We start from the raw sequence: 269569 nt of genomic DNA, 5'->3' as shown, positions 1-269569 counted from the left end.
ACAATATCCAAGAAGCATATATTAGCCTCCATTTGAATACCTTTAGTGACAGGGTGCTCACTACTTTTATTGGCTTCCCATTCCATTGATCTGATTCTACTGTCTATTTTCTATGAGCTCATGGGCCACTTTCTTTTCAGTCATATGGAATTGTGGTGTAATCTGGTAACAATTCCATGGCAGGATCCTCGTGACTCAGTTTAGGGTAACTCCTTTCCTAGATCTGTGTGAAATTCAGGCAGTAATGACTTTATTAGAGGATTTCTCTGGCATCAATGGGGGGGAGTTCTTTTGATAAGGACTCCTGAATGTCTAAACCCTGATAAAGCTCTTTCTTCAATACTTCTCTATCTGACACCGAATGATGGACTCAGTCCTCTTGCTCTTTGGGGACAGGTAGCCTCCTACTGCACTCCTTGGTCCCCTAGCTTCTAGCACTCAAAGTGAGGGGGCCCTTCAGGGTGGGATTAGAAGTTCTAGGGAGATACACCTTAGGATCCCTTCACCTTGAAAACTTTTGGAGAGTAGTGTGGAAAGAGGCTTGACCTGCAGGTCAGGAGAGCTGGGTTCTAGCCCCAGCCTTATCTTTTACTGGCTGTGTGATCTTGGGAAACCTTCCCTTCCCTCAATTCAAGATAACAGATGTTTGTTACGTATCTGCTATGTGTTCCATTCTAGGCACTAAGAGAATCCAAAGATTGAAAAAAAAAAGGCAGGTCCTGCTTTCAAGGAGTTTACAAATCTCTGTGTCTCAGTTTCCTCATCTGTAAAATAAAGTTTTAATTCCTGTACTGTGTAACTTAGTTGGTGTAAGAAACAAATGAAGTAATGGATGGGAAAGTAAATGCTAAAGGCTTTTTGTCTACTGCTAATATTAAATAACAAGTTATAGCAGGTAGGTGTCAAGGTGGATAGAGTGTCAGGCCTGAAGGCAGGAAGTTCAGATCTGGCCTTAGACACTTAGTAGCTGTATGACCCTGGGCAAGTCACTTAACTGTTTGCCTTAGTTTCCTCATCTGTAAAATGAGCTGGAGAAGGAAATGGCACACCACTCCAGTATCTTTGCCAAGAAAACTCCCAAATAGGGTCATGAAGAGTTGGACACAATTGAAGACAGCTGAACAGCAGTAGTGTCCTTCAATTACAAATCACTGTCCCATCCATTATCTCATTTTTTCCTTTCTGAATCCTAGAGAAGGAGTCCTAGGAGGGGTTATTATCTCTATTTTTCAGAACAGGAAACTGAGGCACAGAAAGGGAAAGTAACTTTCCCATAGTTCCATGTGAAAGGATGTTTAAAACTCTCTTGCAGACACACCCATCTAGGGGCAGAAATGAATGCTTACATGTTCTTATGTACGCTAAGATGCATGTATACAGTTTCTCTATCAACTCCTAGAACAGTGAGTCCCCCTTTCTCCCACAATGATCAGGCTCACCAGAAAAAGAGGAATCCATTTGTGGAATTCAATTACAAGAAGATTGGTATTCTATTCCTGGACATTTTTATTTGCAGACATTCCACTCACAGTCTATTCACAGACATTGTATTCTATTTATGGAAGATCTCAAAATTTAATCTCAGAAGGGGACTCAGAGGGCTTCTAGTATCTGAGCAGGAATAGACACTCTCTACAAACTTCAAGAAGCATTCATTAGTTGCCTACTACATGCATGAAGAGTTGGATGAAACAGGACAAAAACAACAACAAAAACACATGTAGTGCTCTGTTAGTCACTGAGGTTAGATACAAAGAAAAAATACAACATTTCCTGCCTTAAAGTAATTTACATTCTACTTAGGGATATAAGCAAGTAGGAGGATGAGGTAAGAAGGGATGATATTTTAGGCACATAGTACAGCCTGTAGAAAATCATGGAGGTGGGAGATCAAATGTGGCATCTAGGAAGCAGCAAATTTTTGCCTGGAACATGGTGTGTGAAAGGGAGTAATGGGAAATGTAAGTCTGGAAAGGTAGTGTGGAGCTAGAGTAAGAAGTGCTTTAGATAGCAAACTGAGGGATTTTTATTTTATCCTAGAGTCAATGGGGAGCAAATGAAGATTCTTGAGAAGAGGAAGAACATGATCAGAACTGCACTTTAGGAAGATTATTTTGGCACTTTTGTGGAGAGGATTTGTAATTTGTAAATCGTAAAGAGGAGAGACTGGAAACAGGGAGTCCAATTAGGGACCTGTTATAATAGAATTAGGATAATGGTCATATGAGTGGAGAGAAGGGGGTAGATATGAGAGATGCTGTGGAGAAAGGATTGATAAGACTTCTGACTGGATATGAGGGGTAAGGGTAAGGGAGGAGTTGAAGATGACTCCAAGGTTACAAATCAATGTGACTGGAAGGATACTGGTGCCCTCAACAGAAATAGGGAAGTTTGGAGGAAGGATGATTTCTTTTTTTTGGTAACAAGCAGCAAGGTCATATTAAATTTGAATGCTAATAGTATACTCAGGTGAAACTATCCAGAAAGCAGGTGTTGATGAGAGACTGTCTTTCCTGAGAGAGATTGGATCCAGGTATATAGATTTGGGAATCATCTACATGGAACCAACGGGAGTTGATGAAATCACCAAAAGAGAGGGTATACAGGAAAAAAAGGATTCAGAACAAGGTCTTAAGGGACACTTGGGGGAAGAACCTGGATGTTTGTTCTGAAAAGGAACCTGAGAAGAAAAGTGAATATACCCCACAGATAGAAGTGGAATAGAGAGAAGGAGTCACAAATATCCATGGAGTAGTCAGAAGTGGAAGGTGACCTATAGCATCAAAAGCTGCAGAAAAGACCAAGAAGGATGAAGTCTGAAAAAAAAACTCATTGGATTTAGCAATTATATTCAATAGCCTCAGAGAGAGCAGTTTCAATTAAGTGATAGAACTGAAAACCAGATTGCAAGGAATTGGGAAGTGGGAGGTGAGAAAGTAAATGTCTTTTTCTAGAAGTTTGGATGTGAAAAGGAAGAGAGATATTGGAATAAATGAAGGGATAGCAAGGTTATTTTAAACAAAGGTTCTAAGATTGAGGAGTCTGAATATATTTATTGGCAGCAAGGAAGGAGATAGTAGAAAAGGAGAGACTGAAGTGGTCATATGGCCTCCATTTGGAGGCTTCTGGTGGTAGAGAAGTCATTGCTTTCCAAAACAACCTCTTCTACTTTGGGATAGTTCTCAGTGGAAGGAAGTTACTACAAGGTGTATCTCCCCTATTCACAGACATTTCATCTAAGTACTTTGTTCCAAGAACACATATAGCATCTGTCAGGGGATGTAAGGATGCTTTGAGAGTAGGAATTGTTTCATTTTTTTGTAGTTGTATTCCTGGTGCCTAGCCTAAAGCCTGGCACATAGTAGGTGCTTTATAAATGCTTGTTGATTGATTGTCTGGCCCACAGGTGAAAATGCTTTACATACTATAAAGGGATTGTTTATGTGTGAGATATTATTATTATAAAAATGGCCTATGGACTGAGAGAGGCCACCCCAACAGCTAGAGAAGTTACCTCTCTACCAAGATGCTACATAAAAGTACTCCTGCTTTAGATGTGGTCTGAATTAAATGATCTCAAAGATCCTAAGTTTCCATGATTCTGGGATGATAGGACATAGACCTGGCAAGATTCTTGGAAATAATTGAGCCACCTCCACATTTTAAAGAAATGGGGACTGGAACCCAGAGAGAGGGAATGACTTTCCTAAGGTGATACTTACAGTAGTAGAGTCAGGATACGAACCTAGACCCTCTGACTCCAAAACAGGACTCTGTCCACAAAGCAGGGCCAGGGTCCTCAGCTCTGCTTGGGAATTGGGTTCCCAAGGTCCAAGTCAGGGACATATACTATCTTCTTGCCACATACAATGCCTTTGGATGAAGAAGAGAAAATAAGGAGAAGGCCAAGAAGTGAGACTTCTTCCACCTCTAATGTTCTGTGATTCCAAAGAAGTATTAATCTGGAAACTGTCAGTAAATGAAAGAGATTGAGTGCAACTCGTATGCTTATCTATATATAACCGTCACAAAGGAAGGGAACTCAAATCTGGATTCAGTCATAGAGAGGGAAGTCTCCTGGGGGGGGGGCAGGAAGCCCTTCCCCTCTATGACTGAATGGCTGCAGCATCTATGGTTGCAGCATTAAACACACTTGATTTTTAGTTCTTTAGATATTTGACCAGAGCACAGACCCTCCCCCCCAAAACTCTTAGGAGGATTCTCCAAACTTTCCTCCTAGATACAGACTTTGCCATAGGAAGAGGTGGCTTGATCTGTCTACTCTCTCTCCACCATCTAAGGATCTACCTACCTGAGGCTGTGTCTTTCTCTCCTTCCCTCACTAGCAACATAATGTTCTGGACACCAAATTCCATCAGAATCACTAATGGGAGAGGCAACAGAGGTTACTGCATTGTCTTCAGAAGGCAGCCAATGCAATGCCCTGAGAGATGTCTCAGCCCATTCTCATCAGCATGTGTTCACAACTGAACAGAAACAGCCTGGTGTACGGAGGAGGGAGTGGACTGAAAGTCAGGAGTCCTAGTTTCTAGTTTGACTTGTTACTTACTTTGACTTACTGAGACTTTGGGCAACTCCCTCAACCTCTTCCATTCTCTATTATCTCAGACAATAAATGAGTGGGTTGGATTAGATGATCTCTAAGGTCCCTTCCAGTTCTCATTCTGATCCCACCACTTTTTGTTTTTTGAGACTAACTCTATTTTGTCCAGGCTGGAAGTGTAGTCACCACTCAGGGGCCCAATCTCACCACCGACTGCCATGGGAGCTCTGACCTGCTCTGTTTCTGAACTGGGCCAGTTTACCCCTCCTTAAGTATTCTGGTAGTCCCTTGCTCCTTGAGGGGCTTCACATATTGGCGCTATGCTTAGTATAGACACCCTATGTATTTCCTTAGGCTTCTGTAGCTCAGAACACTGAGTTTAAATGACCTACCAGCCTCAGCTTCCCCTATGGCAGGGATTAGCAGGGATTATATGCACAAGTCCAAGAATTTTCATGAAGTGGGGAAAGGGGAAAGTGCAAATCCTATGAAATCTTGAAATTTAATAGAAGGGAGCCAGAGCGACGAGGCCCCTGAGGTCACCAGAAAAGGGATAACAAACACCTATTCAGTATTCTGCCAGCCTCATCTGGAGCTGTCCGTGGTTCTGAACAGCCTCAAAGCTAGGTGCAGAGAAGGAACCATAAGTCAAGGGTGAAATACAGTTTTGTCCTGGTCTGAAGGGGAGACATAGCTTTTCCCTCCAATAACCTCTTGCCCCTAATTCTCCCCCCCCTTTTTGTCATTGCTGCTGGAACTGGAACACTGATACTGATGCCTACTCCCTCTTCCCCTTCATAGCTTCATACGGAACCTAAGAGTTGGGAGGGACTTTAGAATTTATTTCATACCTGAACAAGAATGTATTACCTCCACAAGCAACACTGACAAGTGATCATACAGTCTTTGTCTGAAGACCCACATCCCTCAGTCCTTGTTAGTGTGTGGAACTCACCACATTTCAAGGAAACCTGTTCCACTTTTGGACAATTCATTGTTAGGAAGGTTTTCCTTATATTAAATAAAAACCTGCTCCTCTGAAACTTCTTTCCCTCTGGAACTAATCAGAACAACTCTAATCCTGATTCCATAAGAAAGCCTGTCAAATACTCAACCACTATCTGACAAATTTTCTCTTCTGAAAAAAAAGCAAACAAACAAACCCAGTTCTGGTTTCTTCTGACAATTCCCAGTTCCTTCAATCGATGCTTATGGTATGGTCTACAATCATCTTCCCGCAGTGATGGCCCTCTCACAGATGCTCCCCAACTTGTACATAACCTTTCTAAAATGTAGAGTGCCCCAAACTAAATACCATCTCCTAGATATCTGACCAGAGCATAGTACAGTGAATCTATCACCTCCCTCATTTAGGACACCCTATCACTCTTAAATAGCCTAGGATACCACTTAATCTTTTAGGCTGCTATCACATAGTAAGAACTCAAATTAAGCTTACAGTTCACAAAAATTCTCCAGATGTCTTTCACAGGAATCATTTTCTAGCCATATCTCTCCTATCCTATGGTTGGGAAGTTCGTTTTTTAAAGCCCAGTGCAAAATTTCATGTTTGGCTTTATTATGTTTCCTCTTTAGTAGATATGGCTCATTGATCTAACCTATCAAGATTTTGTAGAACCTGATTCTCATATAGTGTCATATAATGTTATTTTATGCCCTAACTCTTATGTAAGATCTTTTAGTTAACTATTTCTCCCAGCTTTGTGTCACCTGCAATTTGAAAAGCATAATTTATCTGGCTTGATGCAGTGATCTGATGAAAATGATGAACAGGAAAGTGCCATGGAGAAATCCCTAGGACATTGCACTAAATTCTTTCCAAGTTGCTATCAAGCCATTAAGGCCTGCTCTTTTGATCAGCCATTCAGTTAGCTACTACTGTACTATTACCTAGCCCACAACTTTCTATCTTGTCCACAAAGATAACATCAGAGATTTTGTCAACTGCTTTGCTGAATTTTAAGTATACCGGGTCTACATCATTCCACCCTATCAGACTGACCTACTATTGACAAAGCCATCTGGAATTCTAATGATTGCTGCTTCCCTTTCTGAATGATCACAGAACATCTGCCTAATAATGTGTTCTAGGATTTTCCTAGAAATAGAATTCAAGCTCACTGACCTAGAGTTTATAGGTTCCACCATTTTCTTTCTTTTTTTCTTTGTCCTGTTTCAGTCTGTTTCATCTCTTTCATTCTCCATTATCAGCCAAAGACCACTGACAATGAATGACTCAGTAGTTACCTCTATCAAATGTTTCAAGTATAGCTGGATCTGGATGTGGTAACTTGAACTCACTGAGAAAAACTAGGTGCTCTTTCACCATTACCTCACTCACTTTGGCTTCAACTCCCTGTCAGCTGTTTTTGTTATGTCCTTCTCAGTTGGAAGATCTTATAATTTAGAAATGGAAGGGACCTATGAGGCCATTGAATCTACCTCCTTTATTTTACAGATGAAGAGACTGAGGAACAAAAAGATTAAGTGACCTGCCCAGGGTTATTCAGTTATTAAATGCCTGAGGCAAAATTTGAGCTACAGTCTTCCTGATTCCAAGTCCATTGCCCTATGCATTACACCATAGTGCCTCAGTGAGATCATTCTCCTTAGCATGGAAAATAAGCAAAACCCAAAGTCGAGTAAGATAACCAATTTAGAGCTGAAAGAGACCTCATAGGTCATCAATTATACCCTCTCTTATTATACATATGATTAAACTGAATAGTTCTGTCTTTTCTAAATTGTCTGTTACTTACTCTATCCACACCAGAAGGGCTGGGTGGTGTGCTACATGATGGTGGCAGCTACCAGATGAGCAACACCAAGGGACTCTGGAGGACCCATGGAGCACTGCAGATTGCTCTAGTTTTACTTAACTTGTCCCCTCGGAAATCTGCTCTCCCCATAGCTAGAGTACACATCAGATTATGCCCATTTTTTTTCTCTCTCTTCTCTTATCTCAGTCCTATTATAGGGTAGCCACTTCCTCCCAAAGTTTCCTGCCATTTCTACTTCAGCAGCTAGTTCCTCTGTTGATCAGAATTGAGCCCAGAAGAGCAGTTCTCCTTGTCAACTCTTCAACTTTGTGAAGGATGAAATTGTCATTAAGGCAAGTCACAATTTCTCAGCTGCTCTGCTTTTGGCAGAAAATATCCAGACGGTTGAAGTCCCCTATCATTACATTATCAGGCCTCTGAGCTAGATCTGTTTCCCAAATTCTTGTCTAATTGCTCCTGTCCAAGTTTTTTGTAGTATACTCCAAAGACATAATTTCTTTTTCTCCCTCCATTGAGCTTCACCCAAATGCTCTTCAGTATATTTCCACCTTTTCTGGCTCTTGGATTTTCTAGGATGCATATAATATTTTATATACATATACATATATATTTCACACACATATATAACATGCATATGTGTATATATTTATATATATATATATATATATATATATATTTCAAGCATTTATTAAGCACTAAGTGCTAAACACTTTGTTAGGCACTTGGGATGAATGAAATAATCCTCACTCACAAGGACAATATTTACATATGTCATGAAGATGTGTGTGTAAATATACACATATATTCCATATGTGTATATATTATATATGGAATAAATACAAAGTCTTAAATATAAGGTAGTTTGGGAGGAAAGGCACAGGTAGTTGGGGGAAGGTCAGGAAAGACTTCATATAGAAAGCAGAGCTTGAGATGAGTCTTGAAGAAAGAGAAGGATTCTGTGAGGTGGAGGTGGAAAGTATGTGCACTACAGGCATGGGGACAGCCAAAGCAAGACAAAGAGACAGATGGGAAATGGAGGGTTTTGTGTAAGGAACGAAGAGGCCAGTTTGGTTGACTTACTGCGATGCTTAATTATCTTTTGCTTTGAGCTAATATGTCCTCTGACTCCAGGCCCAGAGCTCTATCCACCAACTAGACACTAGCTGTATGACCCTGGGTAATTCACTCAACCCTGTTTGCCTTAGTTTCCTCACCTGTAAAATGAGTTGAAGAAGGAAATGGTAAACCACATCAATATCTTCGCCAAGAAAACCCCAAATGGGGTCACAAAGAGCTGGACATGACTGAAAAATGGCTGAGCAACAAAGTGTCCTCTGGTTGGATGGTAAAATAAACTTATCTATAGAAGCTAGTGAAATATATGTTTTAGTAGATGCTGACCCATGATGTATAGAGGGACATGGATTTATGCATATGTGTATGTATGTATGTATATATGTAGGTATGTGTTTGTTTGGGGGTGGGGATAAGATGCTACGTAGAGAACATCAGCTCAGAGGTTCAAGCTCTCCTTTCCTTTAAATGCTCTATCCAGGCAGCCTCAGAGTGGAAGAGAGACTTATACATTCCTCAGATCTATCGGCAGTAGCTGTTGCCTTGCTCTCCCTGCAACTTAGCTGTCCTGCCTTCCTTGTTGTGTCATTCCCGAGGAAGACTGCCTACAAGAAAACAGGGAGAGTTAGAAGTCAGGTCAAGATGCTGAAAAAAAAAAGGAGAGAGAGAGCCCTTCATTTTTCCTGCCCAAGAAGACAAACACTAGCCTACCACTAGTATATCTGTGGTGGTATCAAAAGCTAGTTCTAAGGAAAGGGGGAAGGGGGAGTGGAGGAGGACAAGTCCCTTTTCTTCCCTCTAATTGATGAATTCTGAATGCAGATTGAAGCATATTTTTTTCACTTTATTTTTCTTGTCTTTTTTTCCAACATGCTATTACGGAAATATGTTTTGCATGACTTCACATGTATAATGGGTATCATATTGCTTACCTTCTCAATGTGTGGGGAAGGAGGTGGAGGAAAGGAGAGAATTTGAAATTCAAAATTAAAAAATGAATATTAGGAAACAAAAATGCTTTAAAATAATTTTAAATTAATAATTGGAGTGTGTGTGGGGGGAAAGGGTTGAACTTGAGTCAAGACTTCAATTCTCAGATTTGCTACTTTCTACTAGGTAGAATAGGGGATAAATTGTTGAACTTGGAGTCAGGAAGGCCAAAGTCTGAATCTTGCCTCTGATACTTACTAGCCTGGGCAATTAATATAATTTCTCTGAACTTCAGTTTATTTCTAAAATGAAGGGTTGGACTCAATGACCTCTGAGGTCCCTTCCAGCTTTAAATCTATTGTCCTATGATCCTACTAGTGTGACCTTGGATCATACTTAACTTTTCTGGGTCTCAGTTTCCTTTCACTGTAAAATGTGGTAATAATACCTGCACTCTCCTTCATAGGGTTGTCATCAGGAATTCATTGTATAAACCTTAAAGTGCCACAGAAATAGGAGTTATTAATTCTGTCTTCACCACCCTCCATCCCCCTCCAATATTCTGGCAGTGGGAGGAGAGAGACAGCCCAGAATAGAAACACCAGAGCTGTTGTCCTTCATAAAAAATAGCGTGGGAGTGGAGGAGACCTGGCATAGCCTGGGCATGGACGGGGAGACTTAGTTCTGAAAGGAGAGGGGAACCCCCTCCCAGACTGTAGCCTTGGGTAGGAGGTAATAATTCAGTGTAACCTCTCCACATGAGGTCACCCCATCCAATTCCTGGAGAGGAGGCATCTTTCCTCGATCTGACTTCCCTCTGTTTCTTCACATTGGGAAATCCTTAATGCAGTCTAGCTTGAATCCCTCTCCTTATTTCCTGCTCATCTCCTCTCCTTGGTAATTTCATGAAGAATTTTCCAGCACAGAGGGGTGCAATCTTTCCCAAGACTTCACAGCAATACCACTCTAACCTGCTTGTCCTAAATCATTACAGCTCCTCTCCAGTCAATAAATCCCCAAACCCAGTCTTCCCTCCATTCTTCTTCCCTATCCCTTCCATCTCCCACAGCAGCAGAACTAGTTTTCTAATCATAGAGTTCAGGTTAGAGTTGGGGGAGATCTTAGAGATCATCTCATCCAAGCCCAAGAAGAGAAATAGCAAAGGTCTTAAAAGAATTCTCAGATTCCCCAAGTCAAGTCAGGGAGCTCATGATCAGGGGAATGAAAGGGTAGAAAGAAGGTGATTAAAGAGTAAAGCCTAGCTTTGAAAGAAGTTCCAGGATAAATTTGATTACATTATATTAAGAAGGTTTTGCACAAACAAAACCAATGCACTCAGATTAGAAGGAAAGCAGAAAACTGGGGGAAATTTTTTTTTACAGCAAGTTTCTCTGATAATGGCTTCATTTCTCAAACATATAGAGAACTGAGTCAATTTTATAAGGATACAAGTTACCCTCCAACTGATGGTCAAGGGATAACAACAGACAGTTTTCAGACAAAGAAATCAGTGTGATCTACAGTCATATGAAAAAATGCTCTAAAGCATTGTTGATTGATTGTTGTCATACAGTTGTTTCAGTCATTTCCTACTCTTCATGACACTATTTGGGGTCTTCTTGGCAAGGGTAGTGGTTTTCCATTTCCTTCTACAGCCCATTTTACAGATGAGGAAACTGAGGCAAACAGGATTAAGTGACTTACCGAGGGTCATACAGATAATAAGTGTCTGAGGCCAGATTTGAACTTTGGTCCTCTACTCCAGGGCTGACGCTCTCTCCACTGTACCACCTCGCTGCCCCCACTATTGATTAGAGAAATGCAAATTAAACAACTTTGATGTGCCACTTCACATCTTTCATGGCTAATATGACAGAAAAGGAAAATGGCAAATGTTGGAAGGGATATAGGGAACTCGGAACACTAATGCACTGTTATTGGAGTTGTGAACTGATCCAATCATTCTGGAGAGTAATATGGAATTATGCCCAAAAGGCTATAAAATTGTGCATATCCTTTGACCAAGCCATAGCACTACTAGGTCTGTATCCCAAAGAGATTTAAAAAACAAAAAAGGAAAGCGATCTATATGGACAAAATATTTATAGCAGCTCTTTTTGTGTGGTAAAAGAATTGGAAACCGAGGGGATGCCCATCAATTAGGGAAAGGCTGAACAAGTTATAGCACATGTTTATGATGGAATACTCTTGTGCTATAAGAAATGATGAGCAGGAAGCTTTCAGAAAAACCTGGAAAGGCTTACATGAACTGATACAAAGTGAAGTGAGCAGAACCAGGAGAACCTTGTGCACAGTAACAGCAATAATGTGTAATGATCACCTGTGAATGACAGCAATTTTCAGCAATGCAACTACCCAAGACAATTCCAGAGGACTTATGATGAAAAATGTTATCCACCTCCAGAGAAAGAACTGATGGCATCTAAATGTGTATTGAAGCATACTTTTTTTACTTTATTTTTCTAATTTTTCAGTCTGTATTTTCTTTCACAATATGACTAATTTGGAAATATGTTTTGCAAGACTGCACATGTAGGTTACTATATTAAATTACTTGTCTTCTTAATGAGGGGGGAGGGGAGAATGGGAAAGAATTTAGAGCTCAAAATTTTTTTAAAATGAATGTTAAAAATTCTTTACATGTAATTGGAAAAAAACATTTGTTAAAGAATGAAGTTCCAAATTCTCAAAGGCAACAAGTTCTATTAGGAAGGCTGTGCGTGGTAAGGAGAGGTTCTGGGGAGCCTTACCAGTTTGGGAGGAAAAGACAAAGTATTCATAATAAGGCAGAGGCATCAATGTAGAGGTCGTTTAATCCTTGATGAACATAAGGCTTGCAAAGCACTTTACATATATTAGCTCATTTAGTCTTCACAAAACCCTTTGTGAGCTAAGTGCTATTATTATCCCCATTTTACAAAGGAGAAATCTTAGAGGGGTTAAATGACTATCCTTAAGGTCACACAGCTAGTAAATGTCTTAGGTGGGACTCACTCAGATCTAGTTCTTCATAACTCCAAATCCTGCACTCTCCACAGGTTTGGAAATATTCCTTGTATCTATGAAATATGTTGGCTGGATGAAGGAATTTTTGAAGGCCAATCAGTATAATAGGAGCCAAGTACACTGTTCTGTACAATGTCGACTCTTAGTAAATATTTGTTGATTGATGCATGGAATGATTAAACCTCATTCAAAGGACCAACAGCCAGGAGAGATGGAAAGAATATTGGATTTGTGGTCAGAGGGCAAGGGTTCAAATTTAAGCTTTGTCATTTACTACCTGGGTGACCTTGGACAAGTCACCACCAGCTGAGCCTCAGCCTAATCATCTGAGAGAATTGGGTGTTCTCTAACATCCTTTCTAGCTCCAAATCTATGGTTATCTATGACCATAACTACTAAAATTAGGGGAGAAATGATTTTCCATAAAAGGGATGAATGGAAATCTTAAGAGACATCTGCAGACCTAGCCACTAGCAGAATCCAAGGCTTTGTCCCTTATTTGGTCTAATGTCTGGGTTTCCCTAAATTCTCCAGTAAAATGTCATTCCTCACATCACTGAGTCTCCAGGGAGTTAAGGGAAGAGAGATCCATGGCTTCCCCATAAGCCCTGAGGTCTGGGGAATCCAGGGTTCCCAGGGGGAAAAAAGGAGCTAGAAGGGACAGCACAGGCAGACAGACCACTCCCTTTTAAATGAATTAGGCATTCCAGATGATTTGGGACCAAAGATATTTGGCTCAAGTTCAGGGCTGAGTTCCAAAGCTGGATGCCTTCCTTAAAGGACAGTTATAGCTTGGTCTAGCAGGGAGGAGGATTCCAACAGAAGAGAGAAAGAGAACCCTTCCCCCACCCCAACCCAGGAAGGGAAATAATTTTTATGAAGAAATACTCTCCCTTCTGACCCCCACCCTCCTAACCCATGGCAAAAGGATCCTGTCAGGGAGAAAGATGCCATTGAATCCCCAGATAAGGCAAGAGGAAATGTATCACAACAAAAATGTTTAGGATACCTGGATGTCTGGAATCTTTTTTCATTTCGTGACCTTTGTCTTGTTTTGTTGTGGTGTGTGGGACAGACTGACAACATGGATTTGGAGAAACAGGGATGTCAATGCTAAATATACTTATACCCACCTGTGTGTAGCTAAGAGATGAATGGGTTATTGAAAGAAGACAGCAGTTAAGTGTCTGCCAGAGCTGTCCTCCTAGGACACAGATTCTTAACCTTCTTTTGGTATCAGAGACCCCTTTGATAGTCTGGTGAAACCCATGGACCCCTTCTCAGAACCATGTTTTTAAATGCATAAAATAAAATACAAATTACAAAGGAACCAATTCTATTGAAATACAGCCTATAGACATGAAGATTACAATCATGGGAAATCTAGCAGTTGGTAGAATAACTATAGTCATTTCAAATGAGTGATAAGCATTAATGATATTTCAATATTTTGAGATGTCAGCAATAACTGCAAAATGTCTGCAATTTTTGTTGGTGATGAAGTCACAGGTGCTGCTATAACTACTTGTGTTTTGTTACCGATATTCATCATTGAAAGAAATGCTACATTTCAGTCAGAGGTTAGCAAAAATGATAATGTACTTTTCTTCCCATCCAAATTCACAGACTCCCTTCTATCTATTCAAAGACATATCGAGAATCTGTGGACCGCAGGTTAAGAACTGTTGTTATTAAAAGTGAAGATACATAATAGAATGTCATTAGTGACTTCAAAGTTTATTGAGAATTGTAAATATAATGTCCCATTTGGTTTTCACAATTCTCATATGCGTATGACAGGTGTTACTATCCTCATTTTATTGATGAGGAAACTGAGGTTCAGAAGTTTGAGTAACTTGCTAATGCTCACAAGTGGTAAGCATCAGGTGCAGAATTTGAACATAGGTCTCTATTGACTCCAAGTCCCTCACTCTATTAAACTGTGCTGTATATAGCACAGAATATCATCCCTCTCCCTCTCCCTATTTCATACTACAGGCAACCAAGTGGCAAGGTGAATAGAATGCTGAGCCTGGAGTGAGGAAGAACAGAGTTCAACTATGCCCTCAGACACTTACTGGCTATGTGACCTTGGGTAAGTCACTTAACCTCCATCTGCCTCAGTTTCCTCAACTATAAAATGGGGATAATAACAGTACCTACTTTGCAGGGTTGTGGTGAGGATTAAATAAGATAATTTTTGTTAAGTACTTGGCACTAGGTGCTTAATAAATGTTTATTCTTGGGGCAACTAGGTGGCATGGTGGATGGAGCACCAGCCCTGGATTCAGGAGGACCTGAGTTCAAAACCAGCCACAGACACATAACACTTACTAGCTATGTGACCCTGGGCAAGTCACTTAACACCACTGCCTAACCAAAAACAAAAACAAAACAAAACTAACAATAAATGTTTATTCCTGTTGTGCTATATGATGGTAATAGAATACTATTGTCTTATAAGAAATGATGAGCAGGATGATTTCAAGAAAACCTGGAAAGACTTTTACATGATCTAAGGCAAAAATAAAGTGAGCATAACCAGGAGAACTTTGAACATAGTAACAGAAATATTGTATGATGAAGAACTTTGAATGACTTAGTTATTCTCAGCGATACAAAGATCCAAGAAAATTCCAAAAGACTCATGATAAAAAAAAAATGCTATCTGCCTCCAGGGAAAGAATCAATGGAGTCTGAATACAGATCGAAGCATACTATTTTTCACTTTTTTTGTGTATGTAGTTTTTTTTTTGGTCTGTGTCTTCTTTCACCACATGATTTATATTGAAATATGTTTTGCCTTATTGCACATGTATAACCTATATCAAATTGCTTACTGTCAAAGGGGGAGAGAAGGAAAGAATTGCAAACTCAGAATTTTTAAAAATGCATGTTAAAATTGTTTCACATGTAATTGGGAAAAAATAAAATATTGTTTAAAAACATTCTTATTCCTTTGCCCCTACCCTGGGATCATTGCACAGTCTATTTATCATCTCCCTTCTCTATACTCCTCCTACAGAGGATGTTTCTCTACCTCTGAATGTTTCTCTTTGTCTGAGCCATTATTTTTTAAAATTTGATTTATTTATTTTTAGTTTTCAACATTCACTTCCATAAGATTTTGAGTCTAAAATTTTCTCCCTCTCCCTCTGCTCCTCCCTCCCCAAGATGCCATACTGTCTGATATAGGCCCTATATATACATTCATATTAAACATATTCTCATATTAGTCATGTTATAAAGAAGAATTAGAATCAATGGGATGAAACATGAGAATGAAAAAACAAAACAAAGAGAGAGAGAGAGAGAGAGAGAGACAGAGAGAGAGAGCAAATAGTATGCTTCCATTTGCATTCAGAATCCAAAGTTCTTTTTCTGGCTGTGGATACCATTTTCCACCATGAGTCTTTTGGAATTGTCTTAGATCTTTGCATTGCTGAGAAGAGCTAAGTCTATCAAAGTTAGTCATCGTACAATGTGGCTGTTACTGTGTACAATGTTGTCCTGGTTCTGCTCACTTCATTCAGCATCAGTCCATATAAGTCTTTCCAGGTTTTTCTGAAGCCAGCCTGCTCATCATTTCTTATAGTACAATAGTATTCCATTACATTCATATACCACAACTTGTTCAGCCATTCTCCAACTGATGGACATCCCCACAATTTCCAATTCTTGGCCACCACAAAATGAGCTGCTATAAATATTTTTATACATGTGGGTCCTTTTCCCATTTGTATGATCTCTTTGGGATATAGCCCTAGAAGTGCTATTGCTGGGTCAAAGGATATTATGCACATTTTATAGCCCTTTGGGTATAGTTCCAAATTGCTCTCCAGAATGGTTGGATCAGTTCATAACTCCACCAACAATGCATTATTGTTCCAATTTTCCCACATCTTCTCCAACATTTATCATTTTCCTATTTTGTCACATTGGCTAATCTGATAGGTGTGATGTGGTACCTCTGAGTCACTATCTTGCACCTTGTGTCTCTGCCTGCCTGCCTTTCTCTCTGTCTTCCCTTATCTTTATCTTTCAATGTCTTTTTCTATGTCCATTTCTCTCTCTCTTCCCCTCTCCCTTTCTCTCTCTCTTCTCTCTCTCTCCCTCTCCCTCTCCTCCCTCCCTCTCCCTCCCTCCCTCTCCCTCCCTCCTTCTTTCTGTTTCTGTCTTTCTGTCTTTCTCTATCTCTCTGTCTGTGTCTCTGTCTTTCTCTGTCTCTCTGTCTCTGTCTCTCTCTGTCTCTCCTGTTTCTTTCAGGGACAGATGATGCTGCGAGTATCTTTCTCCTTTGTAGTCACAATCTCTTCCTCCCTTCTCTTCCTGATTTCTCTTCTTGCTTCCAAGCCCTCATGTCCCTAGTGAAATAGCTGCTGGGATAGAAGATAGGGACAGATTATAAGCACTGCCCACAGCCTCTTCTCATCCAAATGATCCATGTTTCCTGAGTTTCTAAGTCCAATGTCTTAATTTAAATAGCCCTCGGCCACCAGACACCTGTCTCTCTGCTCTCTTCCCCCACCCCCCACAAACATACCTGCTCAGCTGGAGACAGAGGGGGCAGCGACAATGGAAAATTCCCAAACAGCTGGTTCATCCACATGTTGGTGGATCAGCCCCATCTGTTCTTGCTCCCTCACAAGGACACTGAGATCAGATAGATATGGATCAGGTTTGGAGGCCAACCCCTAGGAAAAGCTCTTTAAAGCTCAAAATTTTTCCATTCCAGATCCCCAAGTAAGGTAGTCTGTCTTTACTTCTCTGCCCGACAATGTTCCTTTGGCCCAAGTTAGGCTCTCTCTCAGCCTCATCTACTCCTTTAGGCTCTCTGAAGTCAGGAGACTTGGGTTCAAGTCTTGCCCCTGACTTACTTTGTAACCAAGTCCTTACCCCTTTTGGGGTCTATATTTTTCCATCTGTATAACGAGAGGGTTGGATGAGATAATAATAGTAGTAGCAGTAGTGGTAGCAGCAGCAGCAGCAGCAGCAGCAGTAGTGGCAGCTAGGTGGTGCAATGGAGAGAGTACTAGGCCTGGAGTCGGGAATACCTGAGTCCAAATATGACCTCAGACTGTGTGATCATGGGCAAGTCACTTACCCCTGCTTGCCTCAGTCTCCTCATTTGTCAAATGAGATGACAAAGGAAATGCCAAGCACTCCAGTATCACAGGGAGTCAGACATGACTGAAAAATGACTAAACAACAACAAAAGTAGTGGTAGTGGTAGTAGTAGTAGTAGTAGTAGTAGTAGTAGTAGTAGTAGTAGTAGTAGTAGTCGTCGTCGTTGTTGTCGTCGTCTACTTGTTAAGAAGCTCTAATTACCCCAGCATGATCATCTCCTTGAGATGGTACCATTTCTGACAACCATCATCCTCACCTGGCCCGGCCAGGGAAAGGAACCCCTAGAAAGACACCAGGCAAGGTTGATGCTTTTCATAATGCTCTTTCCCTCAGAAACTGAAGGAAACCAAACTGACTGGCTCCAAGTCCCAAAGGCAAGGTGTCAAGGGCATCAGGCACAGATTCAATGCCAACCAAGCTACCATCAAGTTTGAGAGGCCAAGAGCCTGGTCTCTTTCTTCTCATCCCCCATTTCCATCCTTATCCCACCCTTCACCTCCAGCCTAGCCTAGGACACCTGCTGGAAAGCCCTTCGGCACAGACCTTGGCCACATCCCTCCCCTACCTTTCCTTCATAGAGCGGTAAAGCTCTGGCTTCCTGAACTATTCTTTCAAACTAGGATTAGAGATTCCCTCTTCCTTGGAGTATTAAGTACAGGGGAAGAAAGGGCACCAGATCTTCAGCCAATAGGCCTAGGTTCAAATTCCAGTTCTCCAATTCTGTGTGACTTCGGTCAAGTCCCTTCCATTCTCTGGGCCTCCGTTCTTCATTTGTAAAAGTTTAGTTGGACTAAACTATCACAAATAGCCCTTCTAGTTCTGTGAACTGGAACTTTAAGCTGAAGGGATGAAGCTATATGTGAGAGGGAGAGCTGGTACTTCCCCGGCAGCAGCCTCCCAGTGTCCACTCTGGGATACTGGCCTCTCTCTCTTTCCCCAGACAAACCACCACCGGCCCAACTGTGTTTGGAGTTATTGATCTACCTTCCAGGTGCTGGAGTCCTGTCGGGAACGGGAGGTGGTATCTGGCAGCTTCCCCATCCCCAGCATAGCAGCTAGCCATTCCCCTCCACCTCTACATCCCACCCCCCATACACACACCTTGCCTCTTCGATGCCCGCTGTCTCTACGGTTGAGTGGTGGGGACTCTGAGGAGGATGTAAGGCCAAAGCCAAGGGGTATGAGCGACCCAAAACCCAGATCGGGAAAGAGGAGAGAGTCAGAGGGACTGGGCCTCAGGTGAGTGGGAAGGAGAGGGCCACAGAGATTCTTCGAGCTGCGCCAGACTCAGCTCCCCGGTCCCTCTGTGAGGGGGGCTCGCTCCTCTAGGGTCTTCTCAATCCTCTCCACCAATTCACACACCTGGAAGTCCCTGCAAACTTAAGAGCTAAGGGGCAGGGGAGGGGACTGGGGCGTGGCGGGGACCTGGAGCTACAAGGAGTTCTCACGGAGGTCGGGTTGAAGGATGGGGGAGTCTTCGCGGCCCCTTTAAGACTGCTCCAGCTGTGGTGGGGTGACAGACGGCACAGGAGCGCATTTGGGGCTGGGCGCATTGTGTTGGGTGCTGGAGGAGATTCCAGAGGGGGACGCTGACTCAGGGCGCACAGAGCCTGGCGTGGTGCTCTTGGAGGGCGCGTCCCGGGGCGGAGTGGGAAGCAGGACAGGGGGATCCAGACAGAAACTCCAGAAGGGGACCAGCGCTGGGACCCGGACGCCCGGAGCAAGAGGAAGGCGCGGGGCTGGGGGCGCACGGGTGGACAGAGCCCGGGTCAGATCTCGAGGAGCCGGTTCCTCAGGGGGCGTGAGGAGCCGCGGAGCACGCAGCTGGGCTGAGGCCCGGCCAGTCCGGGCTCCGACTGAGGGGCTCCGAGTCGCCAGCGGGATCTAGCCAGCATGGCAGCGCAGCTGTGGTGCCTCATGTCCGCGCTGCTGCTGCTCGGTGAGTCCGTGCGTCCCCGAGTCCATCCGGGGGTGAGTCCGGCTCTCCCTTCCCTCGCCCCTGCCGTCCAGCAATCCATCTGTCCTTCTGCTTGAGCTTGCACTCTCTGGCTCCCCTCGTCTCTTCCCCAGCCCCTTTCTTCCTGCCTCTTTCCACGTCTCTGTTTCAGTCTCCGAATTGTGTCTTTTGACAGGGCTGACAGGGACATTAGACGCCAGCCAGCCCGACCGCTCCTTTTCACGGCTGATGGAACAGAGGCTTTTATTCAAGAAAGAATTTGCTCAAGGTCATACTGAGAGTTAGTGGTATAATCAGGATCTGAACTCAGGTCACCTGCCTCGAGACACATCAGCATCTTTGGCATGTCTCTGTTTCCAGTCTTTGCTATTATTGATCCTATTTGCAAAGCCCTTAGCACAGTGCCTGGAACATTGTTGTTCAGTCATTTTCAATCGAGTCCGACTCTTCGTGACTCCAACTGGGATTTTCTTGGCAAAGATACTGGAGTGGTTTGCCATTTCCTTCTCCAGCTCATTTTACAGATGAGGAAACTGAGGCAAACAGGTTTAGATGACTTGCCCAGGTCACCCAGTTGTAAGTATGTAGCTAGATTTGAACTCAGAAAAATGAGGCTTCCTGACTGGAGGCCCAGCTCTGGGCCCATTTGGGACACAGTAGGCGCTTAATAAATGCACGTTCCTTCCTCCTTCCCCCTCCCACTCTCAAACTACTTTCCCCTCTATCCTGCCTCTCCAGGCCACTCTCATTTATCTTCTCTTTCTGCCTGCCAGTGTCTCTCAGTCCCAGTTTACTGTGAGGCAGGGCAGCAGGTGCTTTTCAGACACCAGAAAGATCAGAAGGCAGGCAGAGGACAGGTGGGTTACTTTGCCCACCCCCTGCTCAAAGGGCCTTAGTGATTGCCTCCATATCTCTTCTACTGCTATGATACTCCCCCTTTCAGGGACAGGTTTCTAGTGGCCTGAGAAGGGGTCTCCTATTTTAGGGTTGATTAGAATCTGTGTCTCTGGGTCTACCGGCCTCTGCTGAAGTCTATGTGTCCTCTCTGTCTGTATGGCATCTTCCTAGAAGTATGAGGGGAGAGAAGAAGGATGGGGAAGAATCATAGATTCTCAGAACTGCAAGGGAGCTCAAAGTCTCATAGGATTTAAAGGTGAGGATCTTCTAGATGAGGGCTCTGAGGCCCAGAGAGTTAAGTGACTTGCCCAAGGTCACCCAGGAAGTAATTAGCAGAGTAATTACCAACCCTGATAATCAGGACTCCAAATCTAATGCTCCTTCCCATACTGTGCGTCTAGCCCGGGGGTGGGGAACCTGTAGCCTTGAGGCCACATGTAGCCCTCTAGGTCCTCAAGTTTGGCCCTTTGACTGAATCCAAATTTCACAGAACAAATTCTAGAGAGCCACGTGTGGCCTCGAGGCTACAGGTTCCCCACCCCTGTTCTAGCCCAATCCTCAATCAAATAGAAATCCTTTCTGCACAATACTCAATCTGTAAGTAGCTTTATATAGAGAGAGCATCTAGTAAATGTTAGTTTGAGTAAACTGAACTGGTCATCCAGCTTGGAGAGCTCCAGGGACGAAGAACTTATTCCCATTTAAGAAGCTCCTTTTATTTTAGGACCAGATCTAATCTTTAAGAAGCCTAAATTCTGGGGCAGCTGGAGTCAGGAAGACCTGAGTTCAAATCTGGCCTCAGACACATAACACTCACTAGCTGTGTGACTCTGGGCAAGTCACTTAACCCCAATTGCCTCACAAAAAAGCCTATTTTTTTTTGCACCTTCCATCCATCAATCCTCATTCCAACCGCTGCGACCAAGCAAAATGAGTTCTTCTTTCCCAACAAAGAATGAAAGGGATGGGGGGAGGAGCACAGAAGTCATGCTGGAAAGATTAATGGGTATGTGTGCATGAATCAAAGATTTATAGCTGAAAGAGACATGAGATCATCTGAGTCACCCCCTCCCCATTTTACAGATAAGAAAACTGAGGTATAGAGAAGCAAATCCAAGGTCACATGGGAAATAGGTGGTAAAACTGGGATTTGAACCAGGTCCTCTAATTCCATCATGCTATTGAATCTCTAAGTCTGGTAGAGTGCAAAGTAAACTCTCTATCCCCTAGAAGTAGACATCAAATGTTGAAGGGAAGAAACAGTCCTGCCTATGTGACTTGACAATTTTCACCCCCTTACTGCTACATGTACCCATTGATAATACCTCACTGTTTCCTACAGACAGACATTCTCCCCTCCCTTCATTGCTGTGTACTGCAAAGAAAGGATCTGGAGGCAGAAAACCTGGACTTCAAATCCTGATTCTGCTCTGTATGAGCCGTGTGACCTTGGTCAAGTCATTCAATCTTAGCCTCAGTTTCCCTATCTGTAAAGAAGTGCTGAATACCTGTACTATCTAATCTTGTAAGGTTATGGTGAAGATCAAATGGAGGTAATGTACAGAAAGCACTTTAAGTTTATAAAATATGTGTATCATAAGTGTATAAACCAGCTCTAATTCTTACTACTCAGTATACCTTTATTAGGGGTCTGTCTATTATTAGAATGTGAGCTCCTCCATCAGAATGCAAGCTCCTTCAGGGCAGGGACTTGTTTTGTATCCCCAGTGCTTAGCACAGAGGCACATAGTAGGGGCTTAATTATCTGTTGATTTGATGACTTGCAAATACCCATGTTGGACCTTGAGGATATAGAGATGAAAAATGATGGTAGCCCCTTCCTTCCCTCAAGGAGTTTAGAGTCTAGTAGTGGCAAATACTCCAGGTGCAAAGATCAGGGCAAAAAAAAGGAGCAAATTGATGTGAGGGATCCAGAGTAAGTGATCCAGGAAAATCTGAGGAAAGAAATGACTAGCTGAGAGAAGGAAGTACATCTGGGTAGGCTTCATGGAGGAGGTAGCACTTGGGTTGAGCTTTGTAAGAAGAGATGGTGGAGATGAAGGAGCACGTGGCAGACAGGGAATGAGTGAGAACATAGAGGCAAAAGAGGAAACAGCTCGTAGTCTGGTAAGGCTGAAATGGGAAGAGTAGGAGATAAGGCTAGAAGGGTGGGTTGTAATGAGATTGCTCAGGGCCTTGATTGCCAGGGTCAGAATTTTATGCTTTATTTGGTAAGGAATGGGAGGGACTATTGAGAGCGTTTGAGTGAGGGAAATGATGCGGCCAGAACTGTGGTTTATGTAGATTTGGGCAACTACATGAAAGACAGATGGGAGAGAGGGTAGAATGGAGACTGGGAGACTGTCAGACTCTTAATACAATAGCTGAGGCAAGAAGGAATGAGATTGAACTGAAATAAACGGTGGTGATGGGAGTAGAGAGGCAGGGAGGGATGAAAGCGTTGCTGAGATAGAATCTAAAAGTCTTGGCTGCCAAGTGGAGTTGGGTGCGAGAGACCGAAGTGTTACAGATGACTCAATCAACCATCAAGCAAGCAGCAACCATTTATTAAGCTCCTGCTGTGTGCCTAGCACTATGCTAGGCACTTGGGATTCAAATATAAAGAAAGAATCCTTGCTCTTAAGAGCTTATGTTCTAATTGGATTTTGAACCTGAGTGATTCTCACTGAGTCTAATCCCATCTCTTGGAGAAAGATCAGGCAGGAATTATTGATGCTATTTTATAGATGGGGAAACTGAGACCCCCCAAGGGAGGGTTAGCCTACTCCCACACACTTTTCCAACTTGGTCTGTGCTCTCTTCCCTTCCTTCCCCCAACTCAGCTTCTTCTCCCTTTCCTGTTTAGAACCCTGGTCACTGAAGAGACCATCTAGGGGAGGAGATACAAGTCATTATCATCAGGTCTGAAGGAGAGTCACAGACTCCCAGACACAACAGGGCAAATGAATAATGGGCAAACTGAGTCCATAAAAGCTGGAAGGGACTTCAGGAGTCTCTTCTATAATGTCCCTAAGAGATGAGCGTCCAGAGTCTGGTTGGACAGTGAGAGCCTGGGTGGTAGAGTGGAAAGTGCCTGATCCTGAGAATCAGACCCGGGTTCCAACCCTCAATCTGCCTGATTTCATGCATGAACTTGGCCAAGTCACTTGTTTCAAGTCTCAGTTTCCTCTCCTGTAAAATGAAGGGCTTGAATTAGATGACCTTTAAGCTCTCTTCCAGCTCTGAAGCCTGTGACTTCCAGGGAGATGGAGCTTGCTGTTCATGAAGCAGCCCATTCTGGTGCTGAACAGCTCTGACTGGGTTAAAGTTCTTCTATGAAGCAAAATCATCTTCCCTGGAAGATGTGGGGCCACAAAGAATAACCAATCCCATTTTGCTGTGACAGGCTTGATGGTGATCACGTGGTGCCCAGAACTGAACACCAGGCTCTAGACGTGGTCTGACAGATGGGGCAGAGTCCAGGAAGACTATCATCCCCCCTTGTTCTGGACACTAGGATAGGGATAGGGACTGGACCAATGGTATCACTGGCACAGAGAACTTCCTGCTGCCAATGTAGATAGGTACCTTCTCCGTAACTGGGAATCTTAAGAGAGTTGCTTGGAGCCCTCAGAAGTTATGTGACTTACCCAGGGTCATACAACCAGTGTGTGTCAGAGACTTGGGACTTGGACTCAGGTGCCCCTGGCTTCATGGCTGGCTCTTCTGGACACTGTGCCCCATTAAGGAATGCAGATAAAGGTCACCTTCAATTTTTGGCTGAAATGTCACACTGTTGACTCACAATGAGCTTGCAGTCCACTAAAACCATCAGATCTTTCTCACACAAACTGTCTAGCCATGGCTTACCCATACTGAACATGTGAAATTGGCTTATTGAATCCAAGTTAGAAGGATGTTATATTTACCTCTATTAAGCCTCCTCTTATGCTGCAGCCTTGTGGCCTGAGGACATCTTTTTGGACAGTAACTGTTATCCAGCACCTTAGCTCTGAGTCTAGCTTTGTGGGATCTACAAATGTGATGCATGAATCATCTTGTGCCTTCATCCTTGGTAATGCCTTCACCTTCGTGCCAGGTCTGTGATGAAAGTGCTGAGTGTCACAGTGATATGCCAACCCCTTTTGTGGCCACCAGTTCTAGGGGGACTCAGGTGAGGACATCTCCTTCCCACCCCCTAGCTGGCTTTGTTTCCAGAAAAGAGCTTCACCAGGTAAATGAGGGAAAACTCTAAACAGGCAAAATAAAACGAGGCAAAGCTTGGAAAGTCTGAGCTTTAGGAACCAAGGTAGCTGCAGTCCAGCTTTGATTAAGCTGGAGGGGCTCCTGCCTTGTTCCTTTCCTAGATCAAGCCTGAGCAAAAGGATGTATTAAGGCAATACTTTTATGAAGCCCTTGTACACCAGGTACTTTACAGATATTATCTCGTTTGATCTAAAGGGCCCTGGCTGACAGTCCATCTCCCTTTTGGGCCCCAAGCACCATTACCATAAAGACAATTTCCACATCAGAGTCTTGTAGCTAGATAACATCTTGGAGGTCACCTAGAACAGGCTTTAATTCAGGGTCTACAAACCATAGATTAAAGAGAGTTTGTAAATTTGGATGGAAAAAATTTACATCTTTATTTTCACTAACCTTTTAACAGAAATGAAGCATTTTCTTCAATTCTGAGTTTTTATTTTTATTTTTTAAAAAGCATGATTCTGGAAAGAGGTCTGTAGGGTGTAGTAGACTGCCAAAGGATCTATACCTCTGGACGATACTAATTCTCCCATTTTACAGATGGATAAACTAAGGCTTAGGGAAGGGACTGGATTTGCTCATGAAGTCACTAATAAATCATAGGGACCTGGAGAACAGCTAAGGCTCAGACCCACATATTCAGGAGCTGCTTTCGTCAATTTAATTCAACAGGTATTTATTAACTGCCTGTAGTGTGCAGAAAGTTACCATGGCAATAATGAATAGATTGCCTTAGAGCTGTAAGACCTGGGTTTGAATCCTGCCTCTAATACATACTGACTGTGTGAGGCTGGGCAAGACATTTAGCCTCTGTGCCTCAGTTTTATTATCTGTAAAATGAAGGAGCTGGACTTCATGGCTTCTAAATCCATTAAGCAAGAACTGTGTCTGAGTCCTGCCTTTCACATACCTGTCTGCATGGCTCTGTATGGCTCTGTGACCCTGTCTGCATGATGGTGTGACCCAAGTCACTTAACCTTCCACGGGCACTAGACTTATAGACCCTAAGACAAGCTGCTGACCTCCACTGGAAGGTGTCTCCTTATCCAGAATCCCTTATTCCAATGAAATCATAGGTTCAGCCCTTATCTTCTATTATGTGCAATGTCCCATGCAACTACTTCACAACAACCTTGAGAGATAAGTAGTTGCAGGCATTATCTCCATTTTACAGATGAGAAAACTGAGGCACTGAGAGGTAACATTATTTGCTAAGGTCAAAAGATTCATTTAAGTATGATATTGGTCACAGGAACCTCCAAGTTTGGATTCTTTTCACTTTTTCCTAGCTGCCTCTCACATGGTATAACAACTCTCCACTGTACGTCATTTAATTTCCTTCAACTTCCTCATCAGTGAAGTGGAAGTGAGGCAGGAGGGGTAATGGGCTAGCTAATTACTGAGCTCCCTTCTAGCTCTGGCATTCTGTCATTCTAGGATCACACATATTTTAATCACATTTGTAGTCAGAAAATTGGCTTTAAGTCTTTGAGCTTTGATACATTAGTTCTGTGACCTGGGACAAGTCACAGTCTCTCTGGACACAGGTGCTGTGATCTGTGAAATTGGGGGGTTGGACTTAGTAATCTCTAGTGACCCTACTAGCACTAAGATTTGATGATTCCATGACAGTAGAACAGGGATGTTTCCTTGGGGGAAAGGACTTTCCTATCCCTGTCCTTGCCTTCAGACCAGGCAGCCCCTCTTCTGGCCAGCACTCCTGAGGTCCCCCTCCCCACCCTTCACAGGGCCCCCTAAACTCCTGGGCATTTTCCATACCCTCATCAGTAAGTTTCTTAAGGAATCTCCCATCATCCATCCTGATGTAGCTTCCAATCCAGCCTCAGTCTAGTGGTTTTCTCTTCCTGCTCCATCTGGGGTCTGCTTAATTGGTCCCACTTTAGGTGGGAAGAGTTTGAGGGACCACATAGAGGGACCGTGTAGAAAATGTGGTGAAGGTGACAGTAATTCTTTCATTAGGTCTCTTAGTCCTTCCCCCTTCCCTCCCTCCTTTGTCCCAGGCCTTCAGTCATAAGCATCTGTCTGTCTATCAGAGCACATGACTGAAATACTGTCTGTGTGGCAGGTTTCTCTGCAGTGGGATGCAGGGAAGGGAGAAGTGCATTCTGGGAACAGAGATTCTCCTCAGTGCTCTCGACCCTACCCCAAACACAAATACCTACAGGCCCAGCCATACCTCAGTTGGGGAGAGAGGAGCCTGAGTGTCAGGTACTCTCCTCAGGGAACCCTTTCCTGGGAGAGAGGCAGGAGACAGGAGGACCAGATGTTCAGGCTGGCCTCCGGGGGGGGGAGGGGTTACTGCCTGAGCCTGCAATCCCTCCTTCAAATCTGCTGGGTCACAAGGTTGGGAGAATGGGACCTGTTGTCCTTTACCTTCTCTGAGGCCAGAGACACAGGGCATAACCAATGCTGCGGCAGGAAGGAATATAGTTAGACATGATTTTAAACTGCCAGTCAGAATGGGTATTAGGAACCTCTTTTTGGGGGGTGGGAGCCGGGGACAAGGATGCTAGTTTGTACTCTTCCTTCTAGAGACACCAAATAAGGTCTTGGGGTTCCTTCATGAGATCTATATCAGAATCCTCTTCCAGGATGGTACCCTGACTGCCTCATGGAATCAAAGGATTTAGAGCTGAGAAAGACCTTAGAGAGGCATCTAGTCCAGCCCCCTCATTTTACAGATGAGGAAACTGAGACTCAGCTAGGTGAAGTGACTTGTCCAAAGTCACAGTGATATCTGGCAAAGCTGGGGTCTGAATCCAAGCCCCCTCATTCCAAGTCCAGGGCACATTTTTCATCACCACAGGATTTCTTAGCTTGACTCACTGCTTAAATGCCTCTATTTCTGCCCAGCAGTGCCCTCCACCCCATACATATGCACTGTCTCTGTCTCTGTCTCTATCTCATACACACACACACACACACACACACACACACACACACACACACACACACACACACACACACCCCGTCCTGGGCCCCCAGGGGATCCAGGCAGATTGACCATCCAAACTGAGTTTCTTCAGGGGTAGGAAAGCGAGAGAGAGAGAGGGAGAGAGAGAGAGAGAGAGAGAGAGAGAGAGAGAGATGAGTGTTCTCCACAGACTCACATCTAGCATCTGCCTCCATTTCCCCAGATTTGAGGAGGGGGACAGACACAGCTCCTGCCCTTTAACAGTGAGGGGTGGGGAGCAGAGAATCTGGGCTTGATAAGAAGGAAGGCTGCAAAGGGGGAAGACCATCTTTAGGGTCTCTGTGCCCTTAAGGGCTAACTCCTCGCCAGCCCTGGAAGCTTCTCCTCACTCCTGCCAGCTCCTTCTTGCTCCTCAGCATTGGAAGCCTGCCCCCTCCCCCACCTCATAGGTCAGCGTTTCTGTTGGCATTAATAGTCTGCTTTCCGTTCTCTCCCCATTGGGAAAGGGCTGATGAACAGTGACCAAAGGAAGTCCTCAGGAACATCCTGGCAAATGTGTTATGTGGCTATGGTTGCCCATCCCAGACACACCACCACAGTTTCCCTTCCTCCTTCACCTCCTCTAGCAGAAAGGAACTTCTTTATCTCCATTTCTCTCCTCCTATGTCTGTCTGTCTACCTATCTCTGTCATTTATCTCTGTCTGTCTCACTTTCCTCCTCTCATTGGGTCTCAGCTTAGGTTTGTTTCTTTCACTCTCCTCCTCTGCCTCAGTCTCTCTCCCCTCCCCTTCTGCCTCTGTCTCTTCCCATCCATATAGGTTCGTAGAATGCCAGAGTTGAAAGGGACCTCAGTGACATGCATCTAGTTGTATCTGATGACCTAGAACGGAAGCTCTGGGTTTACATAGACTGGTTTACTTAATCTTGGGAGTATCATTCACAAACACTCTTTGTGGCTTTTGCTTCTGGGTGGGGTTTTCCCTAGAAACATCAGTATTTAGCTCATATTAGCAGAACAGCCCTCGGCTTCTGTGAAAGCGCTCAGGCTCACATAACAAGAAGTGTGGAACTGAAATCAACTATTGGGCTAACATTGACCATAGCACAGGCTTTATTTAACCTGATCAAAAAAATGCAGAGGACTTGTACTCAAGCCCATGAACAGCCAAGGCAACCCTCTTTCCTTTTCAAGTGAGTCCCATATCCCCTAGGGACTTATGCATCCCTCTAACTTATTACCCTCCCATTGGGGTTGTTGTACAAGGAAAGCTCATTCAGTTGCTAGTGCTAAGTGGGAAACAGAACCATCTCCTTTCCCCTGGATCTATACAGTCCACCCAACGCTCAGCTCCCAATGAAGGGTAAAATATGCACTAGCTGCATTAAATTATGGTTCTGTCCATTGCTGCATCTTGGCTTGGGTCCTCCTTGGTCCAGTAACTCAGTGTTGTCCAAGAATCCCTTCCCCAAGCCCATAACGCTTGCTCCAGGAATGTGTGTCCTCATCTAGACGTACCTCTGTGGCTCTGCCTCTCATGCCAGCAGCTTCCAATGAGTCCCAGAGCTCTCTACTACTGTGCTCCTGCCTCCTGGAATCCTAGGAGCCATGGGATCCTCTGATACACGTGGTTTCCTGGAGGGCCTTTCTGGCCATGTGGAGGTGCAGGCTTCCCTCTAGGAAGCTAGAGTCTTTGTGTCTGCCCTTTTGGCTTCTTTCTGCTCATCTCAGCACTGGTCTTTCCCATGTGCAGGTTTCCTGCTCTTCAGCTATTCTCTTAAAGGTCAAGTCCAAGCCAAGGGTATAATTGGCTACATCATACCCTTAATGTGCTGTCAAAGGCAAAGGCACAGAGGTGAGTAATGAAAGCTGAATTCAGGGAAGAGCAAACTGACCAGGTGACCCAGAGTGGGTGAATGGAGAGTAATCTGAAATAAGTTTCTGTCTCTCTATATGTATCTCTGATATGTCCTCCCTCCCTTGTTTTCTGTCCATCTGTCCCTGTCTAGCTCTCTGTCTCTTTCTGGGTCTCTCTCTGTCCTCCTTCTGTATCTCTGTCTTTCTCCTCTCCAGTCTAGCTATCTCTCCCTGTTTCATATGACCTTCAGAGAAGATATGATAGACTGGATCTCTCAAAGAAGGAGACTCCTCCTTCCTATCTTTACTGCTATGCTAGGAACATCTGCTTCACCTTATACTCCATTCATTCATTCAAACATTTCTTGAGTACCTACTGTGTAGACAACCCTGGGTTTAATGCTGAGGAGGAGGCAGAGACATCAACAGGTTCCAGGACCTGACTTCAGGGAGTTCCCAGTCTGGTAGGAAGATAATACAGAGACAGGTTAACTGCAACACAAAGAATCAGAAAAAAAGGGAGCTTACTGTTGGCCAGGGTGCCACTTCCTCCAGGTGGCATCTGAAGGAGAGTTTGAAGTAGGGGCTGTATTTTGACTGGGGGGGGGATTATTCTAGGTAGAGGAAGACCCATGAACAAAAACTGCATTATTTCCCATGCAGGTCCCAGAGCAGAGAAAAGTTTGGAAAGCGATCCTGGCCCACCTCTATACTCCCTCTCAGCAATATGGGAGCAAGACCTAGTGTCAGAGACCCTCAGAGCAGAAGGGACCTCAGAGGTCACCTCATCCAGTCCCTAATGAGATAAGAGCCTCCCTTCTGTGTTCTGGACAAGAGGCCAAGCAGCTTTGGCTTGAAGGTGTCCAGGGATAAGGAAGGGCCCCCCCCAAAAAAGAGGCCATCGTTTTTCAGGACCACTCTAACAGTAAGAAGCCTTTTCCTGACATCAAATTTGAATTTGCTTCTTCCACAAGACAGCCCTTCAAATGCCCTGCCTGAATCGTCTTTTCTCCCAGCTAAAACCCCATGTTCCTTCAATTCTTGCCTTTTTTAGAAACCAGATCTCTGATTTCAAAGTGAGCTCCTGGGAAGGAACTTCCTTAATCAATGCAGACCAACATCTTTTCTGCAACCTGGAGTCTTAAGGAGTTGCGTGAGAGCAATGAGAGATCGAGTGACTTGCCCAAGGTCGCATAGACAGTGTGTGCGGCCTCATTGCCCTATATTCAATACTACACCTGGCCTCTATCAGTTCTTCCCATGGCACACTCTCCAGTCCTTTATCCATCCTGAAGGCTTTGCTCTGGGTAGGCCCCAGCTTTTAATGTCCTTCCTTTAATGGACACAATGCTCCATACATGGTCTGGCCATACTCTGTACAGAGTACAATGTGTCCCTCATTTTCCACCTCTCGGACAATGCTTATATTATGGAGACACTTGGGTCAGTGTAGATGGTCACCTGAGAACAAATGCTGGTTTCTGCAGCTCACATCTAGGCATATATTGGTGGGTTGGTGGGTGGGAGGGAGATGTCACTGCCCTGGTCATCTCCTTCCCAGCTCTACCCCCAGAGTCTTCCTGGGAAATGCTCATTGTTATTTCCCCTCCCCCATCACCTGTGCACAACCCAAAAATGGCCTGTCCAGCTGGTCCAGCCATCTTTCCTTCTATTTCTTCATCATACTAGGGGCTCACCAAGAGTAGGATCCTACCTCTCTCCCCAAACTGAAGTGTTCTTGTGGATTGGTTCTATCCCCCCTGGATACTAAGGACATGAGCACAGAAGGTCAGGGGAGGACTGTGGAGAGACCATTTTCTTTTTTTTCTTTAGGCAATTGGGGTTAAATGACTTTCCCAGGGTCACACTGCTAGTAAGTGTCAAGTATTTGGTCTGAGGCTGGATTTGAACTCAGGTCCTCCTGACTGCAGGCTGGTGCTCTAACCACTGCGCCACCTAGCTGCCCCAAGAGACCATTTTCAATGAGAATAGCAGTGTCAGTTGAAGTGTTGCTCAGGCCTAAGGGAAAGGGACTGGTGGAGTGGGTCTGCCTTTTTGGTGCTAACTAATCTCCTCCCCCCTTCCCTCCCCTTCCCTCCCCTTCCCTCCCCTTCCCTCCTCTTCCCTCCCTTCCCCTTCCCTTCCCTCCCCTCCTCTCCCCTCTCCTCTCCTCTCCTTTCCACTCCCCTCTCCCTCTCTATCTGTTGTGTGTCTCTCCGACTCTTGCTTTCCTCCATCTTTTTTCCTCCCTCTTCCACAGAGGCCTTTTTGGGATATGATTCTCTGAGCCCAGAGAGGGATCAGGACTGCCTGAAGGCCAGTGAGCATTGTGCCCGGGATGCCGGCTGCAGTGCCCGGCTCCGTACCCTTCGCCAGTGTGTGGCAGGAGATGGTGCAGCCAAGCTGGGGCCTGATGCCCAAAGTCAATGCCAGAGCACAGTCCAAGTCCTGCTGTCCAGCAGTCTCTATAGCTGCCAATGTCGGAGGGGCATGAAACGGGAGAAGGACTGCCTGGGCGTGTACTGGAGCCTGCGTCACACCCTCCCACAAGGTCAGTGTAGGTCAGTCCCCTGCTCCTATACCTGGAAGGTCAGTGTGGGTCAGTTGGCCCTCTGCCTCTGGAGATCCCTGGCCCCACCATCATTTTTGTCTCCTCCTTCCCTGGAGTGGCAGCTTTTTATCCTGATTCCACACGTTGCCTACTTCTTGCTCTTAAAATGGGCTCATTCCCTCTCAGACCATTTCCTACCCCTGCTCATCTTTCTCCTCCATTCGTTCTGGCCAAACACATGAACACTGCTTTTAGAAAACCTGTTCTCATTAAGTCCCTTACCTCTTCATTTTCTTCCATACCAAATTCCTTCCCTCTGTTGTTTCTCTCTGTCTGTCCAGCCTTGTGCCTAGCTACCTTGTAGATGATTTAGAGGTGGAACAGATCCAAGGCTACCCTCAGGGAGCTTACAGTCAGGGGGACAGAGGAGGAGCAGACCCAGGCCCTGCCCTCAGGGAGCTCACAGTCAGGGGGGAGACAGAGGAGGAACAGACCCAGGCCCTACTCTCAGGGAACTTAGTCTGAGGGAGACAGAGGAGGAACAGACCCAGGCCCTGCCTTCAGGGAACTCGCTTCTGGGGGTGGGGTGGGGAACAGAAGGGGAGAAGATCTGGGACCTGCCTGTTGGAGACCTTACAATCTTGGCCACATGAGAAACAGAATGGAAAAATATATCTGTCCTGGAGATCTGTCTTCAAGAGTTTGAAATGCTGTCACATGAAAGAGGGATTAGAATTGTTTTGCTTTGCCCTGGAAGGCAGAATCAGGAGCAATGATAATAACTATCCTTCATATAGCTTTTAATACACTTTATGTGTGATCATTTGAGCCTTCCAACAGCCCTGTGACTGATAAAGTTCTAAAAGTATCATCATCCCTATGTAATTGATGAGGCCACTGAGGCTCAGAAAAATTAAGTGACTTGTCTATGGCCAAACAGCTGTTAGTGTTAGTGCTGGGATTTCAACCCAGGTCTTTCCTGATGCCCAGTCCAGCACTTTATGCCTCTCCAGTGGAGATTGGGAGTTTCAGAAAGGGAGATTTTGTCTCCATGTAAAGACAAACATTTTGAAAATGAGAGCTATCCAACGTGTTGTCTTAGGAAGTAGTAAGTTTCCTGTCTCTTGAGGTCTCCAAGCAGAGATGAGTAAACCACTTGTAAGGAATGTTGTTATAATTAGACTAGATGCCTGCCGAGGTCCATGCCTGCTTGAGGACTCTTCCATTCTGGGAGCCAGTGACTCTGAAGGTAGCATTCTTTACATTACACTTTGAGGTGAGACATCCCAGTAGAGATGGATGATCTAAAGAGAAGAAGTATGATGAATGGGCCTTGAGGGGTACCTACATTTGGGGAGTGGGAAGATAAAGATGAACCAGCAAAGGAAACGAAGAAGGATGTAGGAAGTCTTAGGAAGAAAATAAAGACAGGACCTTCTGCCCACATCCCAGAAATGAAAGGAGTGAGTATCTAGGAATAGAGTTGTCAATAATTGCCAAATGCTGCAGAGAGGTCAGGGATGAGGACCGAGAAGAGCCTATTGGATTTGATACACCATCCTTTGGGAATATATTGGGATTGAATATTCTCCTGCTCAGTCCATAGGTGTCCAGCCTCCAGGGTGGGGCGGGGAGGTTCAGAGCTGTGAAAAAGGTGAAGGATAATGGCAACAGGAGGACAGGATTGGGAGTGGGGGAGGCAAGACACACTATAGCCTCAGAAGCTCAGAAATCTCTCTTTCCTCATCTTTCTTCCCCCCCCCCCCATGAATCCCAAGAAATGATACTAGAAAGCTCCCCCTATGAGCCTTTCATTAGAGGCCTTGACTACGTTGGATTGGCAGCTATTACAGCAGGTATGTACCCCACCAAAGCCCTCAGCCATCCCTGAGAACCCAAACACCTCCAGTCTCCCCCATTTGGAATCAGCCTCCCTTCACAGATCCTCCCCACACCCAACAACTTTCTCCAGGGCTACCAAGTTCCAGGCAGCACCTAACTTTCCTCAGGCCACTGATGGGAGAACTCTCCTGTCCTTGAAGGCCAAACACCCTTGTTGCTCCTATCCTGGTCTTTTGCCAGGGGCTGCAGCTCGGAGTCACTTCAGGGAGTCAGTTACTTGAGGGAGACCTGAGTTCCAATTTGGCCTCAGACACTTACTAGATGTTTGACCTTTAAAGTGTGCAAATCCTTTACCCTTTATCTGCTTCAGTAAAATGGAGATAATAACAGCACTTACTTCTTAAGGTTGTTATAGAATCAAATGGAATAATATTTGTAAAAGGCTTAGCATAGTGCTTAGCACATATAGGTGCTATATAAAAATGCTTCTTTCTTCCTCTCATCACTGCTCTGCGATCTCATCATAGTGATGGAGCCAGGGAGAGCCAGGGTTGGGGAAAGACAGTCTGCTTGGGGGATTATTCACTTTGTATTATTCATTAAAAAGAATCTGTCTTTTGGATCTTCTAGCCCAGTTCTTAGCCTCTTTTGGTGCCACAGGCCTATTTATCAGTCTGGTGAAGTCTAGGGACCCCTTTTTTGGAATGATGCTTTAAAGTGCATAAAATACATAGGATTACAAAAGAAACAAAGCATATTGAAATACTGTAATTAAAATTTTTTTAAACACCAAGTTAATGAATCCCAAGTTAAGAAACCCCTGATCTGAGATATATATGGGATATATGTTTGGCCATCCACTTTTGGGGGAATAATGTGTCTTTCACGTGATTCCGTTACCTGACTTTTGTGTGATTTGCCTTACTGGCAGCCGGGACAATCCGCTGTCGGAGTTGTTCACCATATTTTACCCACTGTATTTTTCCCTGTTCCAAACGTTAGTCGTTTGAAAATGTTATTCCTCTCCAGCTCCACTCCCAGCCCACATTAGGAGGACGAAGCCTTCTGCCCTGGAGCAAGAGGTCCCGGGGGCGGCTTTTCGGGAGAGGGGCGAGGGCGGATTATAAAGCTGGCCTCGCTCTGTCCCCACCTTTTCACCCAGGGTCCGAGGGCGAGAGCCCGTCCCCGAGAGGCAACCGCTGCCTAGACGCGGCCAAGGCTTGCAACGTGGACGGGCTGTGCCAGCGGCTGCGGGCGGACTACGCGGCCCTGTGCCTGAGGGCCGGGGCCCGCGGCTGCCCCCGGACCCGCTGCCACCGGGCCCTGCGCCGCTTCTTTGACCGGGTCCAGCCAGCGCTCAGCCACGCGCTGCTCTTCTGCCCCTGCGGGCCGGGGGACGCGGCGTGCGCCGAGCGCCGCAGGCAGACCATCGTCCCGGCGTGCTCCTACGGCCCCGGCCCCAGCCTCGGGCCTCGTGCCGCCCCCGCCGCCGCTGTCCAGCCCAACTGCCTGGCGCCGCTGGACGCCTGCCGCCGGGGCTACGTGTGCAGGTGAGCCGGGGCAGCCAAGGGCAGAGAGGACCCAGAGCGGCCCAAGCGAGGCCCGCGGAGCGCGGCCAGCGCAGAGCCCAGCACTGTCCTCCGTCCCCACCAGGTCCCGTTTGGCCGAGTTCCAAACAGCCTGCCAGCCATCCCTGCTCACCCCGAGTGGATGCATCCACGAGGATTCCCCCAGCTGCCTATGGGCCTACACTGGCATTCTGGGTATGAGCTAGCAGTGTCCACGCAGGCATCCTGGATCTAGGGACGGAGCTTAATTTACTTGGGTGACCTGGGTACAGGAAGAAGGTGGCATCTACACAGCCTCCGGGATAAAGGGAGGGTAGGGGGACGGCTAGGTGGCACAGTGGATAGAGCACTGGCCCTGAATTCAGGAGGAGTTCAAATCCGGACTCAGACACATAACACTTACTAGCTGTGTGACCCTGGGCAAGTCACTTAACCCCATTGCCTAGCCCCCTCCCAAAAGGAGATAAAGGGAGGGTAGAATATCCTTAGAGAGCCTTGTTGGGGGTGGGGTGGATAGGGAGCAGAGTGCTTCCGCTGACCCCCTAGGTTTGGGAGTTCTGACTGCATCGTCACAGCCTTCTTGTATATGGGAATTGAGCATCTATATGAGGGCAGGCTAGGTAAAGGGTATGTGTGTTTCCCTAGGTACTGTGCATAATGTCACCTCCAGAGGCATGCTGGGTATGAGGTGGGAGGATGTCTACACAGCAAAATGGTTATTGGAAGGGGGACATTTACATGGGTGTCCTGAACACAAGTGGGTGTCCATCCTAAGCATGGGGATAAGTGCATTCTATTGCGTGCCCTGGGAGGGTCCTCCCTGCATGAGCATCCTGAGGGTTAAGAGTATAGGGACGCCGTGCATCTACAGAGTTTTTAATGTGTTTGAGGATGCTTATGGAAGAGCATCGAAGATACAGGGGGAGAGTATCTATTCAGGCATCCAGGATATAGAGAGTGGGGCACCTACAGAGTCATCCTGGGTGTGAGGAAGAGGTGTCTTAGGTGCAAAGAGAGACAGCTATCTTGGGCCTTTTTTCTTCCCTTCCCAGGGACCCCCATCACACCCAACTATGTGGACAATGTAAGCACTGCTGTGGCACCTTGGTGTAGCTGCAGCTCCAGTGGGAACAGGCTTGAAGAATGCGAGACCTTCCTGGGGCTCTTTGTGGGGAATCCCTGTCTTCGTAAGTATTTGGAGCTAGAGGTGGGGGCTGGAGGATGGAACAGAAGCAGAGGAGACAGAAGAGGCTGGGGATGATGGCTGACAGAACAGAGGGCAGACAGGGAAGAAGCTAGCTTAGATCCTACCCACAGTATCCCATCTTCTTTCTCACCAGAAAATGCTATCCTGGCTTTTGGCAACCAGACAGTCCTAAGGTGGGGCCCCTCTGTCTTTCCACCTGGAACATACCTGCAGGAATCCCCTGGTTCTGGGCACAGCCTCTTCAACCAACTGAAGCCCCCCCAACCCACCCAGGTATGAATTTTCTGAGTCTCTCCAGGCTCAAGCACCCCCAGCCTGAGCTCCTCTTCCTCTTCAAAGAATTACCTTGTTCCCAAGCAGCCTGAAGCCCTCAAATTGCAGCCCACCCCAAACTAGGGCTGACCTTTTACTTGGGAAGCCTCAGCCCCCTCTGTATAGGGAAGTAGCTTTCCCAAACACGTTCATTAATTGCCTAACCTCCTCCTTTTGATTTATTTCAACCAAAATTTGTTAACTGTTCACTATTTGCAAGGCTCTATGCTCCTTCTGGGGTCACAAAGATGCAAACGACAGAGTCCCTGCCTTGAGGAGCTTACAATCTAATAGGCAACACATGACATCCAGATAAATGTGAGACAAGGGAGACTGTGATGGATGCAAAATGCTCCAGGAAAATACGAGCCTTTCCTTAATCTGCCCCACGACGCTCTCATCTGTCTTTTCAGATCAATGCCATGTTTTTCCCACTTACACACACTGTATCCTAGCCTAACTGGTTCTGATTTTTTAAAAATTAATTAATTCATTTATTTATTTTTAGTTTTCAACAATCATTTCTATAAGCTTTTGAGTTTTAAATTTTCTCCCCTCTCTCCCAGCCTCCCTCTCCAAGATGGCATACAATCTGACATAGGCTCTACATATACATTCCCATTAAACATATTTTCTTATTGGTCATGTTGTAGAGAAGAATTGGTGGTTCTAACTTCTTATCCTCTTAACCCCATCATACCTATCTCCGGCATCCAGGACCCTGGACAGATCTGGAATTCATTGCTTCATTCTCAAAGCTCACTTTGTCCACCATTTTCTATGGGAAGACTTTTCTGCTTCCAGAACTGTTAGTGCTTCCTCCTCAAATGACCTGGTTTTTACTTAACTGTATCCATGTCATACCTTCTTCTCCAGAGTGTAAACACTTTGAGGGCAAGACCTGTTTTTTGTTTTTGTCTTTGCAACCCCAGGGGCTTGCCCGTGGTAGACACTTAACAAGTGTTTGATTGAGCTCCTCTCTTCCTTGCAGGTATCCACTGGGGGCTCTCCAAGGCTTTGCGGGGCTCAAGGCTTGACCCTTCCTAGGGATCAACTGCTTTTTACAGCCCTGGCCCTCTGGTTCCTGCCTTGACTAGGACAGCTGGCAGAAGACAGAATGAGTGATCCTGTTTGTATCCATTCTTTTCCAGTGTGGTGGTAACAGTGGGAATCTGAATCAAAGAGAAGTAGGGACCTAGGGGGTCACCCTTGAGCTGGTCCCAACTCTCTCTAACCTCAGACCTCTGTTGGTCTGTGACCCAGACCCTTGTAGCCATTCTCTCTTGACCTAGTACAGAGATGAAAGGCTGGGGGACTGTGAGGAATGACTTAGAGGGCAGAGTCCCATCCTAGAGACTGCTGGACCTGAAATGCTCTGAACCACTTGCCTCCTAGCCTGGAGGCTGGCCTTGGACCTTGAGGTCTGAGGTCTAAGGTACTTAGAACATTTAAGACACTTTGAGGGCAGGGACTGGCATAGAGTAGGCACTTAATAAACTGCTCATCGATTGACAGGTTGATAGGATTTTAGAAATGGAAGGAACTTTGGAGATCACAGAATCCAACTTTCTCACTGATGAAGAAATTGAGACCTCTGGCTTTGGTGTAATGCAAAGAGCTGTGGACAGTCAGGAGACGTAGGCTGAGTATCAGCCTTGCCTCTCATTAGCTGTGTGATCTTGGGCAAGTCAATCACTCTCTTGGCCTCAATTTCCTCATCTTTAAAATGGTGATAATTTCACATGACATCCAAGGCCCCTCTGCTCAGCTCCATAGTCCTCTGATCTAATACCAATTCCCACTAAACATTAAAGCCCTATAGAAAATACAGCTGTTTTGACCCTGTCAGGAGTAGAGTGGGGGGACAGCATGCTGGTACATAGCATCAAGAGGCAATTGCATAAATAGGACTGAGGACGCAGGTCTAGACAATAGTTGCCCTGAAAAAAGAGTCACTGTGACATGGCAGACAAGAAACGCTAATTCTATCCTAGCTGCATTAAGGAGGGAGGGGATGGCCTCCAGACCAAAGGTGGGGGTGGCCCCACTGGGCTCAGACCTGATGGGATCCTTCTCCCCTCATCTGGAGGAGAGTATTAGGTTCTGGGCACAACATATTAAGAAAGGCATTGATGAGCTAGAAGATGTGTGAAGGAGGGTGACCAGGATTGATCTGGAAAAAGGATTCCATTTATTCTGCTTGTTCTCAGAAGGTAGAATTAGGAGAGGGGGGAGAGGAGGAGGGGTAAGGGAGAGAGGGGAGGCAGATTTCAGCAGGAAAAATGAATTATCCTGGCCACTAAAAAAAGGGAAAGGGCTATTGTAATAGCTGTAATACTGTAACAGGCGTTCTTTATCACTGGACAATTTTAAAGCACAGGCCAGAGGACCACCTGTGTGGGATGTTTTAGAAAGGCCCCTCTTCAGGGACTGGTTGTACTAGAAATCCCTGAGGTCCCTTCCAGGTGGGAGAGGTGGTGAGTGATTGGGTGAGGAGAAGGAGCCAAGGCAACTTCTGTGAAGGGTGTGGGATGGAGAGGAAAGAGAGAGCAGAGAGCTGAAGGTGGGGTAGGGATGAAGTATGGGTACTGATATAGTGAAGGGGGTTGGAATATAACAGGAGACTTGTAATTTTTTAATTTGTTCTAGGAGTTTATTTTTTTGGGGGGTTATTTTTTATTTTTATTATTTTTAAAGCACTGGGACTTTTTTGTTCTTTGTTTTTAAATTTCAAATTTGGGGACTATTTTCTTTAAATAAGGAAAATAAACAAAAACCTTAGCACTTAATAAAGTAGAATCAAATTAATTGAGACAACAAATGTTAGATTCGGTGCTGGCCCAGCTGATGTAGATTTCATTTAATTTTAGTGCTTTAGTGTGCTTTCCTCAGAACAGCCACATCAGTATCAGTGCCATGGTTATCCCCATTCAGATAGGACAACTGAGACCCAGGGAAGGCTAGTGATTTGCTCTGTGACCAAGTGAGTCATGGCAGGAATCAGGACTTGCCCCTACTCTTTCTACCATATTGGGCTATCCCTTTAAGGCTTGGGCCTTTCTTCATCTCTCTCACACTCCCCAGCCCTCTTCTGAACACATGGGTACCAAAACTCACCTGCCTAAAGGCAGGACTCCTTGAGCATTGGTGGCAATTCCTTGTATGTGGGGGACTTCTAAGTCCACCTACCCATGTTCTCTCTCTGTCTTTTTCTCTGTCTCTCCCTCTCTCCCCCTTCCACACACATAGTGCTTCTTATTCCAGGTGGGGGAGGCAGTCATGCTACCAAGGGCAGCCTTGGGAAATAATAAGAGCTAACTTTTGTCTTGTGTTTATTATGTGCCAGGCACTGTGCTAAGTGCTTGTACTCATAATCTCATCTGATTATCACAACAACCCTGGGAGGTAGGTACTATTTTTACCCTCATTTCACTGATGAGGAAAGTGAGGCAAACAGAAGTTAAATGACTTGCCCAAAGTCACACAGCTAGTAAGTGTTTGAGGCATGATTTGAATCCAGGTGTTCCTGACTCCAGACCTGGCACTTTATCCACTGCACCACCTAGGTGCCCACACAGTCTGATAATCTTAGGACAGTAGGTGAGGCAGAAGAGGGAATCATAGGATTTGGAACTGAAAGTGCCCTTGGACCCTTCCTTATTTTACAGATGAAGAAACTAAGGTTTCAAGAAAGCAATTCAGTTCACTAACCATTTATTAAGCACCTACTATGTGCAAGGCACTGTTTGAGATGCTGGGAACACCAAGACAAAACCGAAATAGTCCCTGCCCTAGAGTTTAATTCTGCTTGGGGGTTACAACATATACACCAGTAAATAAGTATTGCATAGTATCTGTGAAAGAGTACAAAGTAATTTTAAGAAAGAGAGAATATTAGCGATGGAGGGAATCAGGAGAGACCTCCCGGAGGAGGTGGCCCTTTTGTGGTGCTTTGGAGGAAACTAGAGATTCTCTGGGCCAGAGATAAGGAGGGCACACCTTCCAGACTAAGTTGAAGGCAGGCAGGATGTGGAGGGGCATGTGCAGGGAGCTGTTTAATTGGGACCCAAATTTTTAGGAGACTAATAAGAAATAAGGCTAGAAAGTAAATTGGAGTCATATTGGGGAGAACTTTAAATACAAGGCAGAGGAATTTGCATTTTATCCTGGCGGTAATAGGGAGCTATTGAGGGTTTTTGGGTAGGTAGTTAACGAGGTCCGACCAGAGCTTTAGGAATGTAAGAGACCACTTGGCAGCTGTGTGGAGGGGAGGAGACCAAGAGGGAGGTTAGAATCTGAGTTCTGAAGGATCACCCCGAGTTTGCTAAGGGCTTTATAGAATCCCTGCTATAGAATACCTCCTACCAACATTTAACAACATCCTCACTTTACAGAGGAAGAAATTGAGGCTCATAACGAGCTAATATACCCCCAGTTGCTTGAAGAGTACACAGTTAATTGAAGAGTCAAAGACTTCTGACTCCAAATTCAGTGTTCTATGCATTAAACCACACTGCCTTTAGCAAGGAACTGAGGCATAGGCTCCATCTGTGTGCATCTCTCCATCTGCCCTTAATAAAGTGTTTGTGGACTTCTGCAGGGCGTATGTGTGTTTTTTGTGGGTGTTTGTGTACAAAGACAGAGAGAAAGACAGAGAGAGAAAGAGACAGAGACAGAGAGAAGCAGAGAGACAGAGAGAGACAGAAAGACAGAGACAGAGAGAGAAAAACAGAGACAGACAGAGACAGACAGAGACAGAGAGAGGTAGAGAGAGAGAAAGAGAGAGACAGAGACCGAGACAGAGACAGAGAGAGGCAGAGAGAGAGAGAAAGAGAGAGACAGAGACAGAGAAGGGGAGGGGACATCAACAAATTTTAGACAGTCCCTGCTCTCACAGAGCTCACAGTCTAATAGTGAGAAGAACAAAAACAACGATATGATATGCAATGTCACATATGTGTATTTGAGAAGAGCAAACAAAAGATTGGCTCTGTGGACAGAGCACCGGTCCTGGAGTCAGGAAGATCTGAGTTCAAATAAGGCCTCAGACACATTACTAGCCATGCCTTGGACAAGTCACTTAACCCTGTTTGCCTGAGTTTCCTCATCTGTCAAATGAACTGGAAAAGAAATGGCAATCCACTCCAGCGCCAAGAAAACCCCAAAGGAGGTCACAAAGAGTCTAACTCAACTGAAATGACTGAACAACAACAGAAGTCACCTAATAAATATTAAGTTTTAAGAAAAGATGAAGATGACAGTCTTTATTAATGAGGAACCAGAGGACTTCCTGTAGGAAGAAGCATTTGAAATACTTAAAAGGATAGGTACAAGAGGGGACAGAGACAGGAGAGAAGATAGCACGTTCCAGGCACAAGCTGTAGCCTGGGCACCAACGTGGGAGGGGACAGGGACTGTCCAGGGAGCAGAGAATACTCCAGTTTGACTGGGGTTTACAATGCATCGAGAGGGGGAATATGAGGGAAAGAAGCCAGCAGCCACAGAAAGCTTGAAGATGCGCTAACAATGAGGGGACTAGGTTCTGGATAAGGTGAGAGGGAATGCCTTCTACTCACTAAGACAAGCTCTCCTGGGATTGGACAGACAGAGACGGTGGAGGGTGATGATGTTAAGGCTGAAGGAGCTCCCATCAGCTCTGTCTTCTCAGTGAAGAAGCAGACTCTGTGTGTTTGACCTCAGGGTGGGGAAGGAATGAGACACGGGAAGGTTGGATAGACCTAGCACCACACATCAGCTGCTGGTTACTGCCAACGAAGGAACCATCGGCTAGGAGCAGGGCTGGGTCTTTATGGACTGTGAGCAGTTATCCTTATCCCTTGTTGTCCTCTTACCTGACCCAGATTTACTCCAACAGTGGGTCAGCTCTGGCTAGTTACCACCAAGCTGGGATTGGGTAAAACCTCTGTTGTCATACTGGACCAAGCCCAGGACCTTATACATGATACTGAACTTCTTGCTAACAGGACCCCATCTATCAAAGGTTTCATCTCGGTCAGGAGCTGACAGACCCCTAGGAATTCTGATATGGCAAAACTGATTTGAAAGCTGCTCGGAAGGATGGGGATGCAGGCTGCACTAGATTGGACTTGTCTATTTCCTTTTCCTTTGCCCTTGAGACTTCTTGTCATTTGGGGTGCAAGGGTCAGAAAGCTACTGCAGCCAGCCCATGGTCCCCCACTCACAATGGAACCCACTGTGTTGTGGGAATCACATTTCTGGGTTGACAGTTGTCTTAATATACTCCAAATTAAACTATAAGGAGCCATGACCTGAGCTTCTCCCAGTGTCTAGGAACGGTGCTGTAGACAGTGCTTCAGAAATAACCAGACTTCGTGCAGAAGCTGGAGTCAGAGAGAGGAGCTCCTTGAAAGCTCTGCATAGTCAATCGGCTGTCTCAAAACCCAAAGAAAAGTGAATCAGGAATGGGGGAGACTCCTTGCCTTATTTGCTGAAACTCCTTGGCTCCAGACACCAGTTGCCCTATTATGTGGTGCTCCCTCTGCCCAATTCCTGCTATTCAATTTATGGGCATGGGTGCACTGGAACCTTTCCTAAGCACCACTATTTGGGAGTTTGAGGAGACAGCTGTGGGGAGCTCCATGTGGGGAGCACTCATATAACATTTCTTTTATTTACACTACACCTAAAATGCTGGATAGAGAGCCTGCCTCAATGCCAGGAAGACCTGGCTTCACTCTCATAGCTCTAGGCAGCTCTGTCCTACAGGATATCAGTGGCAGAGATGGTGTTACTGAATGGGTAGAGGGTCTGTCTTCATCTGAGAGTTCCCTACATCAATTAAATTAAGAATTAAGCTAAGATCCAGTTCTTATCCCTCTCTGTCTCTAATAAACAGTATGCTTATTGCCTGAATATGTGAATATGGAGGGTCATTCAATCGAGAAAAGTCCATCTGTAGGACTCGCTTGGGAGTTTGCTAGTTATAGACGTTCACGTATTTTTAAAAGAATTTCATGCAATATTTCCCTTTATGGCTTGGTACTTGGCAGGCTAACTCTGATGAGACCACCTGGCAGTGGGCTTAGGTATGACACAACTCAGCTATCACATCTTCATTGTGTAACTAATAGTGACATATGGAATTTCTGTAGGCTCAAAGGATGGGAGGGCATTGAACCAAGGTAGGCTGCTGTTGTCGCTGTAGTACCCCTAAGTCATGGGCACGTACAGAGTGGCTCACAGAGCCCTCCAAGCGCCATGCTCACCTAGGAGCAAAGTGACACAAAGACCCAACCTCTCCATCTCCCTACAGATGCTACCCTCTGCCATCACTCCTGATGTTGGTGATACAGAATTGTCAGCCGCCCTTGGGAAAAGCCAGCCTTCTGTGCTGCTACCATTCCCTGACCTCTCATACCCATCCACCTCAGCCCTACTCCACCCATGTCCACATCAAGCTTCCTCCTCCCTTTCCCTGTGTGGAAACAGCTCTGGCATTAATCAAACAATGGCCAGTTACTAAGGCCAACTACGTGTAAGTTACTGTGTTTGGAGTGAGGAGATTCAAAGACAAAAATGGAACCATCCTTGTTCTCAAGGAACTCAGGCTCTCTTTTGTTCTTTGAAAATGTTTTCATATCGATAACTTTGCTTTTGTATCACCTTCATTTCCTAGAGAGAAATTCTTTACAACAAAGGATTTTTTTAAAATGGGGAGAAAGCAATTCAACAAAACTTAAACAGTACCTCATCAAATCTAGCACTATATGCAAAACTCCAAACTCCCAGTCCCAACTCTGCAAAGAAGAATGGGAGGTACATTCACATACCTCTTCTTCTTCTTCTTCTTCTTTTAAAGGCAATTGAGGTTAAGTGACTTGCCCAGTGTCACACAGCTAGTAAGTGTCAAGTGTTTGGTCTGAGGCCAGATTTGAATTCAGGTCCTCCTGACTTCAGGGCTGGTGCTCTATCCACTGCACCACCTAGCTGCCCCTATCACACACCTCTTCTTTAAGGCCAAGCTTGGAGCCCCAGTGTTGAGATGAGGCTTGAAGGGAGCTAGAGATTTTCAGAGGGGGAGGTGAGAAGGCAGGCATGGGAGACAGTCCGTGTTAAAGCACAGAAAGCAGAGAGGTTTAAGTTTGACTGGACCAGGGTGTGAAAGGGAGCAGTGTATATAATAAGCCTGGAAAGGTAGGTCAGGGTGGGCAGTGAAGGGCTTTAAGTGCCAGAGAAGTTTGCATTTGAACCTACAGGTAATAGGGAGCTCTGGGAGTTCATTGAATCGGGTAGGTGAATGGTCAGACTTGTGTATCAGACATTTTACTTTGGTATCTGTGTGGAGGATGGATTGCAGAGTGGAGAGACAGGACAGGAATATTAATCAGGATAACTGCAATAGTCTTGGGTGAGAGGTTGATGAGGGTGTGAACTATGGTGCTGGCCTTGTGAGTGGAGATAAGGGTAGAGATGTTAAAAATGTAGAGTTAGTAACTGAGTGATTATGTGGGGTGGGGGAGCATGGGGAATTGAAGATGACTGTGGCCTTTCTGGCTGGAAGGCCAGTGATGCCTTCAAACAGAAATAGGCAAGCCAGGAAGGGCAGTGGGCTTGGGGGGAGATCCAATGAGGTCTGTTTTGGCCAGATTGAGTTAGACGTCCTACAGGACATCGAAATGTCTAAAAGGCAGTTGGCAGGGTTGGACTGGAATTCAGGAAAGATGCTGAGGCAAGATATCTAGCTCTAGATGTCATCTGCACAGAGATGGGGGAGAGGTATGCTGAAAAACGAAGGTGAAACAAAACCAAAAGCAATGAAGCCTCATGGGGGAGGTTGATGAAGTCACCAAGAGAGTGCACACGCACAGTCAGGGGTCACAATATGGATGATGCACTAGCAGAAGAGACCAGTCATAAAGGGGAGAGTATTCAGGAGGTGGCGAATAATGTCAAGTGCTGCAGAGGGTTCAAGAAGGATCAGGATTGAGAAGTCATTAATTAGGTTTGGCAATTAGGTAACTCTGGAGAGAGCAGCTTAGGGACTGAGTCAGAAGTCAGACTGCAGAGTTTAGGAGTAAGGGGAGGGGAAGGGGAGGCAGTGAATGTAGACAGTTTGGGTTTTTTTAAAGGAGTTTGACTGAAATGTTGGAGATATATGATGACAGCCTGAGGGGAAGGTAGGATCAAGTTGGTTTTTTAAGGATGGGGAGAGACAAGACGTTTTTGCAGGCAACAAGGCACAGAGGTGGGAAATGAATACTGAATTCAGCTGGGGGCAAGGTCAGAGGATCCAGGAAGGGATGGGATTGAGGATACAAGAAGAAGGGCTGGCTTTGGTCCAAAGACATGTTACTCCCTCAGGGAATAAAACAAAGGAGAGGAGGGAATGGTGTCAAGGGGTTTTGAGATATGGAGTAGGGAAGAAGAGGGAGCTCAAGGGGAATAGTCTTTTCTCATTAAAATATGAGCTGAGATGCTCTGCTGAGACAATGGGAGCAGGGGTGGCAGTGGAGGCTTGTGGAAAGAAGACAAAGTTAGGAATAACCCTTCACGGGGAGAGTAATCAGAAAAGCCACTGGGTGAGGAATAAAAGGGCTGAATTACTGCAGTGAGGACCCGGCTGAGATCAGATAACCCATCTGGAGTGGATTCCACTAACAGAATTACGTGCCTCCTACTGCACCACTCAGTAGTAAGAGTCAGAGCAGAGGAGCTGGTGATGGCAGGACAGTCTAGGGTGGGTTTTGGGAAGGGCTGAACACAAGCACCAAAAGGTTCCAGAGGAAAGGGCAGGGTAGGGTTGGACTGCTAAACTAAAGGGTAAAGCCTGGGAAGCCAGTGCAGGAGGAAAATGAAGTGATGGCCTGGGGGAGTACTGAGGAGTGGAGGGCCCAGAGATACTGAGAGAATGAAGAGGTTCAGGAGGACGGAAGTACAGGGGCAGATGGAATGACAGGAGGTCAGGTTCAGCTAACAGAATTTCAGAGTTTGTGATCATGAAAGTGGTACACCTGCGGGCCATGGTTAGCCCCAAGGTGAGTCCTTTCCCCTTAGGGAGGGGTTGGGGTCTCAGACCATTTGTTTTCTGGCCCTCAGGGAGGCCTGGCTCTCTTATTCTGCATGCCCTGCAATGCAGCCACAAGGCCTCCGTGAGGATCTCTGTGGCCACCTCCTGATCTCCACTGTGGTCACCGCACAGCAAGCTCTTCTCTCCTGGGCTCTGCTCCACCCTGAAATATCCCTGTGTCCAGCACCTGGTTTCCGTTCACTATAGGCCACTGGGTCAATCCTTCAATCACTGATTAGGGACAGCCAGGACCCGTACCTTGGATATTGAAGAGAGACAAAAATGAAGCAGTCCTTGACCTCAGTGAGCTTAAATTCTACAGGAAGGAGATGGGGTGGGGTGGGGGGTACACATGCAGGCAGGGAATATGAACATATATAAGTAAATAGACCCAAGTTAATTAGGAGGGGATAGGGACCATGAGCTAGGGGATCAGCAAAGGCTTCATGTAGAAGGGTGGTGTTTGAGCTGGGTTTTGAAGGAAATAAGGGATTCTACAAGGCTGAGGGGAAGATAGAGTGCATTCCAAGCTTTTGGGGACAGCTGTGCAAAGACCCAGATATGAACTAGGGAATGATGTATAACAAGGTGGGAAAGAGTGGTTGGGGACTGGCATGAAGGGCTTTAAAAGCCAAACAGAGTGGTTTATAACTCATGCTAAGGGCAATGGGGGGGGTACTAGAATTTGAGCTGGGGAGTGACACGGTCTGCCCTATGCTTAGTGCCTGGCTCATAAGTGTTCTTCTCCAACGTCACCCTCAGCCTTATAATTGGCGACTTGACACATGCTGGACTTCCATATAAGAGCTGACATTCCACTATGAAGACCATGAACCAAGTAATGAGGTTGGGGAAAAAGTTGGGAAAAGTGCTAGGCACAGAGGGTCAAAGACAGAAAGAAAGGTGTTATATATACTAAACAATTCATAGCAGTACTACTTGTGGCAGTAAACTACTGGAAACCCAATAGATGTCTGTCGATTGGGGGACGGCTGTACAAATTGTGGTATGTAAGTGTAAAAAGATGTAATGAAATGCAAGAAGAAGCCATGAATATGAAGAATTCATAGGATCATGGGAAGATATGAAGTGATGCAGAGGGGCATAAGGAGAGGTACTTACCGTGTTAAAGAGAAAGTCATCAATCTCTCCGCTTCCTCTTCTTTTCAACTTGCAAACAATTGTTTTAACAATAATCTGGTGTCCCACACACATGTACACAAATTAATTTGATTTGATCTTCATAACTGCCTGGGAAATGAGGTGCTCTTATTAGCCCCATTTTACAGATGAGATAACTAAGGCTGAGAGAGATTAAATTACTTCCTCAGGGTCACACAGCCAGTAAATGCCTGAAGCTCCATGTGCATCCAGATCTTCCCATCCCAAGGTAACAGCCAGTGATCTTCCCCATACACACCGCTGCCAAGTCACACTTCATGTCCCCTGAACCCAGTGGTTTTGATGGCCCTCTGTATCATGGTCCTACCCTACCAATCAATTCTTATCTCACTCTGCACCATAGCTTGACACATCAGGTTTGTCCCCAGAATCAAGGGCCTGAAAGGGACTTTAGAGGTCATCTATCTCAACCTGTACCTCACCGAGACTCTCCTTATAATGCACTCAACACGTAGTCTAATACTCCTTCCATACGACAGCCTCCTAATACTTAAAGACAGGGAAATGAGGAATAATAAATGCTTAGGACAGACCGAGAGAAAGACGATGAGGGTGTGCTGAAGGGAAGAAAGGGTGTCAAGAGGCCGGCCTGGGCTGAGAGGAGCAGGAGCAGGGCACTGGGAAGAGGGGAATGAGGGAATTTGGGGTGGAATTGTCTGAATGTGGAACAGGCTGAACAGAAGAGAATTGGCATTACGGGAGAAACAAGTGGGGCATGAAATAGGGAAAGAGGGGGATGTGGAGGAGGGACATGGCAAAGGGAGAGGAAGGTACCCTTTTTTTTTTTTAAGGTAAATCAGCATAGTGGAAGAAACGACTTTGGATTTGGAGTCAAGGTCAAAGGGGAGGAAGGCTCTGCTTCTTCCTGTGTGAACTTCAATGAATCATTTAGCTTCTCTGCCTCAGTTTCCTCATCTGTTGAAAGATCTCCAGGGGCCCTTCTAAGTCTAAATCTTTGTTCCTGTGATCTTGTCCTCTCCTCTAGACTAAACGTTTGCAATTCCTTCAACTGATCCTTGTAACACCATGTTCTTTTGTCCTTTAACCATTCCGACCACCCATTCTGACTTGTCCATGTCCCCTAAAACATGATGCCCTGAACTGAACACAATACTCCAGATGTGGCCTGATTGAAGCAGAGTATATGAAGCCTATTATCTCCCTTGTTTTGGAGGCTATGCTTCTATTGTGTGTGTGTGTGTGTGAGGCAATTGGGGTTAAGTGACTTGCCCAGAGTCACACAGCTAGTGATGTTATGTGTCTGAGGCTGGATTTGAACTCAGGTCCTCCTGACTCCAGAGCCAGTGCTCTATTCAATATGCTTCTCTCTCTCTTTTTTAATTAATTTATTTCGAATTATCAACAATCACTTTCATAAGCGTTTGAGTTTTGAATTTTTCTCCCCCTCCCTCCCCAAGACAGCACACAATCTGCTATAGGCTATATACATACCAATATGTTTCTCTTAGTAGAGCTGAAGATAATCGTTTTGTGGCCGCCATGTCACACTGCTGGCTGCCACTGGGCTTGTTCTTGTTCATTTAGTCATTTCCAACTCTTTGTGACTCCTTTTGGGGTTTCTTGGCAGAAATACTAGAGTGGTTCTCCATTTCCTTCTCCAGCTCATTTTCCAGATAAGGCAACTGAGGTAAACTGGGTTAAATGACTTGCCCAGGACCACCAGCTAGTGCTTGAGGCCAGATTTGACCTCAGGAAGACTCATTTTCCTGACGCTCTATCCACCGTGCCACCTACCTGCCCCGTTTTGAGCTTACAGTGCATCAAAACTAGCTATTTTTCATAGCCACTGTCTAGCCACATCCCTCCCATTCTCTAGCTCTGGTTTTTAAAAATATAATTGTAGACCTTTACTCTTAATCTTTTAAAATCTAATCTAATTTGTTTTGGCCCATTATCCTACCCCATCAAGATTATATTTGAATCCTGTCATTCACCATGTTAGCTAGACATTGCCCGAAGCTTCACATCACCTGCAAATCTGACAAGTGTGTTATGTATGCCTTCCTCCAAGTTATAAAAGTGTTGGATAAGCACAGGGCCACAGACAAATTCTCTGGGTACTGTACTAGAGAACATCCAAAGGGTTATGATCCCATTACTCTTCTGGGCCTGGTTATTCAACCAGCTCCACATTGGCATTATAATCCAATGCATATCTCTCCATCTCTCTATTTGCAAAATGCTTTGGTGAAATTTATAGTGAGTACTGCAGACGTGGTAGTTACGCTTCAACTATGGCATTTCCTCGATCTAAGTACACCCTCTCAGAAAGGGAAGTGAGCTCAGTCTGCCAAAGCCTGCCTTCTAGGTTTGAACCAGTCACTCTCTTAATGATGTGCTCTAGGGTTTTTCTAGAACAGTCATCAAGCTCATTGGTGTACAGCTTACAGATCCCACCTTCTTCCTTTTTTGGCAAGTGGCAATGTGCACGTTCCTCCTTCTCTTCCATGGCACCTCTCCCATTTCCCAAGGTCATTCAAAAGCCTGGTGACTAGCCCTCATCCCAGGCCCACCTCGGGGTTTTTGATGCCCACTCCTGTTTACTTTGCCCTTTATCCTTCCTCTTCATCCTCCAAGGTTCAGCCCAGTCCTTTTCTGCGAAGCCTTCCCCGGCCTCTGATCACACACTGCCTTATTTTGTTGAATGTTTTCTACAACAAGCTTGCTTTCTCTAATGAGATTATGGGATCCTGTGCTATGTGGGGCAATGACTGTGTCTAGTCCTGGGCATTCTGTATCTCTGCGCCCGAGCTGAGCACAGGAATTGGAGGGTGGCCCCATGGGTGCTCGGTAAGTGTTTTCTGAATGTAAGATAAAGGGGGGCTGTGTCACTTGGGGGAAGCCACGGGCTCTCTTGGCCTTGCTTTCCTCATCTGCAAAATAGCAAAAAATGGAGCCCTGGACCAGATAATGATAGCTGGCATTTAGAGAGCCTCTAAAACTGACGCAGTATTTCATTATCTGATTCAGCTTCACAAGCCACCCTGAGAAGTTAGGACTGATAGGTTATCATTCCTCTTTTTACAGACAGAGAAACTGAGGCTCAGAGAGGTTTGTTATTTGTTCATGATCACACACAGTGAGTAAATGGCAGAAGCAGAATTTGAAATCAGGCCTTCTGAATTGAAGCTCTGAGTTCTTTCCACTGTACCACACTGTCTCATCAGAAATACTGCTCTTTTGTCCCCTGTAATGCATGAACAAAATCTTGTTAAACTGAATGCAATGAACAAAACGGGGAAATTATGAGTAGCAATGGCTGGAGAAGGTGGTCTTCTTGGGCTTGACCTGAGCTGCTACGTGATCACCCTTGAGGGGGCCCTCAGCCACATCTTGTTCTGCTCCTCGGGGCCACTGTGGGCCCTTTCTGACTCCTGGAGAGGAGGGGAAGCCAAGGCAGAGCCAGGGGGCCTTTCTTCAGGGACAGGTGGGGGACAGGGCACCTCTTCTCTCTACAGCACTTAAAAACTCAACAAATATTATCCCTTACAACCAACCCTGTGAGGTAGGTGATACAAATGCTTTTGAAATACATTGGGAGATTCTCTTGTCCCACCAACACATTCCTCTGAACAATTAGGCTTCTTCTGGCTTCTAGCAGAATTCATTAAGGCACACACAGCAAAGCTGTGTTTCTTCTCCAGTTCTGGGGGTTGAGGGGTGGATTTTAATGGGCTGCAGGGCAAAACAGAAGTAGAAAGTTGACATGTTTTCTCATTGGGTCATAATTCCCTGGAGGGTTTATTCTGTCAGGAATAACTACTTACATTTTTAGAACGCTGTAAGACTTCAAAAAGCACTTTCCCCATAACACTCTTATGAGGTAGGCAGCTCAGGTATTTTTATCTCCATCTTATGGATGAGGAAACGGAGGCACAGAGACATGAAGTCACTTGGTAACAATAGCTAGCTTTTATATCAAGTTTTAATACTTGCAAAGTGATTGACAGGTTATCTCAGTTGAATAACTTGCCCAGTCTTATAGCAAGTGAGTATCACAGGAGCTCAAACTCAGTTCATCTGGTTCAAGAATCAAGACACTGACTTTCCAATACATTCTCAGTACGGAATTCATGACTCCAAGAGCTAATCTTACTGAGAAGCCTGCAGACAGACTGGCACATGGAGACTCTAAGTGAAATCAATGGCTGGGACTAAAGGCATCTTTTTTCTACTGGATTTTTTTTTTGTCTTAGTATCTTAAAAGTTTCTGGTGACCAAAAAAATAAAAGATAAGACAGAAATGTGAGAGCAAATACTTAGAGCCAAAAGGCCCACTTTAACCAGATCTTCTACTTTTATTTCCGAAGGAAATTTTGTATTACAGTATTTACTTTTTGTTTATATACATGTACTTCACATTTGTGTTTAAAATGCACAGACCTCCCAGAATTCTCTTGTTCCGGCTTAAATTAGCTGTTATCTTACAATACAAAAAAATACCAAAAAGTTGCAGTCCTAACTTGTGTATGTATAACACCCACGATCCCCAGCAATGAAATAGTTTACAATACTTACTCCGTATTTACATATGAGTGCAATCAATGCGAAATTATACATATTAACAAACTAAGCTGGAGTCCGAACACAGAAGAACTGGAAATAACCGCAGACCCAAGGAGTTTCCAAAGACAGAATTAGTTCAAGGAAATAGGTTTCACTAGTGTTAATGTGTGCTAGGTCCAAATTCAGAATAAGTGGGAATCTCTCTCAGGATTTCTTTTAAAAGGGTAGACTGACAGATTTTACAGGTGATTACACAATTTTTCCTCCCTGGCAGAGCTTTTATTAGTGTGAATTACTAATCAGGGGGAAAACGTCTCTTGGGGATAATTACAGTACCTGGAAGACATGCACAAGAATTTTTATTGTTTAAGAAAAGTTCAGTAAATTGGGTAACTGTCATTTGAGCCCCAAAGTGGAAGAGACAGCAAGTATCCTGAGCATAATTTGCCTCTGATCAACCTATTTCTTCCCTCTGTTCATACCCCTGCCCTTGAATCTGGCTTACCGGGGCATGGGAGGCCTCTCTCACAGGCCTTCTCCATAGTCCAGGTAGAAGTCAAAGCCAATTCTATAGTTTGGCTGTTGACCTTTCCACTGAACAGAATCTCAGAACTGGAGGGCATCTGGTCCAAACTGGGCAAAAATCCCCTCTACATCCCCACCCCTCATAATCAGTGCTCTCGTTCAGCCTCTCCTGAGAGACCTCCTGTTACAGGGAATATATTACTTTCTTCAATCACTACCACCTCACTTGCTTAACTCTACCCAAAGGTACCTGTGGAAATGCATGTCTGATAAAGGTAAGGAAGTGAAAAACCTGACTCTTTGCCTTAACTGTGTGCTTGGTTGGCAGAAACCCCCAATAAACTTGAACTTGACCAAACAAGATAAAAAGCTGTGCAGTAGCTGTTTAAAGTAAAATATCTATTCCTACTGGTTGGTACGATGATCCTCTAGGCCACGCCAACCTCCTCTTCCCAGTCACCCCAATTCCAAGGTGAGTGTGCACGTGATCTACACCAGGCTAATGACAACTTTCCCAGAAGAGGGACTAGAAAAAGCTTCACTTTCAATTCTAGGGTCAGTGACTCAATGTTCTGGTCCCCTTTACCCAGAGACCTCCCTGCCCAGCCCTATTTTTCCTCCTTGCACACATGACCTGGGAAAATCTGTGGGCCTAGGATTCTCTCCCAGCGCATCTCACAGCAATCAGGTTGCCCTTTTCTTGGGCTGATGGGCCTTAGGGAGAGGTAGAAGGGACCTCAGTCTCTCTGTACCCAGAGAACAGACTGCAAGTTCCTAGGCAAATAAAAATATGGGAAGGAGGAAGAGAGGAAAGAAGTAAACAGGGGTGTTACTGGCTGCTGCACATAAAGGCTACAAACACTTATGAAATTTTTGTTGGAAAAATAGGAGGTATTTGCAAACAAAATAACCAAATAAAAATAACTCTTGTTTTTCAGTGCCCAAAGGCATCATTCTTTATCATGCGTTAAGCTAAAAGGCTGGAAAATTTCCATTAGAAACCTAACAAAGCCACAACCACGAATTTCAACCATCTAAGACATGGCTCTGGAATTTTTGCTTCCATGTCTCACAATACTTCAACTATAAAAACCAACGGAAATGTTTCTAGGGCTGAAACTCAGGGCATCCAACCTCTGCCCTGACACCAAGGCCCCCTGGCAAACGGAGGCTTGGGCCAATTCCGAGGACAAGAGGCTAAACCGGCTTCATTTCAACATTCTCCTGAGGAACAGCTGCATTAAGTTGACTTACTGCCTGATTCTTCCCTTTTTTTTTTTAAAGTAGGAGAAAAGCGTTATTGAGATATTTTGTTTGAAATGAGTTGCATTTAAATGCATCAACATGCTGGGGATATTTTTCCTGCTCAATTGGCAGAGCATCAGGATCTAACTGGATGACTTCTCTGAGCTCCGAAAGATACCCAGTACTTAGCACTGGGGCATGTTATTAAGACAAAACTTAGGCATCATTTACAATGCATCAAAAATACATGAGCAGTTTCTCTGTTTCGTGTGCATTTTCAAAGATTTGGCATTTTGTACACGATGCCTCTGTATTATTTAGCTGTGTCATTAAAATGGTCTTCATTTATTCACAGGCTCTCTGGTGACAGATGGGCCTGTTTCCAGAGCCGCGAAGCTGGCTGAGGAGTGAGACGTCAGCCTCAGAGACTTCGCTTCTCCCCATTCCAGCTGAACTTTAAGTCTGGATGAAGGGGTTTGCTGAAGGTAGCAGGGCTGAGGCAGAGACATGACAATCCCCCAGACACTCCGAGTGCTGGCAGAGAGCAGACGAAGGAAGGCTGTAAGCCCAGGGCGATTCCTAACTCTTGGTCTGTCGCAGGGCTCTCCTTGCCTTGCCTCCTACTTCCTGCTTCCTCTTGTGTGCTCTCCTGTAAATCACTGAAGAGCTGCTCGTTAGCCCCTCTGTGGCAGGACTTTTCCAACAATGACATTAGCGAGGAAGGGGCGGGGGTTGTTGAAGGGTGTCGAGGGAGAGGCACAGAGAAGATATCTCTGCAAAGGGAAAGTCAGTCCTCAGAGTCAATGCTGAGGTGACCTCCTTGCAAGAGCAGCTGCCACAGCTTCTTTCCCCACCTCCCCATTCCTAACACAGGCCTGGATCACTCTCAAGGTCTTTACATAAATGGCACCTCCTGTAGAAGCTGGATGGACAATCTTAGGCAGAGGGGGCTGTGGGGTCTCCTTCTCTGGGTTCACCTGGAAACACAGAGGAAGAGTTGAAAGGGACCTTCAGAGGTTATATACCCTTGCTCTTGGCCAGTATTGTGTGAAGGGGAAAGTGTCCATTCTCGGAGAACTGAGTCTATTGGAGGTAATTCATTTGTACATTAGATAGTGTTATTGTTGGGTTTTTTCCCCCAAAAAAAGACTTCTAGAAAAAAAGCTTTCCTGGGGATCTTACAAAGAGTAGGGTGGGTTATAAGGGTGGGAGAACAGAAAAAGCTCTCTAATTGTTGCATTTCTTCAGGGTTGCATCTCGGAGATAATCCCCAAGGCATTTGTTCTCAGAGGTCTTAGGCTGCCCAAATGCCCAAGGTATGCCTCCCTCACCACCAGAGCGGTGCTGAGATGAGCTGGGAAAGAAGTTCTTCTAGTCCACTGTCACAGCCTAGGCCTTGCTGAGGTAGCGTGGGAGTGATTCTTCCCACTGGCTACTATGGACATTAAGAGACAGAGCATAAGAAAATGGGGGGAAAAAAACTGCAGTACTTCCAGTTTCTAAGAGTCCTTTCCTCCTGCCCCTCATTGCTCACTCCATTTGGCAAACCTGAGTTTCTTCTCTTCAGACTTGTGGATGTGCTGATTCTCTATCAGTCCTCATCATGGGCTCTAGTTGGTGGAGAAGAGCCTCCCACAACTGGGGAGACTGAGGTGGGGAGGTTCCTCCTGATGAGAAAGAAGGTGAATGTCTTTTTTCCCCTTTTGCATGTCATGGCAGGCTCTGGGCTTTGACCCTTGGTCAAAGCTGAAAGTGACCTCCTCCTACTCACATTTCCCCACAGTACTGTCTGAATTTCTCCTTTGCCTCTATCACATTCTACTTTGTACAATACTTATTTACGTCTACATCTCATCCTCCCTCTTAGGTTGTTAGATCCACGGGCCAAGCAAAGGGCCTAGCACACGTCTGAAGTGAACTGAATAGAATCCCATCAGGGACTCCAGACAGATGTCTGAGTCCATTAGCCTAGACCCTGAAGGAAACAGACTCAAGGCAGATGAGGTTAAAATGGAAATGGACACAGGAACCAGAGCTGGGTCTTGCTCCCAGGAGCCAAAGAACACCCAACATGGTGCTCCCAATCCTCTTCATTGGGGGGGGGGGAGGTGTAAGGGGGAGCAGGGCGGTGTGTGGAGGATGAGTCACCTCCACTTTTGTGCCCTGGGAGTAAGCACAGGAAGGGCCAATAGGAACACTAAAGTTGAGACCTAGAAGGTTATGGGACACACACAAGGGACACCCCACATTCACACACCTTTGACTTGGGACAAGAGGTGAGAACAGCAGTTTTTACATAGGATATTGTAGCTCAAATCTACTTTCCCTTCCAGGTACTGCTACCAGGTTAAGCACATCCTTGGGTGGGAAAATTCTATCATCTTTCCTGGCTGCAAATGAGGTTTTAGAAAAGAGCACAGATTGCCTAGGGTAACCATTTAAATTTTACGGGAATATAGGAATGCAATTATGTAAAAACCTATGTATACTAATTTCCCAATTGCTAGATCTATTTAAAGTCTAGGCACTTCGTGTGTGTGTGCACATGTGTGTGTTCTAAATGGGTTAAGACTATATTAACCAAGATTCCTTAGAAAACCACAATAATTTGCATTCTTTCCAAGTGACATTTCTGATCTTTATATTAAAATAGTCTCATTCTATTCTACTTTGACATGATTCCAAAGAGATGGACTGTAAATAATTCTCAACTAGAAAAATACCACTCCACGGGAGAGAGATATCTCTGCCTAGATGGTTCAAGAATAAACAGCATTTTTTTTAACAGAGAATACACTTCAGATGAAAATTAAGTGACTTCACCTGAAGGTTCCCTAAAAGCCTGCATTGGTGAGTTATCGATGACTAACATTTACCTGTAAACACTGCATCTTTTTTTTTTTTTTGCACAGTTGAGAAATACAAGTCCCCAGGAACAGTTCTCCATGTGTAAACCTGAGTGTCATTCATTCCTAACTGTTCTCCTGGCTTTATTTACACTGACTTCCCATAATGATGACGAGATCATTATTGGACCTGTAATTAAATTAAATGAATCTGACGAGAAAGAAAAGGGTGGACTCTGGAACACAAACTGGAGCAACTTTCAGACAAAGCAAACGACCATGCAAGACAAGGTTGGGCTCAAGGACGCTGCCTTCTCCAAGTATCTCCAGTCGCTTGCACCATGACTGTAAAATCTGTGGCCCTCCCTCCCCCCACCCTCCCTCCCTTTCCAACTGTTCTTGTGTGTTAAAACCCTTACAGGAACAGTCCTCATGCTCCACCATCAGATGCAGGTTCCAGGCTGTGCAGGTGGCTGCTGTTTCCGATTTCGCATGGCTCCTGATTTCTCTTTGTAAGCAATTGGCATCTGCTGAGAAATGTCCACCAGTGCACTGGCTACGGCAAGTCCTGAAAAGAGACCCCGAGAGGATAAGCACTGACAAGCAGCCTGTCTGCCGGAAAGCCACAAACTGTGCTTGACCTCTGATCCAGCAGTACTGCTAGCAGAATTGTATCCCAAAGAGATGATAAAAAAAAAAAAAGAAAAAGGACCCATTTGTACAAAAATATTCACAGTAGCTCTTTTTGTGGTGGCAGAGAGTTGGAAACTGAAGCTACGCCCATCAACTGAACAAGTTACAGTACAAGAATGTGATAGAATACTGTACTACTGCGCTGCAAGAAATGAAGAGGGGGATGGTTTCCAAAAAACCTGGGACTACCTAAACCAACTGATGCAAAGAGAAGTGAGCAGAATCAGGGGAACTATCTGCACAGTAACAGCAATATTTTGAAGATAATCAACTTTGAAAGACTGAGTAACTCTGATCAACATGGTGACCCACCAGAATTCCAAAGGACTCATACAAGCTATCTCCAGATGGAAAACTGATGGGCTCCAGGCACAGACTGAAGCATGTCTTCTTCTCTTTCTTTTTTTTGGACGTGGTTAATGTGCAATTTGTTTTATATGACTATACATATTTGTAATGAATTTTATTTTTCTTGCTTTCTCAATGTGTGGGGGAGGGAAAGGAAGACAATTAGGAACCGAAAATGAAGTAAAATGAGGTACTGGGGGGGAAAATGAATAATATGCTTTTCATGGGCTACTTAACTATCTGTCCAGCACCTGTGAGGATACCAGACATTGGTGGAAGGAAACAGAACCATCTACTTTTGTCAGAAAATGCATTTCACGCCATGGTTTCATTTTGACAGACATTAAATGCCTATCAAATTCAAGGCCTTTGGTGAAGCTTCGGGGAGAAAAGGATGCATGAAGGTGCAGAGTCCCTGCTTGAGGAGCTTACCTCCTTCCTGGGCATGGCTCTGTGTGGGCTAATTCAACATGCAAGAAAAGAAATGTAGTCCAAGGCAGGGTGTGAAAGGCAAGAGGGAATCTGACAAAAGGCTCCAGGAAAATCTCAGAGAGCAGACACTTCCAGTTGGGGCGAGCAGAGTCGGTGACACCCGAGGAAGGTACTAGGTAAGCGAACAGTAGACAGAGGTGGGTAACAGCGTGCTGCTCAGGAAGGTGAGCGGAAGCCAGACTGCAGAGAGCTCTGAAGGCCAGAGTTAGAAGTCTGCATTTTATTTTGGAGGCACTAGGGAGCCACTGAAGATTTCTGAGCTGCTGGATGACACGTCTGAGTCTGTTTAAAAAACATCGACTTGGAGAGGGGAGAGAATAAAATCAGGGAGACCAATTAAGAAATTATTCTAATAGTCCAAGTGAGAGGTTCTGAGGATCTGAATTAGCATTGAGGCTGTATCAGTGGAGAGAAGGGAATGGATTTAAGGGATATCAGAGAAATAGAACTGATAAGACTTGGCATCTGAATGGACGAGAAGAGAGAGGAAGGTCAAGGATGACCCATACTGTGAACCTCAAATGACCAGAAGGATGATGCCATCAACAGAATGAGGAGTTCTGGAGGAGAAATGGGTTATCGGAGAAATATGAGTTCCATTTTGGACACGTTGGTCCCTAAGCTTTCTTCCAGACCTGACGTTTTATCTCCTAAGGCCCTTCTCAGCTCTAAGATTCTGTTTTGTAAATTTTCTCTCCTTGGGCCTAGCCTGGTGTTCTCACCATCTAAACACAAAGAGATGCTTAAGAAATGTTTCCCGGCTGATTTCTTGTATTCTAAGGTCCCTTTCACCACTGACATGTCTTAGCTTGAAGGGTGACCTTCCTCAAGGCCAAAGGCAAGTTGCTGCTTTCATGTCAGCCGAAGGGGAACATCTACTCACCTGACTGTCCTGGCGGGGGGATTCCTCCCAGGCCTCTAGGAAGCCTCACAAACACTGAAAGGACTGCTGCTCTGTTACCAAAACAGGGCTCCAGTGCAATGGGCTTGGGAACAGCCTGTGGAGGAAAGAAAGCACAAAGGGCTCATAATGGTTTCTTAAAGGATCACTGAAAAAGAGGCTTGCCCTATTTTTTCTGATCCACCCCGGGGGGGGGGGAGACAGGGGAATTAAGGGAGTGGGTAGAGCCTGGCCTCTAGCAGGATTAAGAAGTATTTTAGCCTCCCTCCTGGACATAAGAGTAGCCCCAGCATTCTCTAAGATCAGAAAGCGTTGCAAGAACACAAACATCAATGGGGCTGGCATGCACACCAAAGATTACATACAGGTTAATTTTCGTGGCAGGAGGGTCCCCCTTCCTGTGGTTTTTGAAAGCTGCTGCCTGTCACTGCACTTCCCCCTCCCCATTCCATGCCACGCCCACCCTGGCTTGAGAGTCAGTAGCCCAACACGCTGTCACACACACACACACACTATCAATCAATCAACCCACAAGCATTATTAATTGCCCACTATGTGCCAGGTGCTGTGCTAGGTACAAAGGCACACACTTTTCCACTCGAGAATCCATACTTTGTAACCAACACACATCATCCTTCTCCTGCCAGGGGTCCAGGTACAATGGCTCTGCGCCATGGCCTGCTACTTCTGAAAGGCTGCTGGCCCCTAACCTAAAAGAAGAGGGGTGAAAGTGACTGCTTGGTGTCTTGGCCCTTTTGGTTCCATTTGGCAGTATAGATCAGGTCCTTCCCTGACACTCAGCACTTTGTACGACTGAAAGCCAGTTCCCTTCTTGGCTATGAGTAACCTCGTGGACATATGTAGTAGGGGCCTAAGTGGTCATGCTGGTGGTAATGAATCTTGTGTATTCTGGGCCACAACTGTTATGGCCACTTTGAATCTTGCTTTAATGGACTTATAATGGAACTACCTAAGACCAGCTGAGAAGCTGGCGATACCAATGAAGAGTAAGCCAAAGCACGACTAATGAAGCTACCACTGAATACAACTGCCAACTGTCTTTATAGATTCAGGACTGCTCACCGGTGATGAGACCCCCCCAAGTCAAACTGCTGTTCCTCTACCGGCAGAAAAGGAGAGCACCTGTTACATTATGATCCCCAGATGCCACCTTGAGTTATATGGTTATGAGGCTGAATATCGATCTCCATTTATCTGCTATTAGTTATGCATTTGTCTCAACTAGCAGAGGACTAGTTTGATCTGCTGAGCAGTAATTATCACTTCCAAATTCTCCTCTCGGAAGACTATGCAAAAGCACGGTGCCCATTTCATTCTCTGATATCATCTTCATACATGCTAATCAAATAATTGCTACTCATTCATTTAATTTAAAACTGTCATGGCATACTTTAATAAGAGGCCCAGAGACATGTTCCTACTAGCTAGAAAGAGAAGAATCAAATATCACAATTAAATTATCAGCACCCAATAAAACATAGTAGAGTGAGCTAAACAAATTGAACTTAAAATCATTTTATGCTCAAAAGAAACTGGCATCACTACAACAGGGCCTTACTTGTCATCTGTTCAGGGTAATATAAATTGGACTTTCACAGATTAGGAAGATAAAACCCAGTCTGGGTATGTTGATGACCACATAGTTTTCCTGTTGGTTCTTTCAATAAAATCACAGAAGTTCACAATAATTTCTTTTCTGCAAAGCATGTATATGGGCTATATTCTTACAATCATCCCATTTCTTATGCTGATGGCATGGAAGCCAGGAAGCAGCTGAAGCCATCCTCCTGTTCCCAGCCTTCTGTCTTGGTGAGGGGAGTAGATGGCCTCACCCCTGCCTCCCTTAACCTTCCATCCTACGTTTCCCCCTCCATTCTCTCTCCACCCCTGACCCTTTGGTTCTGTTATCTCCTTTTGCCCTGTACAATTTTCTGTCCTATCGGAGTTCCAGAACGCCCTGAGAGATCACACAGTCCTAACATTTACCTGGAAAACGAAACTTCCTACCTGCGGCTCTTCCCCTCCCTCCATCATTCCTGACAAGTCTTTGTTCCTCTCGCTTGGTGGCCCTTTGAATTGCTGGACAGCCCATGTTCTCAGTCTGTTTAACGTTTATAAGACATAGAATGAGAAGATATCTTAGAAATCACCAAGTCCAAGCCTGTCATTTTACAGATGAGGAGTTTAAATAACTTAAATAACTTGAACCCAAGTCTTCTGACTCATGCTCTCACTTTACTTTACCTTTTCTTTTTTATTAAATTATTTGTTATAAATTGCAGTATCAATTCAACCAATCACACTTTCTTTTTAGCCATTTACATTTAAATGAAGTTCAACATCTAAAATGTTACAAAAATTTTAAGTCTCCATCAAGATTCTATGCTTGTTCATTTATTCCCATTTCATCTTATACAATCATAGTTAGTATGTATTCTGTCCTTTTGGTTTTGCTTTTTTCATTTTACATAATCTCATAAAGATCTTTCCATATTTCTTTATGTTCCTTATCCCAATCAAACTTAACTATATTATAATATTGCATTATAGCAATGGAATGCAATTTATTCAACCACTGCCCCAATATTGGACATAAGTGTACTTCTATTTTGTTTTGGTTTTTTTGGGGGGGCAATTAGAGATAATACTCTCGTGAAAATCTCTGAACAGCTCTTTTTAGAACCTTTGCTTTTGATAACATATTCAGATTAACTGAATTACGGGGTCAAAAGGTATGGTTATTTCTGTAACTTTGTAGGCAATATTGCCAGACTGCGCTCCCAAAGGCTGTACGTTTGCGATTCCATTAGCAAGGAACTAATATACCAATTTTCTCATAGAATCATCAGCACTGAATTTCATTATTTTTAATTACTTTGGGCAATTTGTTGGGTATTACCTTAAAGTTGTTTTAATTTGCATATCTTTGATTGTTCATGAGTCTCAACATTTTTCAAGTCTTTGCAAAACTACCTGCTTCTATCCTTTGACCATTTATCCATTGTGGACTGGGAGTTAATTTTGTCCATTTTTTAAAAAGAATTCTTTATATGGTTTAGATGTCAAATCTGTGTGTCATTTTTGCAGTACCTATTTCCCACAATCTTCTTTTTTTCATTTTCTTTTGACTACATTGAGGTTTTTTGTACTGAAAAAGTTATCTCTCTTCCATATCTGAGATAAATATATTACTGTGTTTTCTTCCATTTTTTAAGTTTTTTCCCCCCTTAATGTTCAAGACTATCACACAGCTAAAAATCATTGAAGTATATGATAGAGAATATTTGTTAAATAATGACTTTCTACCCATGATTTTATTTCTATAGGCTTATCAAACATTTTGAGGAGCCCTTCACTCATGCTGTCTTTGGACAGCCCTGGCTCTTCTCTGGTTGTGCCAGGAGGTAAAAGGTTTATTTGCCTGTGCTAGAGCTGACTACTTATCTACTTTCCTATTGCTGTGGGCTGCTAGCTAACTTCTGTGCAGTTTGGGGGATAGAAGAAGTCACTTACTGTAGCTTCTCACTGGGTTTGATTATTGTTCAATCTGGTGGTATAAATTCAGACTTTTATTGAACTAGATAAATATGAGAGGGCTGGGCAACCTGCTTCCATTCAGGTAATCATCTTGGCTAGAAGTCTACCTATCCCATTGATCTTAATATGTAGTATTATTTTTGTCATTGTATTTAAATATATATTTTTTCTGATTTCTTCAATCCATTTGGTTAAAAGATTATTTTTTCAGTTTCTACAGAGAAGTAGCATGGTAAAGTAGACAGAGCACTGGACTTAGGAGTTAGAGTTAAGAGTTAGACCTCTGAAGACCTAATTTCAAATATTTTCTCAAACACTAGCCATGCATGTGGTTTGTATCATTTCTGCCTTTCTGAATTTATGGAGGACTTCTCTCTGACCTGGCATGTGATTTATTTTTGTGGGCATTCCATGTGTACTTGAAAAGAACGTGTATTCCTTTTTTCACCCATTCAGTTCTCTCTAAGGGTGGGGAATGTAAAATCTGATTTATTAAATAAGCAGTTCAAGTTTGTGATTTCTTTATTGTGAATTTTTCTGTTGATTATATCTGACATGCTGTTTTAAAATCCCCTAATACTAGCTTTTAAAATACATTTCTTCTATGAATTTAACTGCTGAATTGTTTGGGACAATTAGAGAATTGTTACACATTTGTTTTTCATTTCACTATTATGAAGCATCATCTTCTGTCTCCTAGTTTGAATTCTACTTTGTCAGTATCAGTTACAGGCTCCATTTTCTGGACCTGTAGTTGGACAACGTATTTCAGACAAGAACCTTGCTTTGAATCCAGTCGTATCTTTCTGCACTGTGTGCTTCTTCTAAGCGACATGTTGATGGATTTTGTCTCTTGACTGTGCATGATTGTGAGACAATCACCTTACTTCTCTGGGATGCAGCTGCCTCATTTGTAAAATGAAAGGTTTGAACTACATTACCCCTAAAGTTCCCTTCCAGCACTAAACTCATGACTCCTAATTTTGTTATTTGCTAACTCCATGAAAATTTTTAAGTTCTTAAATATCAAATTGCAATTTCTCTAATTTTCCTTTACCTCATGTTTATTCTAAATAGTTAGAGTGCTTTCTTAATTACTTTTAATATATTTATTATCCAAATTAATTTATCATCAATATTTCAAACATGCATTTCTTAAGGAATTTTATGCCCTGTGTCTTTTATGCATTTTCTTTGCTGTACCTCTAAAAATTTTCTACTCATGTTTCTGTTCAAGAATGGAAGCGGTAGAAGGAAGAGGCCCTGCCAGCACGGCCTCAGTGTGAGCTGGAGCTACCATGGTGGTGCAGTTCAGGGTCAGGGATCTGGGTAGCATGGCCTCCAGCTGGACACTCCCTAGAGTCTAGTGGCTGGTGAGTGGGTGGAGTTTCTTGCAGCTTTTTTTGGGGGGGGCGGAGAAGAGGAGGAAGAAGCACTGAAAACTTTCAGTTTAAGGGAAAGGTTTGGCAATCTTCTCCTCTAAATGAGTTATATTTCCTTCCCCACAGCTACTTTCAGCAGGAGCTTTTCGCTTCTACGCAGCATCATTTTTGGGGGGAACTTGGCAGCAGAGTATTCCCCAGGCAGGGTCACCCACCTCAATGAGGGAATTCCCTCTTCTTACAACTAGTTCTGCACAGGAGAAGACAACTATTCTGATAAGGGACTAGGCAGCTCCCTTGAGCTTTGATCACGCTCTGGAACAGCCATACTGTGAGGACTGATGGGTCAAATGAATTCTCTCAGCTAAGGCTAGGTGTTGAGACTGGAGAGCTGGAAAGAATTCCCAGGATCTAGGGATGGAGAAAAGACATCTTGCTGACTGCATGAGGTTTATACAAGAGTAGAGACAACTTTTAAAATGGCTATGGCCTAGGCCTCACTAGCAAGTAGATGGAAGACAGGAGTGAGGAACCTCAGTAACTTCTGAGGTCAGTGCCAATCAATGGGACTGGGGAAGGATCCCTCCAAATGACAGTAAGATAGACACTGCCTTCTCAGGGAAACTATAAATACCAAAGAAAGTCAATACCTAACAGCAAGACAAGAGGTAAATACTATTCTGGGTCCATCATATCATGTCAAGGAGGCAGTCAGCTGCAGCAGCTATGTGACAGTCAGGACTGCATATTTTCATTCACTGGTTGAGCATAAAAAGAAACTATCCCACTCTGGTAGCCATTCCCACTAGGGATGACAAAAACTGCTTTTTCAATGAGTGAGGGGAAAAGAAAAGTGCATGCACACACGTTTGTGTGCATGCTCATGTACAGATTCAAGAAAGAGTTGGTCAAAGGCATTATTTAAATGTCAAAATGATCCATCTGTCTTCAGCCTTCTGGCCTCAAACATAACAACGGGTATTTCAAACATCTGCCTATGTCCTATATTTGCTCATCAGCCTGTTTTCACAGGCATCTATACTGACAGAAACGGATAAACCCCAGAGAAATGAAGTTAGGGCCAAGAGTGGTCTTTCATGTAGGTAGCACTTTCAGGAAGAGACAATGTCCTTGAAGGACTCAGGACACTTACTCTCTGGCCAGGTGACCTCATCTCAGCCTAATCAGATGACCCTTTTCAATAATTCTATGCAATTCACTCTGAATATTTTTGTCCATGACAAATACAGTGATGGTTTTTCTTAACTAGTTTTCTCTGCTATAAGGGCAGGGAATGGGGTGGAGGGCTGTACCTTAGGGAAGTAGCAGTGATATGTGTGTACACACACACACACACACACACACACACACACACACACACACACACACGAGGTTGCCTCCATGTCATGAAGAGGCATCAGAGGAAGATGTTAAATGGAGGCATACCGTGAACATGGCCTTACAAGTTTTTCATGTAGATGCGCCCTTTCCCATTGTACTATGAGCTCCCTGACAGCAGGGGATGATAATACTTGAGTTATCTACTTCACAGGGATGTTGTGTGGAAAAAATATTTTACAAATCTTTAAAGGGGCCTTAAAAATAATTGATTTGACCTGTCCTTATACTGTGACAGGTGTTCAGAAAACATGATCTCTATGTTCCCCTTCAATCCTGTGAGAACAAGTTGGTGATACCCTCTACATGAAGCCTGACCTGATTCTCCAAACTGCCTGTGTCTGCTCCCGTAACATTTTATTGTGTTGTCATCCCTGTAGAATGTAGCCTTTTGAGATCAGGAACTGTTCCATTTTTGCATTTGTGCCTCCAGACCTAGTAAGTTCTTAACAAATGATTGTTAAAATGTTTGACTTTAGGAGATCTTTTTAGGTTTCTAAAGGAAACCTTATGCTGGCTAATTGATGGCTTGAACTGTATAAATCTTTCCAGAGGAGGTCTAGAATCAACAGGAAGCCTAAGGGAAGGCTAATCATGAGTTCTTTCATGTGTCTGTCTTGTGGGGGAGCCAGGGGAGGTGAGAAGGGCACCAACTTGGTCTCTACTGTACCTGAGACCAAGTGACTGAAAATCACATTTCTAAGTGACTGGTCTGTGAGTGGGTGTCCAAGGTCTCCTTTCTCTGTACGCATGTTAAGTGTGGCCTCTGGCCCTTTGTTTTCCTGATTTTCTTTTCAAACTTATGACACCAGAAATTTGAGCTTTTTGAAACCAACTCACAATTGTAATGATGATAAGAACAGACCAGAGCACTTTAACTGCTAGCATCCAAAACTCCCTCTAAGACCAGAGCACCATGTTGTTAAAGTGCTTTAAACTTCACCAAGAACTTTCCTCCAAACAACTCTATGAGTTTACTTCACAGAGGAGGAAGCTAAGGCTTACAGGGGATGAGTGACTTGCTCAGAGCCACACAATGATCATGCGTTAGCACTTCAGAATCTCTGGACTCCAATGCTCCCTGAACACGAAGTGCTTTTTCTTCTTTTCTTTTCTGTCTACACCCTACACCCGGGGCTGAAAGAACTGGAATAAGTGAACTGGTTGAAAAAGGGGAACAATTTTGCGAGACATCTTGTGTGGGGAGACCCACACCACACCAGAGAGGCCATTGTCTCTGACTGCAGCAAATTGATCCATAGCGCCCCCTTGTGTTTCTTAAAACCTACGAAATGCCAATTGTGCAAAGGACAGACACCTTGATGGCTGTTGGAGATGAACCTGCCTTTTAGCTCTTAGGCTTCAGTGCCATTTTCCCTTACATGGAGCGAAAATCTCCCTGCCAGGAACTTTTATTGTTCCTAGTTCTGCCCTGTGAGGTCAAGCAGAATAAGTCTAATCCCTCCTTCCATGTGACGGGCCTTCAAACACACGAAGACAATGATCATTTCTTGCCACAGTCTCCTCCGCATTCTCAGTTCATTAAACTAATCTTTTCAGGGCCGTCTCCAGCTGCTTCCCTACCCTGTAGTAATCAGGATTCGGAACACGTCTGGTCAGATCCATCTGAAACCCACTCTCTGACACAATGGCAGCTGATGGTCATAAATTTCTCAAATCACTCCTCCTACAACATGAATAAGGGATTAAATGCCACAGTCATTTGATGTGGACCTCGAAGAGACCTGGCTGCGGTGTTTGGGGAGTAACATCTGCGTGTTTACTAATTCAGTGGAAAACCTATCAAGTGACAGCGACATAGTTCTTGACAACATAGACCATGCTAGGTTTCTTCCTTACAAACCGCTGATGTGTTAGTGCCTTTTCCTTATGTATATTTGCCTGAAGAACACAGCTGTCCTTTTCCAACCTGTGCATCTCAAACAGAAGGATATCTTAACCTCCACTAAGTGAGAAGGAAGCATTATCATTTCCCCTTCATTTGTTTGTATACATCATTTTTCATAAACATTTTTTGCTAGAAAATATTTATATCTTCATAGAAGACACTGTCAATTACTATTCTGCTCATTTTCAGGTCTCAAAAACACATGAACATGAACTGAAATGGTTTCCATTAGCAGCACCCACAGCTATTTCCAGCCAAATGTTCTGCAGTATTAAACTGCAGCCTTTCAGAATACAAGCAAGAAAACTAAACAAATGGTTTATTCTTTTAAAACCAATAGAACCCAAGACTTAATTGCACATTCTGGAGTAATGAAAATAAAGGCAAAACAAGACCTTATAGTAGCAGCATTTTAGCTTAGAGGAAAAGGAGAAAAAAAGGTTATTAGAAAATTGAGGGGCAGCTAGGTGGCACACTGGATAGAGCACCGACCCTGAAGTCAGGAGGACCTGAGTTCAAATCCGGCCTCAGACCCAACACTTGACACTTACTAGCTGTGTGACCTTGGGCAAGTCACTTAACCCCAACTGCCTAAAAGCAAAAAAAAAAAAAAAGAAAGAAAGAAAAAGAAAGAAAATTGAGACTCCCTGTCTTGGGCTTTCCCCAGACCTAGGGGAACAAGGCACCATGCAGATAAAGTACCCCAGGGTCCACTCTCCAAGATACCCTCTCACCTTTATGCTTCCTCCAATAAGATCAGGTGGTTCTTCATCTGTTTCCAAGGCAACATTGATGGAGGCAAAGGGACGACTGGCCATCTGTTGCATCTCACGAAGAAGTTGCTAATAAATAAATAAACACAACGGTATGAACACTGTGCTCCAAGATTGGGGGCAGGGGACAGGGTGGTGACATGGATAGGAGAGGAACAGGAGAACCAATGAAAAGCAAATAAATTTTATCCAAGTATTGTGTAGGTTTAAAGACATGATTTAATGAATAATGTTTTAATCTACTGGGTAAGAAGCTAATTGATGGTGGGAGGAAAAGTCTAAGGATGAAGTTATCCCTATCTTGTTCATACAGACTAAGAGAAAACACTGTTAGCTCGGTAGTGGCTTTCCTCCTTGGCATAATAGTGAGGGAAGGAATGAAAAAGCTGGAGACAACTCTGTATAAAGAGCTTGAATCACATTAATGCAATGTTGGTTGAACTGTAAACTGCTCCAACTGTTCTGGAAAATAATTTGGAATTCTGTGAGAAAAATTACTAAACTGTCATATTCAGTGATCTTATTAGGCATATACCCCAAGAAAGTCAAAGATGGAAAGAAAGATCTCTCATATACTAAAATAGTCATATTAGCACTTTTTGTGGTAGCAAAAAACAAAACAAAAAAATAAAGCAAGTACCTATCAATTTGAACAAATTGTGACATGTGGATGTAATGTCACACAGCTAGGAAGTATTTGAGGCCAGATTTCAACTCACAAAGATGAGTCTTCCTGATTCCAGGCCCAGCACTCTATCCACTGCACCACCTGCTGCCCCAAAGAATCGATACATCCCCATAGTAAGTGAGGGGAGTGCAAAACAAAACAAGCCATGAGAAAAGAAACAGCATTACCTAGGGCTTTTGTAAATAAACTGCTTGGTTTTAGCAGCATAAAAACAAACTTTTTGTTAGGTTCCCAGGGGTTGAAAAAGAAGGGTTGAAAGAAATGGTGACTATAATGAAGAAGTCAAGAGAAACATGAGGAAGATGCATTAACTGATGCAAAATGAAGAATGAACTAAGAGTACAACGTACACATAAGGTAAATAAAAACAACACTAAAAGGCAGCTGAACTCAAATTAAATGCAATGACCAATTTTGGTTCCAGAGAACAGCTGATAAAACACATACTTCCCTCCTTCTGGTGGGGAGGGAGGCTGGAGGAAGACAAACGATGTTAAAAGGTTGAAATGCTGACAGACATGTTTGCTTTGTTGGTCAGTTTTGCTTAACTGTTTTTCCTTTGCTACAAAGGAGGGTTCTTGAGAGGGGGAAATGAATGTGATATAACTCCCCTCCTCCACACACAATGTGTCATCAATAAAACTTTTTAAAAAGGGAGATAGGGTAATAAAACAAAGATCCTGAGTGTTAACAGAATTTTGAGTAAGAAAAGGCCTTAATGATCATTTAATCTAAATGTTCAGAATGATGAGGAAAATAACATCTCTCCTATGACCCCTTCTCTCTACTCACCTAGCTACACCCATAAGGTGAAGGATCACATTGCCACCATGCCTAGATTACTGAAAAATTCTTCTGGTTGGTCCTCCTGCCTCAAGTCTCTCTTTCCTCCAATCCACTGTCCACTCAGCTGCCAAAGTGATCTTAAAATTCGGGTTTGACCATGACAGCTCCCTACTCAAATTCCAATGGCTTCTTATTACCTCCAAGATCAAATACAAAAATGCTGTGGTTTTAAAAGTTGTCCACAATCTGGCCCTTTCCTACTTTGTCAGTCTTCTTGTTTTTTACTTCCCTCAATGTACTTTATGGCCCAGTACCACTGGCCTCCTCACTCTATCTCCTGACTCTATGCCTTTTCACTGGCTGTCCCCCATAGCTGGAACACTCCCCCTCATCAGCTCTACCTTTTAGCTTCCCTCAAGACTCAACTCAAATCCTACCTTCTGCTGGTGGTCTTTCTTAGTCTTTCACTAACCCTTCCACTACTAGTTATCTTCCCTCTAAAATTACCTTCCATTTACAGTGCACATATCTTAGGGACAGCTAGGCGGCACAGCGGATAGAGCACCAGCCCTGGATTCAGGAGGTCCTGAATTCAAATCCGGCCTCAGACACATAATACTTACTAGCTGTGTGACCCTGGGCAAGTCACTTAACCCCATTGCCCAGCCAAAAAAAAAAAAAACAACATACAGTGTACATATCTTGAATGCATTTTTTTTTAACATTTTGTCTCCCCCATTAGAATGTGAGCTCCATGAGGGCGGGGACCATTTTTTGCTTTCTTTGTATCCCCAGCTTTGAGCACAGTGCCTGGCATACAGAATTTAATAAATATTTGTTGACTATTGACAAAATAAATATAAAATAACCAAACGATGGAGGCCAAGGGAACACTAGCAACTAAGAGAGGAAAGCCCTCTTGTAAGAGGTCACATTGGGCATGAGGAGGGAATGAGGGATTCTAAGAAGCAGGAGACATGTTATCATCAGGAGGAACAGAAAATAGGTCAGTTTGGCTGGAATTCAGCATATGTACAGAGAAATAATGTATAATCTGCCTGCAAAGTTAATTTAGAATAGAACACGAAGGGTTTTAACTGCTAAATAGAAGTATATGTCTTCTAGGAAGAACAGAGAGCCACTGAAGCCTCCTGGGAAGGGAAGTGACATGGTCAGACCTGTGCTTTAGGAAAATAAATTTGGCAACTGTGTGTTGGGGATAGACTAAAGAGGGAAGTCACTGAAAGTTGGAAGACCAATTAAGAAGCTATTATAACAGTCCAAGTAAGAAGTGTTAAGGCATAGACTAGGGTACTTACGTTTAGAGTAGACAGAGACATGGCATGGTATGGAAGCTGAACTGACAAAATTGCTTAGATACTGGAGGTGGAGAGGGTGTGAGAAAGAAGAAAGAGCAAAGGACAGGGGCAGCTAGTTGGCACAGTGGATAGAGCTCTGGCCTTGAAGTCAGGAGGACCTGAGTTCAAATCTGACCTCAGACATTTGACACTTACTAGCTGTGTGACCCCGGGCAAGTCACTTAACCCCAACTGCCTCACCAAAAAAAAAAAGCCCAAAACCCACACACAGGCATGTAAGAGGGCACCCACAAACCTGCAAACACCTACAAAGAGAAGCACAAGGAATGTTAATGAATATACAATACCAATTACTAAGCTATTCACTAGTAAATTCCTGCTGCTGCATGGATTCCTATAAAGAAAATTGTTTGATAAAAGTCTAAACTTACGAGAACCAGAAGTCAGCAACCTTGTCTATTCTTTTGACTTTACTCCTTCACTGTTACTATTCTTAAGTTTTTCACTATTAGCAAAAGTCAAATTTCCCCAGGCATTATGTCTCTGCCACCAGTAGCTGTAACTTCTACTCTCCAGCATCAGTTTCTACATAGCAACTATTTCAACTCAGATTTTATGGATGGAAGAGACATAAAGACATCAAATTCATGTTACCGATGGGAAAATTGGGGTCAAAGGAAGGCAATGACTTGTCCGAGGTTATACAGTTACTGGTAAGAGGCAGTGTGGTGGAACAGAAAGAAGGGTCTGACTCCCACCATCCTCCTCATGGAATTCTGCACAACGTGCCCAGCCCTTGTCAGGGCCACAGGTTCTTCTACCTTTTGTTGTTGCTGAGTCATTTCCATTGTGTCTGACTCTCTATAACCCCATCTGAGGTTTTCTTGACAAAGACATTGGAGTGGCTTGCCATTTCCTTTTCCAGCTCATTTTACAGATATGGAAACTCAGGCAAACAAGGTTAAATGACTTGCCCATGGTCACACAGCTAGTAAAGGTATAAGTCTGGATTTGAACTTGGGTCCTCCTGACTCCAAGGCCAACACTCCATCCGCTGTGCCATCTAGCTGACCATTTCTTCTACCTATAAAATGGGAATGACACATATATTATTTAATCTCACATTGCTGTTGTGAGAAAGGCATTTTGCAAGCCTCAAGGACTGAAATGGGAGGAATTATTTATAGTAAGTAGTAAAGACAAGATTCAAATTTCAGATCTTCTAATTCCTCACTCCACACTCTCTCCGTTATGTGACCCCACCTACTCAGACTGTCGTTCGTTCTTCATTCTAGAGGAAGACCAATGACATTATGAGGTGATGTCTTGACTTCTGAGTGAACTGGATTTAAGTGAGGCAGAGTTGCAGTCATCAGCCTCACTCTCTCTTCCAAAGTCATCAGAGTCCAGTGGCAAGACACAAGTCAAGACAGCTGGCAACAGCCTAGCACCCTGCCCACTTAATCCCTCTAGCTAGCCCCCCACAAGATATAGATCTCCTGAAAAACCTCTCTTCTGGGCTAGAAACACTGCTCTCTCTTGGTGCTCCTCTTACTTGTCTGACTACTTCTCGGTCTTCTTTGCTGGACGATTAGCCGTATCATATCCCCTAACAGTGGGTGTGCCCCAAAGCTCCATCTGGGTTCTCTTCTACACAGTCTCTCTCAGTGATTTCTTCAGCTCCCATGAGTTTAATAATCATCTCTACAGCAATGCCATCCAGAGCAATATATCTGGTCAAACTGGCCTCCTTGCTCTTTCTGAACTTTTGCTCTGGTCCACCTCCCATACCTAGCATCCACCCCTGCCCCCAACCCTGCTCAGAACCCCATGTTTCCCTGAAACAGCTGGAACACCAGCTCCTCCAGGAAGCCTTCCTTGATGTCATCAGGCAGTAGTATTTCCCTTCCCAATTTACTTGAGTCTTTATTTTGTATACACTTCTATGTTGTCTCCCTGACAAAATGTAAGCTCTGTTCTTTTTCTTTGTATCTTTGTGCCTAGGACATGGCAGGAGCTTAATAGAAGCTGTCTGATTGATTGGGCTTGGGCCAATTGGTCTGGGTACTATGTGTGCACCCACCCCAGGGCTGTCACAAGAGCTTAGAGAAAATGCATTAGAATCCTACTGCTCTCTCTTCTGCCAGGGAAGGGCTGAGGCTTACCACTAGTCTTTAGCTGGGAAAACTCCCCTTAGGCAGCAGTCAAATAGAATCAGTCTCAGAAGAGCTATAATCAATTGCTATTTCAACTTTTTCCCCCTGGAAAGTCCCTAGAGAAACTTACGGAACATTCACAGAGGTGCTCCAAGTGATACGCTAATTCCCATTAGTGATAATTCCCCTTCCCCCAAAATAAAACTAAGTTATCATAGTAAGTAAAATTATGTACAACACTTTGCCAATTACTGAGAAATGGAAATCTCAGTAAGAAATTAAATATGAGAAAAGGTCTAAAAGGTCAGGGAAAAGAAAACTATGCCTGCTTCAGGAAGCTGTCTGCTCTTTAGGAGTGCACAGCACCACTCCAAGAGGGCTGGAAGGACACTGGGATTTAAATTCTAAGATCACGATGCAAGTGATGGGTTCTGATTGCAAATGTCTTTGCAGATCTAATAGCACATTAGTCCCACAAGGCCTTGAATAAAAAGTATGGCTCCACAGATAATAGGGCAATTAATCTCTACCTTCCTCTGAACCAAAGCATTAAACAGAAATTAGTCTTTCTGAAGCTGAATTTGGATGAAACCCATAAGATGGCTGTAAAATTCAAAAGTAACATAAAGTTGATGGTAAAGAGTAGGCACACACTATGCCTGTGGGGTGCGGGTGGAGAGAAGAATTACCATTTCAGTAACCATTCTCCTGCATACCATGCAATATGAATGTATCCTAGTACTACTAAAGAGAAAAAATCTGGACCCTGGAAATGCAGCTGCAGAAGGAAACAGGGAGAAACTAGGTACTCTAAGTCTGACTCATCTGTTCTGACCTAAATAGAACCTCTCCTTTTACTGCATCTCTCACTCCTTCTGTCCTTTAAAGTATTTATCCTCCCATCTTCCTCCTCCTCATTTCATCCTACAAATACCCCTTCTAGCCATCTCACCTCATTCCAGCTTATATAACACTTCTATGTTCATCTCTTTATTCTGTTCCATTCCACCTATATCTGTACTCCTTCTTGTCTACTGCAGTAAGCTACTTGAGGCCTTTCTTTCTGTTCTCTGCACAGAGCCAGACTGGCAGCAAACACATAAATGTCTGTCAACTGATTTGCTGACTGCCCTTCACAACACCTCCTTTTGCTTTCCCTCTCCTTTCTATCCTATACAAGATCTCTCCTGCTACCCTGTCCTCAATTCTATTATACAAAAAAAAATCTTTCTTTGAATCCTTTCCCTTTAGTCCTATATAATATACTTCAATTAAATTCAGTAAATACTATTGGATTTGAAGTCATGTGCTAGGTGCTTTTTCACCATTATTCACCTAATATTTAATGAATGCCTACTAAATGCAAGGCATTGTGCAGAATACAAAGATAAAGAAAACACAGTCTCTGTTAAAGAACTTATGGTATAGGAGAAGAGGTGACTAGTACGATGATAATAACATAATGTGATAAGTGTTATCAGAAAGATGTCTCTGGGGCTTTAAAGGATGGGTAAGTGAGAGGACAGTAAAATGAACAAAAGGGTAATCAAGAAGAGGCTTGGGATGGAGAGGAGGAGAAAAAAGAGGAAGAGGCTTTGTGTCCCAGAAACAGAGAAAGTCTTCTGTCTGAGGATGAACTTAGCTACGTAAGAGAGAGACTCACCATCAGTAAACTAAATATTGGGTGATGAATCCTTTGTCATTGCAAGCCAAGAGACTAAGAAAAAATATTTTTTAAGGGCACTCAATCCTGTGGGGCTCGCTAATATTTCTATAGTGGTGGGGAAAAGGGCAAAAAGTGCTAAGGATCAAACAGTTTTCAGACTATCTGTAACTTAACCATAGGTACTCCAAATACAAGATTTAATCCAATGACCAAAGGACTGAAATACTACTAGAAGAACTGCACTATATGAAATTCTCTTGATAAACAAAAAGAAAAAAGGAAGGTACAACTATATGAAATGAGGGCTCATGGATTCTCCTTGAAGGGGAAGCAAGACAGCTGTAACCAAAGGAATCAGGAAACAGTTACATGGAACATGTGGTAATTCTGTCTTGGAGTGCTCATGACAAGCATAAGCAAAAGAACCACCATGAAGACAACTGAAGCTTGTGAAGCAAGAGTACAGAGAAAAATTTTACAAAGAGCTTGACAAGATTCTCTAAATCAAGTCAATATATATCTTGACATCAGTTATCTTCAATTCAAAGGCAGGTTGATGGCAAAAAGTTGGTTGGAAAATGTGGATCAGGATTGAGAAATAAGACTTATAAACCACTTCAAAGACTCATACCTATACATCATGAATACTTTATTTCAGAAAAAAGTCAGAAAATGCTATGATGTGCTATATAACAAACACATCATAAAAAATAAAACTGGCCATATCCTAACGGACAGGAAATGGCTGGTTCCTGATGTGGGAATCATGTAAGAATCAGCTGAGTGTAGTATACTGACCCAAAAGAACAAAGATAAAAATCAACATAAAACTGGAAGAAAGAATAAATGAGAAGGTGACATTGCAAACAAGGGGACAAGCTACAACTTGACTTATTCATATGAGCTGTCTCACTGCTGGAATAAAAGTAGGTACTAGAAAAAAGCAGATAATGAATCTGACCATCATCAGTTTCTGCAAAGGTCTCAGCTCTATTCTCTTCAAACATTTCATCAAGGATGTGGGTGAAGTTTGTGAAGGCTAAAGAGTGGTACAAAACTAGGAGGCACAGTTCCTACTGACAGAAACAGGTTCCAATATACTCACAACTGAATTCCCCATAAAAAACAATTCCCCCAAATAGACGAACAAATCAGCATAAAAGAGGGATTGTAACAGTTTACTATGAAACTTTAGGTTTCATGCACTATTTGCTAAAAGAGAAAGAACAGATGTGAGCTTGACAAGTTAGTACCAATATTACTAATGCCTTTTATCTGAGCTTTGTTGCTTAATCACGTGTTGATCTTTAACTTTCTTCATTCTGCATTGCTTTAGAAAGATTAACTCACAATTATTTGAATTCTTCACATCTGTTGTTCTTTATGGCAAATGTGGACATTAAAATAAATGCTTCCCTTGTCCATCAGCCTTTCATGTTCTCAGGCACAAATGAGAGAGAAGAAAGACAGCTATGACTGACCATTCTATAGTGCCCCAGAAGCACTGGCAAAAGTAAGTCTGTTTCAGACACCACAATATAGACAGATTTCACCCCTTTGTCCTTGAATAAATGTAATGTGTAAATCACTGGACCAGCTGCAATCAGCCCTGGAAGAAGTGGTAGGAAATACATACATGGCCAGCTGCAAATGGTGCCCAGGTTTTTGTTTTTTCCCTCTGAGTAAATGCCCTCTAAATCTTTGCTTGACAGGGAAAGGTTTTGTCCTTGGCATAGGAGACTGTCTTTGCCTTAGAACACAGCAGCTGGAACAGCAACTCTCTGAGGCAGGAAAGTCCTTCATTTCTGAAGTGGGAAATCTCTCCGGACTCAGAGGTCAAGGTATATGCTTTTACTGGAACAAAATGACCTCCATCAACCTTCCTTTCTCCTCTACCAAACATTATTTGAACTAGTATTTCTCAGCTCTTTTGGTATGGTGAGGTCTCTGAAAAAAATCTTTCAATTTTCTTTGTTAGAAGCAATATTGAGGCTGACTTGGGGGGTGGGGGGTGGAGCCAAGATGGCAGAGAAAAGCCAGGAAGCTGCCTGAGCTCTCCCCATTTCCCTCAGAAACAATGTTTAATGAAGCTTCTAAACACATTCTGAGCAACAGAACCTACAAAAAGACGGAGTGAAACAATTTTCCAGCTTAAGATAACTTGGAGGGACTTCAGGAAAGGTCTACTTGCGTAGAAGGGGAGCACAGACTAGGGCAACCCAGCACAGATGGTATATGGACAAGCCAGTGAAGGCTTTTAGCCACAGCACAGATCAGCAACTGAGGCCCTGTGGTTCTGGCTCAGCAGTCCAGCTGTGAGGCCTCTAGCCTGAGCGCAGAAAGCCAGTGACCAGGCCCTTGGCCTCCAGCAATAGAAGCTTGGGACAGTGCTCCCCCATACCCCAGGAACAGAGCTCGACTTTAAAAGCCATGAGATAGTATAAAAAAGTAAGCAAGAAACAGAAAAAAATCCTGACCACAGAAAGGCACTCCGATGACAACACACAAACTCAGAAGAGGACAACAATGTCAAAATGCCTACATGTGAACCCTCAGCTCAAAAAGGATTTTAGAAATCAGAGAGGTAGAAGAAAAGCTGGAAAAAGAAATGAGAGTTATGCAAGAGAATTATGGAAAAAAAGAGTCAGCAGCTTGGAAAAGGAAGGATAAAAACTGACTGAAGAAAACAATTCCTTAAAAAGTAGAATTGGCCAAATGGAAAAGGAGGTACAAAAGCTAACTGAAGAAAATAATGCCTTAAAAATTAGAATTGGGCAAGTGGAAGCTAATGACTCTATGAGACATCAAGAATTGGTCCAACAAAATCAAAAGAATGAAAAAATAGAAGAAAATGTAAAACACCTCATTGGGAAAAACAAATGACCTGGAAAACAGATCCAGGAGAGATAATTTAAGAATTAATGGACTACCTGAAAGCCATGATCAAAAGAGAGCCTGGACAACATCTCTCAAGAAATTATCGAGGAATTATAAAGGAAAACTACCCTGATATCCTAGAACCAGAAGGTAAAATAGTCACTGAAAAAATGCACTGATCATCTCCTAAAAGAGATCCCAAAAAGAAAACTCTGAGGAATATTGCAGCCACATTCCAGGATTATTAGGTAAAAGAGAAAATATTGCAAGCAGCCAGAAAGAAACAATTTAAATATCAAAGAGCCACAGTCAGGATTACACAGGACTTACCAGATTCTACATTCAAGGATCAGAGGGCTTAGAATATTATATTCTGGAAGGTAAAGGAGCTTGGATTACAACCAAGAATCAATAGTTTAAGAAGTGCTGAAGAATTCACGAGTGGAAAAAGTTTAAGAAGCCCTGCCATAGACAATGAAATAATATCAGTACTAGACATATATCCAAATTCTCTGAGGAGAAGTTAAGTGAGTTACAGGAAAAAACAGACAGCAAAACTATACTAGTGGGGGACCTTAACCTCCCCCTCTTAGAACTAGATAAATCTAACCACAAAATAGACAAGAAAGAAGGAGATGAATACAATCTTATAAAAGTTAGATATGATAGACCTCTGGAGAAAAGTGAACGGGAATAGAGAGGAATGTACCTTTTTCTCAGCGATACATGGCACCCACACAAAAACTGACCATATATTGGGGGATAAAAACCTTACAATAAAATGCAGAAATATTAAATGCATCCTTTTCAGATCATGATACAATAAAAATAATGTGTAATAAAGAGCCATGGAAAGACAGATTAAAAATTAGCTTGAAACTAAATAATCTAATCCTAAAGAATGAGTGGGTCAAGCAACAAATCATAGAAACAATCAATAATTTCATCAAAGAGAATGACAATAGTGAGACAACACACAAAAATTTATGGGATACAGCCAAAGTAGTACTTAGAGGAAATTTTATATCTCTAAATACTTACACGAATAAAATAGAGAAAGAGGAGATCAATGAATTGGGCATGCAACCAAAAAAGCTAGAAAAAGAACAAGTTAAAAATCCCCAATCAAACATCAAATTAGAAATTCTGAAGATCAAAGGAGAGATTAATAAAATTGAAATGAAACTGAACTAAAACAAAACCAAGAGCTGGTTTTATTAAAAAAAACAATAAAATATATAAAACTTTGTTAATTTGATTTAAAAAATAAAGAAAACCCCCAAAGACCCCAGCCTCTGGGATAAGAACCCACTCTTTGAAAAAAACTGCTGGGAAAACTGGAAAAGAGTATGGCAGAAACTAGGCATAGACCCAAATCTCACATCATATACCAAAATAAAGTCAAAATGGGTTCAGGACTTAGATATAAAGGCTGATACCATAAGTAAACTGGGAGAACAAGGAATAGTTTACCTATCAGATCTATGGAGAACAGAAGAATTCATGACCAAACAGGAGATAGAGAACATTATGAAAAGCAAAATGGATAATTTTGATTACATTAAATTGAAAAGTTTTTGCACAAACAAAGCCAATGCAACTAAGATTAGAAGGAAGGTAGAAAATTGGGAAAGAATTTTTACAACCAGTCTCTCTGATAAAGGCCTCATTTCTAAAATATATAGAGAATTAAGACAAATTTATAAGAACACAAGCCATTCCCCAATTGATAAATGGTCAAAGGATATGAACAGACAGTTCTCAGATGAAGAAATTAAAGCCATCTATAGTCATATGAAAAAATGCTCTAAATCGTTATTGATTAGAGAAATGCAAATCAAAACAACTCTGAGGTACCACATCACACCTATCAGATTGGCCAACATGACAAAAGAGGAAAATGATAAATGTTGGAGAGGATGTGGGAAAATTGGAACACTAATACATTGTTGGTGGAGTTGTGAAATGATCCAACCATTTTGGAGAACAATTTGGAACTATGCCAAAGGGCTACAAAAATGTGCATACCCTTTGACCCAGCATAGCACTTCTAGGGCTATATCCCAAAGAGATCAAACAAATGGGAAAAGGACCCACATGTACAAAAATATTCATAGCAGCTCTTTTTGTGGTGGCAAAGAATTGGAAATTGAGAGGATGCCCATCAATTGGGGAATGGCTGAGCAAGTTGTGGTATATGAATGTAATGGAATACTATTGTGCTATAAGAAATGATGAACAGGCTGACTTCAGAAAAACCTGGAAAGACTTATATGGTCTGATGCTGAGTGAAGTGAGCAGAACCAAGAGGACTTTGTACACAATAACAGCCACGTTATGCAATGACTAAGAATGTTAAACTGAACCCTTCTCAGCATTACAAGGATCTAAGACATCTCCAGAGGCCTCAGGATGGAAAATGCTGTCCACATCCAAAGAAAGAACTATGGAAGTCGAATCGCTATCACTTATTTTTACCTTCTGTTGAGTTTTGTTTCATCTTTCTGATGGTTCCTCCTACTGGTTTTAATTTTTACTTACAACTTCACTAATGTGAAAATATGTTTAATGGGTATGTAAATGTAAAGCCTATATCAGATTGTACGCCGTCTTGGGGGGGGGGGGAAGAAAAGGGAGAAAAATTTTCAACTCAAAAGCATATAGAAAAAAACATAAAAAAAAGAAAAGAAAAAATAGTCAAAATTACTTAGTTGTACAAAGTTGCTATTAAAACAATATTGCTGTTTGTATAAGACAAAAAATAAAAATAAAAATAAAAAATAAAGAAAACCAAATTACCAGTATCAAAAATGAAAAGGGTGAATTGACCATCAATGAAGAAGAAATTAAAGTAATAATTAGGAGTTATTTTGTCCAACTATATGCCAATAAATCTGACAATCTAATTGAAATGGATGAATATTTACAAAAATATAAATTGCCCAGATTAACAGAAGGGGAAATAAAATACTTAAATAACCTCATTTTAGAAAAAGAAATTGAACAAACCATCAATGAATTCCCTAGGAAAAAATCTCCAGGACCAGATGGATTTACAAGTGAATTCTATCAAACATTTAAAGAACAATTAATTCCAATACTATATAAATTATTTAGAAAAACAGGAGAAGAAGGAATCCAACCAAATTCTTTTTATGACACAAATATGGTGCTGATGCCTAAACCACGAAGAACCAAAATAGAGAAAGAAAATTGTGGACCAATTTTTCTAATGTATATTGATAGAAGCTTAGTTTTGTTGAATGCTTTTAAAGAAAGGATTTCATTTTTGAAGGTAAAAATTCATTTTTCTCAGACACAAATTTTAAGCACAAAACAATAATGTACTTTATTGGTCTAAAATTCAAGAGAAGAGCCTCATCTCATTCAGGCTGAAAAGTAAGATCTGAGAAGCAAAGCTAAAAGAACTAGGGTTATCAAGCAATATGAAATGAGCACTGAGGCCACATATATACTGCTATAAAGATGGATGCTGAAGAACAGATGTTCAGAGGCCAAAAGGCAGGGACTTAAGCTGATAATAAAGGAAATTTTCAGTTCTATATTAGGAAGAATTTTCTGACTTCAAGATTCCTCGATAAAAAAGAGATTGGGAAGAGTGGGTGCAGGGAATTCTGAACAAAGAAACCCCTTTTACCCATGACAGGTTGGCAACTGTTGTACAACTTAGTCTTAGAGAGTTGCTTGGGATGTCAAGAAGTAAGTGATTTGTCAAGGGTCACATAATCAGGATGTATCAGAGGCATAATTGAACCTAGCTCTTCCTGACTTTGCCCAGTTCTCCATCTACTATACTCAAAGCCTCTCATTGAGATCAGAATTCAGAAAACATATCCTATTGCCAAGTTCTGCTGCAGATGAGTTAGAAGGAGATATATAAAATGAGGAAGGGAAAAAGGAGGAAGATGATGAAGAAGAGAAGGGAGAGAGGAAGGAGGCAAAAAGAGGGGAGGAGAAGGGAAGGAACAATAGAGGGAAAAAAGAGAGAAGAAAGGAGAAAGAAGAAAGGGGGAGGGAAGGAGGAAGGTAGAAGAAAGGGGAAGAGGAAGGAGGGAAAAGAGAAAGGAAGAGGGCAGGGGGAGAGGAAAAAGGATTGTGGAAGGGAGGGTGGGAGAGGTAGAAGAAGCAATTCATCTACAGAGAAATTTTAGGTTTACAGTATGTTTTCTTCGCAATAACCCTATGTATGATAGTTAAAGGATTACATTTTACAATCGAGGTATAACTGCTTTTTAAACTAATTTTTAATTAAATTTTATTTTTTTAATTGTCAAAACATTTATAAGTATAATAAAGCAAAACAAATGTCCAAGGCACATAAAGTTCCCATCTAAAGGCCAGGGTCCTTGGAAAGGCAATGTAGAAATTCTTCAGGGCCAGCCATGAATAGTAGCCTGAAAATCTTTAACAAATCTCTTGTGTGCTATTTTATTAAGGACTCACTGACTTTCTGGTGAATTTTTATTCTGGTTTATTCTAAGTCCACTAGCATTCTATTCCTTAGTGATGGTGACTGTGTCTATGCCCAACAAAAAATCATACTCTGATGTAAATGATATTTCCCCGTTGCGTTTCTCCATAGCTCTGAGGAACTCTCCTGAAGCACAGGTGTTCAGGGCTCATATATTTCATCAATATGTATCTCCTTCCATTGATGAAGAACATAGCTCCTCTGTGCCCCTGTGGACTAACTCTATGTATGAACTGCTGAGGCTGAAAAAAGAAATCCAGGCAGCCCTGGTAGCCAGCCTTGGGCTGGTTTTCACACAACTGATCCACAGTTACCAGTCCAGTACATGAAGCCTTCTCAACTTGGCCCACAAGCTCCACTAAAGCTTGTATTATATTGGCAAAGCACATGCAAACCCGGTCATCTCTGTGCCACATTGAGGAATTTGACAAGGCCATTAATTAGAGGGAACAGAAGAAATCTGGATTTGAATGAGGAGAAAACGCATAAACACTCTCCTCTCCTGATTCCTTAGGAAAAAATAAACAAAAACCACATGATGCTGTCTCAGGAATGAGGCAACTTGAGGATAACTTAAACCTCATTCTTCAGGCTATACTCAAGACTTTCCTTTGTAGCTCAAATAAAAATCTTCTTGGTCATAAGTTGTTGGGAAGGAAAATACTGATGTCTTTTTAATGAAGTCATATGTGTATCATTTATCATGGAGAGATAAAAGCAAACGACAAAAAAGTCCCACTGTCCTTTAAGGGGTGATCTTCTGCTAGATGACTCTGGCTTACCTCTCTCCGCCTTGAAGCCCAACAGCTTTGCTTGATTTTCCAAACCACAGCAGCCACAAGCAGCAAAGAGAGGAAACAACTAGAGGAAAGAAAGCATCGGGTTATTAACCTGGTGCAGAATAGTGCAGCGTTAGAATCACAGGCTTGTAAGCCATTTAGTGCGGCCCCTCCCTGACTCTGCCAGGGCTTCACACAAGTACACCCCCTACAAAGGGCATCTTCACCCTTCCATCCATTTTCCTGAGGAAGATGGGGCTACTTTATGGCTCCACTGCTTCTTCAGGCGTCAGGAAGCATGCAGGGCAAAGCTAGGAGAGATTTGGAAAGGGCAGATTCCTGGTCTTACCACAAGCTAACACAGCCTTCTCCAGGGAAGAAGGACTGACTCCCCAGTTCTACTTTCAACAGAATGGCCAGTAATAACGTCGATGAAAGAAGAAACATTTAGAGAAAAGTATGGTAAAGTAAGGGATGCTGTCAACAGTAAATATGAAAAATTACAGTAATAGAAAACACCTCTTAGAGCAACGATGAGTGATTATGGAAAGAAGTGGCAACTTTGAAGGTTTAGTAAATGCAGAAAAAAGTAAGGGCACAAATCACACAGAGATTAATGTTTACAAAGTAAAATGCACATTTAGTTTTCTTAAGCTGTGAGCCAACAATTCTCTCAAACCCATAAAACCATAAAATTCTGACCACGGCTCTGATCTCTCAGCTGCACCCACAGCACATGATGGTTCTAACAGCTACCGTGGCAGTTAAGGCCAAAGCAAAGCACAATTTCACTTCTGCTGAAGGATGCAAGAAAAACTGACCCTATTTAAAGAAGCTAACTTATTCTAAAGCAAAAGTAAACCCGATTTTTTTTGTGTTTTTAAAAAACAAATAGTTTGAAGGCTAGCATTATGGTCATTTATTCTTAAAGGACAGCACAGTACATTGGCAGATTCACTGAATTCCCAGATAACACTCAGTTTCCTATCAATACGAATGTACACTGGATGTTGGTTTTTCTGGAGAGAAGTCAGGTTCTGCACAGAACAATTCTAACCCAATTCTCCTTGTGTCAAGTGGCATAAGTTTGTGGCATGAGGAGGGGGAGGGGCTTGTAGCCTGAAAAAAACTTTCTTTGTCCAGAGTTACTTGCCCGGATGGGGATCAAGTCTATGTATATTGACTTCATTAGCACCCTATACCCTAATTGCTGAAAAAATTAGCCCAAGCAGGACGGAAAACAGCTACTTGTTAATTACATCTATATGCTAAGCATGGGCTTATGCCTTCTGCTAAAAGCCCATGTCTTGTATGACACAGGAGGCATATGATCTCTCTCTTTAGGACTTGGGTTTGAATTCTGGTTCTGCTACTTATTACCCACGGCAAGGCAAGTACCCTCACTGGCCTCAGGTTCCCTGTCAGTAAAATGGGATGTAATCTCTGAGGTTCTTTCTAGCTCTAAATGTTATGCAGAACTAAAAGCAGCAGGTGCAAGTTGAAGAGGCAGATATTAGCTGAATGTGAGAAAAATTTTTAAGCACCAGAGCTGCCTGAGAGTAGACTCGGCTAACCCAGGAGCCAGTGAATTTACTCAATACTGGAAAATGTCAAGCAGGATATGGTCAGCCAAGTGTTATGTAAGTCATGGAGAGGGTTGCTTGCTCAGGGACTAGAAGATTTCTAGGGTCCTTTGCAATTGTGTGATATTGTGATCCCTTGATTTTCTCATTTTACCAATTATTTTTCCATCATACTAATGTGATCTTTCACTCTTTCTCTAAATTTAAACCAACAGACTTCCTAAACTTCTTTTTATATGTTACATTTGCCTAGTGAACCTGGAGACAGAACAGACATACATCTGGGCCCTGAGGGTTAGATGACTTGTCCAAGTCTATACCTTCCCTCCTTGTACCTGTTTCTCTAAAAAATGATAGATTTCTAAGGCCCCTTCAAGCTCTGACACTTTAAATTCTAGTCATTTCCTGATCTGTTACCATAGGAGTAGAAAGGCAGTGTAGTATGGTGGAAAAAGGGATGGACCTGGAGTCAGGAGAGACCTGGGTTCAAATGTGTCCTTTGACACTTCCTGGCTATACTATCAGGGCCAAAGTCATTCAGTGTCTCGGAGCCTCAATTTCCTCACTTGTAAAATGGGGATAATACCTGGAATACCTACTACACAAGGCTGTTGTAAGGATCAAATGAAATAAGATATGGGAAGTACTTTGCAAACCTTAAGGTGCTTTCTGTCAGTTGAGATTAATATTCTGTGGATTTTACGATGCATCAAAAGGAAAAATAGGAAGCTGGTTGTTAAGTGAGGATCTAGTCTACTTGCTTTTTTAACATCTTCTTTGTTAAAACTAGGATAATAATGGGTAAAAGCTGCAACTGCAACAGATGGATATAAAATAAGAGCTTGAGGTCCTGAAAATGCTGCTCAGCTTGGAAGGTTGAAAGACTATGCCGATGAAGAAGTGAAGGGATGTCCGGGCAGGGAGGTGGCATTTAATTCACACTCACATCCTGTAAGAACATCACTAATTACTGAAGATCAGGAATGTGACTGCAAGATCAGCTTTAAAAATAATGCAACATTAAACTAAACAGAATCACTATTACTTCCAGGATGAAAACACTGCTGTCGTGTTAAATCGACACAGGGAGGCAGCAAATCCACACGGAAACCAGGAAGTCAGAGAGGAGACAAGCTCTCTGCGAGGCCTTTAAACCTGACAAGAGAGTACTTAATGGGGTAAAAATACAACAGCATTTACGCGCTTAAGCACATCAGCCCAGTGACATAGCCCCAAGCCTTGGTATAATAGCTCTGTCTCTGGGGCTGTTCTCAGTGATGGATTCTGAAAAAGGTATTAAAAGTGTTACACAGCTACTCTGGGATGCTGCCAGCACTGGTCTCAATGCCAACAGCTCAGTTCATTCCAACTGTTTGTGTTAGAAGCAATACTACAAAAAGTGGACTAACAGATTAAGACTGTTCCTCCAAATATGACCCTTGAGTTCTTCTTCCCTTAGAGTATGTGGAAGTGGGGGGGGGGGTCTATGACACTCCTGACAGTTTGTATGACTAACCTCTTCTTAAAGACCTCCAGTGACAGAGAAATCAATAACTCATCAGGCAGTTCCTTCCATCACTGGATAGCTCTTCTCTATATTAAGGTGAATGAAATCTGCTTCCTTGCAGCCTCTATTTCTCCCACCCATTTTCTCTGGGGCCCAGCAGAATAAGTCTGACTCTTCTTGTGTATAACAGTCTCTCCAATATGTGAAGACAGCTATAATGAACTATTCTGTCCCTGGACCCTACCAAATCTTCTCTTCTTCAAGCTAAACATCTCTAGTTCTTTCAATCAATTCCCATTTGCCAAAATCCAAGTCTTTTCTACCTCTTCTAGACATACCTTAGTTTACCAACGGTTCCTGCTAAAATGTGTCACCCAGAATTGGACATGATACTGCTGGTAGGTCTGATCAAAGCAGAAGATAACACAACCGCCATCTCCACTGCTTTAGACAGTGTGCTTGTATCAATACGCTCTACGGTCAGCTTTGCTTTTTTGGCTGCCACATCAAACTGTTAACTCATAGTAAGCTTGCAGTCCCACAGGTATTTTTAAATGAACTGCTGTCCAGCTATGCCTCTCTGACCCTATACTTGAGTGTTTGGGAACCCAAGGTATTGGAATTACAAAGATAAAAATGAATGAAACAGCTCTTGCCTTCAAAGAATTTACATCTTATAAGGGGAGACAACACATACACGTACACAGAATACAAAAGAAATACAAGGTAATCTCTCTCTCTCTCTCTCTTTCTCTCTCTCTCTCTCTCTGTCTCTTTCCCCCTGGTGAGGAGTGGGGGCAGTGGTGGCTGGGAACTAGAACCTGGCAGGATAAAGAAAGGTTTCGTGTTGAAGGTGGCCCTTGAGCTGAATTTTGAAGGAAATTAGGTATTTTGAGAAGTGCAAGTGGGGAAGGATTGCATTCTGGGACAGCAGTTAAGGAGCACCAAGAAGGCCAGTTTGGTTAAACCATAGAATTCTTGAAGGAGAGTAAGCCCTGCTAAGATATAACCTATTGTCAAGATAATCTTCCTTTTTGTTTTTTTAAATTTTCTTTTTTTCTTGTTTAGTATTTTATTTTCCCCACTTACATGTAAAAACAATTTCCAACATTCATTTTTAAAACTCTGAGTTCCAAATCCCCCCCTCCCCCCCGCACTGAGAAGGCAAGCAACTCCACAGAGGCTAGAAATGTGCAGCCATGCAAAACATACCCATAATACTAATGTTGTGAAAGAAAACATAGACCAAAAAAAAACCCCTCAAGAAAAATAAATAAAGAAAAGAAAAGTATGCTTCAATCTGTATTCAGACACCACCATTACCCTCTTTAGGGATGGATAAAGAACATTTTTCATTGTAAGTCCTTCACAGTTGTCTTGGATTGCTGTACTAAGTCATTCACAGGTGATCATCTCACAATATTGCTGTTACTTTGTATACAGTACATTTCACTTCGCATGTGCCCATGTAAGTCTTTTCAGGTTTTTCTGAGAGTATCATGTTCATTTCTTTTTTAAAAATTAATTTACTTTTAGTTTTTAACAATCACTTCCATATGCTTTTGAGTTTTAAATTTTTCTCCCCTTACCTCCCCTCCTCCGTCCTTAAGATGGTGTGCAATCTGATACATGCTCTACATATACACTGATATTAAACATATTTTCACATTAATCATGTTGTAAAGAAGAATTAGAATCAATAGGAGGAACCACCAGAAAGAGGAAACAAAACAAAACAGAAGAAAAAAAAAAGAGCAAACAGTATGCTTTGATCTGCATTCAAATTCCATAGTTCTTTCTTTGGATGCGGATAGCGTTTTTCATCATGAGACTTTTGGAGACGTCTTAGATTTTTGCGTTACTGAGAAGGACTAAGTCTATCAAAGTTAGTCATTCCACAACATGGCTGTAACTGTGTACAAAGTTTTCCTGATTCTGCTCACTTCACTCAGCATCAGTCCATACAAGTCTTTCCAGGTTTTCCTGAAGTACGTCTGCTCACAAGATAATCTTCTCAATGCAAAAAATATGACCATGCCACTTCCTTGTTCAAAATCCCCTGGCCACTCCTTATTTCTTCTAGGATAAAATGCAAACTCCTTAGACTAGTATAAAAGGCCTTCTATAACCTGACTCCAACTCTTCTCTTCAACCTTATTTCACACTATTCCTCTTCAAATATTCTGTATCATATTCAGAGGCATTATTAGCTGGACTAGTAATTGTTTCCAGAACATAACATACTGCTTCCTTTCTCTCTGCATGAAATCAATCAATAAACAAACACTCAGGTTTTGCTAGGCATCAGGCAACATGCCAAGCACTGGGGATACAAAAGTGAAACAGCCTATGCCCTTGAGGAGTCAATGTTCCAATGGCAGAAACAACATGTCCATATATAAGTACACACAAGGCACATATGAAGCATTTGGGGAGATAAGGAAAGCCCTTTGTGTAGAAGGCGGTGCTTGGGATAGTTCTTGAAAGAAACTTGGGATTCTAGAAGGTAGGACAACATTCTAAGCACTAGGGTGGGGGTGGATGGAGGGGACAATCAATGAAAAGATACAGAGATGGGAGCTGGAGCGTCGTGTGTGAGGGGCAACGAGTAGACTAATGCGGCTGGTCCACAGAGGGCATGCAGAGAAATCATATGTAAGAAGGCTACAGAGGGAGGAAAAGACTAGAATGTGTGCTTTCAATGCCAAATGGAAAAATCTGTATCTGAAATAATAGAAATAATTAGGAGTCATTACGGTATGAGGAGATAAGACATCACTCTCATTCCCTACCAGAGTGATGGTCAGACTGTGCTTCAGGAAAATCACTTTGGGATTTCCATCCAAGAAGATTGCCTGAATGGAGGCAGGTATCACAGCTCCCATACTATCTACTTTAGCAAACAGCTAAAAATTGCACCAGATTAAATAATGCTCAAGAATTCCAGTGAGACACTGTAAGTGACTTCTCCCCCAGAACTACATAAAAAGTCAGTCAGAAGCCCATAGAGAACAGGAGAGGGGGCTGCCAGACAAGGCAGTGCAAACCAAGATAGCAGCTTCTCAGCATGACCAACGACTGGCCAGAAACAAGAACGAGTGGATAAGCCCGATGAGAAAGTCCCGGGGTGGTCAGAAACCCAGTGTAGGGCCCAGCGAAGTGAATGAGAGTAGCAGCAACCAACCCTGGAAAGGTAGGTATTGTTATCATCCTCATTTTACAGATGAAGAACTGTGGTTAACAGAGGTTAAAGGACTTGTCCATGGTCACATGGTAAGAGTCTGAGGATGGATTTGAATTCAAGTCTTCTTGACACCAGGCCCAGAGCTCTATCCACTGCACCATCTAAGCTGCCTCTTGGAATACAATATTCCAAAGGATAAATGACAGGCTTATAAATAAGAATAACTTACTCCGCAAAGTTGAGCATAATCCTACAGGGAAAAAAACTGACCATTAATGGAAGGAGAGAACGTTCAAGAATTCCTAATGAAAAGAAAAGAGCTGAGTAGAACTTTGAAATGCAAACACAAGATTCAAGTGAAACCTAAAAAGCTAAATTTATCTGAGCAATTAAAAGGGATTATATGATGATACAGTGCTAACATTCTAATAGGCAATGAAAACCCAGGTGTCCCTTTAAAACTTTAATGTAATAGAGGAGTTAATTATGAAGAACAGAAAACTTGGCCGGGGGGGTGTAGATTAGTTCTGTTCTGAAGGTTTTAAGAGGAGAAAGAGAAGGAATATATCAATTTAGAAAACAGGAAGGGGGTGAGATGAAGAGTATATAACATGAAGGAAGGGATGGGAGGAGCAGGGATTAGATGAACCTCGTTTTTAACGAATTGAGATTTTCGCACCTCTTTCCATTTGGCCAATTCTGCTTTTTAAGGAGTTCTTTTCTTCAGTGAATTTTTGTCCTTCTTCTCCATTTAGCCAAGTCTACTTTTTAAGGAGTTCTTATTTTCAGTGGATTTGGTCCTGTTTTCCCATTTGGCCAATTCTGTTTTTACACAGTAATAGCGACACTGTAATGATAATCAACTGTGAAAGACTTCGGATCAATACAATGATCCAGGACAATTCCAAAAGATTCATGATGAAAAATGGTATTCACCGCCAGAGAGAAAACTGATGGGACTCTGAGTGCAGACTCTAATACTTCTTTCTTAACCCTTCTGTTGTTTTCATGGTGGGAAAAGTGAACTTTGGTGATTTTGGTCAGGAGAATTTTCTTTGATTCAGGGGGTTGGACCACAAAATGACCTCTAAAGGTTCCTTTTACCTTTTTAAAAAATCTATTTTGTTTTTTCCCATTAGATGTTAAAAATAAAGTTTTTTTTTTAAATTCTGAGTACCAAATGTTCTCTCTCTCTCCCCTCCCCCACAAAGAGAAGGAAAGCAATCTGATATAGACTACAAGGGTAGTCATGAAAAACATATGTCCACATTAGTCATGCTGTGAAATAAAACTCAGATCCCCCACCAAAAATAAAAAACCCAAGAAAAAATAAAGAAAGTTTTAAGAAAGTATGCTTCAATCTGCATTCATATTCCATCAGGCCTTTCTCTGGAGGAGAATAGATGGCATTTTCCATCATAAGTCCTTTGGAATTGTCTTGGATCATTATATTGCTGAGAATAGTTAAATCATTCACAATTGATCATTATACAATATTGCCATTGCTATGTACAATGTTCTCTTGGTTCTGCTTACTTGACTCTGCATCAGTTCATGTAAGTCCTTCCAGGTTTTTCTGAAATCATTCTGCTCATCATTTCTTACAGCACAAAAGTATTTCATCACAATCATATATCACAACTTGTTCAGCCATTCCCCAGCTGATGGGCATCCCCTCAATTTCCAATTCTTTGCCACCACAAAAAGATTACTATAAATATTTTTGTACATATAGGTCTTTTTCCTTTTTTTTTTTAATCTCTTTGGATTACAGACCTAGTATAGTTTTGCTGAGTCAAAGGCTTTATAGCCCTTCACATATAGTTCCAAATCGCTCTCCAGAATGGTTGGATCAGTTCCCAAATCAATAGTGCTTTAGTGTCCCAATTTCCCCATATCCCCTCCAGCATTTGTCATTTTCCTTTCCTCTCATGTTAGCCAATCTGGTAGATATGAGGTGGTACATCAGAGTTGTTTTAATTTGCATTACTCTAATCAATAGAGATTTAGAGTATTTTTTCATATGACTACAGATAGCTTTGATTTCTTCTGAAAACTGTCTATTCAAATCCTTTGGGAATGACTTGTATTCTTATAAATTTGATTCAGTTCTCTACATATTTGAGAAACGGACAGAGTTTGGGAGGCTATGACAATGGTGGTCACCATGGCATTGCTCTAAGTGTGCCCACATGTATGGTAAGAGAAAGGCTGGAAGAGGTGGAGCTGGCTGAAACCAGCACCCCATGCACGTATCTCCAACAATCCCCTTCCCCCTGCAATATGACTGACCACTGGGATTATGTGAAGACTTCAACACAGGAGCCACCCTTCGACTTTTCCTTCAAAAGTACAAACTTCATCCAAGGCCTAATAAATGAGGGCCAGAGCCCATGCTCTGGCCAATAAAGCACTCTAAGCAGGGCAAATCACTGACTTGAATCAGGAGCAAGGCCCTAAAAATCTCTGCTTCAAAGGCTTACCCAAGGAGGCCCTTACTCATTTTGTCTCTCCTATTTCCCCAACTGATCTCTTCATTTTTTTTCAAAGGGAAGGTATAAATTCCTCTTATTCTACCTAAAGCACACAAACTGCAATCATTCCACCATTCTACATCATGTACTTAACTTATAAATATTCATTTTATTGCATCACTCAACAAAGAGTAGTGGTACATTGTGTGCGGGGCACACAGCTGCTGCAGGAGACAGAAAAGATATCGTCCCTGCCTTCACGGAGCTTACATGAATAATTTACATATGCAGTCAATATCTGTCCTACTTTCTGCGTGTGTCTTGTCCTGTACCTATCAGTGCTGTCCTCCTTGGATTATTAGCTCCTAGAGGTTTTGTGGAAGTTCTGTGTCTACTGAACTAGATCCTGGTATTTATAAATCTTCTGGAAGGCAGGCTGGTTTTTTCAAGTATGCTTTCTACCTAAAGTGAAGGAACATTACAATGGAAGGGAACTTAAAGAGTAATCAGTCCAACTCATCATTTTATAGCTACCAATAATAAGTAGCATTTATATAGCACTTTAAGGTTTGAGAAGCACTTATATATATTTCATTTAATCATTACAACAATTCTGTAGGGATGGTATTATTGTTACCCCCATTTTACAGATAAAGAAAAATGAGGCTGATGTTTATTTGCCCGAAGTCACAAAGCTAGGGACTAGGCCAGGATTTAAACTTTAGGTTGTCATGACTCCCACTCCAGCACTATCTGCTGCACTAAGCTCCCTCAGATGAGGAAGCTGAGGCCCAGGGAGCGGAAGACCTTTGTCCATCTGTTGTTCTTCCTCTTACTGTACAGTCTGTTGCCTGGAAGGTAGAATTTGGTGAATGTTCAAAGGAGTGTGTCACAGGTTAGAGTCTGGGACTCTAACCAGGCTTTCCCTGGTGCGGGCAAGTCATGAATTTACCCAAGAAGAGCACACTGATGATCGTCACACAGGCCATGATATCTCCCATGCTTCCTGTGAGTGCTTCTTGAACAAATCATCAGCCTGAGGGGATGATAAGACTCAAGATTTGGGGTAATTCTTGTAGCCTTTGGTGTTGTAAGTATTTGTACACGGACCAGTTTCTTGGGGAGTCTTTGAGTCTAGTAGCATGAAAAAACAAAACAAAACAGCAAATGCTGCCCTTTCTATGGAACTCCTCATTCCCAAAATAAGAGGATTTCACTAAGAGTGGGCAGACTGTCTTCTCTTCTGTTTTCACTCAACAGCAGCAAAGAAAGGAATCTTTTTCAGCTTGATTTTTAGTTTCTTCTTTTTTTCGATTTTGTGTTAATGGATGTCACACTAGGGGACCACATCTGGTAGGAGTAAATCTGTGCATTCAACTAAGAGGTCACTCAAAATTCTGCTCTATTCTATTATTACTGTGATTGTTTTTCTCAGCAAATATTTTACTGCTTTGCAGACTAAAAATGGTGAAAGATAACATGTAGTAAGAATGATGATAGGAACCGAAAAAGAAAAGGCAGTACTAAGGGGTGAATTTGTTTTGCGTGAGTTTTTTTTTTTTGGTGGGAAGGAGTTATGGGTAGGGAGCAGGTAAATAACAATAATGATGCAAAGAAAGAAAATACAAAGAAGAGAGCAGAAGGATGTAAAGCTGTACATCATAAGAAATTCATGGTTGTATGCTGTCTATGGGAATATATAATGTGTATGTAATAGATTTCCAATAATCTGCAAATATACAATCCACACATAAAATTTTGAAAAAAAAAGTTCATGTTTATTGATATTTGCTAAGGTCATAGTAAAAATAAAATTGAAAAAAAGAAAAGAGAGAAAAGACAAAGAGTGGGAGAGAGATGGAAAAAGAGTAAGTTAGAGGCAAGAAAAGTAACAAGATAGCTGGGCATAAGTGTGAAGGATTAAGTGTCAAGATCCAAAAGAAGATAAAGAAAGAGAAACTGTAATAGAGAAAAGTAAATTGGCTCTCTGAAGAAAGTGAACCGGGCTGAGAGTGGGGAAGGGGGGGGGGGGAAGAAAGGTCTGTTGCTGCGGCTGCAGAGTGTGTGTTACCACCCATCTATGGCTAACCATGGTAAGGGCACTGAAGCTCAAGTTTACCTGCGGGAGCTTAATTAATCACAGATGGCTAAAAGTCTTAAGTTTCCATGACAGAATTATACCACTAAATACAGTGACAGGGAGAAGGTGTAGGGCAGGAAAGAACTTTTAAAAATGTTACTATTCTGCAACAAACTTTCCAATAACCTTTACTTGCAATATGGCAGGAGCTGAGGAAGAAGAGGGGACAAGATTCCCTTTTAACGGTTTCTATAAAGCGCTTCAGACCAGATCACAAATTTATTGGGGTATAGCTTCAGAAATGGAGTGGGATGCTGGGGAAATTACACAAGAGAAGGGAGTGTTAACAACAAATACCTGAGTAAGTATGAGAAAAGAGCACTTCCTTAGGCCCACCCTGGTCCTTTCTGTCCCTTCCTCCAGAGTTCACTGGGACACAGGGACAAGCAGCACAGTCACAGAATGTCGGGACGGGGCGTGTGTGTGTGGGGGGGGCACAAGCCCACTCTCTGTTCCACTGCAACCTCTCTTTCTTCTCTAATTTCCTGACAATCCCACTCACCCCCCAGGAAGCAGGTCCACTCATCCCCACCCACTGTGAGGAGAACTGAGCATCACCTCTACTTGAACACCTGATCTCATTTCTGCCTTCTCAAAAAAGTGGTCATAGGCCCCTCTAGACCTTTAGCTGTAGGGCAGACATGGCCATTCTGCTTTAATAAGCAAGAAGTTGCTAATTCCAAATATTCCAGTAAGATGGAAGAGCATCAGGCCTTACCATCTGTTTTGCCACTATATCCCACAGCTGCCAGGCCTTACCATTTGCTTTGTTTATGCACTGAAGGATACTATGTTCTTGCTATTCATCTTATGCCCTAAAGACCCCCAGGCCTTTCCATCCTCCTGATGCTAACCCCTCCTCTATGTGCTGCTTCCTTCAATTAGGACATGAGCTCTTTGAACACAAAGACTGTCTCAATTTTCTTTCTGCACTCCTAGCACTCAGTTCAGTGCTTCGTGCATAGTAAAATAAATGCTCACTCATTCAATACTTCACACATTCACAAAAACCTCTAGCTGAGGTTTCAGGTAGGCAGTGTTGGTAGAAAAAACAATAGGAAAAGGAATCTCAAGGTGATTCACAGACATTGTGATTTTATGGACCAGAGAGTCATTTTGAATTCTTACTGAATAAAGCATTTTATCTGGCACACACACACACACACACACACACACACACACACACACACACAAACAATTCAGTCCAACTATCCTTTCCTTTCTGGCTTTCTGATGGATATGACTGAAAAGACTGTCATAAACATTTATTATTACAAAATACCAGCAACAGTCAGCAGGAGAGACAAATGCTTTTTTACTCTTCGCACTAGGGACCACTACGCACGTGCCAATTTTACCACTTAACCCTATGACCTATGACTGGCATAGGTTATAACTGAATGTATATTTTTTAGAAAGTGCAGAAATTTTAATGATCATCTGTTAAAAAAGAAAGCAGTGAAAGGTAGACATGAAGTCTTTTCAGAGAACCTTCCAAAATCACACATAATGTGGCATAAACCAGGTCAGTGAACATAAGGTACAATTTCCTGAATAGATGAATGGACCAAGGCCAATACATAATCCATATGAGAGCCTTGTTGTTCTGTAGCTTTATTAGAGCATTTATGGGGCCTCCTAGGGAAAAAAAAGTTACTAGTTCAGGGACACAGTCTATCTATAATTTGAGCACAGAGGTTCCATTGACATCAATGGGCAGTCTGCAGCAGCTAGAAGGAAATGCATGGTCCCAAGTTAGCATTTCAAACATATCCCAATTGAAAATGTAACTCAACACTAACCACAGAACAGGTTTGAAACCCCAGGAATACAATGCTTCAATGTCTAGGCTATAAACTTTCAACGGGTCACTTGTAGCTATAAATGCAAGGGAAATATGGTTTTCATTAAATATAACATTTTATGAAAACATATTCATTAATATTAGTTTTTGAAAAACCTCCTATGTCTCCAAATTCAAGAAATATAGAACTTACATCCTTTAAGTGAACTCTCCCAAATCCAGCAAATCTTTTGGTTTCTCTTAAAGGCCTGAGGCAAGCTGCCCAATACAGTAGCACATTAATATTAACTGTTAGCAATGATGTACATGTTTAGCCAATATAAAAATGTAGACAAATAGAAGTGTATGTTATTCCCCAAAACGTACTTCTGCATGGGATGATAAAAACCATAAATCAAACACCACAACAATAACCCGTGATTCTTAGCCTGTGTCCCCTCCCAAAGTTACACTCCAATGTTCATAAAAAATTAACATATCCAGTCAGTATGTCCCAAAACCCCACCACCACCAGAAAAAAAGATCCAGAAAACAGAGTTAATATAGAAAATTTTATGACATTGAAAAAAAGAGGAAAGGCGGAAAATTTCATTCATTTATTTTTTTTAAGGCAATTGGGGTTAAGTGACTTGCCCAGAGTCACACACAGCTAATGAGTGTTATGTGTCTGAGGCTGGATTTGAACTCAGGTCCTCCTGACTTCAGGGCCAGTGCTCTAACCACTGTGCCACCTAGCTGCCCCTAAAGGCAGAAAAATTTAGAAAAATTCTAATGATTGAGAGACCATGCAACAACTAAACTAAGACTAAAGTTTCTAAAGCAATAGACAGAAGAGAATATCTGCCTGATGACATGCCACAAAGTAAGAAGAAAGTACTTCAGGAGTTTCAAAGGAACATCTAACCACACCCTATTACTATGCCATAACTATAGTCCAGTCAGGCAGTTTATTAAGGCATTTTGATCTATATTAAAATACTGTAATAAGTCAGTATCTAGTTGCTGGGGATAGGGGTGGGGGGCAGCACAGCTAGGTGGCTCAGTGAATAGACTGCTGGGCCGGGAATCAGAAAGACCCAAGTTCAAATGGGGCCTCAGACATGTATTGGCTGTATAACCCTGTGGATGTCACTTAACCTCTTAATATCTTGATTCACTAGAGAAGGAAATGGCAAACCACTCCAGTATCTTTGCCAAAAAAACCTCACAGACAGTATGGTCCATGGGGTCATGAAGAGTTTGACACAACTGAATAACTGAACAACAACAAATCTGTATACTTTTTCAGTAAGTGTCTGTGCATATGAGTATGTCTATCGGCACTTACAAGGTAGGGAGCTAATTCAATTTAATTCACCAAATATCTACTGAGACCCTACTAGATGACAGATATATTAGGGAAAGAAGTCCATGATGTAGTGCAGCTTTTAAAGTGCTTACAATCTTTCATGAAGATAAGATGAAACATGAAATAAGTAGAGAAAACACTATAAAACAATGTCTACATAAAGAGGCTCTACAATGGATGGTATACATAGTACTATGGGCAGGCAGGTAGCAGAGAGGTTGCTGTTAGCTACTGTCATTGGGAAGGTTTGCTGAAAAAGCTGAGATGTGAGCTGGGCTTGGAAGGACAGACTGAGTTTGGACTGGAAAATAGGCATGCTGAAGGCACTGCTGGCAGAGGCAGGCATGGGCCTTTCACATTTAGGAGATCTCAGTTTGTACACTGTCTAGGCTTGATGCTTTCTGATGAGGAGGATCACAGGCATGCCCATCACAGAGAAGGACTGCATCTAAAAGACCTATTGCCTCAAATCAGGTTTGGAAGGCTGTGTTTCCAGTTTTGGTGGGTGCCATTATATAGTCAACTCAGACTCAATGAGAAGACTTACTCTAGGGATGGAGAACAGTTGTCTCATAAATAATAATACGTGTATTCTGGTCAATTACACTTTTCTACAAAAACTGGACATCTTTTTAAAAAGATTAAGGTAATTAGATGGTGAAGTAGATAGAGCACTGGCTCTGGAATCAGGAAGTCCTGTGTTCAAATTCAACCTCAGACACTTAGAATCTGTGTGACAGTGGGCAAGTCACTTCACCTTAGCCTGCCTTGGGTTTCCTTATCTGTAAAATGGAGATAATAGTAGCACTTACCTACAAGGATCAAATGAGGTAATATTTATAAAGCACTTTGTAAACTTTAAGTGCTAAATACTAACAATTACAAAAATTAAAATATGAATTAGTCAACTATCCCCTTTCCAAAGGTGAGTAGAAAGAAAAAACACATAGCAAGATTTAATTCTGAAAGACAGTGTAGCATAGTGGATAAAGAGCTGGCCCTCCAGACAGGAAGAGTAGCCTGTAAAATACAGGGCATGCAACCCCGGGCAGGTACCAAACCTCTCAATGCTCCAGGAAATTGTCTAAGACTTGAAGTTACAGAGAAGATGCTGACCTGCATTGATGGAAGAATTCCTGATACTAGTCAGTCAACAGGAATTTATTAAGTCCCTACAATGAGCCAGGCACTGTATTAAATGCTGGGGACACAAAAGAAACTAAAAAATATGGTTCCATCTTCAAGTGGCTAAATTCTAAAGGTGAAGACAAACTGCAAACAAATGCATGCATACACACACACACGCATGCATGCATGCATGCATGCAGAGGGAGAGAAATCCAAGCATAGAAGCTAGTGAAAACTCTGGAGTTGGAGATGGAAGAGAAGGCCAGAGTTTTTAGGTTCTAAGTACGTGGAAAAGAGGTAAAATATAAGAAGACTGGAAAGGTAGGAAGAGGCCAGGTCATGGAGAACTTTAAGAGCTCACTGCAGGATTTTTGATTTGATCTTGTAGGTAACAAGGAACTCCTGAAGTTTATACAGTGTATGCACGGGTGGAGATGCAGGGAAAGGAGTAACATAGTCAGATTTGACCTTTAGGAAAAACACTTTGGTAGCTAAGTGGAGAATGCCTTGGAGTGGGGAAAGACCTGGGGGCACAGGTCAACCAATCAGATGGATATTGCAATAATTAAGGCATGAGGTGATTAAGGCCTGAAGGGGGGGGGGAGACACAGAAAGAGCCATATAAGAGTTGCTGTATGGTAGAAATGAGAAGACTGGTGACAGATTGGATATAAAAGGTGAGTAGGAGTGGTTGTGAGCCTAAGTCACTAAGAGGATGGTGGTGCTCTTGACAGCAACAAGAAAATTCAGAAGGGAGGATATGGCAGGGAGGGGGTAGGGGAGATAATGAGTTGTGTTTTGGACATAGTGAATTAGAGATGTCCAAGAGGCAGCTGGTGATGCAAGATAAAGGCCAAGAGACAGGTCAGTGAAGGATAAGTAGATCTGCATAGAGATAACAACTGAATCCATAAGAGTAGATGAAATCAGCAAAGGATGCCTTAGGACAGACACTTCCCTGAAACCTCCTGTTATTCAAGCTCTTACTGTTCAACTTATATTATGTGGACTTGTTTTAGACCACCACTACCTTTCTTCCCACAAAGAATACAAGCTCCTTTAGGGAAGGAACTGTTTGGGTCTTATCTTTAGAACCTCAGAGCCTAGCACAGTATCAGACATGTTTGTTGAACTGATTTGAGGAAGGTAATTATAGTCTTATTAAACCTATTTTATGATGGGATAAAATAAGGCCTAGACAGAGGAGAAATAAGTTGCCCAGGATCACAAGGCAAGCAAGAAGTAGTCAGGATGTGAACCAAGGTATCTCGACTCTAAGACCCCAGAACTCTTTCAACCTTGTGTCATTTTGTCCAGTTTGGAAAAAAGCTTCTTTGTCCACCCATGATACAGTTCTTTTAAAGCTCTCTGCCAGCATGTAAGTTGTTTTGCATCTTAATGCTTAAAGTTACAGGCTAACAGTTTTTAAATCCGTCAAGTTTCACTGTCTCACCGCCTCCCCCCAATACATATGAACAAAACATTATTTAAACAGTGTTTAAACACAGTCATCACACAATTTCCTCACAATCACCTAACTCACTGATAAGAATACTGAACCCAGAGCTAGGTAAATCTTCTCCAGTTCCCCATGTTACAATATGATCATATCTGTTTAGCTATCTGAAGAGAATGTTACATAGGAAGAAAATCTCCTTTAAATAAAATATATGACAGCACCAAATCTATTTTATTTTTTCCTTCTCCCTAATTTCCTATCATTACCATTCTATTTCATTAAAAATATTTATTAATGTTTGACATGATTGTACATGTATGATCTATATCACATAGCCTGCTGTCTTGGGGAGGCAAGAGTGGAGAGAGAAAAATTTGGACCTCAAAATTTTACAAAATGACTGTTGAAAGCTATCTTTATATGTAATTGGAAAAAAAATACTATCAAACTTGAAAAAAAAAGATATTTAGTAAGCACTGCTAGGTACTGGGGACACAAGATGAAAAATGATACAGTCCATCTCTAATTCTATAGAATCACAGACCAACAACAGAAACATGGCTCAAGGGCCACCCTGTTGAGGAGTCACAGAAGTGTTCCATACAGAAAACAAACTTTCCACTCCATCACAAAGGTGAAGTCCCTTTGGCCTTAGGGATCTGATACTGGCTTTCAGTAACCCCTCTCCTATCTCCATTCAACATGAAAGGAAATAAATTCTAGAGTATGCCACGTATATGGAAAAAAAGAAATGTAAAAAAGAGATTTATTATCTTGAGTAGTACAATATGGTCATTTACCAAACATTCCCCATATCTAACGACAAACTTTTGTACCTCTGGAAGCATACCCACCCAGGCTGGGAACCCCAGGTGTAAATGAAAATAACTTTGAAAGACTTAAAGACAATGAACAATGAATGGCCAATCACAACTTCAGAAGACTGGGGATAGTATACGCTTCCCACTTTCTGGCAGAGAGATGATGGATTACACATTAGAGATATAGAATGAAACAGATATTTTCAGACATAGCCAATATGTAAATTTATTTTGTTTGATTATACTGACTTGTCCCAAAGGAGGGCTTTTACTTGTCAGGAGGAGGAAGAGTTGAGTTGGAGTAGGGAGGAAATGCATAATGACAAAGATACAAAAACAAGAAAACTAAAGAGCATCACTGAAACACTGAAAACACACAGAAAAGAGCAGAAAGATGTTAAGAAGGGGATACAGCGGAGCAGAGAAGTTTTGTTAATTACTGAATTAAAGTTTATATATATTAAAAACCATATAACAGAAACCCACAGTTTCACTTCTCTTTGGTTTTTGTATATTGAAATGTTCATGTTTATTAAATTCATAATAAAGAAAGAAGCTAAAAAAAGTCTCCTTAACTTTAAGTAAGTTAAGTATTAACTTAAATTCTGGTAGCACAGGTTTCAGAAGGGAAGACACACCTTGTTCCCATTAAATCCAAAAGAAGACACAGAATATATAAATTAAACAGTAAATTTTCTCCCAGTAAACAATACTTGTATAAACTCCAAGGCAAGCCATATAGCCTGTAGGGAGGGAGCCCTGGGCAAGTCCAGTTTTCTGTGAGAGAAAGCAATAATGGGAGACATGGCAACATGTCTGACTCTCCTGTGATCCCATTTAGGGCTTTCTTGGCATAGATACTGGAGTGGCTTTGCCATTTGCTTCTCCAGCTCATTTTACAGATGAGGAAACTGAGGCAAACAGGGTTAAGTGACTTGCCCAGAGTGACACAGTTAGTAAGAGTCTGAGGTCAGATTTGAACTCAGGAAGATGAGTCTTCCTGACTCCGGGCCTGGTGCTCTATTCACCAAATCACTTGATTGGCAGGGACCAGAGAGCACTAATATCGATCCTAACATGATGAAAGCACCACTTCCCTGTTTCCAGTTCCCTGTCTATCCATTCCTGAGTAGATGACTACATTTGCAATGCTGAAATACAAATCATATAAATTGCTTCATATGCTACAGCACACAGTAGAAAACATAATTACTAAAGAATGAGACATTAACTGGAGGGCTATCATTTATGCAACTCTAGCTACGCCGACCACTTCAGAAAAAAAAATACTAGTTTTCTAGTAAGAATCCATTGTGTGTGTGTGTGTGTGTGTGTGAGAGAGAGAGAGAGAGAGAGAGAGAGAGAGAGAGTGAACATCAGCTTAATTTATTTTCCTTTTCTGAGATTTGAACTTGTGAAATATTAAGAGTAATTTTCATAAAGAAGTGACTACTTGGAGTTCTGAACAGTTCAGAGAGGATCAAGTAACCCACTGTGGTAGAGAAACCAAAAGAGATGAGGCATTAAGTATCTAAAATGGATGGGCTAGATTTAGAACAAAAGATAGGCATTTTACCCTCCATTTCATGCCTTGGGAACTAAGGCTCAAAAAAGTTTTGTGACTTGACTACAGTCATATAAGATAGTCAGTGACAGAAGATATAGCTAGGGTTAAAACCTAGAATGTTTGAGTTCTAATCTAAGACTCTTTCTATCAAACTATGTTCACTCTTTCTTTGTTCTTCCTCATGCTAGTGTCCTGAATGAGAAGGAAAACGGTGCCAAGGCAGATGCGGAGCGACAGGAAGTAGGAAGGGTATAAATAATCAAATGTTGATTTAAGCTTTGGTTTGTGGTCTTTTAAAACCATGTGTGAGATATGGTTTTACTCAGACCAGTTCTGGTGACTATGCCTTATTGGCAAAATACCAGCATTCTGACTAACAGATACACAAACACTTAGCTGATTTAACTACTTATTTCCTTTAGCTAGTATTTACTAAATTCCTAAGGGGTGCAGAATACAGTATGAGATTCTTTTATAACTCAGCCCAAAGCAATCATTTTGGGGTTACTCATGGAAACGTCAATCTCCTAATTGCCTTGAATAATTCCAAATACCAAGGTGAGGCAGTGACTATTTAGGTGGACAAACCTCAGAAGTCAAAATTTTAGACAGAAATCAGGACTGCAGTAGCTGTACAGGAGGAGTTCTATAAAAACATCTGTTGGATGAATGGTCAAATAATTCTGGCCCAATTTCTTTCTCTGTCCATTTATTTATGGCTTCCTCAATTTCTTTGTCTAAGTTTGGATTGTTTTAGCTTTCTATTTCCTGTTTTAGTTTGGGCTTATTGTATTTCTTTAACTATCAATTTTCTTTGAATTCTCAGGTCTTACATAACTTATAATGAGCAAATCTGGCTTCTAAGACTAGTTGAGAAAATGGAACTCCTTTGACTCTTTTCAGAGGTAGGATACAGAATATTACATACACTGTGGACATGGCTGTTGTGTTGGTTTTGCTGAACTGCCTTTTTTCTGCTTCCTTCCTTCCTTCTTTTCTTTCAACACGGGAGATAAAGTTAGCATACTGGATAGACAGCCAACCTTTGAGACAGAGGCCTGAGTTCAAATCCTGACTGACAAATACTGGTGTAACCCTGGGCAAATCACTTAACTTCTCAGTGCTCTAGGACAGGTGTCAAACTCAAGAAGACTCAACTCCAAGAGCAGCAGAACTAGATTTAAAATGTTATTGTTTAACAAAATAAATAAAAATACAACATAGCTAACGTTAATTGTGATATACCACTCAAATATCATTTTCTTAACTAGTTACTGATTTCTAAAATTTACATCTATTCTGAAGCTCTTGCCTTTGACTAGAAATAACAACCTCTACCCCTAAGAATCTTCAGGTTCTTGCCCAAGATTGTCTACCCTATTGTAATCCTTAGCAATGCTTTCTAACTTCCTTCTGAAAGTATTGTTTGTGCCCATGTGCATTATCAAAGCTGAGTAGTAGTTGTTAAGTGTGATATGTCTTGGGGAGATTTTATGCCAAATACTGGATATGCGCATTAGTTACCTCAGTACTCTTCAACAAAGAGTCACTAACTAGCAATACCACTATTTGAATATTCTTTGTCTGATCCTTACTGAATGAACTCTCTTACAGCACCTGTGAATTCCTTGAAAAATAAGCAGCTGCTTCCTCCTCAGAGAGCCCAGCTCCCAATGTTTTGGAACAAAGCGCTCAGCTTCAAGGGTTCAGAGGTCCGCCTGACCCTTCTTGTCTGTGTCACATTCTTTTACCCTCCAATATTCTGACAGAAGTCAGGATTTCTCTCTGTTCTTCACATTATTTTTTCCTTTATTTTTACAATGAAACCTTTCTATTTAAAAAAAAAATTAATCAGCAAAATTCTGCCTTCTCTCCTTCCCCACTTCAACTGAGAAGAAAAGAAAAACAAAATCCCTGTTACAACATGAGTAGTCAAGCAAAACAAATCTCTACACTGGCCATGTCCCAAAGGAAGTACATACAGAAAGAAATAAACACACACATACATATGTGTAAGGAAAAGTATATAAATACACACAAACACATACCCACACACATACATGGAAATATAAACACATACATATCTGTACACTCAAAGTTAAGCAACATAAAAATCATCCTCGTGCCAAATCAGAGAGATCTGGGCTCTCTAAGGAGGAAGTGGCTGCTTGCTCCTCATGGAATGATGGTGTGGATTCAGATTAGTTCATCCACAAAGAATCTCCTAGCTTTCCTTTCCCTCTCCTCTCTACCTCCAATATATTCTTCTCCTTTTTTCTATTTTTCTAAGATCATGAAGGCATAAGAGAACCAACCAGGCCTTCTGTCTAATTAGACTCCTGCTATGATGACTGATAGTATTCAGAGGGGCACATGTATCATCTCCTCACATCAGAAGGTATATAATTTATACCTGTTTAATCCTTTTATGATTATGTTTACATTTTTGGGGTTTCTTTGAACTTTGAGCTTGAATTTCAAAGTTTCATCAGTAATACTCCTCTTTTTTCTTTTTTAAGGCAATTGGGGTTAAGTGACTTGCCAGGGTCACACAGCTAGTGTCAAGTGTTTGGTCAGAGGCCGAATTTGAACTCAAGTCCTCCTGACTTCAGGGCCAGTGCTCTATCCACTACACCATCTAGCTGCCCCAATACTCCTCTATTTCATCAAAGACCCATTTAACCCCTACAGAATTATACTCAGTTTTTCTGGTTAAGTTTTTCTTGGTTGTAAACTCACAGACTCTGCCTTATGGAATATCATATTCCAAGATCTCAGATCCTTCAAAGCGGTGACTGCTATGTCTCATGTGATCCCAACTGTAGCAACTTGGTACCTGAATTTTTTCTTTCCAGCTGCTTGCAGTATTTTTTCTTTGACCTGGAAGCTCTGACTTTTGGCTATGATGTTCCCAGGAATTTCCATTTTGGAGTTTCATTTGGGCTTCTAAGAGAGACAGGCAATTTTCTTTTAAAAATTTCTTGAAATAGGATGCTTATTTTGGTCATGGCATTCCAGTGGCTCAAAGATTCTTAAGTTTTTTTCTCCTTGAACTATTTTCCAGGCCAGCCTCTCAAAGGTGGCTATGAAATACTTTACATTTTCTTCTTCTCCTCCTTCTTTTTTCTTTAGTCTTTTGACTTTATTTTACAGATCCTCATTACTTGGACTATTGGAATAACCTCTTAACAGATTTCCATACCTTTATTTTCTTTCCATCTTTAATTTTCCAAGAATAATCTTTCTTATAAAGAGATTATGTCTTTGCATCATTATGTCTTTTATCCATGGACAAATTTTAATTGATTCAATACTGTCTATCTAAGAAAACTCAAACTCCTTTGCTTGTCATTCAAGGCTCTCTAGAACCTAGTACCACTCTACTTTTTCAGATTTATCTGATATTGCTTTGCTCTAGCCAAATTGAACTGTTTCTGTACTCCCACTGAAAATACTCTGTTTTTCCCTCTCCATGAATTTATTCACACTATTCCTTATACATAGAATATTCTCTTTCTGCCTTTTTGCCTGTTCAATTCCCACTCATCTTTTAAAACTGAACTCATTAAAAAAAAAATAAATGAACTCAAAGGTCACATCTTCCATGAAGTATTTCCTGATCCCTAACAATAATAATAACTTTTCTCTTTCCCCTCCCAGACTTCACATAAAATTTTATTTTGCTCATTCCCTAATGTACTTGTCATCTAAAATTTTATGTTAAAGGATGGCTATACGGCGATAAATTTTTCATTCTTGGCATCTTTCAAAGACCATTTCCTAAGTTGTGAAGACCCCTTGGAAATGTAGGATTTATGTAGGCATTACATTTATGAAAACAGAGATGCTTTAACGGTCTGTCCTTATATTGTAACTAAATATGTCTCTACAACTTCCACCCACTAATCCCAATTTTGCATCCTGAGGCCAAAAATAAAAAGTTTACACATATCTGTGCTATTTATCCCTTGTAAAAGTATAGAACAGTTTCTCTCCACTTTGCCTTAAGATGATATATAAGAATATACGGACTGCTACACCAACAACAATCACAATGTCTTTTTGTCAGAGGACCTAAACTATTTTTCAGCTACGTAGTTATAAACTACTATAACAATTATGCTTAAGTAAAAGGCTTTAATGGCCTTGAAGAAGATAATCAGTATTTATACAGTGCCTGTGTGCCAGGCACTGTACTAAGCACTTTACAAATATCTTATCTGATCCTTACAACAACTCTGGGAAGTAGGTGCTGTTATCATCCTCATTTTTCAGTTGAGGAAACTAAAGCAAATGGATGTTAAGTGGCTTGCCCATGGTCACACAGCTAGTGAAAAGTGTCTAAGGTTGGATCTGAACATAGGTCTTCCTGATTCCAGGTCCAGTACTCTATCCACTATATTGTCTAGCTGCCAACTGAGAAAACAATTTAGATTACAAAAGGAACTATACCATCTGCTGACAAATATACAACCAAGGAGTTTCCTGGAAGTAAGAGTATGGGATGCTCTGTCCAAGTCAAAACTTGTTACTGAGGTTTGATTTCTCTACCCAAACTTTTGTCCAATTCATTGGGTATCTTTAGAGGAAGTAAAGTCCTGAATAAAACTCCCAAAGCCATATAACCCAGAGAGATCACTCCTCTTTTGATAGTGCCTTACAATCAATCAAGCAGCCTTAGGTCTTCAGAAAGTATAAGTAGTAATTTGTGTATGGCTCATTTTGTATAAATTTTAATATCTTTTATATGTTTTATGAGTAAACACACACATACATCATATACTCTCAGAACAAATACATATATATATATATATATACACACATATACATATATATGTATAGATATGTATATGTATGTATACATAAACATAAACAAAAAGAGAATGAAAACAGTATCAGTGTTAGGATCTCACAGGCTCATGCTGGCCTTCCCTGGCTGTCCTTGGCTTCTATTGTTTAATTTAGAATTCAGCAAGACTAAAACACCCCATGGGGTCACATGAAGTGGTATAACATTTGGTGACAGGAAAATGAGATCTATGATCTGCTAATCAATTACAAGTGCAGGGTAAATAAAGAGATGGGGCTGATGGTCGAAAAACTGTGATTTCTCTCAATAAGAAAAATTGCAAATGTTCTCAGGTTACGCATTTTTAAAGATCACCTTGAAATTAACATGCACACTTATGTTATTAAAAATTGGAACACTTTCCCTTCAACTGAAGGAATATCCTAATCATTCAAAATTTAGAGCATGTGGGCTCATTCAATGTTATGAAAAATTGAGACACAAACAAAATTTGCAAACCATATTTCTATGGGTATCCTGAAGGAAGTTATTCACATTCCAAAAAGATTCTTCACTGTATAAAGGACAGCAAGCACTTTTCAGATTGGACTAGATTTATTTTTTGTCTCCTTTAAATCCCAGCTCAAAACATCTAATTTTCCAAGAACACAGCTACTCTACACAGTAAGACCCACCTGCCATGGAGACAAAGGGTAATTATTCTTGTCTTAATTAAGTCACTCTATTTAAGAATCCCAATTGCCCAACACCCAAAGAGCAGAATGTTTTAGTAGTCAGAAATACAAGTACCTGAAAAAGGTCACAAAGAACTGTACCAGGTCCATAAAGTTGCTGTGCTGAGAGAATGCAATCTGCAAAGGGAAAACAAAGTGTATGTTACTGTTCCAGGAAGGATACAAACGGGGTCAGCTCAGCATTGTCTCTTACTCACCTCCAAACTGAAAAAGAAATTCACATCTAAGCTAAAGGAAGGATGTTTTCAGGGGAAAACTGAATTAATGTTTCAAAGTTTTGGTTCTTCATTCTGCTTAGTTGCTAACCCAAATGATTGCTTCCTGTTCCAAGACTACAACACAACCTACTATATGGCTCCCTACTTACCCCTAATATAAAATTCAAACCCCTCAATTTGGTACTTCAGGGTTCTACAACTAACTTTTTCCCTCATCTCAAATTTCTTCTGGCTCTCATATTCAGACCTGCATCCAATGAATCCAACACCTAAATAAAATATATTTAATACTGATTTGTGCCTTTGCACATATCCTATTATTCTCTTTCAGCCGACTTCAACCCTTCAGCTTCCTCCCCATTACCCCAGACCTCCACACTAATAGTCCATGTTCTCCTAGTTTCTTGAAATGCCAGGTCAAACTCTTCCTCTTTTAGGTAGCCTCCTTTGATAACCATCTCTGACTCTAGGCATTCCTGTAACCTAGAGACTTAAATAAGCAGTTACTGTCAACAGATTCAGTTTCTTGAAATGGAGATATGAGAAATCATTCAGTTTTGTAAAATGGCAAGTAATTGTTCATATTTACATATTATGAAAGCTATGCAAGAAACAAAAACACAACTAACAGCTACTTTCCCTCCCTGGTCTGCTGTGATGAAAGTGCTTTGTGCTAGAGAATGGAAGTTAATGGACTAACTGTAAAAATATGTTTTTAAAAATTTTTAAAAATATGTAAAGTGACATTCATTCAACATTTATTGAGCACCTACTATATGTATGTCAGTCACTATGACAGCATTTTTAAGAGGCTATGCGTGGAAAGAACATGGGATTGGAAGGAAGTCAGTAAACTTACATTCTAGTTTTGGCTCAGTCACTAAGTGCGTGTTCTTGGATGAGTTCCCTGACCTCAGTGGCCTTACCAGTAAAATAAAGGTGGTAGACTAAATCAAACGTTCCTAACCTGGGGTCTGGAAACATGGTTTGTTTTTTAAACAGTATTTTGTTAACTGTATTTCAATATAATTGATTTCCACTAATCGTCTGTATTTTATTTCAAGCATTTAAACACATAGTTCTGAAAAGGGGTCCATTGGCTCTACCAGTCTTCCAATGGACGGTCCATGACACAAAATAGGTTAAGAGTAGATGATCTAAAAAGTCCTCATTGGTTCTAACACTCTAGGCTTCTATGAGTCTTGTGTTGTATTCAACTCTATCCTAAAACGGAAACCATGAGTTTACAGCTCTCAGCTGGTACCCAGAACAGTCCATTCTGTGGCCATTAACTTTTTTGTTGTCTTAGACCTTGGAATGAATCTAAATCAAGGGCCATAGGACGTCATGAAGACGCATACTCCATATACATGGAAGATGAGGCAGTGCCTAAGTAGGACTGATGCTTTTTTTAAAGCTCATTTTTTAAAGCTCATACATTAAAACACACATTCTTCATAATAAAAACCTGGGACTTCATGTAATTATATTCATCAAAAAGCCAGAATTGTTTCTAAAAGGCAGAATAACATGAACTCTACCCCTAGCTCTACCTATTAACTATAAGATCTTGGACAAATTACTTCCACAGTGGTACAGTAGAACATAGTGATACAGTATAATAATGATATAGAAAAATAAGTACTGGATTTTGAATCAGAGAATTTAGTTTCAGATCTTAGCTTTACTCTTACTACCCATGTAAACTTCAACAGGTTACTTCCTTTTGGACTTAAGTTTCAGTTTGTGTATGATGAGGTTGTTTTAAGATAATCCCTAAGAATTCTTTCCATTATGACATTCTTTGTTCTAGATCAGCAAGATAGCTTGCATATAGTATATGATGTCACTGAATCATGCTGTGGAAAGCGAAGGACGAGAGATGGCCTAGCCAAACCCCTATCATCCAAGATGCAAAAATAAAGACCCAGAGATGGAGAAGTGATTTGTTTAAGGTTACAAGGTAAGCTTCTTGGCAAAGTTGTTTCTACAACCAAGATTCCTGAATGAGACCAGAGTTTTTCCCATTACATGACATCCTCAAAATTCTATTGACGTGTTTCAATCAACCCCAAAGGACAAAGGTGCTGTTGACAAAGAGGGCCAAACAAGGGGTACTTACAGGCCATTTGTTTGGTTTTTTTAAAATTACTTTTTTTAAAAATTTATCAACAATCACTTCCATATGCTTTTGAGTTTAAAATTTTTCTCCCCCTTCCTCCCCACCACCCTCCTATTAAACATGTTTTCACATTAGTGAAGTTGGAAGTAAAAACTAAAACCAACAGGAGGAACCATTCGAAGGAGGAAATAAAACTCAACAGAAGAGAAAAAAAAATGATAGCAATTCAACTTCCATAGTTCTTTCTTTGGATGTGGATAGCATTTTCCATCACGAGGTCTCTGGGGATGCCTTAGATCCTTGTATTGATGAGAAGGGTTCAGTTTAACAGTATTAGTCATCGCATAATGTGGCTGTTACTGTGTACAAAGTCCTCTTGGTTCTGCTCACTTCACTCAGCATCAGACCATACAGGTTTTTCCAAGTTTTTCTGAAGTCAGCCTGTTCATCATTTCTTATAGCACAATAGTATTCCATTACATTCATATACCACAGCTTGCTCAGCCATTCCCCAATGGATGGGCATCCTCTCAATTTCCAATTCTTTGCTACCACAAAAAGAGCTGCTATGGATATTTTGGCACATGTGTACAATTTCACACACACACATACATATACACACTCTCTCACCATCAGAATAAACCAGCCAAAATAAAGACAAAAACAATGAGCATCTTCCTGAACCAGAGCCTCTCTTGTAAAGTGTTGATACATTCTGCCTTGGCCATCTGCTCCCATTTTAACTTTTGTTACTGGTAGTGGCAGAAGTTGTTCCCTGATCTCATTATGCCACCTTCTCCCTTCAAACATTTACATAAGGTGATTCAATTCTAGCTACTCTCTCATCTCTGCTTAAATCCTTCTCTTCCTTAAAGTTCAATTCAGCTGTCATTTTCTCCACGAAACTTTCCCTAATTCCTGAAGCTAAAAGTGATTTAGGGTTAGGTTTGACTCCTTCTAGAAATTTTCTTCTGGCAATTAGGATAAAAGAAACCCATTTTGCCCTTATTACAGCCAACCTTGTGTCATATCTATTTGTGGGAATATTATATGCCCATACTTGATTGTAAACTTCTTAAGACTGTAATTTTTTGCAACTTTGTGTGCTTGCCACAGTGCCCTACATGTTTTTAATAAGTAGTTAAGCTTTTAATAAGTAGTTATTGAATTAAACTGAATAGTCTAGGTGAGAGATAATGAAGGTAGCAGCAATGGGAATAGAAAAGAGAGTGATGGAAGAGAGACTGGACAGAAAATGAATGATCAGAACCTGGCAGTTGATTCACTGTAGAGGGTGAGGGAGAGGGAAGAATGAATGATAACTCCCAGTATGGATAACTGGGAAGAATGGGAGTGGTGTCATGAAAATAGTAAGTGAATGAGGCATAAGGCTAGGGTTGTTGTTGTTTTTTTCCTATTTCCATATTAGTCATGTTGTGAAAGAAGAAACAGCTTGCAAAAAAAAATTACAATTTGCAAAAGGAAAAAAACATGAAAAAAACAAAGTGAAAGTAGTATGCTTCGATCTGCATTAAGACTCCATCAGTTCTTTTTTCTGGATGTGGATAGCATTTTCCATTATGAGTCTTTTGGAACTGTCTTGGATCATTGTATTGCTGAGAAAAGCTAAGTCAATCATAGCTGATCATCACACAATGATGCTGTTACTGTGTACAATGTTCTCCTAGTTCTGCTCACTTCACTTTGCATCAGTTCATATAAGTTCTTCCAGGTTTTTCTGAAATCTGTTTGCTCACCATTTTTATAGCACATATATTCATGTACCACAATTTATTCAGCCATTCCCCAAATGACGGGCATCCCCTCAATTTCCAATTCTTTGCCACCATAAAAAGAACTGCTACAAATATTTTTGTACATGTAGGTCCTTTTCCCTTTTTTATGATCTCTTTGGGACACAGACCTAGTAGTAGTATTGCTGGATGAAAGGATATGCATAGTTTGATTGTCTTTTGGGCACAGTTCCAAATTATTCTCTAGAATGACTGGACCAGTTCACAACTCTACCAACAGTACATCAGTGTTCCAATTTTCCCATATCTTCTCCAACATTTATCATTTTCTTTCCTGTCATATTAGTCAATCTGATAGGTGTGAGGTGGTACCTGGAGTTGTTTTAATTTGCATTTCTCTAACTAACAGTGATTTAGAGCATTTTTTCACATTACTATAAAAAGGACAGGTATGGGGGAAAAGATTAGGAGTTTGGTTTTGGACATCTTTCCCCTTCTTCCTCAACACTTTTCTCATGGGTGACCTCACCCCCTTTACATGTTTTCTAGCACCATATAATACTTCAAATTCTGATGTTTTTGTTGTGGCACTAGGAGTTCATGTGTGTGGGAGGGATCTGATAATATTGTATTTCTTAGGTCACTTTGTCTTTTTCCCTTTGAAAAAACAGCAACAGATTAAATAATTAATGATATAGAATTCCAAAAGGAACATTAATCATATAACTACCAGGAAATGTAAAAAGCCAATAACACTGGGTCTTACAGCACAGCAAACAGATATCCAACTATTACACTCAAATTATATGTAGTGGAAACAAAAAGGTGAAAGATAATTAGAAGCAGGATATAATACAAAGCAGCAAAAATCATTAGCCTTTCTGTAAAATTCTTTAAAAAATCTGCCAGAGAAGACAGAAAAAGAAACTCCACTCAGAATAACTACAAAATGCACAAAAAATCTGGGAGTCAAATTATAAAGACACACTCAGGATTTATATAAAATAAAACTTTTTAACAAAAATAAATGAAAACAAATAATTGTAGGTATAGTTTTTTGTTCATGGTTGGACTGTGCCAATATAATAAAAAAAGATATCACCAAATTAACTTATGGATTTAGTGCCATACCAATTTATCAAGGAGTGACTTTAGAGAACTAGAAAAAATAAAAACAAAACATATCTATAGGAGCAAAAGATCAAGAATACTAAGGGAAATGACAAAAAAAGGTAAAAACAAAGTTCCCTGCATTACCTAGTCTCAAACTATACCACAGATCAATAATCACCAAAACTATCACATAATGGTTTAAAAATAGGAAAGTTGATAAATGGAAAAGACTAAGACTCAGAAGTAATCAAACATGACCAATGACCACACGGCTAATAAATCCAAATCATCCATTATTAGAATGAGGATTCCTTAAGTCAGTGATTCTAGAAGTGTGGTCTGAGGACCTCTGGGGGTCCCCCAAGACCCTTTCAGAGGACCTGTAAGGTCAAAATTATTTTCATAATACTACTAAGACACTTCCTATGAAACTATTCCTTGTTCTTCCAACTACATATCTAAATGAGACCAGATTTTCTTCATATACTTCAATCAAAACAACATATTACAACAGAATGAATGCAGAAGCAGACATGAGAATCCAGATGTCTCCTATGAAGGTAGACCATGAGAGAGAATTGCAAGAACATGTAAAACAATGCCACTCTTCTCACTAAACTTTTTGTCTTGGAAATTTTTTTCATAAAAATGTAATCTGTGTTAACATGAAATAGGATTACTATTATTTTTTAAATGAATTAATATTTTAAAAACTTATCCATTTTAATTTCTAATGTGGTAAATAGCGATAGATATAACCCACATAAACAAACTTTGGAGTCCTCAATAATTTTTGAGAGTACAAAGGGGTCCTGAAACTGAGAGGTTTGATAACTGCTGCCCTAAGTCAAAAATTGCTAGGAAAACCAGAAAGCAGTTTAGCAGATATAAGGTTTAGGACAGCATTTTACACAGTCAGTGAGAAGCAATAGTGATGTAAAAGAAAAAGAAAAGTACACGAATATAACACTTAAACAGAAAACCCACAGCTAACACATCAACCACCACCTCCTTTCAGATCCCATGAAGCCATCCCAGGACCCAGAGCTCAAGAGTCCCAGGCAGTCACCAGTGTGAGGAAGGTCCTGCTTCCATCCTGGCTCCTCACGACCACAGGGAGTGGGGTAAATGTTGTATAGAAGGAGATTTTTCTCCCCATTCTCACAAACATAAATTGCCATCCAATTCCTACTAACAGACAAACCCAAGTGCCCCAATTACAATAGCACCCCCCTACACAGACCCTCCCCCCAATACCATCAGTCCTTCTTCCATTATAGTCTTGCCTCAGGCATCATCCAGAAGAGCAAACCCAGTGCAGCAGGGGCTCACCATCCCTACCACCACTGACCAACTGCCACTAATGAGGCAGACAAGCCAGCTTAGCTGAAGTAAAACATCCTGAGAGAGAGACATGAGGAGGAATATGCCCAGATGAGTCAAATTACCTCCCTCAGAATTCAATGGAGAGAGCCCAAGGTCCAGAGCCCTCCACAGTCAGAATCATAGTGCCCCTCAAGGCAACCAATGCTGCTTCTAGCCTAGCCCCCAGAGCTATTATGGAAAGGAACAACTTTTGTGCAGAAAGAGCCTCCCCAGTGCTACCTGCCCTCCCCCACCAAACCCCAATCAACTATCAATGATGGGCAGGTAAGCCTAAGAGATCCACAAATAGGAGTGCCCTACCCCCGGCACCACCAACTCTGCTACCAGCCCAGACTCCACAGCCATCTTCAAGGGAGGCAACCCTTATGGAGATGTGACTTTTTCAGTTCTTTTGCAGATGCTGTAATCCCCTCCTCCTCAGTAGCTACACCAAGTCACAACGTAGTGGAGGCTGGAGGGGAGGAAAAGGCCTTGCCACCAAAGTCCTTGGCACTTTCAAATGTTTCAACATCACAAAGAAATATAGTTCTTAATAAATGGAAAAGACATAAAAGAAGAATTACCATTTATCTGACACTGTATCCTAAGAACCACTGGAGCTTTCCAGATAACTGACAGCAGAAACTTTCTGTAAATGTTCTTTCCCCTATGAGAATGTGAGCTTGAGAGCAAGAACTGTCCTTCCCTTTCTTTTTCCATCTCCAGCACTTAATACAGTGATTCGTACAGAGTAAGTTCTTCTTAAATACTTTTTAACTCACTCACTCATTTAAAAAATATTAAGAGCATTGGACTTCTTGTCTAGGTTTGAGTCGCAGCCCTGTCACTGTCTAATCAGTTTCCTTCTCTATAAGAGAAGATGGACACATGCTTTACTTCATACAATTATAGCAAGATAAGTGTTTGTGACCTTTTATAACCTCAAAGGCAGTACAGCTGCAGGCATATTCTCTGCCTCCCCCTCCTCAGCTGCACCCCCAGGTTCCCATGGCTCCCTTTCCCAGTCCCTCTGAATTCTGGTGCCTCCCTTGTTGATCATCTCCACTTCATCCTCTCTAAAGCTTGTCTGTACACAGTGGTGTGCTTGTTGTCTCCCCATTAGACTGTCAGCTCCTTGAACCCAGGGCCTCTCTTTGTATCCCCAGTGCTAAGCACAATGTCTGGCACACAGTAAGTGCTTAATAGATGTCTGCTGACTGACTTTTTGTAGTGTCACAGATCTGGACTACCAAATATATTTCCAGTTCAAAGGTACAAAAGACATATGATCTTTTAACTCTATTCCTACTCTTGCTCTTATAGACAAATGAAGATTAAACACAGATAATCAGAGGTTTTTGCTAAGCTGCCAACTGCTGCTGCTCAATAAATTAACAGCCATCATCACAATCAAGGATCATGTTCAAGTGTTTGTTACCAAAGGAAAACTCTAAAAGTTGACCTGTCTTTCGGTTAAAACCTCACCTCATGAGATGCTCTGAAAAATTTCTAAGTTAGCAACCACTCTGAGTTGGTGTTATACAAATATGCACAACAGCATTCATTATTTTCAAACTTAGCTTTGATTTCTCCATTTAACTGACTCATCCATTTTAGTATCATGCTCCATCACAACTATAATTCTCCATGAAGCCATCTGCTTTAAAAGAATGGAATGATATGGTTGGGAGGGAGAAAAGTTTTCCATCCAAAATGTTATTTTAAAATCTAATAGTTAGGCATTCTTGCTACCACACTCGGAGATGCCAAGATTTGAAGTAAAAACACACCTTAATGTGAAACCTAAAATTCATATTTTCCAAAGCTCGATTTTAAAATATTTGAATTCTAAGCTAGCAAACTTCCTGAGAGTCCTTAAAAATATCCTCCCTTCTCCAGGCTCTCAAACACATTCATGCTGGTGAGTATGTTATCTTGAGTTTGGCAACAGTAATACTAAAATCAACAGAGCAAAGTTTTAGCCTGCAAGCCACTTGGCTAATATGTTTGCTAAATGAGCTTAAGCACTCAGTGACCAATGTCTTCAAAAGAAAAAAAGGTTAACTTTCTGGATAAAAGACAGAAAAGACAGGAAAGGCGAAACAAAGTATGACTGCTCATTAAATGCTGCTTCACTAACCTCCTTCGACTTCTTCAAAGCCAAAATGAGTGGCGAAACCCTATTTTGTTTGTTTTCTACAACAGAACGTCAAATGATTTTTTTTATAGCAGTATAAAACTAGGTGACTGGACAGCACTAAGGCTCAAGAGACACCTAACTGGCTCACCACAAGCAGCTCAGGAATCTTCCTTGGAGACCAACAGAAGATGACAGAGGCCAAACTAACTGGGATGAGCTGAAATGAACATATATGGGAAGAGAAGAGTAAATTTAATAGAGCTGGAAAAGAGCTTAGAGGTCATCTCATCTAAGCTCACTTTAAAGATAAGAAAACAAGGTCCACAGTCCAAAGTCATGCAATACTTATGTGACAGAGATGAAATTTGAAATCTTTCTATGACGCCACTGTGACTTCTGACAGGGGCTCTCTTTGCTACAAAACTTTATGAAAACTTCCCTATTATCAAACTATGCTTAGCAGTTCAAATACTCGAAAACATTATCTTCCATGGCAGAAATGAAAGAAACTTTTTATTCCCATTAGCAAGGATTGTTTCTTTCCCATTTCCCTATTCTTGCGATGCTAGCTACCCAGATAGAGCCAGTATTCCACAGATGTCAGAATTCCCTCCACCTGCCCAAAGAACAACACCTCTAAGCCTTTAACGTCATCCATGCCTCTCCATATATCCTCCAGAGAATATACCCAGTGTACAGGGGACCACTATAACACTTAAGGTTTCTATTTGCTATTATTCTCCACCCCCCACTCACACATGCCCTTTCAAAGTCAAATTTGAGAAATGTTCATTAAAATAATAATGAACTAAAGGTCACTAGAGAATAGATGCTATGTTGAAAAAAGGATTAAAAATTAATTTAACAAATGTATTTTGGAATAAGTTACTTCTTTCTGTGACAAATATAGGAGCACATCTTGAATAGCCTATTATCGTTTACATAGCATTAATCAGTTTCTCATTTGCTCATTAAGGTATAAGAGAGACTGGGAAGCTCTTCCAGCTATTGTCCTGACCATCTGATCGACTAACCTTCCCAGCTCAGAGGAACTAAGTTACAATATACTCAGGGCATTAAATTTTAGGAAATTAGATTTAAAATATATTTATTAAGTACTTAATATGTCTAGTCCTGTGTTTGGTGCGGTGGATATAAAGGTGATAGACAACATAGTTAATACCCCCAAGAAGTTTCAATCAAATATCAATGCACACACATACACAAATAAATACAAATATATACAAGAAAGAATGTGACAAAGCAAAGGAAAGTTCCAGACTAAGTGTTTTAGGAAAATTTTAGGAGGAATCAATCTTTATAAATTGGGTATATCAGGCTTGGCTTTGTGGAAAATGCAGTTCCTGAGACAGACCTTGAAGGCAAAGGATTTCAAGAGGCATCAACAAAGAGGGAGCATAATCTAGAATCAGAATTAGCCTTCACAAAAGTAGAGTGGAAGGTAAGAATAGGATGACATTAAGGAAAAGCAGTAGTTTAGTTTAGCCAGATGAGGGGGATTAATGTGAAATAGGAGTAGGAAGTCACATTGAAAGCTAGATTTGGGGTGGAGGTGAAAGGATCTTACATGCCAGGCTGAATATATATTTTATTCTTTGAAAAATAGGTACGTATTTAAAAGGATTCTGAACTGGGGAGTAACACAGGAAGATCTCTACATCAGCAGTGTAAAAGGAAGAAAGATCAGTAACAAGGCTATTAGAATATTTCAAGGTGATGAGGCCCTGAATTAGTGTGAAGATTATCTATGTACAAACAACTTTAATACAAAGGAGAATATGATAAGAACAAAGAGGTGGATTATGTACAATGGAGGTATTTCTCCCCTCCCACTCTGCCCACCCAAATTTTTTTTCTAGGAATATGTTTGCATAATGAAAATACACAAAGGGGAAAAAAAGAGGAAACACATAGGAAGTGAGGTGACCTGGCCTCCAAATCATTGCTATTGCCCTGTCTCAAATAATCTCCCTGTTAGAAGTTCTATGTGGAGACGATGGCTGAGAACTCGAAACCAGGATCTTGGGATTTGACGACCTGGTTTTTTCCTACAATAAGATGAAAAAGGCAGAACCAAGTAGCTAATATGAGGTAGGGTTGGATGGCCTTCTACTTTTCACATAAAATGGAGAATAGCGCTAAATTAGAACATCAGAATGAAATCTATCTCAAAATAACAAAATTAATCCTCTAGACAAATGATAATATATGTAACATTGAAGCAAATATGAAAAAAAAAATTGGTCAACAGGAAGAACTGTAATTCTAGATATAAAACATACGTGAGGCAGAAATACGTGAAATATTTTTGACATGATTCTATGACTGCTGCAACATTTTCAAGTACCATTAACTCAAAGGGCCACATTACTACTATTTGTGCTATAGAGTTAACGTGATAGGATATTCTAATACAGAAATCAAAGAAGTCTGGGACAGGCACAGACTGCTCAAAAGAAAATCCCATACTACGTTTTGGATAGCACACTGCTCATGAGTAGCATAGGTGTGTTAATCAAGATTCACATTCAGCCTTTCATTCATTAACTGGTGCCCTGGGAGAGAGTTCTCCCAATATGTACATAAACTACACGGAGCGGTGAAGCAGAAAGGATCAACTTAGAAGCTGAACTCTTGAATAAGCAGTCTGAAAAAGAATGGTAGGTTTCTAAGTGACAACTATTTTTTACCTCATGGCAAAGAAGAGAAAACACGAAGAAAAAGGAGCAGGTTCCATAGCACCCTAGTCTATTTGCTGACATCTCAGTAAGAAGATTCAGTTCTTGGCATATGGGGATTTCCCAGAAGGAACATTTCTGCTTTCCCCTTAAATCCACACATGCTGCCCAGAAGCTATTAGGCTTCCTGGAATTTTTATTGAGAATTTCAGATATTCCAGCAATAATTTTTAAACACCACAAACTCTGCTAACAACTCTTCTTGCCAAACCCCTTTCAGGCTCAAGGCTCACCTTCCAGATGAAGCCTTTCCAGACTAGTTTCTAAGTTTCTATGGAAAATTAAGATTTGGAGTCTTAAATATCTGATATTTGTATTCACATATTCCTTTCTCTTTCAATTTTAAGTTCTTCCAGGGCAAAAGCCATGCCTTTCCACTCGTACCCAGAAAACCATGTCCATATTGTGCTGACCTTAATCAAAAAGAACAAATAAATCTAAAGAAATAACAATTTAGCATCTACATGCCTACAGCATAGAGGCCTGGAGAATAACTTTTCTAATGGGATGGTCTTTTACTAGGTATTACTGTCCCCTTTCAGTTACCTGGGAAATGAATAAATCAATCTTACTTGGAGCTGTCAATGTAAATCTCTTGAGTAAATCTCTTCCTCTCCCTGGGCCTCAGTTTTCTTCCATGTAAAACAAGGGGGTATGGACTAGATCATCCACCATGTTCCTTCCAACTCTAAACCCTATGGTCCTAGGATCATGGTCCAACTCACAATTACTGTCTGGTTGTAACCTCTGGCCACGGAGAAAAGGGAAATTAAATGACCCATAAAGAAATCAAAGTGATGTCCTCAGCATTTATAAGTATTATACTCTAATTGCAATGGAAAGAATGCTGGGTTTAGAGTCAAAGGACCTAGGTGAGAATCTCAACTCTTTGCTCTATGAGCTTGGGCAAATCATTTAACTTCTCAAGGTCTCCGTTTTCACATCTGTAAAATGAGGGGTATGGACCAGAGTAGAAGTTCTTAAATGTTTTTGTCTTTTAAATGTCACATTGGAGTAATCAGCAAAGTTAAAAGGAAAAGTGTAAATAAAAACAGTATCTTAATCATCCTTTTAACTATGATCTTTTGACCTAAAAAAAGTAGAATCTATAAAGCGCTTTAAAGTTTACAAAGTACTTTACAAATAGAATCTGATTTCTGTCCTAACAAAAACCCAGGGAGGCAGTACTGTTATTATCCCCGTTTTACAGAGGAGGAAACTGAGACAGTGCTTGTTTGTACATAGTTTGCACATAGTGACTTGCCCAGGGGCCACACTGCTTGCAAGTGCCTGAGGTCATATTTGAACTCAGGTCTTTCTGACTCCTGTTCTACCACTCCATCAACTGAGCTACCTAAGCTTCTTCTAAAAATGAAAAAAAAATCCCTAAACATAAAAATAAGTTTCCTCTTATTTTAAAGGGGCCTCTGTTCTAAGAAATAATTACATAGCACACTTCCCACTGTTTCAATTGAAACAGAAAAGAAAATAGGATTATTAGCTCAAGAACAACTGGATTCTAGAGTACTAGGAAATTTCTGAAGGTCTGTAACTGAGGAAGATCCACAATATCTGGGAAAGCCATGGCCCAAATCACAGCTTACATGAAGAATAATGCACTATACTCTGTCGAAGAGAAAGTCCCTTAGTTCCTTGGGAGAAGAATATCATGGCACCAAGGTTATTGGAGAGACAGGGGAGTGGGGAGAAGAGACAGTTGAGAAGGGAGGGAAGTCAAATTTTCAGGGCCTCCTGAAACATGGAAGATACAAGGCATCACCTACTGGATAAATCCTTGTCTTCAAGGTCTGAAGAAGCAGCATTTTGTAAAAATAATCTCCAAGGAAGATACTATTGTTATTTATTTTAAAGAATCCTTTAACAATTCTGTTTTCAATCTTAGCATCTCCAATTGAGATACCAATTTGTCCCCTCCGGCTCATAAATGGGAATAATTATTTTCACCAATTATTTCCACTGTAACTAGAACAAGATAATCAATGATTTAAAGTGGTTCATCAATGCCTACATTTGGGTGAGAGGAAGCAGATGAAAATTCTAGTCATCTATTTACTGAGAAAGGAACAAGCAAAGGTACCACCCAGAAAAATGAAGCATAGATAAATAAGATAAGCCAGATAGCTCTTATTATAAGACAGCCTGAGAACCAAAAATGCTTTGAGGATAGTCCTAACAACTTGCTGCCCCGCAGAAGTCATAACATATTCCACAGGGACCTTTCCCTGTGCCATTTCTACCCATATTAGGAAGGGTAATTTTAATATATTAATCTACTTGAAACTGAATTGAGGGATATTTGCTGGGGTGGGAGGTAGAAGGAGAAAGGTTAAATCCTGTGACTATGACTTCCATGGTCATTTTATGCATAGTCTGATTTATGATTTGTTTGGAAGAGTGATATCCCTGCCCTGGTGCAGAGAGCTGAGAGGTGATGACACTGCAAGCATCTGTGTGTGCTAGGTCACTCTCCTGGATTCCATGAGGCAGCACTGGATACTAGGGGAACAACAGATGTGCAATCAAAAGATGTGGGTGCCCAGCTGGACTCTCTCATTTGTTGGCTCTTCGATCTTAAGCAAGTCACAATCTTTTAGGTCCTGTTTCAATAGCTTCACTTGCATGAGGGCTGACCTCTACATAAAACACTCTGAGCCCTGGATCTACAACTCCTTGTAGCTCTAATGTTAAGCAATTCTACTGATAATGGGGTAAATGAAACATGGCTGACACAGAATTACTGCTGGATGGATTAACAAGTACTTACTGAGTGTCTAAGAGATATGCTGGAGGAATAGGAGAAAGTAATAAATTCTCAAACAAGCACTCGGGGAGCTTATGATCTAACTCGGGACTCAACATTTCTATACACAAAAACATAAAAAATACAAAACAATATGAAATTAAGATTGTAAGATGCAGCAATAAGTGGATGCTGTGGGTCAGAAAAGGGAGATAAGTAGAAGGCGGAATGAGACAGAATGGAGTAGGGGAAAAAAAGCCACTGGATTTGGAATCAGAAGACCTGGGTTCAAGTCCCAGTTCTACCACTCACTACATGTGTTTCCTTAAGCAGGTGTGTCTCACTGAGCCTCACTTTCCTCATCTATGAATGTCAATACCTCACAACAGCAGTGATTTCATCACTGTGGGTACTCCATCAATTAAAAGATTCCAACCCATCCATATCTTAGAAAAGAATCTACATAACTTGGCTAAGGTAAAAAAAAGACAACACCTAATTCCTTGATAGTCACTTTTCTAGCAAGCATGTGCTAGAACACAGATAAAAACTTTTCATTCCCTTCTGCTCCTCAAGCACAGTGTGTGATCCACCTTAAACTTAGTTAGTCTAGTTCTTGGGGGGACAAGGATACACACATGAGCTGCTATTGTCAGGCACAGACTTTTAGCTTTTCCAGCATGCCAAAATACGTAACACATCAAGTTCGTAAGTCACTATCATGTACCTCCCATGGTTTGGGCACTATGCTAAGTACTGGTGAATACAAAGAAAGGCCAACAACATTCCCTTTTCTCTGTCACTACAGACTTGGAGTACTTCAGATCAATTCTATACTATGCTGAGGCAGAACACAGTGGAGATAGGAAATCCTTTACATTGTGAATATCATAGGACATAGTGTATCCTAAAGCTCTTTATAACAAAATGCTAGATAACTGTACATTATTATCATGATTGTACATAAGAGAAGGATATAGCTTTTGTGTTTATTATAGTTCTAGTTTAAGAGATGGAGGCAAATTGCCTTCAGAAAATTTTTTCTATGTGGTTCAGCAGTGTTCAAAAGAATAAATGCAAAATATCAACAAGTATGTGAAAGGACGCTACAAATCATGAAAAATAAGAGAAATGCCTATTAAAACAACTCGTGAGGTTTCACTTCATATTCATCAGAGTGGTAAAAATTATAAAAGACAAAAATGGTAAATGTTGAAGTCAGTGAGAAGCCAAGTACATTAATGCCCTGTTTGGTGAAGCTATGAACTGGCCCAACCATTCTGGAAAGCACTTTGGAGGTGTACTAGAAAAATTGATATACTGTGACCCAATGATACCCCACTAGTGCATATGTACCTCAAGAAAGTCAGGGACAGAAAAAAATGTACTCCACATACAAAAATATTTATAGCCAATTAACTGGGGAATGGCTGGATAAATTTTGGCATATGGGCATAATGAATCTGACTGTACTTAGAATGACAAAGAATAACCAACATGAAGAATTCAGAAAAATTTGAGAAGACTTATTTGGACTAATGAAGGGCAAAGTAAGCAGAACAAAGAGGACTATTTACACAATGAACCCAATAATATAAAGTAAAACAATAATGAAATGTATCATTAAAAGAAACCATTAACAACATTAAAAGACTTATGAAAATAGTTACATATTTGTGCATTCTGTACTGTTCATTTATGAGAAAAAGACCATTAACCAGTAAACTGACATTAGGAATTTATTCAAAGGACATTTCTATGGTATAGCAGAACCAATAAATCTCCTGTATAAACAGTAATGAACAATTAGAAATTATGTTGCTACAGATAACCTAGGACCATTGGAAGAACCTCAAGTACCTCCTAAATCCTCAGAGATATTTTGTTCAGTATAGTTTGAGGATTATTTTTCTTGATCCTTATTCTTAACTACTTTAAATCTGAAGCCTGAGTTTGAGTTCCAACATGGACCCACCCTATGTAACCACTGGCAAGTCTCACTAGTCACTTTCAACCTGAATTTTCCCATCTGTAAAATAAGGATTAGAACATTTGCTCAGGGATTACATTAGAAAAGTTTTATAAATGGTAAAATGCTATATACCTGATTTTGATGTCCATCTAGTAGAAACAAGAAGCAAATACTTTCACCTATAGGTATCAGTTAAGAGCATTCCGGTAAAGGAGAACTCAGTGCCATACTGGTTAGGTCAACAAAATTTTCTTCTTGCTCAGAACAATCATAAGCGAATGCTCTCTAAACACCAATCCCAACAATTCCAAGAAATGTCTAGTCTTTAGTTTGAATGGATATTTTAATAAATACCCTGAAAACAAAGAAATCTTAGACAGCAAAGTTAAGAGTCACTCCATGGAGAGGCTTTAATATTTATTCCATATTCAGAAAGCAATTTCCATTGCTGAGACAACAATTCAATTCCATCGATTTAACATACTTTTATGCAGTACCCTATGTACTGAGTTCCTGAACTACTTTCTACCTAATCAAGTAAGTCCATATGTCTGTCCTTCCTTCAGCCTAAAACCAGACCTACACAAATCATGAGCAGGGATGAAAACAGCTCAGGTCCTTTGACTCCCAAGAACCAAGTCTGAATTACTTAAAAGAGATAAAGCATGATTAGTCTTGCAAAAATGGACATGGTTAAACACACATTCTTTTTACTTGGTTAAAAGGTTAAAGAGCAAAACCACCAAAACCAGTGTCTGCAGAGAGGCTAGAGTTAGCTTCAAATTCTACCTTTTAAGCAGTTATTCATTTGAACTGTTTCTAATTATGAAAAACAATTTGGGGCTTTGTCCCAAAGGACCTTCACTTAAGGATTATCATTTTAAAAGTATGAGTGTTTATACACATTTCAAGGTGGAGATTCAGGTTCCTTTGGTTAGCTGCATTTCCAATACTATTTTCATTTTTAATAAATGAGAGTGCAGAACGGAAAAGCCTTTAATTGTACTGAAAATCAGAAATGAAATCTGACTAAACAACTTTACACTGTTTTGCTATAAATTTCGCACTATCTTCCTCGGATTACATTTGTAGGACTACTTACTTCTAAGGCCTAAGGAACCGACCTCTCATGAAAAAGGATAATAAGCTATCTACACAAGGATAGGTCTATGAGTGAAATAATGCATGAAGATCACAGCACCCCCTTTTCATGCCTTTTTGAGGGCTGCTCACACCTGTGCAATCATCACTAACCACAGGAAAAGGACTAGCAGCAAACTGGTTTCCATTCTGAGCACATACCATACAAGTCCTAAAAGCCAAGACCTCATGGGGGGCAAAGGGAACTAAAACTAACTGGCTTCTCTTCCAAGGTCAAGCACACACACAATGGTAATGATACCCCATCTAGGAAAACTGCCCCAGCAATACTTACAGCAGTTGTATCACAGTATGAAGCTGCATTTGCAACAAGGCTTACCTGATTTTTCAAAAGAAGCTTGGCAAACTAAATGGTTAGCATATCACAGTTTATCTTCTAATACGCTCCCTCCTGTACGCTGCTTTCTTAAGTGATTCTTACTCTGCATAGCGATCCAAACCAGGCACAGGCACCAACAAATTAAAGTGGAAAACTATCTCCCTCCATAATGTAGCTTTGATTCTTACATTCAAAATGATTATTTTCCAAAAGTGTGTATGGGGGGGGAGGGGGGAAGAAGAGACTCCCTACACCAATATACTCTCTAAAACCACTTCAGTTACTTTTAAGAGGTGGAGCAACAGGGTATGAAAAAAAAAAACCCAGAACTCAGCATTGGCAAAAGCACAGCTATCTCTAGTACAAAGGCCCATTTATATGCACAGCGTCCTCTTTCCAATGGGGAAAAAAGCCAGTAGTATAAGGCAAGATTTTCAACAAGAATCTTAAAAATAATGATCACTTTTCAGTAATAACTAATGAAGTCTAAAGTTCAAGTTGATGATTATTTTAAAACAGATATTAGATACTCTGGTGAAATAGAACCAACAAATGGAGCTATAAATCGGTGAAGCCATTCTAGAAAGCAATTTGGAACTTTACCCAAAATGTCACTAAACTGTGCATTCCCTTTGATCCAGTGATACCATTACTAAGCCTATAACCCAAGGAGATCAAAGAAAAGAGTAAGAGGACCCATGTGTATACAAAGATTTATAGCAGTTCTTTTTATAGCAGTAAAGAACTGGAAACCATGGGAATTTGGGAAGAGTTGAACAAATTATGGTAATGGAATACTATTGCTCCTTAAGAAATGACAGGATAGTTTCAGACAAACCAGGGAAGACTCAAGAACTGATGCAAGGTGAAATGAGTAGAACCCAAAGAAAAATTATATAATAACAAGCTTTGTAAAGAAAAATAACTGAAAGAGTTAAGAACTCTGATCATTGCAATGATCAACCACAGTTTCAGAAGTAGTGAAACAACACACTACTCACCTTTTAGCAGCAAGGTGGTGAACTCAAGGTACAGAATGAGACATTTTTTGAACAATGCCAATTTGGAGATTGATTTTGGGTGCGGATAGCTGACACAAAGGTTTTGTTTTTCTTTCTTTCAATTTAGGACAGTGGCTGAGGTGGGAAGAGGGCACGTGAGTAGGGTTACTAAAATTTTTTTAAAAGAAAAGTAAGAAAAAAGAATCACTGCAGCATTTTTTTAAATGCACAGAAGGGAACAAAAGGGAGGTGAGTAGGGAACACAGATAAGGAAGGCTTTGAAAATAACACCTTAAATGTACTGTACACTTAAAGGGAGAAGCAAACAGGACCTGGAGCAGAGGTGGCTGCACATGCAGTCCTCTTTTTACTTCTCTGCTTTGTATATGAAAATGCTCATCTTATTTGGAGTTTGTTAGTTTCAAAATAACACATCAAATTTTTAAAAGAAATAAAACCAACAACTTTCAAATAGGACTTCCCACAAAAATATACCTCAACATTAATAACTGATATGTAATTGATAAAAATCAATTCTTTAAAAAATGAACTGATAAAAAAAACAACTAAAGAAAAGAATTTCTGGTCCTGATTTCTGGTCTTCACAGGCGAATTCTATCAAACTTTTAAAGAACAATTAGCAACAATGCTACACTAATTATTCTCAAAAATTAAGAAATAAAGCACTAGACCAGGCTTCTTTTATGAAACAAATAAAGCCCGAATAGCTAAAGCAGGGAAGGATAAAGCAAAGAACTATAGGCTATATCATTTACGATACATAAACCATATTATTTATGAATATCAATTGAACATTTTAAAATAAAATGTTGTCAAACAGACTATAGCAATTCAATCAAGAAGTCAATCATTATGACCATTTTAGATTTATACTAGGAATGCAAGGATGGTTCAACATTAGGAAAATAATCAACATAATTAACTTATACTTCAATTTGCTCTCAGAATTCATCAGTTCTCTCTCTGAAGGTAGATACCATTTTTCATCATGAGTCTTTTGGAATTTTCTTAGGTTACTGTTTTGATCAGAGCAGCCAAGTCTTTCACAGTTATCATCATTACAACATTGCTGTTACTGTGCACAATGATCTCCTGGTTCTCCTCACTTCACTACGTATCAGTCCACATAGGTCTTGCCATGTTTTTCTGAAATCACACCCCTTATCATTTCCTAAAAGTAACCCCTTGATTTCTAATTCTTTGCCACCATAAAAAGAACTCCTATAAATATTTTTGGCACATACAGGTCCTTTTTGTTTTTCTTTGCTCTCTTTGGGATATAGACCTAGTAGTAGTATTATTGGGTCACAGGGTATGTACAGTTGGATAGCCCTCTGGGCACAGTTCCAAATTGCTCTCCAGTTCCTACTTCATTAGTGTACCTATTTTTCCTCTCCAGAGTGTCATTTCTGACAGGTATGAGGTGGTAACTCAGAACTGTTTTAATTTGCATTTCTCTAATCAAGTGATTTGGAGTATTTTTTCATATAACTATAGATAGCTCTGATTTCTTTTTTTGGAAACTGCCGTTTATATCCTTTGACAATTTATCAATTGGGGAATGGCTCTTATTTTTAGAAACCTCACTCAGTTCTATACTCAGTATATATTTGAGAAATGAGGCTTTTTTCAGAGAAACTTGCTGTAAAATTTTTTGATACCTTTTAGCAAAGTGTAGTTTCCCTGCTTGTCTCTTTTAATTAGGTCTATTTTTGCTTTGTCCAAAATCATAATTGCTACCCTTGCCTTTTTTCACTTCATATGAAGCATAACATATTCTGCTCCAGCCCTTTATTTTAACTCTGTGTGTCTTCCTGTTTTAAGTGTGTCCCTTGTAAACAACATATTGCTAGATTCTGGTTTCTAACCCATTTTATTATCTGCTTCCATTTTATGGGTGAATTCATTCCATTCATATTCATAGCTAAGATTACTATGTATTTCCCTCCATTCCATTTTCTTCTGTTTCTTCTTTTTTCATCCTATCCCTCCTCAAAAGTCTATCTTGCTTCTAAACACTGCTTCCCTTAATCTATCTTCCTTTTATTATCCTCCCCTTCCCCTCTTATTTCCCTATTGGGTAAGTTAGATTTCTTTACACAATAGAGACAGAGAGAGAGAGAGAGAGCAAGCATGAGCGTATGCGTGTGCATGTGTGTGTGTGTGTGTGTGTGTGTGTGTGTGTGTGTGTGTATTCTTCCCTTTTTGAACCAATTCTGAGGAGAGTGAGATTCAAGCATTGCCTGCCACCCCCTCCAATTTCTTCTCCACTGTAAATGCTCTTTCTCACTCTTTTATGTGAGAAAATTTTCCCCATCCTACCTCTTCCTTCCCTCTTCTTTTCCACTATAATTTCCAGGCTCATATTAAAAAGATCATGCCTAATTTGAATCATACATTTACCCCTTAGGTAGTTAGTCACTTCACCACAAATCTCAGGAATAAGAGCTTTTTCCTAACTTGATTTGTATTGTCTTCCTTAGTGGTAGCTGCATCTTCTAATGCTTCTGTCAAACAGCCATGTTTTTAAATCCTCTCAAAAAACAGAGGTCCATCTTGAGATGATCTTTGTCTTCCTGACAGAACATAGGCTCTTTGAGGGCAGAGACCTCTTCATTTTTGTCACTGCATCCCCAATGCTTAGCACTGAGCACAGTTAGCACTTAATAAACAGCTATGGATTGATGGAGATTTATAAGGATCTGTTCCCACTTTCCAGAATAGCTACCTTTGTGCTCTAGAAGTACAAAAAGGCAGGATGTAGAAATAGGTCGCTAGCCTTGTTAATTCTGTTGTGCTTCTAGAGACCATTTTGTTACCACAAGGTGTAGGGTATATGAGATATCACTGCTCTAAGAGACCAAACATTTTTCTTTCTTATGAGAAATCTTAACTAACTCCAGGCAGAACAAGACAAAAGCACTCACTCAACCTGCAGTAATAAAGTTAAAGTTACCTATTAAAGTGTTACTTGTTTCCAGAACATTCCAATCACAACTCAGTCACGAGGTCACTAACTCAACTTTCTATAGTCTCATTTTCTCTCTCAATTTTATATGCCCTTCTATATCTTCTACTCCCCCTGTTTGATCTTAGGTCCTTCAAAGAACAAAAAAACGTTAAGCCTCTTGCGAGTCAGGGAGGACATACATCAAGGCACTCAGACTCTTTGTGTCTGAAATAATTCCTCATACTGCACGGCTATAATAAAAAAAATCCTGGCTAAGCAAAAAAGGCTGAGTACTGGGTCAACTCTTTACCACTAGGAAGTGTCCAAAGGAGGTTTCAAATCCAAATCTCTGACTCCAAGTGTAGTACAATTCCTTTTCACTAAACCATGCTGTATTACACTGTAAGCGCTTGTTTGTTGAATTGGATGAAAGTCACCTTTTGCCACTTCCATTACAATCTGATACCTAACAACGACATAGACGTGACTCTGGGCTCTTGAAGGCTCTACAAGCACAGCCCAAGTACTATCAGGAATAGTCCTGAAGGATGGACTGTGGGTTTGTCATCTGCGTACCAGCTGTCTTCATTATCATTAGAAAATTACCAATAGAAGACTGGCTGACAGCTAATTAAAATTTTGAAGCAATACGAAATCACACAGACCATCCACACTAAGGAAATCACAGATTATTCAAAGTATCAGAAAAACAACTTTTTTTTTTTGGCTGATTGTACATATAATACTGTCATCTTTGTCAGAAGCCCTTCTCTAGAGGTCTACTGCAACTGGCTACCTATACAATAATTCTCTATCCAATAATAAAGGTCATCTTACCCAATCTCATCTTTTTTCCAGGGCACTAAAAGAAGCAATTTAATTTAATTTTGCAAACGATTTCTAAGCAAGTAATATATGAGAGTCACTACACCATAGAATTTGCAGACAATGCTATGAGGTGACCACTTTAGATCCTTTTTGTTCAATGAAAAATAAAATGAACATGAGAGAGAAGATGGAATCTATTCCTCTGCTCTTGCATTAAAATGGCTCACTAATATACCACTCACTTAAAATTTGGTCAGGCAGAGAACCATTGTAAGCAAAGGAGAATTACAAGAATGCAGTTTCCTTTAATGTGTCTAACTAGACCTTAGCCTTATTATTAATACAAAATAAAAGATAGGCCTAGCCTGAATTATTCAATATTAAAATAAAATTTTAAACTACTTTTCAGTTCACAGCAACACTAGGTTAACATGAGTACACCACTTGGAATCTGTTATTAATATCTGTGTGATTGATATGGTAATGGTATATATCAGATCAAGCTCTATAAATTGATTAAAAATAGGTCATTCTATTAAGTGGCTCAAGCCTACCCCATCTTCACTTTTTGTTAGACTTATTTGCCCAGAACACACTTTTCCAACAAACATAACAAAAGTAAACCAGACTTTCTCAAATTAAACTGTCACGAATTCCATATTAGCTAAATGTAACAACAACCAAAGGCAACTGTTACCTGAATTTTGATGGGCCAGGTAAAATTGCTGACATAGACAAAGAAAGTGATATTTGGGTGGCTGCGGAAATCAAACTTTCATTGGAGAAGCTATCTTTGTACTCTTTAATGTTGGTTTTTGAAACAACAGCCATCTCTTCTCCAGCTTGTGTCCCAGCTGTTGGGTAAGAAAAGAGAATAAGCACATTTGCATACTATATAATCTACCACAGATTATCCACAGATATAAGCATCTCTACTACTTCTTAACTACATCATTCTGAAAAATAACCAAAACAACAAATGTTTTTGTGGTAATATCATAAAGGCAAGTATTGTAGTGACACTTATATATTTCTTTCAGACTAAAAAGCACTTTATATCCTTTACCACAGAAATTGAAAATGAAAAGCTTTTCAAAATACTATTAAATTGAGACACCAACACTATTTTTTTCAATATTTCAAGTCAAATTTTCTGCTTTCAACTTATTTTACCCTCAACTATCTAAAAAAGTCCTTAGAATGTGTATGCTAGGTCCATCTGTATCCCTCAATTTGACAATCATAAAGAACATAAGAGCGGGCTAGAAAAGTGCTTGAGGTGTCACCTAATCTAGTCTTCTGCTCACATGCAAAAAGCCTTCCCAGACTGATGAAAATCTATTTCTAAGACCCCCTCTCACACATTCCAACCAAATCCCCCAGTAATTAAACCCTCCTAGAACACAAAAGAGTTGGAAGGAGTCTCAGAGTCTTGTTGACCTCTTGCTTTACAGGAGGAGAGCTTGAAAGCTGACTTCAGTTCTCTCTCTCTCTCTCTCTCTCTCTCTCTCTCTCCATATGTCTTATCTATTTATCTATACACACACACACACACACACAGATAGACATAGATACATACATATATGTATATATACACAAATAGGTACGTACGTATGTATAGATACACACACACACACACACACACAGTTGCTTTTTCTTGTCTTTACGTTGCCTGCATTTCCCCTGTATTTTTCCTCCCACCTCTCCTACAGAGCCATCTCTTATAACAAAAAAGGAAAGACAAAAAATTCAGGAAAGCCAATCAATGTATCAAAAATTTTTGTGAATTAACTTTGGTAATATTGTCAGTTTTATTACATTGGCATAGCACAGCCACAAACACCGAACAGTTCTCCATGTTCTTTATTTCTTTAAACAAATTTTGTAATTTACTCTATACAGGGACTGAGTTACTTAGGCAGAATGATTCCTAAAGACTCTATGCATTTTGCAGTTATTTTGAATGTGACTTCCCTTTCTATTATTGAAATTCTATTCTTATTCTTATTCTATTTTTATTTCTATTCTATTCTATTATCCTGGGTTTTGTTACTATTATATAGACTATACAGTGTTTTAAGGTTAACAAAGCACTATACACACACATACACACATATATATGTTATCCTCACAATAACACTATGAGGAAGGTACTGTAGGTGTTATTACTGTTACTTTATAGTAATAAAGCAAAGACTCAGAGAAGGTGAGTGAGTTGCCTCATAATCAGCAGAACCAGAATGGGAACCCAGGACTTCTGATGTTTTAATCCAATGTTTTTTTTTTACTGCACGACAGTTGCTTTGGTAATTGGTAATTTGATAATTCCTGTCCTCCAAACAGTAAACACTCAGTCTTCAGGCCTTGAACTCACTACAGCTTCCTTTTCAAGGGCAAATAAGCCCAACTGCTCACAGCTTTTCTCATAGGCACCTTTCACCATCTATCTACTGCCCCCTAAGCTCTCCAGAACTACTACACAATCTTCTATAATGATGCGAGCATTGGGTGATTAGGACTATACGGGATGGCCACATATGAGATTTTGGATACCAAACGTGTGCTATGGGAACTTTGTCTAGGCTAACTCCGTTAATAATGTGGACTCAAACCTTTAAGTTCACATATTTTTTCTGCACACAAAACTATATGCTTGCTAGGTATTAAAAGGTAAATCAGCCTTTGTTATAAGCAAAATGTGTCTTTCCTTAATCTTTTTTTAGAGTGTGATTCCCCATCCCCACCAAGGGAATTAGCCTGAAGCTAATCTCTCCAAACTTCCTTGCCTTTAGAATCATTCTATGCCTCCATCTTGCCTGATCATGTAAGTCTCATTCTCTCAAACACTGTTAGGACCCATTAATGCATGGTCAGGATGTGCTACCCATATAGTCCTGGATCCAACTACTTAAATATTTATGAAGCAGCTTATGGTGCATGCAAGTAAGCCATCATCCCAGCTTCTCATCCTAAGTAACCATAGTAGGTGTTAGTAATTCAGAGGAAAACTTCAGGCTCTGGAGAGTATGGAATGAAAGGATCATTGGGCAGGAGTATGGGGAAAAGAGAGTTATGCTAACTTTTCAATCCAATAGTAACAGTTATTTCTACAGTGATTTAAAGCTTGCAAAGTACTTTCTTCACAATAACCTGGTGAGGTAGGTAGTTTAAGTATTATTAGCCTATCTGTTTTACAGATGAGAGAACTGAGACTCAAAAATGATGATTTGTTTATGGCCACGAAGTTAGTAAATGGCAATACCAGAAACTGAACTTGGGGGTCCCAACTCCTAACTCCAGAAATCTTTCCAGAATGCTATCTCTTCTATCTTTATTCTTTTTATCTTATCACTTTCCAGCCTTCAAAATATCTTTGCAACTGGGCACACGAATAAGAAGATTGGATGTAACACATTTCCAGATTCTAAAGTCAAATATATTCTACTCCTTTGCAGTGACCAAGAGTTTTACTTACCTGTAAAGCTTGTTGCCCAAGTAATGTTGAGGTTGAAGTTTTTTGAGGCATTGATAAACATATCCAAGTCCCTGTTTTGCTGATTGAAAAGAGAAAGTCATGTTACTAAGTGACATTAGAACAATTCTGAGATTTTATAGGAAAGCCACAGTTAAATTTCATTACGATCAACTTTCTCAATTACAGATGAACTTACATTTTACTAGTGTCTCATGAGAAACCCAAAACTTTTGAGAAGAGCAAGTGTTGACAGGGAGAAGGCATTGCCCAGGTGATTTTCCTTAAGCTGAGTTACAAAACCAAAATAAAATTCAATTTCCCTGCCATAAAGGTATGAAGGACTTATTGCTCCATAAAATGTACATATGGTCCAAGAAAGCATTTTTTAAAAAGATCACAGGTGATGACAGAAGCAGTACCTCTAACTTGAGTTCTATCTTTTTTAAACTAATGGAAGAAAACCAACCCTGAAAACCATTACATAACACTGCCTCTACCATTGACCTCATACAAACAAGAATCATCACAAACACCCAGAGAGACATTAAATCATCTTGATCATACTTCTTCAGGTGTAGCCACAAAATTGATAGCTGTGTAATAACGGTCATCCTCTTGGGATAGACTAAAGGTGAACTGATAGTCAATAAGAAGTGTATCTGTGGGGAAAAAATTTATGCAGTTTTAGAAAAAAAGAAACTCATAGAGCAACAAATTGGAAAGTAAACCAAACTAGCTAGCATTTAAAGGAAAACAATGCAGGCAAAATTATTATTATGTAATAGTGACAGGGGAGCTTGGTTACTGTTATTTCATTCAGCTCACTTCCTGAATCTCAATAGCAGAAAGAATTTCGTAGCTCATCCCTACCCAAGAAGTAGGCTACTAGCCAAAGGCTCTGTTAGAAGGAGGCTCTGTTGTCCTAATATTAACTCCTACCACCCATCCTTACTCAGCTGGTCCCTTGATCTGTTTTGTAATTTTAATTTTGGATTTGGGGTTTCAGTTTATTTAAGGTCTCTGCCAGTGTTGATTTCTTAACAATTCCCTATTTCTACCCTGCTGAACCTTCTGAATGCTATGGACTAAGCCCCTCGAAATTCCCAAAGGATTTCTGTCTTCATCTCCAGCTTCAATAAAGCTTCCTGATGCCAATAAGTCATTCCTCCATCCTAAGTTCTATCTTTTGGTTTATAGAACACGCCTTGAATACACAGATTACTTTGAGAAATCACTATTTAAAACTGGAAGTCAAAAACTTTATTCCAGAATTAGCATGAAATCCTGAATTATTTTCTCAGGTCCAATCTTTTGTGCTTCATTTTCATAAGGATTATTTGTATATTTCAACTCTGAAGGACAACAATGGAGAATGCAGAATTTAACAATACTCATCAAGCCTCTCACTCATAAAACTTAAAATTCTAAATAAATGTGAGTAATTATTTTTGACAGAACAGTGAAAAATGAAAGGTGGTTCAAATATGTGGGAGTCGAGACTAATGAAAACAGTCAGTGAGGCTTTGTTTTACAGGCAGAACACAAACTGAGCTCCTGAGCCCTGCACTCTGCTCAGAGTAGGCCTTGAATAAATGCTAACCTGAAGTGAACCTAGCAACTCAGATGATAATTTCTGCTTTGCAGTTATGTGGCATTTTTCTTCCAAGAAAATGAATGTACTTCTCAGAGGCTCTTATCCACAGCCACCCTCCAGAGAATGCCCAAAGCTTCCACCTCATCATCTAATAGGGCCCAACTATGTTCCATGTACTGTATATTTATAAACACAATTTTATGTAACTGTAAGTGTGGGTTTTTTTTTGCGTCTTACTGCTTATTTTGGTTTCTGAATTTGCTCTCCAAAGGTTCAATCAGCAAGTAGAATTACAAAAATAAAAAGAAAAAAAAAAGACTCCAGAGTGTCAGAAGAATCTATTAAGATGTAGGGCATTGGCCTTTAGTAGAGAAGCCAAAATCCCCTATACTCAGATTCCTACCAGAGCGAGCCCCTTGTTCTGCTGCCTTCTAAAAGAGGTGGCTGGTAAACACTCAAGCATGGGCAAACCTACACTGTTCCACCTACACTATTCCCAGACAAGTAGGAAAAGTAGAAATACTTACAGTAACATGTTCCTTTGAGAGGATTTCCTTGGTAACGATTTTCTACTTCACATCTAGAAAAATTTATTAAGACTTATTATTTTCTTTAAAAAGTGTTTTTTTATATTATTTGTAGATTTAAAATCAAAGACTCAGAACTTAAATCTCATCCATATCAAACAAGTAAAAAATATTTTTCAAGGCAATAAAGTCTTTTTTTCATTTACATCCCACTCTTGGTCACCTCAGACTAGTATCCCTGCTTCTTTCTACAACTCTCCCTCCACCCGTCCAGACAAATATTTATTCTCTGGGAGAACATCTAGCAGGGTACTATTAAAAGAAACAAACTCTACATTAAATAAATACTGAAAACCCAAAACAGCCTAATGCAAACTGAATAAAAAAGAAAAATTTTAATTACAAATGGACTTCACTACTGCCTTTACAATCATTTTTTACCCTTTGGGAAATCAATGCCATCTCCAAAGTGTACTATTATATGGTGAAAATACTTTCCAACTTGCCATTTCTAAATTACTTTCTATGTTCCTTAAGTAGTTTGCTCCCATTTCCATAAATGTCAAGTGAAGAAAATAATCTTTTGAAATGCTAGTTCTTCTATCTTTATTCTTTTTATCTTATCACTTTCCAACCTTCAAAATATCTTTGCAACTGGGCACATGAATAAGATTAGCTGTAACACATTTCCAGATTCTAAAGTCAAACACATTCTACTCCTTTGCAGTGACCAAGAGTTTTACTTACCTGTAAAGCTTGTTGCCCAAGTAATGTTGAAAAATAATTGAATATCTAAGGAGCAGCATATTCAATAAAAATCTCAATTTCCACCAGTCTACCACAAATCACTAATTCCCATTTTAAAACTTGTTCAGTGCGGCAAACCTAGCAGTCTATTTAGCACATCCAGAGGGCCAAGATGGGTAAATGTTCTCTATTCTTCCACAACTGTCATCTCAGGCAATGCCAAAGTTATAGGTTAAGATCCTTCTGGCAAGAACCAGGGCACTACACTGCGCTCACTACAACTTTGAGGGGTAGAGATGTACGGTAATCTCTCTGCTTTGAAAAAGTGATCTTGTCCTATTTTTAAGAAGGATCCAAGATGAAGATGACAGGATTACATAAAGAACCTCTTTGAAGGGAAATTTTAATTCTATACACATTCAGCTCAACAAGCCTCAACATTTTATTACTTTGTACCCAATCCAGGGGAAGAGATGCATAGTGGGTTTTATTATATCACCTCTTTTACTTTAGAGTCTTGGCTTCAGAAACCAAAATGGGATTCACCAGTAGCCTTCTCTTCAGAAATTATTAGCAATGTAAAGCACGCGACTAATAGACTTGAGTAAACACTAAAACCAAACCAATCAATTCTGTCATAACACAGTTCCTCAGCCTAATAAATGGAACTTGATAATCTATTATGGTGACAGTTTTATCATCTGTGAAATAACAGCAGATTCAACCGATACATGCTCATTTATAAGATACCTCCTAGATGTTATGGTAGGCAGAAATATTTTTTTTCGACCTTGAAACCCTTCTTGTAAAGAAAAAAGACAAAAAAGAATTTGCTGAATGAGATTTTCCTCTAAACTAGTCCTCCCCCAAGTATTATGCTAGCTAGGCACAACAAAGAGATGGGATGTTTCTCCTTTGACCCATTTGTTCCAAAGCCTCCACTCAGAATACTTTAGTTCTCCCACTTACAGGAAATGAGAGATGGGGCAAGGAGAAATGTTTTAAATAAAAATTAGTCTTTCTTCCTCTCTCCAGCTCAGTTGGAGAATCCTGACTGGCTAAAAATAAGCATGGGATTGTAGAACACACAAATAAGTTCATCCCAATAAACAAATAAGTTCATTCCAAGCACAGGTCAGTGAATACCAAATTTTGGTGGATTGTGATTTCTGGTTAAATAAAAAGGTCATTTGCATTTGAAAGGGTAAAGAAGAAAGATACTTTTGGTCCTAAAGAGGAACCATGGTAGCACTCAGCCAGTAACTTGATTACTTTTTGGTTTCTTTAATATAAACTATGAATTATCTCACTCTTACATATGAATTCTGCATTTAATATTCTTTCCTTGTGAATAGGCCTTAAAAAAATACAATTTCATCACCTGGGGTAAAATTGGGCCAGCAGGGGTAAAATTGAAAAAATGGAGTGAGCACCTTGCCCCTGGCTAAGGCTCATAGGGATGGTGGCAGTAGCAGAAGGTAGGACAGATGAAAGATGGGAAATTTCTGAACCCAAGAAATCAAGTAAGCTCAGGGATCAATAGGGTCAGAGTTCCATATCTAAAACTGGATTTTAGATATCAGTAAGGTTTAAAGCATAGTAAGAAAGAAGTCCAAGGCCAAAAGTTCTCAAACTTCTTGGTCTCAGGACCCCTTTACACTCTTAAAAATTAGTGAGGACCACCTCCCAAAGAGCTTTTATTTATATGGGTTAAATCTATCAGTATTTACCATACTAGAAATTAAAATGTCTTAGGATTATTATGAAAACAGTTTTGATTTCAAAGACCTCTGAAAGGGTCTTGGGGACCCTTTGGGGTCCCTGATCATTTTTTGAGAATGCTGTCATAGGCTAAAAAGGGAACGCAGCTTCCCTCTCCCTCCCTAAATCAGTCTAAGGTAGAGTCAAGTCCAGAGGACACTGAAGTGCTCAGAAGGACCAATGGATTAGGCATGAATCTTTCATATTGTTATACTGGAAGGCAAACACTCCCTTTCTTTCCCTGAACAAGAGAATTAGTCAATTCAATTATGGGTAAGGATGACAGTCAGTAGAAAGGTTCTCTAGATATGGATTGCCCAGGGTTAATACTACCCACTTGGTAACCATCTCTACTAGAGTTTAGTATCCTCAGCTGAAGCTGAGAATAGAGTATAAGTGAAACTTCAAATCAATCAATTTGTCAGGTAAGAACACTAGACTTGAAGCTAAAGGACTGGGCTCAAATCCTGGTTGTGTCACTTAATACCCATTTGATCTTGGACAACTAATTTAACCTGTTTGGGCCTCAGTTTCTCAGCTGTAAAATGTGAAGACTAAACTAGATAATTGTTTTGCCCTCTTCCAACTCTACATTTGTGACTATTCTTTGGTCAGTTTTTGAACAAATATGATGAAAGGAGGTAAATCTTAAGTCTAAATGGACAATGATCACTGCTTTAACAGATCTCTGCTTTGTCTCCCCATCATTAGTAAAGATTACTTAGATTTAGCTACCTGTAAATGCAGAATTGCTGTAATTACATTTGTTACAAATCAATTCCATGCACACACCTCCCCCTCCAGGGATAAAAATTCAGGAGATGGTACACATAGGTGATACTCACAATTGGCATTCGTCTCCTTTGATTCCTTTGGTGGTGCAGAAACACTTGCCTGAATTTGTATTACAGAGGGAAGCATGACCATTACACTTGCAAGCTGTGAAAATGAAAGAAAACACAGATCACCCTTGGCTAAAGAAAAATTAGTTTCCATTCTGCCAATAAAACCACTTTAATTAGAAAATGGAAGAGAAGAAAAAAGGATAGCATTTGGATGATGAAAAGTTTTCAGTCAATAAATTCACCACAAATGTCAAGCACTGAAGGTACTGAAATAAGTTTGGTAGAGACCTGAAGATTGACTCTAGCTATTCTCAGGAGGCATCATCACCTGACATTGCATTGGCTTTTCTACCAGCATGGCTATCTTTCCAAGGTTCCAAGTCTTACTATTCTTTCGGGACTTTTTCAGCTCCTTTGTTTACTGATCTCCTATTTTTTTCATTGTAAACTTTAAATGCAAAACTTCAATATACAAAGAACAGAAAAAGAGAATTGTATATTTAATTGAGCATATATAGTTTTATAAAGTATAAATTAAATTTAACATGTTAGTAACAAAACTGCTTCTCTGTGTGCCCTTCTGAACTTTCTTCTGTTATCTATTATGTATTTTTTAATGTTTCACTAACCCTTTCTTTCCTTCTTTTTTTATCATTATCTCTACCTTTCCCTCCTACAATATTCATCCCCTTTCCCAAATAAAAGCCCTCCCTTGTAATAAATAAGAGAATTAAGCAAAACAAATTTACATCCCAGTGATATCTAAAAGCATTTCATTCTGTGCCTTTAGTACATCGACCTCTCTGCCAAAAGGTAGTAGCAAGCAGCCTTCACTATCACTCATCTGAAACGATGACCCATCACTCGTCACAGTTCTTCATTCTTTCAAGGATATTTTCTTTATGTTACTATAGTCACTGCATAAAATGTTCCCCTGGTTTTGTTCACTTCAATCTGTATCAGTTCACACAAGTCCTACCAGGTTTCTCTGAATCTCTCCCATTTACCTTCTTTTACAGTGTAATATGACTCCATTACATTCATACAGATACTTGGTCTCTATTCCTCTAGTGACTTAATAAGTTTCAACTATTTTTCTTCAAAGAGCACAAAGGACTCCCAGAGGACCTTTAATGCCGAGGGTGCAGTCTACCCACCTCCCCAAAGTAATGGCTTCTTTTGATAACTTTGCTGTAGGAAGCCGACTACTCTTGGCTTGGGCAAAATGTGAATTTTGGTAAATTTGACAAAATGTGAATCAGGAATACTATTCACTACTAAGAAATACCTGATTACAGTCTGTGTTTATTGCAAAGAAAAACTCAAGATAAAAACCACAAAATTCAATTGAAGATACATTCCCTAGTCTTTAGAACTGATGTGGGAAGAATATTCAAGATCTGCTTCAACATCTTAGCAAATTTAGTAATTTGATTCTCTCTAGAGGATTCTACGAGCAGATTTCTACGAGAAAGTGGATGAGAAGGCGGATATGTGAAGAACAAGTCTGTAAAGGATGTGTCTAGCATGTCTGCTGTCATAACTTATTTATAATTTATCTGTGCCCTAATACATGGTCTGTCTTTGTAAAGGTGCCATGAGAATTACCTCAGAAATATAAAATATTCAAATGAAGAGAACACCACATAAAGATCTTAAATAATCTAATTTCAGAAATGGAAATTCAGCTAGTTTTAAAAGAAATACCAAAGAAAAAAGCCCCTAGCCCAGATGAATTCAGAGGAAAGTTTTGTCAGACTTCTAAAGAACTATTAATACATCTATGACACAAATTATTTCCAAAAATTAAGAAAACACTCCATCAAACTAGTTTTATGAGATAAATGTAGTCATCACATGTAAATCAAGAAAGGATAAAGCAAAAAAAAGAGAACTACAGATCATAAGGATTAATGAATATTGATTTAAAAATCTGAAATAAAATCCTGGCTAAAAAGACTATATTTTATTTTTTAAAAATTCACTGTAAGCAAACAAGTTTTATATCAAGGATGCATGTTTGGGTCAATATTAGGAAAATAATTAATATCACTAATTAATACTATTAATTGATATTCATGTAATTATCATATTGAAAGCAAAAACATCCAAAATCACATAATATTTGAATCAATAGATTAATAAAAAGCTTTTGACAAACTGAAACCTTCCTTTATGCTGAAAACCCTATAAATAATCAATGAGCATTTATTAAGCAACTACTGTGTATCAGGTACTGTTAGATCCAGATGAACTGTTCTCTCCAAGATCAGCAGTGATTTCTTTATTGTTAAACTCAACAGTATTTTCTCAAGTCTTATCCTCTTTGACCTTCCTGCAGCCTTTGACACTGTCATGTATCCTCATCTCTCTAGATCAGAAGTTCATAAAGTTTTTTGTGTCATGGAACATTTTGTTAGTCTGTTGAAGACTATGGACCACTTTCTCAGAGTGTTTTTAAATGCATAAAACCAAATACACTGAATTACAAAGAAAAATAATCACATTGAAATAGTTAACAATATATATTAAAATATATCTTTATATATATATATATGTGTGTGTGTGTGTGTGTGTGTGTGTGTGTATACACACATATGTATATTTTAAAAGTTCATGACCTCTAGGTTAAGAAATCCTGTTCCAGATACTCTATCCTTTTGTGCCACTGCACTGTGGTGGTACATTCTTCTATCTGTCTAATCAACTCTTCTCAGTCCCCTTCACCTGATCATCCATGTCCTGCACTGTATATAATAGCTAGCATTTCTACAGTGCTTTTAGGTTTACAAAGCACTTTATACACATTTTCTCTTTTAATCCTCAAAACATCTCTGGGAGGTTAGATGCTATTATTATCACCATTTTTACAGTTGAGGAAACTGAGGCAAACAAGTTAAGTGATTTGGCCAGGGTCACACAACTAAAAAGGGTCTGAGGCTGCATGTGAATTCAGGTTTTCCTGATTCCGGTTCCACTGAAGGATCCTCATATATTCAAACTTCAATTTCAAGTGAAAGCTTCAAATGATACATGTACCTGTCCTATAAACTATTTCTTTTATCTGGAATGCCCTCTCAACTCATCTCTTTATCCAAATCCCACTTTTAAAAAGTCTCTCACACCATATTTCCTTCATCAAATCTTCCCTGACTAGTTCAGGCCTTTAAATTTCCAGGACAATTAGAGTCACGATCATAGAACATTAGAGCTTAAATGGGGTTGCAAGGCTCTACCTCTTCATTAGAACTTCTTAAGAGACAGAATAAGCTAAATCAACACCAAGATTAATAACTATACTAGGTTTACACACCATAGGCATCACTACAGACATAAGGTGTAGTACAAACACATCGCAAGGCATCTCAGACATAACTACAAGACTTACCAGAATAAACTACAAGACTTACCAGAATTTGTAGGACTCTTTCTAAGTTACAAAGTCATACTTTATACTTTCTTCCTGTCTTACATTTAGAGGGCTTGGAAAAGTATTTTCATTCAACACATTTTATTGCCAGTAATGGGAGAGAAAAAAGTACAGCTTAAAAGTTCTTGTGAAACATTTCACACTATCAGGAAAAACAGTGCAATATTTAAATATTGGAGGACTCAAACATATATGAGCGATATAGCTAATGTGAAAACAAAATAGAATCCAGCTATACTTTTCAATTTTTCATGCTAACAAATGAACTGTGAATGCTCTTTTTTCTCCAAATATACAACTGTTATTACATTTATACTTTTAATCTTCATGGATGGGAAAACTTACAATGATTTAAAAGTATACTGAAAATAGCAAATACTTATTAAGAAATGTAGCATTCATTTCCCTTGTCCACCTCAACTTTATAATTTAATGAATACAACATTATTAATTAGATTTGTATTTAACAAAACTAGATTTCACTTACGTTGACATGTTCCTCCATTAGTAGGATCACCATAGAAGCCTGATATACATGTCTCACAGTGTTTGCCAGTTGTTAGATTCTCACACTTTTCACAGATGCTTTCATTGATACATTTACTGTGTCCATTACATTGGCACGCTAGGGAAAGAAAAAAGATTTGGGGTAGTAACAACTTCACAACAAAGTTGCAACAAATCCTCAAAAATTATGGACTTGGACTACCTAGGTCCTCTAAAGTTTTAGCTATCTGAAGCAGTTTGCTGGATATACTATTTGTCATGAGAACAAAAAGCAAAGTATAAAGGACTAGTTCATAAAAAAAAAATTCAGCCCAATCACCATAGAGAGAGATTTAAAAGAGAAAACAAACATACCAATGCAGCCTTTATCTAGGTTGGAACATAGCTTATCCGAAGAGACTATCATATTATACTATAGAATGCCAAGAGAAAAAGTGGAAACAGATTAAGAGTTTGGGCTCTGTAAGCAGCTGACAGAGCCATGACATGGTAATGATGAGTGGATAATTAAATTATCCAGACATCTGCTGAAGTTCTCTTGGCCAAAAGCAAAACGACTATTTCTTGGCTTGCTTTCATGACAGTTTCAACCTTCAAAAGTGAAGGTTATAATTAAAGGAGGTGTGATTCTATATCTTATTCTCACCAACAAGGAAAAACTTATTGATGGAGTGGAAATGAATAGGAACCTAGGGAGGAAGTCAGTCAACCAGCATTCATTAATCATATGCTATGTTTCAGGGACTGTGCTAAATACCGGGGATACAAAGAAAGGCAAAAAAAATATATGTGTGTGTGTATGGAATTCACAGTCTAATAGAGGAGATAATATGCAAACAAGTACGAATAAACAAGATCTATATGGGATAAATTAGAGGATGTCTCAGAAGGAAGGCACTTAGATTAAGAACGACTGGAAGATGGCTCTCGAACAAAGTTAGACTTTGGCTGAGACTTGAAGGAAGCCAGGGAAGCCAGGAAGCAGAGAGTTCCAGGCATGGGGACAGCCAGGGAAAATGTTTGGAGTCAGGAGATGGGATGTCATGTGAGAGGCTAGCATCACTGGATTGCCAAATATGGGAGGGGAGTAAGATATAAGAAAACAGGAAAAGTAGGAAGGGGAAGGGTTACAAAGGGCTTTAATAATCAGAGAACTTTATATCTGATTCTGGAGGCAATAGGGAGTCACTAGAGTTTATCGACAGAGGAGGTAATTGAGTTAGACCTCTGCTTTAGGAAGATCACTTTGACAGCTGAATGGAAAATGGAATGGAGTGGGGAGAGACATGAGGCAGGGAGACCAACCAGCAGGTTATTGCAGTAGTCCAAGCATGAGAAGATGAGGGCCTGTACTAGAGTGGTGGCAGTGTCAGAACACAGAAGGGGGCATAAAATCAAAATAATTCTGAGGTACCATATCACACCTATCAGATTGGCCAACATGACAAAACAAGAAAACGATAAATGTTGGCGAAGATGGGGGAAAATTGGAACACTAATGCATTGTTGGTGGAGTTGTGAAATGATCCAAACATTTTGGAGAGCAATTTGGAACTATGCCCAAAGGGCTATCAAAATGTGCATACCCTTTGATGCAACAATAGCACTTCCAGGGCTATATCCCAGAGACATCATACAAATGGGAAAAGGACCCACATGTAGCTCTTTTTGTGGTAGCAAAGAATTGGAAATTGAGAGGATGCCCATCAACTGGGGAATGGCCGAGCAAGTTGTGGTATATAAATGTAATGGCATACTATTGTGCTATAAGAAATGATGAGCAGGTGGACTTCAGAAAAACCTGGAAAGACTTGTATGAACCGATGCTGAGTGAAGTGAGCAGAACCAGGAGAACATTGCACACACAGTGACAGCCATGTTGTGCAGTGACTAATACTGATAAACTTAACCCCTCTCAGCAATACAAGAATCTAAGACATCTCCAAAGACCTCGTGATGGAAAATGCTATCTACATCCAAAGAAAGAACTATGGAGTTTGAATGCAGAACGAAGCATAGTATTTGCTATTTTTTTTCCTTCTGTTGAGTTTTGTTTGCTCTTCCTGGTGGTTCCTCCTATTGGTTCTAATTCTTACTTACAACAGCACTAATGTGAAAATATGCTTAATAAGAATGTATATGTATAGCCTATATCAGATTGTGTGCCGCCTTGGGGAGGGTGGCGGGGAGGAAGGGAGAAAAATTTTAAACTCAAAAGCATATGGAAGTGATTGTTGATAAATCAAAATAAATTAATAAAAAATAAATAAAAGAAAAGGGGGCATATATGAGAGATGTTACAAAGGTAGAAACAAAAAGAATTGTCTACTGATCGGATATGAGGAGTGGAAGGTGACACCTGTGTTGTGACCCTAGGTGACCACTCCACCTTAGCATCTGAGATACAGAAAGAGCGGGCTGTTGGGCACAGTCAGACACTCACCCTAGAGGTGCAAAGAAAAGATTTTAAAGTGTTCAGATAAAAGATAGGATCCTGTCACCTAAAATTTCACCGAGAGATGGAAAGCTCTCAAGAATGAAATTTGAGACACAAAAGAAAACGATTTTGCAGAAAAGAAGAAAAGGGCATTGTCTACAGAGAATAATGTGGATGTGCAGGGAGCTCACCAACCGACTTACATTTTAAAAAGGCATATGCAGTTGGAAGCAACGACAGGTAATAAAGAATGAATAAAAAAGCATGGAGAAATAATGTCAGAAACACTAAATATAAGATTGAGCTAAGGCTAGTAAGAAAAGTTAATGACCTTGTTTTGTTTTTTAGCTATACTAGAGAAAAGCAAAGAAAAGAAAGAGGAGAAAAACCTACTCTGGATGAATGAGACACTAACTACTGATGGAAACACAGCAGATCTGCTCAAGCATTCTTTTGCTTCCTTTTTCTCAGGAAAAAAATTCCTAATCAGAAGTAGATACCCAATATAAGTAAAGAGATAACAGGATTCTAGGACTCAAGATCTAGAAGTGAAAGGGACTTCAGTGGCTATCCCTTGTAAGGTGAGGAGCTAAGGCCCACGGTTACATGACATGTTCAAGGCAACATAGGCCGCAGGGTCCTCCAAGTCTGAATTCAATGCTTTTTCTACTGTAAAATACTGCACTTGATGTCACTAATGGCAGAGAAATTACATGCCAGGGTCCTAACACAACTGGCAGATATAACTGGATGTAACTGCCAAGCCATTGTCAATGATCTTTGAAAGTTAGCAGAGGAGGAAAGAAGTGTCTCAGGGCTACAGCCAGTGACTCCAATTTCAATTCTTGGCAAAATTCTAATTATTAAAGGAATAGGTAATGAACAGATAGAAAATGAAGCCCTGATTACAAAAGCTCAGCATGGCTTCCTCAAGAACAGTTCATGTCAGACAAACCTCATTTCCTTTTTGAAAGGACTACTACACTAGCAGCTTGGGGAATGCTGTACTCTTAGCTTAGCTCTATAACAGCAAAGCACTTGACAGTCTCTCTTGTTAGACTTGAAGATAAGAGAGCTATGGGATTATGTGACCCTAGTATGACAGACTGAGCGTTGGAAATAATGCTGGTGATCATCTAGTATTTCACCTGATTCAACATGTGATGAAGTGAGAACAAGAAAGGCTAACTCACTGATGATAAAGCTGGGATTCAAATCTAGGTCCCTTTAATGACAAATCCAACAATGTTTCCACTTACCGTTAGGTAAGTCCAGAATGACTTGACTAGCTAGACTTGAAAATTAGTCATTAACAGCTTGATGTCAGCTTGGAAGGGTTAGAATTGCCAGTGACAGAGACTTGCACTTGGACCCATGCTATTTACCATTTTTGCCAATGACTTGGATAAAGGCATAGACAGGAAGTGTGCCAAATGTGCAGATGGCACAAAACTGGAGGGCCAAGGAGAAAGAAAGGGGAGATGGAGAAAACATCAAATGACAAAATCAGATACAAAGAGACCTTTGTGGCCTTTGGCCAGAGTCACTAGGAAGAAACTGAAGGGGGATAAATGTCAAGTCTTATACTTTGGTTTAAAAAAAATAACTTCATAATTACAATGTTGGGGAGGTATAGAAGAGATCTTCACATAAAAACTGGATACCACTTTGGGAAGATGATATAGTGGGAATTCTTGCTCAGCTACAAGTTGTACTAGGTAGTTTTGGGCAACCATTCTATTTCTCTGAAAATACTGAATCACATAAACAGAATTGATTATGTGAGAAAAGGGATTTTACTCAAGTAGTCTTCACATTGGTCTACAACAACAGTCTCTGATAAAACTGGGAATTAATGGATGCAAGCAAATAACCCTTCCTAAACTATTACACAGTAACTTTTATGACCATTTTTAATACAAACCAAATTCCATTACAATTAAAAGAGGTCATTTATGTGGCTGTTGATATTTTAGGGTTTTTTGTCTTTTGGAATTCTGTCAGTCTGAAAATGACTCCCATAGTTTAACCATCATCTGGGACTTGGGAGAAAGGAAAGGAATAAGCATTTATATAGTACCTGCTAGACACAGTGCTAAGTACTTCCTTACAAATATTGTCTCATTTTATCCTCACAACAATCATGTGAAGTAGATGCTGTTAATAACCCCATTTTGCAATTGAGGAAACTGACAAAAATAGAGGTTACATGATTTTCCCAGGGTCATAGATAGTAAGTATTTGAGGCCAGATTTCAACACATGTTTTCCTGACTCCAGGCCCACAGATACAGCTCTGTACCACCTAGCTCACTAAGATATCTTGTACTTGGTAGAGATTTTATTTTAACAAGATTTGACCTCTGAAAAGGTTACATCAGACTTACTGATGGAGTATTACCTAGGGAGGGTACAAATGACTTCATCTGGCTCATGCAGAAAATATGCACAAGTAAGCAGCAGGAAAAAGCTGGCAATTTTTCTACAACAGGGCAAACTAAAGAGCAAAGCTCTTATTAAAATGCATCATCGATTGTCAGTAGGGGAAACCAACCTTAAATGAAATAAATTCTCCAAAGTTAAGTTGAACCACTCTTCCATTACCAAATGTAGACTAGGTAAGTAACATTGTTTTTATACTCCAAACTTTTAAAAGAAATAGGACAAGGAATGGTTTTTTGGCCAAGTTACAAAAAAACAGAATGCATGTTACCTGGACATTGGATGAAAGACCAGTTGTATCTGTTCTCTTCTAGACACATGCTAGAATTAAGAAGTGGTTGTGGAAAGGGACTCCCTGTGGATGCCTGCAATGACATCTTCACCGGCCCTTTGTAGGAGCCTTCAATGCACTTCCCCTTGCCAGTGTTGCTCGGATCAGTACACCAACCACAGCCAGGCTGCTCCAAACAGTGACCACAAGTACAATAACCAGAACAATTTTCCGCTACAAAAACAAAACACCAGGTTACAAAAATTTCCACATGCTATTTAGCAAAAGGTGCTTATAGTGAAAAATAGAGGGTTTTTTAAATAGAAGATCAGGGTTGAAAGGGACAAACCATTTGGTAGAAAGCTGGAAATCGTCTCTAAATGTTTCAAGAGAAGTATTTTATAGCTGTCAATGTCAGAATATCTAACCTTAAAGGAAGGTTACAGACCAAATATAACCTACTTCATTTTACAAAGAAAGAAACTAAGGTCCATACACTGGAAGTGACTTGCTCAAGGTCCCAAGGGAAATCAGTAATAAAGTTGAGAACAGGAACCATGTTTTCTGATCTCAGTATATTCTTCTTTTGCTGACTCTTGTCTACTGTACCACATAAGACAGTAAACAATTCTATTAGAAAAATTATATATATAGATATATGTGTGTATATATATTTTTTAAATCTGGAAGGGACACTAGAGACCATCTATGTCAACTCAGTCATTTTTACAAATATGGAAACTGAGGCCAGATAAAGTAATTTTGGCACTAGCTTATGACAAAGAAAAGTCAAAATTAGAACCCACGATCTTCTGATTTTGAGTCCTAAGATTTTTCCATCCTTTATAACTAATTAATTCCTTTCTGTTATAATTTCAGGCTAAGATCCCTTTCTTAGTCCTTAGTGCAGGTAAAGAACAATTAATCCTACAGAAAACAAAACAAAACAAAAAACAGATCTTAGAAGAAAATGATCCAGTCTTCCATGGCCTTCTCTTCTCTAGAAGTGAACACCAAATTCCTTTAGTTTTCCTCACAAACATCTAGGTCTAGAGTTCTCTTTTCACCCTTCCCTGTGTTCGTAATGTCTCTTACAATTACAACACTCAGAACTGTGCTGGGGAGTTCAGCAAACGGTCTGAGAATAGAAGATTTTCTCATTGCTCCTACACACTGGTATTCTTTCTATCTCCCACACTCTTCTAGCTTCTTACTATCCTAGAATATAAATATCACCAGAACCTCCAAATCTAAATTAATCTAGTGCACTTAAATCATCTTTCATGAGCGTGTTCACTGTTCCAGCTGGCTTTCCTACTCTCAACTAATATATTACCAGAGTTCATCAATAAGTAAAGATAAAAGTTCAAAAATCACTAATTCTCTTGATATCCAATTGTACTCAAATCAAGAGTATTAGCATTATGATAATGATAGACCTAAGCTACTTCCAATAGTAACTTAAACTTTAGTAAGTATTCCTAAAGGCTTCCTAGAGAACTATGCTGAAAAAATTTGAATTAAAAAATCCACCCTAAAAGAGAAATAAAGATACTTTATTCTAACGTAACAGTAAACTATACTCAAAGTAAGAGGTCAAAGAATTACTGAAAAAAACATGCGCATATACACAAGACTAACAATTTCAAGGTTGGGAGAATATACCAAAACGATAACATGATTATTTGTAAGTAAAATACATAAAACACTACTTATTAATATATATTATCATTTTATTTTAACCTACAAGCAAATTATACTTTTGATAAGCTGACAGCCTTCAAAGCCTTTCCAGTACCATAGAATGTGCTGTATCTTATGCTCCAATGGTACAGCCTTCCAGAATAATTGTAAGGAATCATAGGAGGAGGACTTTGCAGAGGCACAACACATGAAAAACCTCTTTAATTATAAGAACATAGCTAATGATTTTTTTTAAGTTTATAGATTTTTCTGAGATGGTCTACTTCATTTCTGACAAATCTGTGCCAACCAGTGGGTCCCCACCATACTGTGAGGCCAATACATCTCAGTCAAGTGGAGCAAATGGACATTTCTTATCAAAGTTCACTGAAAACCCACCTGTTTCACAAGTTTCTGAAATAATCACAGATCTGACAATAGCACCTTACTGTACTCGGCAAAGATATCACATCCCAATGGTTGTTCTCACTGATTACTGGACCAATTACATATTTTCCTCCTAAACCTAAGGTGTATTTGTCCCAGACTTATGTATGACGTAGACTATTCACTTAGTGTTTTTATTCTGATATCTTTCAGATACTTATCTACCTATGACAGAATGCCAATCTAATAGTAAGCTTCTACAAGACACGAATGTGACTTTAGGGTCATCTCTGAACAGTAACCAACAAATTACATTGGAAAGAAGGGCTTCAGAGGCTAACAATTTTAACCCATTGTCATATTTTGCCGATAGATGGTTTATGGCTTCATGTGAATACATATATATGCATAAACATACACATATACCTACATACACCTCCACCCCCACCACACACACACACATATATACACACCACCATGCACAGGCTCTAAGCCCAAGAATTCATTTTATAAACTGAATAGATTACTTACGGGGACAGCTACTCATGGTGTACCACTCCATACACTGGCCAAATGGAAAAGAGGCCACATAAGCATTTGAATCCACGCACTGCTTCATGTTACTACACCACATGCACTCTGAGCTGCCACTGGTACACTCTCCACACATTGTTCTCAAGGCACAGGGAGTACGACACTGTTTGGCACTGTGGTTGGCTGGATGAAGAAAAAAAATTAGGGAAAAGTACTTCAACTCTACATTTGAAGCTTCTAGCACCTAAGTAAGCTAAGTCCTGGCCAAGTATTTCACAGTCCCAATTTGCTAAGGTGAAAGGAAGGTATTTTCAAAATGGGGCTTAGAGATGGGAGGTCAGGCAAGAGAGGAGAGAGGAGGGAAAGGAGGAAAAAAAGAAGAAAGAGAGGAAGAAGAGGAAGAGGAGAAAGAGAAGGAGGAAGGTTGTTTTGGAGTAGGCATGAGCCTTCAGTGATAAAACACACAGTAACCCAACAAAACAAATGATGGAACCTTAGTTTAATCAGAACAGAGAGACCCAAGTAAGCTTCACCTTGGCTAATATGATCTCAGAAAGTAGGCACTATTCTTCTTCTATAGATTTGGTATGGCACTAGCAAATGTTAACACAGCAAACTAGAATCAACCAACACATAAAAACTACAGTTAATTACAGGCAAAATCCACAAATGAGATGTTATATGTTTGTTTGGAAAAAAAAAAGGAAGAAGAAGGCGGTTCCAAAATTAAGTCACTTTCTGGCGCAGCTAGGTGGCGCAGTAGATAGAGCACCGGCCCTGAAGTCAGGAGTACCTGAGTTCAAATCCGGCCTCAGACCAAACACTTGACACTTTAGCTGTGTGACCCTCGGCAAGTCACTTAACCCCAACTGCCTTAAAAAAAAAAAAAGTTAAGTCAGTTCCAAATAGTAAATTTCAGGATTTTTCTCTTAATCCACCAACTGATGGAGGAAGCAAAATGGTACCACATACAACCAATGGTGACTTAAATAGAATATACTTTTGGACTTAGTGTACTTAGAATTTCTGTAGAATTGATTACTTTCTAGCAGGTTATCAGAGGTAAAACTTTGAGAAACAACATACGAAACTAGCAGCAATGAGAGGAAAAACATTTCTATGTAGCACAAACACATTATATATTCAATTTAACTTTTAGTAAAAAGCCAGGAAGGCATTTGGCAAGAATGAAAAACTGAAACAAATGTTGCCATAATGATACTCATATTACATTGACTTAGACATCATATTTATATCTAGTGTCATTACCTAGGATTTTAAAATATATATTTATATAAAACATAAAAAACCACTCATCTGACAGTAAGGTATTCTGAATAAACGTACTTTTCTACCTTTTTAGTTATTTTCAGTCATGTCTGACTCTGCCTGACCTCCTTTGGGGTTATCTTGGCAAAGATACTAGAGTGGTTTGCCATTTTCTTCTCCAGTTCATTTTATAGACGAGGAAACTGAGGCAAACAGCATTAAGTGACATGCCCAGGATCACATGGCTTGTGTCTGAGGCTGGATATGAGTTCAGGTCTTTCCAGGTCCAGTGTTCTATCCACTGTACCACTGTACTACCTAGCTGCCCTCTTTTTCTACCTACCTTAAATTTAATCCTATAAATACATAAACTTTTATATTTCAATGAAGACACTTTAAAAATTATACTCTTCTCTGCCTTAGCTATCAAAGTACCCTGATTACAATTTAGCCTTTTCTTGATTATTAAGAATTATCATCATTAAGAACATCCCTTCCAGTGCTTAGCATAGTAAGCACCTGATAAATGGTACAATAAACAGTACTGAATGACACTTCTTGTTTTATGGTCGACCTTCCCCCCACCCCTTTTCAGTGGCTCCCTATCACCTCCAGGATTAAATATAAAATCCGCTATTTGCCATTCAAAGCCCATCATAACCTACACTGCCCCCCACCTGACTAGTCTTCTTACACTTTACACTTCTCCCCTCCACATACTATGCCATCCAGTGACACTGGCCTCTTTGCTACTTCACCAACAAGAAACTCTATCACCCAACTATGGCCATTTAACTGGCCTATTTCCCATGCTTGGAATGCTCTCCCTCCTCTTCTGTGCCTTTGATGCTCAGCTAAAATCCCATCTTCTATAGGAAACCTTTATTGATCCCTCTTAATTCTAGGGCCATCACGTTATTACAAGACCCCAAAAAGTTACCCACTAAAGGTACCTTTTAACATTAAGTTAAAATGAAACTAAAAGTACCATAGGGCTAGTTCTCCACCATATTGTGAAAGAAGTCATTTTCTCATGAAATTTAATCTGTTAATTACCTTTCACACCCTTTATTTCTAATCAGTCATTCCATCAGAATCTCTACCCCATCTTTAATCTAAATTGGGTCTGCCCCTTCAAAGGACAAGCCAAGCTAAATGCAGAATTATGCACCACCAAAAAGCTGGATACAATGGGAAATTTCTTTGGACACAAAAAAATGTAAAACTGCCTTGAGTCCTGTGTAGAACCTTCTGCACAGAGCAGCAGGGTAGCAGAAACAGATGCCAAAGTCATGAGGAATTATAGTTTTTAGACTATCTATAATATGATACATATATATATATATATATATATATATATATATATATATATATATATATATATATGAAATATAACATGAGAACCTTATTCAATGACAAACAATCTACATCAACAGCGACAAACTAATCACAGATGTATGAAGAGAAGAGGTGGATGGGTAATAAAGTCAGAGCAGGGTTAGAAGATGGTCCATATGTTCCACTGGTATCCTTGCAATGTCAAAAAGACAAGAGAAAGGCGGTTTCTCGGAAAATGTGGACAAGAGTTGTACCAGTTGATAATACCAACAACAGACTTTTATATAGTGCTTTCAAGTTTGCAAAGTAATTTAAAAACGATATTAAACCTGAGCCTCACAACAACCCTGTGACATGGGTTAATGCAAAAGAACAAAAAGGCTCAGAGAGGTTATCTGACTTTCCCATAGTCACAGAGCTAAGCGTTAGAAGAAGAATTCAAGTCCTTGAATTTTCATACTTCAAGTCCAAAACTATCCACATTTCATGCTGCCTCTATGAAAGGCATGGATGGATGGGCTCCAACCCACATCACTGGAAGAAGTATCCATGAGATCAAAGAGTCATCAAGGTACAAAAATATTCTTCATCCTCTAATCTGTCATATAGACTCGTCCTATACCTCTTACCTGCTCTACACACCACTACATGTTCTGATCCACTTAGTCCTTCAATGGTTCCATGTTATCTAATGGACTCCACTTGTGAATTCCAGTTTACTTTTTTAGCCGTATCATCCACCATTTCCCTACCATTCCCAGCTGGACCAACTGCTGTTCCATAAATGGCCTAGACATGTCTACTTCCTCTTGTTTTTAGACACTTGTCCACCTGGAGCAATATCATTCTGTCAAAATATTAGGCATCTTTTAAAGAACAGATTAAATGGCCCCTATATTTCATGAAGTGTTTGAAGTTTTCCATGAAATTTCTGATTCTTCTCTCTCTCCCTCTCCCTCTCTCTCTCTCTCTCTCTCTCTCTCTCTCTCTCTCTCTCTCTCTCTCTCCATATATACACACACACACACACACACACACACACACACACACACACACACACACATCTTATATGTACTTAGTTATCTACATGCTATCTTCCCCTTTAGGATGTGACCTCTTTAAGGACAGGGACAATGTTTTTGCCCTTTTTTGTATGCCCAGCACTTAGCACAATGCATGGCACACAGTAAGCAGTTAATAAATGGTTTTTGATGGACTGACTCAACTTCCCTAGCACTTTGCTCCTCTCTTACGTCATCTATCACATTCTGCCTGCTACTTAAATCCTCCCTTCTCCAAACACACACTAAATGCTCTTGGGCATTGTATTTCATTTCTTTTTGCACCCCTTGTAGCCCCTAGCACAGTGCTTCTACATAAGCACTATATACTAACATTTGTTATATTCTAAAGAATATTCTAGTCTATAAGTTATATCAGTGAGAAGGTAATAAGATGGCAAAAATATTATGAGACATTAACACTGCTGGGGTTATGGGGAAGAGGTGAAACCAAGGAGGTGATCACATGATCATTATTTAGAAGCAGAATAGTTGATCTCCTCCCATTAGTCTATGGCTCTGAACTGATCTCTTCTTGAAGGTTCAGGAATATGTTAGAACCAGGGGGACATTCTGAATCCATTTATAAATCCAACTGCACTGCGTAACACAAAGGCAAATTCATAAACCTTCTGAGAGCCCCAGAATGGTGACAGTACATATGAACACTCAACCTGGCCTTGTTCTGCCTGGGTCTCCAGCACTTACTGAAGAAGGCACCTATTCAAACAACCTCCATGTTGTCCTGGTCTCCTCAGTTCTCACTCACCCCACAAATTCAGTTGCCAGATCTTGCTGTTTCCACCTCTACTACATCCCTCTCATCCATTCTTTTCTCCCTGCTCCCACCAAAATCACCCCAGTTCAAGGCCCTCACCTCTTGCTTGGACCATTGCAAAAACCTGGCTGATCTCCCTGCCTCAAGTCTCACTCCACTCCAAGCCATGCACCACACAGTTGCCCAAGTGCTTTTTTCTAAAGTCTGCTTCTATCACCACACTACTCGCCTAACTCTGATGGCACCATGTTACCACTAAGATTACTAATAATGCCCTCTGCTTGTCCCTTAAAGCCTTTCACACCTGGGCCCATTCTCTGTCCCTACTCCCCTTCATGCACACTACAGTCCAGCCAAGCTGACCTGCTGCTGCTTCTCACCCACAGCCCCCACACCTCTCATTTCTGTGCCTTTGCACTCACTGTCTTCTTTGCCTGAAATGCTCTGCCTTCTCCCCTCGCTGCCTCTTAAAATCCCTGGCACCTTTCCCCCCACAATACCCTAGACCCACTGAGCAACTATTTTCTATTTGCCTACATGCCATCTTTCACAGCTAAAATGTAACCTTCTCAAGAAGTCATCTTGGTATCTCCAGGGCTTGGTACGTCCATAAGGCATCTGAATAGGAAGTTAATGAGGGAGTGCATATCTGTGAAAACACACACACACACACACACACACACACACACACACACACTCTCCTTTATCTCTATTAGACTGTAAGTTCTAGGAAAAAGTTCATTTTTGTTCCAAACTTTATATCTCTCTTAGTACTGAGCACAATGCACTGCAAACAGTACAATCAAAGGATCACAGATTTAGAGCTGGATAGGATATCAAGGGTCATCTAGGCCATCGCCTCATTTTATAGAAGGAGGGAGTAAGGATGAAAGAAGTTAAGCGAAATGACCATGGTCACACAGATTATGAGGGGCAAAGAAAGGATTTAAACAGACCTTCCACCTCCAAATCTAATACTCTTTTTTTGTTGCAACAGGTTAGTAGATACCTAGCCAATGTTATGTGATGAATATACACATGTACATATATACATTGGGCCTGTACACACACACACACACACACACACACACACACACACACACACACACACACATTCACTCACTCCCAGTATGCCAAAAAACACTTGGAAGTAAAAATATGGAGTCTTATTTCTCTCTGTAGCTGTAGGGCCCACCACAAAGCCCTCCACACAGAGGGTACTTAAATAATTACAGAAAGAGGGAAGGAAGAAGGGAGGGATTAATGAACTACATACTTACCAGGCCTTTCACAGATACTTCCATTAAGTGGACTGATACAGGTTGCAGCCTTCAAGCCCCTGGCATTAGGCTCTGACAAGATTCCACAAAATCCAGCATCACTTGGTTCTGATGGCAGCCACTGAAGTAAACTATTTGTAAATGGGGACATGTCTTCCCAGCACCAATATGACACATTGATCTTCCGGAGTCCTACCCATGGGGTCAAGGTTGTTTTGGACTATAGATAAAACAGACACAACAATTATTCCATCTGATCCCTGTAGAGGGGAGATTGCTAATCAGATCCCAAATTCTATTATCCACAACAGACACTCAACAATCAAGTACTTATATCCCATGACAGAGCAGACAGATTTAGACAGGTCAGCAGGACCTTTATGCTGTATTTTACAAAAGACAAAAACAAGGATCAGAGGGGGGAAAAAATGTAACTTGCCAAATTCTCTACAGAGGATGTATAATAACAAAGCTATAACTGGGACTTTATACTCCCAAATTTCCTGCCTTCTCTCTGGGGGTAAGGGTGGGTAGGAGAAATGGCCATGGCTGAGAGGAAACTAATTCAGAAAATCCACTCATCCAACAAGCAAGTTTAAAATAACTACTGCTTGCATAGCACCATCTCTCTCCTCTGAATTAATCCTCACAAAGTACAAGGTACAATTCCTGCCCTCAAGGAGTGAAAATTAAGACTGACCATAAGAGTATGTTTAATAGCTAGAAAATAATTTGAAGATGACATGCTCCATCTACATGATAACATGAGGTGAACTGTAGATATAAGAGCTAAGGAAATAAAAAGTAAAACAACATTATTTCTATAGTTAATGAGGGAAGACAGTGCAGAAAGTAGTCTTGCAGTGAAATATGAAGAAAAAATAGGAGGGAAGTGGTGGAAAAGAGGGAGTTCTTACCAAGTGAAAGCAACAATGTAAGTAAAGACATGGAAGAGAGTACAAAAAAGTATACGCAGAGAACGGAATGATTAGATAGCAAAGATACACTAGTGACAGATGATGTAGAATAGGTGCAGTACAGTCAGTTAACAGTAGACTATGCATGTAATTCAGATTTGACCTGATAAATAAAAACAAGTCATTGTAGATTTTTAAGCAGGAAAGGGATATGATGAAAAGAGTATGTTAAGAATATTAATCAGTTAATGGCAAGGAGAATTCATCCATTAGACAAGGAGTTAGACTTGACGTATTACAAAGACCACTGGATTTAGTCAGCGCCTATGGGCTCAAACCTCAGCTTCTCTAGTTACTACCATTTAGTAGATCAGTTTCTATCTATGGGCCTAAGTTTCTACATTTGTAAAATGAAAAGATTAAGACAGATCAGGTATTAACTATTTTTTTTTGTCACAGACCCATCTGGCAGTCTGGTTAAGCTTAGGTACTCTTCGGGATATTTTAAATGCATAAAATAAAATACACAGGATTACAAAGGAAATCAATGATATCAAAATATAGTTTAACATTTTTAAAAAAATGTCATGGACCCTAGTTAAGAACTTCTGCACTAAATGATCTCTAAAGTCACTCCCACTTCTAAAATCCTATATTACTATGACTTCACTCTACCCTTATAGCTCTGTGAGTCTAGGAGAGGCTAGAATAGGCCCAGGGCAAGACTGTAAGAAGACTAGTATCTTCAAACTCTGCTAGTGATGAGGTGATGGGAACTGGACCCCAAAAGGCAAAACCATATCTCTGAAAGCAATCCAGTATCTCAGTGGACCCCTGTAGGAAATTCTTTTCTTGTTACAGGAACATACAGGCTGACTTTGTAATTCCTCAGATAAAATCTATCAGTGCAGGCACAGGGTACCTGCCCAAGGACTCTGTCTCTGGTTCCTGGAACAGAACTTCCTTCTCCCTTCTCCCCCAATATCTGGTATCAACAGAGCTATCTCTGTTGACTCCCTAAATTTTCCCATACATTCCCTTCCCTGTCCCTTTCTGCATATAAGCATTAGCATCATCCTCATTAGCTTTCAAGTTCCCTAAGGAACTTTGCCTGCTTCTACAAGCATCACAATAAACTTTGCCACTTGACTGGAAGACAGTTTGAGTGCATGAATTCATTCCAGGTGACACTGTCCTGTACTCTGACATTTTGGGATTCCCAGTACCCCCAAACTGTGTCACTAAGAGATATTAGAGTAATCTAGGAATATAGTAAGAAGGGCTTGAACAAGGTAGATAACAAAATTGAAAGAAAGGGTAAAAACTAAGAGATTATAGGGAGAAAGAATAAGAGGGCTAACTGTATCTTGAGAGGAATGATTATTTTTCTATTATATTAATAGCCAATTTTTAATTAGGAATAAGGTTTTTTTCTCTTTATTTCCTTATTCAAGGACTAGCCCCTATAGGCTAGTCAGTTAGTTATTGAAGGACATTACTGACTGATTGCCCAAACTCTCTGGGAACACACTCTTCAATCTTGAGTAGGACCCTACCTAACTAGGACAGCTTACTTCTGTTTAGAGTGTAAACAGAATCTAATATAAATGAATTCTTTTTCTTAGGAAATAAGCCCATTTTATTGCTCCCCTCCACTGGGGTTTAGGGTAATCCAGCTCATGAAGGAGAAAACCAACCACAGTAGTCTGGGTGGAGTTGGATTCTTTTGCCCTGATTGCTAAAGGTGCCTGAGTCTCATGCTCAAACCATGTTCTCAGCAGAAGGAGCAAAAGGCTTTCAGCCCACTTCTTCTTTTGAAAGTCCATCCCCTCACTAATTGTTCACCAATCAAGGCTGATTTTCATTTGTTAGGGTACTTCCTTTTCCAAAGGTATTTAAGCATTTGATGATCTCCATGGTTTTGCCTTTGGTTACCAAGAGAAACCACTGACCATCAATTTTTTGATTATCAACTAGTCTAATTAATAAATTGATTATTAATTAACCAGAAACTCTGTCTCTCCAGCTTTTCATTTGTCTCAATCTCAATTAGTTTAGAACAACTCCAAAGTTTCGAATTACCATCAGAAAATAGTAATGTGATTTATAGTGAGATAATATGAAAGATGAAAAGGGCTGTTAATACTGGATTTTAAGAAAGGATGGAATTCCTCAAAGACAATCTGCTGTTGCCAAGACCTCCAAGAATCATATGGATAGACTATGAGATCATAAGATGAAGAGGACTACAGAGATCTAGTCCAACCCCTTCATTTTGTAGGTGAGAAAATTATGAATGACCCCTGCACATCTCTGATGTCACTAATCTTTCCTGTCATTGATAAAATAAATGCATAGCTATTGACATATAATAACTTTTTTCTTCAAAGGTTCTAGGCCATAAACCAATAATATACTGTTCTACTTGGTTGGGGAACCAGGCTGGAGCTCCTAGCCTCTCCAATGGACAAAGGGACAAAAGTAGAGAGGAGGAAGCAAAGAGGGGTATAAGGGTGGGTAACATTCAATGGTGAAAGAAAGGAGCTTTGAGAGTTAAAGAAAGAAAAAGGACTTAAAGACTAAGAGATCCTAGTAAGCTAAGTCTTTAGCCAAACCTATTGCTAAGCTTTAGTTAAGTTAGGAAGAGGAAACATCTATAAATTATCCATTTTTATGCTTTTATGTTTTTTACTTTCTTGACAGAAGTCCATTTTAAGAAAGCTTAAACTTTGTCTCTGATGAACTCAGAGAAAATGGGATTTAAAGCACATTATTTATTAAAATGCTCCTCCTAGCATTGTAATGTTCCTAAAGGAAATAAAAGAATTGTTGTACCTCCAAAAACGTCTTAGTCATACCTAGGGTCAGGGCCAACATAGGAGAAACCGGGAACTGGCAAAGATTTTGCCTATAGATTATCTTTCCCCTTCCTTTGCCCGAGGTAACCAGTGTCCTCACACTTGCTTGCTTCTATCCCTCTATCCTCAAACCTCCTCTCAGGCAGTTTAGTTACACTAAAAACCTCTCTGAAGGGGATTTGAACTTCTAGAGGCATAGAAGGACTACTCCTGTCAAAAAGGATAAGTTACCAAGGAGATGCATTTTTATTGTTAGAAATGTTATCATCAAAAGCAGAAATATGAGGCCCAGGGATATATTCTAGTGTGTGAATACCTTCTCTTTGCTGTAGTAAGATTCTCCTTCCCTTCCTAGAAAAGTTCTATGTAGTCAGAGTAGCACTTCCCCTACTCTGGTGAGGAGGATGTGTGAAGTGACTATGACAGTCCTCTGCTCAGCCAGACCAAGAATCTGGCATACTTTTAACAGGTTAGCATCACAGCTACCTTCTTTTCAAACTCCATAGTGACTGCCAGACAAAGACAAAATGTAAGCTATACAGTCTGATCTTGTTAAAAGGAGGTTTACTAGGGCAGCTAGGTGGCAAAGTGGATAGAGCACTGGCCCTGGATTCAGGAGGACCTGAGTTCAAATTCGGCCTCAGACACATAACACTTACTAGCTGTGTGACCGTGGGCAAGTCACTTAACCCCACTGCCTAGCAAAAAATAAAAAATAAAAGGAGGATTATTGCTAGAAAATTGGTTAATCGAACTATCACTGTATTAAAGTTTTAAGGGAATAGGATGAAGCTCTGACACGGAATTTCACAGTGCTCACCAGCTGGGTCTGGAGGGATAGGATGAGTAAGGGAGAATAGGATGGAACTTTTCTGGGGTAACGTGTAGCATATGGCTTACTCTGCCCCATGTAAGGTAGACTACCCCAAGAAGGAGCTTCTGACCCAGCTGAATCTTGTTTCAATAGAAACATTGCTATCACTACAGTAGTCTCAGAGAGCTTTTAATTTGAAGAGCTCCAATTAGCTCAACACAACGGGTCACGAATTAACCAGCCATCCCACCCAGAAGAATCTAGGAAGAAAGCATATAAAAGTCATCATCTACCACTAAAAACAGATGTTAATACATCCTGATTCTTTTGTAATGTGTGTGCAACTTATTTAAATCATTTCCCAGCTTCAAATGTTATCTACAAGGTAAATGAAGTCACAGTTTCTAAAGCCTTTCATAAGAACATCTTAAAAGAAGCACCAGACAGAGGAAAGTATCAAATTAAAACATGACTGAATTTCAGTCTACTGTACAACTTAAAAAATGGAAAACCTCCAATTTTCCTCCTAAGAATCTTGAGTCGAAGAATGCCATCTCCTATACCCCAAACCAATACATGCAGTGGGTGTCCCAGGACTCACCAGCGATTGTGCTGATTGCATTAAGCGCAACTGTTTAAGAACGAACTCCACTTTCTTCTGGGTGGTGAGAGAAGCCAGGAAAGCATTCATGTTCCTGCAGGACAATTTAGCGTTGTCGTAATTGTCTTTTGTGGTCGTAATTTTTAAACATGAATTTCCAACCAAATGCCAGCCAGCACCACAGATTTTCTTGTGTTAAAAAAGAAAAAGGGAAAAAAGTTTTACAAAAGCGGGCAAAATTCATGTATTCTCAGGGAAAGTTTTGGAAAACTCTGAGTAGTATGTTTTCAGAGGCAAAGGAGTGGTGGGGAAGGATAATAAAATTTTAAGGATAAAAACAGGAAAAAAACCACTCCAGCAATATTTGAAGCCACTGCCAAATCTGGCCCCAACTTTCAAACAAGCCCAGGAGCAAGCCTAGCTCTACACTGTGAAGAACTGTGCTGCCTTGTCCACAGAAGTGAGAGAAGACAACACTCTCACGTGCTGCTCTGCCCCAGAACTTGGTAATTCTTGGTTGATCCTGCTGAGGCTACCTACGGGCTGGAAGAATCCAGTCTGAAGGACTACAGAGAACTGGCTGTACAATATGATTCTTGAAATTTAGGGGTTCCCTACTTCTAATCCCCTCGAGCACACAGAGGGCATTGAACAAAAGATATTTCTCTGTTGGGTGATGTGGAGATGAGATGAACCAAGCAGGTTAAGTGACCTCTGAAGAATCAGAATTATTACCAAGAGGAACAGGCCTCTCAGATCATACCAGCAATCCAGCTAGGCAGAGGTCACACAAGGACAAGGGAAAGGAGACCCATTACGGTAAGGCAAGGTGAGGATGGTAAGTCTAAAGCATATTCAACAAGCTTGGGGCAGCTAGGTGGTAAAGTTGATACAGCACAGGCCCTGGAGGCAGGAGGACCTGAGTTCAAATCCAGCCTCATACACTCACCAGCTATTGCCTCAAAAACAAACAAACAAAACAAAACCATGTGTTAGAACTCAGTTCAGAAGCCTAGCAGGGAGCAGATTTATCCGCCTGGTGCACTGCCTCTACAATAACTTGAGGTGTGAAGATTAGCTACAAAAATCTCTTTCCTGAATATTTTGGGGGATTTGTTCAATTATAGAGGCTCAAATACCTACCAGAACAGCCCAGAGTTTTGAGTAAAACCAGATGCCCAAAGAGACTAACTAGATAATACTAAATTCTCAGGATACCTAAAATTAATCTAGTCATTTTTAGGCCTCCAGAACAGAAATAAGCCTGAGAACCATAGCTGACATTTTCTTCCCCCTGCTACCACTTCACTCCCTCAGAGAAACCTTTAGCCATTCAAACCCCAATCTGGTGTAAACCTGAAAGAAAAAGTATTGAAGAGACTGATTACTAGTATTAATAGTTTCTATTTCTTAATGGTCAATTGAGGTGAAAAGTGGAGTCCAAAGCATTATTTTTCACAGATTAGAAAAGTACACCTAGTTTCCAGTATTATTGGGCCACACGTACTATTTAACAAGTAATACAGAGATTATGGGAATTAGAATAAGTGATGCTATAATTCTTTCCAAAGACAGTAACCTCACATTATTTTTTATTAAGAAATACAGGAATCAATTCTTTCCTCCCCTATAGTTCAACATAAAATCTGTGGGACAAGTAAAGTACCTAGGATGAAGTCAATGGATTCATAGGCAGTTAGCTACCTCTATCCATACTTACCAGGCAAAGCAACACATTCTTGATTCCTGGGTTCCCACTGGCAGTTCTGGTCCATGGCACAGCTCTTACAACTTGTCTTCTTGTTACAGTAATACATTGGATTATTTGGACAATTCTCATATTTGGAAATAGAAACCTAAAATACGAGACAGGTTTAAGCATTTTCCTAGAATGTCTGTTCACAAATTTAATGATTAGTGTATAATTCTGCAGAAAATTATAGCCTGGAGAAATGGGTGGGGACAGGATAGAGGGAAGATGAGTCAGGAGGAGTAAACAATGAAAGAATCAAGAAATGGACAGGAAAAAAAAAAAGAAATGGACAGGAGTAAGTCATAGCAGAAAGATTACTGTGACAAAAATCAAGAGACCTTCAGGTCCCAGTCTTGGCATTGTCATTAACTCGTGTGCCCTTGAACAAATCAAGTAACCTCCCTGGGAATTAATGTCCTCAGAGAAGGAGAGGTTTAAACAGGATGCTCTCTAAGGTCCCTTCCAAGTCTAGGGAAGATATCATATTGTAACAATTACTATTTTACAAAATAACATTTAATTTTTCAGTCACAACCACCAAACATATCACAGCAATACAATAAGTGTCAGATCACCTTTACAAAGGTGTCAGCTCCTGTTCTCTTATTGCTAACATGCCTCTATTTACAGTCTCACTTCCCCCTCTCTTACTCTGTGATCTTGCCAATCTGGCCTTCTTTCTGCCCCTCACACACAACACACTACCTGCCATATTCAAATCTAGCTGCCATTTCTGCAATGCCCTCCTTTCTTTTATCTGCTTCACGGAGTTTCTCTCTTCTTTTAAGATGTTACATATAATACAATGTTATTATTCCATTTCACCAAAGAGAAAACAGAGGAGAAGAAGGAATGACTTGCCCACAATCACATAACAAATACTACAAAAGATAAGACTCAACTCCAAGTTCCTGACTCCACAGCAGCCACTGCAACTAAGCCCCAGCAACTAACAGGGATGAGAGGCAGAAATATTTTCCAAAAAAGAAACCTGGAGAATTCAAAAAACACATATTGGTGTCTTGCACGTTTTAAAATAACTCGGTAGCCGTGGCTACAGCCCTACCATCAACAAGGCAGGTACACGAGAGCGAAAACTGTGCCCTCAGGGTGTCGCTGCTGAGGCGCAACCCGAAGATCCTGCTCCTGGAAACAAAGGGTTAGGGATTTCTCACCTGGCCTTCAGTGCAGTTGCTGTTCATGGAGACGCAATGATCATTACACCACTGGCAGTCATTCGTGTTGGCGGTACAGCTGTAACAGTCCGTGTGCTGATCGCACTTGTCATGATCAGCAGCTGGTAAGAAAAGAGACTTATTTAACTAGAGACAGTTCTGTTCTCCTGGCATATAGTCAACAGAGGAGATCAAAAGCTTTATCCTACAATTCACACAAAAGTGAATTTGTTCCAAGAAACTTCACCCTAATTCACCTAGGAACTAATCCATGCTTACAGAGATCTTAAAAAAGTAGCAAGGGAGTCTGGTCTTTGGTCTGTTTGTTTGTTTCTTAAGGATTTCCTTTATGTGTGGGTTTGTGTAATTTGTCCCTAGTAGAATATAAATGGTCTTCATCTACAGTAATTCCATAAACACTTAGGAAGGTGCTCTGCACACAGTAGGAATTAACTGTCTAGACGCAAAAGGGAAGAAAAATAATAGCGTAATGACTTGTCAAGATGATAACATCAAATGATGTTTTTTTAAAGATGAGGAGATATGAACATTTTATAGGGAAAAGGGAAGGAGCCATGACGTGAAGAGACTGAAGATAAGAGAGAAAGGAATGGGGATAATAGTGGGATCAATCTGCCAAGGCAAAAGGAGAAGGATGGTATCAATAATGCATCAACAGAGGTTGATTTCCAAAAGGAGAAAGGCAACCTCTTTCATGGAGAATGTAGGGAAAGAACCCAATTGATAAATGGCCAACAGATATGAAGAGAGAAAGAAATCAAAGCTATCAAAAATCATATGAAAACATGTTCTAGAGCACTAATATGAAGAGAAATGCAAGTTACAACAATTCGGAGGTAGCACCTTGCACCCATCAAATTAGCCAAGATAAGAAAAAAAGACAATGATAAATTCTAGGGAGGAAGTGGGAAAATAGGTACACTGATGCACTGTTGGTGGAAATGTGAACTAGCGCAACCATTCTGGAAAGCAATTTGGAACTATGCCCCAAAAGCTACAAAATGTGCATGTCTCTGACCCAACAAATGATCCACATGTAAAAAAAATATATACATAAATATATATATATACACACATATATATATGTATTTATAGCAGTGCTTTTTGTGGTGGCAAAGAATTAAAAACTGAGGGGATGCTCATCAATTGGGGAATCACTGAACTAAGTTACCAAATACAAATGTGATTGAAAACTATTGTGCTGTAAGAAACGATGAAGGACTTACGATAAAAAAATATTATCCACCTCCAGATAGAAAACTGATGGACTCGGTGCAAATGAAAGTATATTTCTCTTTCTTTCTCGTTTTTTTTTCTGTAACATGGCTAACATGGAAATACATTTTGCATGACTTCATATGTGTAATGGGTATTTTATTTCTTGCTTTCTCAATGTTTGGGGGATGGGGGTACAGAGAGAGAGAATTTGGAACTTAAAATAATATTGAATAAAAATTTTAAAAAGAGAATGGAATGAAGGAGGGGATGGTGGGATAAGATGTCTGAATGATTTATAAGATGAGGAGGAGGGGAAAACAGGGAGCTCTCAGTGAATGGTCTCAATTTTTTCAGTGAAGCGTGAGGCAAGGTCATTAGCTAAGAAGGTGAGGTAAGGGAATCCTGTGCTAAGCTTAAGGAGAGATGAAAAGACATGGGAACAGATACTTTCAGGAACAGAATGACAACTCAATGAGGAATAGAATGTTTACTTTGTGAGCGCCCAGCTGAAGCTGATACATATTTGTGGTGGACCCAATCAATGTGGTTTCATAATTTTCTCCTTTTCCAGTAAGCAGCACATGAATAAGGAAAACAGGAAGTTGGATGGTGGGCGTAATCCAGGGTTGGGGCTTTGACAAGACAAAATCTGTGTTAAGACAAGATAGGGAAGGGATTTGGGAGTAAAGGATAATGAACAGCTGACTGGGTTCACCAAGGAATCAAGAAAGAGAAAGGAATGACAGGAATGGAGTTCAGGGTAAGAATGACAAGCAGAATGAGGGGTCATGAGACTAAGGGAAACAAGTGATGATAAAAGATGATGATCATATAGACATAGATCATTAGATCATATAAAGTAATTTCAGGGTTTGCAAACAACGAAGTAAAACACTTGTGGGTAACAGCAAGATCGAGAATATGACCATCTCTCTGGGTGTAGCTGAGGTGCAGTGAAGAATTAGGACATGGAACTGAGTAGACTGAGAAACTGGGAAGCTGGAATATTTTAGGGAGCATCAAGATGTACACTAAAATCCTCTAGTATGAGGGCAGGATATGGTGAGTAGAGAAAGACAAGTCAGGCACTTAACTCAGTGAAGAAGAAAGGATAATGTTTTGGGCATCTATAGAGATAAAAGACACCAGGGTCTGAATTGAGTGATAAACATGGATTGAATGGAGTTCAAAGGAGGAAAGGCTGCTTAAAGAAGGTGGTAGAGGAACAGTTCGGTATATTTAGTATTTATGCTTTTAAAAAATGTATTTGTAATTTCTCTGTGTTCTAGTACATGGTCCATTTCTGTAAAGGTATCATGTGATTCTAAGAAAGGTACATTCTTTAATGTTCTTATTCAAAAGATCCTTGAGATCTAAGTTCTCCAACAGTTTTTTCAGGTCTATATTGTCCTTTTTTATTTATCTTCCTCTTAGGTTTTTCTAACTCTGAAAGAACTCTAAATCTCTGAATATTGTGTTAATATCTGTCCTTCTGCAATTCATTTAAACTTTCCTTCATGAATTAAATGCTATGCCATTTGATGTATATGTTTAATATAGATATTGGATAGCTATCTAAATGGTTCCTTTGAGGAATAATGTAGCTCCCAGTTCCAATACGTATACACTATAATTTTTATTTTATCACTGTGAATTTTTATCATCAGATAGTAAGATTACAACTTCTCTTTTCTTAAAACTCTTAATGCAAACTAAATTCTGCCCCAGCCTCTCATTTTCCTTTTTTAAAAAATGTGTCTTTATATTTTAGACGTGTTTCTTATATATAGAAGAATGTTGGGTTTTGATTTCTTACCCATTCTTCAATTCTCTTTCATTTTATTGGGCTGTTTGATCTATTCACATTTAAAATTATGATTGTTAGACTTGCGTTCTTCATTAATTCTTTTTATTTTAATCCTTTTTTTTCTTTCAAGTCAGTACTCTGAATAGAAAATATCAATAAAAACTTATAAAAAAGTAAAAAAAATTAATTCAATACTTTGTTATTGCAATTAATTCTGTTTATCCTATTTTGATGCTAGTTTATGCCCACAAGGTTTCCCTCCCCACACTCATTTCTCTGACTTAACCCAATTTTTCCAATTTTCCCCAATCTTTGGCCTTTTCCCTTTCCCTATCCAGTTACTTGAGGGGTTTAAAAAAATCTTCCCTATTCATTTCCTTTCCAGTCTATTTTAGGTAATATTTTGAAGCTTTCTCCTTTTCCAAGAATCTTTTCTTCACTTTGTTCTCTTTGCTATTTCTCTTCTCTGACAGCCTATTGTTTATTTTATTTTCTGACCCACAGATGATACCCTCAGCTATTCCTTCTTTATCTTCTGCATGCCTAATAAGGGTAAAGAACCTGAACGTCCAAATCTGAGCTCCCTCTTACATACTATTTCTTTGCTACTTCCTTTGTAGATTGCCCTGGCCTCTATTTTCTGATAGGCCTCAATCTCAGAAAGATCAATTCGTGAAGGAAGTAACAATCAGATGGACACAGTGCTGTGTGAAAGTAGCCATATGGAACTTGAGCTCCTTTGCTTTTTGGAATATACCATTTCATTCTTTCCTCTGAGTTCTCATTACTGCAGATTATTCCTGGATTATTCAGATAGCTTTCCTTTACATCTGAAGGTCTTTCTCATAGGTATTTTGAAAAATTGGCTTGTTTTATTTTAATATTCCAAGTTTTTTATTTCCTTATCTCACATCCTACTTCTTTGGAAAGATTCTCTAGTATGTTTTGATTTTTTTTCAACTCTGTCATCTGTTTTTTTAATTCTGCATTGAAAATGTTGATTACTTCCCTAAATTTATTCCTAATTTCTTCTTTTAAAAGTTTTATTTCTGTTTTGAAGTGTCTGGCCTTTTGCCAAAAAATAAAAATTAGGGGGAGTTGATTTTATTGTCTTTCAGTGGTCCTGAAGGTTCCAGTCAGGTAAATTTCAATCGTTTTCCTTTATCATTCTAATACTAGCTTATGGTGATTTGGGTTTTCTTTGAGGTTTTACTTATTCTTTTCATGATCCTCTCAGTTAGTTTATCTGCCTGTGAACTACATATTTATTCAAGTCTTCTTTTATATTCCCAGTCACTTGCCTTTGGCTTCTGTCCTCACTCTTTAGCCTTTCTTCCCTCCACTGCTACTCAACTCTGAAGTTATAAGGGTCAGTTTGGTTGAGTCTCTGCTGGCAAATTTCGGAAAAATAAGAGGGATGAAGGAAAAACTGGTCCCAGCTTATTTTCAAATTCCTTTTTTTCTCAGGAGTTAACACATTTACCCTTGAAATCTGTGGCTCTGGCATGCAACAGGTTGTGGTCTGGGGGCACAAAGTGGGAACTATAAGAATTTAACTTCTCCTGTTATTTCATAAGGTTTTTTACTTTAAGTGCTCTTTCTTCTTATCTTTTGGATTCAGCTTCACTAACTCTATTTCTTCCTATGTTAATAATCAGAATTCCTTTTCCTGAGGTTTTTGGATTACAGGAAGCTGCTTAAGGCAACTTGCTACCATCCAGCCAATGATGAGTTGGCACAACACTTTTCCAAGCTGTCTTCATGGAAACCAAGTACTAGGGGCTCCCGTGGTGATCTATGATACTCTCCGACCCGTGATAATTCACAGGGGGTGTTGTCTCCATCATCTCACCGTAGTCACCATTCCAAAGAGCTTGGGAATGATGTCTGGGAACCTTGAAATACACACATCTCTTGGACCTTTCTTTCCTTTATATCCCAGCCTACTTTTGCTGCTCCCACTTCAATAAGATACAAGGACCAGTGGGAAATTTCTAGGAAAGCTTATTTTGTTAAACAAGTTAAACAAATTTAGTTTCGAGGACCCAAACGAGATTTCAAACATCATATGGTGTCTCAGTTCACAACACAAACGTACTAATACTAAACTGCTTCACAATTTTAAAACAGTTAAACAGCTTATAAAGAGATTCCATAAATTAACTTACAAAAAAGCAAAAAACCAAAAACACCAAAAAACCCACCACCAACAAATAAAACTAGAACTAGTTACTTTTTGTAAGCAAAGAAGCAGCACAGCACATACTTCTTTTTGAAAAGCATTCTGCTCTGGTCCTCTCTTCTTGCGCTTCAGTTGCCAATTCCCAAGGGATACACTGAGATGAATTCACACTCCACACACATCGGACGATAGGGCCTGCTGCTACACAAGTGTCCTCACTTTGATGTGCTTCACACCTTTCTGCTGTAAACATCAGGATATCGCTGAGCAGAAGGCTGTTGAAACCTCCAAATATATACATAGTGCTAAACAAGAAGAAAAAAGTGTTTTTATCCCAAATTTGCTATGTGTGGAGCACATACTATATTAGTTAATTGAAGTCATTTTACCAAATGATACTTATGGGCACCATAACTTAGAAAAAGGCATTTACAAGCAGGTCAAAAGGCATATACTCAGGGTGGTAAGGGAATGGGAGATCTAGCCAACCAAGAACTGACTGAAGGAACTGGCCATGTTTATCCTGTAAATGATGTCTTGGGGCAAAGGGTAGAGGATAACAAGGTTTTTAGGACTGTAATTTTGAAATTACTGAAAAACTGTCAAGTGGAAGAAGGATTCAACTTGTTCTGCTTGGCTCTAGGAAAGAACTAGGAGCAACAGAGAAAAGCTACAGGCAGGCACACTCAGCTCAATATAACGAATAACTTTCTAACAAAGCTATCCAAGTACGAAATGGGATATATACTGGTAGGTCATATCTTATCACTAAGGTAGAGTGATCAACTTGTTAGGGATGCTGAAGGAAACAGATATATTGAGTTGAAACAGCTGACCTCTAATTCAAGATTTTTCATGCCTGTAAAGGTCAATATGACCAAGAGTTTGGTGTGACAACTGGAAAAGAAATGACTTTCCCACTGTAACCTTAGCTATATGGAAAAAAGTATATTATCTAAAACAAGGAAATAATAACCTTACTGCATAGCACCCCGCTCAGACCTCCGAGTAATGTGTTGAATTCTGGACCACACATATTAGGAATGATACTGACAAACTGGATCAAGTCCAGAGGAAGGCAACCAGTATAACGTGTGGTCAGAAAATCATGCCAAAGAAAGACCAACTGAAGGAACTGGGATGGTTAGTCTGAAAATGAGAAGAATTAGGGGAAATGTGATCACTGTCTTCACGTCCCTCTCTGTCTTGGGACTGTCATGGGAAAAGGGGAGCAATTGTTTTGCTTAGCCCCAGATCGCAGAATTAGGACCAATGGGTGCAAGATGAGTCCAGAGCCAGGCACTGTGATAAGAACTGGAGATACAAAGAAAGGCAAAAACAGTCCCCAGCCTCAAGGAGTTCACAAAGCTAATGAAAGAGACCACATGCAAACAATTATTTACAAACACATATATGCAAGATAACCTAGAGATAATCTCAGAGGGAAGATACGAGCACTAAGGGGGATCAATAAAGGTTTCTCAAAGAAAGTGGAATTTTGGCTGAGACTTGAAGGAAGCCAAGGAAGCCAGGAGGCAGATGTGAGGAGGGAATGTATTACGGGCATGGAAGCTAGACGGTGAAACATTGTGGAGTCAGGAAATGTTATTACATAGAGGCAGATTTAAACTCAATACAGAGGAAGAATTTAATAATCAGAGCCCTCCAAAAATGGGAATGGCTACCTCAGGAAAAGCTCCTTGTCATGAAAAAAGTTCAAAGACTGGATAATCATTTGTCAGAATGCTGCAGAAGTTACCATCACCTGAGTAGAAGGTGATGACTTCTGATGTCCCTTAGAAACATTTAAGATTCTGCAATAGATATCCTTGTCCATGCCTATGTATATGTGGAAAAAGTAATCATATTTTTCACAAATCTCTGCAAATGTCATTCTCTATGTGTATACTGCTTCCATCTTCCATTCTTGTCCCACTTTAGCTACTATATACACACTCTTTCTTAAAGCTAAATAGTTCTAAGAATCACTCCTTGGTATACTTAAGAAAACACTTCAAAATCATTAAAAATATGTTTAAAATATTACAATTTCAAAAGCATAACAGTACATAGTCTACTGCATTATTGCTCAAACTCATCATTCCTGCATCTTAGACTATATCTAGTCAATAGCACTAATAAGTACTGTGAAAGGGTTCATGAACCCCTTATATATCCACACACGGAGTCATGAATGTAACACAGAATTAAAGGGAAAGAAGTGATTCTCCATGGTCACTATCATTCAGGTATCCAAAAAGAACTGTTCTAGGAAAAGAATCCTCTAGAGGAAGGGTGAAACATCAGACTTCTCAACTCCCTACAATATCATCAAAGCCTGAACATGTAGGAAGGGGCCAAAAAGAAGACATGTTTCTGGGTGTCTGGGGTCCCTGCATCCTCCCAGTGCTAGTCCTGATTGTTAGTCACAGCCTAGGAAGAAGAGACTTCATTTCTCTTTTTCTCAGAGGACAATGGCAGGGAAGCACTCCTCACTTAGGTAATCAGACCACAGTTCCCTTATTAATATTGTTCTTAGCAAAAGACTTCTAAGGAGACCCTCTCTAAGCCTGATTACAAGTTAGATTTTGGGAACTAGTCCAGAATAGCACTTCTCAAAAGTGAATGTCAAATCCCAGGGAATTCACAGCACGTTGTTCGTGAGTTGTTTGTCCTTCATTCTTGAAGAGGACCACAAAATCAGGAAGGTGATGTCATGAAATGCAAATGAACTGGATTTAAGTGAAGAAAGGCTGTGCAAAATCACCAGTCTCATTCTCTCCTCCAGAGCCATCTGGGTCCAGTGGCAAGACATAAATCAGGAGGGCTGGAGTCAGCCCTGAATGCAGTGGAAGGCCTTGGCCTTTTTAAGCTAAGGTCTTTCTCAGGTCTCAGTTTAACTGAGGCAAGGCCCATTCAGTGATTAAGACTAGGTAAGAAGTGGGGCAAAGAATGGTTTCTTTTACCTAGTCAAAAACAAAATGAAAAATCAATCTGGGAGGGGAAGACCCTTAGGGTTTCTGGCCAAAACAGAAACAACTGCTATTTACACTCACTCTGAGCCATGAGAGCTCAAACAATGACCAAGTGACGCTTGGCCTGGGACCTACTGTTGCCCAATCAATGAGAGCCAGAGTGATTTGGGTTTAAGACATGGTCCTTAAAAAAGTAATCTAGTCCATAAACCCCAAGAGATTTCACAAGGTTATAACGATCAAAATTTACATTCTTTTGGGCAGAGTATCCCCAGGGAAGGGTATGATTCCCTGCGTGGACAAAGGGAGAGGACAGAGGGAAGGAAGGAAGGAAGGAAGGAAGGAAGGAAGGAAGGAAGGAAGGAAGGAAGGAAGGAAGGAAGGAAGGAAGGAAGGAAGGAGGAGGGAGGGAGGGAGGGAGGGAGGGAAGGAGGGAGGAGGGAGGGAGGGAGGAAGGAAGGAGAAGAAGGAAGGAAGGAAGGAAGGAAGGAAGAAGGAAGGAAGGAAGGAAGGAAGGAAGGGAGGGAGGGAGGGAGGGAGGGAGGGAGGAGGAGCTACATGGGCCAACTGGAACTAGCCAGTCTTATCGCCAAAGAGATATCAAATACTTGTTGCAGCTCTACTGCATAATCTATGAAACTGCCAGGCACTCCTAGGCTTTAACAGTTTATTGTCATATAAAGGAAACAAATGAGGTTAAAAATTTATTTGTTTTCTGGAAAAGGGAAGAGTACGGAAGAAAAAAAGTATTCATATAGTGCATACTATTTTTCAGGCACTATGCTAAGCACTTTTACAAATATTCAATCTTCACAACAACCCCAGGAGTTAGGTGTTATTATTATCCCCATTCTGCAGTTGAGGAAACTGAGGCAAACAGAGGCAAAGTGACTTACCTAGGGTCACAAAGTTAGTAAATGTCTGAGGCTTGATTTGAATTCAGGTCTTCCTGACTCCAGGTCAAAAGTATTAAGAGGCAATAAGAGGCCACAGAAAGATTATAGAATCTCTGGCCAGAAGGGGTTTTAAAAATCATTTAGTCTAATCCCAAGGGGGAAATAACTTGGTCACAAAGGTGACCTCATCCTCAGGCTTTTGACTGCTGAGCCAGTCATAGCACCATTTAATATGATCAAATAATTAGTCTTCAGTATATGTTTATTAAATTAATAATGATAATAAAAATTCACACGTAATGATGAAGACGACTAGCATTTCTAAAGCACCTCAAGGTTGGCAAAGCAGCTTACAAATATCATCTCATTTTATCCTCACTATAACTCTGAGAGGCAGGTGCTATTACTATCCTCATTTTACAGATGAGGAAATTAAGGCAAATAGAGGTAAAGTGACTTGCCCAGGATCACACAGCCAGTAAGTGTCTGGGGGCAGCTTTGGGTCTTCCTGACTCCAGGCCCAGTGCCCTAGCCACTGTACCAGTAGGTACTACGGGGAAGACTCAACTAAGATAACGTACATGAAGCACTTTGCAAACTCTAAGGGGCTCTGTGAATGACTTCAGTGAGCAAAGAGGTCTCCCAATTCCAAGTCCAACACTCTATCCACCATGTCATGCCACTGAAATATTTGCCCAGGAGCTTCTACTAACAAGGCATAGCATATCATTCCATTTTAGTGCCAAAAATAGCCCAAATGCAAAAACAGAAGAACAAGCCTAAATAAAACACAAGGCTATGATGGCCTGCTATTAGAACACAGAGAGAATTATGGATTCAGACCTGGAAGGGATCTCTCATATAGTCCAATCCCTTCATTCGGCAGACAAGGAAATGCAGATCACAAAGCTTATGTGACTCACCCAAGGTTACAAAGGGAATAAGTGGCAAAGCAGAGATTTAAACCCAGGTTCTGCAACTCCAAATCCAGTCCTCTTTCTACCTATGTGCTACACTGCCTCTACCCTTAATGAAACCTGGCCACCAGGCTGAGTTTGAAGGAAGGGTGGCTTTAGAGAGTAAGAGTAAGTTCCGTCTTGGAGATGTTTATGATCCATCCAGCAGGCAGCTGATCACATGGAAATAAAATTCAGGGGAGAAATTAAGATAAGATCTATAAGTTTAGGAGATGATAGTTAAACCCATAGGACCTAAGATGACCAAGTGAGCAAATATAATACTAAAAGGGTCCAAGACAGAATCCTGGGGTATTCCCAAATTAAGCAAAATGAAAATGGGTGATGATCTTGTAAATAAAATTAAGGAACAATCAGACAGGGAGGACCAGGAAAAAGCATTACCCCAGAAGCCATGGAAAAGGAATGAGTTCATTAGGAAAGATTAACATTATTAGAAGCTTTAGCAGGGCCAAGAAGGAAGAAGACAAGAGACAAAGCCATCAGCCCTAGAAGTTAAGAAATCAAAGGATCATAGGTCTAGAGCGGGAAGGGTCTTCATAGGTGATCTGGCCCAATCCTCTCATTGTACAGATGAAGAGACTCAGGCCCAGTGAGGTGATGACTTTTCCCCCAGCATCACACAGGTAGTATCAGAGGCAAGATTTGAATCCAGGTGTCTAGAAACCCTGCATATATGCCCCAGGAAAACACCAGACATCTCTTCTATCAACACCGGGTTAAGAAAAAATTGTTTTGGTGCAGCTAAGCAGGGAATTACTCTGCCCCTAAGCATTCGTGCCTTCTTCCGCGATTCTTCCTGATAGTTTACCTGAAGGACGCTGTATGTGGCTGAAATCACTCCTTGCCTACAAGCAGCTGTTGCCTCTGCTGGATCTACCTCCTTCAGTGCTCTCCAGAAAGACCCTCGCAACGACTGACCAGATCTGTGTGTTTACAGATCCCTTTCTCTCTATGTCACATTCTCACACTTTCCAACCTCATGACCCAGGGCAGGATTCCATTCTGCCATTTCAGATAATTATCTGGTTTTAAAACCACTTGATAACTCATTTTTTTAAAATAAACACTTCATTCTCCCTGAAAGCCTAGAAAGGCAGTTACTCAAAGTCCTTACATCTACTCTTGTAAGAAGGAACCTGGCAATTTAAGGATCGATGACAATTTCTTGGCCATGGCAGAAAGATAAACATCATAAATTCACTGTAAATGCCTACAAAACTCTCCCTGCTTTTTACAGATGAAAGAGTAATTACACTAGAGTGGTAGGGAGCGAAGTCAGATTACAAGGGGCTGGGTGGTAAGGAAGTAGAAGAAGTAGGTGTGGATATTTCTCCCTAAGAATTTGGCAGTGAAAAAAAAAAAAGAGAAATGCAGAATAATAGTCTTAGAGTGCTGGCAGAGAAATAAGGCTTCTGTCCTGATGGAGTCAATCTGAGCAAGTCTGTAGACCGAAGGAGGGAGAGGGAAAAGAAAGGAGACTGGGAGACAGGAGAGGGTAAATGGGAGAGAGACAGAGAGAGAGAAGAGGGAATGGAACTGAATCATCAACGGAGCAAGCTCCCAGAGCAGAGAATGGGATCAAGGGCACAAGGAGAAGTGGGTGTGTCGTTGGCAACAAGAGTCATGTTATCTTTAGAAGCAGAAGTAGGAATTATGCCCAAGGGGCTATAAAACTGTCCATACCTTTTGATCCAGCAATACCACTTCTAGGTCTGTATCCCAAAGAAATCGTATAAATGGGAAAAGGTGGGGCAGCAAGGTAGCACAGTGGATAGAGCACCGGCCCTGGAGTCAGGAGGACTAGCTGTGTGACCCTGGGCAAGTCACTTAGCCCCACTGCCTAGCCAAAAAAAAAAATGGGAAAAGGACCCACATGTACAAAAATATAGCGGCTCTTTTTGTGGAGGCAAAAAATTAGAAACTGAGGGGATGCCTATCAATTGGGGAATAGCTGAACAAGTTGTGGGATATGAATGTAATGGCATACTATTGTGCTGTAAGAAATGACGTGCAGGAGGACTTTAGGAAAACACAGAAAGACTTGCATGAATTGATACTAGTGAAGTGAGCAGAACCAGGAGAACATCGTGCATAGTAAAAGCAACACTGTGAGATGAACAACGTTAATAAAGTTAGCCCTTCTCAGCAATGCAATGATCTAAGACAATTACAGAAGACTCATGATGGCAAATGCTATTCACATGCAGAGAAAGAACTATGGAGTCTGAATGCAGACTGAAGCATACTATTTTCTATATCTCTTTTTTTTTTCCTTTCTCATGGCTTTTCCCTGCAGTTCTAATTCTTTACAACGTGACTAATGTGGAAATATGTTTAATATGATTGCATATGTTTAGCCTATATCAGATTGCACGCTGTCTTGGGAATGGGGAAGGAGGAGAGGGAGGAAACTCAAAATCTTATAAAAGTGAATGCTGAAAACTAAAACCAAATAGGTAAATATTTTTAAAAGAAAGCAGGAGTAAAAGAAGAAAAGATGAAGATGTATTGAGACAAGAACTGAGAAAATGCACCTTCCTTCTTTCACTGGAGAGGTGAAGGGCTATAAACGTGAAATGTTCCATATGCTGTCACAGACACATTTATGTATCAGCTAATTTTGCTGAATTTTTTGGTACTTTTTTAAAGGGAAGATTCATTTGGGACGTGAGGTAAGACAGTTGTATTTTTTTTAAATGAGTAAAAAAAAACATGAAACAAAAGATGCAGGGAGATTTTAGGGGCATGAACAGGGAGAGAAGGGGATACGTAGCCTCTTTTTTCTAAGTAAAGCAGGAAGCAAGAATGTTGGGGTGGATTCCAGAGCTTAAATTGTATTATAAAGCAGCAATCATCAAAACTGCTTCGTACTGGCTAAGAAATAGAGTGGTGGATCAGTGGAACAGGTTAAGTATGCAAGACACAGTAGTCAATGACTACAGTAATGTATTATTTGATAAACTCAAAGACCCCAGCTTCTGGGATAAGAACCCACTCTTTGACAAAAACTGCTGGAAAAACTGGAAAAAAGTATGGCAGAAACTAGACATAGCCCAAAATCTCACACCATATACCAAAATAAAGTCAAAATGAGTTCAAGATTTAGATATAAAGGTTGATACTACAAGCAAACTGGGAGAGCGAGGAATAGCTTACCTATTAGATTTACGGAGAACAGAAGAATTCATGACAAAACAGGAGATAGAGACATTATGAAAAGCAAAATGGATAATTTTGATTACATTAAAAAAAGTTTTTGCACAAACAAAGCCAATGCAACAAGATTAGAAGGAAGTAGAAAATTGGGAAAGAATTTTTACAACCAGTCTCTCTGATAAGTGCCTCATTTCTAAAATATATAGAGAATTAAGTCAAATTTATAAGAATACAAGTCATTCCCCAATTGATAAATGGTCAAAGGATATGAACAGGCAGTTCTCAGATGAAGAAATTAAAGCCATCTATAGTCATATGAAAAAATGCTCTAAATCACTATTGATTAGAGAAATGCAAATCAAAACAACTCTGAGGTACCACATCACACCTATCAGATTGGCCAACATGAAAAACAGAAAATGATAAATGTTGGAGAAGATGTGGGAAAGTTGGAACACTAATGCTTTGCTGGAGGAATTGTGAAATGATCCAACCATTCTGGAGAGCAATTTGGAACTATGCCCAAATGGTTATCAAAATGTGCATACCCTTTGACCCAGCAATAGCACTTCTAGGGCTATATCCCAAAGAGATCATACAAATGGGAAAAGGACCCACATGTACAAAAATATTCATAGCAGCTCTTTTTGTGGTGGCAAAGAATTGGAAATTGAGAGGATGCCTATCAATTGGGGAATGGCTGAGCAAGTTGTGGTATATGAATGTGATGGAATATTATTGTGCTATAAGAAATGATGAACAAGCTGACTTTCAGAAAAACCTAGAAAGACTGTATGTATGGTCTCATGCTGAGTGAAGTGAGCAGAATCAAGAGAACGTTGTACACAATAACAGCCACATTGTTCAGTTACTAATATTGATAAACTTAACCCTTCTCAGCAATACAAGGATCTAAGACATCTCCAAAGGCCTCATGATGGAAAATGCTATCCACGTCCAAAGAAAGAACTATGAAGTTTAAATGCAGATTGAAGCATACTATTTACTATTTTTTTTTTCTTCTGTTGAGTTTTGTTTGCTCTTTCTGGTGGTTCCTCCTATTGGTTCTAATTCTTACTTACAACATCACTAATGTGAAAATATGTTTAATAGGAATGTATATGTATAGCCTGTTTCAAATTGTGTGCTGTCTTGGGGAGTGTGGTTGGGAGGGAGGGGGAGAAAAAGTTTAAACTCAAAAGCATATGGAAGTGATTGTTGATAAATCAAAATAAATTAATTTTAAAAAAAGAAAAAAAAAAGAATGTTGGAGCAGGGGAGAAGGTGGGAACAAAGAACAAACCTTGAACAAACAAGGTTTGGAAAAGTTACAAAGGAAAGTGAAACCATTGAAGGAAGAATAAAAGTTTGGCCATGCAGCAGTGAGGAGCCACTTGAATTTAGATAGTGGCTTAGTGGACTCAGCTGACACTGAATTAAGAAGTTATTCCAACCAAGTTCAGCAGTTTGAGACTAAGAGCAGAGAAAGCAGGGGGCAGGAGGGTTATCCAGGGTTGACTATTGGCAGGGATCAAATGTCAAAAGGAAAAGAGGACAAAGGAGCCTAATCACAGAAGGCTGTATACAGTTGAAATGATCAACTGTGGAGCTGTGGAGGGATGAACATAAGAACAGAGGGGAATAAAGTGAAGGTGTAAAGAGAGAAATGGAGGGACTGGAGGTTTTATAAGACCAAAGAATAGGTTTAGGAGTAAGTAAAAATGGAAAAACAAGAGATTACGGTCAGAGGGGAATTTCTGAGTTTAATTTCATGCATTTGGAATATTCTGCCTTAAGAAGTCATGGGTTCCCCTTCACTGGAGGTCTTCAAATAGACTCTATATGATCCTTTGTCAGGTATGTTACAGTGGTATTCCTTTCAGGTACTGTTGGACTAGAAGGTCTCTCGAATTCTGTGATTTCTGAGGTGGCACAGCCATGGGGTGATGGTAACTTCTCAGTTATGACCATCTTTGTAAGTGGCTGACACATAGTGAAGTATGAGAGCTGAGGAAATAGATGAATACGGTTTAAAACAATAACAATGTACATACTGAAATACCCAAGTACAAGAGCAGGGATTAGGGTAGGAAGAAAAGCTGTAAACAATCAGGTAATGAAATCCTTAAGACAGGAAAGCCTCTCCAATAGATAACAATAAAGGTTTGGACCAGACGATCTCTCTGGATAAAGTAAGCCTCAGAGGAGGAGCGACAGAGGGCTGGTAGCAGATGGATGATCTGGAGGTGGCAGTTAATAACAAAACCTACTATTCTTTTCCTAGCCCAGTTTATGGGAGGACAAAAGAGAAGGCATAACCAACATCAGGGAGAACAACCGACGATGATACATCTTCCAAAGACAGCCAGATTTTCTGTTAGTGCAAGATGGGAGAAAAAGTGTGAAAAGAAAAACTGAAAATGAAAAGAAGCGTGTTCATTTTAGAATGGGGGTTCCAACAACGGAAATAGAGGGCAAAAGACAGGGACTGGAGTACGGTAGGACTGAACTGGATGGGAATAAAAGTATAGTGAGTAGCAGGAAAGAGGGGTTTTGTCCTGAGTCACTAGGATTAGGGGGGACAAGAGGCACAAATGGGCTAGCCATAGGCACTAGTTAGTTAGAGCCTCTAACTCCCAGGATCCTAATAATGAAGAGTGGTACAAGTGCAGTGTTCCCTCTCTAAATACGAGAGAGTTGAGGCAGGGACAAGGGACAGAAAGGAGTTCAGGCAGTAGGGTCTGGGCCACTAGGGACTGAAAAAGAGAGAATTTACACGTGGCACCGGTCATTATTCACATAGCCACATGGCGGATGATCAGACACACACAAATGTTAAAAACACATGTAGAACATCCTGAGGTCCTGGTCCTTTTGGCATTTGATCTAAAGTCTGAAGCCCCAAGCAGGATAGTACTAGACATCTGCCTATAGTCCAAGCCTTTCTGATTCCAAGGGTAGCACGAGACTAACCCCAGCTCTTCCAAGAGTGTTCCCTTCTTTAAAACTCATCTTCTATATTATCCACCTAGCCTTGAATCTGAAGCTCAATCCTGTTCTAAGCTCCTTGAGAGTAAGGATTGTTTCATGAATTGTATTTGTACAACCAGCAACTAACAAGGAGTAGACAGTTAATAAATATTTATCAATTAATTCACTGGATGATTAGCCTCTCTCTACAATACAGCTAAAATCTGAGGGGGAAACTCACATGTTTGCATGTAGACCTACCAAACATGTGTCCTACCCATAAATTAATTTTTAAAAATCATAATAAAAGCAATTGTAACATGACACCTCTTGTTGCTTAGAAAAAATGAAATGTGACTTAGTTCCTAATATCAATATACTTTTGAAAGAATCAAAATGTAAATAACAAAAATTCACAATTGTATAATATTGTAAGAAAAATCAATGGAAGGTACAAGCCCGCAAATAATAAAACTTTAACCCAATTCTATATATTAACAATACTTCTTCCTTTTACCCTCCATTTGTTTTAAAGCACAGTTTTAAAATTTGATGTTATCAACCTGTGTTTTTAGTTGTACTGTATGTTCTCAATACCATGGAATTTCATTTTAAGCCATGATCTGAAAAAAGATGAAATTAGCAAGCACTTTTAGTCCAATTACCTGTTATACAAGACTGCTGAGTGGCCAAATCTGTTAACATCATGATGAAGATCAGGTCTTCGAAGTACTGACCAGCGATCACAAGCTAGGATTAAGAAAGACTTATTTCAAAAGTGCCTGTCATTCACAATATCCAGGGTCTGACATTGCTTCTTTGGGGAAAGGGCTAGAACAATCTCAGTGCCTCAAAAATGTCTCTGTTTCCCTCAATAGTTAACTGATGATGGATTCATCTACTTTTGAAATAGGTATATGGCATTCAAGTCCATGTATCTGTTCATGTATGAATAAACACTACCCTCTACTGGTCATTAAAAGTAACCACATTTAGTAATTTTTAATCTGAGTGAGAGTAGTGTGGGTTTGAAGAACTCTGTTAAAGCATATTTACTTGCCCCAGTAAAACATAACAATTCTGGCAACCTATCAAAAGGTCTTCTGAGGTTAATCCTTGCAGAAGAATAACAGGTGCATTCCACAATATTGGACATTTTAAATTAAGAAAGGAAAGGTTCCATCTAACAGGTAACTCAACCCCCTCTCAAAAAATTACTTTCTAATACTATTCAACCCAAAAAATGTCCAAGAAAAAGGACTAGGCTACCAATGCCTTTCTGAAAATGTGAAAACCATTAAACAGTTCTAAAAAAATAAAAGAACCTCAGATCTCTCTTCCCTATACTGTCTTATCCAATATATAAAGGCACATTTCTCAAAAGGCTCCTGAAAGCCTAAAAAGGGAGAAGAAGGAAAGGGAATACGCATTTATTAAGCACCTAATATATGCCAAGCACTGTGCTAAGCACTTTATAAATATTATCTCATTTGATCCTCACAAAAGCCCTAGTAGGTACATGCTATTATTACTCCCATTTTACAGTTGAAGAAACTGTAAAGAAGCTCCTTTAAGGCCACATTAGCTCTGAAAAACTTACCAATATCATAGGCCATGAAATCTGATGAAAAGCATTTGGCACCATGGCTCATAGAGGTATCATTGTGTGTGTTTCCTCCAAATACCAGCATGGTTCCACTGATTATCACAGCCGTGTGCAAATAACGGAAAAAACGGCTATCCTTAAGAATGGTCCTTTTAAGTTAAGGAAAGAAAAAGCATTTAAAAAACACTTGTTACTCACTGACGAATGCATAATATCATTTCATTAATTTATAACAAAAAATACATGACTATTGTGTGGCTTCTCTCGTCATGGCATTTCACATTTAAAATAAAGTTCCACATGAATGTGAATTACTACCATGGTCCTGGGAACTTATCACTTTCAACAGCTACAAATTTTCCTCCAAAGATTAAGCTCATAGGATTTAGAACTGACAAAGGCCTTAGAGATCATCCGACCTTTCCCCTGATTTTACAAATGAGGAAATTGAGGCCCAGAGAAAGGAAGTGACCAATTCAATGTTATACAGATAGGAAGTAGCAGAACCAGGAATCAAAACCCAGGTCCTTTGACTGGTCCTTCTATATTATACTGTGTCTTGTTTTTCTTTTTTTTTCCCCTCCCCTAAAATCAAATTCAGTCTATTCAAGGATAGAAATATTAACCTAGTTAAAAGTTCCTCTGAAAAAAATCTAAATATTTCCTGCTTGACTAACATAAATTATAGGAACTCAACCCCTCCCCCATTACTAAAGTCATGAAACCTATTGCTTTTGAGAAATAGATGGAAATCAGATGTTTGCTTAATAACTTTTTAATGGAACTTTAAAATTCCAAAATATTGTGCCAATTCTGTTCAATACCCAGATAACATAACTGTTATAACTAGATTTCATATGTCAAATTAGTCACTTTATACTTATAATTATGAGGATTTTATTATCATATATTTCATGAGGTAAGAATAAATATTCTGCTTATCTATATAACATGGATTACAGTCTAATCTAGATTGAATAACAGTACCCCAGTTATCCACAAGGAAAATGCAAATCAAAAAGCCTTCTGAGTAATCACAAAGTTTATTCAAAGAAGCTCATATACTTTACTCAAAGTAAAGCTCTTTGGGCCCAGACTCAAGAGTTTATTTATTTTTACTTTACAAATAGTTCTGACAAACTCAAGAACTTGTTTTCCAAATCCCTTGTGTGAATTAGGAGAACAGAATTAGATGAGCTGTACAAGCAGACAAACAGACAGGAACAAAAATTGATAGCCAAAATTTCAAACAATAACTCAAAAAACAGGGGCAGCTGGGTGGTACAGTGGTTAGAGCTCTGGCCTTGGAGTCAGGAGGACCTAAGTTCAGATCTAGCCTTGGACACTTGATACTTACTGGCTGTGTGACCCTGGGCAAGTCACTTAACTCCAATTGCCTCACAAAAAAAAAAAACACCCTCAAAAAACACAGCCTGCCAGGTCATTTAATGAAGGGGCAAATAGGCCTATTATATTTTAATAGCCTCTGAAAACATAAGTTTATTGAAGCACAGAAAAATAACAGATGTTTACAGTAATGACCCTATGACAAAGTCAACGACAATAACAAAAAGAAAAAACATTAAACTGTAACGGTGCACACCTCTAATTCCTGTTCCTCTGGTAGGGAGTTCCACACTTCGTGCGCTAAGACATTTGGCATCTGAACTAAATCTGACATTAATAAAGTGAGGATAAAGGGGAACCAGGTGGCCTAAGCAGGGGTGGAATTGGCACCAAGGTATTAAACAGAGCAGGTCAAAGCTCTGGTGATAACAGGAGTGGGACTGGACAGTGAGTGGCCTATGCACTCCAGTTTGGGTGACATAGGAAGACACAGTCTTTAAGAGAAAATATAACAACAACAACATTAAATTATGTTCAGAAAATACTACTTAAGGAAGGGATGTTTGTGACTGAGCTCGGGAAAATTTCCTTCCCAAAACATTAAAACACAGTTTGGGTGCATGAAAGGGTAAATCTTGTCCACTCAAAACACTCAACAATCCACAATAACTTCAACCTCCAAGAATTCTAGCCAGCTAGGGGTTTGCTCTGGCACTGTAGTGATATGAAAACCCAACATGAGGCATAGGCTTCAGGTGATTTTCTCCATTTTCCTATATACTAATGCAATAAGGAGGAGGATGAGTTACTGTATACTTCCTGACTTACCTCTGTGCAGTATTATACGCCAAGGAACAAAATCAACAGTTATATTAAGGAAGAAAGTACCTACCACATTTGAGTGTCCACATCGTACTTATATAGATCATCAGCAAGTCTATACTTGTTGGCACTGAATGCCTTATACCCGCCATGTATGTAGAGGGCATTTGTCTTGGCATCATAAACACTACTGTGGCCATAACCTCCTTGTACAAGAGCACCCTGAGTTTGTAAAATGCTCCATGTATTCTTATCTAAAAAAGGAAATGCATTTAAAGTCAAATACTATAGGTTACTCAACTTTAGAATCTTCATATAGGTGACAACTAAAGAGAAAAGGCGTTAAGGAGACATAGTTCAGCTGACCAATTTTCATTTTTAAATTATTGTTAAGAACAAGAAAAACAATTGCAACAGAAATAATAGACAATGAAGGTGGATCAGAAAGCACCAACTTGTTAAATAATCAGATTTTAATTTTAATAGCTCTTATTTATATGGAGCATCTGAGCAAAACTTAAACTCCAACTTACTACAAATGTTTACTTAATGTCCATGACTTTTCATGAGGTCTTTCGTCTACAGTAAAAGGAGAAAGAAATGAAATTGCTGGTGGGCTTCTTTTCTTTGTATGATAATAAATAATTTCTATTTTCAAAACCCTGAACAATGAAACGATGACAGATTATAAAATTGCCAATGGCAATTTGGTTACACAACCAAATTCCCTGCCCCTGAACTCTGCCAAAGGTTAAGAAATCAGAACTGATCAGATTCCAGGCAGAACAGATGACCTTTTTTCCTACTCTTTATATCTGGCATATTCAGCAAGAATTACAAAGTCAACAGAGATTAAACAGGTAAGTAAGCCCCACCCAAGCCCAGACTATAAGAGCTAGAATCCAATGAAAGGTAAAATCTCTCTGGGTTACAACCCTAAGCCAGGCACAGTAGAAAACCTAAGAAAAGGTGACAGAATATAAAGAAATAACACCTCAATTCCCCCATTGTTGCCTACTTAAGAGTTAATTCAGACTGCTCTCCAGGAAAACTTGTTGAATCAGAAACAGCCTGGCCTCAGAACTCTAAGGCCATGTCCACTGTCAAAACCGTTTCCCCTCAAGGAGGGCACAGAACAAAGTAGTGTTCAAGGGCAAAGGGAAACAAACTGATAGAATATCCTGAGCTGAACCAGGTTACCGTGTGCATTCTGGGAACTGAAGTAGAAAAGAAAGGGAGATCAAAAGAAATGGGAAAGAATTTGGAATTAATGGCTGAAACCCAAGCAAAGCCATTTTCTATTCTTGTCAGTTAAGTGGCCTGGGCTGCTCTGCTGTAGCGCTGACAGGCCTTAAAATCAAATTAAAGTTATGTTTTATCCTATTCCTCTCATCTCTGACTTGCCAAGGTAACTATCAGACAATATATACCCACTCCTTAGCACTAATTTCTCAGTGGAATGGCCAATGTGCTAAATGATGCAACTAAAATTAATACCACCTAGGAAAACTAAATGATTTTGTGTTAACAAACTATATTGTAAGCTGCTTCCTTGGTAGCCATTTCCTTATAAGTTAATCATGAGAGGCTAAAAGAATACAGTACACCAAGGAGGTCTAGGTTGCAGAGCCCAAGGGGAAGGATGAGGTGCTGGTGCTGAGACAGTTAGAAGAGGAAGCAGGTGTTAGGGAGCTGGCAGGCATTTAGAACTCTGAGCTAGACCTGTGTGAAAAGCCAGCATGTGAAAGAGGGATCAGACTTGAATCCAAGGGGACAAGCCAGGAATAACAAATAAAAGTTACCAAGAATATATCTCCTCAATGTAAGGGAAAAATCCTAACAATTAAAGGTATCCAAAAGTAGAATGAGCTACTTCAATGGAGGCATTCAAGTAGATTTCAGATAATCACTTGTCAAAGATGATGTTATACAGCGAACTCCAGTACAAGTTGGACTAGATGCCCTGTCACAACCCTTCTGAGTTTGTGATTCTGAGGATTCAAAGATCCAACAGGCTAGAATGATGAGTAAAATGAATAATATTCAATGTAATATTAAAAAAGATCTGCACAAATGTTTTTTTCCCAAGCTCTAAATTGGAGTTCAAGTTTGAATACCATTTTAAGAGGGATACTGATAAATGGAATTGCATGCAAGAAAGGATGGCCTGGATCCTAAGAAATCTGCAAATTGTCATATGAAGCACAGTTAAAGATACTGGGTATCTTTAGTTGGGAAAAGGAATTTCAGAGGAGACCTAGTAGATGTCTTCAAATAATTAACAGAGAAAGGATGGGATCAAGGACGTAATCTTCTACATGAAGTTCTTCTTGAGCCCCAGATGCTACTTCCTTCCCTAGATAACCTTGTGCTTCTTTTGTATGTATTCAGTTTATGCTAATATATGTACATGGCATCTGTCCAGATAGAAGGTAGGCTCCTAGAAGTCAGGAGCAGTTCCATTTTTGTCACTGCATCCCTGATATCCAGAACAGTGCTATTTATTATTAACAAAGAGATGTTTGCTGACTGACTGAAGGACTGTTAGTTATAGGAAAGAAATGTAAGCTTTATTCCCCATAGCTCCAGAGAGCACAAGCAGGCCTTACCAATAATACCGAACAGATACTTTGGGGTTCTTGAGAGTACAGCAGTTTCTAGAGCATACTAAGAAGCTGGGAATACAAAACAACTTCCTTCACAGCCAATTCAATCCCTTTTACAACTTCAACCAGGTGATGTGAATAGGAGAAACAGCCTCCCGCTTCACAGCACAACTGAGAGTGCAACAGTGTTAAACCTCATTAGTACTAAAACTAAAAACAAATCAGGATACCCTGGCTGGCTTCTCTTCATCACTTACATAACAGAAGGCAATCTTAGCTCACCTCGAAAGTGACCTCCTAGGCTAAGTTATTGTACTGCAATGTCAGCTTCTCTGAATTAGGCTATCACAACTTCTCTGATATCCGTTGCTTCTGAAACATAGCAAGATCTTGTGGGCTTGGGGGTAGATTTTTGGTTTGGGACTGGGGAAAGATATAGGGGACAGATCTAAGGGAAAAGGGAAAGGGAAATATGTAAATGCAATACTGGCTTATTCAATCCATATTTTATTATAGAGTCTTGTTCTGGGAGTCAGAAAGACCTGAGCTCATTCAAGTCCTACTTGAAATAATTATTAGCTGTGTGATCCTGGGCAAGTTATTTAACTTCTATCAAGCCCCAATTTTCTAATCTACAAAATAAGGATAATAACAATACCTACCTTACAACAGGGTTGTGAGGATCAAATAAGATAAAATACATAAAGTGCTCTGCAAACTTTAAAGTGCTATATAAATTTTAACTATTATTATCTTTTAGTCTAATCTATATCTGAGGAGCAATTCCTCCTCCAGAGGTGATCATTCAGCCTCCATTTGATGGAACTGAATGGAATCTATTCCACTTTTGCACAGCTCTCAAGGTTAACAAGCTGTTCCTGACATCAGGTCAAAATCGCCCTCTAGGAACTTCCATCCATTGCTCCCAGTCCTACTTTCTGGGGCCAAGAAGAACAAATCTCATCCCTCTTCCACAGACATCTTTTTTATATACTTCCAAGAGAGCAAGCACGCTTCTCTCCTCTAAGCTCAACATACTCAGTTCCTTCCATTACTCTGCATGGGACATGGTCTCTAGTGCTCTTGTCCCTCTACCCTCTGGATAATGAACCTATGTCAATATCCTTCCTAAAATGTTAACAACCAGAACTTAATATTCCAGATGAAAGCTAACCAGGGCAAAAGAAAACAGGCCTATTTCCTAACAAAATGTACTAATTTATTAATTCATTCTAATATCGGAATCATCTTTTTGGCTGCAGTTTCACATTGGGGGGAAAAAGTCCTGGCCCTCAAGAAGATTACAAAGCTTTCTTCACTAATTTCTAAGTAATTCCAATTTCTAAATTGTGGTTCAAGGTGCCAATCTGAGCCTTTGTGGCTTCCTGAGCTAGAAATCAGCCAGTCATTTTCAGATTTTTTTTTTAGGATTTATTCAAAAGAGAAAATATTGTATACAGAAAAATCAACAATGTAGTTGCAAGTAATCAGAAGTGTATAGAAGATTACCTACCTAGCTCGTGCTTTTCTGCTTGTTATGGTAACCTATAATCCAGCATTTCACAGATACAGTCCAAGGCCTGCAAGATTTCCTCCTATGCCACAGAATATCTAGTCCTCAAAAAGAGAATGACATCTCTCATCCCTTCAATTCCAGATTAGTCCATCTGGGTGCTTTGGCACCCATACAATGGTCTATGATATAGTCTCAATTCATTTTTAGACAATGAGGAAACCTTATTGCTGGCAGATTTTTGCTATTCTATACACTTTCCCATGCAATCACTTAGATAACTAGACACCTCCCTTTCTTCTACCAATCAGGATTTAAGAAAAAAAAACCTTCCACTTAACTAAAGTGTTTTCCATTACCCAAAACAAAAACAGGCCCAGTTGACCCCTAAGGTTTACAAAAGGCAATTCTTTTCATTACACAGTTCTTTCTCCAAGCAGCTTACAACCTAAGAGAGTGACAATATAAAATATTCAAATATTTATAATAATCTTTGTACAGTTATCATAAAAGAGGTATGAAAAAAAGTGCTAGTAAGTTTCAGGAAAGGAAAAGATCCTATTCAGTCACTAAAGATCTTCAAAGGCTCCATGAAGGAGGCCACATTTTAGCTGAGTCTTGACAAAAGGACAAGGTTTCAACAGGTGAAGAGTATTCCAGGCTTCCCTAACTGAAGAGCATGAGGAGGGAAGAGCAGGAGCAAAGGTTCTGTGAAACATTTGGGTAAGAGTGACTGTATGAAAAACTGTATGCTGGTATGTAGGTTCTGGGCCAACCTCTAAAGGCCCTTAGGGAATAACAATGTGTAAAACAGTGAGGGTGGGAGGGAGAGGGAAACTGAAGGTAGGAAAACAAGTGGTCAGAAGACAAGTGGAACCATCCAAGACCTATACTAAGAGCCCATGATAGCCTGGTGGCAATAAAAATGGACAAGAGAAGAGAGAGCTGAAAAGACTGTGGAGGCAGAAGTTCTAGGGCATTGGTGACTTTGGAATGTGGCATATAAGGGAAAGGCAGGCATAAAAGTTCCAGGCCTAGTTAATTAGAAGAATGGTGACAGGACCACTAACACAAGTTATCTGTGGGTGTCATGCAGTGCTACTTATAAACTTTCTGCAGGTGGATATCAAATCTCTCGACTCAGCATCCAACCCAGCATGGAAATACATACAGTATTCTGCATAAACCCAATATGTAAATCTAGTGTTCCGCATGGAGCTGGCATGATTTTTTTAACTGACTAGGCAAGACAACATGGGAGCCAGGCTTTGGTTTATTTGTTGCTGTGGGCTTTTTTGCAGGTGGGAGTGTGATGAAGGGCAGAAGAAATGCAGAAAGGAGTTCCATTTTAGATAGATCAAATAACTTCTGTTTCTTAAAAATTTCCTCACAGGTCTCAATTTCCAGTACTAATAATCATTTTTGTCACTTCAAGACCTTATCCAAATGTCCACATTTCTCATGCTGGAGATTTCAAAACTGGTCAATGGCTGAAATATACAAATCCATTTTGCCACCTCTGATCTTCCATACCATATCAATGTTAACCAAGTTTCAGGATAAAAGACTGGCTCAGTGTTAACTATGTAATAAATGTTAAAAAGCAACCGCTGACAATAATGTACCTACCAATGTCATATTCCTGCACATTGCTTATGTAGCCATAGAGAGGACAGTGACCAAAGATGACCAGCATGACAACTCGGCCATTTTTCATTGTGACAATGTGTGCTGAGTGCCCAACAACTGCATACTGCTCCTTTGCTTTGGGGGCCAATAAAACCCATGATTCATTTTTAATGTGAAACACCCTCAACTCATTTGTCACATTGCCTGTTGAATCAATTTTTCCTCCATACATGTAGATTTTGTCCTAGAAACAAAATTTGGAAGACATGTTAAAAGGCTCAAACGTGAGAAGAGAAGAAGAAAGGTCATTTCTTTCTACTCTACATTACATAGGAAATTCTTAATGACTGCTTTTAGATTCTAGACATTTAGAAAAGTCACTGAAGAGGTATAGAATTTATATAAATGATTTTTACAAACATGATTTTATATAATGTGTGATACTGATATACAGCTTATGGTCTATTTTTTTTTTCAGGCAGGAATGAACATGATGCAGTGGATAGGGCACTGGGCTGGGAGTAAGGTTCAAGGCCCACCTCAGACACTTACTAGCTGTGTGACCCTGGACAAGTCATTTAACCTTTCTGTGCCTCAGTTTCCTCATCTATAAAAGGAGGGGGTTGTACTCCATGGCCTCTAAGGTCACTTCCAGCTCTAAATCTATGATCCTATGGAGGTCAAATTGTAACTCATCACATGATATATCTCCAACACCTGTCCACTCTTCCTGGTCTTCCTCTGATGAAGTCTTTTGCAGTATAAAGTGACTTGGAAAAACAAAACTCAACAGGTTTCTCACACTATTCCCTAACATAGAGAAAAGGAAAAAAAAATGTGAAAACTACTGTACAGTCTTATTGGGTAATATAATTATTCTTTCTTCAAGTGATCTAAACATTTATGAAAAGATATGCTTGTGACTAATTACATAAGAAACTTCAGTGTGTCTTAGGATTTTAAGTGTCCTGCCCCACAATTACGTTTCCCTAATACAATTTGAATTCTGTTAAAAATCACTCTGATAGATATTAAAGTCAGCTTAAACTTCTTCATTTCTACTTATCTACTGCTCTGCCTTTTATTATGCTTTCCACATAGGAGGCAAGATTTTACCAATCAAAAGTCATGTTAAATCTCTTTTTAACAACAATACAATAATACAAATTAAACAATCACAGAAAAGTTAAATTTCTTATCCCTTAGCAGAGACATTTTACCTCGTACAATGCCAAAGAATGACCATATCTGACAATCACATCATTTACAGTTTGGTTCAGTGGAAGCCACTCCCCAGCATCAAGGTCATACCTGTACAACAAGGAGAGATTATGGTTTTACTAAAACAAAAGTATTTCACATTTTGTTCTTTATTATCAGTTCTACAGAATCACACTGAATTTGCTAGAGATGGGGAGGGGGTAGAAGGAGCCATCTAGTCACACCAGGTAAGTACTTGGATAGGTAAGTACCTGGGATGACCCTGGTACTCATAAAAAAAGGAAAGCAAATAATAACTGCTATGGACAACAGTTATTTCTGATGACCAACCCATCCAAATTGGTGCTATTGCTTCATTATAGGGATAGGGACTAGGCCTGTGTTTTTATTGATCCAGGGGAGGAAACACCCTCTACCCACACAGACAGGCATTTTCTCTGCAACTTATTGTCAGAGAGTTGCCTAAAGAACTGAGAGATTAAGTTTCGTGCCCAGTGTCACATAGCTGTTATGTTTCAAAGGCAGAAGTTGAGCCTGGTTCTTCCTGGCTCTGAGGCCTGCTCTGTATACACTAGCCCACGCTGAAACTTCAATAAAGAATTTACATGTCAGCACTCCCAGGCTAGACTTCAATTCAGCCCACAGACTGAAAGGTGGGGGGAAAGGATGGCAAGAGAAGACATGCAACATATGGAGAGGCTGAAGGGTTATTTTAAGAGCTGTTAAGGGATTTCATATTCACATGCACTTTATTTCATGCTCATTGTGATCTGGAACTGGTAACCTTTACTTTCATTACCAGGCCTTCTATTTTAACTCATTATACAAAATTCAATGTTGAGTACAAACATACCCTTAACAACCCAACTAAAAAGCTGCAACATTTTGCTATGATGCCATGAGCAAACTGCCCCATTTGTTCCACTATTCCTATAGAACTGCCTTACAGAGAGAGAGAGAGAGAGAGAGAGAGAGTGAGAGAGAGAGAGAGAGAGAGAGAGAGAGTGTGTGTGTGTGTGTGTGTGTGTGTGTGTGTGTGTTTGAGACAGAGAGTGCCTGTTATTTCAAACTATCAAGGATAATTAAAGAATGACAAATTTACAAACAGTGTGATTCCCAAATCTGTGCTTCTGGATCTTTCTCTAATTCTTCATATTTTTTTAAACAAACCTAGAAAGCAATTATAACCATTTTAATTACAATACAAAAAAAATGTTTTTAAAGACCTTTCTGTTTCCTAAAAAACTCCTAGGTTTTTTAAAAGTTTTGTGTGTGCATGTAAAATTTTAAATTCATTTCTAAGTAAACTTAAAAGCTTTAGGTTAAAAGGGCAATTAAGAGTGCTTAATCAAATTACTCCTGTACAACACAATGTATTGTGAATTATTTTTGAATTAAGATTTTATCATTTGTCCAACTACCAGGAAGAACTTGCTATTAACAAGATCAAGGTCAGTAAGTTTTTAAACATCATGTCCAGAACCCAAGCACTAACAAAAATGCACCTACCAAAGTCAGATTCCTGCCTATTGCCTACATAGTCACAGAGAGGGCAGTGGAAACCACCCTGAACTAATAGCAAGCCAACCCTTAGTGTTTTAATTAGCTTTGTGATTGTGGGCAAGGCACTTATGCTCCCTGATATTCAGTTTACTTATCTATAAAATGGACTCATAACACCAATAAGATAACGTATGTGAAATCTACCATAACTACAAAAGACCGCATAAATGTCAGCTACTAGCATTTCATAAAAGTTAAACATTTCTTTAAATAGCATCAACAAAGGCAAAATATTTGAGAGATATCTGCCATTAATATAAAGATGACATATTTAAAGCCCAGGTATAACATGTTATTTAAGACATTAGTTGTTGTTGTTTTTTTAAACCAAAGTGTCATAGTCCTCCTACTATACTGTAAGCTCCATGAGGGCAGTGACTATGCCTTATCTAAATTTCACTATCTTCCCCCTCCCACCCTCTCCCCTAGCATAGGGTTCCTGCACACAGAAGGCACTTAATACTTACTGAACTCAACAAATTATGCAATGAAATAGAATCAAGAGATACTACGCAGTCTAATACATCCCCAATGCATAGTGTAATTATGACCTAAATGTGAATAAAAAACTTGAATATCAGGAAATGAAGGTGACATGAAAAGATTTCAGTAAAGATCTATTTTTTCCAAGAAATAAAAAAGATAAAAGCAAGTCCACAAGGAAAATAGGTCAAAGTAACTCACAATCTGCAAATCAGATTTACAAAGTACTTTCCAAGTACTGGGTGGAAAACATCTGGAGTCAGAAGACATGGGTTCAAATCCCAGCTGTTCCTTAATACCTGACCTAAGTTTCTTCATCTATAAAATGAGAGGTTGCAGTAGATATTCTCTCAAGTCCCTCCCAGGTCTAAATCTTATGACTCCACGAACCCAGTGAGGTAGGCAGCAGTAAAAACATTGTCATTTAAGAAATGAGAAGAATGAATCTCAGAAAGGTTAAATTATTTGTCCACGGTCACATTCTGAGCTAAGCACTACTGGGCCTGAAATCCACATCTTCTAACTCCATGACCAGTGAAGGTTCCTGCTATTACATCGCACTGCCTCTTACACCTACTACAAGATATGACCTTAACAGCATCAAAATTTTCCTAAACTATTATTATTTACCTATGACAGTTTATGACGTAGACTCTGATGGGGAAAAAAGCCTTAAAATGTTTTTCACCAATCCACAAATAATTCACCATCATTAAAGCTACATTCCCCTTTGGTATTAAATTTTAAACAACTAAGTAGATAAAAGAAATACTCTTCAAGACTGAACACAAGTAAATACTTTTTTGAGTAACAAATATGATGTTCTCGGCCCTACTCCCTAAAACAATTTATATTACTTATCTAAAAGAAGATTTGTTTGACTTTCAATAACTATCACAGGATTTCCCTGAAATCAGTTTTTGCTAAAGAGCCAATGTATCACCACACTTCAAAACTTTCAAGAAGTCAAAGATTTCACCAACATGGATACTCCCTACCCAACGCCTTTGTAGATTTTTCTTTACAAGTCGTTGTGGCTTACAAAATTCTCCAAACTTGGATAGGTTATCAGACCAGAAACCTACAATCAATCACTGGGTTCGTACTCAAAGTGTTTCCAACATGGTAGGTGTATTGGGATAATTGGTTAGGTCCTAAAAAGTGAAATGAGAGAAGGTATAACGGCTCATTTGCAGTTACTCTACTCAAGAAAACCTCATTATGGTTGCTACATACAAATGTATTTATAAAAATCCTGCTCTGCAAATTAAGAAAGCTTTGTTGTTTCTGATGTAGCCACAAAGGCAACACCATCATCTGAGAGTCTTCACTGCCTCCTGAGAAAAAGAAAGGAAATCAATAAGTTTTCACTCGCCTAGTAACGTCCTCAACACATTTCTGAAACAGCCCTATCCTACAAAGATAAATTTGCCAAGGCCCTGATGATCTAGATTGTATGCTAAAGGACCAACTACCTTTATAAGTAAAACCATGACCAAACAAAACGCAAAGATCCAAAAGCAGGAACTGAGAGATCCTAGCTCCCAACCAATTAAAACAGCAGAAAGCCCAAAGCCCAGATCAAAAAGCAGGGAACAGCTCTGCAGAAATAAGTTTAAACATACAGGGATGGATAATTAAACCATACAAGTCAACTACGTGATAGTGGGGATTCTTCTTCTGTTACAGGCTGGACTAGCTGGCCACTGAGAACTTGTCCAGTTTTGAAATCCTGTAATTTTGTCACAAGACAAGCCCAGGAGATATGACCCTTTGGGATACTGAAATGGAATAATTAGGGGGCCAAAGGTAGCCAGGGCTCACCCTTACTACCAGCCAGATAACCGGCTGTGCAAGTTACATCTTTGCAGCTCTCATTAAATGAAATTGGAACCAAGAACACCTATGTATAGTCATTGTGTTATTTCTGGACAAAGGCAAAGTGCAGCATCTTGCTATGGTAAAGATCTCAAAGGCGGTAAAGATCTTAACACTTCAACAAAGCTCACAATTGTGCTTATTATCTATCTCTTAAGTGCAATTAAGTAGACTCTCAGCACCATGAAAGAATAAGACCTACTAAAGTCTGTAGTCCATAGCACTGCCTTTGAGAAGCAAGAGTCACTTTCAGCCTCTGATAAGTCATTGGAAGATGTCAATAATGGTGGAATGTACAATTAGCTTCTGGAAAAGAAAGGAGGCAACCTCCATGTATGTGTGTGTGTATGTATGCATGCTACATGCATGCCCGTATGTATGTATGAATCTCCAAAACAAAGAGCTTCTAGGTAATCTATTAAACAGAAATTCATATTAAAATAGTCCATGCAACCAGAATAAACAATTCAACTGTCTTTGTAGATGAATTTTCAAATTGTAGAACTTCTTTAATGACACAGAAGCACAACATACTGTAAGTTAAAGGGCTTAGTCATAATAAAAGTATTAGTTGCTAATAATTTCTGCTATGACCTGCTCCCCTAATGGCTATAGGAAACAATGAAGCTAATACAGTCACTGAGAGTTCTGTCTTTCACAGTTATGGCTAGGAAGAGAGTACTTAAAGAAATAAATAATAGAGATGATCACAAAAAACAAAACAGATACTTTTAATTACATAAAATGGAAAAGCTTTTGTAGGAACAAAATCAATGTAACAAAGAAAAGAAGGGAAGTTGTGCACTAGGAAAAAAAAATATTTGCAGCAAACATCTCACAAGCGTCTGGTATCCAAGATATATACAAAGATAACAAATATAAGACCAAGAGCCATTCCCCAATGAACAAGTGGTCAGAGGTTATGAACAACACTTCTCAAAAACACAGTTATTAACAACCGTGTTGAAGACTGTTTCAAAACACCAATAATAAGAGAAATGCAAATCAAAACAAATCTAAGATTTCACCTTATGCCAAGCAAATGGGTAAATATGACAGGATGGAAGCAGTCAGTGTTGCAGGGGCTATGGAAAGAGAGACACGCTGAGACACTGCTGGTGGAGCTATGAATGTCTAACTATGACCAACTGAGAATTGGATTTAAAAAGTAACTAAAATGTCCATTATCCAAGATGCTACTGCTAAGCATGTAGCCTCCAAGGATGTCAAGACAGAAAGAAAAGTCCCACATATTGCAAAATATTCATGGCGATGCTTAGTAACAACAAAAAACTGGAAACAAAGTTGATGTTGATTAGGAAATAGCTTAAAACTGTAGTACGTGAATGTAATAGATGTTACTGTGCTGTAAAGAACTATTAATATGAAGAATCAAGAAGCATCAAAACATTCATATGAATTGATAATGAGTGAAGCAAGGAGAAGCAGGAAAACAACATCCATAATGAGAACAATGTAAAGGAAACTTAAGTATTAGTTACAGTCACAAAGCTTGACACAAGAACAGATTATAAAATATGCTTCCTTCACTTCTTTGCAGATATGTAATACTAAAGGTGTGGGATACTGTATATACAGTATTAGGTGATGAACCGGTTAGTTTCCTTTTCCCTCTTATTTTATTCTTTGTTATGAGGGACAGTTTATTGAGTAAGGAAGATAAGGTATAATGTTAAACCAAAATTGTCAATAAAAATCTTAAATTTTTCTAAAAAAACAGTTGCCTCAGTGGGGTGGAGCCAAGATGGTGGAGAGAAGCCAGGAAGCTGCCTGAGCTCTCCCAGCTTCCCCTTGGAAAAAAACATCACATCAAGCATCTAAAAGAATTCTGGAGCAACAGAATCCACAAAAAGACAGAGTGAAACAATCTTCCAGCCCAAGAAAACTTAGAAGGACTTCAGGAAAGGTCTGTCTCACTTGGGTAAAAGGGGAGCACAACACACTGTAGGCAGTGTCTGGGCAAGCCAACGTGAGGCTCTTAGCCACAGCATAAATCAGCAAGCAAGACCCTGCCATCCTGGTTCAGCAGGCCAGTGGCACAGCAGGCTAACTTCGAGGCAAACTGCCAGCCCCAGAACCAAGGGCATATTAGGTGCAACTAGGCCAGGCAACCCCAGCACAGCGGGCAAGCCACCAGCCCCAGAGGCCCCTGTGCAGAAAGCCAGTGACAAGGTCCTTGGCCTTCAGTGCAAAAAGCTTGGGACAGTGATCCCTGTACCCTAGGAGAGCTAAACTTTTAAAAATGAGCAAAAAACAAAAAAGAGCCCTATGGTGACAGGGAAAATCAAAACACAAAGAAGAGGACAGCAATGTCAAAATGCCTACATACGAAGCCTCAAAGGGGAATATGAATTGGTCTCAAGCCCAAAAAGTCCTCTTGGAAGAGCTCAAAAAGGATTTTTATAATCATGTAAGAGAGACAGAAGAAAAATCAGGAAAAGAAATGAGAGTTATGCAAGAGAATTATGAAAATAGAGTCAACAGCTTGGAAAAGGAAGCACAAAAATTAACTGAAGAAAACAACTCCTTAAAAAATAGAATTGGGGGTAGCTAGGTGGCGCAGTGGATAGAGCACCAACCCTGGATTCAGGAGGAACTGAGTTCAAATCCAGCCTCAGGCACATAACACTTACTAGCTGTGTGATCCTAGGCAAGTCACTTAATCCCACTGCCTAGCCAAAAAAAAACCCAAAACAGACAAAAAAAATAGAATTGGCCAAATGGAAAAAGAGGTACAAAAGCTAACTGAAGAAAATAATGCCTTAAAAATTAGAATTGGGCAAGTAGAAGTTAATGACTCCATGAGACAGCAAGAATGAGTCAAACAAAATACAATTCTACCTACTCAGTGCCATATGAAAGAAACTACCAAAAGTTATTTTATAGAGCTAGAAAAAATACTAACAAAATTTATCTGGAAGAACAAAAGGTCAAGAATATCAAGGGAATTAATGAAAAAAAAAATGCTAAGAAAGGTGGCCTAGTCATACCAGATCTAAAACTATATTATAAAGCAGCAATCATCAAAATTATTTGGTACTGGCTAAGAAATAGAGTGGTGGATAAGTGGAAATAGATTAGGTACACAAGACATAGTAATAAATGACTTTAGTAATCCACTATTTGATAAACCCAAAGACTCCAGCTTCTAGAATAAGAACTCATTATTTGATAAAAACTGCTGGGAAAACTAGAAAACAGTGTGGCAAAAACTAGGCATAGACCAACATCTCATACTGTATAGAAAAATAAGTTCAAAATGGGTACATGATTTAGACATAAAGGATGATACACTAAGCAAATTAGGAGACCAAGGAATAGTTTACCTGTCAAATCTATGGAGAATAGAAGAATTTGTTACGAAACAAGGAACAGAGATTATGAAATGCAAAATGGATAATTTTATTATATTAAATTAAAAAGGTTTTGCACAAATAAAACCAATGCAACCAACATTAGACAGCAGAAAGATGTGAAATAATTTTTACATCAAGTATTTATAATAAAGGTTTCATTTCTCAAATACATAGAAAACGGAGTCAAATTTATAAGACCATAAGACATTCCCCAATTGATAAATGATCAAAGGATATGAACAGGCAGTTTTCAGATGAAGAAATTAAAGCTATCTATAGTCATATGAAAAAATGTTCTAAATCACTCTTGATTAGAGAAACACAAATTAAAACAACTCTGAGGTACTACCTCACACCATCAGATTGGTTAATTATGACAGAAAAGGAAAATGATAAAAGTTGGAGAAGATGTGGGAAAATTGGAACACTAATGCATTGCTGGTAGAGCTGCAAACTAATCCAACCATTCTGGAGAACAATTTGGAACTATTCCCAAAGAACAATCAAACTGTGCATACTCTTTGATCCAGCAATACCACTACTATGTCTGTGGCCCAAAGAGATCATTAAAAAAGGGAAAAGGACCCACATGCACAAAAACATTTATAGCAGCTCTTTTTGGGGTGACAAAGTATTGGAAATGAGGGGATGCCCATCAACTAGAGAATGGCTGAACAAGTTGTGGTAGAGGAATGCAATGGAATACTACTCTGTTATGAGAAATGGTGAGTAGGCGGATTTCAGAAAAACCTGGATTTACATGAACTGATGCTGAATGAAGTGAGCAGAAGCAGGAGGACATTGTACATAGTAACAGCAGCATTGTGCAAAGATCAATTATGACAGACTTAGTTCTTCTCAACATTACAATGATCCAAAGGGCAACTAGGTGGCTCAGTGGATAGAGCACTGGCCCTGGAGTCAGGAAAACCTGAGTTCAAATTTGACCTCTGACACTTGACACTTACTAGCTGTGTGACCCTGGGTAAGTCACTTCACCCCATTGCCTAGCCCCCTCCCCCCTAAAAAAATACAATGATCCAAACAACTCCAAATGCTAATCAAATTCAGAGAAAGAACTATGGAGTCTGAATGCAAATTGAAACATACTATTTTCAGTTTATTTTTTGGTTTTTTTGTGGCTCTTCCCTCTTGTTCCATTTCTTCTCTCACAACATGACTAATGTGGAAATGCATTTACATGATTGCACATAGTATAACCTATATCAGATTACTTGCCATCTTGGAAAACGGGGAGCGGGGTAAGGGAGGGAGGGAGAAAAAAATTACAACTCAGAAAACTTATATAAATGAATGTTGAAGGGGTAGCTAGGTGGCGTAGTAGATAGAGCTCTGGCCTTGGAGTCAGGAGGACCTGAGTTTAAATTCGGCCTCAGACACTTGACACTTACTAGCTGCGTGACCCTAAGCAAGTTGCTTTGCCTTGCCAAAAAGCAAAAAAAACCATAACAAACAAAAAAAAAAATAATGTTAAAAACTATCTTTACATGTAATTGGGAAAAAAAATATTATTTTACCCCCCAAAAAAATAGTTTCCTCTCTAAAGGAAACTATTTGAATCATTTCATCCTACCAAAACCAGTTTGAATATATAAGCAGGAGTATCAATCAGAGTCTCTTTGGAAAATACCAATCTGCTTAAGATGTCTTTCTCTTCAAGCCAGAATGGTAGCTGGCTGGGAAAAGAATAGTTGAGAAGACTTGAAGGCAGAGAATTAGGAGAGAGCAGTTATTAAGAAAGCCAAGTAAGGAGAATATTCTCAGCAGAAGGAGATGTATTGTGCTTGTTAAATGTTACAAAATATTCTACTCTGTACTTGAATACCAGAATAATCCCAAGTCTTTAACTGAGTTTCTACTGAAATGTTTAAAGTATTTTTGATTAAAGAAGTGGATTTCTCTCACTTTTTAAACCCTTAGTAGGAGAATTCAAAACATCAATGTCAAAATTGTGTTTGAAGAAGAAGGTATTTTTCTTCACGATCACAGTGTTTTTCTGACAATTAACACTAAGCGTATTTTCAAAATGTACAATACAAGTCGTTCAACTTACGCCAGAACCATGTTGTAATCTGAATGGTTGAACATATAACCTCCAACAACCCACATTATGTTACCACTGACAACAGCTTTGTGGGATGCTCTGGGGAGCTTTGGCTGAGAGTATTCCTCCCGAGTCCAAAATGACTGATTAGCTGGCACAGGAACTGCACAGCCAGGTCCTAGTGAGAAACAGAATAAACACCGGTTAAACAAAGGAAGATTTTACATTTGAGGAGGTTTGTTCTTTACAACTGAGGCAATGAATCATAGAAAAATGTACCTAGAAGAGAAATGTCACCAAGTTTATCCCTCTCCCATATGTAACCTCAGCATCTATATAGGAGACAAAACGCTTCAGAATTTTCACCTCTCCATTCTATTCTGCTAATGGACCAAACCTGAGTTATAGCTATTGATTTCAAATAAACATCACTAAAACCTGAAATCACATCACCTGTGCTTATGACAAGCTTAGGCTCAAACTAAATTTTACTTGAAGTCACGCACCAGAAGTAGCCTTTAGCAAATGGCATCAGTGAGTAAGTAAGACAATTACAAAGCCTAAGAATTTCTCTGGTAAACTAGTACAAGAGAGCACTGACAAACCTTGGATCCCTCTTCTAATTTGTATGCTACTAAACCTGGTACTTACATAGTATTAGTTATGTCAGAAACTTCATGCACATATTCTTTAGGCAATATTAAAGCTAGACAAAACTCAAGACTCCCCAAAATGCAGTAGCCATAACAGATTTTCAGGTAGGAGTTTGACTTTTACTTAATGATAAGCATTCAATAGGCACTCAAATATTTGATTAATGAAACTAAAAATGCCAACCAAACTCACACGACCACTGAAAAAATTGGTAATGCCAGCAAAATGCTTTTTAAAAAACCACCTGGGAAAAGATTTCCAAAAACAAATCCATTTTTCTTCCCACAAAGGAAAAGCAGAGCATTGGGGGGAGGGGGGTTAATTTCAAAAATGACGGTGATTCTGTAAAACTCCGCTGGTCTACATTTTGGCTATCTCCATTTTCCCAGTACCATTCAAGGACCTGACTTCTTTGGGAGCCTACCATGTTACACCTTCTCCTTCTCTATGATTTTCTAAGTGAAAGCTCCTAGGCAAACACACTTTATAATCATTCTTCTTACTACCTAGACCACACCTCTGATATGACCCCATATAGTCCAAGATGCTATCTATGATTATGTAGAGTTCTTAAATTCAAATTTGCATGAAGAAGAAGCAAGGTGTTCTTGAGCTCAGTGGCTCAAATCCAAACCCACTTCTAGACAGCTAACACTAACTTAACGACACACCTTTGGAATTTAAAGGTACAGCATAAAGCTCCTGATAAGCGGAAAGTTCAACTGTTATAAATGTCTATGCGCTGAAGATATACACCCATGGTGAATTCACTGAATTATCTTTAAAGGAGAGAGGGGTTAGAGGCTCCAAGGCAAACAAAATATGCAAGATTATTCTCACCCTGCCAATCTGGGAAGCACGAGCATTCTCTAACGCCACTTAAATTGCAGATGCCTCGATCTGGATAGCCACAGTCATCTGTACAGTAAGGAATATCACATGATTCTCCTTTCCAGTATTTTAAACACTCACACTTGACAGTGTCGCTGCCATCACTGAGCTTACATTCTCCTCGACCAGAACAGTTATTGGGGCATATGTCATAACTATAAACACAAGAAAAAAGAAAGAAAGTCAGCAAACAAAACATCAGTATATCTGGAAGAACTTTAGTAAAAGGCTCATAAGTTGAACTCTCATTTTCATCTATCCATTAATAATGTCTACTGCATCACAGCAGCATTGCTACTGAGCCAAAAAGAGCAGCTAGAGAGAACATAGTCACAGGCTGAGAAGTACCTAATCCTTCACCTTCTAAGTGAAGTTTAAAAATCAAGGGCTAACATGATAAGAAGCAGGCCCAAGGAAAAGAGGAAGAAGAGGGGAGGGAAATTCTATTCAAACTTATCAGAGCTAAGTAGAGAGGAGCAAGGGAGGAGAAAGAGTTAAAGCACCAACAGCACTCGACCCTAGGACTAATTTTGGCCCCAAATCACTAGATGTGTGGGTATGGACCTTTTGGATTTCTACCTGTATCTGTTCAATCATTTCAATCATGTCTGACTCTTCATGACCCCATTTGGGGTATTCTCGAAAAAGATACTCAAGTGGTTTGCCATTTCCTTCTCTAGCTCATTTTCCAGATGAGGAAACTAAGGCAAATTTAGAGTTAAGCGACTTGCCCAGGGTCACAGAGCTAGTCTTCCTCCTGACTCCAAGCCTCATACTATCTATTGCATCACCTAAACTGCCCCTGTATAGCTCTGGACAAATTTCTTAACCTCTCTTAGCCTCAGTTTCAAAGTCTACAAAATGGGAATAGTAACATTGTAGCACTTACCTCATAGGACTGTTATGAGGACCAAATGAAATAATACATGAAGAACAATTTTATAAAACTTAGAGCTCTAGATAATGGTCAGTTGTTAATGTGTTTATTAGAAAATGTTACAGTGATACCTATGTAGGAAAACAAGATGTTTAACATTCTTTGCAGTTATATAAAAATATGGGTAGGAGAGGGGATAAGAGAGCCCACTTCTTTTCTTAACAGTGATACATGCATAGCCTTAATCTCTCAAGGAAGCACGAGTCATAACGATGATCTTGGCACCTGCTCTAAAATGAACAGTGACCAATAAGTGACCTAAAGAAGCAAGTTTATGAGTTCTGACTTCTTCTAAGGATTCCCAATGAGGAGGGTAAAAAAAAAAATGCTTATCAAAGCAGAAGAGAAAAAATTCAAGGGTCAGTTACAGCTGGTAAATAAGACATCATAATGAGAGCCAAACTATAAATGTATTCCAAAATATTTTCCTCCGCTATCTATTAATAGTTAATAGAGGCATATGTGCACAAATTGTAAAGTCTAAGAGGATCAAGATATAAATTAGTTTGCTCTCTAAATGTTATTTATTATAAGAATTCATCTTTGTAACACACAATACTTGTGGCTGCCAGGAGATAGAGAAATAATAAATCTATAATTTAGAGATAAATACATTCTTTCTATCTAGAGCAGATAGGTGGTACAGTGGATAGAGCACTCTCTGTGTGACCCTGGACAAGTCAATCAACTCTTTGCCTCAGTTTCCTTGTCTATAAAATGAGCTGAAGGAAATGCCAAATCACTCCAGTATCTTTGCCAAAGAAACCTTAAATGGGGTCGCAAAGAATGTGACTGAAATGATTAAACAACAATAACAAAAATTCTTTCTACGAAAAAGGATTGAAAGAAAACATCAAAAAAAATTTTTTTCTCTTTTGGGAAGAAGCTTCATTTATACAGTCTAAAGCATTTTTTAAAAATTGTTTCAGAGGGGCACCTAGGTGGCACAGTGGATACAGCACACCGGCCTTGAAGTCAGGAGGACCTGAGTTCAAATCTGTCCTCAGACCAAACACTTGACACTTACTAGCTATATAACCATGGACAAGTCACTTAACCTCAATTGCCTAAAAAAAAAAATAAATTTTTTTTAATTGTTTAAGACTTAATTTAGTACATTAATTTTTTTTTTGGGGGGGGAAGGCAATTGGGGTTGAAGTGACTAGCCCAGGGTCACACAGTTAAGAAGTATCAAGTGTCTGAGGCCAGATTTGAACTTGGGTCTTCCTGATTCCAGGACCAGTGCTCTGAGATCCACTGTACCATCTACTGAAATCAATACTCTTGAAAAGCCAAAAAGAAAAAAATAGCAGAAAAACGTGAGGCTCTAGGTATGTGTTTAAAAATTCTACCCTGAAGGTACTGAAATTAAATCATACTTGCTTAAAATATGAAACACTGACTAGTCATACGTGACAGAATGAAACACAACCAGTGGCAGAGGTTACTCAGAGTCAAAGATGAGAACGAGCTCCCCAGATCTGTCATGCTGCATTGGCTCTGTCATTGGTCCTCTTTGAAAACAAAGGACAAACAACAGCAGTGCTGAGGTAATTCTCAATATAGGTAAAGAAATGAACTTGTGAATAACTTCTTTCATCAGACTCCTTTAAAAAATGTTTATGCTCACTCCTTCCACCTTCTCTCCTCTCACTCCTTACCTCTTTGAATTCTGGCTTCCTATACCATCACTCAAATGAAACTAATCTTTCTAAAGTTTCCGATGTTACCTCTTAATTGCAAAATCTGATGGTCTTTTCTCAGCCCTCATTCTTTTCCTGCAGTCTGCTACAGCATTTAACATTGCCGAATGCTCTTTCTTTCTGGATACTTTCTCTGACACTGCCCTCTTTTGGCTCTCCCCATACCTGTATGACCACTCCTTCTCAATCATCTCTTAGCTGGTTCATTATTGATAGCATGCCCCTGAATCATGGTTCTTCCCCCAGGTTCTATCTTGGGCCTTCTCGTCTCCTTCTATACTATCTCTCGATAACCTCATCAGCTCTCATGAGTTTAACTATAATCACCTATGCAGATGATCCACAAATATACACACACATATGTATATGTCTATCTACACATATGATTTCGTGTGTGTGTGTGTGTGTGTGTGTGTGTGTGTTTGTGTGCGCGTGCGCGCCCATGCACGTGTATCTCCAGCCCCAGGTTCTGCCTTGATCTTCAGGCCTGCATCAACAATTGCCTGTTAGGTATCTCCTAGCCACATCTCAAACTCAACAAGTTCCAAAATGACCCCATCATCTTTCCCCTCAAACCCTCCATTCTTCCAAACTGCCCTATTTCTGTCAGCTTTGTAACCCTGACCTCATCCTCAACTCCTCCCTCTCTCTCATGCAATATCTTATTCAATCAGTTACCAAATCTAGCCTTTTGTAAGTCTACAGACTCTCTTGAATCTGACCCTTTTCCCCTACTCCCTACAATGTTACCATCTTACTTCAGGCTCTGATAGCTTCCTGGGTGGTCTCCTGCCCTCAAGTTTCTCCTCAGTTTTGTGCATCCTCCACACTGTTGCTAAAGTAATTCTCCTCAACCACCAATACCAAGCATCTTACACTTCTATGCTCAATCAACTTCAGCAGCTTCCTATTGCCTCCTGGAGAAGATTAACTCCTCTGCTTGCCCTTTAAAGTCCTTCACAACCTGTCTTTCCAGCCTCATTGAACATTACTTCTCCTCCTGCACCCTGAGATCCAGCCAAAGTGCCCTCTTCTCTATTTCTCAAATACAGCACTTCATTTGTCATCTCAATATCTTTGGACTGGCCATGTACTCCCTCCTCACCTCTGCCCCATATAATCCCCTCTTCCTTAAAGACATCTCAAAGCTTCTAAAAGTCATCTTTTACAGGAAGTCTATTCTAATCCTCCACAACTACTAATGACTTCCTTTCCAAATTACCTTGCATATATGTCCTTTTTATTTATTCTCTTTCTACTTAGCACAGTGCTTGGTACGTAGCCGGCATTTAATAAATATTGGTTTTTTGACTGACTGATGATGGTGAACAAGTAATTTCCATAAACAGTGTGACAAAGAATCTGGGTTCAAGGATCATAAAAATATGATTACAGGATTGATAGCATTTCTCTACTACCTGCCAAAACTAGGCGTGCCTTCTTGAGCACAAGGACTGTTGTCACTTTTATATTTGTTGTCCCAGAGCCTAGAACTCAGACACACAGTAGGTGCTTAATAAATGCTTGGTCATTTACTGGCCTTTAAAGCAGCAAGTTACATAAAGTCTTACCATTCAAAAATGTTTGACCAAAAGCAACTTTGGAGGAAGATGGAGCATAGATTAAAAATATGCCGGCCACTGAAGGGTCTTAAAAAATGAATAGAGGGGGGACAGCTAGCTGGTGCAGTGGATAGAGCACCAGCCCTGGAGTCAGGAGAACCTGAGTTCAAATCCGACTTCAGATCAAACACTTGACACTCATTAGCTGTATGACCCTGGGCAAATCACTTAACCCCAATTGCCTTAAAAAACAAAAAAACAAAAAACAAATAGAGGGAAAGCTAGGTGGTTCAGTGGATAGAGCACCAGCTCTGGAGTCAGGAGGACCTGAGTTCAAATCTACCCTCAGACACATAACACTCACTAGCTGTGTGACTCTGGGCAAGTCACTTAATCCCAACTGCCTCACCAAAAAAAAAAAAAATCACCAATGACTGAGTTACCAACTACAATAAATGGCTTTAAAAAAAAAAAAAGAAGTATTAACCTAAACCAGGAATATTTTAAAATCTGAGTCATAAGTGTAGGGGTATTGACTCAATGACTTAGCAAACTATCTTAGAGAATATCTATGGCTGAAAAAAAAATGACCTGTTGTCTAAGTCTTCTACAAATCTCATTGCACTTCTGAACTGAATTAGCTACGTGGGAAGTCTGTTTTGCAGAGAGAATGAAGAATGTCAAGGAGTGAGATATCTGGTAGTCCACCTAAGGATATTCCGGGGTGCTTTAAACTTAAAGTAGTAACAACTAATCACCTCCAACTAATCACTTCAAGATTTACAAAGGGCTTTCCTTACAACAAATCTGTGACAAAGGCAAACAACATTATTATCTCTCTCTGACTGAAGAAAACGGCCCAAAGCCGGCCATGCTCTGATAATACAGAGCAGAGCAAGGAGGTAAATGGTTCTCTTAACTTCAAGTCCAGGTCATTACACCGTATTTCCCCTCTGTAGGCTCTAAAGTCTCTCACAACAGTATTATAAGCAACAGCTCACACAATTTCTTCAGAGGCTGACAAAGGAAAGCACATTTGGAATGGCCAGCTACTTTAAGTAGTCAGTTCCAGAGGATTCTCAAATGACTTAATTTCACTAAAGAATAAATTGCTGGCTCCCTATTCTCTTACTACATAATTTAGAGGAAGGTCATCAGACTGAGTGGTAATCTGAAAATCAATCAACAAGCATCCATTAAGCACCTACTATATGCCAGCACTAGAGATAAAAGTACAAAGAACAATCATCTCAACTAACAAGGCCTTCACATTCTAATGGGGGAATGTGTGTGTAATGAAGGAATGTGTGTGTGTGCGTGCGCAACACACACACACACACAAAGGATAAAGCAGAGAAAGGATTATTTCATACATAAGGAAAATAGTTAGAAAACCTCATTGTTTGAAGGTGATAGGAAGAAAATAAGAAGAGCTGGGAATAGAAAAGGAAATCAAAATGTGATGCAAAAAATAAAGATAATATTTGATATGTATTCTGATAGGGACAGAAAAATTACCATTATTACCATTCTAGACACTAGGTATCCACTAATCCAGCCTAGAAGCACATGATTCTTCAGCAGCCAAATAACATTGTTAACTCATACAGACTCTTTAGTGGGCAGTCCAATAAAATCCCTAGGTCTTTTGACATGAACTGCCAAATCTCCCCCCACTGTTGATAATTTTTAATTCCAGTATGAAACTTATATATACCATGTTTTATATATAAATATACATGTGTATATACTAATATTAATGATGTTATAAGATGTGTATATTATGCCTTTGTGTGTATATGTGTAAGACAATATGCATCATGTGCACACACTATATATATAACATATCCATACATCTCATAACAGCTGGGATATTACGAGACATGTACATTATATGTAAATATATATGTAAGAAATATATGTGTGTACATCTATGTACACACATATATATACATACATTTCATAATACGATTGTGAAAATACACTTTGGAGGGGGAGGAGAGGGAGAAAGGAGGACAAAGAAAGGTATCTACTTGGGGGGCAGGAGGAGGGGAGACGGATGGACAAGATGGGGAACTGCCATGGGAGATTCCAAAGAGTCACAGGGAGCCCACCTGGTGAACACGAGACTAGTCCAGAAGGTATGTGATAAAGAAAGGAAGGCTCTAAAGAGCCCAGACATACTTTCCTAAGCTCAGTATCATTCTCCCATTAGAAATGGAATTGTAAAGATTTGTTGTAGTTGTAGTTGTAAAGATTTCTTCTCAGGGTTTTGGGTTTCACTAATTTCAGTCAACTTTTCTGGGCATTAGCTTCTTCATAAAACTATTTTATTTTGCTTTTTGGACCCAGAATTTTCACTTTATCACTTTACAGATCTCCATTAATATATGACATCTAACTAACCTCTTCTGTCCCTTGGGCCTGTTTTGTTAGCTCACAAATGTTATGCCCAAAACCAAATATTCTCCTTTCCTTGTCACACTGCCACCACAACTGGATGACCAATTCTAAAATCCACATCCCCTTTCTTTTCTATCCCATGCCACCAAACACTCCAACCCACAACAGAAACATTTCTTTGTTTGTTTGTTTCTTTGGGTTTTTTTGGCAATTGGGGTTAAGTGACTTGCCCAGGGTCACACAGCTAGTGAGTGTCAAGTGTTTGATCTGAAGTCGGATTTGAACTCAGGTCCTCCTGACTTCAGGGCCGGTGCTCTATCCACTGCCCCACCTAGCTGCCCCTAAGAGAAACATTTCTAAGACTGATTTTCAAAGGAAAGGGAAATACACAAATTTAAAAATAAATATACAAAGAGAAAGTAATTAGAAGTGTGAATAAAATAAAACTGTACATATTGTCAAAGTATTTTTAATATACTGGTTAGTTTTACTTAACTGTTTTTGCCTTTTATTCTTTGTTATGAGGGACTGCTTTCTGAAAGGGATGGGGGAGGGATATACTGGGAAATGTAGATGATATAAAAACAAAAGAAAGCAATTTTAAAATTTAAGAAAATCACCCAGTTCCAAACTGGATGGTACTTCTTTTAAGCTTTTCTATCAACTATTCTTGAAGACACAGATTATGGTTAATGTCATCCATGCAAAAGTTTCCAGTTCTTTCAGGGCCCTAGAAATGCCCATCTCCCTTTTCCCCACTGACATCTCCCACCTGAGAACACTATATACCAAGTCCATTTGCCAAAAGCCAATCATTGGCTCACTCTCACTATGGCTACTGGCCAAATACTGGTGTTCTATTATTATTATTACTACATGGTCATTTAACTAGATTTGTCAGCTGAAGGGACAAGAAAAATACAAATTTATAAAGTTTATTAAATCATATCAAAAAGAAATGTAATACCACATGGAACATGGAAAATGAACCCATCTATCACAGAGGATGCCTGCCTGTGCCACTAAAAACTACCTTTCTGTCCTATGTATATTTACATAGGCTGTCAAGAAGTCTCTGAAACATTTCAGAAGACACCTTTCTTTAAGGAAAAAAAAAAGACAGTGAAGGCTAATGAATCTGCAGAAAGAACCCCTAATATGATCTCAGTAAACTAGTTACTTAATATATCATTTTGAAATTTTAAGGATGATTAGAGGGAGAGAAGAATGGAAAAAGACCTGACATTCTACTGATAGAGAGAATTCCAGTTGAGGAAACTCCCTCAACTGATACAAGTCAGCACTTTCTCTGCAACTGTAGAGAATTTTCCAGAGCACTGAAAGATTAAGTCACTTGCCCAAGGTCACAGGTCACAGAATGTGTATGAGGCAGGATCTGAGCCTAGGTTTTCCTGGCTTAAAGGCTATCTAATACACCACCTGGCCCCTCATTAACATGTGCCAAAAGAAACTTGTTTCACTAGTTAAATTCCAGAGGAGTTACTCTAAATCCTAGTAACATCTACTTCCTTTTATATAACTCTTTTCATTCCTCATTTTTTCCAACTATTAAGCAAACTTATTTTAAATTTGTCAGATTTTCTCATTCTCACTAAATTTCTTGCTTGTTGTTCAGTCGTTTTTTCAGTCCAATCTGACTCTCTGTGACCCTACTTGAGATTTTCTTGACAAAGATACTGGAGTGGTTTGCCATTTCCTTCTCCAGTTCATTTTACAGACGAGGAAACTGAAGCAAACGGTTAAGTAGCTTGCCCAGGGTCACACAGCTTATGTGTCTGAAGCCAGATTTAAACTCAGGAAGAAGAGTCTTCCTGAGTCCAGATAATCTATCACTGTGCCACCTAGCTGCCCTAAAATTTCTTGCTTAGTTCTGGCAAAAAGAAAGAATCAGTCTAGTTGACTGGCAATAGAGAAGGAGTCAGTTCACATAAGTGACACTCAAAAATTCTTTAAACCATTTACAAAAAGGCTTACCTATATGTGATGTTAAATCCAGTCAAGTTATAGGCAGCATCACTAAAGAAATGCAGCAGAGCATGCCCAGAGGAGGCCACCACTTCAGGGACAGTCTCATTACCATCTCTCTCAGGAACAATCAGGCCACTGAAATAAAGACATGGATTATTTAGGAAGCTCAGCATAATCCCAAACACAAAGTCACAAAGGGTACTTCATTTATGGTGGGGAGGAGGTAGGGAAAAACAGGTCAACATAGGGCATGATTCATTTCTGTAATTACCAACCAGTACCATGCAGTACAACTACGGAGTACCTTGTCCTTCTAACAAAGAACAAAACTTCAGCAATGAAGGTGGCTGTGCAATGGAGACTGATAATTCAGTAAGCCTACAGAGAAAATGGATTAGCCCTAGATGGATTCAGATGAACACCTAAAATCAGTAGCAGTTTGTCTTACTTCTGTCCCATTCTCTACCTATCTATTAAAAGGTTTTCTCATTTTCATTTTAAGATGCAACATTTTCCTATTTTATTCCTATTTAACTTTTCTGATTTATTGTTTCTCCATTCTCATCAAGGTGATGAGACAGAGAGTGGAATATCTCTATGCTTTAATCAAGAGTATGGCCAAGCAGTACACTAGGTACTGAGGAGGAGGAGGAGGAAAAGAAGGAAGAAGAAAAGGAAGAAGGAAGAGGAAGATAAAGAAAGAAAACAGGAAGAGAAGGAAGAGCAGGAGGAAGCAGAGGAGAAGAAGGAAAAGAAATGCATAGTCCCTATCCTCAAGAAACTTACAATCTAGCTGGGAAGACAAGACATAGAATCAAATACATAAAATTACCACTTAATATGTACTTAAAGAATAAATTAATATACAGGTAATATTGATTGGAAGATTCATATAAACAGAAAGAGAATAAATACAAAGGAGATATATATATACAAGGTAATTTGGGAAGGAATAAATTAGCAGTTGAAGGAAATCAGAAAAGCTTTCATGTTGAAAGTGGTGTTTGATACATAGAGAATTAAGTCAGATTTATAAGAACACAAATCATTCCCCAACTGATAAATGGTCAAAGGATATGAACAGGGGTTCTCAGATGAAGAAATTAAAGCCATCTATAGTCACATGAAAAAATGCTCTAAATCATTACTGATTAGAGAAATGCAAATCAAAACAACTCCAAGGTACCACATCACACCTATCAGATTGGCCAACGTGACAAAACAGGAAAATGATAAATGTTGGAGAAGATGTGGGAAAATTGGAACACTAATGCATTGTTGGTGGAGTTGTGAAATGATCCAACCACTTTGGAGAGCAATTTGCAACTATGCCCAAAGGGCTATCAAAATGTGCATCCCCTTAGACCCAGCAATAGCACTTCTAGGGCTATATCTCAAAGAGATCATACAAATGGGAAAAGGACCCACAAGTATAAAAATATTTATAGCAGCTCTTTCTGTGGTGGCAAAGAATTGGACATTGAGAGGATGCCCATAAACTGGAGAATGGTGGAATACTATTGTGCTATAAGAAATGACGAACAGGCTGACTTCAGAAAAACCTGGAAAGACTTGCATGGTCTGATGCTGAGTGAAGTGAGCAGAACCAGGAGAACGTTATACACAATTACAGCCACGTTGTGCGATGACTAATATTGATAGACTTAACCCTTCTCAGCAATACAAGGATCTAAGACATCTCCAAAGGCCTCATGATGGAAAATGCTATCCACATCCAAAGAAAGAACTGGAGTTTGAATGCAGATCAAAGCATACTATTTGCTATTTTTTTCTTCTGTTGTGTTTTGTTTCCTCTTTCTGGTGGTTCCTCCTATTGGTTCTAATTCTTACTTACTAATGTGAAAATACGCTTAATAGGAATGTATATGTATAGCCTATATCAGACTGCATGCTGTCTTGGAGAGGGAGGTGAGGGGGGAGGAGGAGAAAAATTTAAAACTCAAAAGCTTATGGAAGTGACTGTCGATAATTCAAAATAAATTAATTTTTTTAAAAAGTGGTGTTTGAAAGAAATATTAAAGTAAGAAGAGGATTACATGAGGCACAGGTGAGAAGGGAATGCATTTCAAGCACAGGGGATGACCTATACAAAGACACAGAGATGGCAAATGGGAGTGCTGTATGTCAGGAATAGAGAAGAGGTCACTCTGACTGGACCTCAGAGCGCAGAAGGAAAAGTAATATCCAAGAGGGTGGAAATCAGGTTGTAGCTAGGTTGTGAAGGGCTTTAAAAGGCAACTAGAGGAGGTTATATCTTATTCTGGAGACAACAGGAAGACACTGGAGTTGACTGAGCATGAGAGTGACAAAGTTGGATCGGTGATTGTAGAAAATTACTTTGGCAACAGTGTGGAGGATGCACTGCATTGGAGAAAAATTTAAAGCAGGGAAACCAATCAGGAAGTTATTGCAATAATCTAGGAAAAAACGTAATGAGGTCCTAAACTAAAGTGATAGCTACATGAGTAAAGAAAAGGGGTCAGACATAGGAGATGTTGTGAAGGGAAAAAAAGCAAAACTTTATTCCTACAATCAATTCCATCTAATGCAGCACTAGATTACACAGGCTTTTCTTAGCTGCCACATCACGTGACTGACTCACATTGAGCTTCCATCCTCTAAAATCCCCAGTACAACTGTTATATATCCATGTTTTCTCAATCTTAATTTGTGAAATTTATTTTTTTGCACCGAAGTGCCAGGCTTTAATTTACCCCTAATGAATGTCATCTTATTAGATTTATCCCACTGTTCTAACCTATCAAGATCCTGGAGAATACTAACTCCAGCTGGCATCCAGCATGTTAGCTGGATGAGAGTGCCTCGATCCCTCTTGAAAGGACATGCATCTTTGAATTCCCACTCTTATGCCACTGAAAGAAGCCCTTAAGGAACACAAAAAGTAGGCTCCTCTTCTGAGGCTTAAGCAGATAGAGTGCTGAACCTAAAATCGGAAAGATCTCAATTCAAATATCCTGCCTCAGATGCTTACCAGCTTTGTGACCTGGGAAACCTCCCTTGGCCTTGCTTCCTTATCTATAAAATGAAGGGGGTGGACTCAGTGGCCTCTATGAAATATCCAATTAACAATCACAACTATGAATGTAAATGGATGAATTCACCCATAGGAAAAGAGGATACCAGAATGGATTAGAAATAAAATCTAACAATATGGTGTTACAAGAAACATAGCTAAAATTTGGAGCCAGAATAAAATTTATTACTAGTCAAAACAACTTAAAAAATAAAAAGCTGAAGCAGTAATAATAATCTTAGATAAGACATTAAATAAAAGACATGGTTAAAAAAACAGTATAGTATGTTTTACATATGCACTGAATGACAGTATCTGAGTACTTAAAGGAAAAGCTGAACAAAGTACAGGTAAAAACAGACAACAAAATAATAATTTGGAGGGGCTTCAATGTGACCCTTTCAGACCTACACAACTCTAACAAAAAGATAAACATGAAAGAAGTTAGGGGCCTGAACAGAATATTAGGAAAGCTAGAGCTGTTAGCTCTCTGATAATCACTAGAAAGAAATGGAGAGGAGTCTACATACTTCTTAGCTGTGAAGTAATTTTGTGTAATTTTACAAAAATTGACCACATATAAGAACAGAAAAACGCCACAAACAAATGCTGAAGAGCAGAAATGTTAAATACGCCATTTACTAATAACAAAGCTATGAAATGATTAAAATTTCATTAGAGACTCAGAAACTAACAGTAGCCATGTTTTTAAAAAAAAAATACTCTGAATCACTAATAATTAGAGAAATACAAATTAAAGCAACTCTGAGGTTCCAATTCATACCCATCAGACTGCAAAGTTGATGGAAAATGACAAATCTTGGAGGTCAGTCAATAAATGGTGCTACTATGTGCTAGGCACTGTGCTAAGCACTAGGGATACAAAGAAAGGCAAAAACAGTCTCTTCTGTCAAGGAGTTCACTACTTATTTGGGGGTGGGAGGAGTGGAGGGACAACATAAAAACAACAATTACACAAACTAAATATACACAGGATACCTAATTCAACTGCACAAACATTTATTAAGGGCCTATTATGTTCCAGGCACTGTACTAAGCATTAGAGACACAAATAAGAAAAAGAAAGACAGCCTCTGTCCTCAAGGATCTTACAATCTAACGGAGGAAGACAACACAAAAAGAAGCTGGACAGGAACATTAGGGCTTGATTGGTGTGGAAGCATCTTATCCCATGGAGTTCAAACGAAATAGGCTACAGATGGAAAGCGAAAGTGAGCTGGAAAGGACACATACTGCTTTCTATAAAGGTAAGTTTGGGGAGGGGTTTAGTGTTCCACTCTCCAGCCCTCCAACCAAATAGGAGAAGAGGCGGAGAGAAGGCTGAGTGGACATGTGAAGGTAGACTGGTATGAAGGTAGATTGAGAAATCTTTCTTATATAAAATGGGTTTTTACCTGGGACTTGATTGAGAAATCTTTCTTATATAAAATGGGTTTTTACCTGGGACTTGAAAGAAGCCAAGGAAGCCAGGAGGTGGAGATGAGAAGGGAGAGAATTCCAGGAATGGGAGACAACCAGTGAAAATGCCAGGAGTTAGGAGATGGAGTGTCCTGTGAAGGAACAGCAAGGAGGAAAGTGACAGTGGAACACAGAGCACATAGCAGGGAGACTGTTTAAGAAGACTGAAAAAGCAAGACTGGCTTGTGAAGGGCTTTGAATGTCAAACAGAAGGTTCTATATTTGATCCTGGAAGGAGCCACTGGAGTTTACTGAATGGAGAATGGGAAAGGATGATATCATTAGATCTATACTTCAGGAAGATTAATTTAACCACTGAATGAAGTATAGATTGGTGTGGGAAGAGACTTGGAGGGGTTGTAGTAAAGAAACATATTAATGTATTAATGGGGAAGCTGTGAATTGGTCTAGATAATCTGGAAAGAAATTTGGAACTATGTCCAAAAGGCTACAAAACTCTATATACCCTCTTTGACCAAGAGACACTTGCACTAGGCCCATGCCCTCAAGAAATCAAAGATATCTAAAAAGGATTCATATGTACAATAAATATTTATAGCAGAGATTTTTAGAGTAGCAAAGAACTAGAAACTAAAAGGATGTCCATAAATTGGGGAAAGGCTAAACAAACTATGGTATATTAATGACATGGAATATTATTGGGCCATAAGAACTGATGAAAGGGATAATTCCAGAGAAACCAAAGATGGTTCATATAAGAAGCCTTGAATGAACTCTTACATAGTGAAGTGAGCAAAACCAGGAAAATGATTTACACTGTAACATCTAATGAAGGAAGACAACACATAGAGGGGAGTCAAAAGTTGGAGGTGTAGAAGAGGGGTGGTAGAAGAAAGGCTGCTAGTAAGGGGGTGTAGAAGTCTGGAGAGAGAAGTGGAAGGAAAGATAGTACAGTCATTGCAAGGGTGATGGCCTAGAAAGAACTAAGGGGTGGAGGGACTGAAGGTCACAGTGAAGACAAAGGACAGGGTTAAGGTCCATAAGGTATAGAGAAAGATGGAATAATAAAAGAGTATTATCAAATAAAGGAATTTTGGGGTTCAAGACCACAGAAGTGTAACACTTGCAAGTGATGAAACGATCAAGGGGCATGGCCATCTCTGTGTACAATTGAGGAAAAGCAGAGGTCATGGAAATTAAGTAAACTGAGAAACTGAGAAGTGAGGGTATTAAACTCATTCAGGAAAGGAAAAGGAGGAAAAGGGGAAGTGACAGAAAGGAAGGAAATAAGTATTTAAAACATATGCCATGTCCCAGACACTGCATTAAGTGCCTTTTTACAAATACTATCTCATTTGATCCTCACAAAAACCTTTTGAAGTAAGTGCTATTATAATGCCCTTTTTGTATTTAAAGAAAGTTAGGTCACACGACTAGTAAATTTGTGGGGGCAGAATTGAATTCAGGTCTTCCTAATTCTGACAAAATGTTCTAGTGGTTGATAAAACAATGGCCACCAGGCTACAGACTGGGTGACATATTTGGATAGCATGAACTTCCAAAGGAAGAGAGATTGTCTAGAAGTGATAATGGGAAGCAAATGATATTCCAACTCCTCCACCAGAAATAATGAGTTGGAGGGGTATAAGTACAAATGCAACCAGTGCCGGAAAGGGTGTCATAAGGAAGAAGTCAAGTTTCAGTGAGTTAACAGGAGATGTAAGGAATGAGAAAGGAAAATGTACAGCATATAGATTTAATTTATCAATTTCCTTTTAGAACTAATCCCTCTCACACTTCACCCCTAATTAAATGACCCCAGCTCTGCTGTTCCCCCAATTCTATCAATTCTGTCATCTCTACAAACAGATTTGCTCCTCATCTTGGATCATATAGGTTATCTATTTCTCAGATGTGTTCAGCTTCATGGAAATCTATTCTCCTGGGCCTTTTTGCTTCATAACCTCCTCTAACCTCAGGTCTCAATGCTCTCCTACCTAGCTCCCCCTTTGGAGGATATGTCCTACTACAGAGACGGCTAAACCTAACACAAAGAGAAGGGTTAGGTTGCCACAAATACAAGCTGCTGCCTCCCCAAAACACACACAAACACCCCCCCCCAACATCCCCTATCATAATACCATAAAATTTTCCAAAGTCACTTGGCAAACACAAAGATGCCAATAAACAACTGCAAGGTTCAAGTAGCCATGATTCAAGTGACCCTTAATACTACTGAAAAATCAAAATAAATCACATTCCCCTTTACCCAATCTTATTAAAACACAAATGAAAAGTTCACCAAAATTACGTTCTGTCATGGGGTCTTTCTGTCCTAGATTAAGACCAACCATCTCTCAATATCTAGTTACACTGTCAATTTTCAGAGAAGTTATGGACAGGAAGGTTGTATTAAGGAGTTTTGACTTCAGTAGGAGTTGAACTAGATAATCCGAGGTAAACTCTAGTTCTAATATTCAACAATCCATGAATCCTGCGGGCTCCTAAACTGCTATACCAATAAGAAAACACTGGATCATAGGAAATAACACTGAAAGAGGTTTTAGAAATCAAGTCCAACCTTCTCATTATATAAAAAGGGTAAGTAACTGGCTGTGGCCATTACAGGTAGAGTTAAACCCTTAAGCCAGTCTGCAAAACATCATAGATACAGAAATTATGTAGCTGGAAACAGAAAGTTTATGGAAAACTGGGGGAAGAGTCCAACTATAAAGATCTGGCAAGGTTACTTCATGAATTTGTAAGGGGGAAGGGAGGGTAAACACAAAATGCTTTAATGGAATTATGGAGAATGATTTACTTAAGATAGGTCCTGCCTCTCCTCCATCTTGTATCTTTGTTTTTTGGGGGGTTTTTTTGTCTTTTGGCTAGGCAATGGGGTTAAGTGACTTGCCCAGGGTCACACAGCTAGTATGTGTTATGTGTCTGTGTCTGAGGCCAGATTTGAACTCAGGTCCTCCTGAATCCAGGGCCAGTGCTCTATCCACTGTGCCATCTAGCTGCCCCACTCCATCTTGTATCTTGAGAAAAGATTAGGGGACAGAGTTCCAAAGAGGAAGGGAGAGATTCTACACATTGTCTTGTCCCAGAACAGAGAAGAGGTATTACAAATGCAGATTCAGAGGAGGCAACAAAAGGTTCCTCTCTGAGCTACTGCAACAGCCTATTGGTCTCCTTGCCTCAACTGTCCCCCTACTCCAGTCCATCCTCTAATGAACTTTCAAACTGATCTTCCTAAAGAGCAAGTCTGACCATGTAAACTCTCCTCACCCCTATTTAAACAACTCCAGTGGTCTCCTATTACCTCCAAGATCGAATACAAAATCCTCTATTTGGCATTTAAATATTCACACCTTCCTCCCCTCGATGTAGTCTGCTCACCAGTGACTCAGGCCTCCTTGCTGATCCCCATACATGACATCCTGTCTCTCAACCCTGGACATTTTCATTGGCTGCCCACCATGCATGGAACTCTCTCCCTAGTCATTACCACTTCCTACTTTCCTTCGGTCCCAGCCGATGTCCCCCATTCTGCAAGAAGCCTTTCCCAGGCCTACTTAATCTCAGTGCCTTTCCTCTAAGACTATCTCCAATTTGTCCTCTCTTGTTTGCACATAGTTTGTATGCTGTCTTCCTCGTTAGATTGTGTGAGCTCCCTAAGAGGAAGGAATGAGTTTGGGTTTGTTTGTTTTTAACTTCTTACCCTCAGAGCGTATCACAATGCCTGGCAATTAGTACGGTTAATAAATGCCTGTTGACTTGACTTGAACTACCCAGCACCAACCCAAAAGACGCAGGAAAGAACATTTTGAATGGGGAGAACAGGGGTGTTTGAGAGTAGATCAAAGGATTACTGGTCAAGAGCTAAAAGGAGGCCCAGGGTCCATTGAGTGCAGATCGAAAAAGGTTAAATTACTCACCCAAGATCACACAGATCAGAAGCTGGAGTTGAGCCCAAGATCTCTAACTCCACAGCTCATGTTCTTTCCATCATAAGACACTGGAAAGACATGGAGAGGATGGCCCTAATTGGGTTCTATCAGCAATATATGGCTCTGGATAGCGCGAAGGCAGCAGAATGCCCCACAGGTAGGAGAAATAGTGGCAGACTGGCAAGCAGTGACACAACTGTGCCTACTCTGCAATGTGGCTATTGATGCCTGGCATGCTGTCAAAGTCCTATAGGCCCCATTTATAAAGTATAGAGGAGTAACTTAGGCCTGCTCCAAGACCTGATGATTCTACCTTTACATTTATCTCTTCTCTCTATTCCTTCTAGTGTGGAGAGACCAAGGCTTAAGTCTGGCCTTGACAATTTACTAGCTGAATAAGTTATGGTAAATGAATGGGATGGAATACTACTGTGCTCTAAGAAATTGTAAAGGAAATAGTTTCAAAGAAACCTGGAAAGATCTGTATGAACTGATAGAAGGTGAAATGAGCAGAACCAGGAGAAAAATCTATACTATAACCCCAACATTGTGAAGATAATCAACTGTGAAACACTTAAGAGCTCTGAACAACACAATGACCCACTACAGTTCCAAAGGATTCATGATGAAAAACGCCATCTACCTCCATACAGAGAACCGATGGGCTGAAAAAGTGAAGCATATTTTTTCTCTTCCTTTGTCCTGTTTTTTTTTTGGGGGGGGGCAGGAGTGTGGCTGATGTGGAAACTTATGCTATATGACTTCATACAGGTTTTGTATTTTTTGATTTCTCAATGGGTGAGGGATAAGGAGAGGGAAAGAATCTGGAACTAAAAATAAACTAAAATCGAATTGGAAAAATAATTTACTAGCTGTTTGACCATAGCCAAGTCACTGAACCTCCTCTGGCCTTGGTTTTCTTATCTGTAAAACAGGATAAATAATAACGTGGACTATTCACCTCACATTTGTTGTTAGGAACATATTTAATAGATACAAAAATGAAAGCTATTGTTATTCTTGTTGCTATTTTTATTCCCATCTCCAACAATGTGATGTACCCTCTCTTTACCACACAGTATGGCTACTGCAATAACCTAAATGATATTCCTACCTCAACTCCATCCCTCACTTTAATGAGATTACTCTTACTTCTGCATAAATCTAGTCTGCTCAATATCATTCAATGACTCACTACTAACTGCAAAATAAAATTCAAACTTCTTAGCAAAAAAAAAAAAAGGCCTTCATACTTTGGCACCAGGGTTTCTGATAATGTACTTTATGCTCCAGACAAAATGAACTACTCACTATGTCCCATAAAGGTCTTACACTTTTGTGTCTTCATTTCTCTCTCTCTTTTTTTTTTATTTGCTTTTTGGTGACGCAATTGGGGTTAAGAGACTTGCCCAGGGTCACACAACTAGTAAGTGTCAAGTATCTGAGGCCGCATTTGAACTCAGGTCCTCCTGACTCCAGGGCTGGTGCTCTATCCACTGCACCACATTTCTTCGCTCACATTGTTACCTATCACTAGAACAACTTTCTTTCTTCCCACCCAACCCCTTGAAATCTTAGCTATCTACGAGAGCCTGTATCAAATAACCACCACAGTCTGAGAACACATTGTCCTTTTTGAACCTCTTTTGTGCTCTTTCTTATATTCTAATATATTGTTGTTCAATTATTTTCAGTTGTGCCCAACTCTTTGTGACCCATTTGGGAAAGATACTGGAGTGGTTTGCCATTTCCTTCTCCAGCTCATTTTACAGAGGAGCAACTGAGGCAAATATAGGTAAGTGACTTGCCTAGGGTCATATGGCTAGTAAGTATCTGAGACCAGATTTAATCTCAGGAAGATGAGTCTTACTGACTCCAGGCCTGGCACTCTATCCACTGTGCCACCCAGTTAGCCACATACATATCTTATGTTCCTACTAAACTGGAAACTCCATTATGGTAAGGACCCAGTTTTGTTTAATCTTTTAATATCCCTGAGAATCTAGCAGTAGTCTGTAAATACTAGGTATTTTATAAAAAAAATTTGTTGAATGAATGACTCTAACTGAGGTTACAAACTATCTGTGAAATCCTATGACATAAAATAAATGCTTTTGAACAAAATCTAACATATTTGTAAATAGGTGAATGCCAAATGAGAAGCTTCCCCCTCACACTGAAAAGAAAAAGAAAACTCTTGTAACAAATAAAAACAAATTCCTACATTGGCTATGCAAATGAATTTCAATTTTATAGTTCAACACACACACACACACACACCACACACACACACACATTATCTAACAAGTATCATGAAAAAAAATCCTACCTATGATCAACTTCCTCTAGAATATAGTTAATATTCCCACTAGATGAGATCCATTAAGTAAAACTGCAAGTTGAGCTATGGGGACATGGGAAACATGTTGCCTGAATTGATAATTAATTTATGAAATTATGAAATGGGGCAGGCATGCCCAGTTCTTTGGGTTGGTTGCTGTCTTTCATTCTCAAAGAGGGCCAAAATGACATCATTATGTTGAAGTCAAGGTACAGTGTGTCTGACTGTGGTTGATCACACAATACTAGCTCAGGAAGCTCTACCACAGGTCAGGCATAAATAGTCCACATGAACATCTGGAGTGGAAATGTCCCTAAATTTCTGCATCTCACGTTTCTTTTGAGCTATTGCAACTCTGTTTTGCTCACAGAGCACAGCACCTTCTTTGATGCAGGCACACCATGTTGGGCAGTCCTTTGCCAGTGTCTCCCATGTTACACAATCAATTCCAAAGTTCTTCAAAGAGACCCTGAGAGTGTCTTTGTACTGTTTCTTCTGACCTTTGTAAGTACTTGCCATGTTTAAGTTCTCTATAAATTAGTCTTTTAGGCAAACGTATGTTTGGCATTCGAACAATGTGGCCAGCCCATCAGAATTGTGCTCTCTGTAGTAGAGTTTGAATCCTTGACAATTCAGCTCAAGGAAGAACCTCGGTGAGGTCCTAAGGTACTAATAAAGTACTTATCTTGCTAGGTGATCTTCAGAATCTTCCTAAGACAATACAAATTGAAGCAATTCAGTTTCCTGGCATGGTGCTGGTAGACTGTCCAGATTTCACAGGCATACAACAATGAGGTCAGCATAACAGCTCTATAGTCTTTCAGTTTTGGTAGGCATTCTAATATCTCTTCTCCCCCACACTTTTCTTCAGAGCCTCCCAAGCACTGAGCTAGCTCTGGCAATGTTAAGTATCAACTTCACCATCATGTGTATATCACTGGAAAGTATACTGCCAAGGTAAGTGAACTCATCCCCAGCATTCAATATTCCTCCATTTGCTGTAACCAATGGTTCCACGGAAGGATGGTGTGGTGCCAGCTGATGAGGAAATTCTATTTTCTTAGTGTTAATTGTTAGGCCAAAATTAGCACAAGCAGCAGAGAATCCATCTACACTTTATTTCACTGGCTGCAGGGGCTGCATTGAGTGCACAATCATCTGTGAACAAAATAATCATGCACCAACTGTCCTTCCACTTTAGTCTTGGCCTGTAGCCTTTCAAGTTAAATAATTTACCACCAGTGTGGTAGCTGACCTTGATGCTGTTTTCATCCTCGGGGAAGACATTTTATAACACTACTGAAAATATCATACAAAAAAAAAAAAGCATAGGAGCAAGCACACAACCCTGCTTTACTCCATTAATGACTGGGAAAGCATGAGAGCATTGTCCATTACCCAGAACCTGTGCAAGCATGCTGTCATGAAACTGACATATAGTACTGATTAATTCAACCAAATTTTGCCATAACTTTCCACAAGTGCTGATGACTGACAGTATCAAAGGCCTTGGTCAGACCAATGATGACTGATGTGTACAGCCTCTGTTCTGCTCCTGGCATTTTTCTTGGAGCTGTCAAGCAGAAAACACCATATGGATCATTCTTTGTGCCCTTTCTGAAGCCACACTAGCTCTTGAATAGATGACCATCTTCCAGGTGAAGGATCAACCTGTTAAGAGGACTCTGGAAAGAATTTTGCCAACAATGACTAAGGGAAAGGACCCCCTCCCGCCTCGTGACTGTCACAGGACAATCTATAAAGGGATGGAGACTAGAAGGTGATGGACTTCAACTTGAGGTATATAGTCAAGGGCTTCAGGATTGATTGCTGACAGTTTATTAAGAACACTATGGAAGTGTTCAGTCCATGTGTCCAGGATCACGTCCTTATCACTAACTAATGTAGCTCCATCAGCACTAAGCAGTTGAGATGTACCATAGGTCGTTGGACCATAAATAGCCTTTAGGGCATCGTAAAAGTGCTTTGGATTGTTACAATCAGTATAAAACTGAATTTCATTGGCCTTTTTGCTGAGCCAAGAATCTTGCACATCTCTTAAGCTTCACTTGTACTTAACTTTTTTTTTTTTTTTGGCAATTAGGGTTAAGTGACTTGCCCAGTAAGTGTCAAGTGTTTGGTCTGAGGCTGGATTTGAACTCAGGTCCTTCTGACTTCAGGGCCAGTGTTCTATCCCCTGCGCCACCTAGCTGCCCCTGTACTTAACTTTTGAAGGAGTTAAATGCTGCCTTCCTAGAGCTGGATGAATTATCCTGCTGGTAAAACCCTGTGGAGTTCTCATTTTTAATAGCTTCTGAATTTCCCCATAATTTTCATCAAACCAATCCTGATGTTTGTGAATGTTATAGCTCAGATGAGCAAATGCAGTGCTACACACCCAATCACTGAAAGCTGCCCACTCTTTTTCTGCTCCACTGTTGCCAGCCATGTGTCAGCTCAGCTTTCCCTCCAAGTTAGCAACAAATTGCTCCTGCTCACAGAAATGCTCTAATCTTCTGACATTAAGAATTCTGGTAGTCGTCTTGCCTTGGGGCCACCACTTTTGTTGAATAAGAATATTTAGCTTGGAGAGGATAAGTCTATAATCAGCCCAGCATTCTGCACCACACATCATCTTCATCACTCTCATATCCTATGTCTCGTCTCCTTACGATGACATAATCTATTAAATGCCAATGTTTTCTTCAAGGATGCATCCATGAAGCTTTTATTACATTGAGGTAAACAGAAGACAGTGTTGGTAATGAGAAGGTTATGAGATGCACAAGTCTTCAGTAGTAAATGCCCATTGCTGTTGCTGTTTCCAACTCCATTCTTCCTGAAGACTTTCTGCTCTATGTGATAGTCTACTCTTGTATTAAAGTCATCTAGAATTATAAACTTGTTCTCTTTTAGCACACTGATGATGAGTTTCTCCAGGTCTTCACAAAATTTTTCTTTGACCTAATCAAGGTTTGTCATGGTGGGAGCACACAATGATGATGGTGGCATGGTGCTTTCCTGCAAGTGGAAATTACATTTCAATCAGCTGTTCTTCACTCCTTTTGGGAGGCACACAAGCTTGTTAACTAGATTAGTTTTAATTATGAAACATACACCAGCTTCACGGGGCTCCCCATTACTGCTGCCACTCCAGAAAAACATGTATCCAGCTCTGAATTCTGTTAGTTGGCCTTCTTTTGCCAGCCTTATTTCATTCAGAACTGGTATTTGCATGTAATACCTGCTGAGTTCTCTCACAACAAGAGCTGTTTGTCTTTCAGATCTACAGGTGTCATGCTGTCCATAAGCATGCGCACATTCCATGTACCATTTGCTAGTGGAATCATCTTAGCAAAAGTTTTTTACTTTTTTTTTTTAAATATGTTGCAACCACAGGGTAGGATCACCCCACCCCACCCCCACAATAAGCAGGCCAGGGTTAGATTAGGTGAAACAGACAATTTTTAGGGCACCTTTTCTAACCCCTTTCTCATGCCAGGAGGTAAGTTGTACAGCCCTTAAAAAGGACTTCTCAGATACCCAGGGCTACCTAATCCTACTGTTGCTTTAGTCCAATGAGAAAGCAATGCTATGGCCTGGGCCACCTGTGTGCAGGGTTGTGACTATGGCTCCCAGTGTATCTGTACCTGCTACTTTGTCACTTGCCTGTCACCACAGGACTCTGAGGTGGGTAAAAATGGCAAAATGGTATGGGTAATGTTTTCTAATTTCCACATAAATTGGATTTAAATGAGGCAGAGTTGCTTGAAGTTGTCAGCCTGATTCTCTTCCAGAGTCATTAAAGTCCAGGGGCAAGACAAACATCAAAACAACGGATGACGTCTCAGGATACAGTGGATGACTTTGGCATCTTCAATGTCTAACAAAGCTCTAAGTGCTCCACAGAACTTGCTTCCGCCACCTTCATAGCAATTGGAACAAATTGGTCTCATTTGCTCATTCTGCAAGGAAGTCTTCACATGCTTGGGTAGACAATCTCTAACTCACTGATGGGTTTGAGACCCCTCAGTTACCCTCAATCTGGTTTAGCCTGTCTGCCGTGCAAGCTACAGCTTCCTGGAGCTACACGTGAGCGTTGGGTGAATCAGCTAGACGCCAAAGGTGGATGAGCAGCCCTCACACCAGAGATACCAGCCTGAACCCTGATACCCTGAACATTTCCCTACTTGCCAGGAAAGATCACAAAGGCAGGAGAAAGTAAGGTGGCAATCACGCTTTAATAAGACACAGAAGACACAGGGGAAGACAGCACAGTACACAGATAAGCAGTGGAAAAAGGTACATTGGCAGACAACATGGGAACGGGGGTTGGAGTTGTGAAGGCAGGCAGGAGGTGATGGGGAAGAGGAGAAGAAGGAGGAGAGGCAAAGAGAACCACTCATGCAATCATAGGTAAGAGTTAGGAGCACTCAGCAGCATGGACCCAGACGGAGATGGAAGAATTCTGTGGGGGAAGGGGACAGGAGTTTGGGGTCTCATTTTACAGAGTTTGGGGGGAACAGACTTTTACCTATGCCATCATGGGGTCAGTTCATTAACATATTCAAATTATTTCAAATTTGTTGGTAAAACTTTAAGGTTTTACCACATCATCTCAGCATTATCAGCACCATTTGGTGTTTTGCTGGTCTTACTATAGATGTCACATAAGACCAAAAGCCCTCACAGCAAAGCCTAGCGAGCTTCCCGATTCAGCACATATCACCAAGATGTGATTTTTGGTGAATATATGATAATATTTGTAAATTATGCTCCTTTGATCTTTGGGATGGTTTGTATGTGAATTTTAGGTTTCTCTTAGCAATCTTACTTCTTGCTACTGCCACTTTATACTGCCTACTTATAAACTTACTTACCATACTGACTAAAAGCAGTCAGGGGGACTAGAATAAAAGTCAATTTTAACACAACATTGATCAATGAAGCAATAAAGACAGATGTGATGCTTATTGCCTGACAGTGCATTTCACTTTAGGAAGTTAGTAGCACTAGAAAAAAAGAAACATAATAAGATAACAAGGTTAAAAAAAAAAAAAAAAAACCCCACAGCATTTAAAATTTGCTTGAAGGCTTATAAATTAAGACAAACTTATCCATACCTTGGTAAAATTCTCATGGTTATTAGCCTGCAGATATTAGGCAAACTATCCCCAGGTCTCTGGTGTTCTGATTAATAAAATGCAAATACAACATGCCTCTCTGTCTGACTCAGGAGGTTGTTATAATGAGTTAATCATAAAATGTATATTAAAAAGTACTGAAATCTGTAAAGTGCTATACAAATGTTTTAATAAAATAAAAAGAAATGATAAGTGAAGGAAAGTTGCTATTATTACTAGAAGATGGTAATGAAGGTTTTGGTCTATTATAATACCAGATACATAAGAGAAAAGAAACTCTTTACGACATGACTAATGGTCTAGAACGATTCCCTCATCCTGTAGTGTGACGGAGAGAGTTTTTGAACAGCTGCCTTTTCTCACCATTAGTTAGAATTAGAAGCAACTGCTATTTCTTCAAATCAGTTTACTAAACAGAACAGCTCTGTAGTAATAACATACAGACCTTCCAAATGAATAGTGCAATTCAAATGCCAACAAGACATCACTAAAGGATCAACTATTTGCTCTGTTACCTCATAAAAACAGCACTATGTAATTTCAAAACTTAGTATAGGTGGTCAGATGAAATTTCCAATGATTTATAATGTTTCATGGTGTAATGGTTAGGTGTTGCAAATTTTTTTTAACTTTCAATTTAACTTCCATTAACTCTCAAGAAAAAAATGTGACACCTCAACTATCTCAAAAGATGGACAGTCACACTCGCTTTAACAAAGAGCATCCAAACAAAGACTTTCTTCAAGCCCCTTCAAGCCTGTCACCCATTCCTTGGCAATCGGATAAGTGCTTTCTTATCCTTCCTAATACATTTTCAGATTATTCTTCTTAATGGACCCTCAGTGTTAATGAACAACATCTGAATACCTTTCTATATAACAATTTTTGTGGACATGAACATATTAGGAAGATACCCTTTTATTCTTTATGCTAAATAATGATTTTCCTTCAGCCTTTCTCCATAAATGGCATTTTTCCAATTCCACCTAACAGAGGGGGAAAAAAGACCCTGAGACTCAAAGTAGAGTATACTTGTCTAACATGGTCACAAAACTATTAAATGCAGGACGTATGTTTCAAAACCCAATCTTTGCACATAAAGCCTACTAGACCAAACTGCTTCTCTAAATGCACAGCACAACAACCAACAACATTAGCAAATGAAAAGAAAATACACTTCTCAACATAAATCTGTCAGAGAGGTAGCCTGGTACAGTGAATAGAAACTAAGCCCAAGAATCAGGAAGATGAGAGGTCAGGTACCACTCGGACCAATACTGGCTATATAATACAGTAGAAGTCACACTCTCCTCTGAGGCAACTCTCAGATTCAAAACTGAAGAATAGTTAATCTGCAATGTTAGGAATTTCCTCATCTGGAAGTTCCCTATACCAACAAAAACAGAAATACAGACCAAAAAAAAAAAAAGAGAGCGACAGATAAATTAATATAGTAGCTATCTATAGAGGTTCCATTATATCTGGTGCAATGGTCCTATACAGCATTTAGCAAGATGAGTTATCTAATAAATTCTACTTCTTTAATTATAATCCCAACAACACTGGTTTTCACTGCTTTTAATTATCTTAGCTAATTTGGTGAGTCAGGTAGTAAAGTTGTTTTAATTAGAATATTATTAAGTAGAGCATTTTTTAAGTGTCTTATAACAATTTGCTACCTCTTTTAAAAATTGTTTATCTTTTTACATTTTAAAGGAACATTTTTATATATAAACCAAAAAGGAATGTACATGTGAATCTGTAAATCTCTATAATGAATAGCTTTGTTTTTTTTTAATGCAAGAAGGACTAGGTGCATCAATAGAAACAAAAATATTTTAAACACTTGAAACTCAAAAGGCATTTTTACTTTATACTTCAAGACCTTTTCCATATCTTCAATATCAACATTCTTTAGTACTCTAAAGATTTTTCAAATAACAAAAGAAATAAAACATCATTCTATCTATAGGGACCAACATATGATTATACACTATATTTTAGTAACAGGATAAGATCCTACATTTATTTCTATTGTCATTTCTTTACCCACATTAGTCTTTTCCTTTTGGAGCATCAATAGAATTCACCAAATGTTTACAAAACCTTGTGAATAATATATTTAGAGTAAAATAAAATTTTGTTTTTGCATATAGTTTTCAATTTTTTACTCATGTTTTTATTTTTCTGGTTTTCAGATTTTCAAATTTGTAGTTTGGTTGTCATAATAATATAGTTTTGCTTGGGTCCTTACTGATAAAATGTTCAAGAGACTCTCTGACGAACAGATTTTAAAACTAATAAGAAATACACTCTCCAATTCATCTAATGGTGAACTTCTGGATACTGAATTTGATGAAATAAATGTATGTATGAGGCAGAGAAAAAATACTCCTCATATGATTTCAGTGACAATAAGTCTATCAGTGAAGTTCCTTCTCCAGCTGACAATCTAAAAGGTAATGAACAATGAGGTTCTCAATGGACTCAAGTTCATGACAAAAGAAATGAAGAACCACAATGTCTGAAAGACAAATATGGCTCTTTGCAATGTGCTACCGATCAACCCCTTTACCATGATTTTCTCTTCTACGTTTCCATTACACTGCCTTTTATTTCTCTCCCTCCATATCTCATTGTTCTCAGTCTCTTTTGGTGGATCTTCTTCCAGGCTACTATTAACCATTAATGTCCCTCAAGGCTCTAATTACCCAACTCCAGAATTTTCACTGGCTATCCCCCATGTCTGAAAGTCTCCTTCTTCATCTCTACCTCCTGGTTTCTCTAGTTTCCTTCAAGTCTCAGTTAAGGTCTCATGTCCCTCAAGAAGCTTTTCTGAGTCCTTAATCTTACTATATGCTTTCCTCTGAGATTATCTCCAACCTCCCCTTTTCATATCCTGTTTGTATAAAACTGTATGTCGTCTACCCCTTAGACTGAACTCTTTGAGAACAGAGACAGTCTTTTGCCTTTCATTGTATCCTCTGGTACAGATGAGGCACCTAAAAATGCTAGTTGACTGTCTGACCTCTCATCATTTCTTCCAATTTTTCAGATTTTGCCAATATTTATTGCTGTAATTTTAAAATTCTCTTACAAAGTCATACACATATATATATGTACATGTGTGTACATATATATAAATATATGAATTTTACACACACACACACACACACACACACACACACACACACACACAGATATATTTAAAGGATATCCACTGTTTTGGTAAAGTTTTTCAGCATCTATTTTATACTATTTATTCTCATTCCAAACTCTTTCCTCAACAGTCCTAATTTTACTCTTTATCTCTTCCTCCATTTATTTTAGTAGCCCTTCCATCCATATTCTGGGAGTCTTTCTGGACGATACAATGACTTTTTGTGAATCTTACTATGGAATGATTACAAAATTGTTCTCTTCTTCTGGAGTTTTGCCCTAGGGTTCACTTAACTCCTGGCATTTTTTTCAAAAAGGGAGGTGGTAAATTAGGAAGTGCCAGTGACATTAAAAAAAGGCAAAAATAAAACTCTTTTTAAAGAAAAAGAAAAGACTATAGAGTCCATCTTAAGAGTAGGTTATGTTTCCAAAATTCTTTAGGAAATCAGAGAAATTTTCTAAGAGAAATAAGCTCATCCCCAAAAACCAATTCAACCCCTATATATCTAAAAGTAACATCAAAGTTTGGAGGTAATCCAGAGTCCTCAAAGGCTATGTCAACAAAGTCCAAACTCTAGAGGTCCAAAGTACAGAGGTTTAGCATATAGACCTAACTACTATATGTCTTCAAATGTGTTGTGCATCTGTCCAACAAAGAGTACACTGGGAAAATCACCACCTTAACCCTGGATACTATGCCTCTCAATGTAGCCCAAGATATCATTAGCTTTTTTGACTGTCAATTCTCCATGTGATCTCATACTAAACTTGGTCTGTACTAAAATGCTAAGATCCTTTTTAGATAAAAACTATCTAGCCACATATTCCCCATCTTCTGTCTATGAAACTGATTTCCTGAACCTAATTGCAAGAATTGCATTATTTATATTGTATTTCATCTTATTAGACCCAGTACAATATTCTAGCCTGAGACCTTCTGGGATCCTGAATCAGCCACTCCCCATAACTTTGTGTCATCTACAAATGTGACAAGCATAACATCTAGGCCTTATCCCAAGCCATAACGTAATCTAAAAATATCAAAACAGCAAAGGCCAGGCATAGATACTTAGAGCACACCACTAGTGACAACCTTCCAAGCTGAAGTTGACCCTTAAATGTCTAGTCTTTGGATCCTGCTGACCAATTAGTTCTGAATTTGCTCAAAAGTATTACCTAGCCCACGTCTATCTACCCTATCTTACTCTCCATTTCCTTCACCACCACCCCCACCCAAAAAAAAAAAAGCATGAGAGACTCTGTCAAGTGCTTTGGCAAAATATAAGTAAATTCTCTCTAAAGCATTCTCCTATTCTACCAGCCTAATAATCCTGTCAAAAACAGAAATGAGGCTGGTCTGGTATAAATGATTCTTGATAAAGCCATTCTACCTCTTTGGATCACTACTTCCTTTCTAAATATTCACTTAATATGATCAAATGCATTATCAAAACGTTATTTGCTATGGAAAAACACTAGACATTTTCTCAATACAAAAAAGGGCAAAGTAAGGATGCTCCCTCTCTCCATTATTATTTGACATAATTCTAGAAAAACTAATTATATCAATAAAAGAAAAGCATGGAATTAAAGGTATAAACACTGGCAAAAAAGGAGAAAAAAGGTATCCTTATTTGCAGATGACATGATGGTACCTATAAAACTCCTTATGACAGGTCTTCAAGTAAAAGACAGATGTCCATTTGTTAGAAATATTATAGAGGGTATTCTTTTTCGGGAGGAATTGGATCAGATCATCACTCTGACCTCTTCTAACTCTTTGACTTAGTAAAAGGTTGTAATGGACAAGGGAGGACCTGCTATTCAAAGAACATAAAGCTCTTAAGTAGGCAGTATGAAAGGCAAAAAGAACAGCTCAGTCGTAAAATGTAAAAGGTGGAGAAAAGTGGGAGCAAAAATCTGGAAATTAAGGGATGGTCATCAATACAGGAAAGGCTGAATAAGTTGAGTATATGAATATGATGGAATACTATTGTGCTTTTAACTAGTGGGTAAACAGATGATTTTGAAAAGACAGAAACATTTATATTAACTGATACAGAATGAAGTAGGAAGTAGAAGAAAATTTTATCCTAAAACATCAGTATAACTAAAATGAAGAATGTTGATGATTTTTATAAACCCTAGGAGAATAACTGATGCAATAACAACACTGTAAAAATAATTTTGAAAGTTATAAGAACCATGATTAACAAAATGATCATTCATGATTCTAGAGGACCAGTGACGACATGCTATGACAGAGCTGATAGATTTAGGGTACAGAATGAGACAAATATGTTTCCGAATCCAGCCATTAGAAGAATTTGTTTTCCTCAACTATATATATTTGTTGCAAAGAATTTTTTTTCTTTTTTGTAAATGGGGCTAGGGGCAGGAGAGAAAAAAAATTTTGTTAATTTTTTTTAAATAGACAGGTAAGGGAATACAATGTAGAATGTGCTTTCTGATGATGTCACTACATTATTAATTTTATTTGATTCATTTAACTTTAATAAGAGACCTTTCACACAGTGAGAGTAATCTATAAATGTAAAAACAAAACACATTAATAAAACTTTTTTTAAAAAAAGGATTGGGAAAGGACAAAAGGACAATAAAATAACTTAGACCTACTGAACTCAATTTGTTTATACAAACAACACTATTCCCTGACAAGGTTAAGTACTATCCTATAAGAGTTAATACTACAAACACACTTGGGAATTATCTTGTCCCAAAATGGAACAGAAATAATAGAATTATATTTTCAGGGTACCTAGAAAGCTCAAAATCAATCCTTATTCAAGATCTTTCTTCTTCATCACTGATAAGGAATATTCTCTTTTCTATTTAATATTCTGATACTCTTCCCCTTGAGTTCCCCTAATTTAATCTACAAGTTCACTTCTGTTCCTGGATCATTCTTGACTCATACTCTGTAGTGACTTGACACAGGCATCAATTTCAAACTTATTAAGGACAAAGAGGGCTCCCAAGAAGCCTATTCATCTCACTGCCCCTCTCCCTACTAGTAAATCACTGACACATAATGGCAAGAAAAAGTATTAAAAATCTACAGAAGCAGAGCAGAACCAAGATGGCAGAATAGAAGCAGGAACTCACCTGAACCTGTCCTAAATTCCCTAAGCGCAACTTTAAGATAACACCTCAAATCAAATTCTGGAGAGGCAGATCAACAAAAGGTCAGCTGAAACAATTTCCCAGCCCAAAACAACTTGAGAGATCAGCAAGAAAGGTCTGCCTTGTCAGGGTGGTAGCTGGCCTAGACACAGCATAGGCCATGCCACAGTGCCAGCAGTATAGGCCTTGAAAGTAGATGGGAGCTCTCAGACCACAGATAGTAAGAGGGTCAGACAACTGGGTCAGAAAAAGATTACAGGGGACCCTTTGCTGGTGCTGGGTTCAGAACTCTGCTGCATTGTCTATACAAAGTTCTGGGTTGCAGTCTCAATGTGAGAAACACTAGTACTTGCTGCAGGGGAACAGGGGCCCTGGTAACAATTCCAGGGCAAAGAAAAGTGCTGGTGGTCACTTACAAGGGAGCAGGAGCCCTGGTTTCAGTTCTAAGGCAGAAAGAAGCACTAGCACTTGTTGGTGCAAGAGAACAGGAGACCTGGTCACAGTTCTAGGGCCAAGAGGAGTCTTAGCACTTGTGGCTCCAGGGGAACAAGGTCCCTTCCTGGGTAAAGACCAGAGCGCAGGCCAGGAGAGAGTCTATATATCACACCACCTTAGAAGCAATGAAAACCTACAGACTCCCAGAACTAGCTCTGAAAAGAGCAGCATAAGAAAACCTGAAGCTTATGACAGTGCCCCTTCCACACCAGGAGCAGGGCCCAAATGTAACATGAAGTTAAAAATTCAAGAAATAGGCTGGGACAATGAGCAAACAACAACAACGACAAAACAAAAATGAAATAAAATGAATCTGACCACCAATGGTGACAGGGAAGATCAAGACACAAACTCAGAAGATACCTCTGTCAAAACAGCTCAAAGAAAAAATGTGAACTGAACATTCCTAGAAGAACTCAAAAAGGATTTTAAATATCAGATAAGAGAGGCAGAGGAAAAACTGGGGGGAAAAAATGAGAGATGCAAGAAAATTATGAAAAGGAAATCAGTAACTTAGTAAAAGAGGCACAAAAAAATAGTGAAGAAAATAACACTTTAAAAAATAGAATTAGCCAAATGGTAAAAGAGGCACAAAAATCTACCAAAAAAAAGAACTCCTTAAAAAACAGAATTGGCCAAATGGAAAAGGAGATACAAAAGATCACTGAAGAAAATAACTCCTTAAAAAATTAGAATTGGGCAACTTAAAGCTAATGATTCAATGAGACATCAAGTAACAATAAAACAAAATCAAAGAATGAAAAAAATACAAGAAAACACAAAATATCTCATTGGAAAAACAACTAACCTGGAAAACAGATCCAGGAGAGATAAGAATTTTTGGACTACTTGAAAGCTGTGATCAAAAAAAAAAAAGCCTACACATCATCTTTGAAGAAATTATCAAGGAAAAATGCCCCAATATCCTAGAGCCAGAGGGTAAAATAGGAATAAAAGAATCCACTGATGACCTCCTGAAAGAGATCCCAAAATGAAAACTCTTAGGAATATTATAGCCAAATTCCAGAGCTCCCAGGTCAGCAGAAAATATTGTAAGCAGCCATAAAGAAACAATTTAAATATCATCAAATCACATTTAGGATCACACAAGATTTAGCAGCTCTCCCATTACAGGATCAGAGAGCTTGGAATAAAATATGCCAAAAAGCAAAGGAGCTAAGATTACAACCAAGAATAACTTACCCAGCAAAACTGAGTATAATTCTTGAGAGGGAAAAGGATATTTAATGAAATAAAGGACTTTCAAGCATTCCTGATGAAAAGACCTGTCCTGATGAGAGAAATAATTATTAAATAACCAATTACTGGGGAGATCTAGGGCTACTTCCTTTTTAAGGAAATCTCTGTTCTTGCTCAAGGACACCTAAACCATCTTATCTAGGTGGAGTTGTTGCCCCACCAACTAGAGAACCTTATAAAGAATTTAATCTAAGGTGAATTCCCAGCCCAAGTGTTCTACTCAGGATTGAGTGGTAGTAAATCCTTTGTCTGGATGCCTAAGGCTGAGGGTGGTCTGGAAGTAAATGACATAATCAAAGTCAAATTCCCCCAGCCCCTCATTTGAACAGGTCCACCTCCCACTATAATATTCATTCTTCTCATTGTTAACCTATCAGAGTTGATTGCCCATTATTAAAATTAACATTCTTATCATCTGACTCTCAAACAGACTGAAATAGGTTCATGACGTTCCCACAGTCAACTACAGTCTTTATCTCTGATGACCCTGTTGATGGCCCTGATCTACCTCCTCTAAAGAATAGTTAAGAGTCAACATCAGAACCCAGTTATTATTTTTCCTTGAAATCATTTGTTGGTTTGGGGAATGGGAGATGAGGGGTTCCAGTTTTAAAAGCTAAAGGTTTATGGCCATTTTTTTCCTTCCCTTAAACTTGGCAGGTAAAACAATTCTTCTGGTTTTAAAGTTCCCAACCGCAAAACCTACATAGCTATCCAAGTCCAAGACCATAATATACCTTCTCTACTACAAATTCACACCTCATATAGCAGCTATGCCAAATATTTTCACTATACCTGGAGCTTGGTAAAATGCTATCTTGAGATTGCTGATGAAAGAAGGTATACTAGGAGGGTGTTAGACAACTCGCCCAGAGTTGATTATATATGCAACATATGTAATTACTGTAGTTTCCTCATCAAATGCAATCCCATGTATGGCTTCATGATTCACTGGTTCAGGTAATCCCCAATTTACTTTGGCTTGCATTTTCCCCCTTCTTTATTCAATACTACTTCTTGAGTCATGACTGTTTCTAGCACTAATGGACAAAAGGCAACAGGGCCCTTGATCTTGCCCTCACCCACAAGTGTTCCACTTCCATATTTATCTACACAAAAATTATTTTATCTGATCAGTTTTTTATCATCTTATCTTTCCCTATGCCTCACAAGCCCTAATCCTGTTCTTTATCCTCACCATGACCTACACTCCCTCTATCCCTTCCTACTCTTGTACTGGCTATACTCTTCCCTTCCCTATCTCTGCTCTTTGGTGGACCAATTTAACCCTGCACCAGTGGTGTCAATCTCAAATAGAAACCTGAAGCAACATATTGATTCAGAAAAACACAAATTAATATAATTGATGTCAAATGGTATTTTAACTTCTTTTGTTAAACATTTCCTAATTTAGCAAGGAGTATGGCATCTCTGCTCTACACTGCTATTTAGTTTTAAATCCCTGGCCCATTTTCCTTACTAATCACACATTGTCAGCCCCCAACCCTGAATTATTTCTATCTGCTTCCTTCATTTCTTTATACAGGATATTAAACAAAGCTAAAGGAAATCTGAAAACTGTGCTGATCTGGTCCACTACAATTTTTTTGTCTAATCTTAAGTGAGCCCTCACTGTAGCAAAGCTACCCATTCTACTACTCCTAGCTAATTAGTTCCCTACCCTACTCTCTACATTGGCTATTCCAAAATTTTATTTCTCTCAAGCCTAAGACATCACCAGCTGCTACCATCTCTGTATATCATCTTTACCTCATCTCATACTTCAATGAAGCATGAGGCCATTCACCAGAGAGCTCCTTCTTCTCTCCTCCTCCTCATTTCACAGCACTCAGATATCCCCCATTTATCTCCTCCTCTACTCTACCTCAAATGGTGGCCTTTCTACTTGCCAAGGCCAATCCTTGTACATGACCATGTACTTTTGATTCCAACCCTTTCCATCTTTTCTACCAGACTTAGCCTACTATTATTTTCACATTGTCTCTTATCTTCCATCACACGCTATCTATTTGTTCCTTCTGCTGCTCCTGTCAAGACAAACCCATGGACACCTCCCATCCTTAAAAAACTCTCACTTGTTCTACCATCTCCATTTACTATCATTCCAATGGCTGCCTTTCTCATCTTTGTTCTCTTTAATGACATTTCTGCTTCCTCTATCAACACAATGGAGACTATGATATTAGGGAGTTACCCAGATGGCAGAACTATGAACCACATTATTTTTTTTCTAAAAGATAACTTTGATTGTATCACTCCGCTGCTCAAAAACTTTAAATGGCTCTTCACTCATTATAGGATAAATTTAAAATTCCTTACTTTGGATATGAAAATCACTCACAACTAACATTTCCAATCATATCTCCCACTATTCCTATATGGAATGCAACAAGCATTTAACACAAAGCTCCTGCTCTAGCCAAATTGGTCATCTTTCAAAATCACACCTCTTCTTGTATCTACACTTTGAATCAACCATTTCCCCTTTTCCTCTCTGCCTCTCAAAAACCATACCCATTCTTCAAATCTTTCCCACTCCTTGAAGCAATCTATGAGCATTCCAGCAAATTTATCTCTCCCTCCTCTCACCAAATTCCTATAGAACTTAATCTATAACATTAATTTAGCAATTAATCATGAATTTATCCACGCATCCATTTAACATTCATTCTTAAAGGACCTGCATGCTTTGGAAAAAATACAAAGTTTTGATAAAGAAGTCTTACTTGCTTATAAACTCTATTCCACTACTGTCCTTGAACTGTTTACATAAATCTTGTACTGTACTTTATCACGTACTAATAGAATCTTAGGATGATAAAGATGAAAGGACTTTAGTTAGTGGTCATCAAATCCAACCTTTTCCTAAATAGTAGGAACATGGGGCCCTAAAGGAGGGAGTGTCATAAATAAGACCATACTAAGCTAATAACAATAGCTGACATTAATGTACTTCTTATTTTCAAACCATTTTATATACATTATCTCATTTCACCCTTGTAACAACTTTATGAAGTACTACAAATATTACCATTTCCATTTTACAGATGTGGAAACTGAGACTCAGAAGGTTAAGTGAAATGCCCATAGTCAGACACTTAGTAAAAATAAGATGCCCATATCAGAGTACAAGAAAGCTCACCTATCAGAGCTAGGGGACTAAAATTCCAGTTGGAAGGAAATAAGGATGGCAGCCAGAGAAAAGAATGCATGGTTTTGAGACCAGGCCAATGAATAAGGTGAAAGTTCACCTAAACAGGTACTTATGTTTGGGAAACCTCAAATACAAAATTACTTAAGAATAAAATCACCTTGCATTTATATAGCATTTGAAATTTCATAATCTTCAAAACTCCTTCATATACATTCTTTGCTCCTGGTAGCCAACACCATAAAGAAAATCATATGCACACCTATGAGGAAGGCAGAGTAGGTATCTCCACTCTATACCCAAAAGACCTGATGATGAAAAGCTAAGTGACTTGGCCAGTGTTACATAGCTTGTAGGTGACAGCGCCAGGAGTAAAAACAAAAGTCTTTTTAACTAACCCAGACCAGTGCTCTTTCTTCTGGGTCACATCATATTAACAGATCAGTCAATTTCTGGTTAGAATAAAGCCAGTGCTTCAAGAATAAAAACAAGTGATGTTAGAACTCAGAAAGCAAATAACAAATATTACTCTTTAATTTGAACTTACCTGAAGGCAGCCACTAGTGGGGCATAAATGGAATCCCCCATCATAAACATATAAATGGTCCCAACTACATTCTGTAGCAAAATGACTGAAGCGAAGGCGCATTACTCGATTTGGCCTTTAAAAAAAAAAGAAATTAATTATAATCAAGGATATTTTTAGCAAAATGTATGCTTGTTTCATATGTAAGTAATCAAAATCTCTGAATTGAAAATAAACCTGATTACTTGTGACATTAAAAATCTGTCCTGAACAAACATAATATTGATCTCGAGTTTTATTTTTATTTTTCCTTAAGAGTTTTAATCAATTTGGAATACATTTCTAGGAAGTTTTAGAGTAGGCATTTAATAAATCTTTGTTGAATTGAACTCCTAGAAAATAAAAATATTTCATGACAAAATGACAACTAAATTTACTTGATAAACTACAAGACAAGCTACTTTTATAATTCTGGTAGTAAAGCAATAAAGCAAAACATACACTTAAGACATCTTTCCTAATAAACCTCAAACTAAAAAGTTTCAATTATCTCAAAGAAGAGATAGACCTAAAGCAACTGTTTAGATATTTATGCTGAAAATTTGAAGTTGTGTTGACATGTAGAATAAATGTTAGTTTATAATGATTTCTTTCCCCACCACTAAGAAAAATTGCATTCTCCAAGGTCACCAATGATGTCTTTATTCTTTAATCCAATGGCATTTTCTCAGTCCTCATCCTTAATCATCTCTCTGCAGATCTGACCCTGCTGACCACCCTCTTCTTCTGAATAACATTATCTTCTCTCAGGGCTTTAGAGACCACCTCTCTCGGTTTTCTCCCTAACCGCTTAATAGATCTGCTTCGTAAAGATCATCGCATATGTCCTACATAATATGACACATCATGCCTAGGTATAAATCCAAGATTCTGGTGTGAACTTTCTTTCTTTTCTCTATTCAACTATCATCTCTATACAGACTGCTCCAAAATCTACATAACCAGGTCTTATTTCTCTCCTTGAGCTCCACTCCCACATCTCCAACTGTCTACTAAACTTCTCTACCTGGTAATCCTACAGGAATTCCAACCTCAACAGATTTAAAACATAACTCACTGTCTTCCTTCTCCTGACCTCACCTATTCCGTTAACTTTTTCTCTATTTCTGTCAAGAACTTCACTATTCTTGTAGTCACCCAGGTTTGCAATCTAGTTCTCTCAATTCTTCACTCACTTATCCTCACCCCCATAATTCAATTAGTTACCAAGGTTTGCTGATTCTCCCTCATCATTATCTCTGCTGTCAGTCCCCTTCTCTCTATTCATACAACCACCCTAGATCAGGCCCTTCCATTACTCCCTTTCCTGGATTATTGCAGGAGCCTCTTACTTGGTCTCCCTGTATCCAATCTGCCCCTTCTCCTAATCCAGCTTCCATCCAGCTGCAAAACTGATCTAAAGTATAGGCCTTACCAAGTCACTCTCCTCTTCTGCTCAAGAAGCTTCCATGGTAAAAGTGTCAAATACACTGATGAGGGCTGCATGCATCCATAGCATTCCTGAGTGCATGCAGTTGAAACCAGATTAAAATGTAATTGGGAAATATTTCGCAAAATAAATTAAAAAATACAATAAAATACAGACAACATTAATATGTGGGTTTCTAAGTCCACAGGGATCCTTATGTACAGGTGACCTTGTTTTCTATCTGAGTCTGATACACTGTTCCATGGCTCCTCTTCGCGAACGGAGGTAAAATACAAATGCCTTTTTTTCAAAAAAGCATTTAAAGCCATCTACAATCTGGCCCTAGGGTATTTTTCCAGTTTGATTACAGATTACTCTTCTTCATGTACATGCCTTCTTGCTGCTGGTTGCACAGTATATTTTACCTTCTACCTCAGTGCCTCTGCACGAGTTGTCATGGCAACCCTGTACCCCTGTGCTGTTATCTCCCATTACCTCCACATCCATTAGAACTCAAAGATCTCTCCAAAAGTTATTTTGATTTATTTTTTATATATTCTGTACTTACTTTTTCTATGAATGTATCATGTTCCTCTCTCTTTGGTCTAAGTAAAATATAAACTCCCCGTGGTCAAGGAATGTCTCATTTATGTATTTTTATCTCCACTGTCTAGCACTGCACCTGGCACATACTGACACCAACCAAGTTGCATTCAGAAAATGAGTGTCTGAAACTCATAATGACTTAAACCTCATTACAAGGGTCAGGACTCAAGGCTTTTACAAGAAGACAAAGGTAAAATTATGAATGGCACAACTTGAAATTGATACTGGCTGAGTAAACTATCCAATAGTTTCAGGTCTTCAAAGCTTTACTGTACTGAAGTTAAGAGCACACGCAATGAACAGAAAGGATAACATAAAGCTCAATGATAATGCGTCATAAGATCTATTTTCTGGGCACTTCATGTTAGGAAGAACATTGATAAACTGTAGAATGCCCAGGATATTGAGGATACTGGAGACAATGATATATGAAGATTGATTGAAAACTGGGGATATTTAGCCTGAAGTAGAAAGACTTGAGGGGAAATGATAGTTATTTTTAAGTATCCAAAAGGTTGCGATTTGCAAGAGACATTTGATTTGTTTTGCTTGGCCATGGAACAAGAACTAGGAGCTGTGAAGGAAGCTGCAGAGAAAGAAGATTTAGGTTTGATGTATGAAACATCAACAATCAGAGGTATCCAAAAGCATAAATTAGCTACCTTAGGAGATGGAGAGTTCCCCCTTCACTAGATGACTTCAAGCAAAGTCTTGTGAATTTATCAGGTGGACTCTTGTTCATGTATAGATTGTAGCAGATGGCCTCTTTGGTTCCTGATGTGTTTCAATGAATATTTCACTCCTCGTTCACAGCTGAACATCTAGAGTTAATCTTCTACACTCATTACCTTCACTTCCTCTCCACTTACTCACTTCTTTACTCTACTGAAATTCCTGGAGCACCAAGAGCTAATTTCTGTTATCTTCATTTAATTGCCTTTCAGCCAGACAAAATACTTAACAATGAGGCCTATCCTTCTAGTTTGTGATCCTTCTAGTAAGGCCTATCTTTCTTGCACTCTATTTTCTGCTGTGCTGTCACTTTTAGAAACTTGTCCACTTAGGAACAAATTTATGGGGCAAAATTCAAATAAGTGAATCAAAATACAACTGTACTGAAATTAACCACTGATAGAGATAAATTCATTTATTGCCTTAAACTGGAAAAATGATATTTTATAAAACTTTAAGAACATTTAATCAGCTTGTTAAACAATCACATAGACAACATTAGTAATTAATCTTTAACTTTCACATCCTTCTTAATTCCTTGGATGGTAAGAGAAAATTTACAAAGGAGAAGAAAATGCCATAAAGCAATTAACATTTAATCTAGATAGAACTGTATTTTAAATTTTTTTTAAAAAAGAAAAGCTCAAATCTGCTTTTTCTTCATTCTTTTCCTTCAGAGTCTATTTCATTTTAAAAAACAGTGCTTTACAATATACCATAGATGATAATTCTCCTTTTAATACTTGGCAATTCTATATTCCCTAATGTAGCAAACACAAAAGGATGCTTTGACATAAGCAAACATTAAATAAGTAGCATTTATAGGCTCTACAAATTGAAAGTACCCTTCTTAAAAATTATAATGCCTTTTTCAACTTCACTTTCTGAAATAAAATTAATTCAATTTCTCTCCCCAAATTAAAAAAATATATATGTATATATGCATATGTATGGATATATACATATGTGCATATATGTGTGCATGTATACACATACACGATATATTCATATCAGAATTCTCATCATTTCACTGGTGTTCATCTAATGATCAAAATTTCTTCTGAAATTTTTATCTGTGATAAAAATTGCATTTAGACAAATAAAATCTTTCCTATAATATCTTCTAAGCCCTAATAAAAATATATCCACTTTAGCAGTTCATGAAAATGTAATGGACATTAGCAAAAAATATCAGATCATATTAAAGACCAATCATTCTTAAAATTAAATCAACACTTTGGTCATTAATTTTTAAAAATTCACATTATAAACCAATTTAATGGCTTTTTTGTCTTCCTATTAGGAATTTGGGGGGGGGGGAAACAAACTCAGTAGTCCAAAGCAAACCTTTTAAAATCTATTTTTAATTGAAGTTATGGCAAGAGCAGTCTACAACTACAGTAAACAGATACAAGCAATCAATCAGTAGCATTTTACTCAGATATGTCTTTGGCAGAAAGTATTGAATCTTAAGTTGAAGTTTATCACAAAAAAAATAAAACAATTGTTACTCACTGTCCTTCAATGAGCCATGTACATTTTGTTTTGTATTTGTAATTTCCAGGTCCATCGGTTACAAAACCTGATGATCCACTCAGCCTAAAAATGTAAAGAAAAGAAAAATATAGGAAAATGTTGAGGTTTTGAAGAATCTCAAAGATCAGTAACATAACACATCTTTTTAAACTTTTAGCAAACACAATAAGTAACAGCAAAGAGAAAAATTTTCCTTTGTTATGGAAATGTAGCAAAGGGTCCATTAATATATTTCCTATCATACAAAACTCAAAGAATTACAAAAGAAATCTCATGTATACCTTTCTAGTGATCTTCTCTAAGTGAAGATCCAGCCATATTAATAACCTCTACTCAATAACTGGCTCTAGGGGCAGCTAGGTGGCACAGTGGATAGTGCACAGGCCCTGAAGTCAGGAGGACCTGAGTTCAAATCCAGCACCAGACTAAACACCTGACACTAGCTATGTGACCCTGGGCAAGTCACTAAATCCCAAATGCCTAAAAAAAAAAACTGGCTCTATTCCTCTACTCTACTAGCTTCCTATCTTCTCCAGGATCAAATACAAAACCCTTCACTTGGTGTTAAAAGCCTTTCACAACCTAACCCTTTCAACCTGCCCCACCCCCACCTACACCTTTCCAGTCTTCTTACACTTTATTCCTCACTACATACTATTCAGTCCAGTGACACTGGCCTCTTACTACTTAATGAACAAAAATCCATTTAGAAACTCCAGGCATTTCTCTGGCTGTCCTCAATGGCTGGAATGCTCTCCCTCTTCATCTCAGACTACTGGCTTCCCTGACCTTTCTTCAAGTTCCAACTACAACCTCATCTTTTACAGGAAGTCTTTCCCAACCTCCTGTTAATTCTAGTGCCTTCCCTCTCTTAATTACTTCCTACTTATCCTGTATACAGCTACATATCCATTAGATTCAGTGCCTGGCACCTAGTGCTGTTGTTCAGTCCTGTGTGACCCTTCATGACCTCATGAACCACAGCACGCCACGCCCGATTGTCCTCCCCTATCTCCCAAAGTCTGTCCAAGCTCATGTTTGTTATTTCCATAACACTATCTATCCATCTCATCCTCTGCCATCCCCCTTCCCTTTTGCCATCAATCTTTCCCAACGTCAAGGTCTTTTTCAAGGAATCCTGTCTTCTCACTGTGTGGCCAAAGTAGCTAGGCTTCAGCTTTAGTATTTGACCTTCTTGTGAATAGTCTGAATTAATTTCTTTACATACTGGCTGATTTGATCTCTTTGTTCTCCAAGGGACTCTCAAAAGTCTTTTCCAGAACCACAGTTCAAAAGCATCAATTCTGCAGTGCTCAACTTTCCTTATAATCCAACTCTCACTGCTTGGCACCTAATATGTGCTTAATAAATACTTCTCCCACTCATACTCTACACTGTACCTAACCAGATAAATTGTCCTTCAAGGCCTAGCCAAAATAATACCTACTCTATGAAGCCTTTCTTTGATTCACCAAGTGGAAGCAATGCTTCTCCTGAATTTATCAGAGCATTTTGTACCTGTCAGGCACACATCATATTCTGAACTGCATTTATCTGTGTATATCTTATCACCCTTACTACAAAGTAAACCCCTACAATACAGGTACTATTTTCATTTTTGTGCCTCCACCAGCAATGGTTTAAAAAGGAAAGAAATGTAAACCAATAAAACAGACTAGATAAGATAGATTAAGGAACAGTTTTGGTAGAGATTAGGTTTAGACCAATATTTTACACTATATATAATAATCTGTAATGGATATAGAACCTGAACACTAAAGGTCACATCATTTTAAAAATTAGAATATAATATGATTACATAGCTTTCATAGCTATGATTGGTGGTGTAGTTCTTGATCAAACAAGATGAAAATAGTGATTACAAAAGAAAACAGATGATTCTGATTACATGAAATTGAAATTTTTTGCACAAACAAAATCAATGCAACTAGGATGAGAAGGGAAATCAAGGAAAATCTTTGTATCAAATATCTCTGATAAGAGATTAATAAACAATAATTAACACAAATGAATAAATGCCTAGAGATATTCCTCCAATGAACAGGTGGTCAAACAACATGAGTAAGCTATAAAAAGAATTGCGAACTATTAACCATATTAAGGACTTACAAATCAATCAAAAAACAAAATCAAAATAGTTCTGAGATTTCAGCTAACACCCAACAAAATGAAAAAGATAACAAAAAACCAGAAACAATCCATGCTGGAGGAGCTACCAAAAAATGAGAGGTGTTGGCAAAAATGTGAATTGTCCCAACCATTCTAGAAAGCAATTTTTAAAAAAATCCTTTCCCTCTTGTTAGGATTTTGACTATTGGAAGTTTATTCCCTCTTCCCTCTGGAATCTAAATTAGCATTTCACATGTAGAATCTTAGGGCAGAAAAAAAAAACATAAGCACTTCTATAAGGTCTTTGATCCCTCTTTGGAGACAGTAAACCAAGGCCATTCTCCAGGCTCTTGCAGATAATTGGCATGTATTCTTTATGTCTCTTACTTTTTGCTTTCACTTCTCAAAATAGCCAAGAAAGTCCATTCCTCTCCCTCCCCCCCCATTCTCGTTCCATAATACTGTCATAAAGTATACAATTGGTCCCAGATGCTCCCACAGCATCTGGCATACTAGTAAGCCTTTTGTTAGCTATCCTTGAATAAATCAGGTACATTCCAGTCTGATACTCTCATTCCCTTCAAACAATTTACTGAGTTCAAAGATCCTAAGACATAAAATTGAAAGCAGAGACAGCAAGTAACACTTTCCTATCAAGCACCAAGCACCATCCAGAACCCTTGAAAAGGAAGATGCATCCTAACATGTGAGGGAAAATGCTTTTCCTATGCAAAAAGGGGAGGCTATTTTTATAGCTGCTAAACCACCCTAATCTGGACACAGATTTAGAGGCTTATAGAGTTCTAGTCTCATCTGTAAAGAATATCCTACAATATTCCCCTTGGTCTTATGCATGTATTTCCTTCCCCTCCCCCCCCTTTTACCATGTAATCACTCTTTAGACACCAAATGAAGGGGAAGGGAAGCCTTTGGCACCAAATAAAGAAAATGAAATATGTTGAAGAAACTGATCATCTGCTTTTTAATTCCTCAAATGGATGGCCTCATTCCAATTCTTGTAGTAAGTGACCCTAAATTAAGGTCTCTAAAAACCAGGCTGAATGAGATATTAGCATTTTAATCCTAGAGGTAAGAGGGAACCACTGGAAGCTTTTAATCAAGGAAATGTCCATGATCAGATGTTACTAAGGAATGCTAATTTCAGTAGCTGTTCAGAGGGCAGATTGGAAAGGAGAGAAAATTAGAAGCTGAGAAAGTGATGAGAAAGTTATCTATTAACTCTTAACAACCACATCAAAGACTATTCCAAAACAAAATCAAAACAGCTATGAGATTTCACCTCACACCCAATAAAACGAAAAATATGACAAAAGATTGAAACAGCCTGTGTTGGAGGGGCTAAAAGATGTGAGGTGTTGTTGGAAATGTGAATTGGTCAAACCATTCTGGAAAGCAATCTGAAATTATGCTTTTTTTAAAAAAAAAGCCTTTCCCTCTTATTAGTATTTTTATAGAAATTTATTCCCTTTTCCCTCTGGAATCTGAATTAGCATTTCACATGCAGAATCCTAGCACAGAAAAAACATAAGCACTTCTTTATGGTGTAGTAGTAGTTAAAAGTAATAACTTACAAGAGTGAAGGGGTTAGATGTAAGAGACATTTGTGGAGGTAGAATCAATAAGATATGACAACTAGGTAGATATGGGGGAGATCAAAGGGTCAAGCATGACATCTAAGTTGCAAAACTGGACAAATTCAAAGAAGGTCACGTTCTCAATGGGAAAAGGGGAGGTTGTAAGAAAAGTAGGTTTAGATAGCAAAATAATAAGCTGCATCTAAGACATGAGTCTCAGCCCTGAAGTCAGGAGGACCTGAGTTCAAATTTGGCATCAGACCAAACACTTGACACTTACTAGCTGTGTGACCCTGGGCAAGTCACTTAACCCCAACTGCCTAACCCCCCCCAAAAAAAAATCAATTTTAAAAGTACAAGATAGGAAAATTCTAGTCAGATAACAGTTTGTCTTAAAAAAAAAAAGATCTGGATGGTGGGGTTTAGTGGATCATAACTTCAGTATGCATCAACAGTTTAACATAACATAACATAAAATAATAATAATATAATGCCAACTTGTCTGTTATTGTTTTTCGTAAAAGTACAGTATATGAGATGAAGGAGTTATATTCTGCCCCAGTCAGAACACATCTGGAGTATCATGCTCCATCCTAGGTACCACATTTTAGGAAGAGCACTCACAAGCTGGGTAGTATCCAGAAAGAGTCAACAACTAAGATGATAAGGGGCACTACAGACCATGCCACATAAAGATTAGCTGAAGGAAATGGGGATGATTAGGCCAGAAAATGGAAACAATAACTATCGTAAAGATCTGATTCATGTGGAGGAAGGATGAGACTTATCCTGTTTGGCTCCAGAGGGTAGAATGTTAGCAGTGAAAAAAGCTGCATAGAACCAAACTTCATCAAAACATAGGGAAAAATGTTCCTAACAGTTAGTTAACCAAAAGTAGTATAGGCTAACGGAATAGCAGGTGGCTGATCCTAACTTGAAGTCTTCAAGCAAAGACCAGACAGCCAATTTTTGGTTATGGATGACAGGATGATAGAAGCCATCTAATGCAATCACCTCATTTTTAAAGATAAAGAAAATGAAACTCGGGGAGGTTACCTGATTTGTCCCAAGATCATTCAGGCAGATATCAGAGCTGAAATTTGAACTCAAGTGTTCTGACTCCAGTACCAATGGTCTTTCCACTGTATCACAATGCTTGCTAATATTGGGGTGTTCCTAGACTACATGGCCTCTAAATTTCCTTCCAATTCAAATTCTAGGAAAAAAAATGTTCACACAATATAGCAATGAATAAACAAAGCTGAAAGGAACACAGAGAATTCATTGTCATGACCATATTAGCTAAAAGTTCTGAATTGTTTTTTGTGTTGAAATTGTATTTTGTTATGGTTCCCTTCCCCCCTCCAACAGCTCCACTAGTTATTATAGTAAGTATATAAGTAGACAGTGTAAAGTCACAATAAATAGGAAACAGGAATTAAGAGTATAAAGGGGAATGCAGCAGTCACTTGCCCAAAAACTGACTGTAAATTAACTTAAGGTCATATCCAGAGACTACAATGCTAAATTAGGAGAAGCTAACTAGATCCCGATACACAGCTTTTTGGTCCCAATATCTGCCCCACAGATAAGCCACAGACATGCACAGTAAAACCAAAGAAAAGTTGTGCAAATTAAGTAATCCAGGCCATTTGGTATTCTGACTAATATTTCTGAAAGTTTAGTTTAGGAGAAAAATCTCCTTCCTCCCTAGTATCCTTCTGGTTAGAGAGAATCTAAATCAACTAAAGTAGGTGAATGAGAGAGAAGAGACCCAAAAAATTACAACCTTAAGGGTTAAAACGAGAAAATGCTCATTTAAGTTGCCTGAAAGCAGAATTAATATTGTGCATTATTATGTAATCAAATGTATATTACTTAGACAATAGATAGAGAACTGGCCTCAGAATCAGCAAAATCTGGGTTCAAGGAACACCTCTGACATATAACGGGCTGACCCTGAGTAAGTCCCTTAACCACTCAGTGCTTCAGACAATTCTGTGACTACAAGTTGCAAATCAAGTATAGGATATGCATTAGTAGAGTGGGTTTTCTCACAAAGAGTTCTTTATACCAATGAAATCACAGGCTCTCTCTAAAATTAAACTACACTCTCTCTCTCTCTCTCTCTCTCTCCTCTCTCTCTCTCTCTCTCTCTCTCTCTCTCTCTCCCTCTCTCCCTCTCTCTTCTCTCTCCTCTCTCTCTCTCTCTCTCTCTCTCTCTCTCTCTCTCTCTCTCTCTCCTCTCTTCTCTTTCCCTTTTCCTCCCTTCTGTCTCTCTACCTCTCCCATCTCCCTTTTTTTCACCCATCTCCTTTCCTTCTCCTTCCTTTTCTTTTCTTCTCCCTCCTCCTCCCTTCTTCTCCCTAGTACTGAACCATATAACCTACCATCCAAAGACCAAACTAGGTAAGGCTGGAGAGACTAATCACCAAGTTAACCACAGAATATTAAGTTTTATAGCAACAAGAACTCCCAAAGACAATCTACTAAGGTATGGAGAGGTCATTAACTGTGTCATCAGCAGTGCCTATATTGACAAAATCACAGATCATCAAAGTATATGGAAAAAATGATCAATTCATTGTGTGCAATATTTAATATAAAGAAATTCTTAGAAATTTTCACCCAATTGCTCTAGTAACCCAAAATTTAAAATCTGGCATTATCTTTAATTTTCCTTTTCTTCAATCCCTTCATCAAATCTCTCATCCAGTAATTCTTTTCTTCCATAAAAATGTCTATTGGATTTATTCCTTCCTCTCCATTCATAATGTCACCACAAGACCACAATGTACAACATGTCTGGATTACTACTACAGCCCTCAAGTTATCTTATCACGGCTATGCTAATGATTCTCAGATCTGCTTATCCAACCGTAACCTCCCTCCCAACCTCCAGATTTGAATCTTCAACTGCTTATGAGACATCTCAAACTAGAAGTCTCATGGACATCCTGAACATGTCCGAAACTGAATTATTATTTTCCCCCAAAATAAATCCTTCCTACCTTAGAAATTTCCCTATTACTATTAAGGATACCACTATCTTCCCTGTCATCCAGGTTCACCTAGTCTCTCTCACTCACCATATCCAATCCGCTGCCAAGACTTATGTATTTTACCTTCATAACATCCTATAGACCTTCCTCACTCCTCTGACACTGCCACCACTCTGGTGCAGGCTCTCATCACCTCACACCTAGGCAAATGTAATAGCTGGTGGATCTGCCTGCCTTCCAGTCCACCTTCCAGTCAGCTGACAAACTAATCTTCTTAAAGGGCAAATCTGACCATATAACACCCACACTGTCCCATCATTATACTCTAGAGTTTCTCTATCACCTCTAGTATCAAATATAAAATACTGTTTGGCATTCAAAACCCTTCATAACCTGCAATACCCCCACATAACTTTCCAGTCTTCTCATACATTACAATTCCCTACGACATACTCTGAAATCCAGTGACACTGGCCTCCTGACTGCTTCTCCAGCAAGATGCTCCATCACCCCACCCAAGCATTTTCCCTACATATTTCCCAGGCTTGGAATGCTCTCCCTCCTTATCTCCTGGTCTCCCTGACTTCCTTGAGTCCTGGCTAAAATCCTACCTTCTACAAGAAGCCTTTCCCAATCACTTTTAATTCTAGAACCTTAATTATTTCCCATTTATCCCGTATAGCTTGTTTGTACAGTGGTTTGAGTGTTGTCTGCCTCAATAGACTGTGAGCCCCTTTAAGGCAGGGACTATCTTTTGCCCTTCTTTAGTTATCTCCAGCATTCAGCACAGTGCCTGGAACACAGCTGATGATTGAGAAGTGTTTACTGACTGACTGAACAACTTGTTGCCTCCCAGTTTCTCACCTCTGTAAACCATCCAGCACACTGTACTACAGCCAGACTTATTTCTCTATACAACTTAGGATAAGGTCCAAACTCCTCAACCAACATGGGAGGAGAGAAAAGAATTTAAATTTAGTTTATAAGATTATAAGAAAAGAAAGGGAGGAGGAGCAATGGAGGCCTTTATCTACCACTGTGCAACACAGACCCTCTGCTCAAGTTGGTCAGTCAACAAGTATTTATTAAGCACTTCTTATGTACCAGGTACTATACTAAGCAATGAAAACACAAAAATGGAAACACACACACACACAAAAAAAAATCCTCGCCCCCAAGGAGCTCACATGACAAATAAGGAGACAATCACGAAAATAACCAGGTACATACAAGACATATATAAAGCGGATGGAAGGTAATCTCAAAGTGGAGGTACTAGCTCCTGGAGGATGAGGAAAGACTTTTCTAGAGTTCAGGCAAGTCAGGCAACAGTGAGGAGAGATAGCATGCCAAAAATGGCAACCAGCCAAAGCCAATGCAGGGAGACGGGCATGTCATGCTTATGGAATAGCAAGTAGGACAAAGTGGCTGTACCACAAAGAGTGTTAGCATGAAGAAAAATGAGTGTAAGAAGACCCGAGAGATAGGAATGGGTCAGTTTCTAAAGAGTGCTGGAGGTCAAAGGTGTTTAGATTTAATCCTAGGGGGCAGCTAGGTGTTACAGTGGATGGAGCAGAGGCCCTAATGTCAGGAAGATCTGAGTTCAAATTCGGCCTCAGACACATAATACTCACTAGCAGTTAATCCCTCACCAAAAACAAAAAACCCAATAATAATCCTGGAATTAATAGGGAACCACTGTGGTTCGAGTCAGGGAAGAAGTGGCATAAAAAGATGTACTATTTAGGGAAAATGATTTTGAAAGCTGAGTGGAGAATGGATTCGAATCGGACTGGTACCTGGAGGAAGAGAGGTTATTTGGGAGGTTGTTGAATTAGTTCAGTTAGAAGGCTATTAAAGTAGTTCAGGGGAGAAGTGATGATGGTCTAAAATAGGGTAGTGGTTTGTATGAGAAAAAAGAAGTATGTATGCAAGTAAATGAAATTATGAGACAGGGCAACAGATTCAATTTATGGGATGAGGAGGAGTCAGAAATGACACCCAGGAGAGGAGCTTGGGGCACTGGGAGGATGGTGGTACCCTTGACAGCAATAGGGAAGTTCAAAAGAAGGGAAGTCGGGGGAAGGGAAGGAGAGAAAGATAACGACTTCTGTTTTAGGCATGTTAATTTAAGATGCCGACGAGACAACTAGTTCAAAATGTACAAAAGGCAGTTGGTAATGGGGAAATGGAGCTCAGGAAGGAGACTAGGGCTGGATATATTAATCTGGGAATCACTTCCATAGAGATGATAATTGAACCCATGAGAGCTGATGAGATGATTAAGAAAGTACTGAGGAAGAAAAAAAGAAAGTACTGAGGAAAAAGAAAGAGAGCCCAGGCTAGTGCCTTAGGGGATACCCAGTTAGCAGGAGTGATATCCAACTAAGGAGACTAAGAAGGAGCGATCTGACAGATAGGAGAACCAGGAAAGAGCAGGGTGACAAAAACCTAGAGAGAAGAGTGAATCCAAAAGAAGGTGATCAACAAGGTCAAATGATTTAGAAAAGTCAAGAAGATTGAGGATTAAGAAAAGACAGATTTGGGAAATAAGAAATCATTGGTAATTTTTGGGGAGGGCAGTTTCAGGTGAATGATGAAGTCTAAAGTCAGTCGTCAGACTGCAGAGAGTTTAGAAGAAAGGGAGAAGAAGAAATGGAGGCATTTTAAAGTAGATTACTTTCTCACGGGCAGCCCAAAAGGGGAGAGATATAGCATGACAGCTATTGGGGACGGTCAGACTACAGGAGGGATTTTTAAGGATGGGAGAGACATATTTAAGACCTGGGATGACAGAGAGGACAATTTGCTAGAGAAGGCAAGAGGGGATGAGTTCAAGGGCACATGTGGAGAAGACTGGCTTTGGCAAGCAGAAGGGCCAACTCTCCATCCCATACAAAGTTTACAATGCATATGACTCACTGAGCCTCAGATTCCTCACATGGTTTCTTAGAAGACCTCTAAGGTCTCTTCCAGCTCTGATCTGCTCCGATGAGCTCCAATACTCAAGATTATAAGAAATTGACAGAAATATATAACAAAAACCATTCCCAAACAGGTCAGTGGTCAAAGGAGATGAATGGGCAGTTTTCAAAAGAAACGATGTTGTTAACAACTGAGACAACTGAAGAGACCTTCAACCAAATGAAAATTCCAAATAACTAATAAGAGATATGTAGATAAAACAACTCTGAAGTTTCACTTCATAGCTATCAGTTTGGCAAAGATCATAAACCATGAAAAGTATGTTGAGGGGCCATGGGAAGACAGACATGCTAATACTCTGTCAGCAAAGGTCTAGCCCACTCACTTTAGCAAACAAATTGGAATTATACTAGAAAAGTCACAAAACTGTACATATCCTTTGACCCAGTAAAACGACTACTACATATATACCAGAAGAGAGCCAAAGACAGAGGGAAAGGTCCTACGTACACAGATATATTTTTAGGAACTCTTCCTGTGTTAGAAAAAACTGTAAACAAAGCAAGTATCCCTTAATAGAGAAATAGCTGAACAATTTGTGGTATACAAACATAAGGGAATATTATCATACCATGAAAAGCAATAAATATTGAGAATTTAGGGAAACTTCAGAAGTTGTAAGTGAAATTACAAAGAAACAATAGAACATTTTAAACAATGACTGCAAAAACTCTGACCAATGCAGTGACCAATTGTGATTTCCAAGGACGTAACAGCAAAGTATGCTTCTCTCCTCAAGGCACAGAGATGGCAAACTACACATAAATGAATGAAGCCTTTGTGATCAGTCAATAGTCAATTATTTATCAAGCACTTATTATATGTCAGTTACTATGTCAATCACTGAGGATACAAAGAGGGGCAAAAACACAGCCCCTTCCCTCAAGGAGCTCATACTATAATAGAAGAGAAACACAAAAAACTATGTATATCCAAGATATATGTAAGGCGTAAATGAGAGGTACTTTTAGAAGGAACTAGCAGTGGGAGATGCTGAAAATGGCATGTTGCAGAAAATGGGATTTAAGCCTCGTTTTTAAAGAAGCCAGGAAAGTGAGATGATAGTGAGGTGGGAGAGCATTTTGGTCATGGGGGACAGTTGACCAGTGAAAAGATAAAGAGTCAAGCGATAGAGTGTTGGGCATGAGGAACAGCAAGTATGGCAGTGTTGCTGGATCACAAAATGAAACAAGACTGGAAAGGTATGAACTGAATAGGTGAGGAAGAGCTTTGAATGCCAAAGAAAGGATTTATATTTGATCTTGGAGGTGACAGAGAGTCACTGGAATTTACTGAATTGGGGGTAAATTAGTTAGACCTGTGCTTTACAAAAATCATTCTGGCAGCTGAGTGGACAATATACTGGAGTTGGCAGACCAACCACAAAGTTACTGCAATAGTACAGGCGTGACATGCTGAGGGCCTGCATCAGGGTTGTGCTTATATAAATGGAGAGGAGATGTATAGGGGAAATGTTGTGAAGGTAAAAACATCAAAACTTGGCAACAGATCAGATTAAGTGGGTTAAGTAGGAGCGAGGAGTTGAGGATAGTGATACCTTCAACAGTAATATGGAAATCTGGAAGACAGGAAGGTTTTGAGGGAAAGATCATGAATTCTACATTACACGTGCTAAGTTAGAGAAATCAATGGGATGTCCAAGAGGCAGCTGCTAACGTAAAACTGGAGGTCAAGAGAGAAACAAGGACCTGAAACACAGATTTGGGAATAATCTGTATAAAGGTAGTAACTGAACCCATAGGAAATGATGAAATTACCAAAGATGAAATTATAGAAAGAAAAAAGGGGAACACCGAGAGTAGGCACGTCCTAGAGGAAGATCCAACAAAGAAGATTAAGGAATGGTCAGACAAAAAGGAGAAGAATCAGGAGAGAACAGTATCATAAAGATATAAAGAGAGACTATCTAGGAAAAGACAGTGATTGACAATGTCAAAGGTTGGAAAGAGGTCAAGAAGGATGAGGACTGAGAAAGCATCATTAGATTTAGCAATTAAGAGATCACTAGTATTAGGCGCAGTCCTGACTTGGGCATCACCCTATAACTTCAGATGTGATGTTAAGGTGAAATTAGGCATTCTTAGGACACTTAATAGTTAACAAAAGAAGATTTACTCAGCCCTAACATGGAAAAGATATTCAATGGGAATACAGTAAGCCTTAAAAACCATCTGGTCATCAGGGCAGGTTGTAGTGCCTCATGGGGTCTTGGGACATCCATCACACCCAAAAGGACCCGTGAGTGGGTCTCATTTCCTTAGGTAATCAAGAAGCCACTGTGAATAAGAACAGACACTTACCAGGAAGCTGCATCAATTAAGTGTTGTTTCCCGAACAATCAAGCCTCATTTTGTCCCTTTTTAGGTTAGCTTAACCCGTGGAGGGGAGACCCTGATGGGTACTGGTCTTATCACAATGGTCACTTTGGAGGAAGCAGTTTCAGCTTAATGAGGCCAGAAGTCAGGCTAAAGAGAATTTAAAGACAGCAAGAGGAGGGGGAAGTAGAGCTGACAGCTTTCTCAAGGGATTTAACCAGAAAAAGGAGAAGAGATATAAACCAATACACAGGGATGGTAGCACAAAGTAAGAGGTTTTCTAGGAAGGGGGAGGCATGGGTGTGTTTGTAGGCAGCAAGGAAACAGCCAGTCAATAATGAGAGTTCGATGATAGCAGAGATAGACTACTGAGAAGATGGGATCAGTGGGATCAAAAGTGTATGTAGATGGCTTTTTCTTGGCAAGCAGGTTGACTTCTTCATGTGAGACAGTGGTGAAACAGAAAGTGGGGGAAGGTAGCTGAGTGATGTGACTTCAGGAGGAGTTGAAAAAAAGAAGTTCTTAGTGAATGGCCTCAATTTTCTCAGCAACACATGAGGCAAGGTGAGAAGGCAGAAGAAAGAGATTTCATGAGAGGCCGGAAGAGGGATAAAAAAGGTTTGGAACAGTCATTGTAGTGAATATGACAGTGAATCAATTAGGAAGGTTGGGTCTTCGCAATTAAGTGTTGTTTAATATTAAATAAAACTAGTTCACCAAGGCGTGAAAGAAGGTAAGTGTAATCAGTGTAAAAGTCATGGCCTGGGAAAGAACTGAGGGATGGAGTGAATAAAGGTAGCAAAGGGATGAAGAACAGGTTAGAGGTAAGAAAGCAGAGGGAAAGAATGAATGATAAAAGATTATAATCACTAGCGTTCTCGAGGTTCCCAGAACAAAACACTCCATCTCTCACCTCCAGGCATTTTCTCAGGCTATCTCTAATGCCTGTAATCTACTCTCTTCTCAATTCCACCTCCTAGCTTCCCTGGCCTCCTTAAAGTCCCAACTAAAATCCCACCTTCTACAGAAAGCCTTTCCCAATCTCTCTTAATTCTGGAGCCTTCCTTCTGCTGATTATCTCCTATTTATCCTATATATAGTTTGTTTGTACACATTTGTTTGCATGTTGTCTCCCCAATTTGATTGTGCGCTTCTTGAGGGAAGAATTGGTTTTTGCCTTTTTCTGTATCTCTGGCCCTTAGCACAGAACCTGGCAACACAGCAGGCACTTCATAAGTGCCAAGAGATTGACTGACAAATTAATTTCAGAATTCATGAACAGGGAAAATGGAACACTTGCTGGTGATGGCAAAATCAAGGGTATAACTATTACTATGTTGACTAAGATTAAGTGGAGAAGCAGGTTATGGGAACTGAGTAAATTGAGTAAGTAGGAAACTAGGACGTTTGAGGAAATTATCTATTTATTGAAGTCCTCTAGTGTAAGGGCAAGAGTTGGGGTGGAAAAACTGTGAGCCCGGCACTGAACTCACTGAGGAAGGAAGGAGAATATTCTGGGGCAGTAGATAATAGCTACCAAAATCTTGACTAGGTGATAAATTTGGATTGAATGAACACCAAAAAACGGTACAGCAGTTTACTGAGATGTGATTACAATACTCTAAAAAAAAAAGGCATCCATAATAGTTCCCAACTAATGATTACAGACACTGAAAAGAGAATTTACATAGGAGATTTTATCAGAAAGTTGTATAGCCAGAAAAGGTGGGCATGTCATAAGGCAAGAATGAGAGAACTGTCAGCCCAAGCGCTCCCCCTCCCATCCAAACAACGTCAAGAGTACTAGACGAAAGCCCTTAACATGCTGGACAGACCTCCTGTGGAGAATTGATGGAAGGACATGGACTGGATTCACAGAAGATGAAATGGCATGGATGGGCTGCAATCTGTACTTTATATCAGTGAGGTACTTAAATCAGTGAGACCCCAGGTCCATAAAGTCAATCGGAAAGCATATACTGTGTTTCTGCTGTATGCCAGGTACCGTGCAAGCACTCAGGACACAAAGACCATAAGGCAGTATAGAGTAGGAGAATGAGCACTGGAGATGTGACTCTGCACATTTACTAGCCAAGTGACCTTGGATAAGTCACTTCGGTTTTATGGGCTTCAGCTTCCTTGTCTATAAAATTGGAGAAGGAACACACTCAGCACACTGACTAAGATCATAAAATATCTCAAATCAGTGTTGGAAAGACAGACACATTAATACACTTTCGGTGAGCTGAAAACTGATCCAACCATTCTGGATACAATTTGTATTTATGCAACGACAACAAAAAAGTGATTAAAACGTCAACAGCTTTTTGACCCGGAGATCTCATGGCAGGGATATCGATAATGACATCGAAAACAGAAAGGTTCATCATATACATCAAAATAATTACAGACTTTTTTGTGGAAGCAAAGAGCAAGAAACAAAGTAGATGTCTATCAACTGGAGAATGGTTAAACACATTGTGGTATAGGAATGCAACAGAATATAAATTGTGTCATAAGAAACTATGAACATGAAGAAATCAGGGAACAAAAGAGATCCATGAATTGATGCAGGGTAAAATAAGCAACAATGGAAACCAAATGAAAACAATGTGCACCATAATTACAATGTAAACAAAAACCGCCAGTAATTAGAATGACAAAGAAGTTTGGGCCCAGAAAAGTAGAGGAAATGTACCTCCCTCCCTTAGTCGTAAAGATGGAGGGCTATAAGTGTGAAATAATTCACAAACTATCAGACAGTTAATGTGTTGCTTGATTTTGTTGAAATGCTTTTTTTCTTTTCTTTTAATTTTCATAATATAACATAAGAAATGAATAATGATGAAAAAGAGATATTCAGAAATAAATGATATAAAAGGTATCAATACAAATACCATAAAGTAAAAAATAAAAAACTGAAGGAAGAGGGAATTAAGTCCTGACTAGATCATCTAATAAGTTCCTTCCAATTCTAACATTCTGATTTCAAGGAGAAAATTGAACGAGTGTAATAGATGGATGGCAGCAACTCTGACACAATGAAACATGAAAGAAGAGATTGAAAAAAAATACTTCATTAATCAATCAACCAGCAATTAGTCGACTAGCATTTATTAAGTGTCTACTATGTGCCAGGCACTGTGCTATGCGCTAGATACATTAAAAAAAGGCAAAAAACAGTCATTGCTCTTAAGGAGCTCAAAGTATAATGAGGAAGACAACATGAAAATAACTACAAGCAAATAAGATACATGCATTATAAGGGAGGGAGGGGAGGCCCCCCTCAGGGATGAAGTCTCAGAGGGAAGGCACTAACATCAAGGAGGACTGGAAAAGACTTCTTGCACAAAGTGGGACTTTAGTTGAGACTTTGAGGAAGCCAAGGAAGTCAGGAGGATGAGAGGAGGGCGGAGAGTTTCAGGAATGGAGACAACCAATAAAAATGTAGAAGTTAAAAGACAGAATGTTTAAGGAACAAAAGGAGACCAGTGTTAATGGATCAAAGAGTACATGGAGGGGAATAAGATGTAAGAAGACTGGAAAAGCAGGGGGAATGGGGGTGAGGAACAGGTTAGAAAGGACTTTAAAAGCCAGAGGATTTTATATTTGATTCTAGAGCTAAGAGGGAGCAACCGTGAGTTTACAGAATTGGGAGGGAGAGGAAGAGATGGGGAGAATGACGTGGTCAGACCTATGTTTTAAGAAGATCAATCTGACAGCTGAGTGGAGGATGGATGGATTAGAGATGTGGCAAAGTGAATGTTTTCAATGGAATGTTTTCCTAATAGGTCTATCATTCCCACACACATGCATCTCTACTATTATCAATGCTAGTTTCATATATACAAAATAGCAGAAAATTTTAATTTTTGCTCAAAAGGATTCACCATCTACTTTTATATTTGTATAACACTTAGAAGATAGATATTTCTACTATTATATGTAACGAGCTCTAATGTCAAAGTAGATTAAAAATGAGTTTTTAATCAGACTTTGCTTTTATCCTAAGGACTTTTGAAGCTCTTAAATTATTAGCTCTTAGGTTCTCTCTATGGCTAAGAACAAAATTATTTTAATATAAACCACCTATTGGTTCATACAAACATTTTAAGACCTGTAAATTGGTGCTATAAAAATTTCATAAGTCTGTCTCCGAATACACCAGAATTTAAACAATTACACTAAGCTACCCACGCACTAAACAAATTGTTCATAAGTGACTCTAGAATTATAAAACTGGAAAGAATCTTAAAAGTCTTCTAATCTAACTTCTGCTCCAACCAGGAATTCACTCATTGATTAGAGGTAGGTTACATTGTGGAAAGAACATTGCACTGGGGGTTAGAACACCTAACCCTGTTGATTATTACCCTTAGATGAGTCACTTCATCTCTCTGAGCCTCAATTTCCTCCTCTACAATGTGGGAGAGGGAGGCACACAGATGGTTCAATTAGATGATCTCTCAGGTTCCTTCAAACTCTAAATCTATGATCCTACGAATGTGTAAGAACTTAAGGTGTACAGGGAGCACTGTCCTGGGTACTGGGGAAAATACAAAGTTGTTATAAGAGAGAATCCCTGCCCTCCTAGTGTACTTACAGTCTAGCAGGGAGAAAAGATACCATCAGAGATAAAAAGAGCTTATAAATAAAGTGCTAGGAAAGGTTAGACAAGAAAGAGCATTATCAAACAGCTCCAGATCATGCCCCTTCCATTCCAGCCTTCATCTCCACCTACTTCTCATTGAAAACTTGGACTTGGCCCTAAGAACCCCCATGGGCTGAAAGAGATGAGGTTTCACCTTATCTTGTCCTGAACCAAGCCTCCACCTCATTTCCAGGCCACTAGCTCCAAATCCATGACCTTTCACCTCTCTCCTTTTCCAGATCATCCTTATGTGCAGTCTTTACCCACTGGAATGTAAACTCCTTTGGAATACAGAATGACTTATATTGGCTTGATTGTATTTGGATCCCCAGAGTTCAGCATAGTGATGGACACAAGTAAGTTCTTAATAAATTATCTATCTACGCATCAGAAAGAAATCTTATAAATGGATTTTACAAATAAATCACACACAGATAGCAATAATTTCCTCACCTAACATGCTACAAAATTCTTTTGCCATCCAATTCTTAATAAACTGAAGGCCTCCACTTGATTTCTCACAAAATGTTCTAGACCATTACTAACATGACTTCAGTCAATCAACAAGTAGTTATTAAGTACCTAATAAGTACCAGGAACTAAGGATATAAATGCACAGAATAAAACAACCACTACTCTCAATGAGCTTACATTCTAACAAAAGTACCTATAAAGACATTCACAGCATAAATATTAAGTGAATAAATACAAAAAACACAAACCTACTTATATGTGTGTGTGTGTGTGTGTGTGTGTGTGTGTGTATAAACGCACAAAGTAGGTAAGTACAAGTTGGTATCACAAGAGGGAAGGCACTAGTAATTGGGGGGAATCAGAAAAGGCTTCATGCAGAAGATGGTGACCAAAATATATCTTAAAGGAAAAGAAGTAGTACTCTATAAAGCAGAGGTAAGGAGAAAGTGTATTCTGAGTATAGGGTGCTACTCAGTACAAAGACTCAGGAAACAAAGATAGTGTGCTGTGAGTGAGAAATAAAGCAGGACAATTTGGCTGGATCACAGGGTATGAGAAGAAGAAATAACGCCCAATGAGTCTGGAAAGGTAGGTTGGGGTTAGGTTGTATGGGGCTTCCAAAGTTAAACAGAGTTTATATTTCATTCTAGGGAAAAAAGAAAGCCAATGGAGATGAATAGGGTACTCATGGTCAGATTTGTGTTAAAGGAAAATTACTTTGGCAGCAGTATGTAGGATGGACTACAGCAGTGAGAGACTTGAAGCAGGAAAACCGATTAGGAGGGTGATGCAACAATCTATATGAGAAGTGATGAGGGCTTGAACTAAGTTGTAGCTAAGCTGTCTGAGTGGAGAGAAAGGTCAATGGAAGGGACCCTGTCAAAGTGGAAAATGCAAGATTTGGCAAATGATTGGTTTTGTGGGCTAAAGGCCAATAAGGAACTGAGAACAAAATTAAAATTAAGAACCTAAGGTACTGGAAAGATGGTGACACCTTCAGCAAAAATTGGGAAGTCTGGAAGAAATGACAAGGGAGAAAAAGAATGAGTTCAGTTTTAAAAATATCTCTAGGACATCCAGTTTGAAATGTCCAATAAATAACTAGTGATTGAGGATTAAAGCTTGAGGCAGAGACTGAGGGTGGATATTGAGATCTGGGAATATTCTGCTTAGAGATGAGTGTTAACATGCTGGGAAGTAATCAGGATATCAAGAGAGAGAGCTAGATAAAGAAAAGAGGACTCAGTTAACATCCAGAGTTACCGTCCGCTATGCAAATGAGAAGGCTGCAAAAGAGACTACATATTCTCAAACAGAGAATCATGAAAATACAGAGAAGAGAATATGCAGAAGACTATCAACATAATCAAATGAAGCCAAAAAAGCCAAAAAAGATTAGGATTGAGAAAAAAAGATTATTAGATTTGACAATTAAGAAATTACTGGTATCTTCAGAGAAAGCAGTTTTATTTGAAGGATGAGGTCAAAAGCCAGATTAAAAAGGGTTGAGGAGAATGGGGAAAGGAAGTAGAGGCATTGAGTATAGACCAGAGTTGTCACACTAACCCAAATAAGATTAAAATGTAATTGGGAAATGTTTAACAAAATGATTAAAAATACAATATGACACAGATAATGTTAATTTGTGGTTTTCTAAGTCAATATGCTGGCAGCAAGTTCCATTTGAGCTGGACACAACTGGTATAGACAATTCTGTCAAGGAATTTGGTTGAGAAAAGGAGATACAGAAAATGACAGCTTGAGGAGAGACTAAGGGGTTTTTTAGTAAAGGTTGTTTTTTTGTTTTTGTTTTAGTTTTTTAAAGGATAGGGAACACATCCCTTTTTGAAGGAAGGAGGAAATGAATCAGTTGATAGGGACAGATTGAAGATTCAAGAAAAAGTGGGAATGGTCACAACACAATCTGAGGAAGAAAATGGGAAGAGGAAAGTTCCCATCAATTGCAGAATGGCTGAACAAATTATAGCCTAAGAATGTAATTTAATACTATTGGGGTACAGACAGTTCCAGATAAACCTGGAAAGATTTGTATGAAATGATACAGTGATATGAGTACAACTAGGAAAACAATTTATACAATAACAACAATACTGGAATAATAATAATAAATAATAATAATAAAAATAACATTTACATAAATAGCACTTTATGGTTTCAAAGTAAATATGTTATCTCATTCGATCCTTCCACAACCCTGGGAGGTAGGTACTATTGTTATCCCCATTTTACTGATAAGGAAACTGAGGCTGTAAGAGGTTAAGTGATTTGCCCAGGGTCACACTGCTAATAAATATTTGAGGAAGGACTTGACCTCAGGTCTTCCTGGGTCCAACTACAGCCCTCTTACTCTTTCACAACCTAGCTGCCTCCAAACAAATTTGAAAGGCCTAAGAATCCTAAACCATGACCTAAAATTAACCATGATTCCAGAGGACTGATAATGAAACATGTTGGCCACTTTATAACAGAATGGTGATGGACTTAGGGTACAAAGTGATATATATCATTTTTGGACATGGCCAAGGCTGGACTTTGTTTTGCTTAACTATATATTACAAGAGGTTTTTCTCTTTTTTCCCCCTCAACAATGGATGGAGATAGGTGAAATGTAAAGAAAATAGATTTCTGTTCATTGAAAAACATAAAATTTAATTTTTAAAGAGGATTATGAGAGAGGAAAGAATCAAGTATATATGTAGAGGGGTTAGGAGTGGCAAGAAAAAGAGCCATGTCTTTGTCAGACCTGGGGAAAAGAGAAAAGTATGAGATGATATCAAAGGATTTTGAGGTGAAAAATATGAAAGATGAGCTCATGTTGAATGGTCTCATTTTTGTTTCAATAAAATTACAGATAAGGTCCTCAGCTGAGAAGGAGTTGTGTAGAGGAGGCCTCAAGAAGAAATAAAAGGTTTAGAATAGTTCCTGTGGGGAGTGAGATAGAGAATCAATTAAGGAAGAATAAAAAGACTGCCTTGCTTCAGTGAGGGCTCAGTTGATGCTGAATAACAAGAATTTGTAATGTATCCAACCAGGACAATTGTGGGTTCAGAAGCTTATAAGCAGGGGCAGAAGAGGCAGATGGTGGAAGTAATTCAAGGCTAAGGTTTGGAAAGCAGGGAGGAGTGACAGGATAAGGGGTGCAAGAGAAATGAGGCAACAGGCCTAGGAATTCAACCCTAAGCACCTATTTAGGCAATGGTCATAAAGATCCTGACTGCTATAGTATAAAAAACACTGCATTTCAAGTCAGAACACCTACTTTCAAATCTGCTACTTACTACCATATGGTGGAGGCAGTGTGGTACAGTAGAAAGGCATCAGAGGACTTGCGTTTGATTCTCAGTATAGTCACTTACTACCTACATGACCTTAGGCACATTTCTTAAGCTCTCTATAGCTTCAATTTCCTCATCTGTAAAATGAGAAGGACAAACCAGTTGATGTGTAAGGTGCCTTTCTGCTTGAAATCCCTGTACATATACATAAAGAGCCTCTGTTTACTCATCTATGAGATGAAGAGATTGAACTAGATGATCTCTCCCCTGCAGCTAACTAGAATAAATCTGATTCCTCTTCCACAGGGCAGCCTTTCAAATATTTGAAGTCATCAATTATGTCCCTCCTAGTCTAGACTTCATCCTATAAGGGGGAGGTAAAAGCGAAGGAACAGAACTAAAGGTTTTTAAGCACAAGCAAAATATCTTTGAAAAAAAAACTAACAATGCCTCCTGGATTGGAGAGAGAGAATTTTGGAGACAGACACACCCATCAGGAGAGTATTATAAGTCTAAACATGATACACAGCATGAGGTGATGAGGATTTATGATGGTAGTAGTAGTGAAAACGTAAAGGGCATCTGGAAATGACTTAACAAAAGGAAGAATGAACATATCTGGTTAATAATCAAGAATAAAAGAGAAGAATCAAGAATGACAATAAAGTTTCAAGGCTGATAGTCTGGAAATGGTGGTTCCATTGACAGAAACAGTAAAGTGTGGGAAGGGAACTGGTTTGGGGAAGAAAAGAATGAGTTTGGTTTTAGACACGTTGAATTTAAGGTGATGGTAGGACATATGGACAATAATAGATATAGAACTGGATGTTCAAGCCCGGCATTCAAGAGAAACTTGGTCGGGCTCAGAGATGTATATTAGAAGTCTTGTTAGAGGCAACTTTCAAAAAAATTTTAATTATTATTTGTTTCACTGGGAGAAATTTGGGATTACAAGCAACTAATTAAAGATCTCATTGTTCCATTTTTCCCGCTTACATTTCCCAAAAATAAAAATTTAAGAGGACCACCACTAAGTTAGTCACAAGGTACTTATGTCGCCAGGGCAGGTGGGTAAACAGTGCCACTATATGAACCCACTGATAGATTTAGATAAAGGAAACATTTCATTTGTCTAAAACCTGTTTTCCTTTCCCTGACTCCTATCCTTTACCTTCAGTTTCCAAAATATTTATTGGAATTTGGTTAAGCCAAAGGTTTTCAGGAGGAAAGGTCAGATTAAGAAAAATGTTTTCACAACTATGGGCTTGGAGGGAGGAAGGGGAGAGAGAATCAGGCCCATGATTTCACTGACACATGCTCAGCAACTTATAGTGATAGAGAACTGCCTAGGACACTGAGAAGTTCAACTGCTTATCCTGAAGGAGCTAAAATTTGCATCTAAAAACGTATAACAGAGTTGCTCAATTTTTTGTACCCTTAACTCAACGGGATTTATACTACAAAGCAAAATTTAAATTATGTCGGTAAACAGAAAAATTACAACTGAGTTATGAATAACTTTCATAAGGAAAATAAGAAAAGAAAGAATTTTACTTCCTTGCTTTAGAAATCTCTGAAAAGGCTCTAAAATGATACTATTATCCTTGCCCACTTTAAGCATTTCTGTAGCACCTTGCACTTGAAAGAAGCATATAATTACTGCAAATATATCATTCCAATTTTACCAGTCTATGTGTTGTTCTCTCCATTCTATATTTTCAGCCAGTAATGAAAAGCAGAAAAGGACCACCACATTTCTAATACAATAAAATCTTCACTTAGATAGCAAAACAGAGCACTGATATGATGCAATCAACTTCAAGTGGGCTCTAAATACAGAAACTACTTTCTCTAAACAACTAATTATAAATGAGGACATTCACTCAATACCCTTTAACCTAATAACATAGAAGCTAAAAGTCCAAATCAAATTAGCCACTCCACAGCCATCAAAACTGACACTATATGGATGAATCCTCCAACTAAAACTTGCTCAAAGTAAACAAAATCCAACATGAGCCAAAAAATTGGAAAACAATCATATTCTAAGTACTTTTTCGCAAACAATACCACTCATCCACAAAAATATCTGGCATTTACTGGAACCAAAACCATAACTCTTCGTTCAGGAAAGAACTCTGCCCAAAGCAAGGGGCATCACTCTTGTGTGTAGCAGTGACAAGAATCAAAGAAGTCCTCTCAATTGTATTTCATTATAGCAGAGAAGTCCAATATCAGAATCGATTTTCCTAAATCTTCCCTTATTACTATTTCTCCCTCAAAAAAGTACACTGCTGGACTCTCAGGTGCTCACCTCTATCCAGCGGGCACCACCTCCAAAACAGGGCACCTGAGAGTCACACTACTCTTCTCAAATTTTCCCGAAAGCTTTTTCCTTCCCTTCAGGGTTCAGGTCAGCTACTGCTTGCTTCATGAAAACTTACCTCTTCAACAACCCAGTTACAGAGGATCATTCTTTCCTCAAATTTTCTTAGAACCTTTTGTCTCATTTCTCCTTCACTTTTATTATATTCTACCTTGTAGTAGATTTATTTGTGTACTTTCCTGATCTCCACAGATTTTCAGCTCCTTGGGGTCTGGGAAGTGTTGTTTTTGTACTCATTAATCATTGTACTCCCAGAGCCTAGCCTATAATTGGTACTTCATAAACTTCAAATTTAATCTGCAAGACAGACAAGACCTCTAAAGTTTTGCAGGCTTCTTTTCAGTTCCTGTACTTAATGAAACCTCCCCCCTTTTTCAATGGCGATGTTTTTCTACCCCAAAAATCAATGGCCACTGCCATTTCCTCTACTATATCCCCACAAATTACTCCCATACTCCTATTCCTATAGAAAATTGTACCTTTTATAAGTCCTTGAACCCACCTGAACCTAGGTCTGGGAAACCTGCAAAAGCCTCACTTTCCTCATGTGTAAAATGAGGGGCAGCAAGATGGCACAGTGGATAGACTATCAAGCTTGGCCTAGAGTCAAGAAGACTCATCTTCCTGAGTTCAAATCTGGCCTCAGACACTTCCCTGCTATGTGACCCTGGGCAAGTCACTTAACCCTGTTTGCCTCAGTTTCCTCATCTGTAAAATAAGCTAGAAAAGGAAATAGCAAACCACTTCAGTATCTTTGCCAAGAAAACTCTAAATGGGGGGAGGGCTGTGGAGAAGGGCACTGCAGAAACTATGGAACAACAAAATGAGAAGATTGGACGACATGGCCTCTGAGGTTACTTTCAACTCTAGATTGATGATCTGTGGATATAAAACCCACCCCTATTTTGTCTTCTCCAAGGTCTATCTCTGGAATCCTCACCTTTCCTAACACAAGACAATGAATGGCCTTATCTTCCCCCAACCCCAAACCCTACTTCCCAGTCCTATTCCTATGCACTGGGTGCCTCCACCCTTATTATAGCTACTACTGCAATCAATAGCCTTACCCAGTGATCTTCACCCCCTCACCTTCCAGCCACGGGGACCCATTCTCCCACCTGAGACATACAGGCCCCAATCTTGCTCGGGGAAGACTCTCTCCAGAGGCCCCCAGCTATGCAATCTGGCATCCCCTGCCTCAGCCCTCTTCCCCCCACCCCCTGGGCACCTTGCCCTGACATTTCTCCAGGGTTTGGGGGTTTCTGAAGGGCCTTCTCACCACGTCCCAGAGAAGCGGCCAAGGCCGGGAAGATTTCCCCCACGGCTGGCCCCCATCCAGCCAGTCCCCGGCCCTGGCAAGCCCCGAGCCCCAACACACGGGCGCAGTGTCCGTCCCCCAGGGTCGTTGTCACCGTGCCTCCCACAGCCTCCCACAGCGTCCGCGTCCCGGCGTGTCCCAGACGCTCGCTCACCTGAAGCGGCCCCCGCAGTGCTGGCACTGGTCGCCCACCCAGCCGGCCGGGCACACGCACTGGCCCGTGCCCGGGTTGCAGTAGCCGCCGTTCACGCAGGGCCGGTCGCATTCCTTGGCCTCGGCCGCGGCCGAACCCGACGCCGCGGCCCCCGGCGCCGCCGCCTCGGCCGCCCGGGGCAGGGGCAGCGGCAGCAGCAGCAGCAGCAGAAGCAGCGGCAGCAGCAGCGGCGGCGGCGCCGCCGGGGGCCGCAGGAGCGGTCGAGACCCCGGCCCCGGCGCAGGCCGCCCGCTCCTCGCCCTCGCCCTCCCTGTCACCACCACCACCACCGCCGCCGCCGCCGCCCGGCCCCGGCCCGGACCCCGGCACTGCGGCAGGGGCCTCCGCGTCCTCTCAGTGCTCGCTGCCGGCCCCTTCCTCTGCCTTCCCTCGGCGGCCGCCGACACCATCTTAGGGGGGCAGAGACGGCTTCCCCCTCTCGTCTCACACACAGACACACACACTCGCCCCGGACCCGCTTCGCCTTCTCCAGCACTGGACGAGACGGACGGTGGCCCGCTCGGTCAGAGCCGAGGGGGTGGGGGAAAGGAGGGAAAGGGGAGGAGAGGGGAGGGGAGGGAGAGAAGGGAGGGGCTAAGACAGGAGAAGGTTGGGGAAGGCGACTGGGGCGTGCGCAGTGGAGGTTCTAAGCGCCGCGGTAGGAGGGGCCGGCCGGAGCTCGGGCTTCCGCGTGGCCGGGGGCGTGGCGTCGGCGGAGGCGGCGGAGTCCTGGGGCTCCCTCGGGGGTCCCGCGCGCTCCTCTCGGTGTACCCCTGGCGCGAGCCCACTCCTTGTCCCCCTGCCCCCCGGGAGTCTGGCAACACCTAGTGAGGCCGGGGGCGGCCCGACCCACAGACCGATGGATCGATGGATGATGTCCCTGCGGTAGGCCCAGCCCTGGCTCCCGGGCAGAGCAGCGAGAAGGCGCCCCCTGGCGGCCGACAGCGGCGGTTCTCGAGAATCCCAAGCGGGGATTCTCGGCTGGGGAGGACAGACCCCAGCGCCCATCCTCCAGACCCCTCCCTTCAGAATCTGCTTCTCGCCCTGTCCCCTCCCCCCTTCCCCCGTCCCCCACCCCAAGTGTGCTCTTCTCCACCTCTCCCCTCCCTTTTCCTCCCCCATGCCTACCTTCTTTTCCCCCACCGTCTCCCCTTTTCTCCCCACTTTTCCTCTACCTTGGCCCCTCCCCACTCACACCCACTTCTCTATCTTTCTTCCCCCACCCTCTCCTCTCTCCACCTCCCTTTCTCCCCTCTTCTCCCCCTTACTTTCCCCCCTTCCCCATTTCCATCCACATGCCCCACCCTCTCCCCTACCTGCTTCTCCTCCCTCACCTCCCTCTTGCCTTCTTTTCTCACCACCTTCCTCCTTTCTTCCCTCACCATCATTCCTTCAAAATTCCCCTCAGCAACATTCCCCAAAAACTTCCCCAAAGCATCTTCCCTTGAAATTCCCCCTCGCACCCCCTTTTATCGCTATCACTTAAAAATCCCTGCAAACCCTCAACACCATCCCTTACCATTACTTTTGAAGAATTTAAGCAGTGCACAAAGGACTGCTGTCTCCAAACAAGGGACTCCCAAATTTGGGGACAAAGTCAGAAAGCATGACTCTTGGAATGAAATCTCCGAAGAATCATCATAAAATGGATGGGCTTAACCAACTACTTAAGTCACCAGCATGAGAAA

The 269569-nt window shown here is 40.0% G+C and overlaps 2 protein-coding genes and 1 long non-coding RNA gene across 3 annotated transcripts; 2 read left to right on the top strand and 1 right to left on the bottom strand.

Annotated features, from left to right (window-relative positions):
* The first annotated feature begins 19416 nt into the window (after nt 1-19416).
* On the top strand, nt 19417-41510 carry LOC110221034 (GDNF family receptor alpha-4). The gene is made up of 9 exons (XM_078148865.1): nt 19417-19462; nt 19656-19760; nt 31695-31985; nt 33764-33841; nt 34990-35377; nt 35481-35590; nt 36448-36582; nt 36736-36875; nt 37888-41510. Exons 1-9 carry the CDS (start codon nt 19417-19419, stop codon nt 38005-38007), a joined length of 1413 nt encoding a protein of 470 aa, XP_078004991.1. The 3' UTR covers nt 38008-41510.
* A 10933-nt stretch (nt 41511-52443) lies between these two features.
* On the bottom strand, nt 52444-268435 carry ATRN (attractin). Its single transcript, XM_078148561.1, is given in 33 exon segments — nt 52444-55418; nt 57707-57855; nt 59700-59818; nt 68703-68810; nt 83508-83586; nt 108119-108180; nt 131245-131324; nt 131327-131401; nt 134023-134101; nt 134587-134681; nt 136144-136196; nt 139497-139590; nt 143414-143551; nt 148583-148816; nt 151184-151369; nt 156913-157132; nt 162103-162291; nt 162815-162816; nt 163823-163958; nt 165031-165152; nt 170343-170563; nt 181901-181985; nt 182836-182990; nt 185081-185264; nt 190759-191002; nt 191979-192069; nt 201355-201523; nt 202840-203045; nt 211491-211619; nt 239195-239232; nt 239234-239309; nt 243495-243578; nt 267843-268435. Coding segments are annotated over 33 exon segments (4392 nt in total). The 5' UTR covers nt 268292-268435; the 3' UTR covers nt 52444-55377.
* Nucleotides 110077-116575, top strand: LOC144455359 (uncharacterized). The gene is made up of 3 exons (XR_013484074.1): nt 110077-110244; nt 114289-114394; nt 115959-116575. It is a non-coding gene; the product is annotated as an uncharacterized LOC144455359 (long non-coding RNA).
* Nucleotides 268436-269569: the final 1134 nt, after the last annotated feature.

This window comes from Phascolarctos cinereus, unplaced genomic scaffold, assembly GCF_003287225.1.
Source record: "Phascolarctos cinereus isolate Bilbo 61053 unplaced genomic scaffold, phaCin_HiC Scaffold_9;HRSCAF=440, whole genome shotgun sequence".
Taxonomy (NCBI): Eukaryota; Metazoa; Chordata; class Mammalia; order Diprotodontia; family Phascolarctidae; genus Phascolarctos; species Phascolarctos cinereus.
Note: the sequence above shows the minus strand (reverse complement) of the source record. Positions and strands in the feature narration are given on the sequence as shown.

What these genes read in the sequence shown, in the direction of transcription:
- LOC110221034 (XM_078148865.1), top strand. Translation starts at nt 19,417, where the DNA reads ATGGCAGCGCAGCTGTGGTGCCTCATGTCCGCGCTGCTGCTGCTCG. An exon ending in GCGTCACACCCTCCCACAAG is followed by an intron (nt 31,986 to 33,763) that starts GTCAGTGTAGGT and finishes ATGAATCCCAAG; the next exon opens with AAATGATACTAGAAAGCTCC. An exon ending in AGCCCCCCCAACCCACCCAG is followed by an intron (nt 36,876 to 37,887) that starts GTATGAATTTTC and finishes TGTTTGATTGAG; the next exon opens with CTCCTCTCTTCCTTGCAGGT.